General features: G+C 39.7%; 1 protein-coding gene and 1 pseudogene across 4 annotated transcripts; both read left to right on the plus strand.

Moving 5' to 3' along the window:
- The first annotated feature begins 40,056 nt into the window (after positions 1–40,056).
- On the plus strand, positions 40,057–211,781 carry Parp8 (poly(ADP-ribose) polymerase family member 8). Of its 4 annotated transcripts, none has more exons than XM_021234514.2 (27): positions 40,057–40,362; positions 41,975–42,076; positions 42,998–43,052; positions 126,912–126,949; positions 136,379–136,468; positions 136,956–137,026; positions 138,702–138,779; positions 141,503–141,597; positions 157,891–157,951; positions 158,369–158,459; positions 164,582–164,648; positions 171,220–171,345; positions 171,820–172,378; positions 173,819–173,869; positions 173,972–174,067; positions 186,560–186,652; positions 188,133–188,258; positions 189,161–189,226; positions 193,594–193,661; positions 195,920–195,968; positions 196,951–197,063; positions 197,290–197,362; positions 198,485–198,554; positions 201,153–201,226; positions 202,421–202,490; positions 203,270–203,354; positions 211,404–211,781. In XM_021234514.2, the coding sequence occupies exons 1-27, from the start codon at positions 40,269–40,271 to the stop codon at positions 211,504–211,506; spliced, it is 2,664 nt and encodes an 887-aa protein (XP_021090173.1). In that variant the 5' UTR covers positions 40,057–40,268; the 3' UTR covers positions 211,507–211,781. The 4 variants fall into 4 exon arrangements, with proteins under 4 accessions (XP_021090173.1, XP_021090174.1, XP_005082835.1 ...); XM_021234515.2 differs by lacking the exon at positions 40,057–40,362 and adding an exon at positions 40,491–40,608; XM_005082778.4 differs by lacking the exon at positions 40,057–40,362 and adding an exon at positions 41,519–41,887.
- Positions 117,772–119,992, plus strand: LOC121133086 (annotated as a pseudogene).
- Positions 211,782–288,358: the final 76,577 nt, after the last annotated feature.

The following is a 288,358-nucleotide window of genomic DNA, read 5'->3' on the forward strand; positions in this document are numbered from 1 at the left end:
TATACTTAGTGTGCTAACTTCTAGTTTGGAATGCTTGTCATAAGTTCATGACATTGTCTTATGATTCTGTTTTCTTCTGTATGTCTTGTAGTATATATCATTGTTGTCACAACTGCATTTGTCTTGTTAACAAGTATTTCTTCCTTTTCTATCCTGAGATAGGTTTTTTTTAAAGATGGAAATAATTTTCAGTTTTTGAAAACATCAGGTAAAACATTCGGGCAAAGCATTTGACTCTGCCTGTTCTGTTTCTGTTTGTTTTTTCTGAGAAAAACAAACAAGTTTTTATTAAAGCTCTGTGCTTCGGGATGAACTCTGCATGCTCTCTATTCATCTTACACCTTATAGATTTAAGCTATGCTGTTTCCTGTTTTCTTGAGTGTGACTTTTCCCGATTCTGTTTCACTTTTGTAAATCCATTTAGATAGACACTATTATTTCACGTGTCCATCTTCCTTCCTCCAAACTCCTGTGTTCAGAATAACGGGTCAGAGGATGAAGGATCTAGTTGTACAAGCCTAGCAACCTGAGCTGACGTTGGGATTTCTATATTAGTTATTCTTCTGTTGCTGTGAAGGGACATCACAAACAAAGCAACTTATAAAGGAAAGCATTCAAAGGGTGCAGGGCCTTGCTTACAGTTTCAGAGGATTAGTGCATGATCATCACGGCAGGGACTGTTAGGCAGGCAGGCAGGCAGGCAGGCAGGCAGGCAGGCAGGCAGGCAGGCAGGCAGGCAGGCATGAAGCTGGAACAGTAGCTGAGAGCTACATCTTATCCACAGGCAAGATGCAGAGAGATCAAGATTGGGTCTGGTGTGGGCTTTTTCAATCTGAAAACTCACCCCTGGTGGCATACCTCCTCCAGCAGGGACATACCTCCTAGGCCTTCCTAAACACTCCGTCAGCTGAGACCCAGACACTCGGAGATACGAGCTGTGGGGGCCATTCTCATTCAGGCCGTCACACCCAAATACAGGTGGAAGGACAGCTGCACAGAACAGCCCTCTGAGCCTCTCGGGTATGTCATGGTACTCTTGTCCCAGCCCCCACACACACCATTGAAAAGAATGTAAGCTTTTTAACCCTTAGAAAGAGAATTTGCTTATTTTCTCTGTGACCTATCCATTTTTTTACGTCTAGGTATACTAAAACCTATTATGTTTTGGGGGGCCAGGGAGAAGGTTCATTGAGTCAAAGAGTTTGCCTTATAAGTATAATAATGAGTTCAATCCTTGGAACCCACAATAGAAGGAGAGACTTACACACACACACATACACACACAATGCATGCATATATTTGCACACACATTTATAGCACAAATAGTAAAAACCCAGAGACAGATATTGGGGTTCAAGCTGAAGATCAGAAAAGCAAAGCGGCCATCCATCCACTAGAGAGCTTTCCCACTAGAGTCCCTGCCCAACTGGCTATCTCTTTTGTTTTTCCCTAAGCCTCAGAGTGAGTTTAGGATTTTCCTGTTGTAGCCTCTCTAAACAGTCTTCAGCTGACACCCAAATTCCGGAAGCACCTGGGCTCCAAAGCTGCAAATGCCACAGCATTTACCTGTCCTAGACTACCTGGCTATGCCTTAGGCCACCGCCACATTTCTTTTCACCACACAATCCCGTGTGCGGGTCTTAGACAGCTCTCTCCTCTCTCTCTCTCTCTCTCTCTCTCTCTCTCTCTCTCTCTCTCTCTCTCTCTCTCTCCTCTTCAGTCTGAAGATTTCATAGAGGTAATAACTCTCTATGGGTTGGCTCTTTTGCTTTTCTAATATTCAGCTTGAACACCAATATCTGTCCCTGGGTTTCTATTATTCCTGCTACAACCATCAAACATCATATACACATACAATAACAATAATAATTGCAATTTTATGTTAGGAATGTATCTTTTATATTTTCCATATCTACAGGTTTCTTTTCAAATCGTGTGTGTGTATGCGTGTGTGTATGTGTGTGTATATGTGTGTGTATGTGCATGTGTGTGTGTGTGTTTGGGTTCACCTGTGCTATAGTGTACACATGGAGGTCGAAGGACAGCTTTAGCAGTCAGTTCTCAGCATCTACCTTGTTGAGAACAGAGTCTCCCTTGTTATTTCTGCTATTCAGCATACTTCAGGCTAGCTGGCTCATGAGCATCCAGCCAATTATGCTTTATTAACTTTAATATTTCTCATAATGTGCTTTTAAGCAATTGCACAGCATTGTTACCATATATTAACAAACCCACCTGGAGGCTTTTACAAGTATTGCTGTACTTGACTCTTTTTAAAAGTAATGCCACAATATACTCCAATCTGTACTATACATTCATTAAAGATAATTTCCTAGTAAGTAATTATGGAATCATTGACATGATCATTTTGGAGACTGAAAGCACAAATAAACCTATATTGTGTCCCCAAAATAATGATACTAGTCCACTTTGATACAAAGTATCATCTGAACTCCCATTAATGCAAGCTATCCATTTTTATATCTGAATTTTATTTTATGTCTGGCAAAGATTTTAGAACCACTGTGTTTACCAACCACTGAATTACTCAATGTGCTATCATCCTTATCAGACAAAAATCATTTTATTATGGTTTTTATTGAAGCAACTGTCACCGTTTTGTTCGCCTAAATTAGTTTCCAAAGGAGAAATATATATTGTGCAGTTCATATATATTTATATTAGATTTCCTCTTTATTTTTATTTCTTGAAAAATATGTCAGAATCATATGCTAACTGTGAACAGTTAATCTTACACACTGCTCTCATCTGACACTCTCTTTGTAAACGTACATTTGCCCAGCTTGTTAAGTAGCTCTGAGGACTGGCCCTTGGCATCAATCATGGCAGGTGAACTCACAAGTCCCCATTGTTTCTGCTCGGTTGCTTGCTGCTGTTTCTCCTGTGACACAAGACTTCTAGAAACCCTCTGATGCAGTCTTCCTTCCTCTCATTTTCCCATAACCGCTTAAAGATTCAACTTGACCTTTCCTCTTCTTATTTCAAGTTACCAGCATGTCAATACCTGAGAAATCTCATCAAAGGCTTAACTGTCTATACCCCACTGACTCATTCTTTATCACAATTTGATCTAGCTTATTCCTATTCAATGCGTTTTTCAGTAATGTAAGTTTGTCCGGCTTTTCTTTCTCTAATGCATTTCTCCAAATAGCAGCTGTTATCCCTGTTTGCTCTTATTTAGGAAGGAAAAAAAATCAAGTGTGCTAGGCTTCTCAGATGAAAATTGTTACTCTAACTTGAGAACAAGAAATTGATGCTTTGAAGACAAAATGGGGGATCTTGTGGCCATGTCCATGAGCAGAACAGAACCAGGAGTTTCTGGGATCCTCTTGGGTTTTATTTTCAACAAGCTAAACATAATCACCGTATGCAGAATCAAGTTTTCTTCTTTTCTTCGTTGTTACAATTGCCTGTTTTTAAGAATCTGTAAAACAAATACTGTTCAGATACGGATCTTGAAACCCACAGCTTCTGTTTCACACCAGGCCTTGTTATGAAGGCAGGATATTAGGCCCTACACAGACCCGTTGCATCAGGTATCAGGGGATATGATTTACCAGGATTCCCAGGTCATCTGAATACATCATGCACTTCCAAAGTACAGTTAGTGAAACAAAAAGCTCTTGTTTCTAAATGATAAGGAAGAGATCCTGGCTATTATTTTTGGGGGTGGGCAAAACAGGTTATTCTGCCCCAGTTAAGAACAGAGGTGTCACAGATAGATGTCAAGGTTTTGTTTTTGTTTTTGCTTTCTTGAGGCACAGTGACTTTGGCTGAGTGAAGCCATTTGAACAATCGGAGCCCATTCTTTTCTTTGTTCTTTTTGAGGTGAATAGCAAACAGTAGGCTCTCAAAACTGGAGGAAATAGGTGGCAGCTAGCAAAATGTGCAATCTTTCTTCCTTCGTTTCACCATATTGCACTCTTGACATTATTGTGTAAAGCCAGGAGTTAAGAAGAAACAATTCCTACTTTAGAAACTACTGCTACTACAAAAAAGCTAAGGCTAGAGAGATGGCTCAGCAGTTAAGAATGTCTGCTGTTCTTCCGGAAGACCTGGGTTTGATTCCTGGTACCACTTGGCAGCTCACAACCATCTGTGATTCGAATTTTGGGGGTTATGGTGCTTTTTATGACCTCCCCAGGCACTAAACATGCACACAATAGACAGCCCATGCAGATAAAATGCATAAAATAAAATAAATAAATCTTATAAAAAGAAATATGGCCATGACACATAATTATCATCACATAGAAGGCATATGCATATAGTTTGAAAGAAAAGGGGGGGGTGTAGAAATTCAAGTTGCCTGAACCATTAGCTGAATAATATACATGTATTTAGAAAAACAACATATTTATTTTGTCATTTATTTACTGTGTGTGTGTGTGTGTGTGTGTGTGTGTGTGTGAGTATGTGACCTACTTTTGGAAGTCAGAGGACAGTTTTGGAAGCCAGTCTTTTCCTTTCACCATGTGAACCATTTTGATTATTGACCTTTGAACCTTAATTTTCATATTATTGTCATTGTCCTTACTGATATTTTGAGACAAGCTCTTTCTATGTCATCCTGTGTAGCCTAGTCCTTTAGTCACAACTGGCTTCAAACTCACAACAATTCTACGGCCTCTTCCTCCAACATCCTGACCTTCCTACCTGGTGTGTGCCACCATGGTCAGCTTAGTTTTTATTTCATAGAAAACATACATAGAGAACTGGCAAGGAATGGGGTTTAACTTTGTTCTTTTCACAAGACACTGTATAACATAGAATGAAAAAAAAAACTAAAGGAATATGTAAGTGCTTAGCCATCTTCCATGCAGCTACACTGCTTATCCCAAAGTCTTCAAGGAACTGACTTTTTTGTTTTGTTTTGTTTTGTTTTTGGAAGAATAACGTGGTCCCTCACATAATTGTTGAACCTTGCCTAGGAATTAATAATACCAGTGTTATTTTTTTAAAACCACATTCTTTAATGTGCTGTTTCCTCTATGTGGGCCTGGTTTGCATATGTGGTTGCTGTTGGAAGGTCACAAGCAAGTAGAGCTGTTTGTTATGACCTTTGATGTTTTCCCATGATGCTTCATTTCGTCACCAGTTCATGACTGGCCTGTACCTATGTTTGCAAGATTCAGGACACCTGACAGAATAATATATAATGGCTATCTGGAAATACTGATTTATCCTCAACCATCTTAATTTCTAGAAAGGACATTAGTGGAATGATTTCAGATTGCAGGTTAGAGATAGAGGATAGAATCAGCTCTCACCATTTTAGATGTTTGCAAGCAAAAGTTTTACTCACAAAGATAATTACAATCGAGGCAGAATCTTTTTGTCTGTCGAACAGCTATTTCTCATCCATGTTTGAGGATATCTTTGTTGCTATTTAGGAGTTGGTTGCAGTTATGAGTCATGAAAGGATCTGAACCAGCCACTTATCATTTCCCCTTTGCATATGATTGCTCGAGAAGCAGGTCTCTTTCTGACCTTAGAGACAGAAGAGAAAGCAGGCTGAGAACTTCTGGGAAAGGGTCTTGCTCCTTACAGAAATGAAAGAAGCTTTATTGCTCACCTCTCGCACCTCCTTTCAAACTTGCAAATAGACAGGGGTAATCTTAACTGTTGTAGCTACTTGCAGAGGACAAGCTTTGTGATGAAGCAAGCTCATGAGGAAGGCAGAGCAAAGGAAGAAAGACACTAGGTTTTAAAGACAGCGCCAGAAGCAACCCCGGGGCAAAGAACCTTAAGATTTCTTGTCAAACGCCACGACATTAGTAAGGTGGTCTCCTATTTCCTTCTCCCCCCTTTTTTTTTACTCCTCTTTCTCATCTATGGTGCTGTGGGTCAAGCCCACGCTATCACATACGTTCATCAAAGACTCCAGTTTTAGAGAATTTGTTTCTTTGACCCAGTCTTCTCCTTTGTGGTTTGTAATGCTGTCACCCTTTGTTGGTACCAAGATTAAGATAATAATTTGTAAGTGGTCCAGATTATCATGCCCGCTTGGTTATTAGTCTTGGTACATTACAATCACTGACAAACAACTATTGTACTTCTTAGGATTTTGAAAAAAATTGTCTTTTGAGCAAAATAAAATTTTTTAAAGATGTAACTCTTGGTTTGGTCCTAGCCACTGCAGAATCTCAAGTCCTAGCAAAAGAACAAAACAGAGCAGCAGAAGCCACTGATCATGAAGGAGTCCTAGCAAGTCAACTCTCCTACTCCTTCAGTAGGTGAGAACTACACAGTCCAGACCAGTGTCCTCCAGGGACGTTTCCAATGGTCAGGTTTATAGAAGGTAGCTGATAATTTGGTTAGATGATTAAGGAATTGAAGGATTGGAGGTAAGCTTCAGGGAAGAACTTTGTGAATGAATTGCTGAGAATGAAGCAGAGTACATATGCTCTCTCTCTCTCTCTCTATATATATATGTATATATATATATATCTGTCTCTATCTCTATCTCTCTCTAAGGTAGTACCTGATATGTAGCACAAGCTGGCCTCAGACTTATACCCTCCTCCTTAGCCTCCTAACTACTGTGATAATAGTCCTGAGTACCACACCTAGCTAAACATTCATGCCTCAAATGAATGCTCACCACTCACCAACAAAACTATCGATCAGACTTAGAGGTGTGAGTCATCCTCTTCCATCAGGTACAGCGTTGTCTGCTCAGAAGACTGATGTACAAAACTATTAGGTGTTCAACGTGCGAGCACCAGAGACTGAACTCACAGACACACATATCTTGGCTAAATGAGTCACTCCACTTTCATCAGGTTTATTGATAACTCTAGAACTCCTCTGTCTCAGAGGGAATACAGAAACTGTATAATTGTAAGCATTTACTTTTGGCTGTCTGTTTTTTGTGTGGGCAGTGATGAGCAAAAGCCTATGGTGGAGCAAAGCCGCTTGCCTCATGGGACCCAGGGAGTAGAGTGAGGAAGGATCTAGGTTTAACCACCAAAGGCCCACCCACACCCAAGCCCACGCCCACGCCCACGCCCACGCCCACACCCACGCCCACACCCACGCCCACACCCATTGACTAGCTTCCTCCATCCAGACTGCATCCCTGAGATTTCCACCTCTTCCCCACCACATAGGAACCGGAACCAAGACCCTTTTTTTTTTTTTTTTTTTTTTTTTTTTTTAGTTTTAGCCTTTCTTTTTATTTATTTTTTGTGTCTTTCACATCACGCATCTTGATCCCATTCATTTCCTGTCCCTTTGTATCTGCCATCTGTCCTTGCAACCACCCAGAAAATAAAATAAAAATTAAGAGAGAAAAAGAGGGGAAAATCTCATCATGGAAGCTGTAGTGTGACAGTGTGACAGTGAGCCACGCAGCAAACCCTCTTATCCATCTATCTTCCCTTGCAAGTGTTCATTGCAAAGAGTCACTGGTCTGGTGCAAGACCTCTGGTTTCTCCTACACTATGGTGCTGGACCCTCACTGCAATTCCCCGTGGACATTCCATTGCTGCCCTGTGTTGTGGAGATCCTGCAGCCTTGGGTCTGCAGGACTAGCTCCTTCATGTGCTCCAGCAGATCACAGATGGGGTGGATGTTGGGGTGGGACAACACTTAACCCTGGTTCTGGGCCTGGGTAGTTGCAGGGTTGGTCAGCCCACCAGCTCTCCCCTGCCCTCACATCAGGGTGAGCTCTCCTGCATTGCCCTGGCTAGTTCACCCTTGGCAGAGATGAGCAAGGGGGTGTGACCAGTTCTCCTGCTTTTACATCCTCACGGTCGGCTCTCCCACACCTACACCTCCAGGGCCAGCTCTACTGTGTTGCCGGGCAGGTGTAGGGGCCTCTCTCCCATTGCTGCAGCTGATGAGGGGTAGGGACAGCTCCCCTGCTCTTAGGACCTCAGGGTCAGCTCTCTCACAGGTCACAAGTGGTGAGCGGCAGGGGGAGGGGCACTTCTCTTCTGCCTACACCACCATATGGCGGATGTGTGTGTGTGTGGGCAGATCTCCATTGCTCATATTCCCAGGCCAGTTCAGCAGCACCCTATCAGTAAGGTCGGCTCTACTGTGCTGCCTAGGCAAGGTGCAGGGCCCACTTTCCCCAATGCTGCAGCTGGTAAGAGGGAGGGTCAGCTCCCTCACCTACCACAGGTAAGGGGGAAGCATCTTTCCCTTCCCCTCACCACTGCCTGACAGACAAGGGGGTCGTGGCCAGCAACCCCACTCTTACATCAGCAGGGCCAGCTAGCCAGCATGTCTGTTAGCTGCCCAGGTGAGGAGCAGGGCCCGTTCTCCCAAGTGCTTCAGCTGGTGAGGGCTTGGGCCAGGTGCCCCACCTGCTGCAAGTGTTGAGGGGCAAGGGGAGGAGGGAACCAAGACAATTTAAAGACAAAAGAATAAGAATATATTTTATTTGTTTTTTGATAAGGTCATACATGCAACCTTATATTTTGATCATATTCAGCCCCAACACCTTCTCCAATTGCTCCTAGATTCCCATACCTTTTATTCTTTTCCAACTTCAAGTCCTCCTTAATATCATTCAGTTTATAAGCTCTGAGTCCAAAGGAACAAGGTTTTTGAACACATAAACCTGTGGTGTATATTCCCAACACGTGTGTGTGTGTGTGTGTGTGTGTGTGCATGTGCGAATGTGTATGTTTGAGAGAGAGAGACAGAGAGAAAAGGAGTCTACAGCTGGGTGTGGGGTCACAGCCTGTAATTGCAGCACTTGGGAGGTGGAGACAGGAAAATGAGGAATTCAAGGTCATTCTCTCATTTAGACTTCAAGGCCATTTTTATTATATTATGTACTTGTGTATGCATGTGTCTATATGTCTACCTACTGATACGTACCTCCCTTGGTGTGTGCATGTCACAGTGTTGAATGTAGACGTCAGAGGACAACTGGCAGGCCGTAGTTCTCTCATTCTGGAGCTTGAATTCAGGTCATCATACTTGGCATCTGGTATCTTTACCCAGAGTCTTCTCACCGACCCTCTATTTATTTATCTATCTATCTATCTATCTATCTATTTATTTATTTTGATTTGTTTTTTTTTTCGAGACAGGGTTTCTCTGTATTGTTTTGGAGCCTGTCCTGGAACTCGATCGGTAGACCAGGCTTGGTCTCAAACTCACAGAGATCCACCTGCCTCTGCCTCCCGAATGCTGGGATTAAAGGCATGCGCCACCATCACCCGGCTCTATTTATTTTTTAAGGCATAAATTGACAGTGACCACAGTAGGGTCATATCTGTAGGCAATCAAACACACCACTAATAAAAATTTGGTTATCCACCAGTAGTAAGAATTTGGGTGTCTCACCAGAGGCAACTCTGATTAGCAGAGGTGCTAGATGAAGGCAAATGGTCATTCCTGTCAACCACCTGGTAAGTCAGTGAGAAATAAAGATTGACATTTGCATTCTTCTGTTGTCTTAATCATGGCACTTGGAAGGCAGTATCACATGAATCTCTGTGAGTTTGAGGCCAACTTGGTCTACAGAGGAGGTTCCAGGACAGCCAACATTGTTCCACAGAGAAACTTTATCTTAAAGAAGAAAAGAAAAAAGGAGAAAAGAAAACAGTACTTACCCTCTTTTATCCTCTCTGTTTACCCCCCTTTTTATATAGGCTACATTAGGAATGTTCAATTTAACTTTTTAGAACGTATGCTAGAATATTAAGGTAGTATAGCAGTGAACTTAGAGGAGCAGCCATCCTCCAGAAGTTTAGTTTGTTTGGTTTTGGTTTTTTGAGTCAGTTGGCCTCAGATTCCCCACGCAGTTGAGGATGACTTCAGACTTCTCCAGCTCCCACCTCTCAGCTGCCAGGATTCCTCATGTGTGTTGACATACTTTGCTAAGTCACTCAAGAGTTCTTGAATTTGGAGCTGGTGCTCAGTTGCTAGAAAAATGGTTCCATTCCATTAGGAGAAGATCCAGGCCTTTTAGATTTCATTTTAAAAGGAAAACTCTGCATCGATATTGAGCAAGCTAAAGCATGAAGATCTGTTTTCATTTGAGGCTTCTTCCTCTCTGAGGAATTCCCCAGTGCACCAGTTTAGAAAGCACGGCCTGCTTTAGAAGCTCAAATGCCAAATGCTTGCTTCCCCCGGCCTCCTTTGCAGCTAGGGTACAAACATATGATTTCATTTTTGTCAATCTGTTTGCCTGTGCTGAATTTTGACTTGGGAATTAATAAAAATGAAACAGATTCAGTTATGCTTTCTCTGTTTCTCGTGCAGGCAGCAGAGCAGCTGCTGAAGTGTCTGTTGTCTCCAGAACAAGGGGGTGTGGTAAGGGTGGTTTAGCAGTTGGCTTAGGATTGAGCAAGCCTCACAGTTGCTGTTCTGCAGGCTGCTTACTTCTCGCTAGCGGTGGAGTGCTTCCTCACTAGGTTTGGGGTGTGTTTCCTGGCTACTGAGCTTCGAGCCTATTCTTAACCATTTCCATAGGTCTACCAATTACTGAATATTTCTGTGGTAAATGCATTTACTCTCAAAGCCAGACAGGTAGCTTTCTGTGATTTCCACATTTAAAAAGTCAAGATAGGGCCAGCAAAATGGCTCAGTGGGTAAACCACTTGCAGCCAAGCCTGATGATTTGAGTTTGATCTCCAGAACTCACATGATGGAAGGAGAGAAATGAGTCCTACAAGTTGTTGTCTGACTGCCACACATACATGATAGCATGACCCCCCTACAAATAAATGTAACAGACAATCCAAGATAATGCACATATAACAGATACACGACACGTGTGCATGCATGCCAGTGTGCTCGTGTGTGTGCAGTGGGAGACAAGGTTGAGTTTAGGTATGTTCCTCTATTGCTCTCTGCTTTATTGTAGTTTTTGAGACAAGACTCTTCACTGGATATGGAGCCCATCATTTTTGCTAGACTAGCTGGCCAGAAGATCCCAGGTCTATCTGCATCTACAAAGGGTTGTGGGTATATATAGCACCGTGTTTGGCTTTTATGTGGGTATTGGGGACTGAACTCAAGTTCTCATGTTTATGCAGCAAGACTTTCAGCCACTGAGTCACCTCCTTATCTCTTAAGATGTAATGTATGTCGGGCAGGGTAGAATAATTGAGCTAAAGATCTCTCTCCTCTCTCTCTCTCTCTCTCTCTCTCTCTCTCTCTCTCTCTCTCCCCCTTTCTCTTCTTTCTCGTGCGCATACACACACACACACACACACACACACACAGAGAGAGAAAGAGAGAGAGAGAGAGAGAGAGAGAATTAAGTAGGAAATTTTGATTAGTTACAAGCACACACTTGCTCCTACATGGATGGCCAGGACTGAAAGCAGGATGTGAGGATGAATGATTAGGTTTGTTGAGGAATGTGTGAATGGGGAACACTGAGGCTTTAGCGGCCACCATACTTTCAAAACCTCACATGTGCCTATATCAACAAGTCCACGCACATTTTAAGTAAATTTTAGATTCATATGGTTAGGGCATCCTATTTTTTATCTTTACCTTTGTATATTATACATAAGACACAACATGCATAAACATGTAACATATACCCAACATGAATCTATCTGTAGTTGAGAAATCATCACATGATTCAGTTTCCCCCAAGGACAGAAGAGAAAGGAAAATATTTACATTTTAAGTGTTTGCATTATTTTATATTACAGATCTATTAACATTGCTAAAATTTTCAATACAAGGAGGTGGTTTATATTAAGCAAATGTGGGGGCAGGACATGAGAATGTATGTCTATAAGGATGGCAGTTGAGAGGTAAAGGCAGGAGGATTGTTGCAAGTTCAAGGCCAACCTAATCAACATAGCAAGACCATCCCTGGAAAAAGAAAAGAAAGAAGAGATAAAAGAGATAATCCCCAAGAAACAAACAAGTAAACCAGCAACAAATAAAAATTCACTAAAAACTAAATATGGTTCTCATTCAAAAGATATCGTTGTATGATAGTTTGTTTGTGTTCTGACAAAACACGTTTGCCTGGTGATCAGAGGTGGACTAACCGCTAGTTAGCCATAGAAGTTGGAAGGTGATGGCTTATGCCTTTAATCCCAGCACTCGGGAAGTGGAGATAGGAAGTGATAAGGTGAGGTAGAGGCAGGGTCTTTGCCCTTTTGGTCTGAGGATCTGGAGAGGTAAGAGGTAACGGGTGGCTGCTCCCCATTCTTTGATTTCCAGGATTTTACCCTGATATTTGACTCCTGACAATTTTTGTTGATTAAGATTGATTAGATTAATGCCTCAAGGTATCAAATATGTCCTGAACATACGCTGCTCATCAGACTCCTACTTTGACATTCCAAAAGCCCCTACATTTTGTAATTAGCCTAATGTGGGATTGGATTTGTGCACTATGGTTTACAATTGCCAAGTCTGACATGGAGATCAGGACACAAGAAAGAGCTAGCAGTGACTGAGTTTGTGCTAGCTTCTATAGGTTTCTTCCCCTTTTTCTGTCTGACGTGTTTCCTTCTGCCGTCTTTAAGGGTTCCCTTAGCTGCTTAAATAATGTGCTTATGCCTCCAATGGGTCTCATGTGAATCTGTAAATAATTAAAGATGCATTAGCTCCCAGGAGGGTTGCAGAGATTCCCTGAAGAAGCAGTACTGCCTAGGGACCTAGTCACGCAGTTTTCCTAAGCCCTGGCCTAGCTTTGAGAATGAAGTCACATTACTCAGAGTGAACATTGTAATTACTCACAGCAGTTTGCCTGGTGCTATATGACATCCAATTTACAGAATTAAAGGTAATGCGATTCAAAAGCAAAATAGCTGGTGTTAAAGAATGAATGACCATCTCAACTATTGGAAATGTCTGGGTTAAAGTCTCTATGTTGGGATTTTATAAGGTTTTCATTTTTAATTAATATCTTACTTAACTTGCTGTGATGCTATTGAGGTTTTCTTGGATAAAACAGATCAGAATTTGGTCTGATAGATGAGCTACACTTTAATACTGTCTTGAACACACACACACACACACACACACACACACACGTACAGAGTGGGAAATCAGAACATGTTCTTTAATTGTAAATCTAAATCCAATCATTGAAGACTGTTTTGAAGACAAAACTTAGAGGCCTATTGGAACTAACCACCCTGAAAAGATAAAAAATAACCAGGAAACAACAATGTACTGTGAAATATACTAAGAATAAAATTGCTTTAAGAAATGTTTTTGAGGGCCATGAAGTTAGTCAGTCCCACAGAGTAAAGATGCTTGCTGACAAACGTGAGTTTGATATCCAGGATGTATATCGCAGTGGGAAGAGGCAAGCAACTCTATTAAGTAGCTCACTGACATCCGTATGCACGTCAGGGGACACACACATCCCCTCATACCCATACATACACAAAATAAATAAATAAATTTAATTATTTAACAAAACCTGACTTGGACCTGGAAGATGATTCGCTGCGTAAAGTCTTACGTCACCAAGTCTGAAAACTCAAATTTGATCCCTGTGATGAGCCCAGTTCTGCAGGTTGTCCTCTATTCTTCACACATACCATGGCCCTGGAGTGTCCATGCACATGAGTATATCCACACATACATGGACTCATATAACATACACTATATCAAAATTAATTTGTAACTACTTAAATGAAAATTTTCACAGTAGCCTCAGATAATGTGAATATCTTGAGATAACTCTAACCAAACAAGTAAACGATTTATATGATAAAAGCTTAAGACTCTGAAGAAAGAAATTGAAGGAGGTATCAGAAGATGGAAAGATATCCTATGCTCAGGGATCAGGAGAATTTATATAGTAAAAATGACCATCTAACCTCATGTAGGGGCCCAAATGTAATGTCTCAGAAATATGCCTCAGCTCAACCCAAGAATTCTAGGAGCTCAGAACTCCTATTGTCTTTTACAAGTCAACTGGTTACCTCCAGATGGCCTGGTCATGGTGGGGAATGGCTCCTAGTTTGTGTCACAAAAGACCTAGGCCTTGGGTGAACCCACACCCACCCTGAGGGCTAGTGAGATGTGCCTGAGGGCTAGTGGGATGTGCCTGAGTGCTGGTGAGACCTGCTGTTATGGAGTGTCTGAGGGCTTGGGTATGTGCAGCTTAGAAATATCTCTAGGGTTAAAGGAAATGTTTCTTATTCAATCCTTTATACATGGCAATAGATGTCTTCTGCCAGTACCTTTATTTTTGGAAAGTTATTTAAGATGTTGAAATAAAGCATGGTTTCCAGTACTGACTGAGAGCCCTCCTGAGATGACCAGAAGTCTCTGTCTTGTCCTTAACATCATTGGGTCGCTAAGCTTTCCCTCACCCACACTCCCTCACTTAGGCTCCCACCTGGGGCTATTTGGCTGGTTCTGATCACAGTCCCAAAGACATCAGTCCAGAATAGATGGTCCCTGCAGTGTAGGACTGATACAGGCCGGGACACCGGCAAAATGGCACTGAAACATGGGACCTTCGGAAAGGGGACAGACGTGATGGACACTGCAGATGAGTGGAAACTGCAGGTGTATGATGCTGAGAAGAAATGTGTGCAGAAAACAGAAAAAAAGAAGTCAGGTGCGGTGAGTGAACAGCGTTAAGTCAGGAGAAAAACTGTATATAATCGTAGAAATAGGACACAGATAATTGTAGATATGAAACACGAAGATGTTTAATCGTAGAAATAGGACACAGATAATTGTAGATATGAAACACGAAGATATTAGTTGACAAAGAAGCAAAGTGTGACTAGTTAACTGTAAGAGTGAAAATGTGCACAAGTGTAGATATGAGACAGAGAAATGTCAGTCAGAAGATAAAGAAGTGAAATATAGTGACTTAACCTCTGAAATAAAAAAATCGCACGTAATCCTAGATGTGAAACAGAGGAATATTAGCCAGATGATAAAGAGAAGTGAGTTAACCTTAAGAGTAAAAATGTATATAATTAGAGATACGAGACAGAGAATTATTAGTCAGATGATTGTATATTTACTTGGCTGTATATTAATAGCCGGAAGAGCTAAGGTAAAGCAGAAGCAAGTACAGAAAATTTTAGACTTTAAAAGTTTTGAAAGGGTCCTTCCCTCTCACAGAAGCCGCCACTGCAGCTGTGTCAGAGCTGTTCCGGGGCTTGGGGAAGTGAAGGTGCGACCACGCGTATGCGAAGGACAGCAGAAAATGTCTTCCCCTGAACCAGTTAGCAGTGTGATAGAAACCTCCCCACCTACTGAGGAGCTGCTAGATAAGAAAGAACATACAGGGCAGAATCATTGGGATGAGAGAGCCTTCACCTCCCTCATTTTAACAGACATTATGTTTTTAAAGCTCTTCAAATGATAGAGACAGTATCATACATAGGACCTAGTGATGATCAGGTTAAAATATTGCTTAAGTAAACTAAAAATGCAATTCATCTAAGAAAATTGCCATGTTTTGTGGGTCACGTAAGAGCTCATTGAAACCTTCCTGGCCCACTGGCTGAAGGGAATGAGTCAATGGATAGATTAACAAAATTTGTCATGTTATCTCAGGTAGCGAGAGCTCTGCAGTTTCATAACCTTCATCATCAGAATAGCAGAAGCCTAAGAAAGCAATTTGGTTTAACTAGAGAGACTGCTCATCAAAACTGTCAAACAATCAGTGAGATATGCCCACAATATTTATCTGTAACTAATTTAGGAATGAACCCTTCAGGCCTACTTCCTAATCACTTAGGGCAAATGGATGTTACTCGTATTGCAGAATTTGGCAAGTTAAAATATATGCACGTGGCAATTGAGATGTATTCAGTTTTCTTGACGGCCACTGCACAAACTGTAGAAGTCACCAAACATGTGATAAGTCACTGTTTAAAATGTTTTGCTTACATGGGAATTCCAAAAATGATAAAAAACAAACGATGGGTCTAAATATACTAATAAAGCGTTTCAACAATTTTGTGTTCAATGGAAAACTGATCACAAAACAGGTATTCCTTATAATCCTCAAGCATAAGGAATTATGGAGTGTTCTGATAGCTCCTTGAAAACACAAAGAATTAAGAGGGGGAGTAATGTCCCTAGTCTCCACATGATGCATTAAATCATGCACTCTTGATTTTAAATTTTTAAAATGTGGATGCCAATGAGCAATCTGCTGCAGACAGATTCTGGAATGATGGAACTCGAGCAACTTTCGCTCAGGTAAATGGAGATAGCCATGCACTAGACAGTGGAGAAGACCCGATTTGGGATGGAGGGAATATTTGTATCTTCTTGCAGGAAAAGAATAAAGCACAATGACTGCCAGATCGTTTGGTGAGATGTGTGGAGCAGAGAAAAACTGGACCTGAAACCATGGGTACCTGCCTAAGCCAGTTTGAGTGAAACACGTTAAACCAGTATTCCTGACCCTAGATGTCATCGAATCTACAGTCCGTGGATGAAAGGAGGCAGTGGGTTGCAGAGTTCCAGTTTTTCAACAGACCTGCTACGTTGACTTCCCAGACCTGTGAGTTTTCATCCCGGAGCCCACAAAGTAACTGGACGACTAGCAGCTTGCCATTTGACACATCTTGAAACACAGAACTCAGTTTGCCAGTTTTTCCCATTGGGGAAAAAGGACCCATTTAGAACAATTGGACACTAGTATCAGCTGTGATGAGTGGCAAAAGCCCCTTCTCACTATTTGAACAGGACATGAGTTGCAGTTAACACTCAAAGACTGCGATATTTCAAACTTGATTTTGGAATTTTACAACCAGCAGAGCATTGGACTTTTTTTTTCAATGTCCTTCTTTTTTATCATTTTTTTATTTTAATTTTAAATAGCTTGTTTTACATGTCAATCCCAGTTCCCTCTCCCTCCCCTCCTCCCGCACTTCCCTTCCCCCCCACCCTCCCACCCTATTGCCAAATCCTTCCACATAGGGGATATCTAGAGTCTGTCATTTTACTCTGGATAGGGTCCAGGCACTCCCCTAACAGTCCAGGCTGAGAGAGCATCTCTCTTTGTGCTATAGGCACACGAAGACTGTTTGTATATCAGGGATAGACACTGATCCACAGCTCAGGGCCCCATAGGTTGCCCAGGCCTTCTCACTGACACTCACATATGGGGGGTCCAGATCAGTCCCATGCTGTCCTCCCCACTGTCAGTCTAGGGTCCAAGAGCTCTCCCCTGTTCAGATCAGCTGTCTCTGCTGGTTTTGCCAGCCCATTCTTTGCCAATTTGCTCATCACTCCTCTCTCTCTGTCACTGGGTTCCTTGGGTTCAGTTCAGTGATTAATTGTGTGTTTGCCTCTGCTTCCATCAGTCACAAGATGAAGGCTCCTGGATGGTTATAGACATCAAGTTCATTATCAGAAATGGGCATTCGAGGTGGTCCCTCCACTATTGCTTAGCTTGCCAATTGGTGTTATCCCTTTAGATCACTCGAGGTCGCTCTGGTGCCTGATCTGTCTTCGATCCTATGATTCCCTCTTCCCCCTATTCTACCCCCACCCCCTCAACTTCCTGTTCCCCCATGACCAACTCTCTTCCTCTTCACCCCCTCTCTTCTTCCCAGGTCCCACTCCCCCCCACCCCTCGCCGTGTTCCCCATCCATTCAGGGGATCTTGTCTCCATCATCTTCTCTTGGGTACTATGCATATATGCATATCTTTGAGGTTCTTTCCTGTTTCCCAGACTCTCTATCAGTGGAAGTGCAGACTGGCACTATCCTGATCCATGTCTAAAATCCATATATGAGTGAGTACATACCATGTTTGTCTTTTTGCGACTGGGTTACCTCACTCAGGATGGTTTCTTCCAATGCTATCCATTTCCCTGCGAATTTCAAGATTCCATTGTTTTTTTCTGCTGAGTAATATTCCATTGTGTAAATGTACCACATTTTCTCTATCCACTCTTCAGTTGAGGGGCATCTAGGTTGCTTCCAGGTTCTGGCTATTACAAATAATGCTGCTATGAACATAGTGGAGCAGATGCCCTTGTTGTATGAACTTGCCTCATTTGGATATATGCCTAAGAGTGGAATTGCTGGGTCTAGTGGTATATTAATTCCCATTTTCCTGAGGAATCTCCATACTGATTTCCAAAGAGGCTGTATGAGTCGGCACTCCCACCAGCAGTGGAGGAGTGTTCCTCTCTCTCAGAGCATTGGACTTTTTACAAGAAAAAAGAAAAAGCTCACAGAACATTAGACTCTAGATAGGGAGAAGAAAAAAGTTCACAGAGCATTGGACTTTAGACAGGGAAAAAGTTTAAAATGGTGGGAGTTGTTCATACTCCACCTGTCACGAGAACATTCTATTGTCCTTTGATTGAATTGTAATGATGAAAATTGTAACTCACCCAAGTGTATGTTTATGGTTGCTACTCATATGGGAACTGTTAATGTCTGTAACCTTCACCACACTATGCAAATGTTTATGGGTGTAAGAGGTCAGAGCTCATTCTGACAGGAATGTGATGTATAGCTTATAAGTCTTTGGGTACAATGTGATTAGAGAACCAGATTTAGACTTTAAGGTAGCCAGAGGCACTCGAGACATTCCCACACCAGTTTCAAAAAGCCATTTTAACTTGGTTCATCTGCTCCTTTTTGCAGGAGATCGATACAGTTGTGAGAACATAGATGTTGCTTGACGTTGTCAAGCTTGTACCCTTTGAAAAATTTGCTTAGAGGCATTTGGCATTGAGCTATACTCCACCCCTGTAACGTTCTTTGTTATAGAGGCTACTTTTGCCAGAGATGGGTAAAGTCTTCTTGCCTCCAGGTGACATAAGACAGAGCATGCATGATGGAATGCATGATTCGATGATGGGTAAACTCTGGTGGATTGAAGAAGGCCACCTAAGTCACATACAGTCATCTGTCCTGTTGCAGGAGCACAAGCATCACTTTATTAATTTAGGGGGGAATTGTCAGGGCCCATATGTAATGACTCAGAAATATGCCTCAGCTCAACCCAAGAATTCTAGGAGTTCCTATTGTCTTTTACATGTCAACTGGTTACCTCCAGATGGCCTGGCCATGGTGGGGAATGGCTCCTAGTTTGTGTCACAAAAGACCTATGCCCTAGGTGAATCCACACCCATCCTGAGGGCTAGTGAGATGTGCCTGAGGGCTGGTGAGACCTGCTGTTATGGAATGTCTGAGGGCTTGGGTATATGCTGTTGGGGAAGTCTTATGTCAATAAAGTACTGTTGAGCCTATAGGGAACCAAGATGGGAGGGACTAGGAGTCCAGGAGAACTCTGGGTAGGAGAAACACAAGAGAGTCGACATGTGACGCCATGGGGGTAGGAAGCCGGGAACTATTCTCCGGTAAGAAACATACTTAGATTAACAATTATGGGGTAATTACTTAAGGCAGAGCTAGCCAGTAAGGGACAAGCAAGGCCAACAGCTTCATAATTAATATAGCCTCCTGTGTGTTTATTTGGGACTCATGCGGATCTCGAAACAGGCTCGCGCGGCAGAGCCCAGGCGACTGGCGGGGGATAAACCAAAGCGACTAGCAAGGAAAAAGCTTCTCTTAACATAATGGTGTCAGGAGTGGGATCATGAATTTCCACGCAAAATAACAAAAGCTTTAAAGGAATTTTAAAAACATCTCCTCTTTTCTGTTTAAACAAAAAGAAAGGTCTTAACTTTAACATAGTCAAATTGTATATGACAGAACAGTTATCAAGTAAGAACACAGTTACAACATTTTGTCTATTAACATTTAGCAAGATCTAAAGAAAATATCATCCATCCCATCCTTGTGAGTCTAAAGTTCTATATGTAGCTTATCTCTTATCATAACTAAGGAAAACTATAATTATAGCTATCTGTCTTCAACTCTATCAAAGACCACAGAAGGATAATATATAAACACTAGGATTGACAGAGATATCTTGCTACCTGGACAGTCACCCAAAGTTCCTCTGTAACGTTGGGGCATCCATCTTCAGCCCATAGGCCACAATGTGTCTGGAACACTTCTCAGCAAAGCAGGAAATTTCAAACTGTCCATCTGCGTTGGCAGTCTGTCAGTCATTTTTCTTTGTCCTGCAGAAAGTCTCGTAGACTCTTCATCAAGCAGGAACCCTGTAAGACTGAGTTCAGTAGTCACTTTCCTGTGGGTCCTGCATGTCCAGATGACACAACAACAGTCAAACAATCTAGGCAAGAGCAGTTTCTTTCCCAAATGGCTAATCTTGCCATGTTGAAAGCAAACTTTATAACGAGTTTCTTCGATGCCCATCTTCCTCTCAGACGTAATTGGTGCTGTCAGGAGCAGACATTTCTCATTGTCAAGACACACCCTAAACCATTTTAAATGCCATGTTCTGAAGGTCTTTGAGAGGTTTGAAGACTGTCCATCTCAAATATATTTCTGTATATCTAGAAAACCTAACTTACCTAACTATAAGTTCTGACTATTATAAGTAACTATAATCTGCATTCAATTATGCATTACGTTGTAAAAGATCAGTATAAGCACAATACTTCATCAAGAGGAGAAATATAAGCATCACAAAATTGACCTTGAATTTGTATCAATAAATTAAAAACAATACCCATACCATAATTCCCCTTTTTACCCTTAAAAAGAGATTGGCTGTGATCATTAACCAATTATAAACAACCCATTTAAATGAAAACAAAGATTTATAAACAAGATGGGAATTGGGACGTCGCTCATTCCAAACTGCTTCCTGCTGGAAGGGGGCGCTGTTTATACCATGGGGATCATGACAAAACCCAGAAGCCTGTATAAGTCCTTATTTTTATGGTCTGTAGAGCTGTATCATCTTCGCTGTCTCAGTTGTTGAAACACCTGGTCCACTGCTTCCGGGGGTCTTGGTTCGTGAAACCACAGAAGCCTGGAAGGAATTCTCAGCTTTTCATTTTCTGTAGAAACATAAATAAAAACTCCTTTTCCGAGTAACATATCCTTACACTTAAATTTTGAAGTCAAGGCATTTTTAAAAGATAGAAGTTGGATTAATTCAGCAGCATTTATAATCAAGTGTACTTTAGCAGCAGTTCCTTCCTGAGCAAGCAAAAAACTGAAAAACACAATAGCATACAGTATCCAGACTCTCTGTGTATTTTCCATCTTTACGTGGCTTATTTATTTATTTATTATTACTTTATTTCTTTCACTTTTATTTATTTTTCTTTGAGACAGGATTTCTCTTTGGAAATCTGCCTGCCTCTGCCTCTGCCTCTGCCTCTGGAGTAAATCCTACCGGCGTGCGCCACCGCAACGCCGGCTTTTGTATTTATATACCACTTTGCCGTTTCATTTTCTCTCTCAATCTCACATATATTTTTAAACACACTGTAAACCTTTAGAGGTTTTTCTTCGTTTAAGTCTGACTTTACTGTAAATCTTTATGTTTTTCTGGCCACGTGTCTTATCTGTAAAACCGCGACTGTTTTAAACTGCCTCTTTTTTTTTTTTTTTCCAAGATGGCGGGCGTAAGCATGATTCCATCTTACCTCCTCAGTCCATGCTGACCTCCAGCAAAGCTGCCACTTCCAGCTGTACATACACACTTTTCAATCGTTAGCAGAGTCTCTTAAAACAATCTTGCTTTTTTTTTTTTTTTTTTATGCCGAGTCAGGAAGACTCCCGTAAGCGAGCCACGTGAATCTCGGCTTGTCGTTAGCAAAACAGAGCACACCTGAGAAAAATGCTGCTACCAAAATCTGTGCTTCTCTCTGTTCTTCTGTTTTTAAAATTCCTTTAAAGCTTTTGTTATTTTGCGTGGAAATTCATGATCCCACTCCTGATCACCATTATGTTAAGAGAAGCTTTTTCCTTGCTAGTCGCTTTGGTTTATCCCCCGCCAGTCGCCTGGGCTCTGCCGCGCGAGCCTGTTTCGAGATCCGCATGAGTCCCAAATAAACACACAGGAGGCTATATTAATTATGAAGCTGTTGGCCTTGCTTGTCCCTTACTGGCTAGCTCTGCCTTAAGTAATTACCCCATAATTGTTAATCTAAGTATGTTTCTTACCGGAGAATAGTTCTGGGCTCCTACCCCCATGGCGGTTACATGTTGACTCTCTTGTGTTTCTCCTACCCAGAATTCTCCTGGACTCCTAGTCCCTCCCATCTTGGTTCCCTATAGGCTCAACAGTACTTTATTGACATAAGACTTCCCCAACATATGCAAGTATCTATAGGATTAAAGGAAATGTTTCTCACTCAACCCTTTATACATGATGACAAATGTCTTCTGCCAGTACCCCCGTTTTTTTTGGAAAGTTTAAGATGATGTTGAAATAAAGCATGGTTTCCAGTATTGACTGAGAGCCTCACTGAGATGACTGGATGTCTGACCAGATTTCTCTGTCTTGTTCTTAACGTCATTGGGTAGCTAGACTTTCCCTCATCCATACTCCCTCACTCAGGGTCAGACCCAGGGCTGTTCAGCTGGTTCTGAGCACAGCCCCAAGGACATCAGTCCAGAATAGATGGCCCCTGTAGTGTAGGACTGATACAGGCCGGACCACGACATTAACCAAAAGGAATCTGTAGATTCAATACAATTCCCACCAAAATTCTAACATAATTCTTAACAGATCTTGAAAGAACAGCTTTCAGCTTCATATAGAAACACACACACACACACACACACACACACACACACACACACTCAAGAAAAGAAAATGACAACAGAAAAAATATTCCTAAACTAAACAGAATAGCTAAAACAATCCTGAATAATAAAATATCCCTATCCCTGAGTTCAAGTTATACTACAGAGGAATAGCAATAAAAACAGCATGGTATTGGCACAAAAACAGGTACTTTGATCAATGACAATAAGTTGAAGACTCAAATATAAATATAAATATAAATTCACACAACTATGGAGACGTGATTTCCGATAAGTCAGAAATGCACATTGGAAAAAAGACACATCTTCAAGAAACGGTACTGATCAAAATGGATGGCTTCATGTAGAAAAATAAAAATCTATCCATACTTACCCCTCTCCCCATGCACAAAATTCAACTCTAAATGGATCAGATTCTTCAACAAAAAACCAGATACATTGAACATGATAAAGGAGCAACTGGAGAATAGCCTTGAACTCATTGGCACAGGAGAAGGTTTTCTGAACAGAACACTGTTAGCACAGGCACAAGTTCGACAACTAACTGAGACCTCATACAGCTAGAAAGCTTCAGTATGGCAAAGACCTTTTCCCTACAGAATGGGAAAAGAATTTTTTTAAACCAACCATACTGTTGATAAAGTGCTAATATTCAAAATATGTAAAGAACCCAAAGAATAGACAGCAAGAAAACAAATAACCAATTAAAAAATAGAGTACAGATTTAAATAGAGTTATCAAATGAGGGCACTCAAATGGCTGAAAAGCACTTAAAGAAATGTTCAACATCCTTAGCCATTGGGTAAATGCAAATCTAAATTTCTTTGAGATTTCATCTTATACAATTCAGAATTGCTAAGGCCAATAAAACAAATGGCAGCTCATGCGAGCATGATGTAGAGTAAGGAGAACACTCATGCATTGTTGGTGGGAATAATAGCTTGTACGACCACTATGAAAATCAGCGTGGCGACTCTACAAGAAGATGGGAATTGTTTTACTTCAAGATCCAGCTATACCATTCTAGGACATATACCTAAGGGATGCTTTATCCCATTACAGAGACATTTGCTCAGCCATATTCATTAATGCTGTATTCATAATAGTGAGAAATTGGAAACAACCTATGTATCCCTCCACAGACAAATGGATGAGGAAAATGTGGTACATGTATACAATGGAGTATTATTTATCCATTTAAAAAATGAAAGCATGAAACTCACGGAGACTGTGGCCCTATGCACAGGGCCTGCATGGGTTTGCTCCCTAAGGGACAATAGAGCTGAAAGGAGAAGTGGATACAAGCACCCATCCCTAACCCAGCAGCTATCTGCAATTGATAGCCACTTGCAAATGAAAATTTAGTTTCCTCCAAGGGAGTCTCACTGGGGAAACAAACTATTCTTAAGAGTAGGACACATGCCAGGCAGTGGACAGCCAAAAGAAATTGAGTTTAACAGCATCTTTGGAGGTTCCTTGTCTCATAATATCATGTTGGGGTTTTCCCTTTTTAAAAAGATATCTTATTCTCTCTTTACCCTATAGATCCCTTGTGTATATATATTCTAGCCTCCAGTTTAGTGTTTTTTGGAATTCCTGGTGGATATTTGTTTCTTTTGCCTTCTCTTGGGGTTTTCCCTTTTGTTTATTTGCTTTGTCTAATTCTGATATGTTAGTTTTTGTTTTATGTTATTGTATTTTATTCTATTACTATCACGAGAAACTGGGTTGTTTCTATTGAGAGAAAGGGGGTGGATCTGGATGGGAGGTAGGCTGGGGAAGAACTTGGGGGAGTAGAGGAAGGGGAAACTAGGATGTATTATGTGAGGAAAAATATTTTCAATAGAAGGGAATTATGAAAAATAAAAGGATTTTAACCTTATCTCTTTGTTTTCATCCTTTTTAAATTTATTCCCTTATATATTACATCCTGACCACAGTTTCCCCTCTCTCCACCCCTCCTCTTCCCTTACATGCCTCCTCTATTTCCCTCCAGAAAAGAGCAGGCCTCCTAGGGTTAGCACCCGAACTTGGCATAACCAGTGATAATAAGACCAGGTGCAAACACTCATATCAAGGCTGCACTAAGCAATCAAATAGGAGGAAAAGGGGCCCCCAAATAGGCAAAACGCATCAGAGACAGCCCCTGCTTCCACTGTTAAAGAGTCCCTCAGCAACACCAAGTTACACAACCATAACATATGCAGGGGACCTAGCTCAGACCCATACAGGCTCTGTGATTGTAGCCTCTGTGAGCCCCTATGAGACCTGGTTAGTTGATTTTTGGGCTATGTCCTTGTTGTATTCTGGACCCCTCTGGCTCCTACAATCCTCCCTCCCCCTCTACTGTAGAGTTCCTGAGCTCTGTATATTTGGCCGTGTGTCTCTGCATCTGCTCCTATCAGTGACTGGATGAAGCCTCTCTGATGACAGTAATTGGTGAGCCCAGGTCTATGACTATAGCAGAATATCATTAGGAATCATTTCATTGCCTTTTCCTTTTTTTAATGTTTTTATTCTTTATTTTTATTTTTATTTACTCTTTTATTGTTGGTCAGACGTGTTTGGTTCTATCCTAGGTCTCCGGGTTACCCACTTCTGTGCCACCATTACTCTACTACTTTTTGCAGGCAACACAAATTGTAGGTCAAAGTTTTTTTTTTCTGGGTTGGTGTCCCAACCCCACCACTGGAAGTCTGGCCTGGTCTGGTTATAGAAGATGGCTGCTTCTGGTTCTGTATCCCCCATTACTAGGTGTCTTCCCTAGGGTCACTCTCGCAGATTCCTGGGAGTCTCCATTGCACTAGTTTTCCACATCACCCCTGAAATGCTCCATTCCAGTTGTCTCTCCTGGTACTCTCTCCCTCCATCCTCCCACCTAACCCCTCCTGTTCCCATTCTCAACCTCCCCTAGTACCTATGAGAGATCTATTCTCCTCTTCCTAGGGAGATCCACGTATCCCCCCTGAGCTCTCGTTTTTTTACCTAGTCTCTCTAGGTCTGTGGATTGTTGCATGAGTATCCTTTACTTTACAGCTAATATTTGCTTGTGAGTAAGAACACACCATGTTTGTCTTTGTGGGTCTGGGTTATCTCACTCGGAATGATTTTTTTCTTGTTCCATCCATTTGCCTGCAAGTTTCATGCTCTCTCTCTCTCTTTCTTATTTTTTTTAACAGATTAGTAATACACCATTTTGTAAATGTACCACATTTTTGTCATCCATTTGTCTGTGGAGGGATATCTAGGTTGTTTCTAGTTTCTGGATATTGTGAATAAAGCTAGTAGGTGTCCTTGTGGTAGGATGGAGCACCATTTTTAACCTAATTTTCTAGTCTGCTGTGGTAAGTTTAATGATTTTTCTCAGTTTCATTTCTTGATAGTAATGGCGACATCTGATGTTTAGATTTTAAAAATTCTTGTAAGATGCATTTTATTATATTATTTTGTGTGCACTTGTATGAATCTGTGTGTGTGTGTGCAGCATGTTTGTATAAAAGTGTCAGATCCCTGGAACTGAAGTTAGAGGTGGTTCAGAGCTACAATGTGGGTGCCTGAACAAAACTTGGGTCCTCTGCAAGAACAAGTGTTCTTAAGCACTGAACCATCCCTCAAGCTCTGATTTCAGATTTTTAAAAAAATTTCTTTTTTTATTACTTTAATTTTAAATAGCTTATTTCACATGTCAATCCCAGTTCCCTCTCCCTCCCCTCCTCCCGCACCCCCTCACCATCCCCCCCAGCCTCCCACCCTATCGCCACTTCCTTTCACATAGGAGATATCTAGAGTCTGTCATTTCACTCAGGGCAGGGTCCAGGCACTCCCCCAAGAGTCCAGGCTGAGAGAGCATCCCTCTTTGTGTTATGGACACACGAAGTCCAATTGTATGACAGGGATAAACACTGACCTACTGTCCAGGACCCCATAAATTGCCCAGGCCTCCTCACTGACTCTCACACTCAGGGGGTCTGGATCAGTCCCATGCTGGCCTCCCAGCTGTCGGTCTGGGGTCCAAGAACTCCCCCTTGTTCAAGTCAGCTGTCTCTGCTGGCTTTGCCAGCCCATTCTTTGCCAATTTTCTAATCGCTCCTCTCTCTCTGTCACTGGGTTCCTTGGGCTCAGTTCAGTGTTTAACTGTGGGTGTTTGCCTCTGCTTCCATCAGTCACTGGATGCAGGCTCCTGGATGGTTATAGACATCAAGGTCATTATCAGGAATTGGCATTTAAGGTGGTCTCTCCACTATTGCTTAGCTTGCCAGTTGGTGTCATCCCTTTAGATCACTAGAAGTCTCACTGGTGCCAGATCTGTCTTCTAACCTATGACTCCCTCTTTCCCCTATTCTACCCCCCCACTCAACCTTCCTGTTCCCCCATGACCTACTCTGTCTTCCTCTTCTCCCCCTCTCTTCTTCCCAGCTCCCACTCCCCCCCTCACCGTGTTCCCAATCTGTTCAGAAGATCTTGCCTCATTCCTCTTCTCTGAGGGTACCATGCATATCTCTCTTAGGTTCTTTCCTGTTTCCCAGACTCTCTGTCAGTGGAAGTGCAGACTAGCACTATCCTGATCCATGTCTAAAGTCCATATATGAGTGAGTACATACCATGTTTGTCTTTTTGTGACTGGGTTACCTCACTCAGGATGGTTTCTACTAGTGCCATCCATTTACCTGCGAATTTCAAGATTCCATTGTGTTTTTCTGCTGAGTAGTACTCCATTGTACAAATGTACCACATTTTCTCTATCCACTCTTCAGTTGAGGGGCATCTAGGTTGCTTCCAGGTTCTGGCTATACAAATTATGCTGCTATAAACATAGTGGAACAGTCATCCTTGTTGTATAAATTTGCATAAATTTGGATACATGCCTAAGAGTGGAATTGCTAGGTCTTGTGGTAGATTAATTCCCATTTTCCTGAGGAATCTCCATACTGATTTCCAAAGTGGGTGTACAAGTTGGCACTCCCACCAATAGTGGAGGAGTGTTCCCCTCTCTCCACATCCTCTCCAGCATAAATTGTCTTCGGTGTTTTTGATTTTAGCCATTCTGACAGGAGTGAGATGGTATCTCAAAGTTGTTTTGATTTGCATTTCCTGGATGGCTAGGGATGTTGAGCACTTTCTTAAGTGTCTCTTGGCCATTTTAGCCTCCTCTATTGAGAATTCTCTATTTAGTTCTGTACCCCACCTTTTAATTGGATCATTTGGTGTTTTGGAGACTTGCTTCTGGAGTTCTTTGTAAATTTTGGAGATCAGCCCTCTGTAAGATGTGGAGTTAGTGAATATCTTTTCCCATTCTGTGGGCAGCCTTTTTGTCTTGCTGACTGTGTCCTTTGCCTTAACAGAAGCTTCTCAGTTTCAGGAGGTCCCATTTATTAATTGTCGATTTCAGTGTCTGTGCTACTGGTGTTATGTTCAGGAAGCTGTCTCCTGTACCAACTCATTGAAGAGTATATCCCACTTTCTCTTCTAAGAGTTTCAGTGTGGTTGAATTTATGCTGAGGTCTTTGATCCATTTGAACTTAAGTTTTGTGCAAGGCGATAAACATGGATTTATCTGCAGTCTTCTGCATGCCAATACCCAGTTATGTTAGCACCATTTGTTGAAGATGCTTTCTTTCTATTGTATAGTTTTAGCTTCTTTGTCAAAAATCATGTGTTCATAGGTGTGTGGGTTAAAATCAGGGTTTTCAATTTGATTCCATTGGTCTACCTGCCTATTTTTGTGCCAATACCAAGCTGTTTTCAGGACTATAGCTCTATAATAGAGCTTGAAGTCAGGGATGGTGATGCCTCCTGAAGTTCCTTTATCATATAGGGTTTTTTGGCTATCCTGGACCTTTTGTTTTTCCATATAAAGTTGATTATTGTTCTTTCAAGGTCTGTGAAGAATTGTGCTGGAATTTTGATAGGGATTGCATTGAGTCTGTAGACTGCTTTTGGCAAGATTGCCATTTTTATTATGTTGATCCTACCAATCCAAGAGCATGGGAGATCTTTCCATTTTCTGGTATCTTTTTTGATTTCTTTCTTTAAAGACTAAAAGTTCTTGATATACAGGTCTTTCACTTCTTTGGTTAACATTTTCCCCAGATATTTGATGCTGTTTATGGCTATTGTAAAGGGTGACGTTTCTCTGATTTCTTTCTCAGCCACTTTATCATCTGTATATAATAGGGCCACTATGGCCCAGAACTTGGGAGGTGAGTTTGGGAACAGCCTGGATCATACTGTAAGACTCTTTTCCAAAAACAAACAAAACCCAAGTGTCTTATAAACAAATTTATATTCTTTGTCATTAATATATCTAAGTGTGTGAACTTGCAAGTAAAGCTCTTCATAGGCATTTCTCTTTTTAAAACTTGACTATGGAGTAAACACTAATACTGGGCCTGGCAGGCAAATGGCTTCTGTTGTCTTTCCCCAGGTGTATAGTCTCAGGCTCCAGCACCCTCGTTTGCATTTTACCTTAGAGCAGCTGCTCTAGGTTTCCCTTCCCTGGGACTAGTCCCCTGGGTTATGCCACTTGTATTTCCTGCTTAATAAACACCCCTGGAAATAGAATTTCGCAAATTAGTCTGTTTCTGGTTGCCCCTGTACTTGGGAGGCTGAGGCACACACACACACACAGTATAAGACTGTCAAAATTCCTCAGGGATACAGACAACCCTTTCCCTGTTTTCCTGGAGCCTAGCCCCCACATTGTGTCAAACAGAATGAAAACTTAACCTGAACACTGGATAAGGAGTTTTGAAAGAGTTGGTCTCTAGGTTGCCCCCATCCTTACACACATGTCTTTACTCATTTGCAATCAAGAAGTTTGACTAAGGGCTACAGAGACGGCTCAGTAGTGGGCTGCAGTTGCTGCTCTCCCAGAGGACCTGAGCTCTCTTCACACAACCCATGCTGGCAGCTCACAACTACATATACACTACTCAACTTCTAGGGAATTGCAGCCCTCTTGCCTCTTTGGGCACCTGAACTCATATGTACATACCTACATGTAGACCCATGCACCTACAGGTAAAGATAATAAAACTAAATCTAATTAAAGAGAAAGGGAATTTGACTAAATCCTCTACTCAGACAAGCTCCTATGTGGCCATACTGGAGGCTCATAAAGGGCTGTGCCAATCAAACAGGCCTGATTTGCACCCCTTGCAGCATGCTAGGTGTTTAAGTCATGTCTTTTGCAAAAGAGATTATTTAGGAGGTGGTTAAACATGAGGGCAGAGGTTTTTCAAGTTCAACTCCAGCTCCCCAAATATGGAATACAAGGACTAGAGAGGTGGCTCAGTGGCTAAGAGGACTTGCTGCTCTTCCCAAAGAGCTGAGTTCTGTTCTGGACCATGTCAGACAGCTCACAACGACCTTCATCCCAGTTCTCGGGGGAATCTGACACTGTCTTCTGTCCTCTGCAGGCACTCACTCATACATGCACAGCATGTTCAACAGCCTTGTGCACATAAGTAAAATATGTTTTAAAAAGCTCTAAGGTTTGGCGTATTTATGGGATAAAGGAATGGCAAGGGAAGGATGACTGGAAACACGGGAAGGTAGACAAACAGGTCCACCGCGTGGGCATCATCAAACTTCCTGTCCCTCTATGGACCCATGTTCAGATGCTGTCACAGTGAACTGCTGGTAGAGTTTGTAACCCTCTGATACCCAAAAATCACCTGTCTGAGAGCTGTGTAAGTGTTCCTAGTGAGAGGGTTAGTGGCTTCAGCTCTGAAGAAGCAACTTTAAACAGTCATTATCAAGGAGCATGCATTGTTATTCACAGCAACTCTGGCAGGGGTCTGTAACTGTTTTGTTTAGCCACAGGACCTCCAGTAGCAGTCATGAAGAGGATGACCAAAAGCTCTTGAAACTGGTGGAGAAGGCTGTGTATTTTTGGAATCTTTGTTTAAAAACATTTGAACTTAACTTAGGTTAAGTACTCAGTTTTGTTCTAAGGGCTTACGTGTTTATATTTGTGCTGATCCCATGTAGTTTTTATTGCTATGGCTCTATAGCATGATTTAAGATTAGGGTATAGTGTTATCTCCCACACTGTTCTTTTCGTTTATGATTACTTTGGCTATCCTTGGGCTTTTGTGAGACCATATAAATTTTTGAATTGATTTTTCTGTGTCCAAAGAGTGGCATTGGAATTATGATTGGGATTGAATTAAATCTGTATGTTTTCTTTTATGGTAAAACAATAATTTCCACAATAATAATGTTTCCCATTAATGATCATAGGATGTCTTTTCATCTTCTAGCATATGTGTTAATTTGGATGTTTTTCAGTATCTTAAAATTCTTACTGTAGAGATATTTCATTTCCTTGATTAGTTTAACTCTCTAGCTATTTATTTATTTAATTTTTATTTGGGCTACCGTGAATGGGATTGTTCCCTGATTTCTTTTTCAGCCTGCTGTAATTGATAATAGAAAGGCTGGTTGATTTTGTATCCTACTACTTTGCTGAACTGAATGGGTTTATCAGTTCTAAGATTTATTGATGTAGTGTTTAATGTCTCTTACACAAAAAAATTGTTTCACCTGAAGATCGGGTTACATTGAGTACTTCCTTTATATGTATCCCTTTTATTTCTTTATCTTATCTTATTGCTCTAGCTAAGACTTCAACACTATATTGAGTAGTTGCAGAGAGCCCCAAGCCAGTTTTGAGAGTCATCAACCCATGCTATAGTTGGGTTTTGGTGACACAACTGCCTTAGAGGGTGTCTGTGTTTCTGGATGTCCCTCACTATACTCAAAGAATTAACCCAAATGAACTCATTGCTTGATGGCTAGCTTTAACTATCTTGCATACTTTAACTATGATCCAACCTAGAGTCACCTAGAAAGAGAATCTTGAGGAATCATCTAGATTAAGTTGGCCTGTGGGGGATTGTCTTGACTGTTAATTGATGTGGGAATACCCAGCTTATTATTGGTGGCACTGAACTCTATATGGAGCTGAAGAAAGCTTGGCTGAATGATAAGAGCAGCTAGCAAGCAAGGATCCACACATTTATTCTCTTTCTGCTCTTGATTGTGGGATGTGATGAGTTACTGCCTTGGTTTCTCCATAGTAATGGACTACATCCTTGAATTGTAAGCTAAATAAACCTTTTCTTCCCCTGTTGTTTTAAATCAGGATTTTTGTTTTTAATCACAGCAACAGAAATGAAACTAGGACACATTTGCTTACCACGTTGGATTTGGGTGATGTTGTTGATGTTGTCTGTCACTGGCTCTCCAGCTAGGAGGAATAAACATTTGCCCATGTTTCCCCAGGAATAGGGTAGCACAACGCTTTGAATTCCCAAGTTTGAGCAATCCTTCCATCTTGGCTTTCTTAGAACTCAGATTACAAGTGTGGCCACTTGGCCCAGTTTCTTGTTCCTCATTTTAAACATAAGATCACATACAACAAAAACAAATCGAAAACTCTTTAAGTTAGAAAGCAAATGAAGAGTGTGGATGGGTGGGTGCGGGGGGTTAGATTATAAAAACGAGGAGTTAGATCTAGAAAGAGAGAAAACCACTCCTAGAGCCCCAGTTCCTTCACTCAGGAGACACCCAAGAGGCTGGAGACTCTGAGTGCCAGCTGGGCAGTCCCTGTAACTCCCACCCCTGCCATGAAAAAAGAGCAGAAGTTTGTTTAGCACATGGAGCTTCAGCAATAAAATGGGCTGCAGAAAAGGCTCGCATCAGGAAGTAGTACTGAGGGCCCTAGAGGGCTGAGCCTGAGTCAGTGCTCACAGCCTTCCTGTCTATTGCAGAGCATGTTGCCCAACGGCTCCTTAGGGTGAATTTCCTCTCCAGACCTCGCACACATCACGAACAGGAGGTTGAAGTGTGGCTGTGTTTGCTAGTACACAGTGATTTCCCTAAAATGCCACTGGATAAACGTAGCTCATATGGAGGAAGAGCTGCCTGCTGTTGATCCCCACTCCCTATAGAGCTAACTCTGGGGTTTTGCAGAACCTTCTACTGGTACCCACTTAACAGCATCAAGAAATGGATATCAAGAAACAGGAGCTGGCATTTTTTTAAAGATGGAGAAGATAAAAGTATAAAATAAATATTGTAGTTAGTGAAGTGCAACAATGCTAATTTTTCATCTTTTGTTGTGTTATAAAATTCTCATTAGGAGAAAGAAGTAATCATTTAAAAAATCTGTTATTTGGAAACTGTGTGGCTAGTTTCTTTTAAAGTATACTAAAATGTACTAAAATTTTGCCAACTGGTGTTGGGGCTGTAGTTCAGTGATATAGCATTTGCCTAGCATACAAGAGGCTGTATCCTCAAACCTTCTGGAAGAAGAAGAACAGGACTGGTCAGTAAAACTTGATGCATGTATCATCTTAAGAAATATGCCAAAAAATCTATGTCATTCCTGGATAATTACAAATAAAGAAAAAAGAAATACAAACACCCAGGTATAAGCGCTCTCAGTGTTTTGCTAAGATTGCCACACTGTGAAATGCAACTCTTCAGATATGAAGAATCTGACTTTATTAAGATTTGCTTTTATAGTCTCCCATCAGCTTTAAATATGAACTGAGCATGTCAAAATGGGAACCAACATGAAGGCATGGCATCATTGTTACAGGAGCTTCTGGTTTGTACAGTATTGTGGTCTTGTGGTCTTTCTGCAGCATTTGATTGGTTTCCTTTATCTTTACTGTTTGTGTCAGTAAAGTTACTACTACTCTAGTGCTGACTAACAAGGCCCTTCCAAACTCAGTGACTTCACACAGTCTGTCAGCACATAATGTGAGAGGGGCTAAACTGGTCTCAGTGCCAATTATAACTTGGATCCAGTTTGCCCTGCGCATCCCTCTTTCTTTGGGATCCAGTAGATTATTTAAGTCATGTTTTTCTTCTTGTGCTGGCACAAGTACGAGACACCAAGTTAGGCCACAAATGCACACTTCAAACTTGTACTTCTTATATGCCTTCACACAACCTATTGTTTGATGTAAGCCACGAGGCATACCCAAAGGCAGGAGGCAGTAATGCCTACTTTATTGGGTAGGAGACTAAAGGAAATCCCACATGAAGCAAAAAAAAATGAATGGCATATTTCTTTCACACAGACTGATGGCCAGGAAGAATTTTGAAGAATAGTGCAATCTACTCAATTCATTTTTTTTAAGTGAGCATAGTTTGTTTTTATAATTTTTGAAGTAATTACAGTCTATTGATGCAATGTAATTATATTTTATTCACAGACACTTCCCATATGAATTTTTTCATGATTGACTTACTTCTATAAGATAAGCAGAAAAGAATAGGTATGATGTTTCATAACTCTAATCCCAGCCCCGAGGACACTAAGGCTGGTGGATTGCCATGAGTTTTTGTTTTATTCATTTTTATTTTTAATTATGTATATATGTGGAGTCCAGAAAGGGCCATCAGATAGATCCCTTAGAGTTGTGAACCTCTAGTGTTGGTCCTGGGAAACAAACTCTGGTCCTCTGTAAGGACAGTACTTACTCTTAACCACTGAGTCATCTCTCCAGGCCTGATTTCCATGAATTTAAGGCCATTCTATCTAACACAGTGAGTTCTGTGTCATCCTGGGATATGAAGTGAGATCCTGACTCATTTCACTTCCCATGAAAAAAAGAAGGTGGGAAAAGAAAAGCTTTCAATAGCTTTGGACTCCAACAGGTTGTTCTGTCAGCCATGGTGGTAGCAATATTATCTCTAATACCTCATTTCATTAATAACTCCCTTCATAAACCAGAAGGTGTTTCAGCATACCGGGCATGGTAGGGCACTCTTGGGATTCTATGGAATTGAAGATGAGGGCAGGAGGACAAGGAATTCAAGGTCATTTTGGGATAACTATATATAGTGAGTTTAAGGCTAGCCTCAAGAAAACCATATGGAGGGATAGTTTTAAATATGAAGTATTCTCTACATAGGGTGGTGGAAAGGAAAAAGATACCAAGACAGTCAGGTGTAGGGCACTGCGAGGCCAGTAAGCTGCTGTTTAGTATCTGAACCTTGGGAAAGAGGAAGGAAGAACTTGGGCCTCTCTGATGCCAAGCAACTTTGTGGGAGCCTATGCTCCGATGCCCTTATGCTTTCATAAACATGAAACTTTCACAACAAAGTTACTCTGAAAGGAGTTCTCCTGTGTCTTCCTCATCCAAAGAGACCATCTTGTTGCTGTGTTCTATACAGTTTCCACCTGAGCAACCTGGGAAGAACCCTACTTAATTTTCAGAGGGGTTACTTCCTGCTCAAAAGCCTTGTCTTCACACCAGACCTTTTCACATGCCCTCCTTCCCATTGAAACCAAGTGTGTGTGTGTGTGTGTGTGTGTGTGTGTGTGTGTGTCTGTGTGTCTGTGTGTGTCTGTGTGTGATCTCAGGTGTGGGTAACTCAGGAGTTAGGGGTTGATGCAACCAAGGTCACACAGAACTTCAACTTCGGCTCTGGGTCCTTGTCCTGAGAATTAGAAGACTAACTTCAAGGGCAGCGGGAAGGATGAATTTAAATGGGAGTTTTTATTACAGAGAGGAAGCACGAAGGAGAAAGCTTGGGGGTCTATCCGTTAAGAAAGGAGAACTTGGAAAGGTAGCGATGCTCTGGAGGAGTGTCCATGGGGTAACCAAGCTGTTTATCTAAGGGCTTTTTATAGGACATATAGTAGAAACTGGATGAACCTTGGGTAATTTCTGTTGACACTGGTTAGTTCTTTGGGTGTTCAGTAGTTGAGCTAATGGAAGACCCACATGTTGTATGTATGTCCCCCTAGCCCAGCCACATGGAGTATCAGGTGCTCATCATATGTTCCATTAGTGGAGCTGTCATACCTTGAAGACCCTTTCTCTCCATTTCGGACTTGCCCTTACTGGCTGTTGATCCTGACTATCTGGGGACCATAACCTAGGCTGCACAGCTAGCTATGTTAACCTTGCAGATGTCACAGTCCTTACTTAATCCATGTGGGGATCTGCGAATTGTCAATTACCCCGTACTCTATGTTCTTGTCTTTACGTGACCAGCATGGAATTTTACCAGAGCTAACTCCTACCACACATTCCAAGATGTAGCTACTGTTGTTATTGTTTGTTTCCTACTTTACTCCTGGCCTATGGGGTGATCTTTCCTGAAATAGGCGGAGGCTTTTCAGAAGGCACCAACGTTAGTCTGTTGCAGCTGGCTTTATTAGAAGCATGATTACAAGGAAGAGCAATGGTGCCTTGCAGATGTTTTTCAAGGAGGGGAAACCAGACAGCCTGCCAACAATGGGTCAGAGCCTTGCTATTCCTCTTATCTGGACAGCTTGGTTATCTCATAGCCAGCTGCAAGCCCTATAATTTCTCATTGCCAGTGTTCCCAACCTCACCATTTTAACCCTACCATTCTTTATAACCCAAATCTTTGCTTTACTTTTAACATTATCATAACCACGAAGCTGTACACTCAGTCCCTTCCTCCCTCCTTCCCTCCCTTCCTTTTCCCTCCCTCCCTGTCTTTGATGCAGGGTTCCATGTACCTCAGGCTGGTCTCAAACTTGTTTATAGCTGAGGATATCCCTGAAATCCAGAGTCATATGGTTTTTCATCACACACCCTGGGGTTACGGTATAGGTGGGTGTCTACCAACTAATGCACACCCTCATTTTTCCTTCCTTTCTCAATTCCTTCCTTCTTTCTTTTGTACTGTGTGTGTGTGTGTGTGTAGAATGCATGTGAAGGTCTGAGGACAACTTATAGGAGTCAGTTCTCTCCATCAACCATGAGGGTTCTGGGGATCAAATTCAGAGTGTCATGCCTGGTAGCAAGCACCTGTACCTAATGATTCATCTCAGCCTGTCCTCCTGTCCTCTCTCCTTTCTTTCATCAATAAACTTGAGAGAGAGAGAGAGAGAGAGAGAGAGAGAGAGAGAGAGAGAGAGAGAGAGAGATTGCAAGATGAAGACAGGGGAGAGAATGTGTGCATGTGAGAGATTGGGAGACTAAAATCCCATTTAGTTCATTCTTCTCTTAGGCAGGTCCACATTTAAAATAATCCAGACAGTAAAGAAAAATATGCTAGGGTTGGCAACCTTTCTGTTGGAAGTTTGCTAATGTCAACATTTTGAGAGGCTGGTGTGCCAAGTGGCATGAGGAAGTAGACTTGGATATGTGAGCCACTGGCTCAGATTTACGGCAATGCTGCTGCCATGACCACACCCGGTCCTGCTGAAATGCAGCTGCTATTGGGCCTGGCGTGGCTACAGCCTATGATATAGGCTAAGACTGATCTACTTTGACAGACAATAACTTCCTTAAAACTGCAAGCCTCTAATATAGGGCAACTCTTTATGCTCCCATCTACTAATTTTGCCATGCAAAACTCTGTTGAAGAGGGCAACCTGTAGAGACTGAACAAGTTTTTTCATGTGTTTTCTCACAATCTTTCTATGGCAGGGAAATAGATGTATATAGTCTTGCTTTGTACTTTTGGCTGGCCTGAAGCTCTCTATGTAGACTAGGCTGGCCTTGAACTTGTAGCTATCCTCCTGCCTCTGCCTCCTGAGTGCTGAGATTGCAGGCATACTGTGTCATACCCAGCTATGTCTTTGTCTAACACTTTAATCTCTTTATTACTGGTGTTATACCTTCAAGGCTTCATTTATAGCCATATCCCTGTTCTTTCCATATTTCCATGTAGCGGCATGACAAGTGATTAATATTCAACTTTCCGGTGAAAAAGAAAAAGACTAAGTGGTGATTGGATCCTCCATGGTTTAATAGTCTGATCGTAACTAATTTCATGACACTAATGTGAGATCACTGAATGGGACTCACTAAATGTGGAGCTGGGAAAAGAAGTGCACAGGTGGGTTCGAAAGTTTAGGTGTGCCAAATGTAGTAGCATCTTCCCGCTCCCTGGAACACAAATCCCTATTTCCTTTAATCCCAATTTTCTTTTCTGCCCAGCACTCCAGCCTCCATGCCCAGCACTCTGAACTATATGTTCTTCTTTGTTGTTTCCAATTTGCTCCATGGAAGTCTACAATCCCCTGTCTTTTAACAAGTATCTCTTGAGTGTGGTCTGTGTTTCACACATCATCTAAAATAAGGGAGAAAGGCTTATGAACAGAGCAAATTACTCACACTCAGAGCCACTTAAGAAAGGAAGACAAATGGTGAGTGTAATAGGTGCTGCTGCGGGGGCAAGCCCAGAATGCATACACTAGTTAGGAGGACAACCTGTCCCTGTAAGGATCACACTGTGACCAAGCCATGCAGATTGAAGACATTATTTCCTTCATAGGATTCACTTCCCATAGATGATAACTCTTGAGAAATGGAGTAAGCTGGATTACTGAATAATTTTGATTTTTGTAGTTTTGTTGTTGCTATTTGTTTTGAAACAGGTTCTCACATTCTAGCCCAGGCTGGTTTGGAACTCACTGTATAGCCCAGTCTTGCCTCAAACTTTTGTGTCTCTTGCTTCAACCTCCCTTCCATGTGCTAGGAATACAAGCAAGCAATACCACCCTGGCTGGAATAATTTTCTTCTCCAGACTAGCTGTGTTATAATCTCCTTATAAGCATAGGTTCCCTAAACATGTGAGTGAAAACTAGACTCTAGATTTAGCATAAATTAAATTATCATAGTCCTTTATCTGCTAGTCACCACTGGCTGCCAAGGAAATGGGCCCTTGATGAGAAGTGGGCAGACAATCCTTCTCCACTGTATTCAAATGGTATATGTGTATGAGATTACCAAAGGACAATTTCCCCATTATTTAAAAGAATATCAGTGCGGAGCAACAGAGAGAGGAAGAAAGTGAGTTCTCATCAAACTGAGCTTCTAGTTCAGCTCCCGAAGGCCTTGGCTCCTCTTGTTCTTCTTTGATCTGGTAAGCTATCCATGTATGCTTCCCAGGTCCATGAGCTAGCAAATCCCATGTAGTCTTTTCCAGTTTCAGTTAGAGTTCTTCCATGCAACCAAATGGTTGCTGCCAAATATAGTGACTCAGAATGAAACTTTCTAAAGGCAAGGCTAGATTGTGATAGACAGGAGGGAAACAATGCACCTAGAGAGATGTACTTGCTCCACAGTTCCCTCAGTTTACCTTCAGGATTTCCAGGCAGTGCCAGGCACATAGGATATACTGCATGAACTGGAGGATATATCTATTCCTGGGATTATAAGTTACTTGTAACAAACTGATCCAACAATGTGGTAGAAAACTACTAAATGCAGTGGTGGAACAATGCAGAATTAGTTAATTACATATATAGGAGAGAAGAATACATGTTTTACTAAACAATTTTACTTCTGTATGTATGTGTTTAGCTCATAATAGAAGGACCTACTTGTGAGTTTAGGAGTGGGCAAGAATGAGAAGAGGAAAGTGCTTTTGTTGTTTGAGGTGTCTACAGCAAAGCAGCTGGGGGGGGCACTTGAATTTACTAGGTCCTAATCAGGACTCATCCAGGGCAGAGAATTTGCTATTGTGGCTGTAGTTGCAGTGGGTCTAGAGAATGCGGAGAAGTGTTCTTTTTAACTTGAATGGGGATGGCTGAACATGTCATACATGCCATGTTTCTTGTCTGCAAGGTAAAGGAGTCAGAATGAAATCTCTTACTTTTGATGTGGCAGAATCGAATCTGTCAGGAAGGACTACTGGTCTACCTCTTTTACACATCATGTCACCACTGTCAGGATCAGAATCAGAGAGAGGAGAGATCTGAGTCACTTCAATTACTGTTGGGAACTTAGGCTGATAGAGATGCTGACTGAAACTGGTGTACCTTATACAGAAAGGCGTCGAGGAACAACTTTTCATGTATTCAGCCAGGCACTGGGGTCTTGAGAAAGGCTTAAAGTAACCTGCCTCTCTAAAGGCATTGCTACTGCCAAATAAATGTTGGCAATGGGGCGTTGTTAAAAGTATCCTTTTTAATGGTATGTTGAGGACTAGGGTAAGTTGATGCCTTAACTTTTAAGCTTCAATACCCTTCCCTGATGTCCTGGCTGCTTTGTGTCCAGGATTATCAGTTAAGTAACCGGTCCAAATACTCTCACCCTAGTCACTCACCACTATGAACAGTCCACAGAAGCCTTGAGGAAGCTATACTGCAATCACCATGGTTTTTCCCCTCTGAGACAGAAGAAGCAATCCAGCTAGTGGAATATAATGTCAACTCCTAATGTCACTGTCTCAGACATGCATGAATAGCTAGCAATGGGTATCTTCCCTACACATGCCTTGGTAAACCCTAGGTGACCTTGAAGCCTTCTCTACCCATATGAGATAGAAATTTTCCCTAGTAATCCATCAGAAGGTCTGTGATTGGTGCTAACATGGTCCTTGGTCTGTAAGAGGAACTGCCAAGATTGGTTCAAACACTATCACCACACCCCCCTTTCTGGCTATTTAAGCAGGTTGTTTGGCTCACTTTAGCCCAGAAGACACACCCCTCTGCTGCTCCTCCACTTCCCATATTGCAACATTAACCTTTAGAGAAGTCTTCTCAAGCAAGTGAAGGGAAATTGAACGACTTGGTTGATCTCTGAAAGAGTTCCTGAGTGTTGGTCAAGCCTCAAGGGCTACAGATCTGAGCAACCATAGGCCTGGGACTCCTATCATTTGTCAGGACAGGACTAGGGATCCCCCTGTCCAAGGTCGGTGGGAGAACTTTTAACACTGGGAAGCCCCACCTAATTGCTGCAGGATGCTGTCTTCTGCCATCTTCCAAGGCTGTCAGAAACTGAGGAGTACTAAAGAGGACAAGTATGGAACTACAGATGCTAAAAGGCTGGCGATGGGTAAGCCTCCAACCTGAGTGACGAGTGCCTTGAGTGTCTGGGTTCTGAAGGGTTTGAGGCTATAATACTGCTCTGGGTTTGTTCAGCCTCTAGGCCTGAGGCACTCACCCAGGCCTGCCAGCACAGGAAGAACTTCTCGCCTACTCACTAGTCCTATCAGGAAGATTAAAAGGCTTCCGACCAGCTAGCTGATTGGTAACACCTCCTATATTCCAGACACGGCTTGGTTTTGGAATGCAAAACAAAGTAAGTACGGTCTGCCAGGGGAAAGTTCTCAGAAAAGATGCTAAAGAGAAGTGCTTGGTGGAGTGCAGTCCACATATGACAAAAAGGGTGGACCATCTCCCATAAAGGCTGGGCAGAAGCAAGGAGTTCAGCAGTCTAACCTCCCTGTTCAAGATAAGAGGGCTGAAGATGCTTCCCCCTTGATTAGCCAGCAGAAGAGTGGCTTTTGAATAGGACCCACATCAGACCCTCTCTCCCAGGGAGACCCTGGCATATTCGAGCTTCACCTGTCAATTTCTTATTAAGAGAGCTAAGACGCAAAAACTGGTGAGTCTTTGGAGCCTCGTTGAAAAGGTTTCATTTCTAAAGAGCTCCTCAAAGGGGCTGAACTTATACCTGGGAGAGCAAAACAAAACAAAAACAAACAAAAAACCCCACCACTTCCACCACCAAAAATTAAGGCATTAAGGAGAGAGGAGAGGGATGCTGGAGTAATCTTTAGGCGTTCCCCTTCTTGCCTGATGTGGTTACAAGGAAAGATTTGTTCACTTTATTTATTTTTAATTCGTGAAGATTTTTTCTTTTCCTCCTTTCTCCCTCCCAGCCACTCCGGCTTGGGTTTCCATATGACTCATAATTCCTTCTGAAAGTGAAGTCGAATTCATAAAAGTGGTGGAAAGGGGGGGGGTGCGGGAAAGGCTGGGAGCCCCAGGGAGTCTTCACTACCTACACTGTCACTCAGCTCCCGGCGCGAGTGGCGGTCGGGGGGTGGGGAAATACAGATTGCGCGGACGGCGGATACTATTAAAGCCCCAGCGGCGCGCAGCCGGGCCCGGTGATCCGCGGCGGGTGCGGGAGGGTCTGCGGCGGGCGGGCGGCGCTGCAGCAGCTTGAGCACGGCCGCCGCCCGCGGGCGCGAGTGTGCGCGGGTGTGGGAAGGCCGGCGTGCGGGCCGCGAGGGGTGTGCGCGCGTGAGTCCGAGCGGGGCTCGCCCCTCGCCGGCGCCCGCTGCTTCACGGCTGCCGATCGCTCTTCAGCGGTCCCCGGGCCCCCTTCGGGCCCCTCGGCTCCCCATAGTCGTCAGTCCGGGCGGGGGAGGGAGAAAGTGAGACTCGGTGTCATCACCATCCATTGTCAGAAGGGGAGGAAATTGGAATCCAGCAGCGGCGAGCAGCAGCTGGGCGGTCACATCTGGGAATGCAAAGCCGACCTCCCCCTCCTCCTCCTCCACCACCTCCTCCTCTCTCACCCGGGATCACTTCCGAAACCACTTCGCCTTCAGCCCCTGCCTCGGCTAGAGGTTTCATTTTTAACTGAATCTTTACGAAAGCTGGAAGCGTGCGAGGGGGGTGGGGTGGGGTGGAAATAGCGGCTGCTTCTTTTCCAGGGATTTATTTAATGGGGATGTGTTCAAGGCAAGAGAGAATTCAGAAGGATATCGACGTCGTGATCCAGAAGTCCAGAGCCGAGAAAGACTGCCTGTTTGCAGGTGAGTTTGCCTCCCGGATCCTGGGATCCCCGAGCTAGCCAGCGTCCCCTCCTGCCAACCCCCTGCCCAGATTTCTGACCGCGACGCGTGTGGCTGGGGGGTGTGGGGCTGCAAGTCCCCGTTCCCGGTGCATTTGGAAACAGCTGCAGCGGCGGGAGCTGGAGACCCAAGGGGGATGGGGGCACGAGCACCCCCTGCCAAGCTCTGTCAGGCCAGGGTAGCCTCGAGCTCCGGGTGCAGTAGGACCCGCGCCGGTCGGAGCGGAGGGGCCGGGCGCTTCATTCCAGCCACCGTCGGTGCCCCCGAGCATCGTCCCTGCTCCGGCAGCCGCGGCCGAGCTGGGCGGGCTGGAGCCCGCGCCTTTGCGCCATCGGCCGAACGGCGGCGGCCGGGAAGGGACCGGCTGCGCTGCGCTGCTCCGCTCCGCTCCGCTCGGCGCCACCGAGGCCCGGGGAGAAGGCAGCGAGCGCTGGGCCGTGCTCCCGCCCCCTCGGCTGCACCCGCTCCTCGGCGAGCGCACACACACCGCCCCGAGGAAAGGATGCATTCCCGGAGCTCCCGAGCTACGCAGGCCCAGCCCGGGGGTCTCTTTGCGTCCATCTTTGCTCCCCCCGAGGCCGAGAGCAGTTCGGGCTTAGCAGCCCGAAGCCTGGCAGGGACTGCTTCCGGCCGCCTGGCTGGGAAATTCCCGCCGTTGCCATGGCACCCGGCACTTGTTGCGGGGGCAGACTCCCGATGCACCCCGCAGGGTGCTCAGCATCCCCTCCCGCACCGCAGCCGTGTCCACCCCTGGCTCTCTAGCCCTCCATTCCCTCCTGATCGGGCCTCCTTGGCTCCGATGAAATATAGCAGGTTCAGGATAGAATTGGGGTTAAAAACAACCCACCCGGGGTGACTTTTTAACACGACTTTCCGTTTCAGATTTCAGATACTCAGACTCCACCTTTACTTTCACCTACGTTGGCGGCCCCAAAAGGTATTTATGTGTATAGAGTTGCTTCATTTCCTGTTCACACGCTTGTGTTTCCTTTGTTCCTAGCGTGTTCCGTGTTTGGGTATTTTGCTTGTTTGTTTTAATTCTTGGGGCTGCTGTCTAGCTGCATTCCTATCCTGATGTCTCCCGATTTTATACACCAGAAGGAAAATGAATATGTTTAAAGTTTTTTTTTTCTTTTTCTAAAGCTACGCTACAGGCGACGATCAGAACTCTCACGTTAAGAAACTGTTCTGCTCCAATAGTAGATTGCTCTTTAGGCGTTCTAGATTTGACACAGGCAAGCCGTGCAAAATTGGAATATTGAGGTTGGAGTGAAATACGTGATAGACTTAAAATGTCACCCAATAGTTTTATTGCCATTAGTGATTTTTTTCCCCAATGAGTTGGAGCTGTGTGTTTTCATTTTCCTGAAGGCTGACATAAACACCCACTGTCTGCCAGTTGTCCTTGCCCCGCTTCCCTGCCCCAGGAGTGGTTATTTTGATTTTTCACATTAGTTGTAGGACATATTTTGGAGAGTTATATGTAGCTGGAATGGATGACTTTTTCTTCTGGGGAAGAACGAGAAATGCATATTTTAGTAGTAAATTGTCAAGGCTTTGATGCTGCCCAAATTCCAATTTTGTATTGAGGACATAGAATTAGCATCAAAAGTTTCCACAAAAACACACATTTTCTTGGTTAGGGTTTTCTTTCTTTGTCCTTTTAGGGACAGCTGCTTTAAAAGAGCTTTGGCTATTGAAAGAGACTTAGTCTGTGGAGACTCCTTAGCCTAGCCCAGCTGTTAGGAGTCGACATTCAAAACAGCTTGACCACATTCCAAAATATCTCTTAGCTAATGGAAACATTTATGAATATAGAAATTGCAAAGTAGCTTACATCTGTAAATACTTTTAAAAACTCGATACTAATGTGTACCTTTAAAATACTTAGAATTTATGTTACATCCTTCATTTCAAAAAAATAAAATCTTAGTTGGAATGGTTATGCTGTACCAAACACAGCCACACTGAGTCCCAGGATTAGCTTAACATTGGTTGACTAGTCAAGAATGTTATCAGTGAACTATCAAGTTTGATTATCTTTGGGGGAGAGAATAAATTACAATATTTCTTAGTTTCTAAGAGTATGTCGTTTTTTGTAATTATGGATCAAATTAAATTAGAGGATGTTTGATTAAATTAATGCTGCTCTAACACTTAATATCCAAAGGACATTAGTACATGACAAATGTCCTCTTGGATTATTGTAAGGGCTAAACCATGCTATGTAGCCATTGAAAACATTCTCAGGCAGTCAGTTGGTGTCAGTTGTCACCTCCCTTTAGTGGAGAGTGGGAGCAGGTATAGCCTAAGTGGGTCTTTCTTTGAGAGGGGTGTGTGGTGTGTGATGTGTGTGTGTCTTTCCTCTGTAACCCAGACTGGCCTAGAACTCAAGGTAGTCCTCCTGCCTCAGCCTCCCAGGTGCTCTAATTTATGGTAAGACACTTGTGGTCCTTGTGTCTCTGTACCCAGAGGGGCACTCATGACTTTAATCTCTTACATCTTCTAGATATTGCAGTTAAGATTCCTTACTGAGCTAGGGTTCAGTAGCTGGAGGTGGAGAAGTTATGAATGTCTCCAGGAACAAGTCTAAGGTGCTGGGATGAATAATTAACAATTAAGATAACATCAGTTTTCAGTGTAGAAACAAGTACCTTGACTGCTTTTAAAGTAAGAAATATTTCCATTCCTATGTCATTCTGTTAAGAGGTAATGTTTTCCTTTGTGCCTACAAATATCTGGGGCTTGCGTATATAATGTGGAAAGGAAAAAAAAACTAGAGCTGTGTGATTGCTTTGTTTTTTCCAGGCTTGTTCTTACAGTGCAGCAAATGTAAAGTTGTTTAATGCAGGACTGTAGGAAATCCCCTGATGTTTGTATTTGAGGACAGAGGATCTATCTATCTATCTATCTATCTATCTATCTATCTATCTATATTTCGTTCAACCCACATTGCATTCAACCCACAGTTATTATCCACTTCCCAACCAGAAATATCTATCAGGTATTCCAAATTAAAATACTCCTGCTGTATCTTGATTTATTTTTGTGTTCTTAGAATTGCTTTAGAGACAGTCTTACTCAGGCTGGCCTGGGACTCACCATATTGACCACTCTGGCTTTGGGCCTGTGTTTGCTCTGCCTCTGCCTTCTGAGTGCTAGAGTAATAGACATGATCAACTACACCAGCTCTATCTTTTTTTTTAATTTTCCAGTTTAAATTTAGTTAAGAAACAAGGTTGCTTCACAAGTCAGTTCCAGGTCCCTCTCCCTTTCCCTCCCCTCCTCCCGTGCCCCCCCCCCCCGTTATCCCCTCATTCCCCCAGGGAGGGTGAGGCCCTCCATGGGGGTGTCCATAGTCTGTCATTTCATATAGGGCAGGGCCTAGACCCTTCCCCAAGAGTTCATGGTGAGAGTGCACCTCACATTGTTCTATGGGAGTCCAAAGTCCGTGTGTATACTCGGGATGGGTACTGATCTGCTGCCCAAGGCTCAATAGATTCCCTAGGCCTCCTCACTGACACCCAGATTCAGGGGGTCTTGATCAGTCCCATGCTACACCAGCTCTATCTTGATTTAATATGCTTGCTAGCTTATAGTATTGGACTAATGTTGTCATTGCAAATAAATTACACTTCACCATTGAAGGAAATCTCGTACAGAGAACAGTACACTGTTATTTTGAATTGTTTTCAACTGCTATTTCATTTAAACTTTTAGAAATGATTTTCAATTCAAGTTGTAGATAAGATTTAGCATACCATTTAATAATATCTGACACTTCCTAAGAATGAATTACATGTTCCGAACATTATAAAAGCTGCTCATTCATGGTACCTTTAAAAGAAAGAATATTGAGCTTTTGTTTTTGCTGGTCTTTTTTTTTTTTTTTTTTTACTTCAGTGTTTCTGTAGATAAGAGGAAATGGAAAAAGGTGATTTGATTGTTAGGCATGAGTGGCAGCCTTATAGCCTCTGATTAAATGGTCCTATAGGGACAAAGTACTTGTTAATATTTGGTATCCTTTGTGGGCTCAGGTGAGAGTCCCTGACAGTTCAATTCACATGGTCACATTTACTCAGTTAACTGAGGGAGCCAAGGTTTGAATCCCTGTTCTGTCACACTCCTGAGCTGCTTTCTATCCGTGGACCTCTTGACCTAACTGCCAATGCAAGCAAGTTCACATAAACAAACACAACAGAATTTCACCTACACTTGGAATGTTTAAGGTCTGTTGACTGGGGAAAGGTGTTAAATACCGTGAACATCGGTTTTCCTGTCGTTTCCCCCTGTTTAACTTTGGCAATATACAACATTGTTTCACTTGTTCATTCTAGCAATGGTCCTTGTACCACCCGCTATTTCCAACCCCTGGATTCCAGTGCTGCTTGATTTCTGACATTTTGCTGAGAATAGGCCTCAACTCTCTACAATTTAGAGTCCATGAAAAAAAATATTTTCTTTTCCTCTTACACTGTCATGCTTGTGACCTCCTGGCATTTTCCTTTTCCTATATGGATTAGCAGGACATTCCTTAAAATCTCAAAGGATTGGGGCTCTAATTTTGCATCTTGCCTGTGGTCAGATGTGGAATTAGTGCCAGAAGAAACAGAAGGAATAAAATGTGTGGTACCAGATAAAATGGAGACTGGAAGTCTGACTGGGTCCTTGGGGTTGAGGTTATTAAAGTTTACGTCAGAACCAAGAACCCAGTAGTCTTGACTGCAGGTTGCTCTCAGATCCTCTGAGCTTTTAACTATGGAAAGAATATGACATAAAACATGCTTTTAAAACATAGGAATCTGAGTTTTGATTGTCAGAAATTTTGAATGGGCTGGTGAAATGACTCAGTTGGTAAAGACACCTGCCACAAGCCCAATGACCCGAGTTCATACTCTGACCCACACAGCCTAAAGAAAGAACCAGTCCCCCGAAAGTGTTCTCTGATCTAGGCCCGTGTTCCATGACTTGTGTCTGTGCAGGCATGTGTGTGTGTGTGTGTGTGTGTGTGTGCGCGCGCACATGTGCATGTGTGCATGTGTTCACAGGTGCAGACAAAATAAGTTAAAAATATTTAGAAAACTAGAAATGCCAAAAGGATGAAAAATTAAAAACACCACAGACTGGATTATACTCTTTGGAGAGGACACGCTTTTCTGTGTGGTCCAAGGGACTGAACCCAACATCTCCCACGTGCTCCACAAGCATTCTGCCACCAGTCTGCATTCCTTACCTTCTTTTTACAGTGCCTCACGACCCAGGCTAGCCTTGAATTCACTCTATAGCCCCAACTAGCCTTGCCCTTGTGTTGTGATGTTCCTGCCTCAACTTCCAGAGGAACTGACATTACAACCTTAAGTCACCGGTGCTGGCTGAGAAGTCACATTTTGCAACATAACATTAATGGTTTTCCTTTTGAAAGGGCATGAGAATAGTGAAGTGTTCGTTAAATGGAGGGATTCCCTGTCAAAAAGTCTTACTGCATAAGAAGTATAATATTCAAACTGAGTACACTATTTACCTAAAATAACCGCGCCTTGGTATATGAAGTAGGAGAATTAAGAATTCCATACCAGTCTGGCCTATGTATTGAAACCCTGCTTTAAAAAATGCTAGCATTTATGTTAGAAATTATATAATTTGAGGTGTAAAATTCTAGTATTTATATTAGAAATTAGAAATTTGAAGTGTATGGGCATAAATTGTGCTCTTGCCTGCCCATACATAGCATCAGTTTGTGGGTAACCCTCTTTCATGACCTCACGGTGGATTGACATCTTTTGGAGCATACGTCCTTGTCCAGGGAAATGCTGTGGAGCATTGGGGAGTAGTAGTAGCTCTCTTTGGAGCATATGCTACCTCCTGTCTCTCAGAATGTTCCCCCTGGACCTTCATGTCTGTACTCTGCCCTCTATTCCTTTACCATTGAATCCCTTGGCACAAGTCATTGTTGAGATGCTTGCTAAGGCAAAATTCTCATCTCAGAAATCTTTTCCTGGAACCCTTCCCTGTAGGATTCTGAATACATAGATGCTTTCCTGTATATTAAGGGGTTACATCTTCATCCATCCAGAGTAAGATGATATTACAGAAGGTTGATGTGCATTGGTAACGCCTAACCTACCCAACACTCTGTTTTAGCAACAAAGTACACTGCTAAGATTGGGTTTCCCCTAATGATGGAAGGCTGAGCATCACAGGAGTGTATCTGATATCTTAGGGCTAATCTGGGAAAAGATAAAAATTCCAAAGTCAGAGAAAGTTTTCTGCTGAGTACATACTGCTTTTGCATTATTATACACTGGAAAGTTTAGGTTAAAACTTTATACATTAGAGACTGTCTATTTTGTAATTAATTGCTTGTTTGCATCTCTCTGTTAAGCATTTTTAGAGAAGGAACTTTCTTCTATTCACTGTGCTTTCCCTCGTCCCCCAAGCACTGCCTTGCACACTATTTTCTTTCTCTATAAGTAGATGTTTTATGAATTATGGTATGAATGCTAAGAAATCTGGCAGACGAGAATGAATTTTCTAACTTAACTGACCAAATATGGCAATATTTGAACACTTGAGAAAGCCCTCACTCTAGTGATGCCACTTGCTACAGAGTTTCATATGAACCCATATGAACAAAAGTTGCCTGGCCAAGTTCAATTTCTGTTTTCTGTCTCTGTATTCAAGTTGCTTTTAGGGGGCAGACAGACACATAATGTCGTTGTTAAAGATAAAGATAGCACTGCAAGTTGCTTGACAGACCAGGGATTTGAACTCTTTAATATAGAAATAACTTCTTTAATACGTAAAATTAACACATTTCCTTTGGTAGTGGTCTCGCTTACCATAATTCAATGTTAGATTGGTTATTATCCAAAAGACTGAATTGAAAGTGTCTTCCTTAAAGTGGTGAAAGCCCACCTCAGATGCTGGAGTGGCTGGGGATGGGAGTGTGAAGGAAGCTAATAAGTGAATGAGTATCTGGTGATCCCTGCCTCCCCACCCCCAACTGGGAATTGAACCTAGGGCCTTATGCACGCACAAAGCAAATGCCTTACTGCTGAGCTAAAGCTCTTAAATCACAGTTGCTCAACCGGGCATGGTGATGCACATTTGTAATCCTAGCACTTGGGAAGCAGAGGCAGGGACATTTCTGTAAGTTCCAGGTGGGGCAGCCACATAGTGAACTTGGACTGAGAAAAGAGACCAATAGCACTGACTTCCCCTCTCCAGCAGCTGCTTGGCCTTGTGTTTAGAAAAGAGCTCATTATTAAATGAAATTTCAAGCCACTGGCCTAAAGTAACCTGCAGTTTGATATGAATAAGACTTTGTTGAAGCATATATACTTAAGATATTTAACCTTTATTTTTGTGGATTAAGGTAATACTATTCATAATACTTATTTTTTGCTGAACATAGTCTCAGCGGAGCTCCTGCCTCCCTTCTCTCACCCCCGTGTCTACACTAAAGAAAAGTAGGCATTTTGTAGGTTTACATTTTACAGCTAAAGGAATTGAACTTAGGGTAATTTAAAATAAGTTAGCGTTTTGTACAAGACAGTAGAGCTATAGTTGGGTACAAGTCAATGTTTATATAAAGTTTAGGGACATTGGTTCAACTGGCCTGACCAGAGTGGTTGGGAATATTTGGGGACAGGGAGGCATTGCTAACGGGATGTTTTCCAGGGTCAGTGCTGAGAAAAATCTACTGGTTGGCAAGAGATGTGCCAGGGCCTAGTGCAAAGCTTAGTAGTTGGAAAATTATGTACCTTGGCTCTGGAATCCTTAGGCAAATATTTGGCTAATCCATTTAAATTCCCCATCCTACTCTGAAGCATTTAAAAAAATCTAAGTGAAATTTCATCAATTCTGAAAATATTTTGTAAGTCTGTACCCAGATTTGCCCTTCTGTGGCTTGTGTTTTAATAGGTGAATCTTGCTTTAAGATAATGGCCACCGATTTAGTCAGTTTATTTTAGGCAATTATTGACTTGGGATATTTTTAATGCATTTCTGAAATACCATTTTCCTGTAGCTCCGTGAACACTGGTAAGAAATATGATAATAATGATGCCTATTTTAGTATTTGAGAAGAGGTTTCACCCAAAGGCATAGTCCAGGTCCTTAACTAGGAATCTTCCTGGCTTAGTGCCCCCTCCCCCCCAAGTGTCTGGATTAGAGGTGCATGTCACCACAACTGGCAAAAAATATATATTTTTAGAAATGCATGTTTGTATGTGTGCATTCAGTGTGTGTTATGTCTGAGTTCTGTTGTGAAGGTGCTCATTTGCTAGGGCGCATATGTGGATGTCAGAGGACAACCTCAGATCTTGACTCTCAGCTTTTATCTTGCTGCTTTTTCCAGTGTGTATACCAGGATGGCTGCCCGAGAGCTTCCAGGGGATTCTCCTCTCTCTTCCAGTTCCCCAGAGGAGTATTGGGTTTACAGACATGTGAGACCACATTTGGCCTCTACTGGGTTCCAGGGATCTACATTCAGGTCACCAGGCTCTACCCAGAGCCACGTCTCCTGGCCAGGAAATGTATTAATGTCTTTTTGCCAAGATCCCTTATCCCAGCTTTGTTTTTATGTGCACTGTAGTTCAGGTGTCTTCTTAAACTCGCCTCCGTGGATGCTTGGCAGTGCCACCTGAGCGTTTGTCATTGTCATCTTCATCTCAGTTCAGCATGTCAAAACAAACCATTTCCTCTTTAGAACAAGCTTCTTTCTCTGGCCTTTCCCTGAACAAAATCCTTTCCGAGCCAGGGACTGGAGTCACAGTCTCTGACTTCACACAGACATCCTCCAAGCTTCACCCTCCTCTGCTTAGGAGCCGCCTTTGTCACCAGTATTCCCCAGCATTTATTCAATGGCCTCTTGACCTCAATCTAGATCACTAGCGCTTTAGTAGAGTAGCCTTTAAGAGTCCTGGTTATCATATTATAACCCATTCAGTTTCTTTATCAGTTGATTTGAATTAATATTTATCTATTATTATTTCTAAAGATGGAACTTTGCTGTGTAACTCTGGCCTGGAACTTGCCATGTAACATAGGCTGATGTAGAATTTGGGGCTATCCTACTGTTTCTTTTAGAGTGCTGGGATTACAGCCATGCACTAGTAAACCCAGATTTTTAAAGTGTTTCCATAAGCATAAATTTGATCATGCATGTCTGTTCAGCAGCTTTCAAATGTGATCATAGATTTTTTTCCCACATAAACCTTAAATTCCCGGTTTGGCTTTCAAGAACCACTTTCTGTAACATTTCCACCCCTATTTGGAATGTCTTTGGCTTCTAATTACCTACCTTCTTTTGTCTGCTTATTGATCCCCATCTCTCCACACTGAACAGCAGTTTGATTAACTTAGCAGAGAGCTGTTGAAAGCTTATTGATAGCAAAAATTCCCCTCGCATAATGATATAGATATCAAAATTGTGGATTTCAGTGGTGTAAAGATAAGTTCATTTTGTTTCCCTTACTCAGGAGGGGCATGCCCACTCATTCAAATGTATGGCCTGGTCAGAGGTGAGTTGGAGAGGGTAAGCATGAGAAGACAGAATAAAATCTGATAGGATAAGCAGGCCTGTAGATTAGCTATCTCCGTCTGTTGCTGCCTACCTGTAAACCTCAGCAATGAAAGCCTCAACAGTCTTATTATTTGCATATCAGTGAGAGTGAGTTTGGCTGAGATATTGATGGTGGCTCAGTAGTAGAGCACTTTCCTCCCATGCACAAGCCCGTGAGTTCCATACCAGCTCCATCTGACCAAAACTGAAACAACTGAATGGAGGGTGACAAATGGCTCCATACTTGGTGGTTTAACGGGGTAGGTGGGGTGCATCTACTGAAACCTGTGGCAGACAGACAGGTCAGTTCTCTTTGTACGGAATTAGCAGGACTTTACTCAGAGTTTATTTCCCAACCCTCTAAAATGTAGTGTGAAAGACAAATTTTCAACCAGCTCTGAGGTGCTCTGCTTATTTTGACCAGGGTAAAGTGTGTGCTGGCGCCTGGCAGTATACTATAGTCCCAGTGCTCAGAAGACGGAGGCTGAAGCTTGCCAAGTTCTAGCCTAGCCTGACTGGGGTGTGTAGCAAATTGAAGGACGGCCTAGATGGGCTGCATTGGAGATCCTGCCTCAAAGAACCAAAGCAAGCAACTAAACAACAACGAGCACCAACTTTTGTCATTGTTTTATCTTTATCTAGACTGTAGAAGCTTTTTTAAAAATAGGTTATTAAAATAATTGGATTTGACATATGGACCCTGAGGTACAGAAATACTATAACTATATTTGCTGGCCTTGCACATTTATGAAAAGAAATACTGGAGACGCAAAAGAAAAACCAGATCAGATATTATTTTGAGGCACATGGCCCTCAAAATCTTAATTATAAGTCAAAACCAGAATAAGTCAACGTGGTTCCAGAGAAACACATCAATATTTTGTTTTAGACACTATCATTCTAGTTCTAATTGGTGTGTCTAGATTTAGTGAGTATTTTCTAATGTTTCTTTATGCCAGAGTGGTATTATTTCCTATATTATATGAAAGCATTTCCATTTCCTGAACTGTTTTATTAGATGTTAGGGCCATATATGTCAGGGAAATGCTCGGATGGTTGCTATTAAACAGTTTTAATGGTTAGACTCTTAGAGTCTTTTATATAATGGTGCATATTACATATATCCGTGAGGTGAATGAGGTATTCAGAGTTGTTTAAACTTACTTGATTATGAATCTTAGCTGTCTCAGGAGAGTTGTTTTGTGGAAAACGCTCTGGCAACCTCTGAGTCTTATTCATTGAAATTAGTTTTTGGGTAAACAATAGTGTGCTGTGCATGGAAATTACAGATTCTTAGTGAATACTGAAGAAAAAAATTTTTTAGCATCCTTTTAAACAAATTTGCTTTATGACAAGGAAAGTACTGACTAAAAGGCACCTGGCATTTCATGAATTTGTTTCCATGGTCCTCTCTTCTCTCCCCAATTGTGCTGAATCCATTATGATAAGGGCGCTCAACTCTTCTTACTTATCCAAACCATGAGCTTAGCAGAGGTATCTTTCTTGCATGATTAGAAGTCAGGCTTAGAGAAGAGTTAGAGTCAGAAGTGCTCCTTATGTCCTTTAAATTCTGTTGATGTGGCTGCAGTAGGGTGTCTTAGGGAACAGCCTGGTGAAGCACCTTAGAGAAGTTCATGATGAGGGAACTCTGGAATTTGTCCAGATAGTTCATTTCTTTGATGAATTACATTGAGAGAAAACAACAACAAACAAGCCATGAGGGAAAATATCTGTTTGGTTAAAATCATTTCCTTCAAGCCACCAAATGAGAAATTAAGTGAAGAATGGGAAAACCTTTCTTAAGTCCTTTCAAAATTAACGAGGAAGAAAATGACCATGTTTTAGAGTTACAGATTGATTGTGATTTTGTGGCAGGATCTCCTTACATAGCTCAGGTTGACCTGGAATTCCCAATGTGGCTATCTCAGCCTCCCATCTTCTGGGAGTACAAGTGTAAAGTGTTTCAAGTGCCCCTTTGAAAGGTAGTTCCTGTTATTTAACCTTAGGAAGCTCTGTACTGCTTTTGGTAGTACTTGACTGGAGCCCAGAAGCCCTTACTTTCACATGCACTGTGGTAGGCACAGGGATTCACAGTTCTTTTGGATTATGAATGTCATATAAGAATTCCCCATGGCTTTTATGATTCAGGGAAAACACAGGCACATAACAATGAAAAACAGTCCATCCACTCTAGTTTCTTAAGTAAATGTGCAAAATTTGAATGAATTGTTTATGACAACTCATGAGTCAGTACACATGTACACATACACACACATTCTCTCTCTCTCTCTCTCTCTCTCTCTCTCTCTCACACACACACACACACACACACACACACACACAAACTCTTTAGTTTTGTTTCCTATTGCTGTAATCAAATACCCTAACCATAAAACTTAGGGAAGAAAAGAGTTATCTTATCTCACAATTCCAGGGTATAGTTCATTGTTGAGGGGAGGTCAAGACAGTAGGAACATGAAGCAGCTGGTTACGTCACAGTCAAGAGCAGAGCGAATAGATGTGTGCATGATGGTATTCACTTTCTCCACTCTTACAGAGCCCAAACCCAAACCTAGGGGATGATGCTATCCACAATGGTCAGGTCTTTGAACCTTAGTTAAAGTAATCAAGACAACCCCCCACCCTACTCGACATGTCCACTCACTAATCAGATCTAGTCAGTTCCTATCAACACTATTCCAGGATATTCTAGATCAGTGGTTCTTAACCTGTAGGTCATGGCCTCTTGGGGGGGGGTCATGCATCAGATATTCTGCATATCAGATATTTACATTACTATTCATAACAGTAGCAAAATGACAGTTGTGAAGTAGCAGCAAAAATAATTTTATGATTGGGGGTCACTACAACATGCGGAACTGTATTGAAGGGTTGCAGCATTAGGAAGGTTGAGAACCACTGTTCTAGGTCATGTTAACAACTAAAAACTAAGATTAGTCTTCATACCTTATCATTGACCTTAAGAGCAGTCTTAAGGTGTTGACCTTCTACCTAGGTTTAATGCTAAATTCTACCAGGTAGATAAAGCAGATGTAGTAATCATTTCTCAGTAAAATGTATCACAAGTAGACACTAGAGGAGAAAAAAAATCCTCCATGACAAAGCAGCTATTATTTTATTACCATATACAATTTGAAATGATTTCTCTAATGAGTGGTCAGATTTATTTTTAGGTAACTGTGGAAAAAGTTTGACTAATTGTCTGAGCCAAATTCTTGTAGAGAGAAAAGCAGCCTAGCGGAGACGGTGATTTCAGTGTGACTTAATTAGGTGATTTCAGTGAGATTGCTATTCTTGTTGAATTTGGCTCCAGACTGGTAGAACCTGGGCCAAGAAATGCTTTAAACTTAATTTTTTTGAAATTGTACTAGTTTAATTTAAAATGTGCTTCTTGTGTCGACTTCCTGTGCTATTAGTTTAACATTTCCTGGACCCTCAGTTCTTGATGGCTAATGCATGCACCATCGTTTCCAACTGTGGGCAATTGTCAGGGAGGAAAAAAAAATGAGTTGTGGCAGGAGTTTTATAAAAGTTTTGCTTTTTAAAACGAAAAAATGATTTGCGTTTCTGAGTACACTTTGAATAATACCACATTTTAATTGCATCTTTATGATCCAAAGCCAAGATTTCCCCAACCTGTAGATAAAGATTCAAAGCATAGAAAATTTTAAAGAGATTTATTTATGCATATGTGAGTGCCTGTGTGTACGTATGTATACCTTGTGTGTGTGTGTGTCTGGTGCCCAGAGAGTCCAGAAGAGAGTACTAGATCCCTGGGAACTGTAGCCACAGCTGGGTATGATCTGCCATGTGTTTGCTGGGAACCGAACCTGGGTCCTCTACAACAGTTACAAGTGCTCATAAACGCTGAACCACATTTCCAGCACCAATAATTTTTTAATATTACCAAAGCATTGAAGTTTGAATCAGGTAAATATAAAATAAATTATTTTTATGAAGTAAACGTGCCTTGGCATGAAACTAAAATGGACAATCTGTGTACATAAAAATAAATCACAGTTTTATATTAATAGAAATCCACCATTGGTTATATTCATATATGATTATAATCTGAACAATAACTATTATTTAGTATTGTATGAAATATTAACAATCTGTATAAAAAGTCTATACCCTTTTGTGGGGCACTCACCATAACTAGGATTATATATTAATATGTAAGATGGACCATCATTGAGTAATAACACATGATTTCATAAACCTGTGTGTACACAACTTTAAAATATAGCAGCAGTACATTCATTCAATTGCATTTATTCATTTTGGAGGCAGAGTCTCATCAGATAGTCCAGCCTCAGATTGCTTATGCTCCTCCTGTTGAGCAAGTGTTGGGATCCAGTGTCACCCACATGCCTGGTTTATGAATTCATTTTCCTCCTTGAGAGCTTGCTTAGTTACAGTGATTCTATACACTTAATGAGGAAGAATTGTTGAAGCGATGCATGGGCTACAGGTCTGTCATCCCAGGACTTAGGAGGTGGAGGCAGAGTGAGCAGGAGTTCAAAGTCCTCTTCAGCTATATAGCCAGTTCAAGGTCAGTATGAACTACATGAGACCTTGTCTTTCCCTCAAAAAAGAAAAAAAAAAGAAAGAAAAAGAAAAGCATGTGCTTGTTATATATACACTACAATTTCATTAGCTTTCCATAGTGTAGTTACTTAGATAACTCCCCTGCACCCAATGTGTGCGTGTGTGTGTATAAATGCGGGCACATATATTGGGTTCAGGGGACAGTCTTGGGTACTGGTCCTCACCTTCTTTTGCCTCGTTTGAAGCATAGTCTCGTTGTTGCAGTTTTGCCCACTGCTGTTCCCCAGTGCTTGCCTTTTAGGGGTAGTTTCTAAGTGGAGATGGAATCCACATGGTAAGAAATAGATCAGAATTAGTCTGGCTTAGTGGTTTATACCTTGAATGGTGGATGATGATGAGTTTGAGGCCAACCTGGGATACACAGTAAGACTATATCTCAACCAAACAAGATAGAGCCATAGAATTGGATTTGAGTAAAGTAAAATGTGCTGTGGCACACATCCAGTCAGCCCTGAACACTGTTGGCACTGAGCTCTGCCAGGTTTTCGTAAAATCTATGCATTGCTGTGAAAATACAAGCAGGAGTTACTTTTGTAGCCCTCTTAAAGGCATGCAGATATCTCAAGTGTTAGCAATGTCACCAGTGGTTGAAATAAAACCCCCAGAGAATAAGCGGATAGACTACTTATCTTTCAAACTAACTGTATAGGTAATTAATTTCCCACTGTAGAACAATAGTAGGTTCTACTTCCAGTTTAAAAACAACAACAACAACAAGAAAAACAATGACAGCTGTGTATTGTGGCTTTAAAAAGAGGTGAGACATGAGTATCTGATCCCATTAGAAATGATATACCTTTTCATAATATTTTTAGTAATCATAACTTAATGACCCTTAAATTAAAACATAATTGAGCACGTGAGATCTCTCCCTGCCCATGTATTTCTTTCTTTTGGCTTAAAGAAATTGAGTTTTATATTATCTTATCTATTTCTGAATGCTTATTGTCAACTGACCTGTAAGTAAAATACCATTTGATCATGATCCACTGAGAGCTCACACTATGTAGTCTGGCACGAAAGATCCGAAGACAGGGCTGTCTCAGCCTCCCCAGTGCTGAGATTTTGAGCCCAGAGCTCACTTTCCCTTCCTGTATATGCAGCAGCAGCTTTCCCTGTGGTTACTCCTGCAGCCCAGACTCCTCCAGGGTCAGCTTTCCACATGGGTTACTCCTACAGCCCAGAGTAGATTTTTCCTGATGGCTTTCAATAAACAGGATTTGGCTCTGTGAGATTGTTTTAAAAATTACTTATTTAGTCTATCATCAATCTAACAATCTATCTGTCATCTATATGTCCGTCCGTCCATCCATCCATCCATCCATCCATCCATCCATCCATCCATCCATCGTGTGTGTGTGTGTGTGTGTGTGTGTGTGTCTGCCACACAAGTGTATAGAGGTCAGAGGACAACTTATGGGAATCAGTTCTCTCCTCAGGCCATCAGGCTTGCCTTTACTTTTGGCTAAACCATCTTTCTGGTCCTTATCATGAATATACACATATATATTTGGTAGCTTCAAACCTTAAATTTTTTCTCCTATTCCTAATTTACAGTTGTGGCTCTGTCCTGCCCAAGCGTTAAGTGTCATACATAGAGCCATCTGTCATCTTGGCAGATGACTATGCTTAGGTGACTAGAGTTTGCTGTGTGATCAAGGTTATGCCATACTCTGGTCACATTATTCACTTTTATGGCTTTTGGAGAGTGGGTTTTATTTAATAGCCTCAGGCCACCCTGGAACTTACTCAGTGTATAGCCTAGGCTTGTCCTAAATTCATGGCATTCTTCCTGTCTCAGTGTTCATGACTTGACCACCACCCATCATTGACTTTTCTAGAGCGAAGAAACCTGGACCTACTATAGGGCTTCGTGAAGTACACAGGGGACCTGGGATTGTATGTAGCTTGCTGTCACTTCCTTCACTTGTAAATTGTTTATCTCGCTTGAATAAGAATTAAAAGCCTTTCCAACAGAATAGGAAAGTAACATTTTGCCAAGTTAAATTTTAATGAACACATCAGGATATTTTTGTAGTCACTTAACATTTTCAGTACTTTCTGGGTAGAAAGACTTGGCATCTAATATGGTAACGGCTTTATTACTGTAGAAATGAACTTTGCCATTTCACTACTTTTACTTGTATGATTGTGTGTGGGTAGGGCACACAAATGTGGAGGTCAGAGGGTGACTTTTGGGAGCTGTTTCTCTACTTCCACCGTGAACATGGGGATTAAGTTCAGATTGTCAGATTTGCAAGGCTAGCCTTTGGAAGTGCCGAACTATCTCACCAGTTCATCTTTTTAAAAATTTATTCATTTTTATTTTATGTGCATGTATGTCTGTGTAAGTGTGTCAGATCTTGGAGTTATAGACTGTTGTTAGCTGTCATATGGATGCTGGGAACTGAATCTGGGTCCTCTGCAAGAGTAGCCAGTGCTCTTAACCACTGAGCCATCTCTCCAGCTCCAGCCCATTGTTTTAAATAGTATGCATTTTAAGTCTTAAAAAATTCTTTGAGGGGCTGGGAAGATGGCTTAACTAGTAAATTACTGAGGAGATTATGTCAGATCCCAGTGGTCACATAAAAACCCCAGGTACAGGAGCACATACGTATAATCCCAGTGCTGAGAGTGAGGGGAGAGGAGGCAGAGGCAAACTAGTTGCCAGAACTTCTATCAGCGTGGGGAACTCTGCCTTAAAACATAAGGTGGAAAGCCACTGAGATGGCTGGGTACATGCACTGATCTTGAAGACCTAAATTTGGTTCCCAGAACACATGTCTAGTGCTCGCAACTACCTAACTCCAGCTTCAGGGGATCTGACACCCTCCTTTGTCCTCCATGGCCACTGCACTGACACGTCCCGCCTACCCCCTACACACACATACACATAATTAAAAATAAAGACCAGGTGGGAAGCAATTGAGGAAAGACACCCATTGCCAACTTTTGACTTCCATAGACACGTGCAAACTATTGTATCCACATGCCCACACATGCGCACCCCCACACATGTACACAAAAAATGCCTCTCAAAGCATAGAGATATTGTGTGCTTCCTGTTATAAAATTAAGCCTGGAGGCCTTATACTATTTAAAAATTACAAATTAGGTCATGTAAATATTTTGTCAGACTTTCGATTCATAAGAAACTTCCTCAAGAATAGTGAACACTGAGATTTCTATTCCACTAATAGCTTAGGGGACCAGAAGTGAGCATAGAGATGTTAGTAAACGGTTTTTCTGTGATTTCTTACATCTGAATGACAGCCTTGTTTTTCCTCCTTCTTGAGCGAATATTGGAACATATGGTCTAATAAGCCTGTGTACATTGGGGATGGTAGAAGGCTTCAAGTCAGGACTGACCTGAAAAAGCCTTGGTCCCAGTTTTTGTGGATCAGGAGGGGGGAGGGCTGATGGGCATTCTAGAAGCCAGTGGAAGGTACATAGTGTGGATTGGCTGCAAAAGGCAGAATCCCTATGAAGAGGCTGGGAAGGTTCTGTGGTTTAATGTATCAGGGACTTAGACTAAAGCCTTCCATCCACTCAGGCAATGCCTTACACCGGGTGGCACTGGACTGTGAACACTCATTTACTTTGAGGAAGTGTTTAACCCTTCTCAGGCGGTCCATCAATCCCAGGGTACTGTAAATACATTTCCCCTCCGGCTACTTCACAAGGACATTGAGGATTAATTAAATCTAAAAGAAACTAGTGCAGTGAACTCTCGGGAGACAGCAGGGCTGTTTATCATTTTCTTAATCTTTTCTTATCCATCTAGTTTACAAATATTTGTTGAGTTCAAATTATAAGGAAGGAATGGCGCCAGGTGCCCTAGTTGTGGATACAAAGATGAATCTGTAGGGTGACTTCTGCTCTCTTTATGTGTTCTTATTTTATTTAAAATTTTACTTTGCTATTGTTATATGTATGCATGTGTGAGCGGGGGGGGCGCACGCGTGTGGAGGTCAGAGGACAACTTTGTACAGTTACTTCTCTTCTTCCTCGTTTCTGTGTATTCTATCTTAAGTCTTCAGGCTTGGTGGCAAGTACCTTTCCCAAATGAACTATCTTGCTGGCCCATCCTAATTTGGTTTTAGAAACACCTACAACATGAGTACTTATACAAGACTATAGATAGCATTGCTTGTATCAGCAAGAGTTGGTCTTTGATTGACATCATGGTAGCATGTTTATACTTTGTATATTCATGTTTTCTTTTGAAATTTAAAAGTTCTTTCAGTTCTGCCATAAAATATGCATAAAATAAACTCATGCTTTTTCCCCCCTGTATTGTAATCAGTGCTGTGTGAACCTTTCCTTGCCAAAATAATGAAAATACGTCTACTCTCTCTTATTTTACCTGGCACATTTAGGTTTTATTTTTTTGAGGTAGAATCTCATGTTGCCCAGACTAGCTTTCAATTTGCTGTGTATCTGAGGATGCCATGGAACTAATCCTTCCACCTCCATATCCCTAATGCTGGGGTTACAGGTGTGTACTGCCAAGCTTGGCTACTATGGTCGTTCAAATTTTTTAGGAAAGATTTTCTTTGTAATTTTAGTGTGCATGTATGTTTCTGTGTTTGGGCATATGTGCATGTGAGTGCAAGTGACTGGAGGCCGGAAGAAGGTGTTGCATCCTCTGGAGCTGAAGTTCCAGGCGGTGATTAAACGCTGTTATGTGGGTACTGGGAACTAAACTCTGCTCCTCTGCAAAAGCATATGTATTCTTAACTGCCAAGGCCTCTCTCCAGCCCCATATGTTCAGGTTTTTAACATCATAGGGTCTGTGAAAATCACAAGGTCAAATTTGAAAAAAAGGAAGTCTCTTATCCTCCAATTTAACACTAAAGTAGACATATACTAATCTATGAACTGAATTAAAACATGTTAATTGTATAAGGGTTCATTTCAGTAAACATTTATAAACTCTTTTAGAAGAATGTATACTATTTCCCAGGGATTTAGGGGGTGAATTTCTGGTTGGTGCTTAGAAGTTGACTTTTATTAGTTTAATAATTTTCATTTGTTTGTCTAATTATTTATTTAGTATAAGGTGCTGTTGGTATAGTCTAGCCTGATTTGAACTCCTGGGCTGGACATCCTCCTTCAGCCTCCTGAGGAGCTGGGTCTAGAGGTGTGAGTCATTGCACCTGGCTTCGGCTTTATTAAATGAGTATTTGAGTGAGTGACTTGGACTACTGGTTTGAAAATATTATCTTAGGTAAATACATTGCACTGTGTGGTGTGAGAATAGTTCACCATAACAGCATCTTCACTCAGATAAAGCCCTCTCCTTGACTAGAGTGTGCTCTGGGTACTTTTGTAACCAGTAGCAGTGAGTCTACCATAGGCCTCAAAGAAGCCTGTGATGATTAGAGCATTGCATAAAAAGGAGCTTCATAACAAAGTTTCATCATTGAATTTGACTTGTGTTTCATACCCACAAATTTATATGATATAATGGGTGTGCTAATATGATATGAATTAAATCATGAGGTAACTCATCTTTATGTAATGCAAAGTTATGGAAGTTCTCAATTATGGCTTACATAATGCCGTGAGAATAATTATAACTTGACTTGTTTCATTTATTTATTCATTGTTGGTTGGGGGATGGTGGTAGGAGAGATAGTATCATGCTATATAGTTCAAGATGGCCTCAGATTTACTAAGTGGCCCAGGTTGGTCTGGAAATTGTAGCATCAGTTAAGAAAATTAGAGGAGTCAGCATGTATTAATGGTTGAACTGTGGCCAAATGTACTCAGACAAGAGAATGGTGGCTGAAGTGTCTTTGATCTTGGACATACAGCATCATTCCGGTTGATTTCCTTGTGTATGACAAGTAGAAAAGATGTTTTAATACAGTCATATTTTCTTAATGAGTTCTTCAGGGGTGCTATACAGTTCTTGAGGGCAATATAGTCTTCCAGGAACGTGCTCCCTGAAACTGTAGGGTGGCTATTTGTTCATTTTCCTCACCTCATGCAGCTCTCATAACGTTTGATTCCCTTGGCATTTGTTGAACATACCTCTGGTTATGCCGGAACAAGCAATCTACGAGTTTTGTTTTTCTCCTTTTCTGTCCATGTGGGTGTGGTCCTCTACTCCATTTAGCCATTCATGGAGTCACTTGAAGCATCATATGTGTGTTGCCTGGCAACACCATATTAGTTGTTTTCTGATTGATGTGACAAAACAGACAGAAAACCCAACATGGGACACACAGGGAGAGAAGAGTTTATTTTGGATCACAGTTTGAGGGTACAAATATCACGGTGGGATCTCACACCTACTCTTGGCCTCCCTGGGCATCAGGCACATACAAAGTGCACAGATCTACAAGCAGGCCAAACACTTGTGCACATTACATAGAGAAATGAAAACCAAAACCCTATATTTAGTTCACTAAAGCTTTTGATTGAAGACATGGGTGTTCTTGGGGACTTTAGTAGACAAGTCTACCAATGAAATATTCTCTTTGTCCCGATGATTGCTTTTCTTACTTTCATGGATGGTGTGTTGAGTAGTTTTATGTCAACTTGACCCAAGCTGAAGTCATCTGAGAGGAGGGGATCTCAATTAAGAAAATTCTTCTATAAGACTACCCTGGGCTGGTGGTCCTGGGTTCTATAGCGTGTTGGGAATTGAATCCAGTACCTCTGGAAAAGCAGCCAGTGCTCTTAACCACTGAGCAACATTTCCAGCTCTGTTGCTGTGATCTTAATTATTCCTATTAACTGTAGAGCCTTTCATTGAATTTTAAAAGACATGTCAAGCTTTGAATAAATGGAAGGCTAGTTTGGCCTTCTCATCCTTTATTTGTTAACTTAACAGTGCAGTTCTAAGATTCTCTAGGCAGGCTCAGGGTGGATTACACTCAGCCTTTGTTTGGAATCTTAGCCTTGCTCTGAATCCAGTAGAAAATCCAGTCTATCCATATACTGATGACTGTGCTGACTGAGATTATTTTCAGTGTCTAGAGAACTATCACAGAATAATTCTAAGCCTTTCTTGTTTATGATATTCATGTCTATGTTGCCTGTGGTTTTACAGCTATCCGTTCTTGTCCTAAGAAATCTTGGCATTCATAATGAAATGAAGAAAGTGAAATTTATTATAACTTTAGCACCCAAAAGATAATATATGGACTGTTGAATATATATCTCTTCAGTATTTTCTCACAGATCCCTCCCTCACAGATACACTTGCTCGTTCTCATACTTTACTTGTCATGAATAAAATATTATTCTTAACTTAGGTATAACGAGATGACTCTTGCCTCTAATCCCAGCACCTGAGAAGCTGAAGCAGGAGGGTTACTTTGGTTTCAGGGCCAACGATGGCTATTTTGTATGATCCAGTCTCAAAGACACAACAACAATAATGAAGGATTATCACTAATTGAAGTGGCACTTTGCAAGTAGAGCTTTCATTTAATGATGGTAGTAAATAGCTATCCAGAATCTTCTGTGTACCATATTTATGATTAAGACAACTTTTTCGTTAATGTATTTTTGTTGCATGCAGTGCTTCCTAGCAAACGAGGAACCTTGTATTTATTAATCTGCATGTCTGTAGATTACAGTGTAGAACTGGAATGAAAACTCTGAGTCTAGCAGCAGTTCCCTGTCTACAGGTGGCATCAGTGTACCTACCCTCCTGCCAGTGTTCTGACAGCTCATGCCCAGAGCAGAATTCTTTAAAATGCTTGACGCTTCTATGGGAGCAAAGTTGATATCCTAATGACTTTTATCTCTGTTTAATTAATTGAAAGTGGATGTGAATAATTTTCATCTTTGCTTTGTTCCTAAATTTGATCAAAATCTCTTTTTTTTGGTGGTGGTGTTGAACCAGGTGTTTCAAGGCAGAGTTTCTGTTCTGCTCCTGTAAACTCAGTGTCCTTGAGGAGTTTCCTTAAGGTAGCTTCAGGAACCTTGGTTTTAACCATAACTTGAGATATTTTGGAGACAGGAACTGTATTTACCAGGTTATATAGGGTCTATGAAGTAATCAGCTCCCAATTACATAAGTGGAGTTAGAATGTTAAGTGCTCAGGGTGGTCAGAATTAGTGGTGTGAACATGATTTGGGGCAACGTCCCCAATACTTATACTTATCAAAACAACAACAGCAAAATTCCCAAGCTAGTTCAAGTCCTCAGGCTTCCCGACAGAGTGAAGTAGGTTGTAAATGATTATTGGAGTTGGAACAGGTCAGCAAATTGAGTATTCTTTAGATGCACTTCATGAAAGTAAATGGGTAGGTATATAATTAGTACTCTTAATGTGCTCTAATTAACTAATGATTATTTTCTATGAGAGAGCCAAAAATTTGTGTAAGCTAGTCTTTTAATGACTCCTTTAAACAAATAAATATGGTCATAAGTTTCCATTGGTGATTGCCCACTTTTCTTTTTAATGTTGATGTCCATTTCACTGCATTATTTCTAAACTTGACTTTAAAGAAGTTTGTGTGTGTGTGTGCACGCATGCGCGCCCGCACACGTGAGAGTGTGCACATAGTGGTTGTGTGTGAAGTTCACAGGATAGCTTGTGGAGCCCTGTCTCTTTTCCCACCTTTCTGTGGGTTCTAGGGGTTAAAATTTAGATCACCCGGTTTTCTTGTTGAGGGCTTTATCCTCTGAGCCTTCTCACCAGCTCTAAGCCTTTTTTTTCTGAGACAGACGCTCATGAAGCCTGTGCTGGTGGCTTGGAAGCTCTGATCCTCCTTTCACCTCTGAAGTGCTGATATCACAGGTATCTGTCACCACACCCCACTTCTAAACATGTTTTCCTTTTTTTAATTTTAAAAATTTTATTTATTTTATGTATATCAGTATTTGGCCTGAATATGTTCATGTACACCTGGTCCCCAAGGAAGTCAGAAGAGGGCATCAGATCCCTTTGACCTGGAGTTATAGGAAGTTGTGAGCTGCCACGTAGATGCTGGGAATTGAACCCAGGTCTTCTGCAAGAACAAGGGCTCTTTAACTCCTAAGTCATCTCTCCAGTCCTTCCCTGAACATGTTTCCTTTAGTCGTAAATTATTTTGATTTAAGAGTCACTTCACATGCATGCTATTTCCTGCATCACAATTTGATTTACTTTTGATATGAAAAATTCAAGCTTCAGTGTGTGTGAGCAAAGATTTTTGATTTAGAGTTGCCCTGGGACTTACAGATTTCAAAAAAATTTCCCTTGGATGGATTCATAATTATTTTTCAGTATGGCATTATATTGTTATATTTCAGCTAAACTATATTTTAAGCAAATGTATGATTTAGATGAAAAATGTATGCTATTGTTATGAATTATGCAGATCTTATATGTTAAATCAGCAGAACAGCACTTAGAAGACTTAATGCTTATGATGAAGAGTAAATATTTTGTGAAATGAGAAATAGATGCATTTAATGAGCTTAAAATACCCACAGAGCCGAGGAAACTCAGAGACAGACTGTAGGAATCATCTCTCATTTGTTACTAAACGTCTTTTAGATTGTTTTGGGGCTTTATGAAAGTAGAAAAAGAAAATTAAAACAGGAATCATTTAAATTTTGCTTGTGAGATCTAGAAGTTCATCTCAGATTAATTTGAATCTGAGTGACTTCAGAAATTGGCCTAAAATCTAAGTAGAGCGCCCAAGGTATTGTATTTCACTGTGACTTTGTTAAGTAGTAATCCCGTAATCTTCCTTTTGAAAACACGAAAACTCTAAGGTAGCTGTAATTGTATGGTTTTAAAATACAGTAGATCTTGTCACCACTGACAGCCTCTTTGGACTTGGAACTTCTTTGGGAACTAGGCCTGCAGACTGTTGTGAGTCCCATGCCGGAGTCAGGAACCAAACTCAGGTCCTGTGCGAGTGGTCTTGCCTTTAGTCACACTGGACCATCTCTCCAGCCCTCAAGGAATAATTAAGGTAAATGCACAAGTAAATAAATGGATTTATTGATGTTGCACACTTAGAGGCTTACATAAAGAAAACACTGAGTACAGGGTGTGTGAGGTATCTCCAAATTTCTATGTCTACTGTCTAGTCGGCAGGTGAAGTCAACCTGATCTTTGTATTGGAAGTGTTCATGCTATTGTAAATTTCCTTGTACGTTCTTAGGCTTCCTGAGAACCCTAGGGGACCCATGAATGTTAGAATTAAAATACCTGTAAATGAAGAACTTTCACTTTTTCAGAAATCTCAACAGCTAATGGGATAAATGACACTGTTTTATTTGAAGATATTAAAAAATATATTTTTAAAGAAAGTGTGTGTGTGTGTGTGTGTGTATGTGTGTATTTGTGGACACATGCACATGGTTAGAGAAGCCCAAAGAGACCTGAAGAGGGCGTGGGGCCCACTGGAGTTGGAGTTCCAGCAGGTTGTGAGACACCTGATGTGGGTTCTGGGAACTGAACTAGAGTCCTGAAAGAACAGTACAAGTTCTTGACTGTTGAGCCATCTCTCCAGCCCCTGAAGCTAGAATTTCTACTTGGGAGTACCACTTACAGCAAAATTTTGGGGAAAGATAGTGTGTCTGTCCTTTCTAAGCACCAAGGAGAAAAAGAAAAAGGCCTAGGTCACAAGAACAGTAAATCTTCTCTTTTCTTTTTTTCCTCTCTGGTCTTTACTTTGAGACAGGGGCTTGTTATGTGGCTCAGGCTGACTTCCAGCCCATTGTGCAGGCCAAGATTAGCCTCAGACTTTCTGAGCTCCCCTTGCCTCTCACTCTAGTGTTCTTGGATTACAGTGGTGTGACACCATGCCCAGTAAGAATAAAGAGTATTTTATTCTGATGAAAAATTAACTCTCTCTCTCTCTCTCTCTCTCTCTCTCTCTCTCTCTCTCTCTCTCTCTCTCTCTCTCTCTCTCTCTCTCTCTCTCTCCTTCCCTGCCTCCCTGCCCCCTCTCTCTTCCTTTCGTTAGACAAGGGGGCAAAAGGAAACAAAAAAGATCTCAGAAGAAATCTCTAGGGGCAAGGGCTTCCTTGGAAGTTTTGGGAAAGAAAAGGATCAAGAGAGAAGGTTTTGTAAGATGTTGCAGTAAAGATGAGCCTTACCTTCTAACTTTAGAGTTAAAATGGACCAAGTGCATCTCTTCAAGACCTTCTCTCTTGCCTTGGGTAAGAATTATAGCAGCTATTGACTTAGCTTTTCAGGGAAAGAAATTTCTGCCCCCCCCGCATGCTCTTCAAAACATTATCCATATTGCTTTGGTTTGGGAACCAGGGCACAGATGTCCTTAGATTTTGGGTGTCCCGGGGGAAGAGTGTAGCAGCTGACTCCTGTCTGTCTTGCTGTGCATGGATTTTGTCTGTCCCAGGGCCTGGCACAGAGGAGTTGGGTGTGAGTAAAGTAACTGTGTGTGAGTAAAGTTGTGTGTGACTGGCAGACAGTTTCCTCAAAAGTACGGTTCTTGGCACAATTGGAATCTTCAGAAACACCAACATCAATGGTTATTTAAGACTCTACCATTTTCATAGTGTTTCAAGTCATTTCATGTTTCTAGCTGCCTCTGGTACCCAGTTAGCCTGAACAGAGAGAAGTATAGAGGTAGCGAGATGAGAGAAAGCCTGCATCCATTAAGATTCGTCACCACTTAGGACTCTGCTGAGAGTCCTGGAGAACATGTGGGCACACAAATTACCACAGTGTCGTTATCATCACAAGAAACCATGTGCATGCTGTGCACTGGATCTCAGCCTCAAGTGTACTGTGAGTCACTTGATCTGTTATTGGAATTCGGGTGCAGATTCTGGAGAGGGTCTGTGATGGCTGAGGTGGGAGGGGCTTGCTTTTGATAAGCTCCTGGATGGACTGGACTGTGTGTGCAGTGTAGTTTGGTCGATAGTAAACTGTTGGGGTGCAAAGTCTTCAGGGGCAGCTCAAGCCTTTTGCTGAGCTTTCATTGCCTGGGTTTCTTGATAGCATAATGTCACCATTGGCTACACAATGTTTCCACAAAAAGTGGTGGAAGACAGATAGCATACTCATGGAATCTGTCATCTTTGAAAATTAATGAAATAAACCAAACTAAATGCATTTCAATTTCTAAAAGGTCAACTATAGGCACTCATGTGAGAGAAGTTGGACTTTCAGATATGATCAGTGGCTCAAGGTTTAAAAAAAGTTTGATATGAGTCTTACATCATGTACCTCCTGTGCTGAAGGAGAGCACAGATGCACCAGCCAAGGCTTCTGGTAGAGGAAACTGCATATCCAGGGTGACAAAAGCCAACATTAAAATCTGTTGTCTCTAAGTGACAAAAAGAACCAGACTCTTCAAACCTGACTGTCAGAGGCCCTGACAATCCTTGGGTGACTTTCCCAGCTGGGAGACATGATAGGTTTACACATGAAAATCATCTTCCTTGAGTGCTCTATGGTTTCCCAGCCAAGATTTTTGTTTGACTCCCCCCACCTTTTGTATTTCAGTGAGTTTGGAGACTTAATTGGATCCACTATAAGGAAGTAAACAACAGTGTTCTAAATTTACCAAATAAAGCTTTAAGGCAATTATTTAAATGAGTAAGAATTGGAGTACATGCTTATTTTCCTCTTCCTTTAACTGAAATCTTTTGGTTGTTTCTTATATTGAATTAAACGATATTTGTCATCATTGTTAAAATTTTAGGTTTCTTCCCTATGGGAACCATGTTAAATTAACGTGGTAGTGGTAGTGCTTATTTGGCTACTCTCTTGTGCATTTTTAGTTATTCTTATTTTTCCTGCAAAAACCTTTTCTGCGTAATCATTACACTTAATCCCCTCTCTTAGATCAGAAGTAGTGATCCAGATCCATCTTAGCACTCACTGGAACACTTTTTTGATGTTACTGGAGTTTTGAATTTTTCTGTTTCGGAGTTAGTGGAAATCCCCCAGGTGAGGCCAAGGAGAATTTCTTTTTGCATTAGAATTTATATTAAAAAGGAATTGGTATTCAAGTTTTACATGGCCAAATACTAACTTTCAGCAGGGTTTCCATCATTTCTTTTTAATACCTGCTGAATTCACATTATGGATTTTACATTTTAGAGTTTATACTGATTGCAGATCTAACAGCAAGCATATGTCTTTATTGCTCCTCTTCAGAATAAAGGTCAAGTGCAAAGGGACTCCTCTTTAATGGTAGGAGACTGTTGTGGGTATAGGATCAGATGGAGGAGTTGAAGAATGCAGAACCAGCAAGGTTTATGGGGCTATGGGGCTGTTTCCACAGAGGATGTGGAGGGAGGTTCAGTTACTAAAAGCTCAGTAGGTAAGTTGATTGCTACCTAGGATAATACGTTTAATTCTTCTGGAAAATACAATATTCTTCTTATTTATCTTCAGTTAAATCTTAATTTGCTCTTGTTGGCTTAGTTTACATCAGTGTCATGTAGTACGCACGACATCCTAATTGTGTGGCTATATTTAAAGTTAAATTGATGTTATTGAAACATCATTTCCCAAGTGTCTTTGATCAGTATGATTGGTTCTTTTAAATTTAGATAGTTTATGAGATTGCAAAGAGATAAAGTTAGCTTGTAGACCATTAAAGAACAAGATGATTAATGACTCCCAAGTAAGCTGTTCATTCTTCTGACAGATCGCCCTCTGCTCCAGGGCTTAGCCAGCCAGGAGAAGGGTTGCTGTTGCTCAGTGATGTGGCCGGAGACCAACCATTGGAACTTATTTATTCTGTCACGACTTTTCTTAAAAAGTTCAAGAATGAACCTTGTTCTTACAGGATTGACTCATGAAAATAATGGGCTTAATTTTGGAATTGTGATTATTTTATGGGAACATAAGCTACTGCACTTTTCTTGTTTTGACAGTTGACCTTTTTAATTTAAGTAGCATACAGTTTTTGTGCATTTTGTTCCAGTTTGTAGGACAGGTAATTTGGTACATGGTGATAACACATTCATCTTTAGTTGTATAATTCATATATGTTTTTGAATACGAGCTCCTTCTAGGAATAAAGATGTGTCTTCTCTTACCATTCAAAAGGTAACATTTAGCATTAATTGCATCTTTATTATCATTGCAGTGATGGGGATTGAATTTAGGGCATCAGGAGGGCAGGAAGTGTAAGAAAATGCCCATTCAGTTCCCACTCCTCCCATATGAATCTTTACATTTTTCTTTAAAATGACAGTTCTTGGAAGTTTATGTTGACCTGGAACTCATGATCCTTCTGCATCAGCATCCGGATGGTTGCGATTACAGAACTGGGGCCCCATACCTGGCTTCCCAGATTAGATCTTGCTGGTTTTTTTTCCTATAAAAAGAACAATAGTTATGTTTTTTAAAAAAATAAGTGTGATACCATGTATATTTATATAGTTGTAATAATTAGACCTGTTTATTGTACAACAATAAGCAACTTGACTTGCCCTAATAAAGCATCAGCATAGAATGATGGTTTCTGGTTAGACAAAGGTGTTTCTTTTTTAGTGACACTGTCTAGAACATCAGCTTAAACACAGACAAAGTAATCCCAAGTGACAGTTTTCAATATTTTGCTTGTAATAAGTCATTACATGATTTTAAATGAATTTTTTATATTTTAAAAACATTTCAAACAAGGCAACAACAACAAAACCGTGGTTTATTGGAAACTAAATACTTAGAAGGTAAGTCACTGCTTTTGACATCTTACTCTGCAAGAGAATGTTGAGAACCCAAAGCGTCGTTGCTGCAGTTCTGTTCTCCTCTTCTACTGTTTTTTTTTCCTGCTTTCAGGAATATCAGCAGGAATATTTTTAAATTACTACAGTGCCAGAGTCTTTAGCTCAAATAGTGTCTAGTGCAACAACAGGATTAGGCAAGTACAGGAGGAATGTCAAACACAGTGGCTCTCCTTCATGGAATGGTACCCTGAAGGCTTCCCTGTCAGACAGTGGCTGTGGTGGTGATGGGGTGGGCTGACCCTCTCTCCAAAGAGCTCATCACCTGTGTGAGACTGACAGATACAAGTTCATACAAATTGAGGAGGTCGCTGAAGATGGCAGTGAAGGGAAAGCAGATTATCAGGATATGGCTGTCAGTCGGAACCATTGTTTCTGACTTAATTTATTCTGAGTGGAGCAGATTCGTATACTTGAACTGTCTCGCTTAGACTTCCATTCATGGAGCTGACAAGGGGTTTTGACTTGACCTCCTAAGAGTCTGTATTATATATATTGCATAAATATATTACATATATTATTATATATATTTTATAAATCTAAGGATTTATACTTTCAAGGCAACAGCTTCCTCTTCATTCTACAAATACTTACTGAGCACTTGTATGCTCAGCTCTCTTCACCACTGAGAACGTACTTGTTGGATCTTGAGGTTTTAACAGAGTTCACTACCTGGTCTATTCCTTTGGAAAAACCCACTTTGGGGACCAGTGTCTCTCAGTCTTCTGTCTCTGCGGGAAAAAAGCCGCTAGGGGAAGATGCCCTTGGGTGGAATATTTAGATCCACTCTCTGTGGGAACTTAGTTTTATATTTGTACATTTGACTGTGTTTGGGAAAATGGAAATGAGAAGTAGTTGGAGTTTATAATTTTCAGATTTTCTTAGTGCCTTGTGTGTCTTAGGTATTTTGTTGTTATAGCAGATTAGCAATAAGGAATAGAAACTTTTGGCCTCACAATTCTGCAGGTTGGAAAGCTCAGAGCATTGCATCTCCTCTGCTGTGCACTTGGTCAGCTTTGCTGAATCATTTCTTGGTGGAAGGTATAACATGGAGAGCCAGAGTAAATATACTAGCTTGAATTCCTTCTTAGGAAGACTCTTACATTAACATGCTAATGACATCTTGCGATCCTACCCTACCACCTCATCCAGTGCTATTGACCTCAAAAAGCCCAGTGTCTAAATACCATCACCACATGAATTTGATGTTATAAACCTAACATGTGTACTTTATGGAGTGTGTTCAAACCATAGCACTGGGACTAAAAATGTGTTAAAGTCTATCCTGATATTTTTCTTAGCTTTTAGATCTTAACATGTTACTTAATTTTCCCCACAGTAATATCATGTCTAGACTATGAAATGATGCCATAATAACTTCTTGTTAGCTTAGTGGGAGGAATAAATGACTCTCAGTGATGGCAAATAATGAGTGTTTGGTGAATTACTGATAAGATTTTTTTCATTATTATAACTATTAGTATTTTTCTAATTAATTAATTTTACATCCCGACTGCATTCAAGCCCCCTTCTTGTTTCTTTCTATTTCCTTCCCCCTCCCCCGAGCCTACTCCTCCTCTGTATTTGATCAGAAAGGGACAGGCCTCCCATGGACATCAGTAAAACATGCATACCAAGTTGTCCTAAGACCAAGCACATCCCCCTGTATTCAGGCTGTGCAAGGCAATCCAGCATAAAGAATAGGTTCCTAAGAGCCAGCAAAAACTTCCAGGAGTCCCACAAATAGACCAAGTTACTCAACCTTCACATATATGTAGAGCACTTAGGTCAACCTCATGCAGGCTCCCTGGTTGTTGGTTCAGACTCCGTGTTCCCATGAGCCAGACTAGCCATTTCTGTGGGTTTTCCTCTGATGTTCCTGACCCTCCTGGTTCCACCAGTCCCTCCCTGCTCTCCTTAGCAGAACTCACTGACCTCTGTCCAGTGTTTGGGCATGGGTCTCTGAATCTGCCTCCATCAATCACTGGATAAAGGATATCTGATGACAACCTGGATAGTCACCAATCCAATCATAGGGGATGGTCAGTCAGGCTAGGCATCCACTGCTGCCAGGAGTCTTAGCTGGGCCCATCCTTGTAGACTTGTGGAAGTTTCCTTTGCACCGGACTTTGTAAAACCCCCTTTCTAGTTATCTCTGTCAGTATTCTCCCCCCTCCACTGCTCCCAACCCAGTCCATCAAGATCCCATGCCCACCCACCCCTCATGCAACCAGATCTCCTCTATTTCCCCTTCTTAGGGATATCCATGCATTCCCCCCCTCCCCCTTGGATCCCCTTTGTTACCTAGCCTCTCTGGGTCTGTGGATTGTAGTATGGGTATCCTTTACTTTACAGTTAATATTCACTTATGAGTGAGTATACACCATGTTTGTGTTTCTGGTTACCTAACTCAGGGTGATTTTTTTCTAGTTCCATCAATTTGCTTTAAAATTTCCTGCTGTCCTTGTTTTTAATAGCTGGGTAATACTCCATTGTGTAAATGTACCTCATTTTCTTTATCCATTCTTCAGGTGAGGGGCATCTAAGTTGTTTCCAGGTTCTGGCTATTACAAATACAGCTGCTGTGAACTTAGTTGAACAAATGTTCTTATGGTATGATAGAACATCCTCTGGGTATATGTTCAAGAGTGGTATCACTTCATCTTGAGGTAGATTGATAACCAGTTTTCTGAGAAACCTCCATAATGTTTTTCAAAGTGGCTGTACAAGTTTGCAGTCCCACCAACAATGGAGGAGTGTTCCCTTTGATCCACATCCTCCCCAGCATAAGCTGTCATTGTGATTTTGATCTTAGCCATTCTGACAGGTGTAAGATGGAATCTTAGAGTTGTCTTGATTTGCATTTCCCTGATGACTAAGGAAGGATGATGAACATTTCTTTAAGCGTTTCTTGGTCATTTGAGATTATTCTGTTTAGAATTCTCTGTTTAGGTCAATACCCCATTTTAAAAATTGGATTATTTGTTTTTATGATGTCTAGTTTCTTGAGTTCTTTATACATTTTAGAGATGAACTCTCTGTCGGATGTGGGGTTGGTGAAGATATTTTCCCACTCTGTAGACTGCCCTTTTGTCCTATTGACTGTGTCCTTTGCCTTACAGAAGCCTCTCAGTGTCATGAGGTCCGGTTTTTTAACTGTCGATCTTAGTGTCTGTGCTACTGGTATTATGTCTCCTGTGCCAACACATTCAAGGCTATTCCTCACTTTCTTTTCTGTCAGGTTCAGTGTGACAAGCATTGTTGCTAATATGCTGGTCTGAAGAGGACACAGTGGAGGGCTGGAAAAGCCAGTCATCTGGCAGGCATCAGTGACTATTCACTGAGTTTGCTCCTCTTGACAATAGGAGCTGTTGCGATTATGGGTGTGCATTCCCACACCCAACCTGCTCCATTAATTTTTTTTCTTTTAGTAAGACTGGATCACTCTCTTTGTAGCCCTATCTGTTCTGAAACTCACCATGTAGCCCAAAGCTGGCCCTGAACTCACAGAGATCCACTTGCCTCTGCCTTCCAAGTGCTGGGATTAAAGGTGTTCACCATCACCATGCCTGGTCTTTTGCCAATTTTGAGAAACCCTTATCTCAAAGACATAGGTTTTATAATATTCTTATGTTAGGAGTAGTTGTGCCCCCTTATAATCCCAGCACCTGGGAGGTGTGGTGGCTTATCTTGGCAGTCATGTTGAAGGGTTGTCTCCATCAGATTGGCATGTGGACATGCATGTGTGGCAGTTTCTTTATTGATAACTGATAGAGGCATTCTTGACCCATACTGGTGGGATGTATAAGAAAGGTTGACAAATGGGAACCTTGAACAGACCTGGAGTGAGGGAATAATCAGCATTCCTCTGTAACTTTTGTCTTTAATTCCTGCCTTAAGATACCTGCTGTACTTCCTTGGATGATAGACTGTAAAGTATAAAATTAAATCCTTTCCTCCTAAAGTTGCTTTTGGTTATGTTATTTATTAACAGAAACAGAAAAAAATAATTAGAACAGGAGACTAAGTCAGAGGGACCAAGAGCTTAAGAACAGCCTAGGCTGGTCATGAATTCATGGCTAGTGTATACTGTATCTCAAGCTCCAGCTTAAAAAACCAAGGTGGACCTTAGAACTTGGACTGTGGTTTGTTTTTTATTTAAGTTACAATTGAAGGATGGGGGAAAGACATTTGGCAGAGTTTTCTAGAAAAGAATAATGAACTGTGTTTCTGATTTACTGATTCCATAAGATTATAATGCATTTGTTCCATGGCAGGCACTTGGGGTATAGTGATACACATACTAAATGTTATTTGTTTCAGTATGCAGTTTGGAAAAAAGAAAAATAAAAACATTGAAATGTTTACAGCACCGTTGTAGAAAATGTGATATGGTAGCTACAGATGTGAACTCTGTTTCTAAGAAAACGCAACGAGGAACTGCTGATAACACCTAAATTTAGTAGAGGAATTTAACAAACGTGAATTTTATTGACTGCTTGTATTGAAATAGTTCATAGAAGGGAGAGAACACACAACGTTGGCTGCAGTATAAGGATTTTAAGGGTTTTCGCAAATCTGAAAAGCGTCATGGAAGATGTCAGTGACAACATTAAAAGTGATAGCATTCATTGCACAGTTATACCTTCTAGGAGTGTAAACATATACCCCCCCACACACAGAGGGGGCCAGAGAATGTAATAAAACATGAAAAAGTGTTTGTGAAGTCGGTTTAATTACACATGTCCAAACCAGTCAAACAGAGTTCTTGTATGTATTGCCACAATTTTTTTGTGGTATGAAATTTTCATACAAAGTAAACAAATAGAAATGGTCATCACAAACAAGCAGAACCCTTAACTCGCACCGAAATGTTTTTCACTTGAAGCTAGTAGTAGCAGTACATACCTGTAAATCCCAGTGCTCAGGATATTGAAGCAGGATGATGTGAGTTCCAGGCTAGCCTAGGTTGCATATTGAGACTACCCAATGAAGCCTTGACTATCAGCTTGATAGGGTGAGAACCACCTACAAGCCTGGTAAAGCACATCTCTGTGTGTCTTTGAGGGATTTCTAGAGAGGCTTAACTGAGGGGGCAGACCTGTACTCTGTGTGGATGTGGGTAGTACTGTTCAGTAGGCTGTGACTAGGAGGCATTGCAGTACAGGAAGATAAAGAGGAAGCCCCGCCCCCCAAGTTACTGTGATGTCAGATGCCCTGTTCTCTGTGGCCTATCTGCTGTTGCAGACAGCAAATATAACTGTAGAGTGTTTTGTCTTGGAAACACAAAGTCTGACTGATACAATTTCCAAATGTTTTCTCTCTTTTCTAGACTATTGGTCTTTCAATTAACTATTCTATTTGCCTAAGCAATTGTTAGCTGTGCAGCCCTAAATTTTCAGTTAGGGATAATTCTTAGTGTGGACATTTATATCTGAAAGACACAAGAAAGCCCTTTGTAAAGAGCCCATGTTTGGAAGCTTGAACCAAATCTTAGGTCTTAAAAGTCTCCAGAAGCTCTCTCTGTAGACATGATACCTGTTTCTGTTCAGCCGGAATGCACTACATTTGACTTTCATTTGGTCTTGAGGTTTCTCTCTGGAGAGTGCCTAAAATCTGCAGCTGCCCTGACAGGTTTGTCAAGATGGCCATTCTATAGTAGAGCTCTGACCAGTCAGTCCCTAGTGTTCCAGTAAGGTGAGCTGCAGAACCTAGGAGAAAATTCAGAAGCCTGTTCAAAACAGCTTGTTGAATTTCAGAAAAGGTCTAGTTCGGAGATGTTTATTTGGCTAGGTGGCTTTTCTGTTTAAATTTTATTTGAACCAGTTTGAGTTCAGGATGGTTTCCACTGATGTCTAGCGCCAAAAGGTGTTTACAGAGCCCTAAGTCATTCAACTCAACCTACTATTAAGTGTTTTATTGTCTTTGGAACTCTGTGTTTTTTAGTACACTTGTCTGTATAGGGAGTCCAATTTAATCGTCTTGTTTATGCCCCTATTGAGATGTAGTTATTTTATCATAGTGTTTTTGTTTCTCATGTTATTCAAAGCTTTTAAAAATCCCAACATTTGGATTTTAGAGATGGATCAGGATATTGCCAGTTTGCACTTCCACTGACAGAGAGTCTGGGAAAAGGAAAGAACCTAAGAGATATGCATGGTACCCAAGAGAAGAGGAATGAGGCAAGATCTTCTGAACAGATGGGGAACATGGTGAGGTTTGGGGGGGAGTGGGAGCTGGGAAGAAGAGAGGGGGAGAAGAGGAAGAGAGAGTAGGTCATGGGGGAACAGGAAGGCTGAGTGGGGGGTAGAACAGGGGGAAAAGGGAATCATAGGTTAGAAGACAGATCAGGCACCATTGTGACCTCTAGTGATCTAAAGGGATGACATCAATTGGCAAGCTAAGCAATAGTGTAGAGACCACCTCGAATGCCCATTCCTGATAATGAACTTGATGTCTATAGCCATCCTAGAACCTTCATCCAGTGACTGATGGAAGCAGAGGCGAACACCCACAGCTAAACACTGAACTGAACTTATGGAACCCAGTGACACAGAGAAAGGAGTGATGAGCAAATTGGCAAAGAATGGGTTGGCAAAACCAGCAGAGACAGCTGATTTGAACAGGGGAGGGCTCTTGGACCCCAGACCAACAGCTGGGAGGTCAGCATGGGATTGATTCGGACCCCCTGAATGTGAGAGTCAGTGAGGAGGCCTGGGCAACCTATGGGTCCCTGTGCAGTGGATCAGTGTTTATCCCTAGCATACAAACAGACATTGTGTGTCCATAACACAAAGAGGGATGCTTTCTCAGCGTGGACTCCTAGGGGAGTGCCTGGACCCTGCCCTGAGTGAAATGACAGACTCTAGATATCCCCTATGTGGAAGGAAATGGCGATAGGGTGGGAGGCTGGGAGGTATGGTAGGGGGGTGCGGGAGAAGTGGAGGGAGAGGGACCTGGGATTGACATGTAAAACAAGCTATTTAAAATTAAAATAATAAAAATCCCAACATTTGAGAAGAGTATAGTTCAGATCGTTTTAAATTAGTTCAGTTTCTGGGTAAAGTGAGATTCCCGAAAGTGTAGAGGGAAGATTCAATGTCCACTGCTCTTTGGATTTTAAGGACCAAATTTGAAGGCATACTCTCTTGCAGTGGGTGATTTATTGTAATTTCTAGGTCCTCAGCCTTTGGATTGAATGTGTGGTATCAGGTACAGGGTACACTTGCCATGGTAATATATGTCCAAAAGTTCTCATTCCAAATGTAAGCCTTTTCTGTAAAATTGTGGTTCCTTTCCCCAGTACTTGGAACGTAGCTCAGCAAGAAACAAACCACTATTTGGAGTAACCACAGTGAGTTTGTTGATGGCCATGGATGGTTGCCTCTGCATTTTTATCTTCTGTATCTCTTGTTGGCTGAATTGTATACCTGTCACTGATCACTGGGTTTTGCAAAAGGGAGTTTATTGAAAAAGAAGCCAAGTGTGGATACTGGAGTACAGACCTTAAATCTCTTTCTTTAAGGACAGTACTTGAGGACACTTTGGGGGATGAGGGAAGCAGGATGACTTAAAGCAGAGAGAGATAATTGGAGGTGCAATAATAGTTTGTGCCTGCAGAATCAGCCTTTGTTATTTTTTCCATAGGATATATAGTCAGAAATGTGGTCATAAATGATGTAGGCTTTGGTTCTCTGATATCAGACGGTCACCCATGCTTTCCCTGAAAAGTGACTGTCACTGTGACCCACACAACAGGGCTTATCATTGCTTAGCTATCTGACCTCCAGAATAAGTGATTTTAAATTATTGTTGTTGTTATTGTGTATGTATGTGGTGTGTATATGTGAGTATGGGCATGTGTATGCCACAGCACCTGTGAAAGTCAGAAGATAACTTTTGGGATTCACTCTCTCCTTCCACTGTGAGATCTAGGGATCAATATCAGATCATGAGGCTCTTAGCTGCTGAGCCCTCCCTGGCCCCCTAGATTAGTCAATTTTAAAGTCTACTAAAAGTAAGGAACTAAAAGCAAGTGAAGTTAGATGATTTGTTTACATTTCTTTTCAGTTTCCATAAGAAAGTCTAAGTATTTACTCTTTGAACATTTACTTTGAGTTTTTAACCAGAAGCATCGGGGCAAAGTGCCTATCATACAAACCAATATAAGGCAAGCTTTTGTTTTCTTATTTTTTGATTTTATATTTTTGTTTGAGGCAGGGTCTTATTATGTGTTCTAGGCTTCGATCAAACCTGAGATCTTCCGGCCTCAGCCTCTCCAGTGCTGAAGTATCAGGTGTGTACTACCATGCCTAACTATAAAGCAAAATAGGTTTAATTTAATACACATTAAAAGCATAGATTTTGTTGTTCCTTTAAACTGTTTTTAAGCTTTGGCTTAGTTTGTTTTCTTACATCACATTAAATCTTTTCTGTAGTTAGAAGTTGTCAAGCATTGCACAGAGATTGCCAAATCTGTTGGAGGCCTAAGAGGGTGTTATATTTTATTTAGCCTTTGAGACTGGATACACATCAAAGTCTTTATTATTGGATCTGGGATTTGGTCTTCCTTGGCCTCTTATGGCTGACTCCTGGTTACACATATCCCAGTTATTCTTCATGATGAAATGTATATAACTTGAAGACCTGCTTATTTTTCTGCTATTTTTAAAGTGGACTTTGAAGAATTAATTACTTGCTTGAGTCCCTAACCATTTACTTTATTTGAATATTTACTCTCTATGTGGTTACAGCTAAAGACTTTTCAAAATAATTTTTTTTTCAGTTTTGGGGATGGAACCCAGTTCCTTGTACATACCGGCCGAGGCTTTATCACTAAACCCAGGTCTTGGATTTTCAAGACAAGGTTCTTGTTAGGTAATTCAGAGTTGCCAGCATTTTTACTTTGTAAATATTTATTTACTTACTTAGTGTTGTATGAGTGTTTCGTCTATATGTGTGTTGTCTGTAAATCACATGCATACCTGGTACCCTTGATTGTCTTGGAACTGGGGTTACAGATGTTTTTGAGTCACAACGTGGGTGCTTGGAATTGAACCCGGCCCTCGGAAGAGCAGGTAGTGCTTTTAACCACCAAGCCATTTCTCCTCTCCCTTGGCTGACCTTTAACTTGAGACTCTTCTGCCTTAGTCTCCTGGGCGTTGGCATTACAGGTGTGTTCTACCGTACCTAGCTACCATTTAAGACTGCAAGTAGTAATTTCAACATTGCACATTGTGAAGTTAATCCTTTAAATTGCCCCCCTGCACAAGGCAATCACTAAACCATCCAAAGGGATTATTGAGATTTGAAACATTGGATTGGTGCAATGGAGATGTGTTCTAAGTTTAAATGTCCACACTAGATTTCATAGACTTGGTACAAGAAAAATAGTGCAATATCTCATTAGTAATTTCCATATTGATAACATTAAAATGATAAGTTCTGTATATACTGGGCTTAATGCAATTATCATTATTTATCTTTTGATTTTTTTGATGGAGTATCTTGCTATGTTCAGGATGGCCTTGAACTCAACATGTATCCCAGACTGCCATCAAACTCATGATGATAACCCCACCCTTTCCTCCTGAATGCTTGAGTTACAGACATGTGTTCCCATCCCCAAATAATAAAATACATTATTGAAATATATTTGGGTAAGCATGGAGTTTGCTATGTAGCAGGGGGTGACCTTGGATTCTCGAACCTTCTGTCTCTGTCTCTCAAGTGCTAGATTACAGATATGAATCACCATGCCCAATTTCATTTTACCTTTTTAATATGACAGTTTCAAATTATAAATGTGGCTTCCTGCATACTCCTTTTGGACAGCACCACTTTTAAAATAGAAATATGTACCGTATGTTCAGAATGGTTTTAGAAGCCCAGATTCGTTCATCTATTTGAGGAGCTGTGAGATTACTTGAGAGCAATGCAAAGTGTAAATTTGGACCTACTTCATGATCAATAATTTGCTTCCTTGTAGAGTCAATGAAAGTATTAATATTGTATGTGGAAAGGGTTTAGCATTTCCAGATGGGGAAACTTTAAACTAGTCAAGTCCATGTCCTTATTGCCATCCTGATTATCTGTCTTCTCAGTATAGATGAGACTCAAGTAAACAACGAATACATTTTAATGGTAATTTGTCTTACATTAATAAATCATTAACTTAAACTTCAACTGTTGACACAAATGGTCTTGTAGTGAGGTTTGCTTTGTGTGGATGACGAGAGTTTCCATAGACCTATGCAAAGATAATCAAGAGGTTTTTGCCTGGGAATTTTATTTTCCTCACTTGATTAAAGACCAATCACAGTAGCAATTAACTTGTTTCTTCTTGCATCTCCATTTCTTTATATACAAGGGGGAAAGAAAAAAAATACCGATTTGATGAAAATATCTGACAAAGTTTGCAATAAAGGATTTAACAATGTGAAATGTAATTGTATGGAAGAAAACTGCTCAGCGAAACTTTTAAAGTTAGCACTCATGTTATTGCTAAACATACATAACTGATTAAGACAGTTGCCTTATCTCATGCACCATGGGTCAGAAGAGTATGTGATTTTAAGGTCAACAATGAACATGGTGATGTCTCATTAGATTTCTAGGAACTACTTTGAGTAATAGCTGGCTCAGATAAAGGTCAGTCATTAACAAGAGTGGCTGAATAGGACATGTGGTCGAGGTTTATGATTTCAAGATACCAAGGTACAAAACCAGCTAAGAAGTGAATCATGGTCTTATTACCTTATTATTATTTTAGATTTCTTTTATTTTATATGCGTAAGTGTTTTGCCTGCATATATGCATGTATACTACAGAGTACCTGGTGTTTTCAGAGGTCAGAAGAGGACATAGGATTCCCTGGAACTGGAAGTTACAGATGGTTGTGAGCTACCATGTAGGTGCAAGGAATGGACCATGGGTCCTCTGCAAGAGCAACAAGTGTCCTAAGCCACCAAGCCATCTCTACTACATTTTGTGTGTTTACTTGAGAAATATTTTCAGCTTAGTTGAGTCTTGTTTTGTAAGGTGTAGTTCAGGGTTCGGTCTACATTGGAAATATTAAGGTGTATGTAAAATGTGGCTTTCTTATTTTCACCCAAGAACAACTGGATATCATTTTCTGAGTGTGATACTTGGAAATCTGTATTGTCACTTCACTTGTCTTCTTGTGAATATAGATAGGTATGAGAATCTCTTCAATGATTACTTTCTCTTTTCTTTCCTTTCTTTCTTTCACTAATTTTTTTTCTTTTAAAGTTTTGTTTTCTGAGACAAGGTCTCACCATGTAACCCAGGCTGGCCTCCAGTTTATGGTCATCTAGCCTTGGCCCTTTAATAATATCATCACATTGTCTTTTTGTTTCTTTGAGATAGGGCCGTGTTGTGTTGCCTTGGTTGGCCTGGAACTTTACTATGTAGACCAGGCTGGCCATAAACATGCGTTGATTTTCCTGCCTTTGCCTCCTAAGTAGGATCACTCAGGATGTAACTAGGATTACAGGCAAATGCCATCACACCCAGCTTTTAAAAATTCATTCATGCCATCCATCATCCATATATCCATCCATCCATTTATAGGTGTAGGTGGGTATATTTATATCACAGCTCATGTTTGGAGGTCAGAAGACAGCTTGTGGGAGTTGGTTCTCTTCTTCCATCATGTGGTCTCCTGAAGGAATCAAGCTCATATCCTAAGCTGAGCCACATTACTAAGTCTCTTCCTTCCCGAGATGTATGCAATTTAGGCAAAACGTTTCAGTAGTGATGTGAACGGTACTGGTAGGTCTTCAGGATAGGCCTATAGTTCTCCCTTTTCTCAATTTCCAGCTCAATACAGGTTCACAACAATTTTTGGGAGTGCCGACTAGCAACCAACTTTCTGTCAATAAAATTTGATGTGAGCAATCTACTTCCTGGCTTCTGGGTTTTCTTGGGATTTGTCATTTAGGAAAAACATGTGCTAAACAAAAACTTTTTCCCTGGGGTAGTATGTCTCCTATGGACACATCAGACAGACTTGCCTCTGTGAAGTTATGTAAGTTATAAAGAAACACTGTATATACTGCTTGATTGGTGATCTTCTTACAATAAATATCAGATAACCAGGACACAAATCAGCTTAAATATGAAGGTATTTAGTGTCTCAAATGAGAAGATACACAAAGCAACAAGGACAGGACATATATGGGAGGTAAATGTCAACAAGAACCTGGCTATGCAGGATCTGTCTCAAAGCTTTGTCCTGCCTTTTTGCAAGATGATTGTCGTTTGCAGTTAGCATAGTGAGGCTTTCTTGTCCAAATGAGAAATCTTTCTTGATAGTAGGCCACAAATCTGGATCTTTCCACTTATTGTTATTAGGTCAATTTGGATAGAGATAGGTCATCTTACTGTAAGATTTTAAAGAGAGAAGTGGAGGCCTGATGGGGAGGGATTAGGATTTTTTTTTCGGTTTTTTGAGACAGGGTTTCTCTGTATTGTTTTGGAGGCTGTCCTGGAACTCGCTCTGTAGACCAGGCTGGCCTCAAACTCACAGAGGTTCGCCTGCCTCTGCCTCCCGAGTGCTGGGATTAAAGGCGTGCACCACCAATGCCCGGCAGGATTTTGATTTTTAGGAGTATAAAAGAGCACACTGAGGGCAGCCAATGTTGCCCATTCATATAAGGTTCTCTAGAGTAGCAGACCTGGTGGAAGAATAGCAGTATTTTTTGGACTGATTAATGTGACTATGCTAAAAACGGCTATCTTACACCTGAGAGGTCAAGAACCCAGTGGTTGGTGGATCCACAAGACATTGCGCTTTGCAGTCCCATTTTTGGCTCCAGAGTCCTGGAGGATGCCCAGGGAACCACTGGTCCTCAGTCTGTAATGGAAATGGAAAAGCTGGTTCTAATATTAGCATAGGCAGCAGCAGCAGCAGCAGCAGCAGCTGAGTAAGTAACTCAGCAGCAAGAGAGAAAGCCAAGTGAGCAGAGGGGGGAGATAATCTTCTTTTTCCATATTCTTTTTGCTTAGGTCTTCCTGCCTGCTACCAGAGGTGTCACACATTTAAGGTGGGTCCTTCCACATCAGTTAAGGCAACAGAGACAACGTCTCAATGAATGCCCCCTGCTATGTGATTCCAAGTTGTGGCAAGTTGACATTTAAAACCAACTATCATGGGTGCTAGACAGATAGCTCAGTTGTTAAGAGCATGTTCTGAACTCCTCGAGAGGACCTGAATTCAGTTCTCGGAACCCATGTTGGTGCCTCTGGCTACCACAGCACCTGTACACGTGTGTGCACGCACCCCCCCCCCATGTACACATAATTAAAAGTAATAAAAATAGATGTGAGCCGCTGTTGCCCATAGTGGGCTGGGACTCTCCACATCAGTTATCAATACTGACAGTCTCTTAAAAACATATCCACAGGCCAGTTTGATAGTGGCAATTTTTCAGTGAAGTTTATTTCTCTAATATTTCTTTCAGTTGTCTTAAGTTGACAACACAAATTACTGTTTTGAATGTGTTTTTGTTAGTTCAATGACAGTTCTGCAACCGTATGTATTTGCTTCCTAAGTAATTTTGAGATTTGTTTAATGCTTACTCTTCCTCTCTCCCCCCCCCCCCCCTTTTTTGAGGTAAGATCTCACCTTGTAACTTTGATTGGCCTGGAAATTATCTATATAGCCCAGGCTGCCCTATTACAGTAAGTCTCCAAGCCTCAGCCTCCTGAGTGCTAGGATTACAGACATGCATTGACATACTCTGTTTGCCTAGAACTTTCTTGTATATCTAGTCCATTGAGTTTAATTTTCAGAATAAGCCAGAGTTCATCTATCCACCCCACAATTCCTCCTGACCCTTCAGTGAGAATTTTTGCTTGGGTTTTTCATTTGTTTTAGACTCCCTAGATTTTTTTAAATGTGGAATTTATGGGCTATCAAAACCAACAGTTGTTTTCCATCTTGGTTTTCCCAATTCATACTCCAGGCAGAAATATCTTTACCCTTTTAAAATTGATACTACACTCTATGTTCCCTAGTAATTGATTGTACATTTCAAAATTTGTGTCACTGTTGTGACAGTAAATCATATGCTTTAGATATTTTTGCCTCTACTACTTATTTGATTTTGAACATCATTTCTTTGGGATTTTTGAATTCAGGATAATTCTGCCACAGTCCCCTGAGTGCTGGGATTAGCGGTCATGTACTACTATATCCCGCTGGTACTGGGTAGTTATACATCCTCTGAACACTTCTTGAAGTAAATTTTAGGAGTTATATTGTAGATGGTTGGCTTTTGATGCAAAAACCTCTAGTGTCTGGTCTAATTTTTTTTTTGCATAAAAGATTACTCACTTCTCTCCTTGTCCGATTTGGCTGTATCTGTTCCCCTCTCTCCACCCCCCTGATTTTCTCTTTTGAGTCAGGTTCTTATCCTGTGGCCCAGGCAGGCCTCAAATGTGCAGTGTTCTTGAAAGAGGCTCCTCATGGCTGGGATTACAGTCCCAGGCTTCCACAACCTGGCCACCCAGATAGAACCTTTGGATTGTAAACTTTCTGTGGTGGTCAATACCAGAATCAAGCTGCCTTGGTAATTTTAGTGGTTCAGACCAAGGTTTTAAGAGTTTGGACATTTTTGTTTGAATTTAGGCTTGCAGTAGTTATTTGCCGTGGAGGGCTGGGGACAGGTTTGGGGTGGTGATGCTCTCTCATCACCCGCAGCACGTTACACACAGGGAATGACAGGGCTCAGAATGCGTTTGTGATGAGAAGAGACAGTACTGAGACAGCAGTGCCACCAATGTTCATGCTTCTCCTTAAGTGAATTTGGTTAATCTAAACATTACCTAATTCATGCTTTTTTTAAACAGTGCATTATTATAGTTCTTACATACATTGACTGATTTCTGTAATTTTCACATACTGATAGTCATATTTTGCATATGAAATTGCTACTCACGGGCTTTGTAATTTACACAACAATCATTATAGCTACTTTTTTGTTTGGTAGACTTGTCTCTGTGTTAGATTTGCATCTATTTATGTAGTTCACTGAGTCATTTTGCTCTTCATAAACTGATGGAAAATCTTTTCACGTGCATTTGTAAGAACATTTATTGATTTAATAAATCACATACTTGTCAGGCATGCATCAGTGTGAATTGTTGTTTGTGTATAATGCAAGCACAGCTCTTTAGACAGACTACATAAGTCATCATTCAATTACCATAAATATAAAATCAGTCAGGAGTTTATCTTCTGAGGCCCAACTCCCACAGGAAAGGAATTTTTTTTGTTTTTTTTTTTTTAAGACAGGCTTTCTCTGTGTAACTTTGGAGCCTATCCTGGCACTGGCTCCATAGACCAGGCTGACCTCAAACTCACAGAGATCCGCCTGCATCAATCTTAGATAGGTTTTGTTGAGTGCTGGTCTTATAGGTCTCCATCCCTCCCACATCTCCTTCCCATCTTTCATAGGGTTTTTAGTTGCATTAGCAATCAACGTCACAGCCTAACTATGCGTATTTTCTTCTTAGAAGTTTTTATTCCCCCCCAAAATTGGAAATTGTTCTTAATTTCCTATTAGCTTTTAATTTTACTGAATATTTTTTGTTTGTTCTGAATAATTTAAAAGCATTTGCCAGTTTTCCCATATGGCCAGATACACAAGGTAACAACAGAACCACTTTCCTCTCCTTCTCCCACGCTAAAGATGTTTCTAGAACTTCTTCTTCTCCCTAGTCTGAGCCATATCTGTGGAGGTCTGATCCTTGAATGTAGCCTTGAATTGTAGCCTGTTTTCTGGGTACTGTGTTATGCTTGTGTTGTTGATATGATACACTTGTGCTGCCAATAAAAATGCCAAAGATCTTCTTTTCCTCCATAATGTGGTCATGTCTAAACTGTCTATTTTGTTTTCAGTTTAATTTTCATTTGTTTTGAGGATGTGTCTTGCTGTGTAGCTGGTGTTGGCCTGAAACTTGCCAGCATGGTTTTGCCATCCTGCCTCAGCTTTCGAGTTCTGGTATTACAGGCACTTGCCATGTCCAGTGTGATCTTCATTCTAACTGCTGGATTCAGAATGTAGAGAATTCTGGGCTTGAATGTGTTGTTTCTAATTTCGAAGACGCTGATCAAGAGTCTAATGTCCGTTGCTATTCAGTTTCCTTTCTGACTGATTTCTACTTATGGATCTTGTCTGTGTCTTCCAAGTGTTTCAGAGTTTTATCTCTGAAGTGTTGAAATTTCATAATGATTTGACTTGATACATATCCATCAGGTTTGCTTTTAGAATATTTCCTTGAGTATTTGATGTTTCTTTGCCTCCTTTAATCCTTTCTTCTGGACTCTATCACTGTGATTCCTTTTATGTTCCCAAATCATTCTATTTCTTTCAGGATCTCATTAAATATGTATTTTAATGCTCTTGTTGAATTTTTATTTCTTTGGTGTTATTATTTGTCATTATGTTTTAAATTTTGCTCTTGGAAGTAAGTGGATTTGAGATGGCACCTTACTCTGTAGCTCAGACAGGTCTTGAATTTAAGGCAGTCTGGCCTCAGGCTCTGAAGTGCTAGGATTACTGGTTTGAACCACCACACTCAGTTGTGTTTTTAACTCTCAGTAAAGTTAATCCCTCCTTTCCTTTTGCCTTTTTCCTCTCCATTCTATCATCTATTATTTATCAACCAGTCTATCTGTTATCTCCCTCTTTTTTCTGTGGGTATCTCTCTCTATATAAATACACCAATGTGTGCTTGAAGCTTTCTTAGCTTTGGTGTATATGGGGTGTTTAAGTAGCCTCTAGAAAATACTTTTTCCTTTTTTATTGCCCATTTATCAAACTTTTCCTCTGGTAGACAGTGTCTGTATTCCTACGAACCTTTCCACACACTTCTACACCTTTGTAAACTTCTTCACATGGTCAGCTGTACAGTTAATTCTTTTGATTCCTATTTAGAAAAATTGGTAGTCTGGGGCCAGGGAGTTGATTTGGTAGCTAAGAGTATGCGCTGCCCTTCCAGAGGGCTGGAGTTTGCTCCCCAGTACTCATGTCAGATTGTCAATAACTACCTGGAACTCCATCTTCAGGGTTTCTCTGTCCTCTTTTGGCTCCCCAGGGCATACACACACACACACACACACACACACACACACACACACACACACACACACACACACAGAGGCACACATGTACGTACATGTGAGCACACACAATTTTTGGAAATAAAATTTCAAGGATTGTTGGTATGATTCACTTGTTTTACTGTTGTCAAGTTTTTTTCAGCTGAGTCTGAAGACACAAATTCAGTACCTGGAACACACATGTTGGGAGGGTAGAATTGACTCCCAGAAGTTGTCCTCTGTACAGAGTGATATGTTTCTTAATCCTCAGTTTATTAATTATGATTTGACATGAATATGGCAGAAACTAAATTTTGTTATGTTCAAAATAATGATAACATATACTGACCTCTGGCTGTTGACTGTCATCGTGTGGCTTCTTCCAGAGTTATATATTTGGAAAAAGACGTTTGATATCATATTAAAAAAAACAAGCTTGTGAGTGGTCTTCCATTTTTCCATGGCATTGGCAAGTCATTTGAGAAACAGCATACTGGGTCTCTCCTTTTTTTACTTTGGTTACTGTGTTGCTGGCTTCCCAAAATGAGCAAGAGAGGTTTTAGAGTGTTTCCAACCTCAGATGGATTTTTTGTTAATATCAGGCAATATTTTATTTTAAGAAATATACATTTAGTGGTCACATTTCTCAAAATGTCTTGGCAGAACAACCAGTAAGGGCTTTATGTTTTTTATGTTTTTGTGGTTCACTATTTCCTTGGTTACTGAGTAAGCATTGAGGACCAGGCTGTGCCGACCACCCAAGTCTAGGACTACACTCACAGATCAGGCCAGGGATGCCACAGAAAGGCAAACTTTGTGTGTTCTAATATTGTAAGTTTCAGTGTCACAGTAAAGATGGGAGCAGGGAGGTGTTAGAGCATATCGGATGGAAACCAAATTCAGATCTGGTGGGAAGGAAAAGAAAGATATTTTGGTGTAGGGAATATTTAAAATAGCAAAGTGGGAGGAACTTGAGGCCATCTTTTTTTTCCAAGTTCTGTTCCTAATATTAGACTTGACTATCATCATCCTGTTTAGTTTTCCAAACAACTTATGTTGATGTCATGAGATTAGTAAACGTAATCCAGAGATACAACAATGACAGCTAGACCTGGGTTTGTTTTCCCCCTGATTGTCAAGATGGAGGATGAGAGGGAGTTGGACTGCTTGAGGATGGGAGGGAGTTGGAGTGCTTGAGGATGGGAGGGAGTTGGAGTGCTTGAGGATGGGAGGGAGTTGGACTGCTTGGCTTCTCAACCCACTTCCACCAAGTGCTTGTGTGCTTCCATGTAAGCTTAATCATGCCGCATTTGTTCTGTCTATAAAATGGAAGGGATAGTTGCGAATTGTCGGTCTGCAGTGCGGTGTTAGTGAATTCTCTAAAGGATTTAGGTGCTTATACGTGTTGAGCATTCAGTAAACATGCTTGGGTAATCTCATTTAAATTTGTTATTGGATAAGGTTGAGGGGTAGGCCAAAGGATAGCCATACCCAACCCTACAAAAGCTGTTACACAATGAGGCTGAAAGGGGTCTGCCATTGTGCTCGAATGAAGGTTTCTCCACAATAAGAGTATCTTGGAGATTCAAGGAGAGCAGAGGGAAGTTACAGGACCCTCCTAGGTTCATGTGCATCAGAGTGATGTTGATGAAGGACAGATGGAGGTTAGGGATGTTGTCCTGCCATCTATGAAGAAGAAGGAGCTGAGGTGAGGGTTATGGGTGTACTCTAGAAGTGGGAAAAGTAACGATTATCCTGTAGAGCATCTGGGGGTAATGTATTCCTAATGAAGCATTCAGTCCTCATCATATCCATTTGGAATTCTGCCCCTGAATTCATGATGACTTTTCACAGCAGCAGTAGAAAGAAAACACTCAACAGGAGGCATTCCCATTTCACAGAGAAGGAATAAGCTCTGGGCCGCAATCATGGTTGCTGGAAACTGAGAAGTGGGTGGGGGGGAGGCTTGGGGACTCCTTGGCTTTATGACTGAAGAGTCCCATGAGGAGGGAATCCAAGCCTCATGGGACTGTGCTACCTTCTCACCAGCTGCTGGTGTTGGGCTCCCTCCTGTAATTACCCTGGCCACTGAGCTGAGCCTGTCGGGGGACTGAAGTCCACATGTTGACTCTCTCCTCCACTACTGTTCTCCAAGAAGTTAGAAGTCTTTTGTGGTGGTTCCTGTCCTGCATGGCGAGCATTTATGTGTTCTTTCTCTCTCCTTTACTCACATTTCATAGGAGTTCATTAGGAAACACAAGTAGTGCTCTCTCAGCCACTCGCTACCCTGGCAGCATACTAATTTTTGACTTAGGACAGTGCCTGTTCTGATGTCTGTGCAATGAAAAGACTGCAAACATAACAGATTCAGCCAGGATTGCTGGGGAGAGCCCAGCTCCCGAGCTCTTTATGAAAGCCTCTATAGTTCCCTGCTTTTTCCCTTATGACCGTCGTGGTAGAGCAGTAGGCAAGAGGCAAAATGTTCCTATGGGCTTTGCCAAGACAGGCTTAATGAATGCGTTTCATAGTTTAGAGACATTCCTGTGAATTTGTGTGCACATCTCTGAACTTTCCAGGAACTGAATACCCTCACAGGCCCCTTCCCTACATTTGATGAAAGAAAGCTTAGTTTGGAGAGTGGGAATACATGCCCTGGTATCCTGATATGAATCCCAGAACCTTTATAAAAACTTGGTTTTATTACATATAAAGGCGGCATAATAATTGATATGCTTAATATCATCAGAACTTTAAGAGCTGAGTTGGTTTTTCTCCTCTCTAGCAGGAGATTGAGCCAGGTCCCTCTCACATGCTAGGTGAGCCCTCTACTACTGAGCCCAAAGTCGTGGCTTAAAAAAGGTGTTTCTCAGGTCTCCCTGTTACCTGCAGTAATGCCAAGAGAATACACAAAGAGTATAAACACCAGTTTTAAGATTACAATGCACTGTGTTTTTGAATTATGTGAGCAAGTTTCTATTCACCTAGAAATCTCAACTGTTGTGTCTTTATAGACACATATACCTAGAGTTTCCTATTCTCCCTCATTGTACAGGAAGAATTCAGTATGTGTATGGCAGCATGTATTTGCATTCACGACACTCAGGAGACTGAGGGAGTAGTCATATGATTGAGGCTTCTCTGGGGTAGCCTGTTTTGAAAAAGAAAAATGCTTCAACCGAAGAGAATAACTTTCCCTCATCTGGTCTTTCTTATTCATTATGGGTTAAAGATTAAGTACTGTATTGGATCCTTGTTTATATGTTCTATTTTCAGACCTATTCTCCTTCATTTATTTTTGTGTGGATGGGTGCTTTACCTGCATGTGTTTGAACATCCTGTGTGCTTGGCTCCCGAGGAGACCAAGAAGGGGTTTGGATGCCTTGTGACTAGAGTTGGGCAGTTGTGAGCTGCCATGTGAGTGCTGAGAATCTAATCCTGGGATCTCTGGAAGAGCAATCAGTGCTCTTAACCACTGAGTCAGCTCTCTAATCCCTAACACTTTCACCTTTTTACAAAAGGATTTATTTTTGTTTGTTTATTTATTTGCTTACGTGTGTGCGCTTACGTGCGTGCACAAATGTGTACTTGCTTGTTTTCTTTTCTTGTTTGCATGAGAGGTGCCTGACTGGATGTTTGCACATGTGTGTATGCATTTTAGTGCAGTTGCCTGATGAATCCAGAACATGGAATTAGATACCCTGGAGCTGGGGTTGTGAATTACCTGATACAGATGTTGCAAATGTAATTCTGGTCCTATGAATGAATAGGAAGTGTTCTTAACCACGTAACAATTTCTCTAATCAATTTCTACCTTTCTAATTTCAATTTCTCGTACCTTACCCTCTGTCTGCAAAGATTACACAGAAGCCAGTCTTGGTGGTATACACTTTTAGTTCCAGGATCTGTATGAGTTGAAGGCTAGCCTACGCTACATAGTGAGGTTCAGGTAGTTAGGGCTATATACTGAGACCCTGTCTCAGAAACAAACCAGACAACAAAAATATCCCAGATCCTCAGAAGTTCCTCGGAATGAATATAATGCTGCTACAAGAATCCTGAATTTGTTATGACAGATAAATTAAAATAAAATTTTCTGTCTTTCAAAAGTTCATTGATAAACCTTCATGTTTCTATATGGAGACTAAGAATTATTATCTTGGCACCTTCTTCAGAGAAAGCAAGAGGATGGCTGTTCTTTAGATTACAGTACAGAGGAGACAGGCTTGCAGAGGGAAATGGCTTGGTTAGCTGGCACAAGGCTCTTCAGATGAAACAGTAATTATATGACGGAGGATAGTCTTGATTGTGAAAGAACACAATTTGAACAAATTACACTTAATGATGTAATTGGCATTTATTAGCATTCATGAGCTGGGCAGGTTACCATCTATGAAATAGGAAGGCCCTCTGGGAGCTGAGCTGAGAAGTCCTTTAGGTAGAGAAGTCTCTTTCTGGGGGGTTGGTGTTAATTCTCTGCCTTTTGGAAAATTCTTTTAATTTTTTAAAGCTCAGTTTGACTATGTAGCACTTATTGTCAGTGACTCCATTTTGTTTTGGCCTAGTCTTTGGATCTAAATGGGAATTTAGTTCAAAACTGGTCTGTGGCTTTATTTAACGAGTCTAGATACCTGTGTCAGTTTGGGGAACATTTTTGCTTGCTGACCAAATGAGCCAATGCCTGTATAGCAAAATCTCAGATTGTAGGAATATGCATAATTAGTTTTTGCTAATAATGACAGTATCAAACTCTTTTAAGGTTATTTTAGTGTAGTCTACATCCTTTGTGTATGTGTCTAGAGCTGATGTTGATGTTATTCGAAGGCTTGATGCACACGAGATAAACAGCAGGTACTCTCTCTTGTACAGTGTGCATTGTAGCTTTTGGGGGTGGGCAACAGGGATTGAAACTAAGGCCCCGTGTTAAGTAGGTGCTCTTCCAGTGGGCTATGTCCCCCAGACTTCTGTCATATATTGTTCTGTATTTTGAGATTGGTCGTCTAGGCTGGACTTGAACTCATTTTGTGGCCACACTGGCTTTGAATGTGCAATTCTGCTGCTTGAGCTTTTTGAACAATTGGGAGTAAAGGCCTGTGCAACCACACCCAATTGTATTTAGACCTTAATTATATAAAATGATCAATAAAATTATGGACTATTCTTCTTATATATTCATTATTATTTAGAAGAGGGGAAAAAAGAACCACAACTTTACCATTTTTGGGTCAGTCTTATCAATTCAGGTCTGCACTGCATCTGTTTCAACCAAATGCATATTTGTGTGTGTGTGAGGTGTGCTTGTATGTTAAGGAGCCCTCAACCTATGGTCATTAACACTATTACCTAAACTTGTAAAAGTATCTAAAGCTACTTGTTTAGGAGATATTTTTCCTAGTTGATTTCTTCTAAACTGTAATGGTGGCAATTTTCAAGCTTAGATTGTGAGTTCTTAACTGTGTCATCATGCCCCATCTGAGCCTTGTACTCAGAGTAACATTAGTTGCTCTTGTAGTTTGAATGTGAATTGTTCCTCTAGACTCTTGTGTTTGAACATGTGGGTCCTGGCTGGTAGCACTGTTAGAGAACATTGTGTAACTTTCTGTGATGGAACCCTTCTGGAAAAAGTGGGTCACCTAGGGGTGGGCCTTGAGAACATTTTATCAGGGCTCCAGTGCTGGTTCCTGACTATGGATACAATGTGACCAGCTGACTTCCATTCCTGCAGGGAAGGAATGTTTCCTTTTGAACTGTGAGCCAGAATAACTCCCTTCTTCCTTAAATTGCTTCTGGTCAGGTGTTTTGTCATAGCAGTCACTTTAGGAAGTTTATAAGTAAAATAAAAATAGGGACTTCTTTGTGACACTTAATATTTTTGTCCTTGGATACATGTAATCTACTGTTGTTAAATTCAGGTATGCAAATTTAAGAATATTTTAAAGAGACAGGGCAGCCTGTTTGATGTAAGTCTGTGAGATAGACATAATAACCACCACACTATGGAAAAGATTGACTTGAGTAGGTGCCAAAACTTACATGTCATAGTCTTTCTGTTTGACAAAAGTTAATGTTGAAATCTACCACTTCCAATTCAGTTTGGTGAACACCGAGGAGTAGATGTTAAAACTAACAAAGATAACTAGTATTTTGGCCCTTTTCTTCTAAGGTGAGCTGTGAAACAGATGATGAAGGGACAGGACCCCTCTAGAAACAATCCCCTGGAGCGCCTGGAAGTTGCTGTCCTCTGGATTAGAGCATTCGTGAGGATACCAGAGACTGGGCTGTAATCATTTTGCTTTGCAAAGAGGAGCCTAAGCGGAGAAGGCACACTGTTCAGCAAGACCATGGCCTGCCCTGCCAAAAGGTGCAGTTGGTTGGGAGTAATGAGACTACAGGAGCCAAAGTCTCCGAACGCACTGAAAGCAAACCCAGAAGAGACCTGACTGACAGCAGCAGTAGGGAGCAAAGAGCTTAACGTTTGGCCCTGTGCTTGGACATGAACACCTGGGAGTCAAATCCAGCCAAAACGAAGTAGCTCATGCTTTCACAAAGGTCTTAATTCTCTGGCATCAGAGGTGGCCCTCCTCTGTTCTATTGCACTTCTTTTCAGGCGCCCTTCCTCTCTGTAGTCTGAACACTATTCAAGGAGTAGAAAGCTAGTGAGATGACACTGCATCCCTCAGCTACAGAATGGAGGAAAACAAACGGGAAAATGGACCAGAGGTCCATTTGAAACCACTCTGCTACTCCATTTTTTCCCTCAGCCTTTGGCCCCTCCTTGAACCTTTTCCTGAAGTGAAATCTGTACTAGCATTGGAAAGGCAAAGTCCATTGTGAGTTTTTTTTCCTCCAGAGGAACACAATTCTGGCATCTTTCAGATCTGTGAGGACCTGTGTGCATCCTTTTATGTCAGGAACTTTGATTTCAGACGTCACCAGCCTTGCCGCCACTCAGCAGGGTGCAGCCAGAACCAGTCCCTCATCCTCCGTCCATGGGAGTGTAGTGGAGGGCTAGCTGTGGGGATGTAACAGAGCAGGTGGAAGCCATATTGTAGGGAATGTGAAAATTCAGAAAAAATAATCAGAGCAGCAAGCTTCTGAAGCTGGTTATTTTGGTGAAGTGGGAGATGAGGTTGTGTATTAGGAATTTGGTTCTTGTCTCTTCTCCCTGACCTTTCCCCTAATCTGTTAACAATTTGTCCTTTTCTTTTGGTGCTCTCTGTAAGACCTAATTCTAGTGCGTATCCAAGAAGGAAATGCAAGCATTGCCCTAGGAAGTGTGAGATCCACACCAACTTCTAGGGGAGAGAGGGGGTGATCACTGGGGAGGAACCTGTTCAGCACCCCTGAGACTTACCATCTGTGACCCTTTGTGCCCCATAAATGTCCTCCATATGCTCTGGGTACTGAGAGGTCAAGGTTTGAGTTGGCCATGTCCTTCTTCCTTAGGACTGGCCATAAATGCACCTGTTTCCTTCTATCAAACAAAACCCCTGAAGTAAACAACGCCCATGAAGTGCAGGATCCAGTAGTGTCCTCCCCACCTCAAGAGATCGAGTAAGCATTTGTGATGTCGCATCTGATAGATGATTCATTGGAACCTGAGAACTGGCTGGGTGTTTAAGAAGTAGTGAGCTAATTACGATGTTCATTGTAGCCCCGGTGTTTTGTAATTTATCACAGCATATAGAACTGACTTAGTTGAGAGAGGATATTTTAAGTTAATCTTCTCTTTCCACCCTACCCTCCAATCCTGTGGGTCAGGGGAGGGTGATTTCCAGTTGCACTGCTGGAGCCATGTGTGGCCTGTGACTCGGTAGTTCAGCTCAGATGAGTTGTGTGTATGACACTGATGACTGTGTGTGGCTGGGACTGTCTTCATTTCTCAGAACTCTCTAGATAGGCTCCAACACAGGTGCCTTGTTTCAAAAGACAAGGATGATGCACCCGTAGAAAATCAATCATTAGTGAAGAAAAGTTATGATTTGGTAAGATGTCATCATTCACGATGCACAAAATGTAATGACTTAATTTTACCAAAGCTGCATTTAAAATACAAAAACACATTTATTTACTGTGTGTGTGTGCTAGGGTGCAAATTTCAGGAAGCTGGCTGTGCATGTGTCATGACACATGATTGGATGGCAGAGGATAACCTGTAGGATTAAGTTCTTTACCGCCACCTTTGCCTGGTGACCTCCCCCTGCCTGCAGGCCGAGTCTGACCTCTCGTATTCAGTCTCTCCTGGTAGGCTCGGTTACTACTCAGGTCTGCATATGTTTTGTGCTTTGACGTCCTACAGCTCTGTAGCAGTATTGAAGTGTGTGACAGAGCACGAAGCCCACTTTATTTTTCATATCGAAGCTGTTTCCCTTTTCTTTGCAGCCAAGCAAGTCTTGAAGTGTCACTGTGGAATGATGAGGCGTAGCTGGACCGAGCAGTTGTTCTTCAGAACATTTTCCTTTTAATTTCTGAGTCTGCTTTGAAAGGATCTCTATTTGTTTTTCTCTTCTAATTAATGACACTGCCAGAGAAACTGAGTTTCAGGAGTTTAGGGAAGAGTTTCCACAGGAATTAGATTGAACAATAAATCAATTATGATCATTATGGCAGGCTTCTGTGTACTCCCCAAATGCTGTTTTTAGTATAGTTTTACTATCTTTGAGAATTTCATACCTGCATGTGTGTTTTGATCCTGTCCACTCCTTCTCCTCCCCCCAACTCTCCCAGATCCATTCTTCACTCCCCACTCTCCCAGATCCATTCTTCACTCCCCATGTCTCCTCCCAACTTCACCTCATCGCCTTCTTCTTCTCCTCTTCCTTCTTTTCTTCAAAAATAAGCCAGAGTCCACTTTATGCTGCTCATATACTCATGGGTGTGGGGGCCATCTTCTTCATCAAGTTTGTTTGCTTTAAATACACAGCCTGACTGTTTCCCAGCTGCCTTAGTAGGTCTGCTCACGTATCAAGGTTCCAGGCAGTAGAATGAAGATGGAAATGGCCCCCTTCTTTACATTATTCATGTTCAGGTTTTCATGCATCTGATTGCATGCTGAGGAGGACCAAGTATTTGCAGTTGGTTGGTGACAAGTCAGTTAGCCTGGGCTTATTGGTTATGATAGCTCTTTCTCAGCCACTGTGGAACAGCACTTGCCCCAATTCTCTGAATGCTGTGATGGGAGTGTGAGGTCAGCCTTGATCACATGAAACTCCTGAGATTTGGATTGCTACAGTATTTACTTACTTTCATACAGAATTGGTACCACTTAAAGGCTGTTCTTTCCAGGCCCCTTTCCTACGTGCTCTGTAGGAAGTAGCAATGGGACTTGGTTAATGCCGAGTATTGTCTCCAGCAGAGAGATTTTGTCAGTAGTTTGAAGTATAAGGGTTTATGTACAAACCCCATACAATTGATTTTACACCAGCTCTTTCCTAACACTGTAGCAGGATGTGAGCTGTATACTCACTGGAAATGTTTGGGGCAGCCTACCTCAGGAAAGCACTTCAGTTACCTCTAAACCACGACTACTTATGCAGGAGATGATGGGCTCTGGTGATTGTATTGTTTTCCAGCCAGCACGCTAGAATGATCTGTAATGCATCTTGGCAGGAGTGGAAAGTAATCAGACACTATTTAGAATAGTTTACTGATAATAGGCAGTAAGTTATTAATTCTTGCCCAGGTTCTCTGTGTGATGGATGTTCAGATGTTATTCTTTTCTTTTAAATATGGCAAATAGCTTTCCTTTTACATGAAAATACTAATATAGTATGATTGAAATTTCTTTCCTTAGAGAATCAACTTAAAAGTGCCTAATGAATAATTAATTTTTGTTGACTATTTCTTGAAAATAGGATGTTTTATAAACTTTGCAACCTGGTGTAGTTGTGTAGACCTGTAATCCCAGCACCATGGTAGCAGAGGCAATCAGAAGGATCCTAAATTCCAGGCTGGCTTGGGCTATATGGTAGACACTGTGTTAAAAATAAAATGGAAAAACAGAAAAAAGTCTTAGTTTCCTGGGTTCCTGGAATAAACTCTGGAAACAATGGGAAGCTGTTCAGCCTCTCTCAGAAGGCTTTGGTCAAGCATGCACCATGAACCTGTAGCCCCAGAGTTGGGAAGCCTAGGCAAAGGGATCAAAGGTCCTTCTCAGCTACATAGTGAATCCATGGGCAGCCTGGTTGCATGAAACCCTGTCTCAAAACAAACAACAGAGAAATGAATAAATGACAAGCTAAGACTTTGATATAATTATAATACAATATTATTGAATGCTTAGGTATCAGAGACCAGAAGAGGCCTTTCTGTTTGTTTTTCTTTTTCCTTCCCTCACACCCCCTTTCTTTTTAAGTCAAGGTTTTCCTATGTAGCCTAGTCTTGTCTGAAATTTTCTGTGTGATCTGAACTGCCATAGAGCATTTTTTTTCTTTGAGACAGGTTTCTCTGTTTTGTTTTGGAGGCTGTCCTGGAACTTGTGCTGTAGACCACACTGGCCTTGAACTCACAGAGATCTGCCTGCCTCTGCCTCTCAAGTGCTGGGATTAAAGGCATGCGCCACCAACACCTGGCTTGCCATAGAACATTATAGTCCTCCTTCCTTAGCCTTCCGAGTGCTGAGATTACAGGTGGCCCATCTTCAATGTGTATTCTCGAGACACCAAATATTTTCTAAAATTTCCTTTTGAAGAATTTTGTTTCCGTTTTAAGTCTTAAGTCAATGGTATGAAATATCCTGAGGAATTTTTTTTTTAATTTGGGGCCAGCATCCATCTATGTAACATGATATGCCTGTAACTATCAGGATCAACTATGAAAACTCTGGAAATGGTGATTATCTGGTCACACTACATACCTTTCTCTCCTGGCCTTGGAGTGAACAAATACAGCGCAGTGAAATTTTACTGTCTGTGTGATCCCTGATTCTTTCCTCTCACCTCCTTAATTAAGAATGCAAATTGCTAGCTTTTTAGGAGAGGCCTTAAACATAAATTAGAACCAATCAAAGGTATCGCTTTATTTCCTTCCAAAGGACAGTATATATCAGCACAGCAAAAGTGGGAAAACATCAGTGTGTTTATCCTTTATTGAAAACAAAAATTGCTTGGTTCAGAAGAGAATGTGTCACTATTATGACTTGATGTGTAGATGAGTAAGACTCACAATGTGTCAGAAACTCTGATTGTGACACATGGTGACATGCAAAATAATTCTTCCCTCCTCTGCCCATCTGTCTACACTTCATTTCTTTATTAATAGAAAGTTTAATTTCCTTTAAATTTTTTTCAAGAAATATAGTCTAGTTATATCATGATACCTTTAAACAGGCTTCAATGTTTTCATTGATGATATAGTTATACTTTATATAGTAGCTTGTTACTTAAAACATAATGTTTGTGCATATGCTAGCTATAGTTTACTACTTGTTAATGTGTATAAAAATTAGTGATTTTTCACATGTTTATACATTTAACTAGAGATGCCCAAATTGAAATAAAAAATCTTGTATTTGACATCTCACTGTTAATCTGTGAAAGTGTTGGCTAACTATATCTCTTTAGTACACGCTGGGTTGCATTTGAAATCCAAGCATGATTTCAAGTGTTCACTGCTAATGTGGCTATCAATTAAAACAAAATTAGTTGATTAAAAGATACTCTGAAAAATTATTAGTTTACTTAAAAATGAATTCCCCATCCTGCAAAGTAATACTACCTGCCACACTCCCTTGCAGGCATCTTCAAAATAGTTCATTTGCTAACAGTAGGCCTGCCAAATCTCTGCTAGTTTTTCCAAGTTATGAACAGGGAACTTTTGTGCACTGGTTTTCGTGCTTCAAAATGGCACTGTGTTGGTAGCATCAGTTGGTAATTTGTAGTGCTTAAACAGTAGCTACAGTTACTTCCACAATTGTAGTTCATATTTGATTGTTCCTTTAGTCAAGGAGAGGGAAGAGACCCTCACCTGAGCTGTTTGGTTTTGCCTCTTGTTTCTCTGGGATTTTTTATGGCTCAAAAGCCAATAAATGGAATGCTTTCCCTATGGTCAGTCTGGGGTATGCCTGGCTGCTACAAGCTGTGTCCCCAACTTAATGGGAGTTAGCTATGGGCTGGGCCCATTGAGTTTGAAGCATCTCTTTAATTCATTTAGTACATCTCTTTAATTCATTTAGTTTCTCTAAAAAACTGGGAACTTGTGTATCTTTGATTATTCAGTAACAGAGTATGTGTTGTTTTATTGAATGAAATAATTAAATATCATGTAAATAAAAGATGTTAAATAAAAGCCCACTGACTTTTGTGTAATCAGTTCCCCTGACTCCTTTGCAAGTCCCTCCCCACCCCAAGCACATTTCATAAATACAGTTTTACCCATAGAAGTTAAGAGTTAATCCCAGTGAGCAGGGAAGCTGCTTTTTCTTGTTGAGCCACAATGATTAGCACAACTAACCACTATAAAGCATATTGTAGATTGCCAATGATGTCTCAATTAAAAATCCCCTGGAACAAGGATCCATTAACGAAATTGTCTTGGGTGCAGTGGATTGAGGAAGTTCTCTCACCATAGCATAGGAGCATCCAGGAGTAACTGCACACTGCAGTCTCATATAGGCCTGTTGGTTCCTGAAAGTTTATTGAGATGGGCAGAACCATCAAAAATTATGCAGGCTCAATGCATGCTGGTGCCAAAGGCACTGTCATTGATTGTTGAAAGTCACCCCCTGTCTCTGTTGTAGTCTGTTCCCAGCAGGAATCATGACCTCTCTGCTTAGCAGGGAGTCCTTAATTTGGAGGGGAAGTATGGGGGTGGGTAAGAAGTTGAATCTTAGAATAATGCCCCTTTCTAGTTCCTGTAATATTTCTTTCTGTGCAAATAACCAGTGCCCCTAAAAGTCACTTTCTCATTGCTGTATGGTGAACATGACATGTAGTCCCAGCTCAGAACCACTTGATCTTCATGGGACCTTTGGAGCTTGTGAAGAAACAGGTAATTCCTCTGTAGTTACATTCTGTGTGAGCATGCTGCTCTAGTACTTTCCAGAAAATCGCTTTGCTCCTAGCTTCCACGTGTCAGGAGGGTAGTATTTTTATGATCCTCCATTCCTTTTTCTAGATGAGCATTTGAGACCCTCCCTTGTGCAGGGAACTGCTGGCATGTTTAGTATCATGAATCAGACATAGCTCCCATTGCCAGACACTCCTTTCTGTGTCTTGAGTCTGCTCAGTCCCCAAGCCTGGCTCCTGCTTCTCTCTGGCTCATTTTGATGAAGGAGGGGACTTCTGCAATCCAGCTGCTACCCCCTTTCTGTGGTTTTCTTAATTTAGAGCGGGGCAAGTGCTTGGATCTGACCTTTGGCCAGGGAAGATGGAAAGTATATTTTCATGAAATAGTTCAGGTGATGTACCTTCCAGGCTTGTTTTTAGTGCATTTCAACAAAATATGTTAAGGCCATCTGTGGTCCAAGTCCCTCCTGGTACCAGCAGTCCAGTCCACATTCTGTGTTCAAGGAGAAAGGTTCTGCATTGCTTTGGGAAATTAGGCTAAAGAGAGGACATTTGAAGAACAAGAGTGGTTCTGAATTTAGGCCCCACCTCCAGTCCCTTTCTTACGATCACTTATGAAATTTCCTGTTCTCACCGCCTCCAGGGAAATACTTCATCTTTGACAAGTCTCATGTCCTTCTTTTGCAGATTCTTGGTAGTTTTCCTTCAGAGTATTTATTACAATTATACTGTGCATTTATTTGGGTGATACTTTAATTGTATTTTCATACTCGTACTACAAAATTTCCAAGCGTATTGTCCTGTTTATTTTTATCCACCACCTTCTTTGTCAGTCTGGACATGGTCTTCAGTGATTATTTCCTCAGTAATTGGCTGGATGAATTTATGAGTTCCAACCACTAATGGTTGGTGAAAAATCAGTCAGTCAGTTTGCTCTTTCGTTGCTTCTTTTCATTCCACGTCTATCATATTTTCACAGCCTTCCCAGTGTGCATGTGAAGGATTGCTTTTAGTAGTAGTGAGGCGGTTGCTTTGAAGGCTTATGCAGAGCCTTGTTTATTTGCTGATGGGACGTGCTGGGTGGTACATGTTTGAAGAGGAAGGTTTGGGCCTAGAGCCTGGCAGACAGGAGTATGGCCGGCACCTATTAGCTCTGTGCCATTTCTCTAGGTGGAAAAAATTACTAGAGTATTTTCCTTTGAATTCTAATAAATCTTTCTAAACCGTTGTTCTCTGTCCTTTCTTAAATGATGACACTTGTGAAGAAGCTTCAGCTATATTTGCAAGTTTAGGCATTAGAGGAGGATAGGTGGAGGCACATCTATTGGGCTGACGTAAAAAGAATGACTGGAATTTTACTTTCGTGAGTCCATTCATAAAGAGTGATTGCACTGATCTGAATATTGGGGGTTGTTTTGGTAGACTCTTTCCTTTCAGCCTATGCTGGTTTCTGATTCAGGATTCTCTTGCCTCAGCCTCTGTAGTGCTGGGGTCACAGGCTCACTTTGATGTTTCAGTAACTATATCATTCTACTTTGGTATTTTCATGTGAGCTTTGAAAAATGACATCATGAGTTGAATGTGCCGGCACAACCCCATAATCCCAGTACTCACTGAGGTGGAAGGATGTTGTTTTCCTTTTTCTTTGTTTTAAAATTGTTGTGTGTGTGTGTGTGTGTGTGTGTGTGTGTGTGTGTATGTGTGTGTGTGTGAGTGAATGCTTTGTCTGTATGAGTGACTGTGCACCAGGCGTGTGCAGTACCCCCAGAAGCTAAAAGAAGCCATGCGATGCCCTGAGGCTGCAGTTATAGATTGGGAGCTGTTATGTGGGTGCTGGGAATTGAACCCACGTTCTCTGAGCAGCCAGTGCTCTTGACTGCTGAGCATCTTTCCAAGGGTTACACATATTGTTTGACATAGCATGGCATCAGGCTCATATATGTTTTTCATCTTTGATGTTCTGTAACAGTTTCACCTCTGGGGTTTATTAATCTGTTTCTATGTTGTACCCTTGTTTGCCTGGGAATCCCATTTCAAAGTTAAGTTCTGTAATTTTATCACTTCCTGAAGAAAGTATACAAATATTTTTTATTTTTGGCATCCCAGTGAGACCTTCAGTTCTCTTCTGGAAATGGTTGCCTTTCCTTTTCTAAGACCACCCAGAGAAAAAGCAAACCTAAGAGCTATGGTGTGGCCAGCTGTCTCAGAGTCTTGAGAGGTGGAGGGAGGAGCTTCTGGAGTTCAAATCACCATTGTCTAGTATCAAGTACAAGGCCAACCTAGGCTACAGGAGACCCCACCTGATTAGTTACTTGTGTTGTTGTGTTGTTGCTGTGACAAAATATGGTAAAAGCAACTTAAGAAAGGGTTTATTTCAGTTCATGGTTCCAAAACATAGTCCATGGAGGTAGGGAGGCCTTGGCAGGCTCCCAAAGCAGCTGTGTACATCATATCCATAGTAAAGTAGCAGAGAATAGTCTCTGCTGGTTCCCAGTTTGTTTTCGCCTTTTTGTTCAGTTCAGGATCCCAGCACATGGAACCCAGTTAAGCAGGGTTGTCCCATTTCAATCCACCTAATCCCTCACAGGCATGTCCAGAGGTGTCTTCTAGGTCATCCTGTCTCCTCTCAAGGTGACAATATTAAGCATCATGCTTCAAAAGAGAGAGAGAGAAAGAAAATCCAACACAAAAGCAAACTAATGTTTTAATATCATCAGTACATTAATAGCAATACTTTTGGTTTGATAGCTTTTCTGTTAGAATTTGAAAAGATGTATCATTTACAATGGATGATTTTGACATTGTTCTTAAATTTTATGTTAAATGTTTTATTTCTTCCAATTTCACGTTTTTATTACATATATTTGTGCTAACTTTGAAACATACTTACTAACACGATGAGAAGTGTCCATAATGTTCATTGATATGGAACAGGGCAACTCAACTTCGCTGTTTACTTTGAGCTGCCCTAAAACTAAGGAGTTTTCTCATAATTGTAGTTAAATATGAGGGCTGGGGAGACAGGTAAGGTGGTAAATGACGAGAGCTTGAACTGGATCCTGAGAACATACACACTTTTATGTGTATGTTTATATGTATATATGTGCACATATAAATGCTAATATGTATATACATATGTTTCTGTATGTGTGTATGTGTACATACACATATAAAATGTAAGTATACACACATTCATGCATATATGTGTATATGTGCATAGTGACATATTTACAATCCCACTCCGGAGAAGAAGAGACAAGCACATCTCTGGGGCCACCCTGGCCAGTCTGCTTAACCCAGTTGGTGAGTTTCAGGAACACGAGAGACCCTGCCTCAAGGTGATGTCTCATCAAGGATACCTGAAGTTGTCCTGTGGTTTCCACCAGCATGCACACACAACAAGTATATAACCCTGCACACATGCCTGAAAATGAACTCATATATACATATGTGTATACACATACATATACATATACACACATATCTATCATCCATCCATCCATCCATCCGTCTTAGACATCAGCTATTTTAGTATTCAGTCTGTTCCACATTAATGTTCTGTTAATTGCTGATGATTATTCTGAAATGAAATTCCCAGTTCCATTTTATTAACAAAATACTTTTCAGCGTATTTTTGTTGTCCTTCCGTTTTGACAACTGTAAACTCGTGAAATAGTCTCATTCTTGAAGTAGCTCTGCTTTGATGCTAGATGCTTAGAAAAATGAACACCAAATGAAGTCAGATGTCTGCTTTTATGAAAGTTACTCAGGATATAAAACATAGTGGGAGAAGCCTTTTTTCTTCGTGTTTGGTTTACTGTTCATATGCTGCTTGCTGTTCACCCGTGTCATGCAAATGTAAACAGTTATGTAAATGGTCAACTAGTGAAGGGCATCTGGACAAACATCTAAGCTCTGAACCAAGTGCAGTGTGATGTGGGGAAAATTGATGGGCCTCTTTGGGTTCTATTCTTCTTGACTAGATGATGAGATGAAAGACGAATGGTCCCTTTGGCAATATAATTTTATGAGTGGTATAGAAGCACATTTTCCCTGTGCCTTCTGGTAAAGTTACTTTTCTTATATACTTTTCTATAAGATATCATTTTAACGCACGTGCCTCGTTCATCCATCTCTTCCAGGTTAGCTGTCTCAAATGTTTACTTTTTAACAGATAAATTTAGCTTGCCTCTTGACTCAGATGACAATTTTAGTTTTCTTGTCAGCTTGCAAACTTTTAAGCATAAAACGGAGAAGAGTGTATATTACAAGGAAGCCGGGCTTTTCAACATTTCCTGTTTTTCATTGAATGTGTATTTCCTGAACAAAATTTATTTTTGTGTGATTTTTTTTCCTTTCTGATCCAGGATCTCCTTTAGTCCAGGTTAGTCTTGAACTCAATATGTTGCCAAGGGTAGCCGTGAACTCCCACCTCCTTAGTACTGGAATTAAGAATGGCATTGCACTTTAGAATATGAGCAAGGATATTTTTGTTCACTTGTTTATTAATCAAAGGTGAAGTAGAATAGGTAAAGAAGTCATTGTATCTGCTTTAGGTACTTTGTAGGATAGTAATTTTGAGGGAGGCTTGCCCTATGGGCTTTGACTCATCTGGGCCAGTGACTTGTTTTGAGCAAGAAACATTAGATTCCCTCATAGTGGGAAAGAGGTTTCTTGACCACAGTGAGGTCAGTATGAGAAACAAGAAACTATGTGATTTAGGAAGATGCCAGGAGACCTGGCTCCAATTCCTGATGGAATTGGATGTTTCTTTACATGGGCACAGTGGCATGACGGCACACTCCTGAAATACCAGCATTCTTTGGGCATGTCTTAAAAAACAAACAGAATAAAGTCCACATTTATACAGTGAAGGGTGCGTAGCTGGCTTCTGACTTCTCTTGCACTCTAACCCTCTGAAATCAAGGTTGTAATATGGACTTTCTGTATTCCTTCACTAAAACATTTTTGATTGAGCATCAAGAGAGCAAAATTGCAACATGGAGTCACTCCAGTTTGGATTTCTTATTTTACAGTGATTTAGTTTTTACTCTTCTGTCCAAAACAGTATATTGTCAGGTGGGCTGGAGTCTGATGATAGCATAAAGCAGGAGTCTACAACAATGTACAGTGTACAGTATCTGGCTCCTGTGTATATGGGAAAGTCCCGTAGTCTCTTTGTGTGTTCAGGATGATGAGATGCTCTGTTGTAGCCTGAATGGAAGAGCCAGCAGACAGCTCCTGGTGATTTCCACTGTGAAGATGCAGTCATCTAGTAATGAGAAGTGTTGACTTTCCACATATATATTTCTGACTTTCCACATATATATTTCTTGTGTTTGTGGATGTAGGTACTGGAAAGCCTTAGCTGACACACTCAGCACTCGGTCAGGTTTTTATTTATTGATCGTTTTTTCACTATAACTAGTTACACATTTCCCCTTAATTACATTGGTAGGCCTGATCAGCCACAATTTTGAAATACAGATCAGATACATTTTGTCTTCTGGACTATCCCACTAGAAAGTCTTTGAAAATTAAAACAAAGATCATTTGTAAATTTTGCCCCAAGATATTTAATGACAAATATGTGTGAAGAAAACCTGAGGTTATTTCAAGGAAGTGAGGTAATAAGAAATCAGGGCAGACATACAACTCCTTGTGGATATCTTTTTTCTTTAGAGACAGGGGCTGACAGTGTAGCTATGGATGGCCTAGAACTCACTATGTAGAACAGATTGGTGTCAAACTCGTGCTGATTCTTCTATCGGCACCTCTCAGGTGTTGAGATTGCAAGCATGTACAATCACACCTGAGTCATTATGATGTTCATTTTTTTTTGTTTGTTTGTTTGTTTTTTTGTCCTTTGAGACAGAGTAGACCTGTCTCATATAGCCCTGACTGTCTCCAAACTCAGTTTGTACTTTAGGCTGGCATTGAACTCCCGATATTTTTACTATTTTTACCCCTCCAGTGTTATTTCACTTCATATTTGCTTTAGTCACCATGACTCACTGGGACTTTGATGTAACAGATACTCTATTAATTTTCTAAAATACGAAAAATTTGATTTGTGTCCAAGCGCATCTGATGACGGAGATTTCACATCAGAGAGATTCTTGAGACTCGCAAGGCTGATCCTTATCAGTATGGATGCTGCTTACTCATTGCTAGCAATGGAAAGGAAACATTGCACACAATTAAATAAATAACTACTTCGTGATTGCTCCTAAGAAAGGCTGAAATTAGACTGCGGGAAAATAACCATCTCTCCTGTGTGGGTGACCTGATGAACACAAAGCAGTAATTCTTATTTGCAGAAGGCATTGCACATTCCTTGTAATTTTTATGACATGTTTCCATACACATTCAGTGAAAATAGTTTTTAAAAATTCTGAATAGAAATAATAGATTATCAGCCTGCTGCTTGAATGAAAAATTAATTAAAGTATTGTTGGGATCATTAAGCCTATGGCTGGGTTACTTGGCTTTGGAAACCTAGCAGCGAAAGTTGTCATTTTATTGACAAATGCAAGTGATAGACAATAGCACTGACTCAGCAGATTTTCGACACATTTTCTTGCTGTTGTTGAGACTGAACGTGGATAGTGCTTGCAAAACAATGCCTTTTTATTGCTGGTCTCTGGTCATGGCTGACTGATGCCAAATGTGTGAAAAGCTGGTTTCTGACACGTTGTTACTTCAGCTTTCTGATGGGCAAAGGAAAATCCAAGTCATTGATTCCAACGCACTTGTTTCATTTTGTCTAATTTCCTTTTGAGACAATATCTCGATGTGTACTTAAGACTGGCTTCCAGCTTGCCGTGTAGCCCAGGTTGGCCTCCAATTAAATCTTACTGCAAGCCTCCAAGTACTGAGATTATAGGTGTCTCCACCACCCCTGGCTCAGGATGAGCCCCTTGTAAAATTTATTCTTTTTAATTTTTTTTGGCTTAAAACAAAAGAAAACAAGACTCTTTTCACATTGTAAAATCCCAGATAAGATAGTCAAATCCTGGATGAGGTATTCAAATCCTGAATGAGATAGTCCTTTTTGAAGCTCTGAACATATTCTATGATTGGTTGACTTTAACAACATTGTCACATGAAATCAAGTTTTGAAAAATTAGACCCAGATCTAAAAAGCAGCGTTCATCACTGAATGTCTAACACACTAAGGCACAGAAGTTGTGGTTGTTGAATCATTTACAAAATGGCCCATCCGTTATTGACATATGCTCACAATTTGTATAATCTACAAGAGCAATTTGTTAATGTGTGTTACCACATTAACAATGTAATATCTTTATCCTTCTGCTCCATCTCTTATCATATGAGGCTTATTTTAATAGTCAGTATGGTTATTTCTTTTCTCACTGGGTCAGAGACCCCACATTCCGTACAGATGTGGCTCCCACGCTCGTTCACTGTTTCCTTCCGTTTCTTTGCCAATGTCTGGTGAGTTCTCAGACACTGCGTGCCCTTTCCCCTTCTGAAGACTTTGTCCACATAGACATTTCCTTGCTTTCCTGTAGTCTCAATGATCACTACAGCCTTTGCCAAGGAGGAAGGCGAATGTGATTTGCTTTGTTATGGAAACTTTCGCAGGTATTTGGAAGTCTTCATGGAGTTTGTAGTTTAAATAATATTTAACCTAAGTGTGGTGAAAAATGATCAAAAGGTTTTTAAGCTCAATCTTCAGTTTCTGTTTTCATTGAAGGTTTTATTTTTGACCGCATTTGATGTTTATCTTCTTATCTGTTGGTTCATGTGAAATCCAAAATGTTTCCTCATAGATCTTTTTTTGGGATAGGGGTCGAGGCTGGGAACCCTCATGGGGAACATTCATCTTTCCCTTCCACTGTCTTTGAGGCTCAGTAGCCCGGCTGAGAACAGAAGGGAAAGCTTGTGTGGTATAGATATTCAATGGCAGTTCTTCCTTTTGGGCTGTCTCCAACATATTAGGTCATGAGGTCATTTCATGGCCCTTCATGATAACAGGGCATTATTGTTGGTTTGCTGAAAATCCCACAATCATTTCAAACAAATCAATCTTTTTAGTAATGCACTTAATGTTACATAAATTGATTATCCCTTTCTATTCCATGGCATTAGAACAACATGGTTTGTTCTCAAATCCTGTCTCCAGGATGCTAGGGTGTATTTTCTGTCTCAGATTAACTGAAAAAGTAAACATTAGGCATCCTATGGAAAGAGGGGTATTAACATTGCATGGGTTTTGGAATTCCCTGTTTTAGTGAATTTGTGCTGCCAAAGTCAGGACCACCAACGTGCGGGTTCACTCTTTAATCCTGAAGTAGGAAAAGCAGAAACTGAGAAAATGGCGCATTTTTGCTCACCTTAAAATTCAGATCACAACAAAGATAATTAAAGTATGCACAATTAACCACCAGATAAATCTATTCTAGAGTAATGCTATTATTATTCTAGAGTCCCAAGTGTCATGATTATTAATGCTCACTATGGTTGATTGTTATAATGAAAATTCGTCTTGGGCAAACAGATGTCATGATTGAGAGAATCCCTTCCCATCTCTCCCCTCCTCCTCCCCTCTGACAATGTAACCTAGTCACTCATGAACTTGAACTCCTTCTGCTTAGACCCCCAATGCTAGGGTTTAAGGTGAGCACCAGTATGCCCAGCTGTAAGAATGCTTTCACACACTGGATGAGTTGCTTGTGCTGCAATTAGATTCCGGTGTACATCTGGTTGGCTCCTTTTAGAACAAAGTATGTTCTGCAAGTTTTTTTAAATATGTTTGTGTGATCCTCAAATATTGACCATCATGGTCTTCTGTGTGTAAGATTTTATAATGTTGCAAATATTAAGTGTAGTGTTTCCATGATTATGAGCATGTTGAGTTACAGATGGATAGATTTATAAACAGATGACACGACTCCTTTGTCCTCATTTCATACTATAGAGTATAATAAAATTACGTTATCATGGTTTATTTCATGTACACTAGAGGCCAAATTTTTATCCCTTAATCTGTTCCTATGAGTGAATGGCATCTAACATTGTCTAAAATTAGAATACACATACACAGCATAATTGGATTTAGGTTGTTTATCTTCTGAAAGGCATAAAATACTTTTTTTTTTCTACTATGACTTAAGAACCATTTAGTGCCATGGCAAAGGAGCTATATGTTTTCATATTGTGAACACTTTTAAAAGGAAATCTTGAATTGGCTATTTCTGTCTGTCTTTCTGTAGGCAGCACCTCACTTCACAATTTACCCCAGGCTATCCCTGAGTTGGTGGTCTTCCTATCTCAGCCTTCTGAATTCTTTCATGGGCCTTTTTTTTTCATTGTTAAATTTTTATTTTCAATTATTATCATTATTATATTTCTAAACAATTTTTTTAAATTTTAAATAGCTTGTTTTACATGTCAATCCCAGTTCCCTCTCCCTCCACTCCTCCCGCACTCCCCTTCCCCCCCTCCCTCCCACCCTATTGCCAAATCCTTCCACATAGGGGATATCTAGAGTCTGTCATTTTACTCTTGGTAGGGTCCAGGCACTCCCCTAAGGGTCCAGGCTGAGAGAGCATCTCTCTTTGTGCTATAGGCACATGAAGACAGTTTGTATACCAGGGATAGACACTGATCCACAGCTCAGGGCCCCATAGGTTGTCATGGGCCTTTCTTAAGACGCGACTATTCACATTTCACCTTCAGTATCGACATGATTCATCTTTTTGGAGCTCACATGATATTGCAGGGTTCCTGACTTGTCCCCTTCCCTCTCAGCCTGAGAACCTGTAGCTAGTTATGAGACCAGTTTTCTTGTGAGTTTGAAAGCATGCCTTCAAGAGATTCAGTCCTTCTTCCTTAATAATTGTGTGTCATTCCCAATTAGTTGAAAATTGTCTTCAAATCCTATAAGGACAACCATAATTATAAAATCAACTTATCTCATATTCTCATAGAAAAGAAAGGCTCATTCCTACTGAGCCAGTGAAATTGACCGTGCTGCACTAGAGGGAAAGAGCCATCATGAGGAGTTAGTGAATTCTGGTGTGATCAGGGAGAGTGAGTTGTTGTTTTAAAGTGTTTCACAGTAGTGTGCAAAGGCTGTGTCCACAAAACTTAGAAACAGCTTAAAAAGAGAAGCTGTAGGTCCTTCTCAGCTATTCTTTAGAAAACAATTCAAATGGTAGCAGTAATGTCTAAACCGGTAACCACAACAAGATGGCCCTCACCAGTTGGTTCTTCTCTATATCATCCCACTTTCATTGGCTCTGAGATTGACAGTGTATTTTCTGCTGCTGCCATGAGAACTCTACACGGCAGTGTTCCACTGAGATGCATATCCAGATGTTGTCATAGTCAGAGTATTGTCAGAACTTGCCTCTCCCTTTGGGGAACCAAACAGCTGCCTGTCTTAGTTGTTTATGGCTTTGAGGCTTTGCATATTCGCTGGCTTAAGATTAATTGCATTCTCTAATTGAATACTCATCAATTAACTTCATGGCCAAAATCTTTCAGTGTAATTGTACTTATTTTTTGCCTTAATCTTGTGATAATAAAACATTGTTCAAAAGCTTAACGAACAGTAAAAGGATAATTCATTTTAGTAAGGCACTGATCATTGGTCTGGAGTCTGAAAGTTGGGACACTCCCCTGTTGGGTGTATGTCTTCCTCTAAGACTGCAGTCCAAAAAGGGGCAAGAGAGTTGGCAAGGAGGCTGTGGCTTTCTAAAACCAATTCAACACACACAGAAGGTTTGGAAGACTGACATAGTGGAAGGCAGTGACATTTGTGGCCCTGCTTTTTTTTTCTGGTAACCTATATACTTACATTATTTTGCAATCATTTCTAGGTCATAAATTCTATAAAAGTTTAGAATATTACTTGAGACTAAATCCAATAACTACTATACTCTCTATATATCAAATCCATTAAGGAAATATTAAAACTATAGAATAAACAGTATTCAATGTAAATTAGAATGTCTATGTGTAATAAATCTGTAAAGTTTAGAATCTTGCAGGTCCACAAAATGAAAATATCTCATGCTGACTTTAACACTGTAAAAGAAAAGCAATGGTTCATGTATTAAAGGTTGAGAATGAGATTTGATGAGGTTTCTGTGTCTGTCTTTGAGCTTTTCTTCATTTTTTTCATGTAGCCAATTTGTCCTTAGATACACTTGCTTTTGGGTGTCCTAAGGTCATTAGAAGAAACAGGACTTCCTCATTCCCATGCAGGAGGAGCAAGTTATTTTCTTCATAACCATTCTCTAAAAGTCTTAACTGTATTCTGCATGAGCTACCCTGAACCAGCCATTGAGGCTGAAGCATGAAACAAATGCTTTGAAAACTCAGTCATAGGAAAGAGGTCTAATATGCTTTTCCTTCATGCTGTGTGTGTGTGTGTGTGTGTGTGTGTGTGTGTGTGTGTGTTTGAGTGCACAGAGGACAACTTTTTTTGGTCTCTCCTTTTACCTTTACATGGGTTCAAGAGATTAAACTTGAGTTGTCAGGTTTGAAGAGCAAGTAAGTTTATCTGCTGAGCCATCTTACTGTTCTCTTTATTTTTTAACTTAATTTTTTGAGATAGACAATTATATAGCCCAGACTGGATTCAAACCACTATGTAGTAGAGCATGGCCTTGAACCTGTGATCCTTCTGTTCCTACCTCCAGAGTGTGCTGCCACATCCAGATGTATGATGAGTTGGGGATCAAACCTGGGTCTTGGTTCCTGAGCTGCATCATCAGCCCTTGGGGCCCATTATTCTGATTGGCTTGTTCAGTCAGCTTTCCTCTGCTACCTCAGGAGGGGATTTTTTCTCATCCAACATTTAAAGGCATGCAGGGTAGGGAAAACAGGGGAGTGATTTTGAGGAGACCTTATGATGTATGTTGCTGTTGAATTTTGCTTCTACCCAGTCTTTAATTTGAGTGTGGGCAAGAAGTGGAAAAATTTTCGCTGATTATGTCTCATCCTAATGCAGCCTTCTTCAGCACACCATCTTCAGGAAACCCTCTTGATAACACTCAACAGTAGATAGTTTCTCCCTAACTGAATAAGCAGCAGAAAGTCTAGCTGAGAACAGTTCTAGCTCACCCTATGCTAAAGTCCCTTGTTTGTCTGTGTGGATCTTGTGCTCTTCAAGTGTTAAATGATGGTTATTATTTGTAAAATCATTTTTGGCTAGTTTATTTAGCATGGAAAGATCAAAGGATTTATATGTTATAAAAACAAACATGAATGCCACAAATGTAGTTGCTCTCTGTGGTAAGTGTAAAGGCACTCTTTAAATATACTGTTGACTTTTGCAGGGAACTAAGATAGTGTAAAACAAAACAAAAAAATGGCTGTTTAAAAAATAGACATCAGTGTGCATCAGTATTCTTAATCACCTGGAACAAAATGGCCTTTTTCCACTCATAGACTTCTGGGGGAAGCAGGTGGGAGTGAGTCTCGCAATGGGTGTGTAATTTCAAACTGTGACTGCTCTGGCTGAGAGCCATGAGCCTGGGAGGAGATCAGAAAGCCTTCCCTGGAATGGCACATTTTAGCTGACCCGAGGGGTGAAAGGAAGTCCAGGAGACAAAATGCAGTGAGAATTCCAGACACGGACATGGTATGCTGAAGAGCTGGGTCTTGCCTAGGAAACAAACAGGCAAACAAATAAACAAACCAAAAAAAAAAAAACCTCAACACAACACAAGTCGGAGGGATGGTTCAGCAGCTAAACTCTTTCCTGGAAGCCTGACTGATGACCTGGGTTTGATTCCTGGAACTCAAGGTGGGAGGAGAGAATTCACTTCAAAGTTGTCCTTTGGGATGGAATAGGGGGTCGGTGGAGGGCAGGGGAGGAGGGCAGGGAGAGTGAACTGGGATTGACATATAAAACAAGCTTGTTTCTAATTTAAATAAAACAAACAAACAACAACAACAACAAAAAAACCAAAGTTGTCCTTGGCTTTCACTTCATGCCTTTGGATGTGTATAGTTCCCCCCCCCCAATCATATACACCAAGTAATAATACATTAAAAATAGTGAAGTACTTGAAGGGAATGTTTTTTATGTGTATTTACTTTTATGTATATAAGTGTTTTGTCTGCACATGTGTATGCTTATGGCATGTATGTCTGGTGCCTGTAGAGGCCAAAGAGGGTGTTGGATCTTCTGGAATTGGAGTCACAGACGATTATGGCCTGGGATCCAAACCTTGGTCTGTAGTCTACAGTACTTGCTGTTAACTACTAAGGCATCTTCCTAGCCCCCCCCCTTCAGCCTTTGTTTAGTTTGTTTGGCTAGGTCATATAGACATCTTACAGACATACAGAGAACGCAGAGCAGTGGTGTGAGATAAGGGCGACACAAGTAGGCAGGGTTCTATAGGGCCTCTACTTGCTGTTGAGAATTGTTTTTGCTATTCCACAAGAAATGAACTTGGCAAGAACTCATTTTATGTGCCTTAATTCTTTGAGGAATTTGCTCAGATGGTATTCATGGTAGTTTGAAAGAAAATAGCCCCCAAAAGAGCTATTGGGAGGTGTGGCCTTGTTGAAGTAGGTATGGCCTTGTTGGAGAAAGTGTGTCACTGTAGGGTTGGGCTTTGAGGTCTCGTTTGCTCAAGCTATACCCCGTGAGACAGTCTACTTCCTGTTGCTGATGGGATCAAGATGTAGCTCCTCCTCCCCTCTCAGCTTCTTCGCCAGCACCATGCCTGCCTGCAGGCTGTCTTGTCCTGCCATGATGAAAATGGACTAACCCCTGTTACTGTAAGCCCCCAACTAAGTGTTTTCCTTTATAGGAGTTGCAGTGGTAGTCATGGTGTTACTCACAGCAATAGAAACCCCAACTAAGACAGCATACTCCTGCTTCTGGTGTGTATCTCTCTTGAGTGCTGATAGATAATATTTTCCCAATATTTATTCCTGCAACTGAAAATCTTGATTTCAGCTACAAATTTATTCTCTCATATTCAGTCTTTAGTTAAGTTTTGGTATGTTGTGTATGTAGCAGCTTTATGCTGTTATAACCACTGGTAGATACAGGTGTTAAATGGTGAAGGTAAAGACTTGTAAATATGAGTGAATGTTTATTACATGAATCTTAGTTTTGGTTGCAGAGTGTATAGAAGCTCTCTCCCTCTCTCTCCCCCCCCTCTTTGTGTGTGTGTGTATGTGTGTATGTGTGTGTGTGTGTGAGAGAGAGAGAGAGAGAAATAGATAGATAGATAGATAGATAGATAGATAGATAGATAGATAGATAGAGGGGGGATCAGGCTCTGGCTGTCCTGGCTCTCACTATGTAGCTCAAGCCTCTATCCACTGAGTACTGGAGTTAAAGGTGTGAGCTACCACACCTGGTTGGGCTTTATCTTGATGAAATTGTAGTTGTGTCTATTTCTTTTTTTTTTACTTTTAAAAATTAATTAATTAATTATCCCCCAGCCCAATCACATTTCCCCTCCCTCCCTTCTCTCCTCCTAGTCCCTACTCTCAGTCTTCCCTCTTTCCCATCCATCTATTCCTTTTCCTTTCTCTTCAGAAAAGTGCAGGCCTCCCATGGGTATCAGCCATCCATGGCATGTCAAGTGCAATAAGACTAGGTACCTCCTCTCTTATTAAGGCTGGACAAGGTAATCCAGTAGGAGGAAAGGGTTCTGAAAACAGGCAACAGAGTCAGAAACAGCTCCTGTTCCCACTGTCAGGAGTCCCACAAGAAGACCAAGCTTCACCACTGTAATAAATATGCAGAGGGCCTAGGTCAGTCCCATGCAAGCTCTCTTGTTTGTGGTTCTGGGAAAGACAACTGGAATCAGGAGCACCTCTGGAATGAGCTAGAAATCTAGTGCAATGCAAACTCCAGGAATCTATGACAGTGACCTTAGCTGAGACTCCTAGCAATGGGTGATACAGAGCTGGAACTATCTATCTTCTGTAACCAGGCAAGACTTCCAGTGGAGGGAATGGGACCTTAACACAGCCACATAACCTCTGGCCTACTATTTTCTCTGCCTACAAGACATGGTGGGACAGAGGTGGTGTAGAAATTATGGCAGTGGTCAACTAATGACTGGTCCAGAGTGAGACCCATACTATGAGAGGGACCCCACTCTTGACACAGCCTAGGCAATGGCTTTAAATACAAATGGGAAAAGTATTTCTTTACCTTTGGTCATGCTATTTCATCTGCTCAAATAGTTTTAAAAATTGCCAAAATGTTCTGGAAATGGGAACATAAATGATTGACTATCTTAATTTATTGAGTGATATGTCACCCTGTTTTGGTCCTGATGATTTGAGCATAAAAGTAATTGTTCTGCCGGCGGTGGTGGCTCATGCCTTTAATCCAAGCACTCGGGAGGCAGAGGCAGACGGATCTCTGTGAGTTTGAGGCCGGGCTGGACCGACAGCCTCCAGAAACAATACAGAGAAACCCTGTCTTGTAAAAAACCAAAAGAAAAAAAAGTAATTGTTCTTCCCCTGAAGTCTGCAGGAGATGGACAAGTGGTACTTATGGGAAGGAATCTACTCTTCTGTCTTGGTGTTTGGTGAAGATTGAGAGGAACTTGGCCTGGGATTGAGTCTTGAAGGTGGATGAGGTGTGCACTAGGGAAATAATGATTTGTTGGAGTAAAACTGCCGTTAATTAATTTGTGTGTCTGATTTTATTCCTCTTTAGAACTTGTGTTGTCTCATATAATCTTCATAGCAACTCTAAGAGAAGGAAAGAAATAGGAACAGATAAGGAAATTGAAGTAGGAGAGTGCTTAACAGTGATCATACAGTTCACAATGGCAGAGTCTCATTTCAAAGTTCAAGTCCATACAATCTGGTGTGTGTGTGTGTGTGTGTGAGACAGAGAGAGAGAGACAGAGAGAGAGACAGAGACACGCAGAGAGAGACAGAGAGAGACAGAGAGAGACAGAGACACGCAGAGAGAGAAGACAGACAGACAGACAGACATCTCAACAATAATACAAATTGAAAAGTTAGTGTGTGTGGCAGAGTAGAAAGATGGAAAATTATGGGGACATGGGAAGGGAACGGAGCCCTTCATTTAGGAATCTGGATAAAGCTTTTCCCCAGTTGAGGATGGAGAATTCCATCACAATTAATATTTGCTATGAAAAGTGCCTATGTAGAGACACTATTCCTCACATATGAAAATATTTTCTGATAATGTTAAGATGGCAATATGCATCAGGACTGAGCATCTGTAGCTTTGAATGTAGCACTCTTCCTTTCTCCAATAGGTTTTAGAAATTTCATAAGTGAGATTATTACCTTTTGTTTACTGTGAAAATATGTAGGTAGAGTTTTCCTGTCCTGGCAGCTGTCTTCCCAAATAAGTATATAGAGACAAAATTAATTATAAATGCTCTGCTAATAGCTCAGGTTTGTTACTAGCTAACTCCACATTTAAATTAACCCATATTTTTTATCTATGTTTTGCCACGTGACTTGTACCTTCTGTCAGCATGGTATGCCCATCTTGCTTCTCTCCGTCTCTGCTAATGACTCCTCTGACTCCAACCTACTTCCCAGCATCCTTAGTCTGGTTTTTCTGCCTAAACTCTTCCTGCCCTGCTATAGTCTATTCAGCTCTTTATTAGCCAATGAGTGGAATACATATTCATAGTGTACAAAAAGATTGTTCCACAGCAAAATTATCTTTATTTTTATTTAATTTTTTTGTTTTTATAAAATGTAGTTTTATTTTATGTTACTCTGCCGTTACACAGGGCATAACATTTTCACAAAGCTTTTTTGGGACTGTAGTCAATGATTAGCAAACACAATATAGTGGATCCCTCTCTGTAAAGAACAATCACTGGGCAAACTGGACACCATATCACATGTGCCCGAATTTGCATGCAATTGTGTACTTTATTTTCCCTTTCTAGTGTATCAAGAAAGAACATGCATTTCAATTTGCCCAAAGCAATGCTTGTTTTCTGTCAGTAACATGCTACTTCTGTTACAAGGTAAAGTGAATACCAGAGCTACGAAGGCAGGAGGTGTAAGTGAATTTTTATTGGAAACAAAGTTGTCAATTCAAACAGCAGCAAGTGAAGAATGTATAAAAGAAATTCCATGTTGTCACAGACAGACGTAACCTCCAGAATATGTGACGTAGGAGACATTTTGATCTGTGACCCCAAGACCGGATGCATTAAGAGCTTTCCCATTTAATCTAACACTTCTGGATTCCTACTAAAATGGAATATGCAGTACGAGTATGGAAAAGTTGCTTCGGAAAGGAAACCACCAAAGAAGGGTCAGAGAGGGAACGTAGAAATTGGGAAGTTATTATCACAATTACTTTACATTGCAATGTACTACATTTCCATATCTTCTCAGTAATACAAAACACAGCCACTGGCAGAACTGGTTCAGAATACTTAGATACCAAATGTACTGTTAGTCCTCTACACAAGTGTCTGGAAGTTACTTGTGTTTATATGACATGAAGCTATTGATACTTATCTACAGCACACCAGGTGCTGCACACCAGGAAGGCGAAGACAACACAAATCAAGGGATAGAGTTTCCCAAAGCTGCAGTGTGAAAAGACAATAAACAGGTGATCCCATACACATGAATGGGCTTCCTTGCTAGAAGAAATCCAAGTGGAATAAGGAATGGAGATGTAAAAAATTCTCTTGAGGGATGGAGAACAGCATCCTGGATTCCTTTAGTTTTCGGCCCCCTCCACTGCATCACTTTCTTCTGCACTGCTGATGTCCATGATGTTAAGTTGTCTCTAAGGAACTGCATGATGAAGGTGCTGTCTTTGTAGGAATCTTCATTCAGTGTAGCAAGTTCTGCGATGACCTCATCAAACGCTGTTTTGGATAGTGTGCATGCAAGCTCGGGATTATTAAGAATCTCATAGTAAAATACAGAAAAGTTAAGTGGCAGCACCAGGCAGATTGGATGTGTAGGTTGCATCTCCAAGTGGTAGGACTCGCGTTGCGGCTGCGAGACTAGAAGGACTCCGGATCGGCTCGGGTGCTCACGCTTGCTTCCCCCCCATGGAGAAGACCGAGCTGATCCAGAAGGCCAAGTTGTCCGAGCTTGCCAAGTGCTATGATGACAAGGCCACCTGCATGAAAGCCATGACGGAGCAGGGCACCAAGCTGTCAATGAGGAGCACAACCTGCTGTTGGTGGACTACAAGAAAGTGGTTGGTGGCTGCTGGTCTGCCTAGAGGATCATCTCGAGCATTGAGCAGAAGACTGACACTTCTGACTAGAAGTTGCAGCCAATCAAGGACTGTCGGGAGAAAGTGGAGGTGGAGCTGAGATCCCTCTGCACCATAGTCCTGTAATTGTTGGTTAAATATTTAATAGCCAATGCAACTAATCTAAAGAGCAAGGTATTCTATCTGAAGATGAAAGGAGATTATTTCCGGTATCTTGCTGAAATGGCATGTGGCAACAACAGAAAACAAACGACAGATAATTCCCAAGGAATCTACCAAGAGGCATTTGATATAAGCAAGCAAATTATCTTTACTTTGCACAGAACTCTTGTGGTAAGCGTGTTTCTGGCCATCCCACTCTGTGTACCTCGGAAACCACCTGAGATATTTTAATTCCATAACAGCTCTCTAAAGATAACATTAAAGCCCACCTAAACCATATATTTGGACCTTGTAAAGAGAAAAAACACAGTTCTCCTTTGAGAAGCCCACACTTACACTCTGGGTGTCTCATCTGTTCATAAGTGTTTGTCAAGTACTCTTCTGTTCATAACTCCCATGTAAAACTCACGTTAAAATCCCTTCTAATAAACTCTAACCCTGCATTACAAGAACTCATATACTTGTATTCTTCTCCATCAGCTGCCTGGGTCCTGCCGCTGTCTCTGCCCCCAAATAACACATGAGACACTATGTTAATTAGGAAGCTGTGGGCCATTTGCTATGGTTTCTCATTGGCTAGCTCTGACTTAATTGTTAACCCATAACTGCTAGTATATATTTTTATAAAGTCTTATCTTACTGACGATGCAGCCTCATGCATCCTCTCTTCTGGGGATCACATGGCGATTCTCTACTCTTGACTACATTTCCCAGAATCCTCCTCCATTCTTAGTTCCACCTATCTTGCTTCCCTATTGGCCAACAGTGCTTTATGTATCAGCCGATAAGACAACATATACACAGAAGGACTTCCCCCATCACATACTGAATTCCTTTCTGGTGAAGTCAAGGATCCTACTTATTGTGGGGGATAAGAGGCATCAGTGGTGTCCCTGCAGCTTCCCTGACTATGGTGCATAGATAGAGTGTATAGGCACCATGTCTCAGTACATGATATAGTTACTCTGATTGAAATAATTCAGATATACATGAAGACTAATTGCATTCAGAACTCTAGGGAGTGAGGGAGGGAGCTACTATTTTCAAGCAGTATGTCTATAAATACATTTACAGTTGGTATATATTTATTAATATGAATGGAAATATGTCTCATTAGATCAAATGGGTTTCCCTTACTGTATCAGAAATACCTTTTTGCTACTACTTTCTTAAGTTCTTGTTTTGAGACAGGGTCTCATGTAGCGTAGGCTGGCCTTAAATTCCCCCATTTTGCTGAGGGTGATCTGAATCTCAGATCCTCTTGTCTACACCTCCCAGATTACAGACTTAAAAATATTCCTGGGGTGAGGATATAATTCAGTTGGCGGAGTATTTACCTAGCATGTCCCAAGTTCAATACTTAACACTACATAAAATGGAGTGTCAGCATATGGGAGATGGAGGCTGGAAGATCAGAAGTTCAAGGTCATCCTGTGTACATATGGAGTTTAAGGCCTAGGTTACTTGTGACCTCACTTTGAAAAAAAAACTTCTATTCCACTAAGTTTTAAGTTTATAGTATAATAACCATGCATATACAATATAATACTTAGGAGAGTGTGTACTTTACATTTAAAAATTTATCACCCGTGTGCATGTGTGTGTATGTATCACAGCATGGGTGTAGAATTCAGAGAACAGCATTGTGTAATACCTTTTCTCCCTCCTCCTTTGTGTGGGTTCTGGGGATCAAACTCAGCTTTTCAAGCTTGTATGTTTGATGGCATGTGCCCTTACCTGCTTAGCTCTTTCATTAGCCCTCATTTGTTCATTTTAAATAGTGTTCTTCTTATTATCATTGTAGATAAACTTTCCCATTTCCATAGTGGCATAGATATTATAAATGGTTGAATTATGAGACTAATAGAACAAAAGTCACAAATGGAGTGTGGGTTTGTGGGGTCGGTTTAGTAAATTGTCATGTTAGACTTGGTCGAAAGGACAGATGTTTGTCTCCTCTTGTATGGGTACAGGGAAGAAGGTACTCTAAGTCTGGATGTGGGTGGCTGGTGGGAGAAATAGTTCAAGTGCATGAGGGCATAGGAAAACGGCAATCTCTTGTACCTTATTGTGAAGTAAACTGATTTGATGGCCAGAGGACAAGTTGTTATCAGGTTTTGGAGAATTGTCAAGATTTATAAAAGAAAAGAAAAACAAGAGGAATCTGAGATGTAGGTTCTTAGTCTTTAGTAGCTGGTGTCCATGTGGGCCTACATCCCTTAGTGTCACTGGCTTCCCTGCAACTTTTGGAGGTGTAGGGTAGTGTCAAGCATGACTGAATCTACCATTTGGAGCTTTTAGGGTCTCCAGGGGCAAGGTTGGGGCTTCACAGTGAAGGAGGTAAAGGTGGCTGTAGGGGGAGCGTCTATCTAGAGCCAGACAGACTGAAGTCTGGAGGAACCTGTGAAGGCCTAAGGAATGAAAATATTTTTTAAGGATTTGAGAGACAGAGCTCAAGAGTAGAACACAAATGTTGGAAGTTTTACAAGAGATGCAGCTTCTACGCCTAGTTCAAGATGCAGGGTCTAGGGAGGAAGGCGAAGTGAATGAGTCCTTGGAGCTCTACGGAGCTTGACATTGTTGGTATTGATGGGGGTGAGGAAGGATTTTAGTGAAATGGTAAAGTACACTAGGACTCCTAATTCTGAAGCTATTCAGTGATTGCAGCTAATAACTGGTGAAAAATGAAGGAACACTAGCAGGTTGACCCAGATAATTAGAAAGTAGTGTGGGGGAAATGAAACATGATAATAAGCAAAAAGGTGAATGTTGTGGGTCTTGAATGGGATCAAACTAGCAAACTGAGCTCCTAATGGTCCCGAAAGCCTGCGAGTGGGACCCTAGCATCATTTCCTTTTACTCAGCAGCACCAAAGGTGCAGAAGCTCTAGGCTGCTTGGCAGCAATGAGAGTGGTTGTGTGTTGTTGGTTTTCAGCATCTCATTTCAAGGTGAACAAAGAACCTCATTTGTTTCTGTCTTTTGCTTTTCCCTGTGTGAATTCTAAGACTCCTAGTTTAACTAGGAAAGTCCAGAGATCTATAGGTGCTGTTATTAGGAAACGTGTTTTAAAATTTGGGGAGCAAGCAAAAGAGGCATTACACAGTACAATACTGGCCTTTGTTTGTTCTGTCAAAACCTTGGGCATTGTGAAGAAAAAAATCTGCTCAGGACCCAGGAGATTTTGCTTCACAGTTGGCCACGGTGTTTGGGGGTCTATTATTAAATGCAGATATTGAATTCAGCACCCCTGAAATTTCTTCTGCATCTAAAATTCAATTATTTTTAGTCTGAGTTCTGGCTTCTATTTTAAGACACTGTCTTCCATTACCCCATGTGTTAGTTACTTTTCCATTGCTGTGATCGAACACTGTGACTAAGGCATCTTATAAAAGGAGGGGCTTATTTGCCTTATGGTTCCAGTAGGATAAAAGTTCATCATGGCAAGGAGACACAAAAGGAAGTGTCAGTCTGGTGCCTGTAGCAGCTAGCTGGCAGTTCATATCTTGAGTGACAAGCATAAAGGAAAGAGGGAGAGGGAGATAAAGAGAGGAGAGAAGATAGGGGAAAGAAAGAGAGAGAGGGGAAGAAGGGAGGAGAGAGAGAACAGAGAGAGGTGAGGGAAAGAAAGAAGAGAGAATGAGAACTAGAGAACTTGAAGTGAGTTGCGTCTTTAAACACTCAATGTCCACCTCCAGTGATATACGTCCTCCAGCAAGGATACACCTCCTAAACCTTCCCAAAGTGCCACTAAAGGGATACCAAGTATTTAGATTACTGAGACTTTAGGGGGCATTACACATTCAAATCATCACACCTCCCTACTATTCTTTTAATTTTTAAAAAGTTATTATAGATTATCATTTTTATTATTGTTATTTTGAGACAGGGTCTTTCCATGTATTCCTACCTGGCTTTAATTTTGCTCACCACACCTGTGGTTTACTTACTATTCTGGAATAGTTTTCTTAAAGCTAAGAACCACGCTGGGCGGTGGTGGCGCACGCCTTTAATCCCAGCACTCGGGAGGCAGAGGCAGGCAGATCTCTGTGAGTTCGAGGCCGGGCTGGACCGACAGTCTCCAAAACAATACAGAGGAACCCTGTCTCGTAAAACAAACAAACAAACAAACAAAAAAGCTAAGAACCTGGGAATGAGGAGCAATTTTGTGTCTTCTAGCTCCCAATTATATGGTTCAGGAGGAAAAGGGTGTAAGGTACAAATGATGGATTTAAATGCAGGAATAGCCCTGTGAATGATTCTTGTGATAGGAGTAAAGCCCAAATGTAAGACTAGTGCAGACTGAGCACCAGACAGCTCTTTTAGGATGGTTTTCTGGTTCTGCTGAGGAGAGATGTCTTTCCTGGGACTGGATCACAACAGAGGAATCACACAGGGAATGGAAATACTTAATGGACTCCAGTTTACACTTCTGGCCAGAAGCATCTCACCCCATGGTCCTTGTATAGAATATACCAAACTCATATGACTTACTTGACATTCTCCGACAAAGCTCTTTAATATATTCACAGTTCAGCATAGTCCAGGATTATTAGGGCATCCCCCCATGGAGCAGGAGTCTAGAGCTTAAGGCTTTCCTCATGTCCCCTTCTTTCATTTTCCGTTCTCCAATATTTCACTTTCCTGCCTTATAGTTTTTATTATGTACGGCACATTTCAACCCGACTCTGAAAGCTACTTAAGTTTTTCTCTCTGCCCACCCCGCCCCCACCAGCCTTATTGGCCCTACCCATTTAGAGCCGTGAGCTTATTCATCCAAGTCTGCCAGTACTGGATTGCCTTCTTAGAGTTCTGCAAGCTACAGAGTGAAACTGATTATGATTTTACAGGCCTGGTGATTTTCCTTCACCCCCAAACACGCTTTAGGTCAGGGAACTGATGAATCATTTTGCAGGGCTTTTGTTTTCTATTTGATTCTAGAAAAATTCAGTCTTGTCATGGACATGGGTCTGTTATTACTATGAGTACATTAGGATGGTAAAGTAAAATTTTCAGTGTTAGCTTTGGTTTCTGATAAATGTAAAAGGGTTGGTTGTATCATTTTACAAATGCAACTGAGTTCTCTAGAGCATATTCATTCATGGGAAATCCCTGTTAATTGTAGTGCTTGAGGCTCAGTGTGGTGATGCACACTTGTAATCCCAGCATTCTGGACATGGGGGCAAGGATCGGGGTCACTGATGATCTTCAGGCTAGACTGAGTTCCTTCAAATTCTGTCTCAACTAAACAAAATAAACAGAAAAGGCTAGAGTTGGGCTAAGATTACTGGGTTACCACTGCTGTGTGACTGGTAGTATCATAGGAGCCTTCCACCAAACCATCACACAAGACCTGGAGGGCATAGTTGTGTATTCTCCAATTTTTCTGAAAAGAGACTGACCCTGATTATGTATGTGACTTTTTCTCTGTTACCTAGCTAGTAAGTCTCCAAGCTACAGGACTCCTGCTAGTCTGTAGCAGGCCCCCTGACTGGATGAAGACAGAGGAGCAGATTAAGTCTTCATTTGACATTTAGACATTGTTTTGAGTGAAAAAACGAGGCCAAACACTGTTGGTTGAGAACATAGGGTGTTGTAAATCGATTCGACTTGGAATTGTGTAGAATCTTTGGCCAGGTGCCTGGCTTCTGTCATATAGAAATGCCGGATTAGAAAGGGTAGACTGATCAACAAGAATTTTATTGCTATGTAGTATATTTCCACTGTATAAGGAAATGAATCATGAGAGAGTAAACACACATTAGATCGGAGTGTTTATTTCCCCTCCCAAGGTTGAGGCACTGGTGATGTGAATATTTTTACCTCCTTGACATTTGATTCCCTAAGCTAGGGTTTTGCCTGGGCTTCAGCACCTGTCACTTGCTTGGGTCTTGTCAATCCCTCCCCACACATAACATTCCACTAAGACTTGCTCTCAGTTCACTACTGTGAAGAGGTCCTATGTTGCTTTTTCCTTCTTTCCATCCTAAATACTGCCTACTACTAGAGTAATTTTTTGAGATAATAACTTTGCATTACAAAGTCATCATTTTGTTTCTTACTGTACATTTTTGTGCACTTCACACACTCACACACATACACACATTTATATCACACTCTTGAGATGACAGAATCGTAGAACTACTGGAAAACTGATTGGTGGCTTTGTGGAGCTAGGGACACTAACGTGGAGAGGTGGCAGGTGCATCTGCCCAGACATCATGGCTGAATAGTTCTGGGTCTTGATTATGTAGTATGAATGTGTTTCATACATGAGAAAATGGCATAGAATAGCAATACTTTATTTTCTATTTCTTGGTTTTTGTGTTCTGCTGTGTGTACATAAGATTTAAGCAGTAGGGAGAGCTTCATGTAAGATAGATGAATCTTTGTACATTCCTTGCAACCTCAGATGAATCATTATTGTTTACAAGTTTTAAAAGTAACTGATTGGGCTTTCCACTGCCCAAGTTCTTTTCTACCACGCTCATTGCTTGCTATCATACCTCTGTGAAGCAGTCATCCATGTTGCCCTTTATGAACAGTCAGATGTCGTTTCTGTACTACACCTCTCATCCATTCAAATAGCTAATATTGTATGGGTCCTGTGTATCTTGTGCTAAAGCAGTGGATCATGCTATAGCTATGAATGGACAAGGGGCTTGAACCTCAAGAGATGTGCAGTCTGGTTGACAGAGATAGAAAAATGAACAATTGTGTTGTCTAAATTCCTGTCTTCTGAAATAAGTTTGTAGAAGCATCATCATTCCTGAGAAAGGAGTTGGGAAATTGTTGACATAAATTTAAATTTGTTTTCTTCCTGTGGCAATGTAGTCCTCAGAACTAAAACATTTTGTTTGTTAAATATAATGGGTTTAAAGACTGAATTAAGAGGAATAATTTAGTTAAATGCATCCCCCATACCATTCATTTTACATAAATGACACCTTTTTAAAAACGCTTGTGGGGAAGTGATACTGAAAATAGGTGTTGGGCTTGAGAGAACAGCTGAGTGGAAGAGTGTATAATGTGTACAGGGTCCCGAGTCCCGTCCTCAGCCACAGTCACAATTTAAATTCCTGAGTGCTGTCCCGGTACAGACCATCCTCTCTAATATGGAAAGAATGGGGAAATCTGAACAGGATTGTCAAGAGCCTTCATGCACTGCTGAAATGACGAGTGCTGTCGATAAACGGAGGGCAAAGTATCATCTGGGAGAGCGGCTATTTCAGGAAGGGTGGGGAAGGCCTGCTGACGTCCAGATTCACACCTACACATTTCCTGTGTCACTTTAAAGTCAGCGTTTTGGTCTGTGTGGGTTCCGGGCTTATACTTATACAAACAGATGGGCAACATGGGGTTGGATTTTCTTGTGCGAAAGCACGGCTCTCTCCACAGTAACTTAAGCCTTTTCTCCTTTCTGTGTCTTTACAGTGTGTCCTATTCAGTGCACGTCTCAGAAGATTATCCAGGTAATGTGTTTCCTTAGTTTGTATTGTTGCAGATTTGACTACTTTGATCTTCTGGAGATTTGAAATATGTGTAACCTGCGTGGAACCATGGAGCCCCGGTAGAGGAGGTGCAAAGTCAGAGGAAGAATCCTGTGGATTGTGAGATCCTCGAACACCTGGTCCAGAATGAGTTGTAATTTCCTGATGAAGGCATTCATACGGACCCCCTTCGTAGCTTCAATTGGTTAAAAATATTAAGTGCTCACTGTAAATGGACACACAGAAAAATAATTAAGTTATAAAGAAATGTATGCCAATATCTTCCTGCCAAATTAGGAGCTGCTTAATTTAAAAAGTAAACTCACACAGGCTGGTTGTGATGGCATACACCTTTGATTCCAACACTTGGGAGGCAGGGGGCAGATGCATCTCTGTGAGTTTGATGCCAGCCTGGTCAACATAGTGAGTTCCCAAACAGCCAAGGCTATTTCGATAAAGAAACAAAAAACCTCCCATGCACATATGAGAACACCCGTAGATAAATTATATTAGACAAATAGAAATTATTCAAACAAATACCCATTAATGCATATTTTCCATATGAAAGCACAGCTAGACCAGTTCAGAGAATCTTTTATCACTTGTGGTGTAGTGTGGTAAATCAAGCAGCCCCAATGCTTAGCTCCCTCTGGTGGCAAAGAGGTAATACTTCTTTTTCTCTTCATTGGAGTGGTTGAAAATAGAACTTGGTTCTGTCTAAAGATTTAAATATTGTTTCATTTAATTGTTTATTTTTAAAAGATATATTATTTTACTTTATGTGTATGAATGTTTTGCCTGCGTGCACGTGTGTGCACCACGCACATGCTGGTTGGATCCCCTGGAACAATGTTACAGGTGGTTGTGTGCTGAGCATTGAAGGGAAGGTCTCTGGAGGAGCACCCAGGCCTCTTCACCACTGAGCCATCTCTCCAGGCCCCAGATTTACTTTTACACTAGTGTTTTTTGCAGTTTTGTGGGTGGAACGCTGCCTTGCGTATGCTAGGCAAGTTCCCTGCCACTGAGTCACATGCCTAACCTATCAAAATTGAGAGGAATTACATTTGTTTATGTGTATGGGTATCTTGCTGGAATGCTTGTCTTCTGTGCATCATGTGCCTGTAGTTACCGCACATGCCGGAAGAGAGCATCATATTCCCTGGGACTAGAGTGTTACTCGGTTGTGAGTGGCCATATGGGTGGTGGGAACTGAACCCAGGTCCTCTGGAAGAGCAGCCAGTGCTCTTTCATCACCACCAAGCCATCTCTTCAGCCCCTAAAATTTTAAATTTCTTAATAAAACATTGGTTTTTCATTTGTGTTCTTTTTACTGAAGTCTCATCTTGGAGTAAGTTTGTAGTAAATTTCATTTCCCCAAGATAACAGAATTTAAATACAAAATTGATCTACTTGATTAGAGTAGGCATTATTTTGCTGAGGGGGAAGCAGATTTGTGTATTCTTTAAAAACCAAGGCTGAGTTGTCAGTTGGCCGATGCATCTGGTCCATCAAATGCAGTGAGCAGAATACAGGTACCAAGTGCTTCCAGGTGTGCAGTTGAACCTAATTCTGAATGCCGTTATTGGTAATAGGAGGCGCGGGGGAAGGGGGGAGCGGCAATCATGATACTCATCCTTGAAGAATATGTGCTGCAGACATCAAAGAATGCTTTGTAGGGACATGGCACTTGGTGACAACCTCTATCATACCTCGGCAATTGTTGCTTCTGAGGAAGTGATATGGGCCTTCAGAGTGACTGTTAGTGTGATAGTATTTTCCCTTTTATTGCATTTTAATCCAGATTTATTTGAGGTTTGTTAGTGAATATGTTTCAATTTTCCAGACTGACAATATTATATAAAATTATGTGTTTGTTTTTCTTTTTTAATAGCCATTGCATCCCCTTCCCTCCCCTTCCAAGAATTTCTGAAATAATTTTCAATAATAGGAAACTTGGCAGCTTTGTGTCAAAAGTAGCATGTTTTATTTTTTATTTACCATGTTTCAGAACATAGAGGACTGTTGAGTCTACTGAGTTTTTTCTTGGCCTCTGCTGAGGAGCCAACTCTTCCTTCAGGTAATAAGATGCAGCTCTATGACACTGAGCACCTTGATGGTGCCTGCTGGAACTGTGCTCACGTTGGTTTGCACTTGGTATTTTGGACTGCAAGATGCTAATGGAACTGACTGGCTCTTTAGGCATTTATTGAGCTAGCAAGCAAGCCTGCCCGAGCCTGTCCCTTTAGATGTGGTGAGATTTGCTCAGGACATGAAAAAAATATGTTAGACTGTTCAGTCTATTCATGTAACTTTCCCTCCTCCATTCTCATCGAGTTGCTTACATTTGTTCTTTTCTTCCCATGTTTGGTTTTATTTTACAGGACCCTTTGCCTATTTCTAACATTCTTTCAAATAAATAGCTCCTTTTAATGTTTTTTAATTACTATTCTGGTACTGCCTTCTCAGAATTTTTTTTCGAGGCAGGGTTTCTCTGTACTGTTTTGGAGCCTGTCCTGGAACTCGCTCGGTAGACCAGGCTGGTCTCGAACTCACAGGGATTTACCTGCCTCTGCCTCCCTAGTGCTGGGATTAAAGGCGTGCGCCACCAACGCCCGGCTTGGTACTGCCTTCTCTAATTCCTTCTGGTAATGTCTGTGGGCTTATTTAACTATCTTTGGAGGATGGTTTGCTAATCTTGATAGTATGGGGCCTTTCTTTGTCCTCCCAGTGTCTGAATTGACCTCCTCAGTCAGGAGCCGTGTGCCATACCCACTTAGGGATATTTTTCAGTGTATAATTTTGTTTCAATAACTTGTGCCATCGATGAACACTCATTTCATAGTTTATGTCTATGAAATGCAGATTTAAAAGTCTTCCATGGAATCAAGTACATGTAATGACATAGACACAAGGTCACTTTTTAAAATTAAGTGAAAATGTAACGTTACCTTCTGTCTTCTATGAGTCTTGCAGAGCAGATTTCATTTTTGGAAATGGATTTGAAATGGTACATGCACGGCAAGTCACAGGTTGGCTCTGCTAAGACCCAACTGCTCATCTGCACTGCTCACGTTTTCTCACTCAAATTAGGAGGTTTAGTCACTGTGTGACTAAATTCTCTCATCTCCTCTCAATTTTTCTGTTGGGTCTAGATGCTGAGGTGGCAGTTTCTGGGTTATTTGGTTCCTGTGACTCCAGAGCCCTGACTTAAAAATGACATACTTGAACATTGTCTAACTGCAAATTAGCAACTTAAGTGAGAATTGAAATCCTAATGCTCTAAGTAGAGACCTTACATGTAATTGTTTTTACAGTTAACAAACATTTATATCTCATAATATGCTACAGTTTTTTGAGAGTTCGTGATTTCCATATTTAAAACACAATTCAGTGGCAAAGTATTGAGTTTTTGATTCAAGAAAAACTCAAGCTTTACCACTTAATAATTTATCTAATCATTTGCTTAAGTAATTTGAAAGAATTAATTTCCTTTAGCTTTGCTTTCATTGCCATTAAAAGAGGATAATAATTGGTTGGTGTGAAAAATGTATGACAAAAATTACAAAATTTTAGAGACGATTCAGGGAAAATACCCAGATTATAATATAAAATCAGCATAATTAATTTTTATCAGTACGGTTACCCTTTCTCTTAAGTTACCTAGTACTAATGAATGGAATGACTTGATTTAAGTGACCCTGTACTTGAAACTGAGGAAAATCAGTGAGGGTTGCTTTTCTGCAGCTACACTTTCCCACCCCAATGATCCATAGAATCTGTGGTATTGATGGGAAATACTCCTATGGTTAACAGCTTAACAAAGGACTCTACAGCCTCTACAAACATGAACTTAAGAACCTGTCTCCACTGACCTAAGCCCTTTGCATGTATGTTACAGTTGTGCAGCTTACTTCTCTTATGGGAACAGAGACTGTCTCTGACTCTTTTACTGTCTTCTGGGACCCTACTCTTCAACCTGGGTCACCTTTCCCAGACTTAATACACAGGGAGGTGCTTATTCTTACTGCAACTTGATGTGCTATGTCTTATTGATACTCACAGGAGACCTGACCTTTCCTGGATAGAGACAGGAGGGCACTTGGGAGTGGGAAGGGGGAATGGGGAAGAGGAACTGGGAGGGGGAGGGTGAGGTGTGGGTGTGATATAAAATAAATGGCTGAATTGTTTTTTTAAAGAAATACCTGTAAAATAAGGAGGAAAACAAGACAAAGTCTAAACCTTCAAAGAAAACAAAAGCCAAATGCAGTACTCATGGGAAGAGTCCAATGAGGGAATTCAAGATTCAGCACCCTTGCTCTGTCTCAAGGAGTCTGTCATCTTAAATGCACTCCCTAGCTACTTATATCTGACTTTCCCATCTTCAAACCAAGATGATGCTGTCACCCATATGACATAGCTTAGGGAAGAAGGAGTTATTTAAACAAGAGTGAAGATGGATTGACTCATACAAGTAGCACCATGCTTATCAACATACTTCCTAATTCTCTGTCTAAGACCAATGCCATCAGGACAGATGAAGAGGTGGAGAATCAAGAGAGATGAAGCACAGATGTTTCGGATGTGATCTTTTTTGTTCTCTTTTGATTTAATGGGTTTTATCTTTTTGTTGTTGTTGTTGTTCTTGCTTTTGATTGTTTGATTCCTTACTTTGTTGTGGGATGTAACAAGGATGAGGGGAGAAATGGGGGAACTGTGAGAATGGAATTGGGGCACATGGTGTGAAACCCCCAAAGAAACAATAAAGAAGTTAAAAAAGAAATTGATAGTTTCCTGGTCTCAATATCTATATCTATATCTATATCTATATATCTTTTTTTTAGTGATCATACACTTCTCAACAGAGAACATAATTCTTTTGAGGAAGAGTCATTGCTAGTTTTTTTCTTAACTCTCCAAATGGGATATTCTCAACTTGGTGTGCTCTTTACTCTGCCTTTTTTCGATCATAAGTTAGATATGGCTGACCTACTACATTGTAATGAAGAATTAACAGCGGGTGCCCTAAAATCCCAGAACATTCTTGTAGTACACGAGTTAAAGCAGAATTTGAAAGGATGACTAATCCAAACTACAAACATTTTGAAAATTTCCCAGAAAGCCTTTGAAGGCATAATCCTGCCCTCCAGTATCATGCCACACACAGTCAGCAGATGAATTTTTTGAATCAAATCTTACTGTGTTCTGGTACTTGAACTTCTTTACAGATTTTAAGGCATTTTTTCAGTTTTCTTAAAAATGAATGAGAGACTAGTTTTATCTATTATTTTATGGAAAGGTCCACTTCCATAGGAAATCCTTCAAATTGAGTTACACACTGTATCCTTCCTTGTTTTTCTCCTTAATGTCTTATTAGGCCATCTCCTGACACTTTAATGAAACTGTGGGCTGTGGATGCTGTCCAGTTTATGGATTCTTCATATCTCCTTCTAGCTGGTAGCCACCTTTTACTTCTGTTGCTCCTATGTCCCTCCCCTCCTTTCATTTGTCTTGTTCTTTGGTTTTTAAGACTATCTCCTGTTGCTGAGGATGGCTTAGCATTTCTTATCCTCCTGCCTGTCTCTCAAGTACTGGGAGTATAGGCCTATGTCACCACCCTTACTCCTAAATACTATTTTTTTATGACTCCTCTCCCTAAGCTGTGGTGGGATCCAGTGTCCTGATGTTTATCAAGTACTCTACCTCTGACCATTGCCCCAACTCTCTCCTTCTCTGTTTACAGGAAAATAGAGTAAGGTTTATTAGGTAGCAAATAGTTTCGCATCAGTAAGACTAACTAGAGTTAAAAAAAGAAATATCTGGCTCTGAATTTGGCCACTAGCCTTTGCCTGTTTTCCCAGCCCTTGGGGGTAGGGGCTTAGCATGAAGGTCCATTGGCTGTCTTGGACTATGCAGGGAGAGTGTGTCTGGAAACAAAAACAAAAACACCACAACACCAAAAAATTAAAAAGTTAAAAAGTTAAGCTGTAATAGAGTTCACCCCCTACCTCCCATTTATTTTAACCAAGGATGTGAATGCATGAAGTTCCCGACAGAAGAGAATTCAGATAAATGGTCAGTGTCTCCATGTAAAGCTAATTCATTTACATAACATCTGCTTCACAAGATGCATTTACACAAGATCTGCTTCTTGGTCTGTGATGTGTGAATATGTTCCATTGCCCCTAATGGTGTCTGAAAATTAAACACACCCAACCTGTGATTAGTGCTAATCAGGGCGATGAGAGAGACTTGTCTTGTTTCCACTTTAGTCTATGCCTCTCCACCTCCCCTCTGGATAAAGCCTCTTCTTCATGGAGAGTCTGCTGACAATAAGTAGGAAAATATATATAATTTACTTAATTTCAAGTCTAAAAGTAGTGCATTTGAGGTAGAGGGGAACAATAATAACTTATGTCTGTCAATTAAAAGTCAGATTCTCATGGTACTGACACAATATTATTACAACCTGTCTCAATATTTTTTAAAATAGATTCCTTCAGTTATCTGAACAGAAATTGATTTATGCTTCTATTTATTGAGGGTGTTTTATTTTTAGTAAGTTTTATAGGAAATTTGCCTTTATTTTATTTTCCTGTCACTTTATTTTTATTGTTTTGGGTTTGGTTTTTTAAGCAGGGTCTCAACGTGTATTTCTGGCTACCCTGGAACTCACTGTGTAGTCCCAGTGTTTTAGTTAGGGTTTCAATTGCTGTGAAGAGACACCATGACAATGGCAACTCTATAAAGTAAAATATTTAATTGGGGTTGGCTTACAGTTTCAGATATTTAGTCTATTATCATCATGATGAGACATGGCAGCTTGCAGGCAGACATGATGCTGGAGAAGGAGCTAAGAGTCCTACATCTTGACTTTCAGTCAGCAGGAGACTGTCATACTGGTATAGCTTTAGCATATGAGACCTCAAAGCTGCCTTTCTGGGATCTCGTTGTGTGGATGCTGCAGGCAGGTCAACTTGGGACTTGCTTGCACCCACCGGAAGAGAACCTTGGGCCTGCACCCACCAGGAAAGGAAGAGACCCCACCTGTATCCACTGGAAGAAGGGATGGGAAGCCAACAATATAAGAACACATTCAACAACAACATTCAACAAAACCAATATGATGCCCCCAGAGTCTAGGGACTATACACCAGCAACACCTGATCATCCCCACACAGATGAAGCAGAAGAGAACGACCTTAAAAACAACTTCATGAAGATGATAGAGACCCTAAAGGGGTTAATAAGAAAATCCTTTAAAGAAATGGAATTAAAGACAAACCAAAAATTGCAAGAAACAATTCAAGCGGTTCAGGTTTGAAAGCTGAAATAGAGACAATAAAAATACACAGTATGAGGGAATGCTGGAATTAGAAAAGGTAAGTAAACAATCAGGAACTACAGATGCAAGCATAACCAACAGAATACAAGAGTTGGAAGATAGAATCTCAGGCATTGACAATTCACTAGGAGAAATAGATTCATCGACCAAAGAAAATCTTAAGTCCAACAAATCCCTATTCCAAAATATCCAGGAAATATGAAACCTCAAAGCCTGTCCCCCACAGTGACACACTTCCTCCAACAAGGTCACGTCTATTCCAACAAAACCACACCTCTTAATCATGCCACTCCTTATGATCCAAACATTCAAATACATGAGTCTATGGGGGCCATTTCTAATCAAACCATCACACCCAGGCTGGCCTCAGACTCCCAGAGATTGGTCTGCCTCTGCTTCTAAGTGCTGATATTGACTAAACATTCAAATGCATGAGTCTGTGGGGGCCATTCTTATTCAAACCATCACACCCAATCTGGCCGCAGACTCCCAGTGATTGACCTGTCTCTGCTTCTAAGTGCTGATATTTAAGGGTGTGTGCCACCATACTCAGCGTGGCCATGCATGTATGTGGTGGTCAGTTCTGTGCTTCTAACATGTGAGTACTGGAGATTGAACCCAGGTCATCTGGCATGGTGGAAAATTCCATTACCTACTGAGTCATCCAGAATGTGCTATGGGGCATTCTTTAGTGAGCTGGCAGTATTATAGATGCCCTCCAATCATTAATGAGAGAAGTAGATAAACAACTGGGTGTTATATTATTATAATATGATATTATTTGACCATACTTAAAGATCTATATTTATCGAGGAAATAGGTAAAATTATACATTTTTTTCTAGAGACAAAAATAGTGAATATGAAATGTAAGGACTTGAAGTATAATTTAATATTCAGTGTGCAATACATTTAGATAAAATTAATTTGTAGAAGGATGATTCTGAGACTTAATAGCAGCTTACATAACAGCAATATGGAGGGTGCAATTTCAGGAAATGACTGCCCAGAGTTTCTACGCCTCCCTTCTCCTCTGTCTCTTTCCTAACTAATATTTTTGGTTCTGTTTTAATTTAGATGGATTTCTCCCTGTGTGTCCTAGTTTGCTTTCTAGGGCTGTGATAAACAACAGCAACTTAGGGATGAAAAGGTTTATTTGGCTTACATGTCACGGTCAGTCTGTCACTGAAGGGAGTCAAGGCAGAAATTCAAGTAGGAGCAGAGGCAGGGTTTATGGAAGGAAGCTGTTTACTGCATTGCTTTCCATGGCTTGTCCAGGTTGCTTTCTTATATAACACAGGACCACTTGCCTGGAGGTAGCACTGCCCACACCGGGCTGAGGCCCCCCCACATAAATTATTCATCAAGAAAATGTCCACATATGTGTTCACAGATGAATCTAATAGAGGCAATTCTTTAAATGTGGTCCTCCCTTCCCACATAACTCTAATTTGTATACAGTTGACAAATCTAACCAGTAAGCTCAAACTCTGTCATCTACCTATGACAGCCTCCCAAGTATTGGAATTAAAAGGAGTTGCCAGCTTGTTTGGTTTTGAGTTTTTAAAAAAATATCAACTGTCCCTTAGTTATCTCTTTAGCTGACTACCCTACCTTTTGAAATGGGTTGATATGGAGCAGAGTGCTGTCCTGTGACATGAGCCGAAGCATCCAAATGACTGGTTGCCTTAGGCTGTATCAGAAATGTATGAGTTGCCAGGTCTAATGGAGAGGCCTGTAAACTTGACACTTAGAGATAGGGGCAGGGGATGTTGAATTTGAAGGCTACACAGGGAGATCTGCCTTAAGCCCTTCTCCATAACAAAAGGAAAGCATGGTTTAGAATGCTTTCTACACAACATCTGTATTCCTGAGGAAGCAATGGACTACTCTGAAATGCTGTACCTTTATGCTTAAGTGAAGCGTAAGTTTGTTTCCTTTTTCTGAGTTAATGCTAGAAGCAGTATGTGCCGTTTCTGAGAACTGGATTAAAGTGATGGAGATATGTCTATTGCTTTTATAGAGGCTATATAATCCTTATACAGTGTCTTCTTTCATCTTTCTTTACAGACAACACATATGTGTCAAGTTCAGAAAATGATGAGGATGTCCTAGTCACTACAGACCCAATTCCTGTCATTTTCCATAGAATAGCAACAGGTAACAGTAACGCAGTATTTTTCTTACCTTAGATTACGATTTTTAAAAATCATTGTTACTTTGGTACTCTTTGTTTTCAGTATAGCAAATGCAAGTATGTGCCTTCCAGAAATCTCTTCATATAATTTTTATATCCAATGCATGCTAGTTTTTGAATAATGTTTAAATGTATCATGTCAACATTACTTTTGAAAGTGTATTTTCATCCATCATGACAGTGCTAGACAAACTAAATACAGAACCTGGGCATGGAAGCTACCTTGAAGTAAATAATAAGAGTTATGAAATCTGTGTCTTACTCTTTAATTTGTTATCATTTCTATGCACAACAAAAATGAAAAGTGCTTGTATGGTTTATCTTCATAATATATCTTAATTCTTCCACAAAAGGGGAGAAAAGCCTACAATGTTTTTATCTAGGCACTCATGAATGTTTGGGAAACAGCATGCTAAAATCCAAAGTAATTTAAAAAATTCTTTCTTGCAGAATTAAGAAAAACAAATGACATTAATTGCTGTTTATCCATAAGATCAAAATTACAAAAGGAAAATGGGGAGGTATGTAAATTTCATTTTCTTTGACCTTTTATTTTGTCAGTTTTAAATTTACCAGGTATTTGAATTTTGTAACTTATTTGTACTGCAGTTGTGTATGGCAAATGAAAGGAAAACTCACAATTTTTTGCATAGTACTAAGACTGTCTTAAAATAAACCCCAATGAAGAAGTTCCTGCAAAATTAATAGAAAATAATCTAAATAAAATGCACATGCCATTTAATTCATTTTTTATCCTTTATATATAGTAGTGTAGTTGACAGAGAAACACCCATATGCCTTATATCACAAGTATAGATGGCTATACATAATTTTGATGAGATCTTTACAATTCTGTTTGTAGAAGGTATGGTCTCTTAAGCCAAAGTGATATAAACAAGGGAGTAGACATTATATTCCAGAGGTTATATTTATTTATTTATTCATTTTTAAAAAAAACCTTAAACAAGTTTGTCTCATATCCTTGCTGGTAAAAAATTTGCTTTGATCTATGAATAACTATCAGAACATTAAATGGAGAAAGTGCAATGAGACAACAATTACTTGACTGGAAGTTATGCTTACAGTATGACTGATTGTTTCTTGCTATTAGTGTTGCACCACTCTTTGAGTTTTCCCCTCTTTATCCCCTGTGACAATTACTGCTTGAAGAATGCTGTCACTGACTAGAACCTGTTAGAATTTCTTTTCATCCACAGCCCCTCTTCTTGGTTGTTGCGTTTACCTCAAGAACTTGGAAATTTAGGTATTACTAGCAACATGGATGGAATGAGTTCTGAATCCAAAGGAAATGCTGCTTTTATCTCTTCTCCTTTTTTCTTTAAAAGAAAACTTTACTAATCTTGACAGCGATAGAAATACCATCGTGAGTTTTCATTGTACTTCAGATACCTGACAGATATTCAGCTCAGTTAATTAAAATCTCAGACATGAAGTTAAAGCATCTTAAATTAAACACCCTTTTGAAATTTGAATTTCCAATCACATAATCTCAGTATACTGAAAATTCTTTGTGTTATGATTCATATTTTGGTGAATAATTTGATTTTTTACATTATTGCATTTCAACTTTCCTCTTTCCCATTGTGGGTTTGTGTTGGCAATAGAAGTGGAAACCATCTTGGATAAATAATGCAGATAGACTTCTTAATAAGAGTTGGTTTAGGGTGAGCCTATCAAACATCTTATCAGAGGAGAGCTCAAGGCATACCTGATTGTACAGTTTTTAATGTTCATGAAATGTGAAGCTGCAAATATTAAATATTTACCTCACTGAAAGCAAACTCCAATAAAGGTTTATTTTTAGTAAACTTACCTTTTCCTTTTCCTTCCTTCCTTCCTTCCTTCCTTTTTTTGGGGGGGGGATTCAAGACAGTGTTTCTCTGTGTAACTTTAGAGCCTGTCCTGGAACTCACTTGGCAGACTAGGGTGGTCTCCAACTCACAGAGATCTGCTGCCTCTGTCTTCCAAATGGTGGCATTAAAGGTGTGCACCATAAACTTCTCTTTAAGAACTAAGCCCATCTGCTAAGTTACCCTCGTACTCCTTTGGATTTGAAGTTGTACTGTACCAGCAGTGTACTACATATCAAATCCCCTCATTATGCCAGAAGCTGTGTGTTAATGACTGTTTCCTAGTTTGTTTGACCACTGGAATTGTCCTTTTCATCACTTGAAGGAGTCAAGGCAGAACAGTACAGTGGAAGAAGATTCTGAGGGTGACAATGACTCGGAAGAATTTTATTACGGGGGGCAGGTAAGTAACCCTGCCTTCCAAAACCTGCTTTCAAAGTTTTCACAGTTGTGTGGGTCCTAGTGGAAGGGGATAGCCTAGAAGTTGTTCAGGCTTCAGTAAGCAAGCATAAAACATGAATCATTTGTTTTTCACTTTCCACTCATTTTCAGAAATTAAGATTTCCTTTACAGATCTTTCCACTGTGATTATTTGCTGTCCTAATTAATTACAGAGGTTTTGCACTTCGATTTTGATCATCATTTGGACTTTCACATTGGTTTCTTTATTTTTAAGTTTTTCGTTAGCATGCAAGGAAATGGGTTTTGCTGTGACGTTTTCACACATAGATAGCATTCTACTCTGCTCTAATTTGCCCTTTCTCCCCGCCCCCTCTGATCTTCTTCCTCCCTCAGATGGCCCTCCTTTGTTTTCACCATCGTCCTTATATTCTGTTGCCCCTTCTTGTTCTTCCTCCTTCACTCTGGACATCTTCCTGTCCTCTTGTAGTCACTTTCAACACTCCCCCCCACACTCACTCACACACTCACAAACCTAGATTTCACATGAGAGAAAACAAATGCTGTTTTTCTTCCTCATAGACTTAACAAGAAATATTTGTAAATATTGATATTTTTAACAAAAGAAAAGCAGAGATTATTACTTTTAAATTGAAGATAGTTAATTTTTATGAACTTTGGTTGGCTATAATTATTGAGAAATATTTTTTGTTTTCATTTTGTTGAAAATACATGAGGAAAATTTTAAATATGGCTGAATAACCTGGCCACATATATGTAGTTGCATTATTCTTTGGGCTGCCAGTTCACAAATAACAACACGGATACTTACTACTAATTATGAAAGCTTAGGCTTTGTCCCACTAGCTCTTATAACTTAAATCAACCCATTATGTTAATCTACATTCTATCACATGGCATTATTTCTCTTCCATCTTGCACCTCCTGGTTCCTTTCCTTGTCTCCTGGCGTCCACTTCTTCCCAGCATCTTCTCTGCCCCTAGAAGTCCCCTCCCTACCTTCTTTCTAGCTATTGGCTGTTTAGCTTTTATTACAACAATCACAGTAATACATTTTTACACAGTGTACAAATATCCCATAACACATATGTGAAAGATATGCAATGACTCACAAGACTATTCCAGAATAATGTTCAAATTTAAAATCGATCATTTGATTTTAAGACATAATCATATAGTATGTTGTTAGGTTTCTGTAACCTCTTTGGTCAAATGTCTTTGTAATTTGTGTTCTGTGAGGGGAGGATACTATGATAGTAAAGATAAAGTTAGTATTGGAAATAACTCACATGAGATATATTCAGAGTACAAATAAATCAGTACTTGCTAAATCAGACATACACAAGGCAACAGAAATATGGCCATGGTAAATTAGGCTTCCTTCCATGGAGTAACTTTCTAGTTGCTAGGCACTTGTCTATACAGTGGCTCCCTCCCCAGCACAACACTTTACCAGTATGCAAAAGAGGCCTTCCAAGTCTGATTGTTCATTACACTGCTTGTTCTTCCAGAGGGAATTTGCTGCTTTTCTTCAGTCTAGATGTTTTTTTCTAAAAGTTTTCCAGAGTATATAACAGTCATTCATCCCTTTAAACATTTGAAAGTCTTTATAAGATGAATTTAAAAAATGAAAGATGGATCACTAAAAATGTTGGAAATAGAAAGGTTAATCCGGTCCCCTATTCCTTGATATTGGAAGGCATTATGTATTGGCATGCTCCATCATGTCAGTGTATGTTTGAAATACTTCATGTAAATAGTAAAGAATTCATAAGTCATACTGAGTAGAAATGAATGTTATATAAAGGATTAATTCACAGTCCATAAATAGGCCAGAATAGGAGAAATGAAGACAAGAGAACTGGTGGTGTCAGTTGTTGGGTATTCAGGTATGCCATGCCTTTTAAATGCACATTCTGGGCTTTAGATTTCTTTTCAAGTTTGAGCATGGAAGCCAGACAAAAGACTAGATTTAAGAAAGGCATTTGAAGTAACACATTAAGTAGGGCATCACAGATTGACAATAGATTTTTCAATTTGATGAATCACCTCTTAGGGACCATGATGGAATTGGCCTTGTGATTCATCAACTTTAGGACTTTAGATTTATACTGGGGTAAAAGAGGTTTCTGGTAAAGCAAACATACTCTCTGGAGTTCTTATAAAAGATGTGAACATTAATCTACTGTTTACTATTTAACATAACTGAACCGAAGGAAGGACAAACACTGATTTGGCTCTTACCATGTATAGAAGGAACAAGAAAATTGTAAAGAGATGAAAAATAAAATGTTTGAGTTCCTACTGAAAACAGCATGTTAATATTCTGTGTCAACAAATGGATCTATATTTCTAATTCTATGCTACATTTGGATTGCTAAATAAGGGAGAAGGGCATGCTCAGAATACACACACACACACAAGTATATATAAAACACATATATACACATAATACCTATATGTCTATATGTGTGTATATAAAATAAATGAATAAAAAGGAGACTGTAATAACAGAATTTTTTCTTGAAGTGAATTTTAAAAGTCTGATTCTAACTTTAAAACACAATGAATTGTCCTAGTCATGCTTGGATTGAAGAACTTTGCACAGATGCTGTTGGCTTACCTGTAATGCCGAGAGGCTTTGCACATGTTTGGGTTCTGGTTCCCTGGCTCTCTTCACTTAATTGTGAATTATCCTTTTTGGCAGGTGAACTATGATGGGGAACTTCACAAGCACCCTCAGCTGGAAGCTGATTTGTCAGCAGTGAGAGAGATCTATGGACCACATGCAGTATCTCTCAGGTATACAGCTTCTGTATATTACAATATGTCATAAGCCATTGGAATTTTCTATTAGACTAACTTGAAGAAAAATTCTTTTCTGTGATTATGTTTGTGAATGTTTGAGGAATTCTATTATTTCCCTTCTGGTGCAAAATGACAGCTTTATGACTTTCTTGTTACATGTCATTTTAAAGTTAAATTAGTTGCATTAAAGACATAATTCATTTTGAGAGTTAGTTGTAAAAAGTAGCAGTCTTAAAAAGTGTAGCTAGCTAGGTATGGCACTACACACTTGTGATGTCACCACTTTGGAAAGCTGAACCAGGAAGATTGCCAGTGCAAGGTCATTTGGGGCTCTATAGCAAGGTCCTTTATCAAAAATAGAAAAAGTGTCATAATTATTTACTATTATTTCTGTTAAGTCTGGTCACGTCATTGTAAACAACGTACGTAAATAATGTGGAACTGCTGGTACCCAGGTCACATGTCCACTGAAGGCGGGGGTGGGAGACAGAATACATGACAGTTTGAATGACAGTGTGTTTTAGTCTGTAATTAACTAATATCTGGCAATAAAATTTCTAGCTAATTTTTATTAGGTTTAATGCTTTGGGAGACCTCCCATCCCTATTCTCCTTTTCTATTCAGTGTAAGATGTCTGGCTGGTGATTTTAGAGTTTGCTCATTGCATAGAGCGTAGTCTCTATGTCTCCACAGAACTCCAGGCTCCTTTCACAGCCTGACCTCAATTCCAGCTCTAACTACCAAACAACCCAGCTGGACCAGGTTACCCAGCACAAATAGGCCTCTTGTTGAGGGGTACTCCCTGTACACCCCACTGTGAAGGTCAGCTAATAAGCCCCCTGCCCTCAGATCTCAGAATAGACAGTCACAGTCTGTGTTCTGTAAACCAGCATTTGGCGCTTGCCTCTTGATTATAACATTTGTGCTATTACATTAATAATTTACTGACTAGGCTGAGATTTGTGATAGATATAGCACCACATTTTATTTGTCATATTTTGCTGTGGTTTGTTTTTTAAATCATTATTCTGGAGCCTAACATAGTACCGGTAGGTGGCACAAGATGGAGAATTCACGGTAGATTTTTGACTGTTTCTAGTGGCAGTATCTGAAAAAGGACACATTATCTAGTTGTCACTCTTCAGTGACACAGCTCTTAAGTGGGCATACCCATATTTTGAGAAGGTGAACAAATATTTTTACTTGGGAAGTTTATACATCAGTAATTTATAATTGTCAAATATTTTATTTAGATTGTAGGAATAACAACTCAGTGCCACATCTAGTCTCAATAAGTGAGGACTGTGTCTCCAGAGCATCTCTCTTGTTTTTGTTTTTGGAGTCACATCAGGCTGACAATGGCAGGATTATACTTGGAAAACGAAGTTTTTTACAGATTATAAAAATGTAGCCAAGTAGTTATGATCGTTCCACAGTTGGTCTGTTGTGTGGTCTAGATTAAGCACTGTGCACGTTCAGTGTTAGAGTGAATGCATTAGGGTGGTATAGGAGCCACCAGTAAATTGTCCAAAACCATCTTTTTTTCTGTGGTAGTGAAACCTTTCTAGGAGACTTAAAACTTTAATTTTAAATACAATAATTTCCTCACTAAAAGAAGGCTATGAAGTATAAATATGATTCAACCTAAAATTCACCTTCCCACCTTCCCCTCAAAACGCATACTAGTGGATTGCTCTACTAGATGCCTTTTATAGTTAAGATTTTTCTAAAACACATTTCCATATTTTCTGAGCTGTCATCTGACTTCAAAAGTTTTGTTTCCTCACCAAGTATTTATAAGTATTATTTGGCAAGTCTGGTACCCCTATTAGTATTTTGTATTAATAACAATGGTATTAACAGTTATGATGTGTTGGAACTATGTAAGTGCTTGGAGTTCCAACCAAATGAAATACCTGAAAGTCATAAGTGACTTGAAATTTTTCTTCTTGTCTATTTCACTTACAACAGTTTTGATTCCATTTAAATCTCAATACAAGCTGTGTTCTTACCTGGTCTGGATTTTTTTTCTAGGTATAGAAGATGATTACAAAACAGATAATCTCTAGAGGTCTCGTAACATGAGGTGTACTACGGGAAAACTTGTTTGACTTACTTGAAGTAAATAAAAATGAATTTGCAGCCTCCTCTTCTGGCCAAAGATACACTGGGAAATGGGTAGTTAGATAGAAGGCCTTGCCATCTTCCTCACCAAGTTCCAAGTCTATTGAAAGCAGAATGTTCCAATTAGCTGTTCTTTTACTTAATTGAGGCTTATAAGGAACTTAATGGGGTTTGAAGAGCAAAAGTGCCTTAATATGCACAATAGGCTATTTGGTGTCATTTTTTTCTTTTTATGTGCCGTCTAATGAGAAAGGCAGCTAACCACATCTGAGTTCTTTTTAAGAGGTAGAAGTAGCTGATTGCCTAGGTTGAAGCAAATCTCTTTTAAAAGCAGGGTAAATGTAGATACGGAAAAAGTATTTATTACTAAATTGATAATGGAAGCTCAATCTGTCCTTACATCAAAAACAAAATAGTGGCTGCATGCAAATCAGTGTTGAGGATGGTTTTGATGAAGAATCTTGTGAATTGCAGGTGAGTTAGATACTGTGGATAAATATCTGGTGGTTGGACTAAATGCGTTTCATCTCCATGGAGCAGTACGCACTAGTGCTTGTTTCTCTTGTAAATGTAGTTGTCCACAGTCCTCTGTTCATAAAATAATGTAGATAAATGTCACTTGAAAACAATCTGAAATGAGTAATTTTAGAAGTAGAAGGAAATTCTTTCCCTTGGAAAGAGATGGTTTTAGTAGTCACCTTGTGAAATGTCAAGTTTCAATCTCAGATGACTGATCTTTCATTTACAATGATGACATTTTTCATTAAAAAAGCTGGCATTGTCGGAGTGAGTATACAGCCTCTTACTGTAGCTAAGGCCTGATGATGCAGCAGGATGCTCCCAGGTTTGTGGGAGTTGCATGTTTTGATCACCTTTATTGATGGGCTGTTGGGATAAGCCTTTCTTATTTGATGTTTGTGGAACAAGAGCATTTTGAAAATGTGCTGCTTGGAGGAATAAAGGGATGGTGCTAGAATGAAAACCACCAGACCAGTACCTCTTAAGTGAAAATTAAAAAGCAGACATGAAGCAAAGAGGAAAAACACTAGACACAACTCAGGGCACCTACTTCCATTCTTCTGGTCCTCTAACTTTCCATTTACAGCCTTCCTAAGAACTGCTTCCTTTTCTTCGCATCTCCCCTTCCTGTCATGTGATTGAATTGTCTTTGCATGGCTCTTTTGATACTTGGCATAGACACAAAGCAGTCCTGGACAGTGAATTATGTACACACATGCTGGAGAATTAGTCTTGTGTCTTCTGCATTCTGTCCCCATTGGCACCTCAGTTATGACCATGACTAACCCCCATCCCTTAGTGCCATGTGGGTGTAAAGTATAAATCATCATTGTTGAGCCACTGAGATCTACAAAGAAGTCTGTCATTCAGCCAAGGAGGATCTTGAACTGCAGGTTTGTAGCATCCTGTCTGGCATATTGATTTTCCACACTCTTGTGAGTTGAGGGTATTAAAAAAAATTGTAAGTGAAAATCAAGGAAGTGATGAGAGGCCATGCACAGTGCAGAGAAACCAAAGAAGGAAGTGTTTTCCAGACACACAAAATGTAATTGAGATGTAAGCTTCAGTACCTCAAGGCCTGCAGGCTCGCTTGTGCTCCCAAAGCCTGGACTTTCTTCAAGCGAAATTAAGGGTTTTTAAGCTGATCACAAAGTCACAGCGACTTTCTGTTCTGTTCCTCTTATGCACTATTGTTTTGTCTCACAAAAGATCGCATCACTCCCTCATCTGCATCTAAAGTCTTCTCGGCTTGTCTCTTTGAGAAATTTATAGCTGTGTTGGGTAACAGTCTTGGGAAAGCTTTAATCTTGCCAAGATTTCTTCCCCATGGCTGAGTTTGCATATTTCTTGGCCCATTCACAAACATCTCTCCCACACTGGGCAGAAGCACACACTGAGTAGGCATGCAGAGACAGACATGCAAGCTGTGGAGTTTTCAGATGTCACAGGAAGGTGTATGTTTCTTCCTACGTATCTTCTCAAAGTGTCACTGCTAAATAACAGAAAATAGAAATAGCTAAATAACAGTAAATGTTTGTTTCTCAAGAACCTGTGATAGAATTGTGCGTATATATAAATCTATAGTTTTTTAACAGTTAATAAGTAAAAATTAGATATCTAAAATGTTTTTATAATAAGCACATTCACAGAACAAGTTATTATAACTATTGTAACACTACAATTTACAAAATGATTTCCTTTATAGAGAAAGGAAAGCCAGCATGGTCTAATATTCAATACAGTATACATAGTAAACATATTAATACATATTTGAATGTCTCTTGAGCATTTTTTGTGGGGGGGAGCTTATTTCAGCTTACACTTTATTGTCCAACACTGAAGGGTGCCAGAACATGAATGCAAAGCAGGAACCTAGAGGCAAGAACTGATGCTGACACCATGTAGGAAGGCTACTTACTGACCTGCTCTCTGTGGCTTGTCATAAGCCTTTCTTCCTCCCCCCACGTCTGTCCATCTGTCCATCCATCCGTCCGTCCATCCATCCTTCCACCCATCTATCTATCTGATATTTTTTTTGAGACTAGGTCTTTCTCTGTAGCCCTGACTGGCCTCAAACTCATATATATTCTCCTGCCTCTGCCTCTCAAGTACTAGGATTAAAAGCATGTGCCACCCCTGGTCATCTAAGGAGTGTGTCCTGATTGGTGCCATTAAAAACAGGAAGAGGAATCTCACAGTGTATTCACAAACTTATGATTATTGGCAATAAACATGTCATCCTTTATAAAAGTCTAATGATTACATTCAGGGTCTTGGGCATCCTGGGATACATTACATCACTAAGCTACCACGTCTTATACCCACCTTGTCACTGGGAGCTGCAGTTAGTTGTCCTTGAATTTATTACAAGGCCCATGCAGGCCTTGAACTCATTATTCTCCTACATGCATTGATTACACACCATTGTTTCTGGAATGTACAGATCTTCTTTTGAATAACCAGTATCACCTGTAAGTGTCTTAAGAATCATGTGATTTTCAAAATACATTGACTTAAAGGGAAGCTCTTTGAAGAGTCAGGTGTAAGGCTGTGGGTCAGAGAGTGTCATTATGTAGCATATCTTTCCAGCCCTGCCATTCCAGAGCAAACCAACCCCATTAGATCATATCTCTGTAATTTCCCCCATCTCAAAACTCAGGGGGAAAGTATTCAATTTCAATTTGGTGTTGTCTTTTCACAGCAAATAAACCAAGGAGGTACATGAAATTGTTTTGTTATTAACCTAATCTCATATCCAAATCACAGTCACAGTTGGTGTTGCTTTCATACACCTTCATTCAACTTGATACTATGCTTCTGTTGTTGATCTGATCCATGGAAAGTCATTTGGATACAGAAGTGGTCTCGATAACTAGGTCACTCCATCTGGACACACGGTAGTCACGCTTTGTGTCTCTCAGTAGGAAACATGAAATTACTGGCATTATGTTGAACGGGCATTACCACCAAAATGAGTCTGCATATGCGTAGTGCCATTTGTGAACCATTTCCAGATATGTGCCTGGACAGCACTGCTAATTGCCTCTAGAAGGTAGTGTACTAGTGTTCTACTGTGGTGAAGAAGCAGGCCTGTAACCCAGTACCTCACTTCCTTTAGAAAAAAATCACACTAGAAATAGGGAGGAAACTCGGTTTTGACCCCTGAAAAGTCTTTTAAAGGATGCATACATGGAATATTAATATTTTTAATGTTCACAATCAATGGTTTTAAAATGTGGCATGCCAGTGCTGATCATGCATTTCTATTGGGATCTTTAACCTGCTTTTCAGAGAATCCATGGTGGATTAGGAGTTTGTGCATGTCTGAATCATTCCTCTCTGCCTCTTACCCACACTCTTTAAGCTAAGACAAACTCAGACATCCTACTAGTGGAATTGTAAAGAGGAGAGAAAGAGAAGGCATCATGATGAAGAAGTGGGAAGCCGTAACCTTGTTAAATTGACTGTTGTGAATTCTAACCCTTTAAATAACAGCTTAAGTAATACGTTGAGACTCTCAAGTAAGCTATTCCATGCATCTGACTTCATAATTCCAGAAGTGATTGCTATGAGAAGACAGGTGTGTGTAGAGTTCCTTCCGAGGAAGCATTTTGTCGGTATTTATGATGCCAAAGAATCAAATGCATCCAAGTGTTTTATTTATTTCACAGTTGCTTTACTCCAATTACAACCATTTAAATGCATGATTTTGAAGAACAACATAGAAAGCACTAATTATATTGCAGAAGAGAAATAGCGAGAAAAAATCACTTGTATTCTATATATGGAAAAGACTAGAGTGAGACAGAAGCAGAAATAAGATGTCTGGCCAGGTGTGTGGGCTCTCATGCCTGTAAGCTCACACTTGTGAAGCTGAGTCAGAAGAACCATGAGTTCAAAGCCAACCTTGACCACATAGTAAGACTGTTTCCCTCAAGAAAAATGTTCTATGATGATGCTGTTAAGAGTTAGTTTGTACATTTTTCTGTTTCTAGCATGTATAATAGTATCAGTTTTCTAGTCAGTGCTTAAGTGTATGGTTTTAAGAACTTAAAATGGCTACTGTATTTATTATACAAATATTCTTTCAGGCTTGTGAGGGTGAGATAGAGGAGGTCTTCTAGACGTACTATTTACTGAACATCACAAAAAAACCCATAAAAACTAGGGTGATTTAAGAAATATAGAAATGAGGTAGCCAAATAGTAGGAAGAATATTTATTTTTCATTGATTAATACGTGTGTGTCTGCGGACATGAGTGCATAGGGGCATATGCTTGTGAACATTTGTCTGTAGATGTCTAAGGAACAGTTTGAAGGAGTTGATTCTTTTCTTCCCTCACCTGTGTTCTAGGGATCAAACTCAGTTCAGACTTGGTAGTAAGGATCTTTATCCAATGGGCTGTTTTGCTGACCCAAACAAAAGTTTTTAAGATTAACATACTATAGTATAAGTGTTTATTATTCAGTTGAACTATTTCCAATATTCTCTCTTCATGTATTGATTCAGGTAAAGTTTTTGTATCATTGTTTTGTTACTTTCTCAGGATTAACCCTTGTCAATAGAATGGATATTTTCAAGATCACTGCTTCCCTAGAAGCTTCTCTTGAACATACTTGATTATCTTCTGTTAGTCACTTTTCTGTTACTGTGACAGAACCCCATGACCAAGGCAACTTTTAGAAGAACTCATCTGTAATGCTTAGGTGTCCAGAGAGTTAGAGTTCATGAAGTGGAGTGGAGGCAGCATACTGCAGAAGCTGATAGCTCACACCTCAAACCATAAGCAAGAGGCAGAGTGAATTTGGAACCACTTCAAACACTGAATGTTCATTCAAACACATGCTTCTTCCAACAAGACACAGCATCTAGGCTTCTCAAAAAGCATCCCCAACTGGGAACCAAATATTCAAATACCCTAGACTATGGGGGACATCCCCTTCATACCAACACACATCTCCTAACTGCATTGACTGGCTTTTTACATGTATGACTTGTATAATTTATGGTTTTTTTATTCTTTTTTTTTAAATTTAGATAAGAAACAAGGTTGCTTCAAAAGTCAGTTCCAGGTCCCTCTCCCTTTCCCTCCCCTCCTCCCGTGCCCTCCCTCCCTCCCCCCCCCCCCGTTATCCCCTCGTTCCCCCAGGGAGGTTGAGGCCCTCCATGGGGGTGTCCATAGTCTGTCATTTCATATAGGGCAGGGCCCCTAGACCCTTCCCCAAGAGTTCAGGGTGAGAGTGCACCTCACATTGTTCTATGGGAGTCCAAAGTCCGTGTGTATACTTGGGATGGGTACTGATCTGCTGCCCAAGGCTCAATAGATTACCTAGGCCTCCTCACTGACACCCAGATTCAGGGGGTCTTGATCAGTCCCATGCTGGATTCCCAGGCTGATGCCTGGGATTCAAGAGTTAACCTTTGTCTGGTCAGCTGTTTCTGGGGGTTAAACCAGCCCAGTCTTAATTCCTTTGATCATCAGTCCTCCCTCTCTGATACTGGCTTTCTTGAGTTCAGCTCAGTACTTAACCAGCCACTAAATGTAGTTTCTGTTTCCCAGACTGTCTGGCCATAGGATTGTAGGCTGGCACTCCCCAGATCTATGTCTAAAATCCATATATGAGAGAGTACATGCCATGTTTCCCTTTTTGTGACTGGGTTACCTCACTCAGGATGGTTTCTTCTAGTGTCATCCATTTGCCTGCGAATCTCATGATTCCATTATTTTTTTCTGCTGAATAGTACTCCATTGTGTAGATGTACCACATTTTCTCTATCCACTCTTCGGGTGAGGGACATCTAGGTTGCTTCCAAGTTCTGGCTATTACAAATAAAGCTGCTATGAACATAGTGGAACAGACATCTTTGTTGTATGAATGGGCATCTTTTGGGTATATGCCTAAGAGTGGAGTTGCTGGGTCTTGTGGTAGGTTTATTCCCATTTTTCTGAGGAATCTCCATACTGCTTTCCAAAGTGGCTGAACCAGTTGGCACTCCCACCAGCAATGGAGGAGTGTCCCCCTTTCACCACATCCTCTCCAGCATAAATTGTCATTGATGTTTTTGATTTTAGCCATTCTGACAGGAGTGAGATGGTATCTCAGAGTTGTTTTGATTTGCATTTCCCAGATGGCTAAGGATGTTGAGCACTTTCTCAAGTGCCTCTCAGCCATTTTAGACTCCTCTATTGAAAACTCTCTATTTAGTTCTGCAGCCCACTTTTTAATTGGGTCCTTTGGTGTTTTGGAGACTTACTTCTTGAGTTCTTTGTAAATTTTGGAGATCAACCCTCTGTCAGATGTGGGATTAGTGAATATTTTTTTCCCATTCTGTGGGCTGCCTTTTTGTCTTGCTGACTGTGTCCTTTGCCTTACAGAAGCTTCTCAGTTTCAGTAGGTCCCATTTATTAATTGTTGATCTCACTGTCTGTGCTACTGGTGTTATGTTCAGGAAGCTGTCTCCTGTACCAATTCGTTCAAGGGTACCACCCACTTTCTCTTCTATGAGGTTCAGTGTGGCTGGATTTATGTTGAGGTCTTTGATCCATTTGGACTTAAGTTTTGTGCATGGCGATAAACATGGATCGATCCGCATTCTTCTACATGCCAGTCTCCAATTATGCCAGCACCATTTGTTGAAGATGCTTTCTTTATTCCATTGTATATTTTTAGCTTCTTTGTCAAAGATCAGATGTTCGTACGTGTGTGGGTTAATACCCAGATTTTCAATTCGATTCCATTGGTCTACCTGTCTATTTTTGTGCCAATACCAAGCTGTTTTCAGGACTATAGCTCTATAATAGAGCTTGAGGTCAGGGATGGTGATGCCTCCGGACGTTGCCTTGTTGAACAGGGTTGTTTTGGCTATCCTGGGTCTTTTGTTTTTCCATACAAAATTGATTATTGTTCTTTCAAGGTCTGTGAAGAATTGTGCTGGGATTTTAATGGGGATAGCATTGAATCTGTAGATTGCTTTTGGCAGGATTGCCATTTTTACTACATTGATCCTACCTATCCAAGAGCATGGGAGATCTTTCCATTTTCTGAGGGCTTCTTTAATTTCTTTCTTTAGAGATTCAAAGTTCTTCCGATACAGGTCTTTCACTTGTTTGGTTAGCGTTACCCCAAGGTATTTTATGTTGTTTGTGGCAATTGTAAAGGGTGATGTTTCTCTGATTTCTCTTTCAGCCCTTTTATCATCTGTATATAATAGGGCTACTGACTTTCTTGAGTTGATCTGGTAGCCTGCCACTTTGCTGAAGGTGTTAATCAGCTGTAAGAGTTCCCTGGTAGAGTTCTTTGGGTCATTGATGTAAACTATCATATCGTCTACAAACAGTGAAAGTTTGACCTCTTCCTTCCCAATTTGTATCCCCTTGATCCCCCTTTGTTGTCGTATGGCAATAGCTAGAACTTCAAGTACCATGTTGAAAAGGTATGGAGAGAGTGGACAGCCTTGCTTTGTTCCTGATTTTAGAGGAATTGCGTTGCGTTTCTGTCCATTTAGTTTGATGTTGGCTGTTGGTTTACTGTATATGGCTTTTATTATGTTTAAGTATGTCCCTGTTATCCCAGATCTCTCCAAGACCTTTATCATGAAGGGGTGTTGGATTTTGTCAAAGGCTTTTTCAGCATCTAGTGAGATGATCATGTGATTTTTGTTTTTCAGCTTGTTTATATGGTGGATTACGTTGATGGATTTTCGTATGTTGAACCATCCCTGCATCCCTGGGATGAAACCTACTTGATCGTGGTGAATGATTGTTTTGATGTGTTCTTGGATCCGATTTGCCAGTATTTTATTGAGTATTTTTGCATCAATGTTCATGAGGGATATTGGTCTGAAGTTCTCTTTCTTGGTTGTATCTTTGTGTGGCTTGGGGATCAAGGTTATTGAAGCCTCATAGAAAGAGTTTGGCAAAGACCATTCTGCTTCTATTGTGTGGAACACTTTGAGAAGAATTGGTATAAGCTGTTCTTTGAATTTGTGGTAGAATTCTGCACTGAGGCCATCTGGACCTGGACTTTTTTTGGTTGGGAGACTTTTGATGACAGCTTCTATTTCCATAGGGATTATAGGTTTATTTAAATTCTTATCTGTTCTTGATTTAGTTTTGGCAAATGATAGCTGTCCAGGAAGTCATCCATTTCCTTTAAATTTTCGAATTTTGTGGAGTACAGGTTTTCAAAGTATGACCTAATGATTCTCTGGATTTCCTCAGAGTCTGTTGTTATGTCCCCCTTTTCATTTCTGATTTTGTTAATTTGCATGTTCACTCTCTGCTGTTTGGTAAGTTTGGACAAAGGTTTGTCTATCTTGTTGATTTTCTCAAAGAACCAACTCTTCGTTGCATTGATTCTTTGTATTGTTTTCCTGGTTTCTACTTTGTTGATTTCAGCCCTCAATTTGATTATTTCCTGGCGTCTACTCCTCCTGCGGGAGTTTGCTTCTTTGTGTTCTAGAGCTTTTAGCTGTGATGTTAATTCTCTGGTATAACTGTTTTCCTGTTTCTTCATGTGAGCACTTAGTGCTATGAACTTCCCCCGTAGCACTGCTTTCAAAGTGTCCCATAGGTTTGGGTATGTTGTGTCTTCATTCTCATTGAATTCGAGGAAGTCTTTAATTTCTTTTTTTTATTTCCTCTTTGACCCAGGGATGGTGCAGTTGAGCATTATTCAATTTCCATGAGTTTGTAGGTTTTCTGCAGTTTGTGTTGTTGTTGAATTCTAATTTTAAGGCATGGTGGTCTGATAAGATGCATGGAGTTATTCCAATTTTTTTGTAGCTGCTGAGGTTTGATATGTTGCCAAGTATGTGGTCGATTTCTGAGAAGGTTCCATGTGGTGGTGAGAAGAAGGTATATTCTTTTTTATGTGGATGAAATGTTCTATAGATATCTGTTAATCCCAGTTGGGTCATTACTTCTATTAGACCCTTTGCTTCTTTGTTGAGTTTCTGTCTGGTATTCTTGTCTAGTGGTGAGAGTGGTGTGTTGAAATCTCCCACTATAACTGTGTGGGGCTTTAGATGAGATTTAAGTTCTAATAATGTTTCTTTAACGAATGTGGATGCCTTTGTATTGGGGGCATAGATGTTCAGGATAGACACTTCATCTTGGTGGGTTTCACCTGTGATGAGTATGTAATGACCTCCTTTATCTCTTTTGATTGATTTTATTTTAAAGTCTAGTTTGTTAGATATTAGGATTGCTACCCCTGCTTGTTTCTTGGGTCCATTTGATTGAAAAATTTTTCCCAACCTTTAACTCTCAGGTAATGTCTGTCTTTGAGGGTGAGGTGTGTTTCTTGTATGCAGCAGAAGGAAGGGTTCTGTCTTCGAATCCATTCTGCTAGTCTGTGTCTTTTTATGGGTGAGTTAAGGCCGTTAATATTGAGGGATATTAATGACCATTGATTGCTCATCCTTCTTCGATTTGCAATGGTTGTTGTTGGTGGAATTATGTGTGGAATTTCACCCCTTTGTTCTTTTGGCTGTTGGTAGAGAGGGATTCTCTAATGCTTATGTTTTTCTGGTTGTAGTTAGCTTCCTTGGGTTGGAGTTTTCCTTCCAAAATTTTCTGTAGGGCTGGGTTAGTGGACACATATTGCTTGAATCTAGTTTTGTCATGGAATATCTTGTTTTCTCCGTCTATAGTGATTGAGAGCTTTGCCGGGTATAGTAGTCTGGGATGGCACCCATGGTCTCTTAGTGTAGGTAGAATATCTATCCAGGACCTTCTGGCTTTCAGAGTTTCCATGGAGAAATCAGGTGTAATTCTGATAGGTCTGCCTTTATATGTTACTTGACCTTTTTCCTTAGCTGCTCTTAATATTCTTTCTTTATTCTGTATGTTTGGGGTCTTGATTATTATGTGGCGAGGGGATTTTGTTTTGTGGTCCACTCTATTTGGTGTTCTGTAGGCTTCTTGTACCTTCATTGGCATGTCTTTCTTAAGGTTGGGAAAGTTTTCTTCTATGATTTTGTTGAATATGCCTTCTGCCCCTTTGAGGTGGATTTCTTCTCCTTCTTCTATACCTATTATTCTTAGGTTTGGTCTTTTCATGGTGTCCCATAATTCCTGGATGTTTTGTGTTAAGGATTTGTTGGATTTAAGGTTTTCTTTGGTTGATAAATCCATTTCTCCTAGTGTATCTTCAACACTTGAGATTCTCTCTTCCATCTCTTCTATTCTGTTGGTAATGCTTGTATTGGTAGTGCCTGACTGTTTGTCCAGCTTTTCTATTTTCTGCCTTTCTTCAGATTGTGTTTTTTTTAATGTCTCTATTTCAGTTTTCAACCCTTGCAGCGTTTGCATTGCTTCTTGCAATTTTCTGTTTATCTGTTCGTCTGTTTGTTGCCTTTTATGAACTTTTTGGTTTTTTCTTTCTTCCATTTCTTGCATTGTTTGGTTTGCTTTATGTTCCATTTCTTGGATTTTGTGCTTTGTTTCTTCTTCCATTTCCTGCCTTTTTTGGTTTGTTTCTTCTTCCATTTTTTTCATTTTTTGCTTTGTTTCTTCTTCCATTTCCTGCCTTTTTTGGTATGTTTCTTCTTCTAATTCTTGCATTTTTTGCTTTGTTTTTTCTTCCATTTCTTGCATTTTTTGCTTCATTTCTTCTTCCATTTCGTGCCTTTTTTGGTTTGTTTTTTCTTCCAATTCTTGCATTTTTTGTTTTTTTCTTCCATTTCTTGCATTTTTTGGTTTGTTTTTTCTTCCATTTCTTTGAGGGATTTTCCAATATCCTCTTTTAGGGCCTCTATCATTTTCATGAAAGTGCTTTTAAGGTCGTTCTCTTCTGCTTCCTTCCCATTGGAATGTTGGGGTCTTGCTGGTGTGGAGTCTCTAGAATCTGGCGGTGTCATATTTGTTTTTCTGTTGCTGACTGTGTTTTTGTATTGTCTCTTTCCCATCTCTTCTTCTAGTGGGTGCAGAAAGAGCCCCTTACTGGTCTGGGGACCAGAGTTCCCTTTTGGTGGGTGCTAGCAAGTCCAATAATCTGTTGGTTCTTCTATACCTTGTCCAAATGGTGGTCCGTGGGTGGAGAAGAAGAACAGGAATCTGGGGCGCTTAGCCTCCTACCTGGTCCCCTGGACCCTATGCTGGGTCCTGTTGTACCTGATCCGGAACAGCTACTCCCCTGGTCTCCCTGGCTCCTCTAGTTTCCTGGTCTCGTTGGTGGGAGAGAAGATCTGGAGTCTGGGGTGCTTGGCTCCCGCCGGGATTGGGAGTTCTGTGCAGTTCCCAGGCGATCTGCAGGCTCTGGAACACAGGCTGGGATGCCGGCCTGTTTACTATAATTTATGTTTTTAATGAACCATTTGCCTATGCTTAGGCTCATTAAATTATGACCACTGAGCCTGTTTCTGATATTCAATAGAGTACAAATGGATTGGAGTTACAGAAAAGAAGTAGAAGAAAAAAGCAAAATAGGACAGTGTGTAGCAGAGAATGGCCATGCTTGAAAATTCCTAAAATATTTATATTCTTGACCATCATAGAAAAAGTTTTCTGTACCTGTAACTTAGAGGCATAAAGAAAATGTATTTGTTCAGTTCTTATTTTTGTCATATTTGTTATATAATTTCATAAAAATGTGATTTCCTTTTATGAAGAACATAGATGGTGTGATGATGCTGTTGTTTTAAAAAGTCAATTCCTATGTCAATAATTAGTCATTAAAATGTTTGTATGAAAAACTTAAACTGCATTTCCTAAAAAATAAAGATGTGTTCCACGGTTTGATATGTTTGAGGAAAAAATGAGAGGGTTACATTATTATTTATACCTTTATGCCTCTTTGGTCATGGAAACAAAAAATACCAAAGTATCCTGCTAGATTCCTTTATCTATTGAGCTATAATTAAATCATATCCTCATTAAGTTATAACATCTTATACTTAGAACCATGTAAACATGCCACAGTCATGTACTATATTTGCAATATTAGTGTGTACAGTACATAACAATTTTGTTGAGTCTCTTTCTGTGTTCTACGTACTATAAACAGGCTTGGATTTTATATATGGATAAGCTCCCCATTGACTTTTTAAATTGTTTCACCACCTCATATACGCATACAATGAGTCTTAGTTATTTTCACCTTCCTTTATTCTCTCCTTCTATTGAAATCCTTGTCAATAAGTATAGCTCCTGCACTCATGTCTTTTTGCAGGTGTGACCCACTGAGTTCAGTAAGAGTTACCTGCCTAAGTGTAGGTGGGATATTATGTAGTGTAACCCTATTGACTTCTTCATTTTTCATTTGACACCTTTTTTTTTACTTCCCTGCTTGTGAATTCCCTCATTAATATTAATTTTAAATTGTTTAGTTCACAAGGTTATCATGAGGAACTAATGATTGGTATTCATTACAAAGTGGTGGTCGTTGAATATTGGGCAAGTTTAATGCTTGTATCAGTGACTGACAAATAAAAATATTCAAGTATTATTGCCACAGAGTTGTGATGTATAAGTCACTTTATTGCTTTATAAAGCATATGCCGTGAAAACAGTAAGACATCGTATCTGTAATGTTGATGGATCCCCTTTCTATCCCGACCCCGCCTTTCCTTTCCACTCCCTCTTTCCCTCCTTTAATTCTCATAAATTCAGACTGACCTTGCACACACTACGTAACTGAGGCTAACCTCGTACTTACAGTGCTCCTGACTTTACCTCGAGGCATGCAGCACCATTCATGATTTTATGTAGTCCAGTGTTTCATGTATGCTTAGTGAGCACTCTCCCAGTTGACCTATATCTCCAGCCATGTTTTGTGGACATTAAATTATCACATGTACATAAAACCCTGAGGACATTTTCTGTCAGTTATGAGCTTAATTTAACTATTGTCTATTAACTTCTATAATTTTGGTTATTTCTATATTTTATCCCTGACTCTATATACTATTCATAATAATTAATATGAGCATATAGGAATATAGGCACATGTATGAAGAATATTTTTTCTTTTCATTAAATTAAAAACCATGGTGTACAAAAGTTGGTCTTCATAATTCCTTTATATAACCCAGGAATAGAGCTCACAGGCAAAGTGCTGGCTTAACATATGCATAAAAAGAAAGAAAAGCTAGGGAAAAAATGAATCCCAAACTGGGTATTGGCCAGAATGCACTATGTGGATCACACTATCACTATTTAGTTGTGTGTCACTGTATCAGACTTCGGGCTACCTACACAAACAATACAATGCTGTGTAAATAACAGCACCTGGACAGTTTTCCAAACCAGAAGTAGAAGAAGAATCCATTAACATTTTATTGTACCTCTCATATTTTCTCACATCAGAAACTCCTTTCTTGCCTTTAAAATCAGTTCCTTGTCCCCTGAGTCGGTGGTAATACTGGAGCACTCACTAATGTGATTCGGGACTGGGACTGTTTGGTACCATCATGGACCAAGGAACCCTTAAATTTATGTATGCAAAAGCATACATAGTATATACATGCTCTGTAGTACAAATAGCCAAAAGAAAGATGTCAGTCCAAGTAGGCTTTATTCATATCCAAAGTCATTTCTGATCCTAAAAATTAGCAATTAGAATTAGTGACTACAGTTTTATAATAACCAGTCACATACTATTAAGGAAAATGAAAAAACTCATGTTAATCTTTGCTTTCAGGGAATATGGAGCTATTGATGACGTAGATATTGATCTGCACATTGATGTCAGCTTTCTGGATGTAAGTACCAATTTCTATACTATGACCAGCCCGTTTAAAGTACATCTATCTTTATCCTAAGAAACTCAGTTTTGGATTGCTTTATAGCACCATTACATACTGCTTTTGTTAAAGTGATTTATGAAGACTGATCAATGAAGCTGAGAGAATGCATCTTTTTCATTGTTTTTCCATATATCCTGAAACGTCTGTGTTTTAATTATAGTACTTCATTACATAAGTTCTCAGCTTTTTTTTGTCATACATAAAGGCAAAAATGAAAGAGTACTTTGGCCTCTTTTTACACAACATTGTTCTTTGAAATAATTTGTAGGTCTTTACAATTTATGGATTCCATTAGCTTAAGTTTAAAAGTTATGTTTTTTTATTTTAAGGTCTAAAAGATGCCAAACTTACCTATTCGATATATTTGTGCAGGAGGAGATTGCTGTGGCCTGGGAAGTAATTCGAACAGAACCTATTATTGTCCGACTACACTGTTCACTTACACAGTATTTAAATGGCCCAGGTTAGTGTTACTTCTCTGTTGTTTCCAAGATTAACTATGCACTGCCCTTTAAGCAAAATGAGTGTTTATTTGATAATTCTGAACTTAAATGTTAATTACCTCGATAATGGTGTAGGTTCTATGCTAAGAAAGATGATTTATCACTCATATAGTTAAGGAAATAAAATAGATAATGTTAAACTGCATAGGCTTTCATAAAGCAAACAGTTTCTTTGAGGAAAAAATCAAAACTTAAGAAGCTTTGAGTACAATTTTAGCTCAGTATCTATGTGTTGGATTGACCTTAGATTTCTTTTTTATTTTCCTGTTCATCCAACCCATGACTTCCAGAGAATTTAGCTTAGAAGACAGTTACAAGTGGAGATCATGGTAGTATTTTTGCTTTTTGAATTCCTATATGATAGTGCTGCTGTATTCAACTGACTGTTATTAGAAACAAAGGATTCTACCAAAAACAAATTTTGCCCAAACTTATCAGAGGGCTAAAATGAGAGAGAGAGAGAGAGAGAGAGAGAGAGAGAGAGAGAGAGAGAGAGAGAGAGAGAGAGAGAGAGAGAGAGAGAGAGAGAGATGTGTAGAGGTAGAGACACTGTTCTGGAGAGGAGACAACCAACTATTCTAGGACAAATAATTAGGTTTTATCTTATGATTTTGATTATTGCAAACAGATAAAATGGTGAAAAGCTCTTCATATTAAATTTTATTGAGAGGGCATGTTGCGCCAGTTACACTAATTACATTATTTGTTTAGTGTTTTAGAATTTCATACATGCATACAATAACTCCTTCCCTTCCTCCCCTGATGAGTTTTACCTTTTAATCTCACATGCATCCCCGTCCCCCCACTTCCCCTCCCCCTGTCTCTCCCTCTCCTGCTCCCTCTCTGACCCTCTCCTTTAAAACCTGAATTCACTTAGTGCTGTTGCTAATTGCTAGTTGCATGGGACATCTACCAGTGCTTGGATAGTCTCTTAAATCCTTGAAGAAAACACACTCTCTCTCTGACAGTAGCCATCAACTGCCAGGATGCAGTGGGCCTGGGGGTGGCACTCAGAGAGTCATCACATACACTGTGTGACTTTGGTTGGCTTGATCTTGTGCATTTAGTGACAGCTGCTCTGAAGTCATGTGTACAACAGCCCTGCCATGTCCAGAAAACACCATTTTTCAGTATTTATTCTGCTCTTACAATCTTTCTGCCCACTCTTATGAGATGATACCTAATCCTTGGGAGGTGGGAGTGTGATTAAATGAGACAGTATTTCTTTAGGTGTGTTTTGTAGTTTTTCTATGAAGGTATCAATATTTATAGTAAAAGGAACTTGTAAAAATTTGTGACTAATCCAAGATTTAGGCTGACCTACTTCACAGTTCTCTTTGAAAAGCTTTTACTCCTGTGTTCTAGAAATGTATGAACAACACTAATTTGAAGTACATCATTTAGTTGGGGCTAATCTTTCTGTGAATAGAAGAAATGGAAAAAGCATTTTACATTAAAGAGAAGGATAATTTTTATTGTATATGCTTTTAAAACAATTACATTTGTTATAGTAATAAGTGTTAACAGAAAATTGCTGATCTATACAGGTTCAGTTCCTGATTATAGGCACAAACCCTCTTTTGTTGAAAATGTTGGACAGTTGTCATTAATAAGCCCTTTTGTTTAAATCAGCTCATTATTGGTATGTCTACAGCTATGCTTAGGTGATCCGAGTATATATAATGAATTTTCATCATTTTCACCCCCATTATGGGGAAGACCTTCTTCTGACAACAGACTCCTCCTGCTTTAATGTCCTGTGTATGTGTGTGTGCATGTGTGCACACATGTATCTCCCCCTGAGTTTAATTAGGATTCCTTGGATGAGCATGAATATAGTGTTATTTCCTGGAACACGGGCAACTTATCAGGGGCTACACCATTGAAGAAAACATTAGCTTGCCTGTAGACCAGTGATCCTCAGCCTTCCTAATGCTGCAACCCTTTAATGCAGTTCCTCATGTTGCTGCTGTTATGAATCATAATGTAAATATATGACATGCAGATGGTTTTAGGTGACCTTTGTGGAAGGGTTGTTTGGCTCCAAAGGGGTCCAGAGGGATCATGACCCACAAGTTGAAAAGCACTGTTGTAGATCCTCATTGAGTAGTAGGGTCTTCCGAGAAGGTCTCAGTCTTACGCAAATCCTTTGCAGCTAACTACAGCTGTGGTGAGTCCATGAGTTCAGTGGCCATGTCTTGTCCTGGAGACTGTTTCATGGCACTTTTTGCCCACTGCATTCTTTTCATCCCTTTTATGGTCATGTTTCCTGAGCATTTGGTGTACTGCTATAGAAACTCTGTTTAGTCATGGTCACTCCACAGACATCTCTCAAGAAGTGATGTTTATCTTTCTTATAAAAAGATGTTTGTCATAGTTTCTAGCTTTATGTATTAGTACAGCTGTGGTCTCCTTATCCCTTCTCTTTTGATGAAGCTTGACAAGTACTGGCTTGCTGAGTCAGACTTTAGAGTTCACTGTATTTCTGAACTCATATTACTGGTTTTGAGAAAGTTACCAAGTTTTTAAAAACATTGTTACAATGCCTTTATAAAATGCTTTTATAGTTAATGAAAATTACAGATAGAATCAAGGTTCTGTCTACCCTCCATGCTGTTTCCTTGACTGTTGTTTTATATTAATTCATTAAATAGAATTAGTTATAGTTAATTCATTTCAACAGTATTAGTCATATTATCACTTGACCTTTGGAATATTTTTAAAGTAGAATTTTGTGAGCTGTTTTTGTATATTCTAAGCTTTTAGGTTATTTAGATGGTATTGCTAGTGACTGAGTGAGTCAGTATTTGCTATTTATAGTTTCCTTAAAAATTAATCATTTTAATATAGTATTGAACTTGTTATCTAGGTTTTTATGCAATGATTAGGTTTTCTTTTTTCTTTGCTTCTTTTTTATTTAAATTGGAAACAAGCTTGTTTTATATGCCAATCCCAGTTCCCTCTCCCTCCCCTCCTTCCCTGCCCCCCACCAATCCCCTATCCTATCACTTTTCTGTTCCTCAGTGAGGGTGAGACCTTCTGTGGGGGATCATCAAAGTCTGTCACATCATTTGGGACAGGGCCTAGACCCTCCCCAGTGTGTCTAGGCTGAGAGAGTGTCCCTCTATGTGGAATGGGCTCACAAATTCCATTCCTACACAAGGGATAAATACTGATCCACTACCAGAGGTCCTGTAGATTGACCAAGTCTCCTAACTGACACCCACATTAGGGGGTCTGGGCCAGTCCTATGCTGGTTTCCCAGCTCTCAGTCTGGGGTCCATGAGCAACCCCTTGTTCAGGTCAGCTGTTTCTGTGGGTTTCTCCTGCCTGGTCTTGAGCCCTTTGATCATCACTCCTTCCTCTCTGCAACTAGATTCCAGGAGTTTGGTTCAGTGTTTAGCTCTGGATGAAGGCTCTAGGATGGCATATAAGGTAGTTATCAGTCTCATTATAGGGGAAGGGCATTTAAGGTAGCGTCTCCACTATTGCTTAGATTGTTAGTTGGTGTCATCCTTGTAGATCTTTGGACATTTCCCTGGTGCCAGATTTCTCTTTAAACCTATAATGGCTCCCTCTATTATGGTATCTCTTTTCTTGCTCTCCCCTATTCTTTCCCAACTCAATCTTCATGCTCCCCCTTGTCATCATCTCCCCTCCTCTTCTCCCCTTCTCTTTCTCCTAACTCCCTCTCTGCTCCCCACATGATCCCAATTAGCTAGGAAGATCTTGTACCTTTCCCCTTCTCCACGGGACCCTGTATGTCTCTCTTAGGGTCCTCCTTGATTCCTAGCTTTTCTGGTGGTATGGATTATAGGTTGGTAATCCTTTGCTCTATGTCTAATATTCATATATGAGTGCGTACATATCATGTTTGTCTTTTTGTGACTGGGTTACCTCACTCAGGACGGTTTCTTCTATTGCTATTCATTTGCCTGTGAATTTCAAGATTCTGTTGTTTTTTTTCTGCTGAGTCGTACTCCATTGTGTAAATGTACCACATTTTTTTTAAACGTTCTTCAGTTGAGTGGCATCTAGGTTGCTTTCAGGCTCTGGCTATTACAATGATTAGGTTTTAAAATTGTGTTTTTTTACTTTTTAGAATTGTCTGTAATATGCTGGATAAACATCATTTTCAAACATTATAATTTTCTCTTTGTATATCACCCACTTTCTTCACTGAAGACTTTTACTTCTTCTAGCATCTTTGGACCTTGCTATACTTTAAAATTAAGCCAAGGCCTTTTAGGTTTCTTACCCTTCTCTTTTTAGTCGCTTTTTAATCTGTCTGTGAGAAGATGCTACCTTTGAAATCTTAGGGAGAACACAGTCTTTCATTTTTATCTTTTAAAAATTTATTCTTGATTCATGAGTGTTTTTCTGCATATGCGTCTGAGCACCGTGGGCATGCCTGGTGCACTACGGGGCAAGGAGAGAGCATCAGATCTTCTGCAGCTGGAGTTGCAGCCATTTATGAGCCACTGTGTGGGTGCTGGGAACTGAACTGGGGTCCTTTGCTGGAGCAGTAAACACATTTAACCGTTGAGACATCTCTCTAGCTACTCATTTCTTATACTTTCCTTTGAAAAAATACTGAAAAAAAACAGTAATTTTCTTTTAATGCAGTGATTTCTTGGTTGGACACATGAGACTGGACTCATGTCCACAGTCTCCTTCACTTTTACGTTAAGAGGTAGACCATTTTCAGTATGGAACTTATGGGTGTCTGGAGAATGGAGTCTTCCATCCCCGAGTAGGACAGCATGGGCTAAGTGCCATGGAACACATGTGATCTGAGTGTGGCCTTCAAAAGGACGCACTTTCTACAGTCATCCCAACCCTTACTTTTGCTGATACATTTGGTGCCCATTTGGTGTCACACTATGTTTTGTGATTTGTGCAAGAATTTTTCTCCCCTTTCATGTAATTACACCACTCCAGCGACTGTCCCCCCCTCCCCCCGCCTCCCAGAAGATACTCACCAAGAAACATTTTTTTCTTCAAAATCTGGAAATTAAATAAAACACTTGATCTCAAATTCCCTTTCAGTTGGTAGTGAAGTACAGTGTTTTCTTTACTGTAAGATTTTATTACTAGTTTTTTTCTGCTCCCTTTGTTCCTTTTCTTTTCTCTCTTAAAATCCGCTCAAACCAGATTTCACAAATCAGTGTTCACCATCACTTCACAAACAAATCCGTGTTCACCATGACTTTAATATTGCTAATAATTCTGTGATGAGTTTTGAGGATTCATTTTCGCACGCCATCTTAATTGGTTAATCCTGTTGTTTCCCTTTCTTGAAAGCATTTTGTGAATGTGGGTTCAACAAGTGTTCTAGAGTCTCCACTCTCTTGGCTGTCCCTTACCAGGCTTCTGTGATGGATGCCTGAATACCCAGGCATGCACAGTCTCTTTCCCAGCATTCTCTTCATCCTGACTAGCTTTGACATTACCATTTTCCATATGTGTGTATGATGGCTGTTTCTGATTCACAGCTTTGACACATACCTCTGCTTGAATGCCTTTTATTTTTTATTGACATTTTCACTCTTCTACTTGAATGTTAAATGAACATTTCCAATTTAAAACCCTTACAATTAAATAATTTCACTTCTCCAAATAATTATTTATTGTGAGTCACCAATTTTAAAACTTATTTTTTAAGTGTACACACACAAGTATGCATGTATATAAACATGCATATAGTGAAATATGCACCACATCAAGAGGCTGTACAGTGAAAATTAAGTATATACTTTAACCTCATCTAAACAACTGTTTAGAAAGTTGTGATATATCACTGGAAATTTTAAAATGTTACCTGCTGAAACTACTGCTTATTTGGGGATTTCTCTTCATATTTGTATATACTATACATTAATATATGCAGATATTTACATTAATACACAACCTGTGATGACCTTATCTTTAACACTTGATATAATTTAAATAATGCTGCCCAGAACAGTGTGTGTACTTTGTGTGTGGGGGTATCTGTAAATGTAAACTAATAATAATTTAGTAATTGCTTGTGGCTGAGTTTCAAGTCAATATTTAACTGTGTTCCCCCCCCCTTTTCCAGTGCCCACGGTTGATGTCTTTCAGATCTCTACAAAAGAACGATTCGGATTGGGGCATCAGCTGAAAAAGTAAGTTTGCTGAAGAGTAAAAACCAAATTGCTTTTCAAAAGAATGGAATTTTCATTTTACTCAGTTTTTATTCGCCCACCTCTCTTTCAAGCGAGTCCATGGGGATAGGACATCATCTTGGTGCAAAGTGCTGTATCCATGATTCAGTTCTCAGAACTCCCTTTCCAGCTTCCTGGGCCGCTGTATCTTCTCGTCCACATCCACTCACCCTTCCACACCCCACACTCCACTTTCTTGCTCATGTAGACATGGGGCCTCTCTCTCTAATGCACCCAGCAGAAAAGCAAAGGCAGGGAGATAGATCAGTACTTGGGAGTGCTTTCTCCTTTGGAACTCATTGTGAACTGGCTTGTTTAAGTTCATCTTTCTGGCCGGGTGGTGGTGGCACACGCCTTTAATCCCAGCACTCGGGAGGCAGAGGCAGGCGGATCTCTGTGATTTCGAGGCCAGGCTGGACCGACAGTCTCCAAAACAATACAGAGAAACCCTGTCTCGTAAAAACAAAAAGAAAAAGTTCATCTTTCTGTCCTGCTGAGCAACAGTCTTTTATAGCTGCCCTTTCCCAATATTCAGTTGGTGGCTTTTGCTGCTTCTTCATGTGGCCCGGAGAAGGTAGCTGGTTATCTCCCAATGTCTCTGAGCCATTCCTCCTTCCCATGTCTATGCCTTTGAAGCACTCCTTTGTGAGTTTTAGTTCTCTCTCTTTATTTCTTGGTCCTTTATTAATAATATCTTAGTTTATCTCTTTATAAATGGGCATCGTCCTCCCCAGACATAGTATGCTCAGAATTTATTTGAATAGGCAGATACTTTCTTCAATATGTTATCATTAGCGTTTATGACCTATCATTTATATAGTCACTAAGATTCTGGCATACTTTGGTGTTATTAATAGATGTGAAGTAGAAATTAATGATGGTAGGTTGGAAGTGTAGAGAAAAGATGAACTGAGCTTTTGTTTATTGTACTCATAAAATCTCACAGGGGCTTACTAATAGTACTTTTTAAGCTCTAATTCACTTTTGTTTCTGATTTTTAAGTCTGTTTTACCTAAAACCATGGGTTTAAAAAATGGAAAAAGGAAAATTATCTATAATAGAGCCAAATACAAGGGCAGTACACATCATGTCTTTGAGCAGAAAAGAGCAGTTGTGAATTAGAGATACAGGTGTTGACTTCTCAGCTTCTCTGAAGTCAGTTACACATTGTTGTATGTGAGTCTTGTCCATAATATCAGCGCATTTAGTTTGTGCACAGGAGTGAGAGATAACATTTTAAAATCTTGCATAGAATTGAGAGCATGTGGGGCTTTTCTTCCCTGCTTTGTTTTTGTCACTTAATATGACCCTCAGTTCCACCCATGACTTTGTGAGTGGCATGATTCTGATACTTTATGGATTAATCGTATTTCATCTGTCCTTGCCTCTGCTTCATTATTTTGGTTTCTTGCAGATAGAGCCTGGCTATGTAGTTCAGGCTGGCCCCTTCCAGTATCAATCAACCTCCTGAGTGCTGGAATTGCAGGTCTACCCCAACCTCTCCCTTCCAGTATAATCATCTTTGATGGCCCTTAGTTTGTTTCTGTCTCATTACCATTTTGAATAGTGTTGCAGCAGACATGAATGTGCAGAGTCTTTTCTCTACAGATTTCATTTTTTTGGATAAATATTTATAGGTAGGCTTGCTAGACCACCTGCTAGTTATATTTTAATAGTTTGAGGAAGATGTATTCTATTTCTCATAATGGCTGTCCTGTCTGTCTATGTGTCTGTCTGTCTGTCTGTCTGTCTATCTCATTTATTCATTTATCTATCTTCTGTCTATCATATATATATATACCATCTATCTACCTATCATCAATCTATTTTTATTTGTCTATCTACAATTTATCTGTGTATCATCTATCTGTCTGTCATCTATCTATCTATCTATCATCATCATCATCACCATCATCTATCTGTGGTCTTTTTTAAAATTTTGGTACATGTGTCACACAGTTTTGTGGAGTCGGTTTTCTTCTTCCAGTTTTATGTGGGTCACTGGTCCCCGTAATGGCTGTCTTAACCTATCATGGGTTCCCCTTTGTGCACATTCCAATACTTGCTTCTATTTTTAGATAAGGACCAAAAAGCTGACTGAAAATATTGACATATACTCCAGTTAACTATGGTCAGAATATAAATAATAAGTGCTGTACTTGTCAGAATATCAGCTTTTAGAATTTGTAAGAATTCTTGAAGGATTATTTATTCTTCCAAACCCATAAACTTGATTTAGTAAGAGCCCGTCAGATCCTGTGCACTAATGCAGTGGTTTAGTTCCTGGATCAGGATGCAGCTCACGTCTTTCCCTTTCAGTTTAATGAATTTTCATTTTCATCATATGCCAGCCTTTATTGAGTAATGTTCGAAGGGAAAATACTTTACAATTTTCTGTGTCAGCTTCCTTTTCATGGGTGCTGGCAGTCTTATGTGATGTCTGGGCTTGTCCGCATCTTAGACCTCTAGAATTGTCCCACTTTTTATGACACTACACCAAGGTAACTTTGATCAGATATGAATTATGCATGATTGCATTTCAAGTAGGGGGAACGGCTCTTTTAGCTGCTCAGTGTTGAGTCTAGATGTGCACACAAATGCAGCATCAGACAATTAACTTTTAACATTTAGGGTTCTTTGTCTCTAACACTAAATTTAATTTACAGGGTATGTTTAGTACATTATAGTATGCAATGTTCTCTTTCAAAGATTCACAGGGGGCATCTACACATGTCTGTTTAAGGGGGCTTCTCCAGTGCAATTGGTTTTTTTTTCAGTTAGACTCGGTTTCTTACATGAATCCACTACTTACCCATCTTGGAGAGAAAATTGGGGGCACCTCTACATTATGTTACCTTGGCACTGTTTTCTTTTTCTTTTTTACGTTTTTCTTTTCATTTATCCTTTGTATTTTTCACATAATGTATCTCGATCCCTTTCATTTCTTGTTGTTGTTTATCTGCCCTCTGCCCTTGCAGCATGTGCCCCACCCCCCGTAAAATTTAAGAGAAAAAAGAAAGGAAAAATAGGGGAAAGAATCTGTACTGTGACATAGTGAGTCATGTAGTAAATGTATCTTTACTTGCAAGTGTTCAGTGCTAAGTCATTGGTCTGGTTCAAGGCCTCTGGTTTTTGCTATACTATTGATGCTGGGCCCTCACTGGAACTCCTCTTGGTTATCCTGCTGTTGCTTTATGGGACTGCAGGACTAATCCCTTCATGTGCTCCAGAAGATCAGAGATGGGGTGGATACTGAGGTGGGCCAACCTATAACAGTGGTACTAGACTTGGAAATCTGCAGGGTTGGTCAGCCAGCTAGCTGTCTCTTGTCCTCACCATCAGGGTGAGCTTTCCTGTATTGCCTTTTTGAGTCCACCGCTTGCAGAGGTGAGAAATAGGCAGGGGCAGTTCTCCTGCTTTCTTGTCCTCAGGGTCGCTTCTCCCACACCTACACTTCAGGGCCAGCTCTACTGTGTTGCCCAGGCTAGGCATAGGGGCCACTTTCCTGAGTGCTGCAGCTGGTCAGTGGCAGGGGTAGCTCTCTCTCTCTTATGACCTCAGGGCCGGCTCCCTGCCTCAGGGATTGAGGGACTTGGGTGGGGTGGGGGAGGACATCTGTCTTTTACCCATGTCACCACTTGACAGGTGAGTAATGGGGACAGCTCTCCCATGCTCACAATATCTGTGCTGGCTCACCCAAGCTTCTGCCAATGGGGTTGGTTCTGTTGTGCTGCCCGAGCATGGTACAGTGTCTGCTCTCCTGAGTGTTGCAGAGGTGGCAGGCAGTGGTAGCTTCCCGCCCTTCTTACCTCAGGACCAGTTCTCCCACCTGCCTCAGGCATAATGGGCAGGAGCAGGGCAGGGTAGGGAGTGGGGACATCTTTCCTTCACCCATGCTGCCACATGACAGATGAATAAAGGGGTCAGTTCTCCCATGCTCACAAGTTTGGGGATGGCTCACCCACACCTCTCCCATTCATGGCTCATCTGACACAGTGGTGATCCATGTGACAGGGGGCCTGTCATTAAAAGGTTGAATATGTCAGAAATAGTGGCAAGAACCCTGAAGCCGTGTATGACTTCATGCCTACTTTATCAAAGTTAAGTTCTGTTCATGGTGAGAAAATAGTGAGTCTTCTTTGGTTTAAATACAATGTGAAATGCCAATGTATAACTAGATATTCCTAGTTTGTGAAGTTCTGTATTTGTAATGCTAAATTCAACTTACATTTGAACTGTATGACCCAACCTTTAAATCAATACCATTAGAAACGTTTTTAGCGATGACTACAGTTACAGTATAATACTACTCTTGTGTGTTGTTCTTCAGAAATCAAGGGAAGGTGAATCCTGGTGTTGCCTTTGTGCACTCTCTCATCCAGATGTTATGTATTCTCTTGTCCAAATGACTCTGAACCCTTTTCAGAAAGTGGATGAGATATCAATTATCAATTTGTCCTTGACTTAATAAATATTTAAATATTCTAGTGGCTCTGTGTTATGAGAAGGTGGTCTTTATAGCACATGTGATCATAGGACAGTATGATCACATTATATATATACATGCATATATATGATAATTTTATACTTATGAATATATATATATATAAATACATGTATACATACATTTGCATACATTTTGGATCAGCAGTGACATTAACTGTCTTACAAGAGGCAGTTGATTCCTTTTACAACCAGGGACAACTAGGACTCATTATGTTTGAGAGCTACTGGAATTAGGTGGTAAATCCACACTTTAGAATAGCAATATAACTTGAAAGTGAGCGATATTTTGACTATTTAATCTACTAAGTCATTTGGTTCAAATTAGCTTATCCAGCATGTATGTGGTATCCTTCTCATGTGACAGGTCATAGGACTAGGAACTTTCTTGAATGTAGGAGGAAAAGAATCTAAGTCTAATTGTTACTAAAAATTTTTTATTAGCAACAAGGAGAAATAATTACCATGGTGATAGCAATACACTCAAATCTTCCTGAAGTAACAAGTAAATAAAGTCTTCAGACATTAAATAAAAATAGAATAAAGATCTCTTCTGCTCTTAAGATCCAAGGCAAATTTCCCTTGAATTTGGAATTGTAGCATCCATCAATATTGAGTCTATCCTTCTTTTCTTACAACTTCTGCTACCTGGTTGACCCCAAATAATTTGGACATGACTCTTGTGAACACATACATCAAAGAGAGAAGAATGGAGGCCAACAGACAAAGAAGGGATGAGCCGAGTTAGTTGAAACCTGAAGGGTGTTGAAGAATTTGCTCCTCTTTCTAAGAGTTCTGCCTTCTCCCCTTTAAGTATGCCTTATTTAAATGTGTGGAATAATAACTATTTTCTGGAACTAAGGAGAACATTTTTTTATTTACAAAGCTTTCATTTTAGTCCCTGACATAGTCTAGCTGATAAACAAAATATTGGTATCAGTTTTCTGTCCTAGAAGCAGTTTGCAGAAATAGCAAAAGAACAGGACAACCAGGCAAACTTGAAGGGATTTTTCAAAAGAAAATTAAAATGCTCCATGTATTATATGTAATATGTAATTGTAAAATTTCACAACTACTGAGATATCAGCATCAAGGGACCCTCCTGTTCTGTGACTTGGGAGGTCAGGCCCTTTACAGAGAACATGCTATTGTCCATAGTTGGCACTCCAGAATTCTTTTCCATGAAGCACTGAGGAAGCAGATACTGTGGAAAACTGAGACTAGGAATTACTGAATTCCAACCTTATGATAATAACTGAAAAATTCTAGGAATATAGATTTTTTCTGCAAAATAGCATGAATACACATATATAGATAGATGGGGGAAAGATTGGGGTGTGCTTGAAGACCATATGTTCTTACATAATTTATTTCTACATACAGTTTTACAGTTTGGTTTTTTATCTCACGAAGAAAAGCCATAAATGCAACAATCAAGTGAAAAATTGGTTTCACTTAAAATAATTCATATATGAAAATTATTCATCTTGTAGGTCACTCAGAATTTTCTTTAAATCTTTTATTTCTTAAACTCTGTGATAATTTGAGTAATTAAATCATGCTAGTATTTAATTTTAATTTATTAATAAGTAAGTTTCTTAATCACTTGCTATGATGTAACTTGTCATAAAAACATGGCAATTTCTTACATTATGGTTTCCTTAATATGAAAATTCTTGCACAATTCTAACTTAGCATTTTACTCATGGTCGGGTTATTTTCCCTTGATAATGTGTTCTCATTGCAATACATACCTACCTAAGTATTCGTCCACACAGAATTGACTGGTGTGGTGGCACACACCTTTAATACCAGTACTGGGAAGACAGAGGCTTCCGGATCTCTGGAGGTTTGAGGTCAGTTTGGTTTTTGTAGCAAGTTCCAAGCAGAGCTACATAGTGAGACCCCGGTATCAAAGCAAAACAATCACAACAAACCCCCTAGCTCCCCAAGCAAATAAACAAAACCAGGAAGTATTCATGCAGATGGCATCCGGGCTGTGCTGACTGAGCTGCCTTTGGTTTGACAGGATCATGCAGACCTTCGTTACTCAGCAGTGGAAACAGAGCAAAGAGAAGTCCAGTTGCCTGCACGGTAAGAAGCTGTCAGAGAAGAAGGTGAAGTCTCCTCTGCATTTGTTTTCTACCTTACGCAGGTTGGTAACAGGCGTCTTCATCCTTGTCTCAGTGCACAGCCCAGAGTCCCACGATGCCCAGCTCAAAGGAGTCTTTCTTGCCTAGGTGTTTGTTTTCTTTATGACTTCCAAAAAAAAATAAAGACTGAATTACAGGTGTTCCATCAAAAAACATATATGTGCTTACTTATTTATTTTCTCAGTCAATATTGGTAAAGTTTACTAAAGTTAGATTTTGTTTTCGCATGACATAGAGGTTCCTGCAAAAATCAGTTCTTCGTGGGGTTCTGGGATAGGTTGGAGGGAGAGACCATGCTGTAATCTCCTTGTATTTATCAGATGTGGCTTAATTCCCATGACCCATTCTGCACCGGTCTGTGGTTTGGGTTCTAACAGGGAGGTTATTGGTGAGCTGGCAGCATATGTACCGTGGTTAAGTGGGACACTGACTTTAGGTCCAGTTTCTCCCTGTGTTAATTGTTGCTCATCTCCAAGGTCGCCCAGCTATCCTCCCCCTGGTTGTGGCAAAAGCAAATCCAAATTGAAATCGGAACAAGATGGCATCTCCAAAACGCACAAGCTGCTGCGGAGGACTTGTTCCAGCACTGTCAAAGCTGATGACGTGTGCGCCAAGTCGCACAGGACCTTTGGGCGCTCGCTATCCAGCGATCCCAGGGCCGAGCAGGCGATGTCCACCATCAAATCGCACAAACTCTTGGGCCGGCCCTGCCCCGCAGCAGGCAAGCAGGAGGACTGCCTTACACTCAAGTCACATAAGTTATTGACTCGTTCTTGTTCTGGAGACCCGCGATGTGAGCACAACACCAACTTAAAGCCCCACAAACTGCTAAGCAGATCTTACTCCAGTAATCTCAGAGTGGAAGAGTTATATGGGCTGAAAAATCACAAATTGCTCAGCAAGTCTTACTCCGGCGCCCCCAAGTCATCGAAAAACGAGCATTTCAAGGAACCCAACGCAGAGGGCAGGAGGCTCTCGCTTACCTCAGGGCTTATTGGAATTTTAACACCATCATCGTCTTCTTCCCAGCCTCCTGTGCGTAAATTTTAATCTTGCCTTCTTAAATGTAGCTAAGGGCCAGGAAATTTGTATGCATTTTAAAAAATAAGACCAGGGAGAGGAAAGATGTAAGGTAAATTTTATTTGTTTTGTTTTTAAATTCGCAAATTTGCTGTGGTTTTTTGTTTTTGTTTTGTTTTTGCGAGGGAGGGAGGGATTTTTGTGTACTACCCGTTTACAGCTGGTACATAACAGTTAGTATTGGTTCTGGGAAAAAATTAATCACTGATTTGCAGTCCAGTTTGTATTGCTATTGAATTCTACTAAAAATTGGAGGAATTCAGTTATATTTGCAAACTTTTTAATCTTCATTAAGTAGGTTATTTAGTCTTTTCTTTCACCATGTGAGTAGTGGAGGACCACACTTGTCTTATAATTAAGAATAATATTTTAGCTACATATTAGAGAAGTTTGTGTGTGAACATTATGGTTAGTGTCTAAGAGCCTGACTTGAAGATTTTCTTGATGCCCATCTTATGCTGAAGCAGTTTTTGTTTTTTTTTTTTGAGTGGGAGGGTGTGGGTCCAGTTGATGACTGTGTGGTTAGTATTAACTGAATCAAACCTATGAAAAAATTACCTCTCTAGTGACTGGCATTAAAGCCAACTTCAGACAATTAAATTACATGTATAGTTACATATTCAAAGACAGTTGGTAGAAGTTTTTTTTGCTGTTTAGATATATGCATGTTGTCAGTGTCAGTTTAATGATTCATATGGTATACCCAGCCATATGTAAGTTGAGAAAAACAAGAGACTGAATTTAGGAAGTCATCCTTCCATAGATTTACCCCTACAATTAAATTACAAATACTACTACAAAATTATGCTTGTTTGAGGAAAGCTTGACAATCTTTATAATTTTATATAAATATTCCAAAAGTTCATTTAAAGGTATGATTTAATGACATGGAGAAAGTTATGTTAGTCAATTCCATAAAGGAATGTTTCCCATAATAGTTTCACTCCAGAAGGATAATTTCAGATAGTTCGTGAAAGAAAACAGCTTATTTTCCCATGCACATGGCCAGGTAAGATATTTAGTACTGGGCCTTTTGCTAGCCACTTTCAAATTTTCCTTGGAGCTAATCATTGAAGCTGATAAAATGTGAATATTCTAATGATGATGTGGGCATTTTTGATCAGTAATAGAATAAACTAGCTTTCTTTTCATGTAATGATGGCAGGTATTTCTACTAAAAGATGAGAAATTAAGAATATCATTTTGTTTAGGCAAATATTGCAGATTATGCAAGTACAACAAAATTAGTCCCTAATGAAATTAAATATTTTAATATCATAATAGCTGACAATACGCATGTGGTCTTCTGTATTCATTTCTGAAAAGGGGGAAAACTATAATTTCTGTATTCTGCCCAACAAAAAGTTACTTTAAAAAAAACCTTGCTTTTTATAGACAAATGGTGCAAAATGCATTCCAATCCGAGACCGCGGCTTCCTGGTGCAGGTATGAGTTAAGATCACCCACTGTGGGAACACCTAGTCCTTGCTGGGTTTTCACATCATTTGGGAACCTCACTGGTGTATTTCTTTGTATTGTTTTATTCAGACAATTGAGTTTGCCGAACAGCGGATCCCTGTATTGAATGAATACTGTGTGGTTTGTGATGAGCCACACGTGTTTCAAAATGGCCCCATGCTTAGGGTAAGTACCTATTGATTGAATTCCCATGTTAACATGTAATAATATAAGTGAAAGCATTCCAATACAAAAGTAGATAAATAAATTCCATTTAAAGTAAATACTTCTAGGGCAAACTAATATATATGAAGTGGTATCATTTGGATGGAAAGGAGTTAGCATTACTTCTGGAAGCATCTGTATTTCCTACTAAGATTGTGTTCCTTATGTCTGTCATCTTTGTATCTTTTTACATCTATCTCTATATTGGCAGTCAATCTCCTAAACTGTTATTTGTATGTTTATTTAATAACACATAGCTTCTGGAAACAGGGTTTTGTTTGTTTGTTTGTTTGTTTTTCGAGACAGAGTTTCTCTATGTAGCTTTGGAGCCTGTCCTGGAACTAGCTCTTGTAGACCAGGCTGGTGTTGAACTCAGAGAGATCCACCTGCCCCTGCCTCCAGAGTGCTGTGATTAAAGGTGTGTGCCACCACCACCAGGCTTTGGAAACAACTTTTTATAAGGCTACAAAACAAGGATGGTTTAGTGTGTCTTTCAAAGCCCCACAATTTGAGATGTTAGTATAGAGAGAGATTCCATGCAGATTCAAGCAGATACACAGTAGTGTTGGGAAAGTCAGAAGAAAGTCTGGAACTTCCAAGTTAATGACATAGTTGTCACAATACCAAAGAAGTAAGGAAGTGGAAATCAGCAGATATGCATGCTTTGGAGGATGAATTATTTGATTTAACACATGGCTGGTTTTTGTAATAATAACTTTATAAAACTTTAATCAACAAAAGTTGCCCAAAAGTCAGTTTTTAAATTGAAGTTTATATAATATTTGGGGGTGGTTTGCATGAAAACGGTTTCTCATGGGCTCCTGTATTTGAACACTTGGTCCCCAGTTAGTAGTGCTCCAGTTAGTAGTGCTGTTTGGGAGGAGGTTATGAAGTTTAGCAGGTGGGGGGTCTTGCTGGAGGAACTTCACCACTTGGGGAGGACTTTATGAATTTATAACTTTGCCCTACTTGCTGCTTTCCCTCTCTACTTCTTTTGTGGGTTGAGATGTGATCTCTGAGCCTCCTGCTTCTGCCCCTGCTGCCATGCCTTTCCGCCCTTGTAGTTCTCGGAGCCATAAGGCAAAACAAACTCTTCCTTCTATAAGGCGCTTTTGGGCGTGGCACTTCATCACAGCAGCAAGAAAGTAATCAAGACTGTTTAAGTCACTAATCGTGCAGTGATTTTTAATATAATCACGAATGTAAGCATTGTTGCTAATTCCAGAATATTTCCATTACCTAAAGAACAACGCTGAACAGTTTGTATTCTCTCCCTTCCCTGGTGCTGTGGCAACGCTGGTTTATTCTCCTTTTCTATGGGTTCTTATACTCTCAAGCTTCATTTTTGCAGCATGGATCAGTACTCTGTGCCTATTTGTCACCCAATATTCCATTTTATGGATTGACAGACCAAATAGGATTATCCATTCACCAGCTGTTGGACTCCCTAGGACATGCGTTTGCTCTCTTTCTGAGAATTGGTTGAACCATTTGCTTAGTGACTGTACCTTTCTTACTGTCAGTATATGACAGTTTCACTGCGCTCACATCTACATTCCTTCCTCCTTTTTCTTTTGACAAAAGAGTGTGTGAGGATATAGATGTGTATATGTATGTGTGTAGCCTTTGTGAATCTAGCTCTCCGGTTTTGGTAATACTGTCATAATGAATGATAATTTTGAAATGTTTTCCTGCTTCTTGGACATTTATATACCTCTAGAGAAATGTCTGTTCAAAACCTTCCCTTATTTTAAAATTGAGGTATTTTAACTAGTATTACTGAGTGGCAAGTATTCTCTATTCTGGATATTGTATCGGTATTACTAGATCCCTATCATATATAAATGATAAAGACCTTATTTTGTGTGATTTCCCTTTCATTCCTTGGTAATGTCTTTGATCCAGTAAATATTTGTCTTCCCTCCCAAATCAACATACTGAACTCTCAGCATTCATGTGATATCACTATGAGTGGGAGGCAGAGATGTGACTCCATTGTGAGGTGGAATCCACTAGAACAGATAATGGAGAGAGTTCCCTCACTCTTCTGCCAGTGACACAGAGTGGCATCGGTCTCTTATCTTATTGCTGTACTGGTGCATGGCAACAACAGTGATGCCTTCTGAGACACTGACTCTGTGGGCTTTCTTGATTCCAAATTAAGAGAAATAGAAGTTTAATTTATTGACAGTCCTCATGGACTAAGGTGCAGTTTCATGATAATCTTTCAGAAGCATGAACACAGGATATCTTTCACTTACTTAGATATTTTCAATTTTCTTTCAGTGCTTTTTTTAAGCATCTTAATTCTGTATTTCCTTGGATAATTTCTTATGTAAATGAATTGTTTTATTTCATTTGCAGGTGGTTCTTGTTAGAATAAAGTAATACAAATGAGTTTTGTAGATTATGCTTGCATTCTGTAAGTTACTTCTTTGTTAGTTGTATGTAAATGGAGTTCTTAATTGGTCTAGATAATAAAAAGTCGGAGACAGATACAGAGGGAAATGCTGAGAGATCAGAGAGAAAGAGCAAGCCACAGCACACCTTACCTCCTTAGCGTCTCGACAGAAAAGAGAGCAAGTTCCTGTTTCTCTCTGCTTGTATCTTGTTTCTGTCCAGCTACCTCACTTCCTGTCTGTACAGATCTCCAGACCTCTATGGTTAGCTAGTGGCAAGCTCCGTTCTCTGACTCTCAGACAGGCTTTATTTGTATGAGCAAGATATCACCACAGTTCTATTAAGTTAGTTTTGGTTTCTTTTAATGACCCTCTATAGAAGATTTCTTAGTTTCTTTTTCCTGTTGCTCTTATACTTAAGGAATGTTGCAGAGCCAGCTCATTGGTTAAGAGTTATTCAACATAAAAAAAGAAGTGACTCATTTTTGACTCATAGAAAGGAAGTAAAATGAGCTCCTAGAAAATAGCTGTTTAGCACAAAAGAAAGGCTATTATCATAGAAACAAATGAATACGGACAGACATAATGCATACAGAAAATAAATAGGAAGCCAACATTCTTTTATTGTTAGCAGGAATGGAGGAGAAGGGCAGGAGGTGGGAGGGGATTGAAGAACTCGTGGAAATTACAATAACATGAGACAAACCAGAGTTGAAGAAAAAAAACACTACCAATAGAGACAATGGATACAAAACATCATGGGTATGCAATATAATTGTATAAACACATGCTGAACAACACGCATTCCAAAATACATGAGGGAAATAGTGACACGGTTGTAGGTAGAAATGGACAGCTCAGTAGAAGAATACTTCTATTTTTAGTAGTAGTTAGAAAAATAAATGAAGTAAAAAACAGGAATAAACAGGTCAATGAAATGAATTAATGATGGGGGATGACACACATGTCATAGCACATGTGTGGAGATCAGAAGACATCTTTCTGACATCAGTTTTCTTCCTTTCCTCTTCAGTGGGGTGCAGGGTTGAAGGTTATCTGGCTTGAAGGAAGTCCTCCACTGGCCAGCATGTCTCACTCAAGGTGCCCATGTCCGGTCTTCCTCCCTTATGTCACTATGCACAAAGACACACTATTTTCTGTGCTACCAACATAGATTAGAAATTAATGCTTTATGCAGTTTGCTTTTAAACTACATAGAAACTGATCCAAATGTTTAAAATAAAAAATTGCATGTATGTACAGTTTTTAAGATTTGTTTATTTTTTGCCATTTCAGTTTCTTACCCATGCTCATTATGTTTTTGTGTAACCTGTCTAAGGTTCTTGGAGTTTCTGCTTGAACTATTCCTTCATTGTTTCCTGAGGAACAATTGCACTAATAATGATCTCTCAGATTTAGTTTGAGAATGTTTTCATTTCTTTTTCAAGTTTGAAAGGCAGCAATGTTACTAGTAGAATTATTTGTTAACTCTTTTCCTTGTTTTGATTTAAATTTCTCCTCTCCTTGGTACTTTGTGTGATTACATGCTTTTAGTGTTCGTGGCTTCTGAAGAGAAATTAATTGTGTGTGTGTGTGTGTGTGTGTGTGTGTGTGTGTGTGTGTGTGTGTGCATGCTGGAGAGCAAGATTCCTCATATGTATGAGCTTTTCTCGAGTTTCTTCTGTCATTGGTTTTCAGTAAATTTTCTGTAGTTTTGTTTTGATCAATGTGTTTTTTTTTTGAGAAAAGATCTCTCACGGTAGCCCAGATTAGCCTAAATTTACTCTGGAATTTGGCTAGCCTGGATCTTTAGGCATTCATCTTGTGTTAGCCTCTTAAGAGCTGGGACTGTAGTGTGCATCACCAGGATTTTCAGTATTTTGATTAAGATGTGTGTGTATCACTTTATGCTTATCTTATTGGAGTTCACTGGGCTTTCTTGAAGTATAGGCTAATATTTTTTTCACAAATTTGCTGTCTTGGGAGATACTTCAGCAAATATTCTCCCCACATCTTTTTCTTCTCTTTCAGTCCTCCATCATTCTTAATACATTTGTATAAGATGGTGTGGAGTAGACCTGGTGGCCTTTGTTTACTTCCTTAATTATTCTTTCTGTTACTGAAGTTACACATCTCAGTTGGCCTATGTACAAATGTTCATGAACTCCTCAAATGCATTTGTAGTATCCCTCAGTGAGTTTTATTTCAGTTTTTATAGCTGTCTATCCCAGAATTTATTTCCTTCTTATGAATGCTATATATTGATTCTTTTGAAATGCTATCTTTATTTAGAGAGAGTTTGTTTTGGCTCTTTAATCGTTTTATAAGTGCTGTTCAACCTAGTTATCTGTGAATTTTCCTGAACTCTGTAGATCAGTTGCCTTGCTTCCTATACCTGGGCCTTATTTTATTATTTCTTTGCATGTCTTGTTCTTTTTTATTAGAAGCTAGACATCCTGAATATACTAGTGCAGCAGCTTTTTAATCAGATCTCTGTTTTTTCTAGGATTTATTTCTTGACGAAGTATCTTCCTGTTTGTTTGTATGTTTGTTGAGCATTCCTTTAATACTTAGCCTGTCTGTTTACAATTCTACCCTAACCTGAATTTCCTCTTTGTAATAACAAAACCAACTAGAAATGATATTTAATGACATCTTCTGACTTTTTTGCCTCCTTCACTTCCTTCTCCTTGTTCTCCTCTTCATCATCCTCTTCTCCCTCTGAATTAAATATATGGCCAGCCAAAATTTCTGTTAGTTCAAACTGGCCTCAAACTTGTGGCAAACTTCCTTCCCGAGGCTCTAAAATTCTGAGATTTTTGTCACAAGCCACCATGACTGGCTACAAACTTTTCTTGAGCACAGGGAGTCCTGACCAAGTATGTGGTTTTCTGTGTTCCCAGGCATGCACAGAAAGAAGTCTTCCATAGTTTTCATGCTTCTTAGTCTTTCCTTGAAAGCAGTTTTCTTCGTTTGTTGTTTGCCTCGGTTGTTACTTCCTGCCTATTAACCAAAACACTGTCTACTGTTTGGTCCCAATCCTGAGTGTTACATTTAGTACTGGCTGAGTTTCAGGTCAGACAGAAACAGATAATTGTTCTGAGCTCAACTTCAGAGAGCCATCAGATGGGGTCCATAATAGTCCTTTGGGAATGGTTTCCATTCTGCTTCTTCCAGTTTCAGGACATGTGAGCCGTTACAGTTTCATTCTTACCAAGGTGTAACTATTTGTTTGGAATAAGTGCTTCTTGCCTCACTACAGTATTAAATTGAGTTGGTTAAGATCAGTTTTGGTAGTTTTTTAAAGCTGTTAAAGGGAATTGAAAGGTTGGGCTATCACTAAGCCATTTTTGTTAATATCAGCCCTCATTTCAGTGTTTAAAAATTATGCATTCTACTACACCTAGGTAGTAAAGCCCAAGTTTTAGTTTGAGAAACAGGAAAATGTGGGTAAATATGAAGATAATGATTGACCTAAAGTGTGTTCTGATTATTTCTTGAGGAGGGGAGGTCATTTCCCATTATGGACTGGGCACTGTGTGTGGATAGTTTGCTTATTGAGTCCTTATTTGAGGTTTTCAAAATGCTAGTCATTTACTCCTGTGGGTTGAATAAGTTTTTGGGGGGTGGGGAGTTCACAGGGATTAAGCAATTTGTTAAACACCATTTAGATAGCATATTTAGATGCTGAACTTTGAACCTGGTTCTGTCTGACTCCTGTACTCTCCATCTTAAATGGTAATTAAAGGGTTGATATGTTGAAGGTGTGAGGGCAGATTCACTTTTTAAGGGGAACAAAAAAAAAAGACCATCTTGTTCTTCAGAATGATTAAAAAGATAAATCACACAGCCTACAAATAAATGATGTTATCAGAGGTTTTTTAATATCTCAAGATTCACGTGGATAAACAACCATAATATTTGTATAGTTGTCATGTCTTACGATTGATTTATTTCATTTCATTCGAGAGAAATAGATGAAAAGTTATTCTTATGGTCCGTATACTAATTTTTGAAAATCTACCTTTATTTTATTCTCAGAAGAAAATTTATCTAGCTAAGGCAGCATGTATTTGTTAAATTGTTATGTGCTTTAAAAAAAACATCCACTTGATGGAATGTAAAGACTTCTGGTTGTCTCTGCATCCTCCTCTTAGAAGCTGCAGTCCTGTTCTGCCAGCATTCATGCTTTGAACTTGAGTTTATCCACGGCAGTGCTGTCTCCACTGCAGAAAACAACAGGGAATCATCTATAACAGGCACCCTTTAAGTACTTTTTTTACTGATGTGTGCCAAGCACTTTGTATGGACTGTCAACATTTCATCCTCACAGTGACTCTGTGAGTTATTCTTATCCCCAGTTTACAGGTAAGGCCTGAGACATTTTGTTCAGCGTCCCTCTGCTGGTAAGTGATAAAGACAGGGTTCCAGCCAGGCAGGTGGCACCAGGGCAGACTCTCAACTTGCAGACTTAAAGGACCACATTGACATTCTTGAAATTCACAGCACACATGGTTGGCAGTCTACTCTTTGTGGCTTAATTGCTGGCAATTCATTCCCATAATAAGTGGCGAATACACCAGCTACTCTTAGTATTCTTCCTGCCTCGTTCCAAATTTTGTTTGCTTTTGTTTCTGCATCAGTGAAGGTTAGAGAGAAAAAAGTCTTCTAAATAAATACTTTCTATAGCTAACTATTAGAAGGTTTTATATTACTGTGACGTAGCCTAAGGAAGTCATTATTTAGTTTTTTAAATAATGATATAAGTGACCTAAAATTAGATCAAGAAATTAAAATAAAAGAAACTTCTGTTTGAAGGGGGTAAACAGAAAACCATTTTTTAATTCCATTAACAGATGGTTTTCCTAATTTAGACATTCTTCTTATTTTTTTCTGTACCTCTCTTGTATTTACAGTACAGTATGTTTTGCTATAAATTTAATAGTCATATATAATTTCTTATGGAATTTCAAGCAATGATTCACTGACCACTGGATCAGCCCTGTGATGTATTTTCAATTGTGATAAATCCCGAAATAGGTGCATTTTAACACAGATGATGGTTTAAGAGACTAAACATCACTTGTTTTTTGTGAAATCCAGGACCTAAGGTCTCTGTCTTCCCTGCTTAGATTACTTTTCATATTTTCTTTGAAGTCTGACTTTCTGAAGATGCTGTAAATGTCCTTTGCCACTCTGTTCTTGAAGTCCTAAGTAGTCCCTACTTGCACCCTTGTGATTCTTCTCAGAGGACTCAGTGTGTGACATACTTCCTGGAATGCACTGAAAGTGCTATTTACAAGTGTCCCAGTGCTCCAGCTGTCTCTTTATTTGTTTACAACATTTCTAAATGACACTTCCAGGTAAGTCCTGACAGAACACTTGAATCTGTAAAACAGCTCGCATTCACACTGAAGTACAGTTGGGCGTCTTAAGTCGGCAGGCAGTATAGTGGGTTGCTATCAGAAAACCAAACCCAAACCTACGGAATAAACCTGTGCACCTTGAATGCACTAGAGTGTCAGTGTAGCTTGCGTTTTAGAGATGCCTTCAGACATTGTAGAAAACCAGAAAGTGCGGGCTTGGTGCCTGAAAGCCTCTAAATCCCTGGTGCCTTCATCTTTCTTCTCTGCTGTTGTGTCTTTCTTGGGAGCTGTTGACCTCTGCTGCAGAAAAAAAAAGAGCTAGCATTGCATTGCTATACTCACCAATACGGCTGTCATTCTGTGTCCCTGGTTAAGAGACACAGTTCCCATTTTCCACTTCATGTCAGCTGCCTTTACTGCATCAGGCCTGTGATGAGGGCAAACATCATAGGACAGCAGCGGTGTGTGACAGAGGAGGAAGCAAAGAGAGGCTGCAGGAGAGAGATGCGAAGGAGTTTTCAAATGCAAGGCCCCAGAGACCTTCTCCTCCCAGTCGGATAGCACCTCCACTTTTCAGCACTTCTCACCAGCTTGATCAATTATTAACCACTCAGTGAATTAATCCTTTGATTTGGTTGCACTTCCTTCATCCAATCACCTCCTGAAAGCTTTCCAAATCATCCCCCCCCCCCGCGCACTTCTGAACACTGTGCAGGGGACCAAGCATTCATTCAGCAACCACAGCCTGGCCTGCAAGCACACCGCTGCCCTGATGCCTGTGTCATTTCTCTTTCTGTTAATGGAGAGTAAAAATTTCCCCACCCGAACATCTGTCTCAACTACAAATCATTCAAAGCCTTGCCTGTGAACTGTGTTAACACTATTTTTAAGTCAAGAATTTACATTTAGACTGATTTTTTCCTCTTTTTAATTGGAAATACTTCAGCAATAATTTAACATTTTGATAACTAAATATATAAAAAGCTATATGACATACCATAGTTTTTATTAAATACTTTAGTGTTTTTTTATTCAGTACTTTTATGCATTGATATAAAACTATGATGGGATCAGCTGGGGATAATTTAATTTACTTTTTTGGCACTTAAATAACTCTTTATTCCTAAAGGAAATGTTTATAAATCTTGTCTAACTTTTTTATCACCTCATGGAGTTGTGTGTTATTTTTATTTCCATTTTATGGATCTGAAAACAGCTGCATATATGTTCCAGGGTCAACAAGATCCAGTTGTGTGTTTTGTATGTTGAACTTTCATGAAATATTTAGTCTGAACAAAAAGATCATAGCCAAAGTGTTTGAAAACCATTCCCAACACCATGCTTTCCTCTTTACATAAATGCATACCAAAGTCCTCTGGAGTTGTAGCATTTCTGTTCTCAGTAAAGGGTAATTTAAATTCATTGAAAACACAAATTTCTTAAAATACAGTTAGGTTCTAAAATATTCTTTGAGACTTAGAAACAGTGCTTGAAATATGTTTTTATTGCTCAAAGTTAAATTGCTTTGATTCAAAAAATTTAAATTTATTCATCTTAGCTGAAAAGGTCTACAATATATCATATTTTAAGGACACATGGAAAAGGTTTTCATGCCTTTATGTTGGTAAATAATGGACATTATGTAGTAAATTTGTATGTGTTGCCAATAGAGGGCCTTGCTATGGTCTTATAGTCTAAATTGTTGGGACACAATTATTAAATCTTAAGGGCACATATTAAGATAAAAGAAGAAAAGAATTAATAGTGACAGACTATGTTGCATGATTTCAATGAAAGCGAGTGAAGTAAACTCATTATCACAATACATGTTAATAGATGTTAAGTGGCTATGTACAGTTTGGAATTGAAACTGTGTTTTCTGTGTAACTGTCAATCATGGCAGCTTTCATGAAGAGTACACAGGAATAACTTCCGAGTAGGAAAAGGCTAGTCTGCCACGTAACTCCTTTTGTGGTGCCAATGAGGAGTGATTCTGTTTCTCTTCCTTGAGTATGATGCCCTTTCTGTGAACAGAGAAGCCTGATTTCTTCATTCATTCATTTAGAATTTCATGAATGTACATAATGTACTTTGATTATATCAATCCCATACTTCCCATCCAACTGCTCCCAATGATATCCCCACAGCCCTTTCATGTCATCTTTCCATAACCCTACTGGAGGCCACCTCCCTGAAGAATGATGACTCTAACTACCCTGGCTGTCTTCAACTGTCAAAGCCCCTCAGCTAGGATTGGGACTTCATGGCACTATCCTCAGTCTATGCTGGAATTAACTGGTTTTATCTTGTTCAGCAGGTCTTGTATGGGCATCTGCAGTTGCCATTAGTTCATGAGTGTAAAAGCTCTGTCATGTCCAGAAAACACTTTCTTAGCAATTCTCCTCAACCTCTGGCTCTTAAAAACCTCTGTCCTTAGGAGTACAAGAGGCAGAGGGGATGGAGGACACCAAGAAAACTAGGTCCACCAAATAAGCATGAACAAAGCTCCCGTGACCTCAGAGACTGAGGCAGCAGAATGTCCAGGGTCTGCACAAGTCTGCACCAGGTTCCAATTTAGTATTTTTATGGGATTCCTGAATGTGTAAACAAGGAGGTCTCTGATTCTTGTGCCTTCTCTCGGGCTCTTTTTCTTCTGTCCGTTTGTCTTTGTCCGCTCCAATGTATTAGTTTTTGTCTTGTTTCACTTTATTATATTTTAATTATTCCTTAAGTGCCTGCTTGTTTTCTATTCAGAGACAGAAAGGGGTGTATCTTCATGAGAAAGGAAGCAGTGAGAAACTGGGAGGAGTAGAGGGAGGGGAAACTGTAGTTAGGATTCATTATGTGAGAAAAACGTTTATTTTTAATAAAATGAAAAAAAGAAGAAAAATCTTTCTGTCTTCTTCTAGAATCTCTGCTGGGCTATCTGGGAGCGATTGCAACACAGAAGTTCCACTTAGGGACAGACACTCCATACTTCCTTATTCTCTGCTTTCTGACCACTTGTGACAGAGATGCCTAATTTTATTACTTTATGTAATTTGAGAATTTTCTTTTAGTACCATCTTGTATTGACAATTCAAATGTACAAATATAGTATAGGTGAATAAGAGGATATTACTGTACAAAACAGATATGAAAATGTAGAAATATTTACCCAAAAGTTGAATGTTTTTGTATCTTCCATTTTGAAGTGTTTTCACACTTCACTAACACCTACTCAGTGTGGTGTTGTTATGGTAATAGATTAATAACAACACTTCCTGTCTAGTTGCTACATTACAAAATGAGATATATGTTCTTGTAGGAATGTAACTATACTTTCACTTGTAAATTTTCAGAATGATGGAAAGTTGTTTTGGTTTTTGTTTTCAGAAAACACATTTCCTAGCTTGCCTGATTCCCTTCTTCTGGCTGGTGAAGTACTAGGTTTCCAGAAATGAGTTTTACACAGTTGAGTATGGAGAGGGATTACTTTTAGACAAACATTCAAAAAGAAGGGAAACATGTCCATTAATCAGTTGGGTCATAATTTTGTTCATTAGAATGCACATTTATTGTTTGGTGACGACTGGGCAGTTGGCAAATGTATGGGATTCAGACGTTTATAGGTACAGGGTCAGGGGTGTGAATGCGGGAGAAAGCATATGGAAACCATTTCACTGGGTGAAATTACCAAAATTCCTGCTAGACAAAGGCAGAACTGCTCATGAATCCCTAGGATTGTCAGTGATGAGGAGCATATATATATTCTCCATTCCCAAAACAGAATCAGACTTGCATTGTTAGGATCAACAAAAGAAATGCAGCAAATTCTTTTTCTTAGATCATCCCCTTCAGGGATTTTGCCAGAAATTGTGATGCGTCAGGCTTTCTAGCCACAAAACCACACATATGGGCTACTTCTGAACATAAAGGATGTTCAGAATGGAGCCATTCTTTCCCACTAGCTAAGCAACAGACCAAGTCATCCTCTAGAAGCAGATAGCCCAGGAGCAGTGGCACTAACAAATGCCTTATGTCTGGTGTGCAGAGGCACAGTGGATTGTATCGTGTTAGGCTTCATCAGCTACCTAATGCAATGTAACTGGGGAGATAAGATAAATCACGGGGATGACACTATATTAGATTTGAAAGATGAGAGCTCCTCCAACGTAATTGCAGAGTGTATATTTCAGCACTGTTGACCTCAGGAGGTTGTTGAAGACAAAAGTCTGTGCAAAAAACCAATCTTTCAAGAGCTAGGTAGCAAGCAAGTAGAGTCCTGCTTGTTTTTTTGAAATAAATTTCCTAAGAAAAAGTGAGATTCTCCCGTTACATCTTTTTTTTAATGTAGTGTTGTGTATAGATTTATTATCTGCCCAACTAGGCATATACTTCTTAAAATGAATATGTCTAATATGCATTGTATATTGTGTAAAGAGATATATTTTGTTGCTTAATATTCTTTTCATTGATTGCTGAGTTGTCCTGAATGGAAATGTCTACAACTTGCTGAAACAGATCATTTATCATTGTAGTTGGTGAGTCTACAAAGAAGACTGTTGTTACCTCACTGTAAGAATTTGTTTATTATTAAGTAGACATGACATGATTTTCTCTCTTTCCATTGATTATATAGAGTAATGTCCCACATATGAATTGAAAGGTAGTAAGATGTACTGCAATTGACTCCTGTTCTCTTATAGCCCACAGTATGTGAGAGAGAGCTGTGTGTATTTGCTTTTCAAACCCTGGGGGTGATGAATGAAGCTGCAGACGAGATAGCTACTGGAGCTCAGGTATCCATGCTAACTGGGTGTTGTTTTTATTTGAAAACATTGTTCCAGTCTACTGCTGTTGCCACTATGCTGTTCTTCAGGGGAGAATTCTGATAACTTCTTGCTAAAAGAAATCTGGAATTGGATTTTTTTCTTTTAAGTCTGTGCTTTGTCATTTTGCAGTAGTCTAGGGGAGACATTAAACAATTTTCTTTTAAAAATAAGTTTCTTGCATTGTAAATAGTGCAAAAAGCCCTGCCTGTGTTTTTTTGTAGTTTTGTCTATTTTTGCTTTTTTGGTACAGTTATACTTCTACAAAGCAGAGGCCTGTTTATTTTATTTAACTTATTTATCTTTCTGGAGGATTTCACCCTGTAGCCCTGGACGTCCTGGAAGTTGCTATGTAGATCAGGCTAGCCTCCATCTCACAGAGATCCACTTGTCTCTGCTTCCCAAATGTTGGTATTGAGGGTATGCTCCACCAGGCCTGGATTTTTGTTGTTTGTTTGTTGTTGAAAGCAGGGTTACATTGGGTCATCTTTATTGAAACAGGATACTTGTATGTGGCTCAAACTGTCCTTGAGTTGAACTTGTAAACCTACTACTGCGTGGTGTCTCCAGGGCTGAGATTATAATCATGTACCATCGTGTTCCATTTACTGTGCACTCTTAAAATGCTTGTTGAAAATCTCTGTGGATGTAGCTTTCCCTATTCATATCCACACTGAGTCACATCCATTCAGATGAGGTCCTGCCGTCCAGTCAGTAGCATTTTTCTTCATTCCCTTTCCAGAAACAGCAGGTTCTGGGAACTGGGGAAATGAGGCTGCTTAGCATAGACAATACTTAGCATAGACTGTACTAGTCTCCTTGTAAATCAGCAGAGGAATCATTGAATATGTAGCAATAAAGCCTCTGTATTTAACAATGATCATTAATAGCTTTTGACAGAGGAGAGGACCAAGAGGCAAGGTAGCTTCCAGCAATTTGCTTTTCCTAGAATATGGCAAACTCATCATGGCTTTTCTAACCTGGGGAAATGTTCTCCCCTACAGTACCAGATCTCTCCCTCACATCATATTCAGGTCTCTACAATAGCTTCCGTTCCTCCATACACACTATTATCTAACACCTGCCTTGTTATCATTCCATTTAAGAACACCAGAAACTGCAGTGAAAGCATGTATTCCTTTGATTGCTATTTGTATATTTTGTCCTTTAGACTACACACAGCACTCGAGCACAGACATGTCTTGTTCATCACACACTGTGTGCTCATGACAGAGACATACTCATGAGCAATCAGAGGCAACACGTATCTGTTATTTTAAATCAGTGGTCCCTTCTGGCCAAGTTTGGTATAAAGTCATGAACCTCAGATTTGAGAGGAAGGTGAAAGACCTGGGACTTCCTGATTACATTGTGCTGCCATGAGCAGGACCAGACAGTAGCAAAACATCTGCTTGAAACCAGCAGTGACTCATCTTATGTGTTTTCCAAGGTGGTAGATCTACTCGTGTCCATGTGTAGATCTGCATTGGAATCTCCTAGAAAAGTCGTCATTTTCGAGCCATATCCTTCTGTAGTAGATCCCAATGACCCTCAGATGTTGGCCTTCAACCCCAGGGTAAGTGGTCAACCCCAGCCCACCATGCCAAAAAGCTCCTGCGAACCACGATGGAGACTTTAGTATGATGGCTCTCTTCCCTTTGAATGTCTGTCTTGTCAGGTGTACCCATGATAATTTTAAGGTCATAGCCTGTGTTTCAGGATTCTGTAATCTCATTGGAATACAATGAACCATAGTCAAGGTTTTCCCTTTCTTCTTTGTCATGTTGACCTCCTTCCCCTGTTGCTCCCCAACCACCTCTTTAGAAGTTAACAACAGGTAAATCCATATTGTTAAAAGACTCACATTTCCTAAGAAAATCATTCCATGAGCACTTCTGGCAGAATCTTTCTAAAATAACAGAATTTCAAATCAATTGAGAGCCAGAATTGCTTAGTTTATATTATTGTTCATCTCTAAACCATTTTAGAGAAAGGACTCTATAATACACCTCAGAAGAGCTTTCCTTCCTTGTTTACATTCTGCATAGAAATGAATCATTTGAGCATACACTGTCACCTCACTCTTTGGGTAACAGTGTTCCAATCTAAGATTAAAGCACTTGGGAGACATGAAGTATATCTTCTTCCAGAAGGACTCTAAGCTTACTTTATTGCTTTTTGCTCTGGTGTGGTGAAAGTCAGAATCAAGAGCCCAAATCTTTCTGTATTTTGAGATTTTTATCCCAGAGAGGAGAACATGATTTTGTGCCCTTATGTAAGGAATGGTGCTTTAGTTTTTCTCCCCTGTGATTCTAGATATCAATCCTCTGTCCTTGAGCTATCTTATTACAGTCTTTATGTACCATGGTTGCTTCCACACTGCTTTGATGGAAAATGCATGTACAGAAATAATATGCTTCTCTAGTGAAACTTGCAAAGACTTGTAAGTGAATAATGCCGTTTTTCTTTGTCATATAGAAAAAGAACTATGATCGAGTAATGAAAGCTCTCGACAGCATAACTTCCATCAGAGAAATGACACAGGTAAAAATGTGGTCTCTCATACTCTTCTACCATTCAGTCTACGTGAATAAAATCATACTTTAAATGTCTTCAGAATAACACTGTTACAGAATGTACATTTTCTCCTATACAAGACATAATATAAAGGAAAAAATGTGCTAGGATGGATAAATTCAGTTCTGTCAGTGTCTTGGCATGCTAAAACTGAATTTTAAAGAATAAATGCATGATTATAATCTTAATATTTTGTTCTTAAACTTGAGTAAAAGCCCTTAGTATTTGAAGTTACTCAACAGGATCTTTTAAAACAGGATTTAACTCTAATAAGTACCATCTTTGGTATTAGCTGATGCTAATAATTTCAGATATTATTTTGAATGTTAAAGTAGACAGATTTGGAGCAATAGAGACTGGTGCTGAATGTGTACCGCCACATCTGGCTATAGATATTCTTTGTCGTTGTGTGTGTGTGTGTGTGTGTGTGTGTGTGTGTGTGTGTGTGTTGCTTTTGAGATAACATCTCAAGTACTTCAAGCTAACCTTGAACTTGCAGTGTACCTGAGGATACCTGAAATTTCTGATCTTCCTTTGGCTATCTCTTAAGTGATGGGATTACTGACTTTTGCCACCACAGTAGCTCTAGAAATATCCTTCCTCCCTCCCTCCCTCCCTCCCTCCCTCCCTCCCTCCCTCCCTCCCTCCCTCCCTCCCTCCCTCCCTCCCCCTCCCTCCCTCCCTCACTCTCTTCCTCCCTCCCTCCTTTCCTCTCTCCCTTCCTCCCTTCCTCCCTGCCTCCCTTCCTCTCCCTTCTCCCTCCCTCCTTCTCTCCCTCCCTCCTTCCTATATGTGTTCATGTGATTCCTTCAGTCCCTAGAATTATTCTTTAAGATACAAAATTTCAGGACTGTACAGATGGCTCAGTAGTTAAGGGCATTGGCTTCTCTTCCAGAGGACCTGGGTTCAATTCTCAGCACCAACATGGTAACTCATTAGTGTTTGTAACTCAAGCTCCAGTGGGTCTCACTTCCTCATACAAACATATATGCAGATCAAACACTAAGTTACATAAAAATAAAAAATTAAAAATACTGAAAAAATGATAAAATTTTCAGCAAATATTATAGTTAACACAGAACCTATAACCACTTTGGAATGGACAGCCATGCTAGGAGTATGAGCTCTTGCTTCTTGTTCTCAGGGAGGCTCTGATGGAATGGTATGCTAAACGGAGATCTAGGTTTATTATGCAAACTTAACACATCCTTGTGCTGTACTCTAGCACTTGAGAAAACACTGTTGAAGTACTGAAACATTTTGACTATCAAAATATTGGAAAGAGGTTTAAAATCTTCATTATAAATAGGAATTAATAATCCAAAATTAACTGTACATGTTGTGCACAGCTTGTATATGTCCATTTTAGGACTGCCTTGTGCCAGATACCTTTGAGTGTATGATGAGTATAATAACTTGGAGTCATTAATTCTCTCTTTGGAGGGAGGATAAGTCTTCTCCTGGTCAGGTTCACTGAATTTCTGTTCTATCCCTCCTCACCCCACTGTTGTTTCCGGTCCTCTATTGAAGACATTCTCAAACGTACATTTCAAACTTCTAATTTTTGTTATTGATTCCTTTGGTCATTATTTATTCAGGATGACCAGTATTCATTCATTAGTTTGTTCATTTGTCCCTTCCTTTTTCCTGTGTTCCTTCGTTCCTTCCCTCCTTCCTTCCACAGTTTATGTTAGACAGTGACACATATGGGTGTCCATACTTCACAAGTGATACTATTTGCTTTAAGTCTCCCATTTCTTGTAGTTACTGTTCTAGGCTCATAATTTGTAGTATTCTCTGGATTATTTTTCAAACAGCAGTTATTTATATGATGACAGAAAAGAATAAAGTGCATTTTCTAGAGGAATAAGGAAGAAAAAATAATGCCACATCTTATGTGAAGATAAATATTTTTAGTCATGGTATTTGTACTATACTCTAGAGTCTAGAGTCTAGACCCATATATTATTCTTAGATTTAAACATGGCTGCAGACTCTGACTCTAGAATCTGCTCACTGCCAAAACCTGTTTCTTCATTCTGGGTAATGTAAGCTATTTTAACAGAAAGCAATAGAGAAGTTGAATCAGTCTAGGAAGTTAGAGGCCAGAGTTGCATAACTGCCTCATCATGATGTGGCCCATGACCTTGGGCAAGTTGCTTAGTTACTTGGAGCCTCAATGTCTCAGTTTGCAGTTAGGAAAAGTCACTCTGCATTTTCCCCTGCAGAGTGGCTGCATAGGCATGCTGTCAGGTTTTATGAAATTCTTTAAGCTCTTCCACAATATTACATTAGCCCATGTTTTAAAGTCCCAGCTAGCTCTGAACTGTTCTAAAGAAGTTGTTCTTGGTCTGTAATAAAATATTTAATTTGACAGTAAATTCTATTTAATTTCTCTTGGAGAAATTCTACATAAATTGCATTTAGTTTTCATATAGAAATGCATTGTGGCTATAAGTTTTCCTTTAAAATTAAAAGTGTTCAACAACAAAGAGAAACACTGCTGGGGCTTTGTTAAGGGGTGGGACACCTTCTCTTTTGAGCAGCACAGTAGACAAGGGGCTGCAGTGTAAGCTGAGCTTACCTCCCAAGTATTTTCCTTCAACCCTAAGAGGAGTGAGACTTATAAAGGAAGCTGAGGAGTTATGTGGAAGAGACAATGTGTGAACAGAAGGATGAGACAAGGGGAGATGTAAAAATGGAAGATAATAGAAGGAACTAAGTGGAAAGTAACTGAAAGCACTATGGCAAAGTTGGCAAAATTGGTGGTACAATGTATGCTGTGTGGTAGCTTTGTGGCTTCTTAAGACACACACACACACACACACACACACACACACAGTTGGGGGGAGTATGTGTAGGGGGATAGGAAGTCATTGCTAGTAATTAGTGAAGGTGGAATCCAGGCTAAATTTGGCCAAGTCTTTGCTTTTTATCTTCTTTTATTTTTAATTTAAACATATTACATCATGTACCCCCTTCCCTTTTCTTCCGGACTTTCTTCATGTCCCACCCCAATCCTACTCCTTTCAAGTCATAACCTCTTTTTCCTCAATTACTATTGTTTTACACACACATGCGCACGCGCGTGCGCGCCCGCACACACACACACACACACACACACACACACACACACACACGAATAAACATATGAATGCAACCTGCTGAGTCTGCTTAGTGTTGCTTATATGTTTGTAGGATTGACCACTTGGTATTATGTAACCACTTGGGGGATTCATTCCCCAGAAAGGCTAATTCTTCCTCTCAGTAGTTGTTAATTGCCTATAGTTCTTCGTCGAGGGATGAGGTCCCATGAAGTTTCCGACTTCCACATTAGCATGTAAACTGTTATTGCCTTTTTTCAGGTCATATGTTCAGGCAGCCATATTGTAAAGATTTAGTGGAATACAGCTTCCTTGTCATATTTAAAGGCATAATCTCTTAGCAGGCTTCCTGGTTTTCTGTTTCTAACAACCATTCTGAGCCCTTTCCTAGGATGTTCCCTGAACCTCAGATGTAGGGACTGTGTAGTAGATTCATCATCTGGGACTGGGCACCCCATGCAGTTAGTCTCTTGATTTGATTCATTGAGGCTTTCTGTAATGATTTCCATCTGTTGTGAAAGCTGCACTTACATAAAGGTCTAAGTATTCAAGATGCAATTATAAAATATACTGGTTTAGGAATGGCAGTAGTACTTTCTACTCTAAGATCCATGACCTCACCAGGCCATGTGTAGTTGACTTGGTTTGCAATACCAGGCATGAATTCCCTCTTTTTGAGGAGGCCTCAAGTCCAGTTAGATGGCTATTGGTTGTTACTAAGTCATTGCATTGTTAGGGATATGTTATCTTGTTGGTTATTGTCGTGGTTCATAAGCCTCCCAGCTGTGTAGGACTATTCATTGCTCTTCTCCTTTGGCAGTTTAATAGCACCCTATGGCACTATGAAAGCCACTCCTCAGAGAGGAGGCTTTCAGGTCAGGTCCAGCTAAGGTCCTCTGAGTCCTTTGTCCAATGTGCATGTTGTCTTCAGCAATAACCTTCCACTTCTGAGAAGTAACCAAGTACAACAGTAATAGCCTCCTTTGCTTTAGTGGTCTCTTGGGCTTTCCTGTTGGTCATGTCTCTTAAATACAGCAGGCAAGTCCTTTTACATGCTGCCTGAAGGACATTCCCTACCTACCTACCCCTTGTGTGAAGAAGGGAATTTGCTCTCCCCATGCCAAATCTATATGGTTTTTATTTTAGATAGACTAGACATATATGATTTTCTTTTTTTGAGGGAAAAGTGGATTTTAAAGAAAAATGAAGGACTGTAATTTTATCTTGCAGGCACCCTATCTGGAAATCAAGAAGCAGATGGATAAACAGGACCCCCTTGCTCATCCACTTCTGCAATGGTATAGAATTGTAGTTTTCCTCTAGATAAAAAGCAGTAGCCTTTTCTCTGTTTTTAAAGGTGCACGTAGTGGGGGGTAGTTATTTCATAAGCCCTGAAAGGTACAGTTCTACAAGCCTGTGAAACTTGGGGATTTTTTTCCATCCAAGAGTCCTTAATGACTCTTATTTTAATTAAAACTTGTATATCACAAGAGGAGGAAGGTGCTGCCATGTGCACAAGAGGGGTACACAATACACTTGACAGTGGTTAGTCTACAGCCTTAAAGCATATGCTTAATTAGATTATGTGTTGAAAGCATTTTGGCTCATTTAATTTCCAAGTTCATTGAGGACTTGGTGATAAAATGTAAATCTTTTCAGTGAAATCTTGATATATGTTTTGTATAGTTTGCATCCTTAACAAGGCTAGTAAACTTTGGTTGACCCTTTGCTTGACCACTGTGTAAGTATGAGCCTGGTGAGGGACACAGCACTCAGGCCAGCCTGGATTCAAGGAGGACTGTACAACAGAGAGGAAAGGTGACCTGAGAACACACTTTGCTTTGATGCCTGCCTCAAATAATTTGTTCACTTTCATTTGCAAAGTGGAGACAATAAGAATCGATAAGGGTTTTGTGTACATGGCTCTTTGAAATAGCTTAAATAGACTTACCATCGTTATCTTAGAGTAGTACAAATACAGAGATTATGAGAGATTGGTCTAGATAAACATTGGGGGTGACAAGCAGTGGAAGTTTTTATGAATGTCATTACAGGGAAAAGAGTCCAGTTTTCTTGGGTGTCTGATTACCTTTGCTGAGTCAAAATAGCCTAATAAGACAGAGGCAATCTTTAGGAAAATAATTGACCCTGTTTGTATCTGTTAGGATCTGGCATTAAAATCTTGACAACTAAGAAAAATAACATCCTTTCTTAACATCTCACATTTTCTCATCATACTCAAAATTATAATGAAAAAATAACTGGAATTTTGCCAGGTTGGCTAACAGATGATACATGGGAAATCTGGTTCCTATCTAGGGTTCTTAGACTCATTAATAAAACAATTTAAGAAGGGAGTCAAACAAAAACTTCCAACAAACAAACAGCATGGGCAAGCTATAAAACCTAGCAGCTACCTTTGGCGGGGGGTATGGAGGATAAAGAGCAAAAAGGCCATGCCGTATAAGTTGGCATTGATGCCAGATACATGGTCGAAAAGGAGTCATATATGGGGCACGGGCCTTTAGAGAAAGAATGAAGGTGGCTCAGATGTGGAGAAAGCCCAGATGTTAAGGAAATCATGCCTAGAAAAGAGATAAAAGAAGTTACACATTTTTGAATAAGAGAAGTGAAAGAATACAATGATATTATCTTAGCTATGAGACCCAGTAAAGCTACTGCATTGGGGCTGGGGATTCTAGGTAGGAAAAGTACAGTATCTCCTTAAATCACTGCTTATTCCTATTTCTGTGGCATGTCTTCAGCTGACCTTCCTAAGAGTGGTGTCTCAGTCAAGTGAATGACCGTGTCCAGATGGAGTACTAGGTCTCCACCCAGGCTAGGAATTATATTCTTGAGTAGAAGGTTGTTTTTTCCCCCTTAATCTACTAATTTCAGATGTATAATCCTATTCTTTTTCCCCTTGAAGTCAGCCCAATTCCAAATTTTTACTAAATTTTTATCTTTTTCTCCAGTTCAGGGAAAAGAATTTAATCAAACATTTTATAGTCTTCTCTTCTACTTTATACATCATAGAGTATAAAACATTTATTTTTCTAGTATCTGAGTTAAAAATGGTCAACTTCAGTATCTACATATGTTGACTTTTGTGTATAATCCACTGTCAACTCAAAAATCTCACGTATTTCAACAAACAGAATCTTTGTGGAAATACATTTTTTGTTTAGAAAACATAGGAATCAAAACCATCAGGTGCATGGACCCACTTTTTATTTATTAACTGTCATTATTTGAAAGTATTGAGTTTCTAAATACGTTCATTTTGCTAATATTTGTGGTTGTGATTACTAAAATTACATATTCACAAGTTTTATGGAACTACTTCCCAGTGAGTTTCCCAGATGAAAGTATCTTTTTGTTATGTAAGCTCCGTAAATTGCATTAGAAGTAAACCAAACTTATGTAATAGACTGAAAAGCAGAAAGTTTTGTGGCACAGCAGGTAAAGCGACATTTCAATCACTTACCGACTTGCATATTAAACAGTCAATGTATTTGCCACGTAGTTGTGACTGACTGGATCATTTCACTTTCAGGGTCATCTCAAGTAATAGGTCACATATTGTGAAACTGCCAGTTAACAGGGTAAGTTCCATCTTCATATATTCACCCAGAAATGGAAGAACGTGTTAGTTCAGAGAACTGACCACTGTGGCTCTCAGGCAGCCTGTCCCAGATGGATATGACCCAGCTTAATTCTTCAGTTTCAGTTTGTGCACTAACTGCAAACCCTTCCGAGACTCAAACCCATATTCATTCTGCACCTTACCCTTTTAAATAAATAAAAAATTCAACATGAGAGAATGAAGTCTTCCTAGAAGAGTTCCTAAAGTGGTGTCGAGGGAGAGATTGGAGGAATACTTGATGTCACAGTTCTGCCTTCCCATATTTGAAAGGGAGCTTCAGACACTTTGCTTATCAGCCTAAGTAGTGTTTAAACAATGTTTAAAAAAAAGATAATGGGTCCTGATTGCAGTACTCATCACCACCTAAGAGCAGCGTTTAAAACTCTTATTTCCCTGTTTTCAAATCTCCACATGGGAGATTGCTGCATGTTATATTCCTGTGTAAATATCCAAGGTGAAAGGGAAATGATGAGGGAGTCTTGTCTTGCAGTTCCTCTGATCTCTTTCCATTGTTAAAGAGCAAAAGCATACAAATAAAGCAGAAGGATGGTTTTCATTTTAAAATCGTGAATTAAATTTCCTGCTTAGCAAATTCCAGAATATTTTCTCAGTGGAGTGTCTAATATGTACCTATGGAATTCTACAATAGAAGCCTCAAAAAGAAATGTAATCAAGAAAACATGAAGTGTGAGCATGACAGCATAGGGGAATCTGAATATAAATCTCTTTGGTTTCTCTGTTGCCTCTTGCTTTCACATTAGCCTAAAGAGAGTTGTTTCCTATGGGTATAACTTAAGCAGGGTTCCAAAAAACACATAGTTCTTGAACTGGTCTGAAAAGCTTATTAGTGTAAAATTCCTCTGTTTGAAAATTGGATAATTTGGAGAATTCCTAAGCTGTTAAGAACTTGACATGTTATTTGTTATCATTTTGGGTGACAGCAACTGAAGTTCATGCATACGCCACACCAGTTCCTCCTCCTCAGCAGTCCACCAGCCAAAGAGTCCAACTTCAGAGCTGCTAAAAAGCTCTTCGGGAGCACGTTCGCATTTCAGTGAGTGTGGCTGGGAGGGGAAGAGTGGGCTTCTAGTCTCCCAGAGTGTGGGGGAAGAAAACCCTGTCCAAGAAGTCGACATTAAACCCAACCAATCAGCTGTAGGAGTATTTGACTTGGAAACTAAGAACTTTGAAATGTATCATGCCTGCTTAAAGTTGAGACCAAGTATAAAGATCATTGACTTGTTGACCTTGAGATTTCCCTCCCTGCTTCTGTGTTCTAGTGGCTCTCATATTGAAAACTGGCACTCTATTCTGAGGAATGGTCTTGTTGTTGCTTCTAACACACGTCTGCAGGTAACATTTTTGCATGTTTTTAAAAAAAATTTGAGTCCAGTTATTCTTAGAGGGGCGATGTGAACTTTAAAGCATTTATTTAAAATACTATATGGAATATATAAGAAAGATAAGTACATTTGCACAAAATAACTGAAGCAAAATTGCTCTATGCTTAACAATGAAGGGTTCTCTAGGAGAAAAAGTGAAAGAATGAAAGACACTTTGAAAGTCAGAACTAAACTATGGCTGTGCAGAAAGTAAAAACTGTCCAGGCATTCAATCCATTATTCCAAAGTGTATTTCTTCGGTACTGTGTTCAGTGTGAGCCCTTACAGAGAAGAAGGTGTGAGCAAAGGAGATGTGCGTGGTGCCTGCTGTTCAGCCTTGGGCACAGTGCTTGATATTATCAGTGTATTTGTGGTTGGAGTCCTGAACTCTGCTGCACTCTTCATTTTGCTAATTCCTCTTCAAACCCATCCCTCCAAGTTGTTCCTTAGACAGCATAAAAACAGGTGGAAAGAAAGTCAGCCCAGTCTCCTGAGCCAGTTATCACTGTACAGCAACAACAGGGTGACAGAATTAACTATGCATGTCTGAAAGTGTAAACCCAGTGACTTGGTACCAAGTTACTACTGCTAGTGTGTGAGGGCCCTAGAGCATAGAAATGAGAGACAAGAACTAGTTTCTTGGGTCACTGGAAATGTTTCAAATAATGAAGCTCCTTTTAACTTGAAAAATATAGTGGGAGATTAGACTAGTAGATGAAGTACATAAAATTGGAGTGACACTTTATTCATATTGTGGCTTGTGAATGTTCATAAAAGTGCCTTTCCATGCTCTTCAGCTCTTCTTGTTTTTAGATTTTTAGATTCGTTAAAAGGACTGACTGTAGTCCTTTGTAATAAGGGGCTCTATTACTGGCAGAATGGAGAACATTGGTTGACTCTTTTTCCTCTCATTGTTTTCTTTATCAACTTACTGTAAACATGATAGTAGTAATGTTTTCACATTGAACCCAACATAAGTGTACTATCATTCTTATAAGACTTAATGGTCCAACATGAAAACAATTACCCTCTTCTGTATGATATTAATTCAGACCATTGACTGACATCTTTCTCTCTCTTACATCGGAAATAGCTCCATGGTGCGATGTATGGGAGCGGGATCTATCTTAGTCCAATGTCAAGCATATCGTTTGGTTACTCAGGTAATTATGTGTTTCACTTCTCATTTCAACATTACCACTTTCATGACTGGAATAGATTAGATATATTTGCATTAAATTCACTTAACACTAGTCATGTCTAAAGGAAATTGCTTGCTAGTATTTTAATGAGATAGGGGATATTGAAGGCAAACTGCATTCATATGCTGTAGGGAACCTATGAAATATAAAACATGGAAAGAATAATCTCCCCTTATTGGCATTGAACAATTCCTTGGGTAGGAGAATTTATGGTTAGTACTTCTTTGCATTTAAAAAATTTTAATATAGAGTATTAAATGCTTTGTAAACAGATTGAAATTACACAGAATTTTTAGATTTTTAAAAAAGCAAATGACAGTTTCTCTCTTGTCCACTTTTAGCTAGTTCTATGGCAGTTGTGTGTGTGTATGTGCATGTGTGTGTGTGTGTGTGTGTGTGTGTGTGACATGATCACACTGTATAGTTCCAAGGGATGTTGTACACATGGTTTCCAGTTGTCAATCTTAGTAGCTCTACATTGCAAGAAATGATACTTAGGCAAGTCTATTAAGTAGGAGTTCATTAACCTGGCTCATTTATCTATTCATTATTTATTACCAGGATTTGTGCAAATTCAACCACAGAAAGTCACCTTTTAGGGATGAAATAAAATTGGAATACTTAAAAATAGATTTTACATAGAAATTTCAGTAATAAAAAACTAAAAAAATGTTGATGGAAAGAAAATGTACAATTTTAGAGGATTATAAAATAGCAGAAAAGGGAGATAGAAATGTATACTAAAAGATATTAAGTAGGCAAAATAGGTACAGATATTACCACATGACTACTATTGTATCACAAATTGGCTTAAATATAAGGGAAAACAACCCCTTCATTATGTCCATAGAAGCTTTGGGTCAGGAGTCTAATGCATTAGTTTGTCATATGATGTTTTTTGTCTCAAAACATCCACTTTGTAGCACACAGTTGGTGGATGTGTTGTCCGTTGGTCTAGCATAGCTTAATCCCAGGTGAGTATGAGTTGGAACTGATACCTAAGCTCCTAGATGTGACTGATCCAGTTTGGTGGACCCAGGAGCATTGAACCCAAACTGTCCCAGAGTGCTAATAACACCAGGCAGCTCACACATCAATGTTAGCATTTCTGATCTTGTTTCTCAAGTCTCATGTACACATAGTCAGGCAAGGCCTTCCACTATCTCTGTTGGTACTATCTGTTGATGAAGGAATGACAGGCTACATTGTAACAGATCATGTTAAGAAGTACTGTTATAGTAAGATATCCACATAACATTAAGGATAAATGTTAGAGGGAAATATAGCATTGAGATAAATTATGTAAAATTATTAAAATCATACTTAAAATGGTACAGAAAAAAAGCTAAATATTTTTTAGAAAAATAATACATCATCAGCATATATAATGAAATGACAACAAAAATCAAACACCGTGACTTCTACCTCTTATGCTAGTACAGACTCCTTAGATGGGTTTATGAAAAGTTGGGGGAAAGGTTAGGTACAGACCTTTAATGGATGTGAAATTCTGTCTCTCTGTGTGCATTTATTGTGGAGAGTCCATAGCTTTTATAAGATTCTGAAGGACTCTTGATATATTTTTAAAAGTAGGAATCGAGGACTTGGGATGTAGCTTGGTGATAGAGGCCAGGGACTCTGTTCATAGCTTGGATTGATGTAGGGGCCAGGGGTGTAAAAATCTCCAGAGACAGATGAAGTTGTGGGTGGTTTTGAGGTCTGAGAACATAGAGTCCAGACAGGGGGCAGCCCTGTATGCAGTAATCTTCCGTTACCTCTGTGCTCTGCCAGGTCTGCTATCTACTTGTGCAACTTTTGAGGAATGCCTGGCTTGGAAAGGGTTAGACAAATATACTTTGCAAATTGTTGTACATCTTTGCTCCTGCCACCAAGATATTTATTGAAACTGAAGAAGTTTTTAGTTCCTGGTATGATGGTACATTGGACACTCTCATTGATTTAGTTCTGTGTATTCTACAGTGAAATATATATTGGCTCAGTTTTCCTAAAATCTTTTACAAAAGGACATCACATCATGACTTTACTAGAACAAGAGCTAAGATTTATGAGTTAGCATAGATAGAAGAACACAAAGTTCCTTGACTTAGAACCATTGCATTTCTACACAGAAGTGAGTATATATTAGTACTTTCCAACACCGTGGTGAAATATCTCATTGTTGCTGTCTTCATTCCCCCACTTCATCTTGTCCTTGTATTCAGCAGACAATGAGGATGAAAGTTAATTCAAATTAACTAAACATTTTAAATCAACTTTTAAGAATTTTCTAATTATGGTGTATTCCAAAGAAATTTCTATCCCCATTTTCAATGGCAAGAACAAGCAGAGATTCTGACTCCCAACTCTCCTGTGTGTGTCAGACCTGCAGACCATTCACTCCAGGAACTGAGGCACAAGTAGGTGTTCCCCTGTGAGCCTCTTATAATCGTCTCCGGCTTGGTGTGATCAGAAGTACAACTTTTGACATGATGGATTGTACTTTCATTTGCTTCAGTCAACCGTGTCTCTGAGTTTCTGTTGTGCTGATGTTTCTTTCAGGGATGAACAAGAAGCAGAAGGTATCAACCAAGGACGAGCCAGCTTCAAATAGTAAAAGCAGCAATGCATCGCAGGTGCTGTGGCCACTCTCAAGACTGTGTATGATTAGTGAATTGCAGCCTCATTAGACTGCAGGATTTTGATAAATTCTTAGGATTATTAAGCCAAAACATGTTCTTTAAGTGGTTATTTCTCATAAAGAATTAAATACACTCTAAATGCAAAACTACATTGCTTGTAGGTAATAATTAATGTACATTCATGAATATGCACGCACCTGCATACTCGTACATCAGTGTCTTATTCAGTCAGTCATCATCAGATAAGCTTCTTCCTATAGCAGATTGAAACAGATGCAGAGACCCACAATCAGACACTTTACACACACACACACACACACACACACACACACACACGTCTCCCATTGTACTTCCAGAGTCCTAGATTCCAGGGAATAAAAACAGATTACTATTCCTGTCCTTTTAAACACCATAATCTGCTGGGGGGGGTCTACGTAAACAAACTACCGATATGCTTAGGTTAACTGATTACTAAGTGACAAGAAAAATAACTCAGAGAGAGATGTTCAGTATTATAGTGTGAACATTTATATTGGAATAATTGCTAAGTGGTGTGGTCAGGAGAAAATACTCTGAGAAGGTAACCTTTCAGTGTAGTCTTAGAGATGGAGAGGTTATGAGCCATGTGACTCTGACAGAAAGAACATTCTAGATGGAGATGAGTAAAGCTCTTATAGAGAAAATAGTGACACCCTAGGCAAACTGAAACCCATCAGATGAGCAATGAACTTAGCTTATCTAATATCTGAATAGTAAACTGCCTTCTACACGAGGTGCTTTTGAAACCTCTGTGGCTTAGTAAATGCGGCTGTAAATGTGCGTTGATTTTGCTGTTTGCATAAGCTGGAGTGGTTGAAAAGATCCTGCAAATTTCATTCTGTTTGCCTTGATATAAACTTGCCAGCCTCGTTGGTAAGCCTACCTTTGCATGCTAGTTGTATGGTCTGATGACAGTGAGCTCTATTTTAACGTTGCTTCAGTTCATCAGCTTATAAATAATTTGATAATGAATATGTGCATAAACTAAAGGATGCAACAAAAATAGCTGATATTAAAAGAATGCATGGGTATTGGTAGATAGCCCCTGAAGCCATCTTAGTTACTCTTACTTTTTAACAATGAGCACTTGTTGATGCTTACTAGACTATCTCATTTTTACTGTAATTTTTAAATTGTTTTATGATTTAGTCTCAGAAGAAAGGACAGCAATCCCAGTTCCTGCAGAGTCGTAACTTGAAATGCATAGCCTTATGCGAAGGTGAGTGCCTGAGTCTTACCCCCTAGCTTTCATTCCCGAACTTAAGTGTTTTTACAGAGTGCTCATGGTGGAGTAGTGAAGTATTGTTCCTTAAGACTATCTCAAGGGACACTGGAAAATGAACACAACTGAGATTGCAGAGGTTAAAACCAAAGTGCAGAATTGACATGGGTTCAGACGGCGTCATATTATTCCTGGCAGATTTCCTGAGTGCAATTCAACTTTCAGACAGTGCAATTCTTGCTGGTTACTGCACTGCTTCCTCTTAAGTTGGGACTGGGCTACGTGCGATAAGGAAAACTCTGAATAAGCCAAGCTCTGCAGAGATAACACGATAGCCCTTTCCTTTCCTCTGGCAAAGGAGTTTCCTTCTGAGCTCAGTACAGACAGAAGCTGTTTGTGAGATCATATTCTTTTCCTCGTTCCTGCTCCAAAGTGTACAGGTCATCTTTTCTTTGTATCAAGACTGTCAGCAGCCACTAATGTCTGCCTCAAGTTTTCAACACTCGAATTTTACATGTTACAATAAGTTGCTGTCTGTGTGACATCAGGTCCTATGTGTTTCTGATAATAGTCAATTGATTTTAGTTGTGTAGTGACTTTTTCTTGGCTTTGTTTATATTTATTGACAACTGATATGGTTAGGCATTCTTTATATGTTCATATGGACAGCTATTTTGCTTTTAGATTTCAGAGAGAAGGAAGGTAATTGCTTAAAATGGATTTCTATTCTCTTAGAATTAAATAGCTCTTTAATCTTGTCTCCAACTGTCTTACAGTGATCACGTCACCTGACCTGCACAAACATGGAGAAATATGGGTTGTCCCAAACACGGATCATGTCTGTACACGATTCTTTTTTGTGTAAGTCTAAATGATCAAATTTGTGCATTGTTTATTTTTTTATATAAATAAAGCAGTGACTGCAATATTATTTGCTTACTTTAGCTGCCAAATATAACAAACAAGTAATTGAACTTCTCATGAGTCTAATGATTGTTGCATTTCAATAAGCTTATTTAGGAAAGTGATAGTTACATGCTGTTAATTTGGAAGAACGAAAGGAAAATAATATTTGTAGCTGTTTATATACTTTAATGATGAAAGATTTTAGAATGGAGGACAGAGAAGGCAATGATGAAAATATTTTAGAAATATGATTTCATAGAATATGGGCTGGCAAGGTACTGCATGTTGGTCTGTGTGTGTGTGTCGGCACACAAGTAGAAAAGCATCTTTTTCATTCCAAATCAACTCATGCAGTAAGCCAGTCTGGCTTTTCATTCCGTCTTTGCCTCTGCAGCTCCACTTTCCCTGTCTGGCTACACCTCTTCCCTGACTTTGGCACAGAAGGAACTGCGTTATTGGTCTTATAGTTTGTGGAGTTTCTGAATACATAGTGAAAAAGTGATGTGGGTTATTTTCTAAGATGTCAAAGTGATGGCATCAGAACTGCTGCAATCTATTATAGGTACGCAGAACCCTGTATGTTTTGTGTTGGATCCATGAGCATGTTGCAAGGTTGTCCTTTGTGACAGATTCTATGGAAACTGTAATTTTCTTCTGGCATTTACTTACTGGCTTTGGATTTCACAGCCGTGGGGTTGGTAGACAGAACCCGTGTTTTTATCAGGTAGTTTGAATTCCGACTCAACAGAAATCAGGAAGAACAATCACCAAGTTGCATAACCTCTTGATGCTTCATCAGCAAAATGAGAACAATATGCCTACCTGCATGAGATAGAGCCTCAGCAGCAAGCAGATGGCTCAAAAGGAACATGGCGCTTTTATTACCCACAATTAGATGATTTGAGAAGGTGTAGCTGTGGGGCAGCAGGAACTAATAGCAGTAGGATCATTAAATATCCTCAGGTCCAGGTGGCTGACACAGGAAGCAGTCATGTCAAAAATCCACCTGACCGCACCCCACTCAAAGTGGACTCCAGTGGAGCACGAGGCTGAAGTCCACGCAGGTCAACCTCCAAGGGCCAAATGACATCAGAGAAGGGCTCTGAGGACCCGTGGGCTACTAAGAAATCTGTTAGTATACATCACTTTGTACAACTGTTCTGAAGCCCATGTAGGTCTCCACTGCAAAGCTCATAAAAAAAAGCCTCTACCCCTTTTTTTGTCTAGTTGATCATTATCCATTGTTAGAATTTCAGGCCTCTGGAAAGCAGCCTTCAATGATAAAATTACCTCATTGAGCAGGCTTGTGCTGTTCATAAAAAGATGACTGCAGGTCTTTTTGTGTAATCTCTTTGTTTTTTAGCCCCCCAAAATACAGAGTTTTTAAAAATAACAACTTTCTATACCTATGTAGTTCAATTTCCAATATGTCTCTTTTATATTTTCATAAGCAATACATAAAACACATGCAAGGGACTAATTATGGGAGAAGAGAACATGTATTCTCCAAAGAAGTAAATAGAGAGGAGTAAAAGATCTGATGGAAACCAGTGTACCCAGAAGCTTTCAAGATAATAAAAAGGGGGGAGATTTTATTAAGATAATTTGCATTGCTTTGTAAACACAAATGAGATGTCATCCCTTTTCTTTGCGCTGTCAGTAGACGAGACTAATTAGGTAAGACTGATAAATTCAAAACACACCAAAGAGAGAATACATTCAGTCATTATTGTACATTCTAATTACAGCTTTTAGTCTCTTTCTTCATAAAGGACACAGCCACAAGGTCCTTGTGATGTGTCTCCCTTATGAGTGTAGCATCTAGGAAAAAATTTAGTTGATGAGAATGAAAGCAAACGTTAGGTAAAAACTTAGTCTGTTATTTTTACTTTTTAAATTTTTGTTTGTTTGTTTACATTGTATGATTACTGATGTTAGGAGCTTTGTCTGACTATGAGTGTATAAGTTAATATGTGTTTCTTATAAGGAGTAAATGAAAATTCTGAAAAGTAAGACAATTTTCATGCTACTCTGATTTCTCAGAACTATGGTGATCATGATATGGACACTTAGTGTCTTATTAAAAAATTCATCCAGCAACTCATCTCTCCAACATCTCAGCAACATGGAAGAGAAAACTAACGTGACATGGTAGGGAACAGCCTAGTGTGTAACAAAGGGACACTATAGGGAACACACTGGTGTGTAACAGAGCAACACTGTAGGGAATGCACTGGTTTGTAACAAAAGGACACTCTAGGGAACACACGGGCATGTAACATGAGATTAAAATAAAATTGAAAGGACTGAACTGCTTTTGGGAGGAGAGGTAGAAGTTTGAAAACTATTTTTTAGGAAATCCCTGAATGAATCAACTAAGAATAAATCCTTTAGGCAAAATGTCATCATTCAGATGTCATGATGAGATCCCAGCCCATTTCTAGCAGGAAAAGTTGTAAAGCTTGACTTCCCACCAACCTGGGGACCTGTGGCCAAACATACTGAGACCCATTATGTGTAGACGTAAGAGAACTGACTTCAAAGGGGTTATAGGATGAACTGAAGCAGAAGACCAAGCACACAGAAAAATACAGCACACTCAGTGAAGTGTCATCCCTCTTCTCTCCTTTTTATTTTTTCCTTCAGTCTTCAGTTACATTCATTGTGTAGTGCAGACTGGTCCCGAGATCTCAGCCCTCTGTGTGCTGGGATAATAAATCTGTACTGCACTAGAACTAGCAGGTAATTTCACAATGAACAAGAGGGGTTTTGGAAATAGAGATGAAAATTTAATGTAGCAGTTTTTTATAATTAGAATAAAATAATAAAACCAAGGGTGGTTAATTGATCTGACAGGTGGGTGGGTGTGGGCTCCCCCAGGTCCCATCACTGTACAGGAAATAGTCATGAAGAGTGAGAGGATGCCCTGTTCCTAAGCTGTGTGGGGACCAAGGAAAGATTACGAGCAGGATGGCAAATCCTACTGGGTTAGCAGTGACAGCCTGTGTGCTCCATGCTCTAATAGTTTTCTGCATCTCACGGTGGCACTATCTGTGAATGATCCATGTACTTTGATTAGTAAATAAATGTAGAGTGTGTGCCCACCACTATTTCTGAAAACACTTTAGCAAGTTCACAATATAACAGTGAGAAGGATCACATAAAACATTTTTTCTGCAGAGAATGGAGCCAGACATGCCAGGGCCTTAAACCAAGCAGATCTTAGTACTACATAAATTTCAGGGTTTCCTCTTTAGTCCATTTTGCCTTTTAAGGTGTAGTTCAACTATCTCCTCTTCCATAAAATTTCCAGAAAATTAGACTAGATGACCATAGTGTCTTGGTGTTCTTGTGGCTCATGGCAGAACTTGCTCTTAAAATTTAGTTCATTCTTCTTCAGATTGAATAAAAATCCTTGAAGCAAAGTCTCCTTTCCTTGTCTTTCTCTGTCCCACATCCCTGTAGCACTTTGTATCTGATGGACGCCAACTCGTCAGTAACTTTATTTTGGTCTTTAGTGAGACATGGTCTCACTAGGCAATACGTGGTGTTCTTAAACTCAGCCATGATCCTCCTGCCTCAGTTTCCCAAGTGCAGGGACTATATATTGTTTCGATAAAGTCTAAAAAAAGTTTGAAATGTTCTCAGCACATACAAGAATGTATGAAATAAGACATTTGTAATGACTATTAGATAAAATAAACACCATCTTTAATCATGAGTTTGTAAAAGGTAGACACTGCTCAACTGTAGACATCTGCAGGAAGTCATTTACTTACAAAATTAGGAGACAGAACATAGCCTTTGCCAGTGAAGATGTCTCTTTGTGAATCATAAATACAGATAGGGTCAAGGAATACTGCTTGATCTTTAATGCATCATAAATCCAGTCTGTCTCCAACCCAGATTCCTTTCCAGGCTCTAAGCTGCCCCGGTAGTTTCTTACAGTCCACACCTGTTGCTGCTATCCCTGAGAGTCGCAGTGGCTCACACACTGCTCTTCAGCCTCTCGTCTCTGTAGTGCCATATAAGGGTAGAGGAGGCTGGTGGGCAGCTCTGAGCCCCGCCATTGCCGCTGCCTTCATATCTCGGTTTGCCAAGCTTCACACCCCCAACAGTGCACTGTGATTTTCACTATCCAGGTTCTGTTCTTTCTTGGTGAAGCATAGATTCTGTCCTTGCACCTGGGAGTCTCATTTTCAGTCCTAGTCCAAGTCTTCCTTCCTGCTTCTCTCCTTTTGCTCTGTGTGAACTGAGAAACAGGGCATATTTATGTTGTATTAGCTGTTTTTATGCATGGCCTTTTCTCTTGCTCTGCATCTTTGCAGTCCCTGTCTGTGTACTTCCATTTGACTTTGGCACCTGGGGTTTGTCCAGTAGGAGAGAGTGAAGGCCTGGCCTGCATGTTAACTGCTCAGTGACTATTTACCCTTAAACATCCTATCAGTACCTTTAAAAAATCAATATATACTAAGTGGAGCCCAGCCCCTTTGTAACACCTCAATGTCTCTTATCTATGCAGTAATTTCATACATCAAACATTAAAAGCTGAGCTATTGTTTTCTGTATCCTTCCCCTTTTTCATTATATTCCCCTGTTCTTGAGTTTTATCTTTTTGCTATTTCTCCCATCGATACTTTTATTCATATAGATCTATCTCTGTCTCTCATAGAATTCATCAGAAAGTTACTTGTTCCCCTGGCTTCTAATTTCATTACTCTCAAAACCAATTTTGTACAATGACAGATTTATTAACTATTGCAGTTTTAACACTGATGATTCGGGTTTGATATGCAGAATTTTAAGACAAGCAAAAAGGAGAAACATCATTCTGCTTTTGAAGCCCTAAGGTATTTGCATGCGAAGCAAATCTCAAATCCATAGCTGCACTCCCAGCCACCCTGTTCTTCAAAATAAACCTCAGTGTTTTCCACCTTCTCTGGCTTTCTTTCCAGAAGTCACATCTGAATTCACATTTAGAATTGCACACTGTCTCTGTACTCCTAGACTGTCTCACCCTTGCCTGGCACTGTAGTATATCTGATATATATATATATATATATATATATATATATATATATATATATATATGCTTCTGTTTCCTCCCCTGGTGATGGTCTCATCATGCAAGGACACTCCCATCACAGGTGGCTTACACAGAAGCAGTTAGTACACAGTGTTTGAAATAATCTACAAACACCAAGTCATCAACCCTGGTGGTGGTGGAGCACACCTTTGATCACAGCACTCAGGAGGCAGATCTCTGTGAGTTCAAGGCCAGCCTGTTCTACAGAGAGAGATCCAAGAGAGGCTCTAACACTACACAAAGAAGCTTGTCTCAAAAAAACAACAACAGAAAATACTGAATGATGTATTTTAATGAAGAGATTATATATGACAATGCTGTTTTAGTGATGTCTTTGGAAACTGATATCAGAAGAAGCAAGGATTGGGAGTATGGAGATGAAGTCTTAGGAATCATCGTGTGGATGGTAGTTAAAACTGGCGAGAGGCTGAAAGAGTTTGATATATCCAGGAAAAAAGGAATTGGAACTCATTTAGTGCTATAAATCATTGAGCTGGGAGTCTGAGGAAGAAGAGCTAGAGAGATTAAAAATAATAATCAGAAGCTAAGTAGCTAAGGAATGAAACAATGTAGCTCAGAGACAGACAGAGAGGGGGAAGAGAGAAGCAAACTAGCAATAGAGTGATGAGTTACGTGTTTCATAATTTACTCAGAGATGATAACATCCATTGAGTGCATCAACCAGGAGACTTGGGCAGAGTTTTTGTAACTTAAGCAGAACATTAAGGTCAGGAGGGAGAATGTAGGCAGTTGAGCCAAAAAATGGGACATTACAGTGAATTACAGACAAATCCTATTCACGGGTCAATTTCACATTGCACAGAGCAAAAATAATAGTGTGCAAGCTGCGTGTCAATTAGGCTCAGCATATCTTATTTAGTGAAAGTTCAGATTGCATAGGATGCAGTAGGTGTGTGAATGTACCAAAGCTGACAAAGGAGCTCCCAGCCTGAATGGCACAATATAAAGTCACATGGAGGCAGTAATCTGAAGTTGGAAAGTCATAACCATAGGAAAAGTTGAGACCTGTCACACTGCCTTCTCTCCCCTGGAAGTATGGTTTTCTCCATGTAAAATCAACTCTCTTTCTCTCAGCCTCCTACTCTTCAGATGCAAATCCTGAAGAGTTAGTCTGTCTTGGTAAAACACAGTTATCTATCTACATGCCAGGCCACCTGCTTCCTTCTTTTACGAAATAGGGACATATCCATGTTTATACAAAAGCAGGTCAATGTGGTTTTTTTTGGTGTTTCTACTAGCATAACAAATTTCATCATGACATTTCACATGTGTACATAATTCATTTCAGTTGTTTTCCATACCTTGCCCTGTCTTTATCCCCTTGCCTTACTTAATTATAGAAGATGTTTTGCTTAAACTATACCTTTATGAAAACCAGCCCCCAAATATCTGATTTAGTTTGAACAACTACAACATATTTTCTGATTCAAAGAAAGATTATATATATGTGTGTGTGTGTGTGTGTGTGTGTACTACATGCATGCGGATGTCCTCACATGCTAGAGGTCATCAGATTTCCTGGAAGAGAAGTTATATACAGGTGGTTGTGAGCCCCTTGATGTGGACACTGGGAACCAAACCTGAGTCTTCTGCAAGATCAGTGAATACTCTTGCTGTCACACCAGCCAGCATATTTTCTAATTCTTAATGTGTCATTTACTGTTTGATTTCTGGAAAAAATATTAGTGTTTGAACTATATGCCATGCATTTTAATGAGTTCCCATCTTGCAGTAATTTTACTGAGTAGAGGAAACAGGGCAAGTTGTATCTAAGGTAGTAAAATTGTATGGTAAGAATGAACCAATTTTATTAATATCCTAGACCAACTCCAGTCTTGAAACTTGGACTGGATTCAAGTGGAATAATCACTTGGTGTTTAAGCAGTGGATTGTGTAATGAGTTAAGTTCCCATTTCTGTGTGTCAGTGTTTTATTTTTCCATCTCGTGCTGTCTCAGGAGAATGTAAGTGTGGTGAGGAAAAGACAGAGGCACACATTAATCTCTGAGACGCTGTGCTTATGCTCTTGGCTATCTATTTTGAAGTAATTACCAGTTCCCTGCAGCTCCTTTCTTGAAGCCATTTTTATGTCATAAAATTAATTCATCACCTATTTCACTCTGAATATTATCATTTCAAGTTTGAAAATTTGCTCTTTGGAAATTCTTATTGCCCGAGTCAGCTTATTTGAGAAAATGAATTATCTAAGATGCAGTTATTTCTTTCTTAAGCACTTAACAACTTGCTGTCCTTGAGTATCATGTTTACACTTTCAATGCTGGACTGGACTTAGTGGGATTGCAAACTTATGTGAAGTGCCAGCATAGATAAAAATACACTACAGACTAAAGAGAGCAAGCTACTGGTTGAGAAGGAAAACTGGAGCATTGGTTATACTAAGCAGTAGTTAGAAGGTGAGGATAGCAAGAAAGCAGGGGTAGACCATTAAGCCAATGCAACCAGTTGGGACAGGATAGCTGAAACAGCAGTGGAGTAAAGATGTTCAGGGCCCAAGGAATATGAAGGTGAAGGTGGTGAATTGATTTTTTGTTTGTTTGTTTGGTTTTTGTTTTTGGTGGTGGATTGTTTTCAGTTGATGTCACAGCAACTATTGGGAGAGATGCTTGCATTGCAAAACACATGGGGTACTCGTCCTACCAAGTCTGGCAATGTTTTATGTGAGATGTAACACTTAACATGGGAGGAAACGATAAACTAAGGTACAGCAGAAAAGAACCAACTGTGACAAGTTTCATCTTGAACATACATTAGCCACTACTAAAAACTTACCTGTGTTTTTGGTTTCTGTGGGTTACTTTTGGGAATCAAATAGCATTTTGAAGCCATATAAACACTGTGATCTTTGTCCATGTTTCCTGTTTCTGCTTTTTGTTGTAGCTATGAAGATGGTCAGGTGGGAGACGCTAATATCAACACACAAGAAGGAGGCATTCACAAAGAGATACTCCGAGTAATTGGTAATCAGACTGCTACTGGCTAGAGAACCACCACTTACCAGGATTTGAAAGCTTCCTCGGGTTCAAAGCTGGATTTTGAACTGAAGAAGATGATAAAAAATAATTTATTGTTATTATAAACAAAATTAACCCTTTGAATACTGATTTTTCTTTTCTTAGTATTTCTAAATATTTCATTAAATACCTAAAATGGTTTAAGATTTATCAATTGTAGGGTTATGGAACCTAGTAAATAAACATTAAACAGACCTTAAACCTAGGTTTGGGTTGCATACACAATAAACAGATTGAAAAAACAGTTTTGTGCTGATATTTTTATATTAAATTCTTTAATTGGACATTTGGTATATGTACTGCTACTTTAGGGTACTTAAATAGAATTGAGGTTCTGAAGTCATTATAATGACTTCTGAATCTACCAGACAGTTTGCAATAAGTACAATGTCTGCACATCGTGGTATGCTCAGTATGAGTCACAAAAACATTTGAATGCTTTGGGAGGGATATCCCTGTTCTCATGTTTTTCTTTATAAAACAACAGTTAGGTTCAGAGTCAATGTCGTGCCAAAAGGCATGCAGCACACTTGTCTGCAGATTTCATGTGTCAGAATGTGTGATTGTGCACATGTGTGCATGTTCATGCATGCATTTTGACAATGGGTAATTTCATCATGTTGCCATTTAATGAACAAAAATAACAATCAATAAGCAGTAAATTTGGACATAACCCATGATATGAGCCAAATTTACTATAATTCATTCACACACACACACACACACACACACACATACACACAAATATTTACAGACCTATCTTTTCCAGTTAGTTTGAAGAAATTTCCCATTGGTTAATATAACTAATTTAAAATGTTACCTGAAAGTCAACTCAGAAAAAACAATGTCCCTGGTGGCTTAAATCTCTATTTAACTATTCATATGTTTTTTTTTAAAAAGAGTCACACAATTAACAAACAGAAAGTGCACACTTTTTATTTCTTCCAGTGAAGTTTATTTGTACCATATCTGTATTTTTATATTTTCCATCTGCTACCTCTGCTTACTTTTTTTCATATTGAGAAAGAACATAAACTTGGAAGCTTCTTTTACATTAAAAGAACACACGCTTACAGAGAAAACAGACCCCATCTTTCAGCACTTCTTCATCAAGAGTCATTTGCTCAACAAACCCTTTCTGGTTTTTCTTGAGTCTGAGAGTCATAGGCATTTCAAATTTTAACCGACAGTGTTTATTTTGCTACACAATGGATGTCTTTGGAATCAGGCCATTCATGAAAGCCGTTTAGTGATTCTGCCACTCTATTTAAACCCCGAATCAAGGCTCATACCTGATTTTAATTTACATAGACAGAGAAATACAAATGCATCATCATTTGCAAGTATGGTGTGATAACTTGCGAGTTTATTTTCTTTGCCGTAAAAGGTGAGAAACAGGCCATGCAGGACAGGGGTTGCAGTTTAGAAAGTTTTTACTGATCATTCTGATCATTTGTTTTTCTTATATTGTAAATAATTGAAATGCTACTACTTCTACAAAAATACAGAATGGAAGAGGCTATTCTAATCAGTTTAATAGTGTCTGCTTAAATAAGCACCGATCTGTTCTGACATGTGCCTCTGATCTATGGAGTAACATTAGCCTGGTAGAGCCTATTACTGAGTGTTCAGTGACCAGGTATTTGAAGACTTGTGTGGGATGAGAATAACATTGTTTTTTTCTACCAGATCTTCTAAGTAATTGTAACAATATTTTGAGATATTTTCTAGGCAAAAACAAAGAAATAATTTTGTGGGATATTCTACACATGATAAAAATATAAAGATGTAATTCCTGAATTTAAAAGGGAGGGATGGGATGTCTTAGGATCCCCTCCTATTAGGCTATCGGTGTAGTACCTCCATAAAGGCTACACAATGTCTCCTAGCCTAATGGGAAAGGACTGACCTGATCAATTATGGCTTTGCTTAATAGTTGAGTGATCTGTAAGGAATGTAGTACCAGAATCTGAGGGGGAACCTGTGCTTGTACTCAAGGGAGATAATTAGAGAAGGCAAAACTGGCACCAAAAACTTCTACTGCCAATTTAAGTGTACAAAAAATTTGCCTATCCAAGTAGAAAGGTAATTAATTAGTAGTTTAATAGCCACAAAATACAACATAGTGATAGGAATTTTTATGACAATTAAATGTCTTATAATGATCATTAAGTTCTATTATTTTCCCAGAATTAGTTTCCCAAAATTGCACCAGACCTTTTATAAGCACATATTCTAAAAAGAGTAAAACTTTTATCAAACTTTTGAAATTGGGACTGCTATGATACACTAATGAAAATGATTTATTTATAAATGATCTAATTTCTACTAATACCATTAATAAGTAAATATCCTACTTCCAAAACTCAAGCAGGTCTCTTAAGAGATTCAAACACCACTATCACCCTATGACTCAGTTGCTTGTTCTGGTGTTATTATTTGATGATTCTAGACAATTGAGATAGTATTGCATTTTAATAATCATTGGAAATCTATCCATTTCTTTTTATAACAGTAATATTAGTTATTTGGTCATTGTTACTCAATATTTCTTCACTAAGCAAACTTCATTCTTGAAGTAGAGTATGAAGACACTGTTGGGTCTGCTCTTTCCTGCACTACTGATTTTATGAACATTTCATTAGGAAGAACTTTTCCTCTTGCACTACAAAAAGGAGATGAAATAACTGGAAATTTAAGAAGAGAAAAGTATAATAGTGCATGTATAATCCAGTACTGCAGAGTATGCCATGGTTAAGTACTTTGGTATGCCCAGGAGTGAGTTATACTGGTAGTTAATCTCAGTCAGATGTTGGGTATGAAGCTTTTAAAATTTAAACTTGAAGTTTAAGAGTGTCATATCCTTGGAGTTGCTGTGACCTATTGTAGGACATGAATCCAAATTGCTATGAATGTTCCTGCTTGGAAATTTTAAATATTTGCATTAGAAATCCCCCAGTTTTCCTCTACTCTACTGAAAGAAAGCACACATTTAATATCTAAGTATATAATTTTTAAATTAATGTCACTTGAAGAATTTTCACAGTAGTATATATAATAGTGTTTCATTAATCATAACTTGCTTCAGGGCATGCAGTTTCACCAAGCATTCAGGCCAAACTTCTCCACAACTTTCATCACATAGTAATTTAATATCATAAAGGAAGGGTCATTCAACCTTGGATCATCTCTCACCCAAATAAATGAAGATTTCATGGTAACATTTGAAGCACATTAAAGAAACATTAAAGTCCTGCAGAATTCTTCATCCTAACACTACCTCAGCACTGAGGAGAGACTGCTTGTCAAGGCAAATTGGTTTTCAGAATAAGAAGCAAGTACACTTTCACAAACAGAAGTCATCAAATAACTCAACAGTTAAGACCATGGTTGACACAGACATTGCCAACTGCTTCCCAACTCTGTAATGTAGGCAATTTTGTCACAGTGATTAATGACATAGTTAACACTGAAACGACTTCTTTTGTTTGGAGGATTTAAGTAGCATAATGAGAAGTTAATTAGTTCACTGTAAGGTTAGTGTTCTACATGGGCCGGTTTCATGTCTGTTCACTAAAGAGTCACAAGCAGCTGCCCACACTAAAGATTTAAAGAGTTTTAAGAACAAAACAACAACAAAATAAGGCCAGCTGCTGTGCCAGAAAGATGGCATGAATATTCAAATATCTTGGCAATTAATGCCTACTAAATTTTTGTCAGCTCATATATGAATTTGATGTATATTATCCAGTAAATTTTCTTGGGAATTTTGTACACACTATGAATTATAGACTTTAAGTTTTTGTAGGTCAGAAGTATTTCAAGTAGTTTTTAGACAAAACATATCCATGGCAGTGAAAAAGCCGTGTTGAAGAATAGATTACATTACACATTTACCAGCAAGTCAGTAATCGTTAGTGCTTATTTACATAGTCAACATAATTTAATGTTCTAAAAACAATGTCTTCAATCTGCCCAATATTTAATGTATCATTTGAGATTTTAAAAACCTCAACCACTCCTTTATGTAAACATTAAGGTATGCCTATGTTTCTTTGACTAAACTTTACAGTAAATTTCTTGACTTTTGTGCACAGAATAGTATTGCTACCTGCTATTTAGCCTTTGGTGCCTTAGAGTTATTATAACTATATAACAGTATGTACATAATGTAAATACTGCCAAGAGATCACTAAGGCCAAATATTTTCTCTATTCACTTTTTATTGCATTTGCTTTCTATTGCTATTTCAGCCTCTTTTATCCTGCTTTGTAATAGTTCTGACATTGTAGCCAATGTAAATGTTTACTTTCAATAAACCTGAATTTGTTCAACAAGTGTATATGTGGGCACTGTTTTAAAGACTGGGGAGACCCTAATTACTCCTGTTGGTAAATCTTGCTTCTAAGGACTACATATTGGATGATCTTAACAAACTCTAAAAACGATATTGCCTTTTTGGCTTAAAATTTATTTTTTGAAAAGGGGAGAAAAGAAATGGGAAATGTCCTTTCCCTTGTTCCCAGTGTAGCTGCGATAGGTGCAATGGGAAGAGAGAATGCCGTTGAAGCTTCAGTTCCTCCACTGGTTCTGATTCAGAATCTCAGTGTTGAGATGAGGTTTTCAGACACCTTCTGTACTTCTGCTGGTAGTGTCTAGGCTTAACATCATCAGAAGCATTTCAGTTGAATGAATGTTTTATCCTATTAAGCATTGCAGAATTATTTGTGTGACGGTGAGAAGGGAGTGATATTTACTCCTTCACCTAGCTGGCCAAAGACTCAAGTATGTAATCCATGCTGACCCAGAATTTACAACACTCTGTCCCAGCCTCCTAAATGCTGGGATTATGGACTGTGAGATGCCATGTTTAGTTACAAGAAGACTGTTAGCATATGTACTGCAGAAGCAAGCGCACAACGTTTTTCAGAGCATCAGTTTTTATAAACCACCTCATTAACTGAATAAGAGATTAGTCTATAAATAAATATGGCCCTCCAAGTAGTAACAGTGTAATGAGTACCTGTTTATAATTGCCTAATAAAATAGTTTTGTTTTTTTGCTTGTGATACATTTATAATCAAGAAACTTTTTAACAGTAAATGTTTACTGGAGTTGGTTTCACTACTTCTAGAGATAGTTGATAACTTCAGTGTAAGGATGGGAAAGGATTAGATTTTATATGATGCTCAAAGCCTCAATATATTTGTGAAACTATAACAGGTTTGGGAATAACTCAAGAATTTCATAAGCCTAAGGATGCTGAATAGAAAAGTCAAATAATGGTTCTGCTGTTGGGGAAGGGACAGATCATCTACAGCAGAGCAGCAAGGAAAATAGCATAAAAGACCCATGAGGTTCGCTGGATATACAGGCTCCTATCCTGAACTCAAGGAAAAGGAAAATTGTACCTCAGGGAAAATAGGCAGAAATAAAGTTCTTGGTGACCCCACAGAAGTCTTTGAAAAGAGTTTACATTAAATGAACAGAAAACTACACTCCAAGTGGTGATTTGAATTTTTTAATTGGCGCAATGAGTAGAGTATTACCTACTTGCTTGACCAAACACTTTCAGAGTTCTCATCCATAATTTGGCCTGTCCAGGTTCACGGGACTTTTTACAAATTCCTAGGTAATTGAAATCAAGACACCTTCGCCTTTTTGCAGATCACAGACACATATTAGATATGTCTCAATTTTGTTGAGTCTTTAAATTTTTGATGATATGTATTTTATTTGACAACACTGAATAACTTCTGGATCTTTTAGTCCCTCTAACATTTGCTTATTTTTCTCTTTATAGGAGCTATTCCAGAGTGTGGCTTTGGGTTCTAGAATCACTTCATTTACTTTTACTAATTCTTAACTGCCATGCTTTTGTACTAATCACTGCCTAATCTGGTAAAAAGTCTCCTTGTTTTTAAAAACTTACATGGAATGTTTTATTTCAGATTCATTGAAAACAGGCTGAATATTATTTGACTTCTGCTTCCATTCCCAAATGTTAGTCCTTTGATTCAGACATAAATTACTTATAATTTACCTAATAAGACATGGCACTTTTAAAGATATCAAACACATCAAAAGCTTAGAATTTGTATACTTTTGGTGTCATAAATACTTGTTTTTAGGCAGAATTAACTTTATGTGGCAGTTTATAACTTAAACAGTTTCACATTGTTCTGATGGTTTTCTTCAACATAACTATGAAATACATGGATGGGTGTCCTTGTTCTAAGTCTCATGTCCTTTTTCTGAGTCTCCCCACTAAGGTCTTCCCAATAAACCACATTTGCTATTAATGAGATACGTGGTTGACAAAGCAGATGATACCACAGTAAGAATTATAGTAGACTCATGGGAAGTATCAATGAACAGAGTTTTGATTGCTAAAAAAGCACTATTAAGGAAATGTGGAACACCACTGTATAAGCTAGATCAGGTTTTACTCTAGAGAGCTTGAAAGGCGTTATACCTCAGTATAATTGGCAATGTGAAAAGTTGTCAGCCCTCGAATGAGTGGCATCATGACAGCAGAGATTTGAAAACATAATGTTATTCATCAAGGGCTTCTGAGAAAGAAGGGCAAAAGGAAATGTTGGAAATTCTCGCAGTAAATTTGATTGTAATGGAGATCAATAAAAGAGAAAATAGAGTGTTCAGAAAGGTCTGAGAATGTACATGGCCTGGGGATGGTATCTATGGGGTAAAATTCTGTGAATGCATATTCAGTCACGTGAAGAGGAAGAAGGGATATTCTGAACCACACTGGGACATTTGGGAATGAATCTCCCTTTCATCTATAAAGCAGCTTTATACACGGAGATGGGTAAGATAATGCTGATGACAATTTTGCAAGTATTATGATATTCTAATGTGATTTATAATTTCCAAGATTTATCAGATTGTGTGTGGTAAGTGGTGCATAGTGTGTGGTTCATGGTGTGTGTGTGTGTGTGTGTGTGTGTGTGTGTGTGTGTGTGTGTGTGTGTGTATGTGTACTGTAGTCTGAGGAACACTTCAGATTCATCAATCAAGATGGTGGCATCTCTCTCTTTAAACTCCAGTTGAATACACAATCCACCGTGAATAACTCTGACTTCTTCCTGTAGTCTCATAGATAACTCCTAAATGTGTAATTTTTCCCTGTCTCTATTGAGCTTTAAAATCATATGATCAAATACCATCAAGCAAACATCTCTTTTTGACTCTTTAAGGACACTTGAAACTAACCAATGTCCCTGCTCTTCACCATTGTTTTCCTCCCTCAAGAAGTGGTCCTACTAGTCATCTCTTGACTCAAGTCTGAAGACAAACCAACTCCCTATTCAGTTTTATCATCCAATCAGTTCTCATGCCTTGCTAATTTTCTTTCCATGTATTGACTGTGTACTCAATTATCTCCAGTCTTATTTGTAACTTACTTTGTTAAGTTTTATGTGAGTTATTCAGATGCCCTCCAAACAGCTCTGCATGATGGAATCCACTGCTGTCTGCCAGGAATAGACTCAACACATGAGTAATTCTTCAGATGCTCCCTGAAGTCTCATATTACTCAGATGGAACAACTGAACAGTTGACATAGCACCCATTGGACCTTCTAGCTAAGGTACAAATTGCAGCCAAATAGACACATAGAGCTTCCTAATTGTCTGATTTTCCTAACACCTAAGTCAGGGTGATCTTTTAAGATCCAAGGATAATTTTGTGAGTTCTCTGTCCAAAACCTTCAGTCTCTCTCATTCCCTCATTTAAAAACTTCTCACCAACTTCCTTCACACAGTCATTGAAGATCTTACCTCTGCTTCCCTCCAGCCTCATTTGCACTTTTTTGCAATGGGACTACATGGCTCACTTACTTTTTGAAGAGCCTGTTGTTTTCCACACCCTCTCACATGCTCCTCCCTCCAGCCTCAATTCCTCTCTGCAACTTCTGTTTTCATTTCCCCTGAAACCTTCCTTCATATTTATTCTCGACAGATAATCCTTGTAAATCTCCCAGTATCTTCACAGCTCATCCTTCTCAGCACACTTCATTCTTTCCCCATGACTACTAGGTTTAGATTTTCTTTTATTATTTTTCATTAAAATACAAAAATTATTTATATATGAATATATATTATACTTTGTTCATAATCCATCTTTTGTTACATACTTGTGTGTACCCCCCTTCTCATAGTAGTCCCCTTTCTTCCCTTATAGCCTCCCAACAGTTCCCTTCCTCTGTGTGTGTGTGTGTGTGTGTGAGTGTGTATGTGTGTGTAAGTTGAATAGATATAAATACATACCCAGGTGCTGTTTTATGATTTTTAAATTTATGCATGGATGTTTTGCCTGAATGTATGTCTGTGAGCCATTTGTATCCCCGTTGTCCTTGTGAGCCACAAGAAGAGATGAGAGCCTATGAAATTGGAGTTACAGTTGTGTGCTCCCTTGAGGGTACTGGGAGTAAACCTGGGGAACCTCTGGAAGAACATCCCATGCTCTTAGTCAATGAGGCATCTCTCCAGTTCCAGAATCAGATACTTTGCCACTTGGTCAAACATATACTGTACAAAAGTACAAATGTCCATCTGCTAGAGGTAGTTTTCAAACTAAGTGGAAGGATTGAAAGTATTTAGAACAGATATTCTATTTGATATAAATTGTTACATGTATAAATAATTTGCCATTTGGGGAAATACATCCAAGTTATATATAATCATCATCCTTATCATCATTTTTACCCCTCTCTTCAGCTCTGTTACTGCACAAAATTGTGGGAATCTACAGACTGGAAGCATCTATCAACTCTCTGTCATTCTTGAAGAAAACGTTTTCATATTAGCTATATATTAAAGAAACCCAGACTGAAAGGTCATTTTGAGGACCCAGAACAAAACATAAAATCAGATACTTAGCATTTATAATTTAATGACAGTAATTTGAATAATAGAAGGATCATTGATTTGCTAAATAATTGCCTTAAATAATGTACATCCCTGACATATTTAAGAGTGCATTTACAGTTCATTAACTGCTTGACATACAAGAAAGTAAGATACTTTATACTACTAATCTATCAATAAAAATAAATGAGTAATGGAATTAACACATCTGTAATTACAAGTCAGTGGGTAATTTAGGGTGCTTTCAAAGGAATTGCTTTCTTCTGACAAGCTATAAGTTGTAACACATCTCAATTTTATTACACATACTACTCTGACATCCAACTTAATTTTGCAGCTATATAATTGACAACATTTCCATTCTTTATGTGTTTCCTGGTTGACTTCTTGATGTCTATTTAATAGCTGTAAGTTACAGCAAAGCAATTTTCTACTTCAGTTGTACTGCAGCCTTAGAATGATTTCCCTTTTTGTATTGTATTCTTTGAAAAGTTTTCCTTTACGTTGTTGTCTGGTGCAAATATACCCATAGTTCAAGACTGAATTCATGCCGCTTCAAGGACATGCATACTCCTTGGCTCATACAACCATAAAACTCCATACTCCACATCTACAACACTTTGTAATTTTTATTGAGTATCAACTTAGAATTAGCACCATTTCTAGGACTCCTTTGTAAAACAAATAAATATTAAATAGTATTCCTAAATACTATCCTTTATCATTTGCGATAATGTCTCTGTGTTAATATTATGCTTCACCTTGAATGTTTACTGTTAAATGCTGAGTGTTTCAATTTTGGAGATCGTTTATTGGCTTTGTATTTCTGTTAATATTACTGAAGGATGTGACAAGAGAATGAGTCCATTATCACACTCTTTCCTTTTCTCTTCAATAATATTTGCAACCCTTTTACCTACACGAATAACTTTGGGAAGGAGGCCATGGTCCCTGTTGCATATTATACCATTGCGTCTTAATGAATAACAGAAGACACCATTTCCATTTCATGGGAGTTTGCTTAGTTTGTTAGGTGTGGAAGGCACTGTTTATTCATTGGACATGATGTGGAAGCTGTAGGCAAAATGATGATGATGGTAATGATGATGATAATGATGAGATATATGCTTTGGTCACTTTCTTTTGTTGTTTCTTCCTTTGCAATACTAAGAATGAGGCTGGCCTCATCGATAACAGACAAGCATTCTACTTGTCAGCCACATCACAATCATTCCTCTTAGGTGATTTCTTCCCTTCTACTCTAATAATAGTAAATTGTAGAGCCAAAGTAGTATATCTCTTCTCTGTTTTGTGGGTTCAGTAATGCAATCAGCAACAGAAAAAACCCCCCTCTCCCCACTCTGTACTCGCACTTCTAAATTGAACCCTAACTTGATCATTACGGTTCTTTCGTATTTAGCCTAATACATACAGCTGTCTGATTGCCCTTCACATCTTGTGTCCTACATCAAAACCTGGACAGCACTGAGAGGATCAGCATGTTTCTCAGCTACACAATGAAAAGCACCAGGATAGCACTAAATTTGATGACCACCTTACCTTACAGCTGTGCAGCCTTGAATCTGTTCTCATGAGTCTTTCTCATGCTCATGAAGCACAGACTTCCTGCTTCTGTTATGGAATACTCCAGAACTTCATCAAGAAAAATTGATTTTGACATTAGATACAGCTACACCATGCCTGTGTGGATCTTTGCTGTGAATTTGAAACTCAGTAACTTACTTGGTTTTTCTTCATGATTCTGTGTTCCAATCACCTGGCTATTGGTATCGAAATAAGTGCACATTTGGCCTCTGTTTCCCATTTTGTTCATAATGTATATAATGATATTTTACTGAAGCATGATTGTTGGCATACTTTTATCCATAGCCCATTGCCACAATTACATTTCAAGAACATGTATCAAATGATTGTTACAGACATCATTCTGGTAGGTGACAAAGTGAAGGCTTGGTCTGTATTAGAATGTGACATTGCTGACAGGATTCTGTCATTTAAGAGTTGCAGACAATAGGAAAGCAAGGTGAATACAGTTTAGGAATACAGCACCCTGTTCTTCATGACCGCTGGCAGCCCTGACAGCAAACAGAGATCAAAGTGAAATGTTTAAAGGCAGTGACAGCAAATGGTGTCTAAAAATAACTGGCAAAGACTCAATGTTAAATGTTAAGTTCTGACTGCAAGACAGGGACTTTGCTTCACAACTGAACAAATGTCCCATATGTCCAGTTTGTCAAAAAAAACCCTGCATTTTACTTGTGTTTTATTGTTTCACAAAGTTTGGAGAATGTGGTACATACTATGCACTGGATTCTCTCATAATTCTGTGCCTCCTGCTCCCATGCCATCAGTCCAACCTCATAACCTCTTCTCCTCTCCCTGACAGCTTGAGTTCAGTCACGTTTCTTTTTTTGTTTGTTTGTTTGTTTGTTTTTTGCTGCTCATGTACAATTAATGTACCAACAACCCTTTTGTTCTTATGAGTTACTCAAATTTTCATTGCTCAGAAGGTCTTCCCAGCCCTCCATGTTCTGTCTCTTGGGGGTCTATGCTGAGTTCATCCTCCTGGCATTTCTCTCCTGGATTTGCTGACATTGCTAGCAGGTGCTCTGAAAGGTTTTTGTTTTTGTCCCCTCCTTAATACCCTGTTTAAAATGCTAGGGTTTATTCGGTGAGTGTGTCACATGACTCCGGGTTCCAATCAAGATTAGCCATCGTATATGGCATTACATAGGAATTATAAGGTAATATTGATGTAAGGAAAAAGACATGAAATTAAAGGCAAACTATAATAAAAAAATAATAATGTGAGCCAGGCAGTCTCAAGCATGAGTAAACAAATTCAGTTTTAATTCATGGCTTTGTAACAAAGATACAATTGAATGTAACAAAACACCAATTAATATGCACTGTATGATTTATTACTATACAGTTTAATGTAGATGAAACTAACTTATATAGTTCGATTTCAGCATAACAGTTATTATTGAAGAAAGGGCAATTATTAAGAAAAGTCATGGAAGTATCCTAGAATGGAAATTTTTCTTCAATGTATTTTTTATTTTAATGATATTCAATTGTATACTTTACAGAAACTCTTCGAGTTTTAAACCTTCAATTTGTTTACACACACACACACACACACACTTATGTGCTACATATTACAAATTGTGGATCCAAACAATGCTCTTTAAATACGTCTGTATCTTAGCAAATATAAAATGTGTACATTTTATAATCATGTTTTTTGGCACCTTGACAATAAAAGATTAAAAGATGATGAAAAATGCTAGGATAGAAAGAGGTATTTACACTTCCCACCCTTATAAATGTTAGCATTCGGCAAGCACTCCACAGGTATTTACTGTTAGGCAAATTGGATTAATTCTATCATCAGTGCCAAGCACATGAGAAAGTTCAGGTTTAAAGAAGATTAGTGATATAGTCAAAAAATATATTGAAGTCATTTTGCTATTTCTCATTGCCTGTACAGTATCCAAAGTGATGTCTGCTTTAAAAAGTGATCTCACTAATCTACTTACTAATATTGATGCCTCTTTGTGTGTTCGGATGGCAAAACCTCAGAGTTACTTGTAACATGAGGCTTGGGGTCATGCTAGCTACATTTGTTTCCTCCTAAAAGGGCTAGTTCATACACCATGGAAATGAATTAGTGAAAGCAAGATCACAGTTACAGCCTATAAACAACATCTACTGAAGCCTGTTAGGAATTAGTCATATGTTATACTGAAAATTTCCAATGAGCCATCATAGAAACACATCCTTGCTGCAACAAGATGGCTAGAATCTGGGCACATGGAGGAAGGGAAGCCATCTTTTTTTTGAGACAGGGTTTCTCTGTATTCTTTCGGAGGCTCGCTCTTTAGACCAGGCTGGCCTCGAACTCATAGAGATCCTCCTGCCTCTGCCTCTCGAGTGCTGGGATTAAAGGCATACGCCACTAATGCCCAGCTGGGAAGCCATCTTTTAAGCAACAAGAACTTAAGGAGAATCCCTAGAAGACTGGAGATGTTGAGTCATTTTCTGCTACTTCATATTTTTTTCTGGATCCTGGGCTTTTGCCTCAATTTACCCTCTCTCCACTTACTCCTGAATGACCATATTCTTGGTACCTTGATTGAAATTAAGTTTATCATTTTGTAGTCAACTACAGTACACAGCTAAATAAACCATACTACATCTAAATATAGCTCACAAAAGAATCAAGTGACTACAATGGCCAAAGTATTACAGTTGACATCGATTGGATAGAAAGTTGGGGTGTCTCAGTCCTTGAGCATTGGCAGTGTTTTGCCTCGAAGCACTCGAGAGTAAGAATGATGGTGATGGTAACTATAGAATGAATGGGGAGTTCCTCTCACTGTTTCATATATCTTACTCATGTCAAATAACCTTTGTGGTTTATTCCATTATTGCCCATAGTCTCCATGTTAGCCAACCAAGGCTGGGAAGGCACAGAGACCTGCCTAAGATCACATATTCAATGAGTCCTAAGTTTACTGCTGCCCAATTCAAGCTCATACACTTAGGTGATTTCCTCTTCTTCATCTTCAGCTCAGAACAGTCCAAGTGCCCAAGATAAGATAGCTAGCATGTAGCTCTCTGAATGTCCCAGAGAAAAACCTTGTCAGGGGAGACCTCATCAGGAATGAGGGAAACAGTTGGTAATATACATGCTCCTCACACATCTGAGCATTGCCAACAAGTTCAGCAGAATCTTGGAAGTGTCTTTCAAGGAGACCTTCAGATCAGATCTCTGGACACCATCTGCAAGAGGATTTTGAGACCTGTCACCTTTGAAATATAATAGAACAAAACCTGGAAGCTGTCATAGTTCTTGTTCCCTGGGATATGGGAATTCTGATCATTCTGGTGACTATGAAGCCTAGGAAAGATACCAGATTAATACAGTCTAAAGCAAAATGCCACTGAAAATATGGTACATACAGAGAGCTCTGTATCCACGGTGAACAGAAGCTGGGCTCTCTATTTAATATCCTGCTCTAAACCTACCCTCCACAACATTCTTCCAGGAAGCACTATGCACAGTAGAGGGAACCAATAGATGAAAATGAAATGGGCCCATTCCTTGTGTCTAGAATAGAGATTGTCATGTATTTCTTTGAAAGTCTACTAGAGATGTAAAACTGGTAAATGAGAAAATTGTGAAAAAGAATGTGGAGATTGTTGTAACTGATACATTAAAATGAAAAGATGGAAACTAACTACTGAGACATTGAAGGAACGAATTTTGATATGCTTAAAAATTTTAGGGATATTTGAGAATTAAAGGAGAAATAGTAGCTGGTGTGATTTCTAAGTATCAGAAAAAAATGGAAGTAGAGACAAGGAAGAGAAATGTGTAAGAGCTCAGGGACTGCTTAGTGTTCCTTCATGAACATGGTATAAACTTGATGTCTGAGGATTGTGAAGGCTAAACTGAAAGATAGTAAGGTCTGAACTACAAAGCGGCTCCATATCTACACTAAGGAGTTCAGATTTATGCTGCAGAACTATTTAAAAATTGCAAGCAAGGAAATTCAATGTACATAAAAGTTTCTGATAGCCATGACGTGGCATTCTGTAAGAAAAGCAAGCATTTTATGATCATATGGTGTCAACATTTTGTTTACTTTGTTACAAAACCCAACTCACTGTAATACTTCATCTTGTTAAAAATGACTTTCACTGGCAGCTGATGCTTCACTGTGAATGCTTTGAGGATAATGCCCTCCAGTTTTATGCTGCTCCACTACAGTAAACACGAGGCATCTTTTGTTTCCTTTCTAACCCCTGAAGCTTTGTTGGTTACTGTCAGAAGTGTGCTCCCTCCCCGGCTGCCAGATGGCTGCAGTGTGACAGTTGCCTAAGACAGGCAATAATCATATTGAGGGACTACAGTTGTGCCAAGAACAGGAAAGTACAGGGTTGTGGGGCAGATGTGGGCTCTTCTACAGTATCACTCTGGGATCATTGCTAAGCCTGTGTTATATCCCTGACAGGTAGAAGAAAAGCTGAGACTATTGCTGTGCTGAGGGATAAGAACAAATCATGATCATTTGGACCTCAGGAGCCTAGAGAAGATGTTGCAACATGTGCTTGAAAGGCTTTTTTTGAACTATTGCATTGTCTCTTTTTCCCCTTGAGGTTTTATGTGGTTGATTTAAATGCCTTGGTGTGAACCAGCAGAAAATACAGAGGTTTCTGTATATTACTCATATAGAGAGGTCACCCCACTCAGTTTCTAGCATGTTCTGCTTTTGTTCCTACGTGGTTATATGGGAGCACAGAACACAATCATTCTTTATGCACACATTTCAAGCACAGCAGCACAGCACTGTTGCTTTTCTTTGAAGTGCATTTTCTAAGGTCTTTTCAGCCTCCTGTCACTGGAGTCTCCTCCCTGGTTCTTCATAGCTACAAATACTTCTGCCTCCCCAGTGCTGAGATTAAAGTCATCCACCTCCATGTCTTCCCAGGAGGAAGCTCCATTCCCTTCCCTCCCTCTCCTCTTCTCCCCTCCTTTCCTTCTTCCTTTCCTCTCCCCACTCCTCCCTCCCCACCTCTCCTCTATTCTTCCTTCCCCTTCTCCTATCCTTACCTTCCATTTAATTCCTTTTTCTTTCCTTTCCTTTTCAGAACTTGAAGATGTTTGCTCCTTCTGTCTGGATTTTATAATTTCTACTACGCTTTTAATGGTTTTTCCTCTACAGCAAGGGTCTGTTTTGCCTTTTATATTTTAGTCTCTGTGTGTGCCCACGTGAGCATACATGCACATGTCTGTTCTCTCAGTCCATCATGTGGGTCCTTGGAGATCAGGCCCTGTTGCTAAGGCTGTCAGGGTTGGCAGCAACCTCATTTCCCCACTAAGCAAAATCTTGCAGGCCCCTTTTTGTTCCTTTTAAGATACAGATTTTCTTTAAAATTTATTATTTCATAATTTTATTTGTGAATATAATGTGTTTTGAGAAAATCTTCTCCACTCTCTGCCCTCTAATTCCTGCTAAACATTCCTCCCACCTTTCACTTCTAAAGCCATATGCTCTACTAAGTCAGTGTGTGCATGGGCATAGGGCCATTGGCCCTTGGAACATACACCAGCATCCATCCATCCATCCATCCATCCATCCATCCATCCATCCATCCACCCATCACCAATATCTTCTGAACGAAGTGTAGGCTTCCCTTAGCCTAGTCTCTGTCTAAGCTGGCACTTTTGATGGCTTCATCTTGTGGTGTTATATGCATGCAATCATAGCTGTTGTAAGTCCATTGTGCAATGGCCCAGTTAAAACTGGTAAACTATAGCTGGCTCTTATATTCTTCCCACTTCCTCTTCTGATGATCTCTGAGCCTTGTAAGGAAGGCAGCTATAACTAAAGGACTCTATATTCCACTACAGAGATATTTGCTCATCTGTGTCCATTGCTGTTCCATTTACAATAGACAGGAAATGGAAACAGTCTAATTATCCATCGACTAATAAATGAATACTGACAATATATCACATAAGCATAAGTGGATTTTATTCAGCTATAAAGAAAATGAAATTTTCTAGTAAAGAGATAGATCTGGAAATAATCAAACAGAGTGAAGGTAACCTGGAAGCAGAAAGATGAATGCAACATGTTCACTTTCAGATGTGAATACCGGCTTTGAATTTTTATGTATGTGTGCTTAAAGTGGAATATCCATAATGTCAGGAAATTAGAAGGTGGGTACAGAGAAGACTTCGAGGGAGGGAGGATAGTAGAACACAGGTGGTATAAAGGACAAAGGGGAGGAACGGGACAGGAAGGGCAAAGTGAGGTGGGGATATGGGAAGGATTACAGATACAGCTCAATGGGTAGAATGCTTGTCTGACATGCAGGAGGCCCTGGGTTTGATTCCCAGTACCTCATAAAATGGACATTGTGGTGCTTGTCTGTAATCCTAGTACTTAGGGGAAATGACAGGAGAAAAGAAGCCAGGTGTGGCAGCACACAGCACTAATGCCAGCACTGAGGAGGCAGAGGCCAGAGCATCTCTGAATGTTTCAGGATAGCCAGTCAGGACTACTTAGAATGGACAAAAATTCTAGCATCTATGTCATCTAGATGTTGATACCCACTGTCTTTTCATTTTGCTTCAGATCGTTTTGGTTCTTGTATGACAAATGATTTTCATTTGAAACTTGGAAATTTGGGGTGTTAAGTTTTAAATTTCTAGATTTATTTAAAATTTCTTCCCTCCCTCACTCCCTCCCTCCCTCCCTCCCTTCTTCCCTCCCTCCCTTCTTCCCTCCCTCCCTCCTTCTCTTCTTCCCTCCCCCTCCCTCCCTCCCTGCCTACCTTCATGTAGTTCAGACTGGACAGGAACTCACTGTGTAACTATGACCTTGAAACTCCGTATCCACTTGCTTTCACTGTCCAACTGCTATGGTTATAGATATGTGCCACCACATCTATAAGAACTTGTAGCATTTATATACTCAAAATCGTTGTAATTCCTCTTAACACTGAAAGAACGTGTTCTTCCTGTTTATGTAGGAGCCAAATATTTGTCTAGATTGTTTAGATTTTCAATGATACCATTTCATTCACTTTTCACTGCCTCATCCACTAAAAATTGGTTTGTTCTATGATATTAGTGGAGAGGGCTTTTTGTTTGTTTGTTGACCTGTAGTTTTAAGGAAGGAATTCTTGGCCACATTCAAAATCTGAGATGTAGACAAGAATCCTCAGTGAATTTCAGAAGGTTGATGTAGTTACCAGAAGTGCACCTTCCTCCTACCACATGAGTCAGCAGTACCAGTCCTCCCTCTGTGTCTGAATTTTTTCTCAATTCCAGTTGAAGATAATGGGAAGAAAACAAGTATGAGCTGTCAATCATGCTCTTCAACACCTCAAGGGTCAAACTGAACAGCCCATTTTAATGGAGAAGGCTGCCTTCAGTTGACGTGTCAAAGAATATTGTTGAGGCATCAGGCCAAGTCTCCTTTTATTCAACATACTCTCCCAAGATCAGAAATAGAAATCAGCTCTGTTGAAATATTAATGAAGCGATTTGTTTAAGTCATCTTGATTCAGACCTAGGCCAGATTTGAAAGACAAACAAGAGTGTATTGTAGCTCTTTTAATTTATTCCTCTCTGCTCCAGGTTAGTCTTTTCTAGGTATGCTAGTGCTGGGCCAATGTCATTCTTTCTACTTATTTGGACACCAAGGTTTTCTATGACCATCCTCCTGATACAAATGAGGCAGAGTAGTGCTGCCATTTTTGGACACCTGGTAGCAATTCTTGGCAGTTGACATAACACCGAACACAAGTCCTTCTAAAACTCCTACCTCTGCTTTTCCTCTCCTTGATGTTCTAATTCTTTAAAACCATAGACCCAACAAACAATGTGTTCTTTCTCTAATTCTTGGTGAAATGAAGTAAGAACTCTGTAATCACCTGTGTAAGAAATGGAAGCAAATTCAGAAAGGGGAGGCAAGAAGATCATGAGTTTGAGTCCAGCCTGTTCTAACGACTATATCTAAACAAAAGAAAACAAACAATTAAAACAACAAAGAAAGAAAGTCACAGATTAGAATCTCATTGCTTAAGTGAAATAACTATGAATAATTCCATGTAATCAATGTGAAAACCTAATGCTTTAACTGTCAGGAAATAAACAAAAATTACATTAAAAGCATTCACCTAGTTTTTAGCCATCTTTTATTTTTAAACTTTTATAGTGATGCAAATTTAGGAAATACCTGGAAGTCATATTTTACAACATTTATGAGTTATAGAAGAGAACTGCATAGAAGAAGAAGTTCTCTGATACCCTTTGTTGTTAGTTCCCTAGAGTTACAGGCATACTGATTTAGACTAGGGCTCATATTACTTATAAGCAATAAAATACTGTTTATTGAAACTTGCCTTGTCATTGCTTGCATGTTTATTGCTACAAAACCCAAGAGTGGATTAAAAAAATAAGTCAAATATTACAGTGCCTTATAAATATCAGTGCTGGTTTATAAGTAATTCCCAGAGAGAAGGTGGCACAAGATAAAGGTGCTTCCGCAGTCTGCTGCTGCTCTCTGGGCTGGAGAGGGATGTTAAAACCCAATGAAACCAGAAAGTACTGGCAGTTTCCTTGTGGTGTACTTTTCATAGAGGCACTCTGCCAGAAGCCCAGGAGGCAGAGCTTATTTAGTGCCATCTATCACCTTCAGTCATGCCAAGAATTTGTTGAGATGAAAACCCTCAGAAGCATTGCATCCTTCAAAAGATGGATTTTGGTCCAGACAGAGGGCTGCTCTGTGGCCATATATGCATGACTCCAGGGCAAATGAGTTTTTTTCCCCAACAGAAACAGGGGAGATCAGTTACTATTGGTAAGTTGGGAACAGAAGCCTGATAGCTGCAAGACAAAAATGAGAAGCTTCTTAAGTAATACATGCAATTAGGCGAGAACATAGGTGCTACAGCAAACACACCACACACACACACGCACACACTCACACACACACACGCACAAACGCACCCCACACACACAAATATGCACCCCCCCACACACACAGAGGGGTTGTTGAGGTGGTGGCTGAACTGTTGCTGAAACTGAAAAATGTTTGGCAAACAGCAGTTAATAGCGCTCTAGAGACAGAGAAGAGTTAAAGTCTAAAAGAAAGTGTTGTTCTCCAGGCACAGCAGGGCAGTTGTACATATGAACCCATAGCAGCTGTGACGGCATGCACAAGACCTGTATGAACTCCAGTCAGGCAAAATCCCATCAGAGAAGGGGAGGTGGTCCCATCCCCGGATGAGAAGCTACTGGTGACTAACACCTGTGGGGACAGGGGATGTTAATATTCTTTAAGGATATGGTTCCTGGTAAATTGAACATTTTCCTGTGGATGGCCACACACCCAAGTGTGTAGAGACAGAACTAATGGGTGAGTATGGAATGATGGTCAATATGGGAGGAGTTAGAAGGTATAGATATGATAAAAATACAATACATGAAATTCTCAAAAGATTTTATATATATATACGTATACATATATATACACATATATATACATATATATACACACACATACATATATACACAAACATGTTGTGGACTATTACTTTAACTATGTAAAGATGTGTTGTATTTGCTTATGTTGAATATTACTTTAACTATGTAAATATAGTTACATATTGTGTGTGCTGCATTTGTTTAATGATGTAAAGATGTGTTACATTTGTTTAATTATGTAAAGATGTTACTGTTTTACCTTGCTTGTCTAAGGTACCTGGTTGGTCTAACAAAAAGCTAAATGGTCAATAGCTGGCCAGTGGAGGGATAGAAAGGGTTGACAGGCACAGAAAATAAATAGGAGGTAGAATCTAGGAGAGAAAGGGAGACTAGAAAAGTGGAAAGAATGAGAGACCATGGGAGAAAGAAATGGATCTGCATGGGGCTAGCCAGGAAGCTGCCAGGCAGCCATAGAGGGAGTAGGACATATAGAATGAAAGTCAAAAAAGCCCTAAGGGAAAAATGTAGATGAAGAGAAACAGGCTAATTTAAGTTAAAGTTAAAAATAGTGCAGCCAGAAACCATAAGCTAAGGCCAAGCATTTGTAACTAATAAGTCTCTCAGTCATGGTTTGGGAGCTGGCTGGCATGTATGTATACACAGATAACATAAGAGGTTAGAGAGAGTAACAGGCCCCAGTGATATCTGCACATCTCTGGGAAAGAAAACATTTATAATTTCAGGCATTTTTAATAGTTTATTGAAATCTTTGTGTGTGGTGAGGAGAATCTTATACATGAGGGAACATGTGTATCCAATGTTTGTCCAACAAATAGCCTTATTTGTTCAAGCCTTGGCTAAGATTATAGTCAGGAGGTATATTTCTATAAAATCGGCAAACAATTGTGGCATGGAGGACAGTGGATGACCCACCCAGAAGAAAAGAAGAGAATAGAAACTTCACCTTGCCACGTCACATCCTGCCCTGGGGCATATCATTATTGTCATGATAACATATCATGGCATATCACATACGTCACAGGTAAGGAGGCTCCGGGATTTGCCTAGGTCCATATTAGCCAGGTCTTACAGCCCGTGTTCTCCACTTCCCAACAGCAGGCCAGGTTTAATATGTTTATGCTCACATTTATTCCTCAACTGCTTAAATGCCACTTAGAAAGGCCACTCTGGTGTCACTGCTCCAGTCCTTGCTCTAGAGGGGCATAGTCTTCTGGTCCTAATCAATGGGCACCAATGTCAGCACACAGCACATTCTCACCTCTGTGTTGTTTCAGGTATCACTGAGGTCATCAAAGCTCCCTGCTTGTCTTTCCTTCTTAGGTTCCCAAATGGGTACTTGATGTGTCCAAGCTGCTCGCTCCTTCTATTAAAATCGTGCACACCTTTTTTTTTCCTAGTAAAGCTACATTATGTATTTTTAGTTTCAAAAAAATTTAAAAAGGGCAATGTAAATTTTTTAGACATTATTTCTTAAGGAAATATTTACCTACCTACCTCTTATCCCCATGATGGCTTCAAAGTTTTTCCATATTATAGTAATCCCTAAATGCCAGAGGTATTCTGGTCTGTGTCACTACTCACCTGGCACTTCCTTCTTTGGGGACATTCTAAAATATGTGCAATTACTTTACTTCACAGTCGGTGTCTCTGTCATGAAACACTAGTATGTTGCTGCATCTGTCACAGGAAAATTGGAATTCAAGGAATAAATATTGCAGTCTTGAAGCTCCAAATGCAATTAGAGATACCACTTTATTTGAACTCCAAAATAATTTGTACTCTATTCGTTTGTGTATGGTTTTATATAATGTGTTTGATTTCTTTTTCTTACAAAGAATTATAGAAGTTGAATTTCTTATCATTCCCCATTTTCTCATAAAAGGCCATATCGTCAGATTTTAAAATTCACCATTTCAAGTGGGAGCTTGAAACGCTTTCTTTCCATAAAACAACAAACTGAAGCTCTTATGGATGTTCTAACACTCTGAGGCTGTGTCTCAATGCCCTCTGTGGGGATCTCCTTAATGTTCTTATAGACAGAAGGATATGTAAAACATCAGTGACTTGGATATGAGGACCATACAATTATATGTGGAGAGAATGGTGACCAGCGCATGAGTTCAACATACAATCCATTTTGAAAGGAGAAAGAAGAGAGGGAGAAGCTTTATTTTAGTTTAGAGTGGAAGTTGTGTCAGTCATTCTGAAGTGATTCTTGAGTTCTGCCTGTGCTCATGGAGTGAATCATAGCAAACAGTAAATCCTGTAAGACATTTAGCTCGAGAGGTTTCTACAGTGCTGACTTCATGTTGGTCTATCAGCACCCATGCCTATCACCTCCTTGCTTGTGTTTCTACCCTTGAATTTTCCCATAAACTATTATTGGTAAACTAGCTTCTACCTCATGATGCAAATATCACTTAAAATAATACTTGTGTTTACTCATAACTCTGTTTACACAGACTATATGTGTAAAATCTAAATATGTTTTAAGTTCAAATGGGTCAGATATTTCTTTTATTTCCTTTCCAGTATCAGTGAACTGAACAGTGCAGAGTTTTAAACACGATTTTTGCGGTTGTCATCTTTGATTCATACTTCACGTGTGTGTGTGTGTGTGTGTGTGTGTGTGTGTGTGTGTGGTGAGTGGAGGCTGTGTTGGTTGATATATGGGCACGTGTGTGTGAAGGTTAGAGGAAAATCTCAGGTGTAGTATTAAAAGTATGAATCACTACATCTGTCTTGTTTTGTTTTTAATCTGTGTGTGTGTGTGTGTGATCATTTGTATGTGTTTGCTCCTTTGAGTGTGTGTATGTATATGTGCACATGCCAGAGAGTGTGTGTGCATGCCATTCCTTTCCTTGCATGTGGAGGTCATAGGACAACCATACCTTTTACCTTTGAGCTAGTCTATTGTTCACCACTGTATATACCAGGTTAGCTAGCCTTCAGGCTTCTATGGATTCTGCCATCTCTGCCAGATTGCCATGGGAATTCTGAAGTTACAAACATGGAACTTTCTGGGTCCTGGGCACCGTTTCCAGAAATTATTAAAACACTACTACTAGGATGCCATCTGTGTTTTGCTCTTATACTCTTGCAAACCCATGGTGACATTTTTCAGAAGCTACACATGGTGTGATGACACATAGCTTAGATTCAGGAACAGCTGGGAGCCAGATATCTGTTCTTCAGTCAGGCACTATAACAGTTTGTAGGACTGGGGATGTGACTCAGAAACGGACTGCTTAACTACTTTGTGTAAGATCCTAGCATCAAGCCCTACCTTAAGGACAGGTAAAATGATGCCAGCCTTGAAAAATAGTGTAACATTTTCCCAGAAAGGTGTCACTTACTTTAATAAAAATAATAGCATAATGTTTGTTGACATGATTTTAAAATGAATGAATGAACAAATGCTCTTAATTTTCTAACTTTCTCTTTGGTAAATACCACAGATAAAATCTACAGGAGACTAGGTCTTTTCAGCTCCTGAATTTGAGTTTTAGAGTTGCTCATTTACTCATCTCTCTTTAATCTTTTACCTCTGGATGACTGACCCTTAATGACAAGGTATATGTTGACTTGTTCTCTATTTTGTCTAGTCACTCCACATTGCCTGTGCCCCAGTCTCCCTTCTGGAGCCAGTCCATAGAGCTTTCTTTGATTGACTCATTTGTGCTCTGGGAAAAAAGAACCTGGAAGATGACAGACTAGTGTAATAGAATAAGAACCAGGAGTAGTCCCTAGATGGGCACCACAGGAAAATAAATTGTGTCCTGGGTTCATAAAATGAGAGAGGAAATGAGGTATTTCCAGACTGCATTCTCCAGAGCTTTGTGGCTCTGAGGGGCAAATGAAGGGTCTGAGTGGATGGACTTCCTCTGTGCAAACCTGAAAAAGCCCCAGGGTATCTCATAGATCGATGCTTAGGGTGGAAACCCATTTGATAAAAGAGTTTGTACCAAAACAAAGCAAAGAAGCCACTGGATAGATTGATTTCTGAGTCACATCCCGGCTTCAACATGACATTGAAAGCAGGAACTCTCAAGGAAATGTATCTACATTCATTACAATGGGTTAGGCTTGCTCTCTGCTCTGTACTTTGTGAGTTAAGAAGGGAGTTAAATTTGGAATGGAGACAGATTCTAAATTAGGAAGACATGGAGAGAGCCTATGTGTTCCACTTGTCAGGACCCATGAAAAGGTGTCCGTTCCATCTTGCCACATGTTCAGAGAGTTCAGATCTGTCTTAGCTCCATAAGACATTAGCTTAGCAGCTACAGGATGCTTTGGCCTTGATGGTGGATGTCTCTTATCTAATTAACAATAGGTTTGGGCCCAGGCCAGATGGCAGGTGCAGATACCAAATACCTAGAGGATTAAGGGAAGTAAATCTCTTAGCCCTTTATACATGGTAATAGAAGTCTTCTGCCATTTTGTCCTCACTGTTAGCTGAATACATACGATGGTATAAGAATAAGCTGAGTCCATTCAGTATGGACTGATTATGCCCTCCTGATAGCTATCCTGTGCCTCTGGTTTTTACCCCGTTTTAGCTAGCCTTTCCCTCATCCACACTCCCCCACTCAGGCATGAACCAGGGGTTGCTTGGCTGGCTCCCATTGCAGCCCCGCAAACACAGTCTCCCATATCTACTCATGGATCTGGGCCTCCTCAATACTAGTTCAACATTCTGGCTGGATGAACCTCACTCTAACAGTTGGCTGTTCTCTCTTTAATGGGGCCACAAGCTTCTGAGAAACAATTTTACCTTGATCCAATAGAATATGATTGAGTACCAATTTCGAAAACTTGTGAAGAGGTGGCTTCTTTTCTCCATGATCTGGAGTTGATGGAACATTTGTTCTGCTGTTCAGATGGAAAAAGAAAATGAGCTGCAAGATCTACAAAGCTATTGAAATAGACAATGGTTTTTTAGATGAACCAGAGTAATAAAATATTGCAATAAAGTAGCATTTTCCCCCTCAAGGGCGATTTTCTTATATAGCATTTCCATTCTCTTTGCCTTAACTCAATAAACTATTTAGACAAGTCGCTGCTTCTATATGACAACATTGGAAATTGAGGTATTGCGATGTGGACCAAGCTGTATGAACCCACTAGTGACAACAAAGGCAGAGCTAGACTGCACATTTTGACCTTTCATCCGGTTGGTTTTTCCTCAACCAGAAGAGTGGGTCTCTTTCTCATAACAGAAATTGACCTATAAATAATCTTAATAACAAAGAATTTCCTAAGCAAACATCCCTTGTACACCTGTTTTCATCTCTAGCTCACTTTCCATCTTCCACTACACAAATCTTTTGTGCCCCCCTTTCATGTATTTTAGTGGAATAAATTTCAAATAATTTATAATTAACATCTGGATGAGAGGGAGACTGTGCTTGTCCATTCCAAATTTGTAGCTATAGTACATGTTGAGGAACTTTAGTTTTTGCAGATGTTATAAATAAAATATTCACAGAGATATAAACAAAATATTCACAGTCCCCAATGAAGAGGTAAAAGGGGGTCATTGTTTGCTCATTTCAATTCCAGATAAAAGGTGAGTTGGACTTCACTGGAATTTAGATGGCTGCTGTTTAAACTCTTTTCCTCTGAGACCCTTAAAAAAAACATTAGCACTTTTACTTGAAACAAAATCACAACATTGAAAAAGAATGTTTAAATGTGTGAATTTTTGTGCTTTATTCAGTGTTCTAATTCTTTCCTTCCTTCCTTCCTTCATTCCTTCCTTCCTTCCTATCTGGAAATACATTTTTCTTTTTATAACATATCTTTGTATATAACATTTCCTGATTACGGTTTCTCCTTCTTCTCTTTTGCCGGTTCTTCCCCAACTCCCTTCCATTCTGACCCATCCCCTTTCTGTCTCTCATTAGAAAACAAACAGGGGCCTGGCCAATGGTTCCTCACACCTTTAATCCCAGCACTTGGGAAGTAGAGGCAAATGGATCTCTGTGAGTTTGAGACCATCTTGGTCTACATATCAAGTTCCAGAACAGCTGGGGCTACATAGAAAGACTGTGTCTCATAAAACAATCAGCAACAGTAACAGATAACAAACAGGTTATTAAGCAATAATAATACAATATAATAAGTTAAAACAAAAGCAAACACATCAGAATAGGAAAAACAAACAGAATGAAAGGAACTGTGGTGGTTTCAATGAAAATGCCCCCCATAGACTTATAGGGAGTGGCATTATTGGAGGGGTGGCCTTGTTGGAATAGGTGTAACCTTGTTGGAGGAAGTATCTTATGAGATGTGGGCTTTGAGGTTTCAGAAGCTCAAGCCAGGTCCAGTGTTATCCTTTTTTACTGCTGCCTGTCAATTGAGATGTAGAATTACAGGCTTCTTCTCCAGCACCATGTCTGCCTGCATGCTCCCATGCTTCCAACCATGACAATGATAGACTAAACCCCTGAAAATGTAAATTAGCCCCACTTAAATGTTTCCTTATTAAGAGTATCATTACTGTGGTGTCTCTTCACAGCAATAGAAGCCCTAAGAGTCCAGAATTGGCTTCTTGGTCACCCAAGAAATGTCACGTATGGTTTTCATCTTGTGGAGTAGACCTTAAGTCAAATCAGGCATTGGTTGGTTACTCCTACAAGCTTTGTGCCACCATTGCCCTAGCATATTTTATAGGCAAGGATGCCATTATAAACCAAAGGGTTGGAAACTGGCTTAGTGCTTATGTTTCTACTTCAGCAGTATGCAGACTGCTTTTCTATACCAAGAACACTAGCTCATAGAATGAAGGTATGCACCAGCTTGACTTCTTCGTGTTCAGTGAGTTGTGTTAGTGTTGTGGTCAGTAATAGGGCCTTGTTATTTGTAGAGAGAAACCTGTAGGTTTGACAACAGCCTGAGTTGTTTGGCGGATTCTCATGAGACCTCTTTGGCCAACAAAGCAATTAGATATTACCCATTGCTGTTACTGGAAGCTTCATTTGATGACAAGTGATACATATTTGTGGCTCTCCCTCCCCATTATTGGTAATGTCCTTTAGGTCACCTTCATATATTTTAGGAAGCTTATACTGTGTTAAGTATTAAGTTTTCATAGTATACCTTAAATGGTCCTCAATTTTATCTATCCCTTCTCTCAGGCCTTTCTTCTGGTCCTCTCCACAATTGTTCCTCCAGTTCTTGGCCCCTTGGCCACCCCAATACATCCTTAACTATCTATTCTATTTCTCTTTCCTAGGAAAATCTCTGTCCCCACTTAGTCCATTACTCTTTACCTAACCTATGTGGTTCTACCAGTTGTAGCTTGGTTACCATTGACTTAACAGCTAACATACACATGTAAGTGAACACATTTTATATTCATATTCATCTTTCTGGGTTTGGACTACCTTACTCAGGGTAATTTTTTTCTAGTTCCATCCATTTACTTATAAATTCTATGATTTCATTTGCTTATAGCTGGTATTATTCCATTTTGTACCACATTTTCTTTATCTATTCTTCTGGTTGAGAAACATTTGTTTGGTACAATTTATGGCTGTTATGAACTGAGTATCAATAAACATGGTTGAATAATTGTCTCTGTGAGAGGATGAAGCATTTTTGGGGTATATGTCCAAGAGTGGTTTAACTGGATATTGGCGGTAGATTGATTTCCATCTTCCTGAGAAACTGGTAGACTATATTCCATCGTGGCTATGCAAATTTCTACTCCTACTAGTAATGGATGAGTGCTCTCCTTACTCCACATCCTCACCAGCATGAGCTGTAACTTTCTTCATAACTCTTAGCCATTCTGATGGGTGTAAGGTGGTTTGATTTGCATTTCCCTGATGGTTAAAGATGTTGAAAATTCTGTGTTTGTCAGCCATTTGAATTTCTGCTTTTGAGAATTGTCTGTTTAGATCTGTGCCTCATTTTTATATTGGGTTATTTCTTGATAGCCATTTTTTGAGTTCTTTATACATTTTGGATATTAGCCTTGTATCAGACATGCAGCTGATAACATTATTTTCCTATTCTGTAGGTTGCCACTTTGTCCAGATGATGGTGTCCTTTTTTTTTTTTTTGGTTTTACGAGACAGGGTTTCTCTGTATTGTTTTGGAGGCTCTCGGTCCAGCCCAGCCTCGAACTCACAGAGATCTGCCTGCCTCTGCCTCTCGAGTGCTGGGATTAAAGGCATGCACCACCACCGCCCGCCTAGATGGTGTCCTTTTTCATAAGAAGTTTTTCAGTTTTATGAAGTCTCATTTATTAATTGCTTTTGTTTTTTCTTATGAGTTCTAGGACATATACTACTTTCTCTTATATTAGGTTCAGTGTATCCGGTTTTATGTGGAGACCCTTGATCCATTTGGAGTTGAATTCTGTGCAGGGTGATGAGTATGGACCTATTTGGATTCTTCTACGTGCAGCCATTCAGTTTTACCAGCACCATTTTTGAAGATGCTGATTGTTTTCCAATGTTTATTTCTGGCTTCTTTATCAAAAATTCTGTGTCCATAGATGTGTGGATTTATGTCTAGGGCTTCAATTCATTTCCATTGTTCCATGTGTCTGTTTTTTGTGCCAGTTGTGCCCAGTTTCTTTTATTACTGAAGTCAGTGTTGAGGGGATTCACAGAAGGGAGGAAAGCAGGTGGTTTCACCAAGATTTGCTTAGTCCCTTTGTTAGTATTCAGGCATCTGTTCTGGTCTGTCCCTGGGGTTCTGACAAGATATGCCCTCAGCTTTATCCACTAAGGGCACCACCTGTGCATATTCATTAAGTTTCCTTTTAGAGGGCCCGGACCACCTCCAATCTTTCTTTCTATCTCTGCTTCTCTGTCTTTCCTTCTCTCTCTCTGCCTCTGTCTTCTCTTCTGTTGCTGTTGCCCCCAAAGGCAGGTCTTCATTCTCCCCTTCTCCCTTATCTCATTCACTTTCCCCCAGGGAAAAAATAAAACCCCCACCCAAGTTCTGTCCCATGACATCTTTTCTCTCAAGCACAGCTTTTATAAATTACAACACCCTTGGTAGTAGGGTCAGAGAAAAAGAAGCAGCTATAGCCAAATGTCTGGTACAGATAAGAATAGGGGATTGGATTCAGAAGAATGGTAGGAGAGAATCAGCCTACCTGTCTTGCTGTCCAAAGTGGCCTGGGATTTCCCGGGAATATCTGTTGAGGGGGCTAGGACAAAGCAATGAGTGGGGGGGAGTGGATTTTGGAGAGAAAGGTCTGTGTGAAGGAGCCAAGAGGAAGGGGAAGCCACAACAGGTGGTCTGCTACAGACCTGGCCATGAGCCTGGGGGATTAGATTTGGAGGAGAAAAGAGAGAGTGCAGATCTGAAGCTTCACTACATCCTTACCTGGCCTACTTGCTTCTCTGGCAGGCTTGGCTGGTGGGTTCTCAGAAAATGCCTGCTGGAGTTGAGGGCTAGGACAATGGAAGAATTGGTGGAGATCTTTGAGATCAGTGTGAGATAGGGACGCTAGGCTGAGCCAAGTGGTCTTCTGCAGAACTAGGGGTAAGATGGGGTGGGGGTGGGGAACCTGGATTTGCAGGAGAGAAGGGAGATGTGAAGATCTGCAGTTAGGCTACCTGCTTCCCTGGTTGATGTGATGGCTGGAAATGTTTAGTAAAAAATTGTTTATTCTGATGTTAAGATACTTTTTTTCTCATCAATCACAGCTGTGCCACTTGTGAGGCATGCTCTGCAATGAAGCTACCTGAAGATTTATGGCTCTCTCTAGCTTGAATTCTCTTTCGTGTAAAAAGTGCTCAGGTTTTTTTAAAATTTGTATCATGAATTTAAAAAAAAACACTTGAAAGATAAACTGTTTTATGTAATCAGATTCCACATCATTTACTGACCCACAGAAACTGAACGAGTTAGTTATTTCCTATAATTATTAACGGCCTTCATATAAGCTTTTGATGAAAGTTATGCTTTCCAAGTCAATTACATTGCAGGGGTCTTTGGGGAACTTTCCCATTTTGGTTTCTTTGGGCTAGTTCTGTGGTTCACTAAATTAGTTCATTTCAGTCTGCTATTTCAGCAGTAAGTTACATGTAACCCATTTTTGCATGCTTATCTGGGGATAGTCCATTATTGACTTGGTTCAGAGTAGATATAATGCACTAATCTTAGTCATCAGAAATATGCCCTACTTACAGAAAATTTCCATTCAATTTATTTCTCAAATGTAAAATCCACTTTTAAAAGTTCTTATCTACAAACAACAGAGAGCGGCATTACCCTCTAAGAATTCATCATGAGCCACTGGAGAATTTGATATATCCTTAGCATCTAACTTATTTTCTTGAAGTACATTTCAGCATCAATCCCTTAGATGATTAAATGAAATCCATTCAACCATTTACTGGCATCGCTTGAAGATATACGACAGAAATGATGGTTCTATTTTGTGGGAAAAATATGACTTAAATTGCTACCTTGACACAAAACAAAACCTTCCATGTTTTGCAAATGCTTTAGGCATTTAGATTTGGAACAGATATGAGTTATGGTGACCTTGTACAACTTTATCACTTTTCCATTTTCTCTCCTCCCCCTCTACATAGTCTTTATCTGCAGCTCTATGTCACGTTCATTTTGTAAGACAACCATAAAAGTTTCTGGAACAGGGTATCATGCCTGTCGCTTTACATCATTCTTCTTCTGCTTTGTTCTATTCCAATAAAATATAATCCAGAGAATAAAAAGACAAAAGACATCTGACAGTATCTCACTGGCAGAAGAGACTGTGGAAACATCTGGAAAGTCATCTTAACTTTGGGAGGAGGACATAAGTATAAGTATTTTTTGCTCTAGAGAACTAGAATGTTTAGTTGGTTAACAAATAACTTAATAAGCTTAGATTTAAGGACATTGTGCCTTAGCTTATAGGGCCTATCAAGTTCAATTCTATAGGGCAGGCTGGAAGACTGGCGATCCAGAGACTTGTAGATATCCCATCTCAAGTCCAAAGGTGAAAAAAAAACATAACTCTTTCTCATTTCAGGAAGTTCTCAGGAGGATTGCAGCTGCTTCTTTTAAGGCTTTGGCTTGATTAGTGGGCAATGTACTTTTAAAGTTTATAGGTTTTGTTATCAATCACATCTAAAAATATATATTCACAACAATGTGATATATGACCAAATGACTGGATACAATAACCTCCACAAGCTGGCCCATAAAACTGAGCATCAGTTAGAGTGTATAATATGGATGCAGCAAATCATTGTAACTCTATCTGGGCCAGGCTCCCGTACTCATTGTACATTAGTCACTGTTAGGCAACTGGTGATCAGCAAGTATCAGCCACATGTCACATAGTTATGCTGAAGTGAAAATGGACAGTTCCTATCCATCGTTTCCTCGCATACCAGGTCCTTAATCTACACCAGAAAGCCACAAGCGGACCGAATGCACACTGCATTAATGCTTGCCTTCTAGATGCACAGCATGACCTCATATATTTGTCGGGGATTTTGAAGTCACTGTCTGTAACCAAATGCAAGATTTCTGTCCTATAATTTTAATACAGTAGATTCCTACTTTTTTTTAGGTAGAGGTCTTTTTTATATAATAAATTTATATTTAGTTTTGTTAGGTTCACATATTAATTCTAATAAAATATCAGTTCCTTGGGATTTCTTTTTTTATTTTAAAAACTCTCTTGTTTTACATATCAATCCTCCCATTCCCTCATCCTCCCATCCTTCCATGCTTCCACTGACCACCCCAACCCACCTCTCCACTCACTCCCCAAGGATAGTGAGGCCCATCATGGGGATCATTAAAGTCCATCACATAATTTCGGGGAGGACCTAGGCCCTCTTTCGTGTATCTGGGTTGCAATAGTATCCCACCATAGGGAATGGGCTCCCAAAGTCCATTTGTGCACTAAGGATAAACACTGGCTCCACTGTTAGAGGTCCCATAGACTGTCCAGGCCTCCCCACATTCAGAGGGCTTGGTTCCGTCCAATGTTGATTCCCCAGATTTACTACTAGGGTCTCTGTGCTCTCACTAGGTCAGGTCAACTGTTTCTGCAGGTTTCTCCAGCATGGTCTTGGCTCCTTTGCTCATCCCTCCTCCCTCTCTACAACTGAATTCCAGGGGTATGGCTCACTTTTAGCTGTGGGTGCCTGCTTCTGCTTCAATCAGCTACTGGATGAAGGCTCTAGGAATGTCAACCAAGATAGTCATAAATATCATTATAGGGGAAGGGCATCAAAGGCAGCCTCTCCACCACTGACTAAATTCTTAGTTGGGATCATCCCTGTGGATCACCGAACATTTCTCCAGTGCCAGACCTCTCTCCAAACCTATACTGGCTCCCTCTATCAAGGTATCTCCTTTCTTGCCTTCCTCTATTCCTCCCCTGTCTCAGTCCTCCTAATCCCTCCTGTTCTCCAACCCCTCCCCTTCTCCTCCTCTTCCCTTCCTACCTCCCTCCTCTCTCCCCCAGTGCTCCAAATTTGCTCAGCGGTTCCCCTTGTTCTGGGTGACCTTGTGTTCTTCTCTTGGAGTCCTGCTTGTTCCCTAGTTTCTCTGGTGGGTGTGGATTGTAGGCTATTAGTCCTTTCTTTCGACACCTTTCTTCAAATGAAGTAGTTGAAAATTGAGTGGAGTGGGTCCTCTATTCCTGTCTCTCCTCCGTCTTCCACTCCCTCTTACACCAAACTGTAAGCAAAAGGTGAGGTTTTGCCTTTTTATAAGCACACATTGGCAATGTTGTATCATCAAAGCACACACACACACACACACACACACACACACACTAGAAAAGGAATAATGTATCTAGTAGTTTGAAACAGTTCTGCAAAACTTACGTTTTACAAACCTTGTTCCATTGTTTCAGCCTCTGCATGCATCTTTATTTGCCCTAATTTATTATTCCACCCTTCAACAAGCCCAATTATGTGCCTTCTCAAGCCATAACGTATTTCAGTGGTGGGCGAGCCTCTTGTTTGAAAAGTGAGGCTATAAACCTAATAGCCTCTTTGGTCTCCCTCTCATGACTTATGGGAGAGCACGGTTCAGAGGAAGCATGATAAGAAGAGAAATGGAGGGTAGGAGAAGGTGAGGAGGTCACAGGATGAATTTGCAACTTGGTGGTGGATGCTTGTGTTGATGATAATGAGTCAAAATAAATTTAATTTAATCATAGTGGCCTGCCTTAAATGGGCAGAGGAGTATTGAGAAACCTTGCAAATTAAAAACAAACAAGCAGGCAAGCAAAAAAATCACAATAGTTTACAGTTTAAGCAAACCATAGAGGTAAAGGTAAAATCTGAGCAAATTCCATTTACATAAAACTGAGTGTTGATTAATAATGGGTTTATTTACATGATTATTTTTACAATTGACTATGAAAATGCTCTATTTTGCCAATCAAGCTCAATGTCAGGATTTGAAAGACAGGTAGGCTTGCTCTTGGGGAGGGATTTTTACTACAGTGACAGAAACAAGCATAGGAAAGAAGTGGTCTATAAGCAATATAAAGAAGTCAACAATAGCTATAGGTAACTTAATAAGCATTTCCAGTATGCCGGGCCCTGTAATAAATTATTTAATTCTCCCAATATTCCTAATCCTCACCTGTGCAGCTAGGAAACAGAAGCATGGGAAACATGGTAGTTTAAGACAAGGTGAGCAAACACAGGCACTATGGAAAAACACTCAGACTTGGATACTCAGACCAATGGAACAAACCACAGTAGAGTTTACTCAGAACAATAACAAAGAAAAACCTGGAAATTATCCCTGAAGGAGCAAAGCCGTAGAGGTATAATAAGAAGGCAAGAAATACTGCATAGTGAGATGCTGTAGAGTGAGTGGGGAGAGCAAAGGGAGACGGCCTGGGCAAAGACATCCTGAGCTGCAGGTGGTGGTCCAGGGAGACCTGAGGTGAAGAGCTGGAGAAAAATAGAGGAGGAAGTCAGTGGACAGAGGAGTTCAAGCTGAGCTCAGGTGTGGCACTTAAATCCTACAAGACTAATGGAAATCCTGAGTGTGATAAGTCAGTGAAAATGGCTTTGGGGAAATAGTGGTTATTTTATCGTGATGCTATAGAAGAGAAACCCATTAAAAAAAAAGAAATGGACCGTGATAGCACCTACTTTGAACCTTCCTCACTCTGAGGACGTGGACGAGGTTACACGAAATTTCTTTCAGCCCATTATGGCGGCATTGCCCACACTCTGTGCCAGTGGGTCTCAGGGCACTTCAGGAAACTCTCAGGGGCATAACAGGATATTTTGAATTTTGAAGGAAAATAAGGCAGCATTTGATATCTCTTAGAGATGAGCAAATTATTACCTTAAGAATGTTGACATGTTCTACAGAAGTGTACTGTATTTCTCTTTACAACTTTTCATATTGAAGCTCCTGAGTTTTCTAAGTCTGCAATTACAGAAACATGTAGGGGTCAGGAATCCATATGAAAGAAGAAACAAGGTGTCAATGTCTGGTTGTGAGAATGTAAGAAGCTGTGGAGTACCCAAAATGGAGCACCTAGTTGACTCATTAGTAAATATTTGTGCATATTTAATGGCAAACCCAAAGACTGATGTGCACATGAGAACATGTTATATGATCATGTGTGTATATCTACATGGAAGAAATTACTCAGGCATCTAATGTGTTGTTGAAATGCTTTAGCCAAAGTACCCTCAACAGGGTGATTTATAAACAACATCAGTTTTTGTCTGTATGTACTGTTTGGGAAACACCCAATGCTCTGATTTTGCTTTCTGTTTTACAGATGGCACTTTGTGTCATGTTCTCACATGTCACAGCCAGGATCAGGCTCCTTTGAGTTCATTTTGTAAGGATGTTACCATTTCCAACTGCTTCTCCCTCATGATGTAATCTCCTCTTACCTGCCAATACCATCCTTCTAGAAGTTAGGCTGTCTCTTCATTGGAGGCACCCAGCATTCAGAGTAGCAGACTTCATGAACTGGAAAAATCCACAAACTCTCCTAGAGATTATGGCTGCATTTGGTACCTCCTACCACTTGAGGAATGAGTTTCAGTGTTCTGAATCTAAAAACGTTTAAAAGCTGGCGTGAATAAAATTGAAAAAGAGATGACCAAGCGTGGTAGTGGATGCGTACAATCTCAGCAAGCAGAGGGAGGCAGAGGCAGAGGAAGCAGGCAGGCTGGTAATTTAAGTTCAGTCTGGCTGCAGTGGCTTCCAGCCCAGTCTGTGTTACATGATGAGACCTCATCGCAAAGCAAATGAAAGAGATGGGGTGGGGAGCTGCAAGAGCTTTAACTCTATAGTAGCTACTCTAGCACTTAGGAAAGGGACTTTGGGGCTGGGGAGATGGCTCCGCAGACAACAACACTTGCTGCCTTCCAGTGACCCTCATTTGGTTCCCAGCACCCATACTAAGAGTCTCACAATAGCCTGTAATTCCAGCACCCTGGACCTAACATCCTCTTCTGGCCTACACACACACACACACACACACACACACACACACACACACACACACACACACCTTTAACTAATAAAATTGAACTTTTAAGTTTAACAACATCATGCAGATATTTATCCTAACCCCCACATATCCTGTCCATTCCTTACCAAGTTTTACTGTCTGTTACTCTGGTAGAAACTCCTCCTCTACACCTGAAAGCTGTAACCCTTTAGTCTTCCTCTCTGCTCCTCCACAGTGACCCTGTTGTTAGGGCATGTGGTTTCTGCCTTCAGCATTCATCGTAAGCCCAACCATTTCTCCCTGCACAGCTATCCTTGGTGTAAATCTCCCTCCTGCCTGTGTACATAGACTTTGAGAACCATAACCACATCTGATAATGCTTCCTGTGTCCATCCTTCCCCTCTTCCAGGTAGCAGCAAAGCAATCGAGTTCTTTCCCTATTTAAAACGATTGCGAATTTTTGTGTTCATTCTATGTGAAAAGTGCTATCTTAAGCTGCTGTGGGGAGGACCGGAGCCTGCCCTACTTGCCCTTCTTTCTGGGCTCCATCAGGCATCACACCCTCTGACCACAGTGCATGATAGCTTCTTTCATATTCTCACTCCAGCCTTTCACAGCCCAGCCTGAAATGCTCCTCCCAGTCACCCCAGGAGTGTGTGGGGACTCTTTTCATCCTTCAGGCAACAGCTCAACTGTGATTTCAACCAAACTGTTTCAGATCTCACCGCCATGAGTAGAGTCCTTCTGCATAGCCTTAGGTTTGAACCAGTCACAGATAATATTTACAGTGTAAATGATATCTCTTCCCCTCAGGATTTTACAATATAGCTCAGGCAGTTTTTAAACTTGTGATCCTCCCAATTCAGCCTAAGCGCTAGAATTACAGGTTGCCAAGCCAGGTTCTATTTGCATCTTTTGCTCAGCTTGACCCCAGTAAACCGGGAACTCTGCTGTGATTGGAGTGGATCTTGGTATTCACAGGCATCATGCACTGTTTTTGCATTTCCTGGCTTTTCAATAATGGTCACAGAATGAATAAGTGAGTGGATATGCAAATGGGAGGATTTACTCTGTGTCATCCATCCATTAGGCGTGTGGGTTAGAATATGAGATGACCCACTGGAATTGTGCTATGTAGGTATCCAGATAGTCTGGTCTTCTTGTCTTGGGTGCCTAACTTTGAGAGTTCAACTAAAGATTCCAGATCCTTCTCACTGGATAATTCTTCCTGTACAGTCCTACCTACTCGCATCACTATTTTAGTAGTTGACTGATATGACTGCCTGCCATATGTGAGAGATTTCCAGAGTAACCATTACTTTCATGTGAAAAATTCTATACTAGCATACATTTTTTAATTTAAATTAGAAACAAGCTTGTTATACATGTCAAACCCAGTTCCCTCTCCCTCCCCTGTCCCCCACCGACCCCCTCTCCCAACCCCTGTCTGCTCCCCAGGGAGGGTGAGGCCTTCCATTCTATCTATAGATACCACAGCAGTGATGCTCATGTGAGTGACACAGGATCAAGAAGTCTTGAGATATCTGTGACACACAGCAAAGGATGTTGCAAAGCAATATTTCAGGTTCCCGAAAAGAAATCTTATCTCTAGCCTTGTACTATTAAAAATGCCGTTATCCTCCACACTCTTAGGGGAAAATCTTTATCTGGTGGCTGAAAATTCTGAGACATTTTGCTAATCTGGTATATAATTGAAAGGGAGTTTAAGAGGAAATGTATTTGCTTTGCATGTATACAAAGTATTTCAATTTTTTTTAATTGTAGTAAAGTGTGTGTAATATCATTAACTTAGCATGTTAAAAGTATGCAAATATTAATTTCTTAACTACCTGGGGTCAGGTTTTAGAGTAAGCACAAAAGAGAAATTAAACCATGGAAGATCTGGTTTCCTCCTACTGGGAATTTACACTCTAACATGGAAGGTTACACATCTTCATGCAAATACAATGTTGAGAATGGGATGTAATGTCATAGAATCCACAACAAGTACTACAGAATACAGAAGGGCAGCTGAAGGAAAAGAGGACTATTTTTAAACATTCATTTTTGATGTTTTTTTGTATTAAGACAGGATCTTTCAATGTTGCCAATGATGGCCTGGAACTCACTATGTAGCCTAGGATGGCCTTGAACCAGTTAGTGGTTCCTCTTCCTCTGTTTTTGTTTGTTTGTTTTGTTTTTTGAGACAGGGCTTCTCTGTGACTTTGGAGGCTGTCTTGGAACTAGCTCTTGCAAACCAGGCTGGTCTCGAACTCACAGAGATCCTCCTGCCTCTACCTCCCGGGTGCTGGAATTAAAGGCATGAGCCACCACTGCCTGGCTGAATATGGGACTTTTATTGGCCTCTGAAGAACAGATCTCCCTATGGGTATTATCTTTTTAAATAGAGTATAAAATAGGGGTGTATAAGAGGCATAGCTTTCTTGAGCAAGTATTGTCAATGAATGAAAAGAGGTAGGAATTTCCAGAGGTTGATGATTTAAGTTGATAGGTGGCCCTGCAAGTGACATCTACTGTTTCAGTCATTGCTCTATTGCTAGGAAGAGACATCATGGCCAAGGCAATTTGTAAAAGAAAGGATTTAAGTGGGGCTTGCTTACAGTTTTAGAAGATACTCTATGATCATCATGATGGAGAGCATGGCTGCAGACAGGCATGGTTGGTTCTGGAGCAGTTGCTAGCTGAGAGCTTATATCCTGACCCACAGGCAGAGAGAGACTGAGTCTGAGTGGGGTTTTGAAATCTCAAAGCCTACTCCCAGTGACATACCTCCTCCAACAGGATCACACCTCCTAACCCTTCCCAAACCATTCTACTAAGGACTAAACATTCAAACACATGAACTTATGGAGACTATTCTCATTCAAACTACCACATCCACTAAACTTTCTAATGGTGCATCATATAAGTGGAGTCCTGGTAGCCAGAACCTATTTTCTTTCCCACCACAATTTAACAGAAGAACAGGGGGCTTCTTTCTTCCACTCAAGAAAATAAATAAAGATGTGACCAGACAGATACACCATTAAGTTTCAACATAAGGATCATTAGGAAGATGCTTTCTCTTCTCTTGGACCACTGTCCTAGTCCAGGTTTCTCTGTGATAACTAGACTCCAAGAAGAGATTGCTCCTGAGCAGGTAATTGGAGTTTCAATGACATGGCTTCTTCCAAACATTTATTTTGATAGTATTTTCCACAAAGTATCTTGCATCAGTATCTCTCAGTGGGCACGTGCGCTTGTCTCCTTAGGAGATTGTCCTGATTAAGGAAAAATTGTTTTGGGGACGGGATAAGTTCAGGTGAAGCTGGTAGAAGAATCTGATGACTGCAACTTTCACATTAATCTTGACACAGTTTCCCTTTTTATTTTACTCCAAATATTTTTGATTGAATACAAAGCCAGAGGTTTAGTTTTTTATAAAGATCACTCAAAATTCAAAACAGACGCTCACAGAACAAAGGATGGTAAATAGCTTTGTGTTTATGCCTTTCTGTATTCTGTTGGGGGATTCAATTTAATCTTTAAAAAAGTGCAATTAAAATGTAAGTGCTTTGCACTCACTTTAAGTCAATAGGCAGTAGACATTGCAGTGCATAAGGTACCTTAAAAATAGCCATTGGGGATTTGAAAAGTTTAATGTATGGTCTCTGCATCACAGAGAAGAGGAGATATAATCACAGGAAACACAAAATATATAAGGCAATATGTTAAGAGATTCAGCAATTTAAATTTAAAGACCCAAAGCTTCATTTTAATTGCAAATTGCACAATTGCATTTTCATGTTTTCCAATAAATGAGAGAAGTTTCTTTCTAAATCACTGTCTTAGAGAAGCTAGTTGGCCTGAGCAAGTTCATACCCAGCACCTCTGGCAAGAAGCACTGGTTCTGGGTCATCACAGCTCCACATGTACCTTCTGCTTGGGTAGGTTGAAAATGGTGTGTCCTGAATTAAAGAATAGAATAGGTGATTGTTATGAATGACTGCATTTTGATAGAAAAGAAAGGTTTCTTATTTTCCAGCACTATGAAAACAAACCATGTGTTTCTCGAGTAAATAAATGAGAAAATTAATTTTTAAGTAATTATACATGGGTATTTAAAAACAACACTTGGGTATTTTAAGTATTACCAGAAGGGGCTATGGCCTACATGCATAGTTCAAAGGCCAGAATTTTAGAGTAGCTATTATAGAGTGGAGAGAGCCTAGCTCAAGGGTGATCTTTATTTTCTAGTGTGCAATCAGCATAGGTCTTGGTATTTTCTCCCATGATAGAAAGAGCCTAGTCATGTAAGTTATTCCAGTGTCCAAGTTACTTTAACATGAAATTTCAAGGTGAACTTACACCTACTATTTTAATTAAGAGACATAAATTTAAGCCAAAGTTCAGTTACTATTGGGATTGAGAAATGTTCATAAATGTCAGTCAGGTTTGAAAACGAGGTACTATTCATTCAAACACTTTGATTCTTACAGGTGTAAGTATTTGTTTTTAAAAAAATAAAGGGAAGGGAAACACAGGGATGGGCATGTCTTAGGAGTGCAGCTCATTGTGGCCTCCACTTGGATTTCTGCTGGGGAGTCTGACGCCCTGATGGCATCATATACACTCCCTACAGTGCCGAAGTGGACATCTTGCCTGAGGCCAGCCATGATGACTTTCTTGCCTAAGAATCTAGAATACATGGAATATTTAAACAGACAGGAAACTTGTCAATGGGAGGGAATCATGTAAATGGCTGATTTGTATCACAGTAACATAATCTTTGGCATCAAAGGAAACCAGGGAAAGTTGATTAGCAAGTCAAGGTTCTAGTAAACACTTATACATCATTGAAGAGTTAGAGCAGAAGGATTGCAATACTAAGGGTATCTTGGCCAACACAGACAGAAGCTAGAGATCCCATGTGGGACACCTGTCTTAGTTTACTTTCTATTGCTCTGATAAACATCATGACCAACAACCACTTGTGTAGGAAAGGGTTGATTTCATATTATAGTTTACAGTCCAGCATGAAAAGAAGTCAGGACAGAAACCCAAGGTAGGAGCTGAAGCAGAGGCCACAAAGAAGTGCTGGCTACTGGATTGCTCCTCATGGCTTGTTCAGACTGCATTGTTACACAACTCAGGACCACTTGCCCTGGTACACTGCAAAAAAAAAAAAAGTAGACTGCACTCACCCACAAAGATTGCCAATCAAGAAAATGTCTCACAGACTTGCCTTTAGGCCAATGTGAGGGAAGCATTTTTTCAAGTGAGGTTTCCTCTTCTGATGACTCTGACTTGTGTCCAGTTGACAAAAAACCACAAATCAGCATAGTACTCATGGTTTCTAGTGAAAACAGGTTCCTACAGGCCAGAAAGATAGTTTCACATTTCCAGTGGAGCTTCCCTTGGTACAGTCAGCAGTACTTCATAGATGCTACAGCAATTAGTGGCAATAATTACTTAGAAGTGGCTGTAAGACCAGTCCAATAGATGCCAAACAAATAATTGCTGAGATGTTGACATGTATATCATGAGGGTACCTCAAGATATAACTGTATAAGATTTGTATCTGTGAGATGCGGTGAGTGGCAGGCCACTGAACTCTCAGAAATTAGTACTAACTGCACTGAGCTCTTTACAATTGACCATGGGTTAGAATTAAAGAGCCTCCTAACCATGTAACAGCAAGGGGTTGAGTTGGGGTTATAGTTCAGAGATGGGGTGCTTGCCGATACTATAAGGCCCTGGTTCTACTACTCATACTGAGAAACAAGAGAAAGGGACAACATTTCCAAAGGGGTTGCTTTGTCAGTGGTGACACAGTCTTCCATTCAGGTGCACCTTTAACTTGGAACAAAAGGCATTCAGTTGGCTAGTAGTTGTGATAGCTATGGCTAAGCTTTTAGCCTTCTTTTTCTTTGTTTTTTTTTTTGGTTTTACGAGACAGGGTTTCTCTGTATTGTTTTGGAGGCTATTGGTCCAGCACGGCCTCGAACTCACAGAGATCCGCCTGCCTCTGCCTCCCGAGTGCTGGGATTAAAGGCGTGTGCCACCACCGCCCGGCTCGCTTTTAGCCTTCTTCAGTCCCCATTTGTTCATTTGTTATCCTCTGGAAAGGAGGATTCATGTGGTGTTTCTGGGCCAGAAATCTTTATTTATATGAAATTAGGAGCAGCTTACATTTATTCTGGTTCTTCAATAACATTATGAAAGTATTTTGGGGGCAGTGAATTCATTTATTTTCTGTTTCCCCTGTGTGTAGGGTTTACTGCCTATGTATTTTATTACAAATCAGCATTTGTTACAATTTTTCTTACAAGATGAAGTACAAGGGGCCAATTTTCCTAACAGACTTCAAAATAGTATAGTTTTTACTGTAGGTGGGGGGAAAAGCCATGTGCAGAGATGAATCTTTCCTCCATGAAGTACAGGCCCTCAAAGCTATTATAAACATTCCTTTGGTACATGTCAGTGCCTCAGCATTGGGAAGAAGTAATTTAGCTGTTGTTGAAAATCTGATTTGTGTTTGCTGAAGTATTCCAGGATCCCCTTTATGGAAAGCTTCCTCAAAATCCTACCAACAGAGTGCTCCAACAGAGGCCTGAAAAATGAAGGTCTGGGGAGAACAGTGCAAGGGGATAATAAATACACCCGCGTCTTTGAGAGCCTACAGAACATTATGTCCTTCATAAATCCAAGCTTGCCAGAGGAGTCAAAAGAAAGCAAAAGTGGAGACACAAGGGTGCAGGGAAAAAAGGCCTCTACTGAAAAACAAATGAATCAGGAGTGCTGTAAAAGGCTCTTGGTCCTCTTTGGGATCAGTTGGGTGGCTTAGGACCTGCTTTGAAGGAAGCAGAGTGTCTTTGGAACCATCTCTTTTGTTGCTAAAGTATTACAAGACTTCTTCTTTAATGGGATACAATTGTGTGTGTGTGTGTGAGAGAGAGAGAGAGAGAGAGAGAGAGAGAGAGAGAGAGAGAGACTGAGAGAGAGAGAGAGAGAGAGAGGAGCACGGTCCAGGATGCAGGGACAGGCTTGAAAATGAATTGCAGATTCACAGGCCCTATTGCAGGACCAGAGTTTTTCAGTGCTTTTGAGTGACTCTCCTTTTAGAGCCACAATAGTCATACATCCAATTGCAATACAGATAACAGTGTTGGACAGATGTTCTCAACCTGTGGGTCACGACCCCGTTGGGGGTTGAACAGCTCTTTTACAGGGTCCCATATCCGATAGCTTGCATATAAGATATTTACATTATGACCATAACAATAGAAAAATCACAGTTATGAAGTAATAACAAAAATAATTTTATGGCTGGAGTATTACCACAGCATGAAGAATTGTATTAAAAGGTTGCAGTATTAGGAAGGTTGAGAACCACTGCTGTAGAGTGCAAGAGCTGGGTGTATTTTACTGGCTAATGAAGAAAGAAAGTGAGAGCATGAAAGGAGAGAAGAGGAAGGAAGGGAAATTCAGGAATCTGACGACAACATTCATAAAATGACTTCATTACTTAACTTTATAGTCAATACTCAATCTTGGGAATTTTTAAGAATAAATGTAGATTCTTTGAGAACAATGAAGCATTTCCCTGAGTAACAGGGGAGATAACACTGAGTATTGGTTAAGGACATATATGTAAGCGTACATAGGGTGTGGCTTTAAATCAGAGATGCCATATTGGCTGGCTATGCGTGTCAATTTCCCTTTTTCCAAGTTAATGTCCTGTCAAAAGGTTTCAGTGACATGCAGCAATGATAAATTTTCAGATCACCCCATGATATTGGTACTTGTCTCCGGTGACTGGCTTACTTCCCTTGGGATAGTTATGTCCAGTTCAGTCTGTATTGAGATGAATGACAGGACTTTAGTCTTTACTCAGTTAATTAGTATTCCATGGTACACATGTACCCAAATCTCTTTGTCCATCATCAGCTGACAGAGCTTCAGTTGTTCCCACATCTTTCCTGTTGTGACTAATGCTGCAATGAGCAGATATCTCTTGATGCAGTTATTTCATTTCATTTGCATCTATACTCAGTAGAGTGATCTATGAATCACAGATAATTCTGCTTTCCTTTCTTCCTTCCTTCCTTCCTTCCTTCCTTCCTTCCTTCCTTCCTTCCTTTCTCTCTCTCTATCTCCCTCTCTCCTCTCTCTCTCTCTCTCTCTCTCTCTCTCTCTCTCTCTCTCTCTTTCTTTCTTTCTTGAGGAATCTCCATACTGTTTCCCATAATGTCGGTGCTAACACATTCACTTTCAACTGTGTATAAGGGTTCCTTTTCTTCTGCATCCTTATCAGCACTTTTAGTCTTTTTGATAGTAGCCATTTTTTCAAGGGTGATTTGACAGCTTATTGGAGACTTTGATTTGAATTTCCTTGATAATTGGTGATATTGAGATTTTTCGTTTACCTATTGGTTATTTGCATGTATTTCCCCCTAGCAATGCCTATTTAAATCTATTTCCCATTATTAATCAGGTTACTTACTTTTTCCCTATTGGTCATTTGGAGGTCCTTAAAAGATATACAGTATGCAAAAATTTCTCCCATCTTAGGCACTGTCCTTTTACACTGTTGTTTCTTTTGCTGGAGCTATTAAATTTATTCATGCTTTGGTCTTCTGTGTTTTGAGAAGAAACTATTAATCATTTCAATGTCCTGAAGCATTTCTCTTGTTTGCTTCAAGTAATTTGTCTTTAATTCACTTGGAGTTAATCTGCTTAGTAACAGGTAAAAGGGATTTAATTTAATTCACTAAGTGTGGATATCCAATTTTCTCAGCCACCACTGAAAAGATTGTCCTTTGTTCAACACATGTTCTTGGGATGTTTTTCAAGAATCAATTGGCTATACATGCATAAGTTCAAGTCCACACTTTCTATTCTGTTCCTCTGGCCATGTATTGTTTGTTCCAGCATAAGAATTACTTAACCTCAGTCTCAGTTAATCCTCAAAACTGTATCTGAGGTACATTTTATAAATGAGTATGTGAGGGATAGATAAGTGAAATCCTTTAATTAAAAAGTCGCAGTTGGCTAGGGGCAGTAAGCTTTGAGTTTGATGATTGGTATTCTTGAGATTTGGATCCAAGGACTGAGAATAAAGGCAAGAAGACAGAAAAACTCCCTACTCTTTAACATTGTTACCAGAACCAGCCATATAATGTCACCAGAAATGTCTTATCAGTGTTGTCTCTCTTGGTCATGGTGCTTTAGTGAGGCCTCCTCTTCTGTGAAGTCAGACATGTCTGCTTCAGACTTGATATGGGACTTCACATAGGGTAATGTCCTGGGAAGACGGTTAGAGATGCCATTTGATATGCACCCTTTCCTCCATTTAAATGATTCAAAACAAGCATAGAAATGTTTTTAAATGCCCATACTTCATATCCTCATTTTAAACACATAGGGATTATTCACCCAATCCTACAGGGTGATTATCATGAGGGTGATTCGGTGGCATTCATATGATGTGCTGTTGCTATTGCCAGCCTGACGCTCAGAGCCTTGGGAAGCAGACCTTTGGATAAGGAGGAATCTCTTTATCACTGTGTTATCCTTTGCTGAGAGTTTCAGAGTGGTTGTGTCTTTACTGACCAAACCACCATTGGAGACACTAAGCAATTCCTATCAATGTATTACTAGGAAAAGAAGACAACACAGAGAGTAATTATTTTGAATCTAAAGGAGTTCATAATATTCTCATATGAAGATCAGGAAAAGTCCATAGTCAAACCATCTATGACTGGTTGTTCTTGCCTTTAAACTAGTTCTTAATTACAGGAATAGATAAAGCAAGTCACCACTAGGAAATAGAACACATTTTTTTGTTTGTATTGCTATTATAGCAGTGTAGAGTGCTGTCAGAAAGAAGGGAATTTAGGAGTTACTAAAGAATGAGTCTACATTCCTTTTCTGGCCTTCCAAACCTTGACTGAATAAACAAAGCTTTAAAAGGCTTATCATTGAAACCATAACTTAAAGCACAAATACTTGATTTTTAACCTTGAGCCAATCAGTAAGCAGTTAGATCTTCTTCAACAAGTAACTTAACCTCCCTGGAGCTTAGTTTTTTTCTTTAAAAAAATCTTTGCTATTAAATGAAAGGGCTGTACTATGTAAGGAATTGCATGCTTATCATATTTCTTTCATGTATAACAAATGGCTACTGGGGCCATGGTTCTAGAAAGACTCTTAATTTTAATTATCACTGCAGTATACACAAGCTTGGATGCTGTTGCAGTAACTGGTCTTTAAGGAATTTTTTGATATCTGTAAGAACCAGAACCTTTGGGATGCACAACAAGGAAAGACAGGAAATGAGTCATTCGAATCAAGGCATGTCTGATCCCACCAATTGCTCATCAGACACCTCTTTAATGGATGAGCACCAGATTGTACAGAAGTTCAGGGACATCTAACATCAATCTTATTTTAATAAAAGAACTAGTATTTTACTCCCTGCATTAATGCTAATTCGAAGCATGACTTTATACAGACTACTCACTGCTAACATTTCATTTTCATCCTTGGAGAAAACTGGAATAGTCATCGTTTTAGTCATTTCCTCAAATTTCTGTATTGCTCCCATATCCTTTGCATTGTACCTATTCAAAATTATTTTCATCATCCATAGGATTTGGAATGGTGTATCTTTTGTTTTTATGTCATTCTTTGGCTAATGCACTACTAATCAATTTTGTTCTCTAGATTTGAGGATGAAACCTAGGGCTTTGTTCCTAATTGACTCATAATGTAACACTAAACCATGTCTGTAGCTCCTGGCTTTTTGAGAAGATGCCTTATTATGAAGTCTAGATAAGCTTTGAACTTATTACATAGCCAAGGTTGCCCTTAAATTCCTCCTGGTTTGGCTTCCTTGAGGAGATTACAGATGTTTGCCAGTGTGCTTAGCTCTATAGGTGACTAATCTGTCAATAGAGGAGACTCTTAGCTTGCCACTTCCCTATTCACAAATCCTCCATAGCTCTCCTGCTTGGTGGAAGTAATCTGGCAGAATTGAGACCTGTCAAGACAGGTCACAGAGATGATGCAGACTTCAGATCTGAGAGCTCAAAATTCTTCAGCTGTACACACAGAGTCCTTTGTATTCCCAATTATCTGCCCTTGTTTCTTCATGATCTCCACATGAGGCTGCTCAAGGCTCTCCATCAGGGTTTCTGACCCCATTCCCATGCCTTTCTACTTTGATTGTCTCTGTCCTACTGTTCACGGCCAGATATCGCAGTTCCTCTTCTGGTAGAGACTGCAGTTGCAATCATGATACTTATGGCCTGGGCTGCTTGATTTTTAGCCTTGAGACAATCAGTTAAGCTGTTGGATTTTCTTCAACAAACAACTACTGGGCTCTTCTTCAGAGATGTGGCCTACTTTTCCCTGTGAGAACTTTTATCTCAGGCCAATTTTTTTTTCCTTTTCAGGTTTATTTTACTTATCATTATGTGTATGCTTTTGTGTCTATTTGGTGGTGTGTGCATGTGTGAGCACATATCAGAGGCCAAAAGTGACAGATCCCCTGGAGCTGGAGTCATCAGTGGTTGTGAGCCATCCAACACAGGTGCTGGGAATTTAACTTGAGTCCTCTGTAAGTTCTTTTATAGGCTGAGCCATCTCTCCAGGGTTGCTCCCTAACCCTTTTTTCTTTAAGTAAGTTAGTTTCCTTATATCAAATAATCACTGCCCCTTCTCCACACTTGAGTTATGCCTGTAAACTTTCCCTTCACACAGAGTTTGATCATTCTTCACCTGCGATACTCAGAGGCCTGGTATTCTCTCCACAGCTCTAACTACTGTTCTTTGTACTCTCTTTAAACACTGACAAAGCCAACTTTTAAGGGTAGGATTCTGGTCTCACTATCAATTTTATAAACTCCACCATTTACATGATTTTTTAAAACTCATTTTTCTAAAAGTCCAGAATGAATACAAATTACCTGGATAAGATCATGGAAAAGGGAAAAGGGTAGCAGAATTTATTTCAGTTGATATTCTTTATTAGACCTTGAGCTGAAGAAGCAATGGACTCCACAGAGTCATATGTTCATGTCGTTGACTGTATGAGTTTTCCACTTGCTTCAGAAGATTCTTTAAAACCCCAAGAGAATAGTAAATTAAGCAAAAGAAATTGGTTCTGCCTCCTCTGATCTTTAAATGCCCAGGAGATCAACACTAGTGTTGGATTGCTCTTCTGACTACTTCTAATGACAAATATGGGGATGCACGAGATCAACACAGCTCTTCCTTTAAATCCAGCAGAAGTGATGCTGGGTTACCTTGGAAACCAATATTTTTACAGACCAGCACTTTCTTCTTATCATATTTTGTAACCTTCATACTAAGGTGCAGACCATTAAACTGTGAAGTTCAAGCCATCTTCAGGAGACACCCTCCAGGAGCATACCATAGGGCCTCAAAAGACTGCTATGTACAATCTTCCTGCTTTGTGACTGTGCCTTTGGAAGGAGAAACTCCAAAGATGCTAAAGCTGTTTCTGTTGAAGCTTCATGGAACAAGTGTGATATGTCCACATACAATGTTGTCTAGATTAGTCAAAAAAAGAAGAATTGTTGTTCTAAACCACAAATATTGGGTAGCTTTTTAAGTATAGACAATGCAACATACTGGAATTCATTCTTATTCTTGTTAAAATTGGACTTTTTAATATATTTCTCTCTGTCTCTGTCTGTCTGTCTGTCTCTGTCTCTCTCTCTCTGTCTCTCTGTGTTGCTCTGTGTCTCTCTGTCTCTGTCTCTCTTTCTCTCTCTCTCTCTCTCACACACACACACACACACAGTAGGTGTTCTGGGTTTAGTGGAGTCCTGAAATTATCAAATGTCTAAGAGAGTTCTGACTATCTATAAGGTACATTGAGCACTGGGGGAACTGTGGCTCTCATAAAGATCTTGTCTGTGTCTCATGATGCTTACATTTAAGAGCAGGAGAAATAGATAAGAAAAAAATCATTACCATCTAATTAATGGTCTCATAGTAACCCACTAACTTCCATGGAAAAAATAACACCTGAGTATGAGAGGTTTGTTAGCAGAATCCAGTCTGAACTTAAAGAAGAGCCAAGTGGATGAGGGATGCGGCTGCTTTCGAGTGAGAAATCAGCTGCTGTGAGATGCTGCTGTAGGAAGATGCCCTGGTTTGTCAAGAAAAGCTGCTGGTCTAAGAAGAACGACACAGCAGGGAGTAGTAGGGGATGAGGCTGCCCAGGGTATCAGCTGATAGATCACACAGTACTTTGGGCCATGATAACAACTTTCAATTTTAATCCTAAAAATGAGTTGACTTTCAAGCCTCGTTTTGAGAAATGAAATGATCATATTGATGTTCTTGTAAGTCTCAAGGAAAATGGTTTTTGGGGTACTGGCAAAAGTAAGCTCTATATGCTTTTGCTATGCTTTGAACTTCAAGTATTCCTCACAAGGAAGACACATTAGTTGTTGATTATCTTTCATGGAGTGATTGATTAGACCCGAGATAGTCATAGTAGGATGGGATTGATGGGAAATGAATTAAGATGTGGGGCCTGAGTACAGGATGCATATCACTTAGGACATCCCTCTGCAAGGTTATTCCTGGTCCCTGCTCTCTGCTTTCTCCTCTTCCTGTCTGTCTTGGTATGATCAGCCCCTGTTGCCACACATTCTCCCCACTGAGACAGTCTGACATACCTCAGGCCCCAAGCAATATATTCTGCCAACCCTTGGGCTGCGATCTCTGAAACCAAGTGCCAAAATAAGCGATTCTCCCCTGGAAGTTGTTTTCCTCAAGGTTTTTGCCATAATTATGAATGCTGACTAAAGAGACCTTTTAACCAAATAGAAGTTTAACATGGGAGGCAGTTGAGGTACTGCTGTGGCCCGACTTCACTGAGGTTTCTTCCTTGACATTTCTTGGTCCAACTGACACTGTGCTGAAGGTAATGAAGACACCCACTGCCCCCAAAACCTCCACCCCACACCTCACTCCCTCACACCATGCCCCCCACACCGGATATTGGCCTGGCTTTCTTTTTCTTGTGGTGGAAAGAGGCATGTGATGGGGTAGGGACAAAGAACATCTTTCACATGATGCTGGGTAAGTAGCAGGCACCTTCTTCTTGCTCACCAGTGAAGAAACAGAACTGATTATTCCGTAGGTGGCATTTTCTTTTTCAGTATCAAACTAATCAGCATCCTGCTGTGGTGGTGAGGGATGCGAAATTGCTGAACCTGCTGCCCTTCAGATGAGATAAAACAGGGCACCTGCACTCTGGGCCATAAATAACTGATGGCGATTGTCCCTAGGGACCGAGTTGTTGATCCTAATGTTCCCACCAAATGCTAACTTAGTGATTACATGATGTCTGCCAAAATTATCACTGCAGTTTCAGGAGAAAAGCTTCTGTTCGGATATATATATAATGATTTTTGACTGAAACCCCCACCACACACACAATCCACAAAGAAGAAACATATTGTAATTGTTCACTTCTTATACCTGAGTACGTCTAACTGAAAGTCTATTTTAGTGTTCTGGAAAATCACTGTAGGGCCAGGTGTGGTAGCAAATAACTCCAACCCCAGCATGCACTAGGCAGAGGCAGGATAGCCTGGGCTACACAGGGAGATCCTATCTCAAAACAAGCAAACAAAAAATACTGCGCAAAGTGTAGATTATATTTATTATCCATCTGATCTTATTCATAATCAAATAAGATTTACTGAAACATTGCCTACATCGCAAACTAATCTGGCAATTTTATTACTCCTGTTAGGTTTCAAATAATTGGCCTTGCTTGTCCCAAGCTTACTCTTCTAATGAAATTATTTCAGTATTACTTCTGTGCTCAGGAAATGGAACATATCTGCGGAGCCTATGTATATAAAGAAGGTTTTGTCTTCTAAAGGTACAAGACATTCTCTCTTCTGATGATGTTTGACATAATTGTATGTAAACACATGTCTATTTTGATTAACTGGCTTCCCCTGAACTATCTTTCACAGTTCAATTTCTCCCAGTAACTTTTATCTTTTAGTTTGATTTTCCATCACATTCAGTCCCTATGCTCAGAGCATGTATGGATTATCAATATTTTTTCTTTCAGCTGCATGAATTCATTAATGGAACATCCCCCAGTGAAATGTTCTCTTTCTTTTGTTTCATTATTGTTGATCTTGAACTTACAATGACTTGCTAAAGGCCCATATCCTATATGAAAGCTTAGCAGATATGTTAAACATGTATGTTGTTGAAGAAGCTGAAGGATGAGCAGAGAATGAAACCAGCTCTTATCACAGGCCCAGGGAAAGGCTCAGTAATTTAACTAGAGCCAAAGCAGAAGGTAGAACACAGGAACCCTTTGGAAATTTTCTCTGGAGATCGTTCAGAGTCCCTTGCCATGTATGTGACCAGATGACTCTTCCTTCACCACAGAGGATAGTGGGGATTCTGTAGAAAAACTGATCTAGGGCCTCTAGATGAAGGCATCAACTTGCCACTGGGTCACCACTCTGCTGTAAACTAAAGTTTGTAAACTAAAACAAAACTCTCCCACCAATACCCACTTCTCACTTTAAAGAATGCTGTCATCAATCTGTATCTCAGGCAGAGGACTGTGAGACTATGTTCTAGGCAAAGTCATTCCAGAGAGATAAATCTAATTATTATCAATAATTTGAAGCCCTTGATGATGTGTCCATATCTCTACTGAATCAGACTGTGGTGAAATTTACCATTGAAAAGTCCTGCCGGGCACATGGGGCTTCCAGTTAGCATTGTACTAAATTTGGGGAAGCCCCTCTTAAAAGACAGATGAGACCCACTACAAGAAGGATATTAATTTTGAGGACAAAAATAAATCTTGGCGTACAAGGGAACATAAAACAATATTTTTAAGACCCTTAAAGAGCATCTTATGCTGTTCAAATATTCTCCAATGTTTGGTCAGCCACTGGAGTGTGGGCAGCTCATCTATACACACTTCCATAACAGTCACCATTTGGTCCATGACGACCAGTAGGATTGTGTGACCATCTTCCCTCATCATTTCATTTCAGGACTTGTCTGACTTGGGCTCACACAAGTTTTGTGCATGATGTCAGAATGTGTTTTCATATGTGCACGCTACCTTGCTATGTCCATGAGACAATGTTTCTTTGTGGTCACCCACCACTTCTGGCCCTTATACTCTCCCTGCACCCTCTTTTGCAGTGGTCCCTGAAACTTGGAGATGAGTATCGTACATGTGTTCCTGTTAGGCCTGAACATTCTAAGGTCTTGTTCTCTGCACTTTGGCATGTTGTATGTCCCTGGGTAATAACCATCTCTGGAAAATAGAAGCTTCTCAGATTGAGGTTTTGGAGATACATTGATCTATAATGATTAGTCATTAGGAGTTTTTCTTTTTATGTGGTGTGAGGTAAGGGCTTAATTTCATTGTCTTCATTTTTGTCCATGTGTTAAAGAGATCATCATTTTCTCATTGTGCAGTTTTGATAACTTTTCAGGGCTCCATAGACCACATTGACCACATATACATAGTTTTTCTTCTTTCTAGGTCCTCTGTTCTCTTTTTGCTTCTATATCCTTTCTCTACTTAATGCTGTCTTAGCTGCTGTCACTATATATTTTGAAATTTGGTTCTTCTAATGGACCGAGGGCATGATCAGATATTTTATCCACAGCAAATATACAAATGACCAAAAAGCATGTTGAAAAAAATCTTGTGTATAACCAATCAGGGATAGGTAAACTAAAGGTGCAATAAGATGTCATTTGTTATCTGTTAGGCTAATATATATATATATGCATACATATATGTATATATATGTGTGTGTGTGATTGTGAACAGTAACAATAATAACAAATAAATGCTAGTGATATTTGGTGGGATGCTATAAAAATATTGTGGAGGTTCCTAAAAAATTAAAACTAAAACTAAAACTACCATAGAATGCAATAATCCTGAGCAGTTATCCAGAAAAATTGAAATAACTCTTATTTTCATTGTGGAATTATTCACCAGAACTAGGGTGTGATAAGCAACCTAAATGTCTTTCAACAGATGAATGGATGGAGACTATGTGATATAAATATACAATGCAGTGCGGCTCAGCTTTGAAAAATAAGGAAAGAAGTACTCTTATAAACATTAGCTTGGATGAACCTTTAAGAACATTACATTAACTTAAATAAGGCACTCACAGACAAAGTCTACATTATTCTATTTATAAGTGACATTTAAGACCATCTCATTCAGAGAATCAGAGTGGGGTGGTGATTGCTAAGGACTTGGTGCTTAGGGGATTAAAGGGTACCCAAACAACAAGTAAGGCAAGGTGTGCCAATCAAATACAACAGAAGGTGCTGAACTTTGATTTTCTAGCTGAAAAGGTTGTTGGATAAATCTGATGATAAGTGTTCTTACCACAATAATAACAAAGTTAAGGGAAGATTTTCTCTAACAAAATAATGAAATGAGTCAAAATTAGAGAAGAGTAAAGAACATGAAATAGTGTTAGAGAATGATAGCTGTCAAAGGATCGCATACAACCAAGCTTAATTTATAAGGAGGTTTTTGAGGAAAATCACAAACTCAAGCATCAATATGCTTTTCGGAAAGCTAAAAGACTATAGAACTACAATGAGCTATTACTGTTGCTCTGTAACCTGTCTACCTACTTCAAGCATATGAGTAGGGAAAACATGACAGAGAGAAAACCATAAACACCACACCAAACCCCCCAAAATGGTGATATTAGAAGCCAATTCCAAGTCTTGTTTTGCAAACACTACTTGCTTTCAGAGTTCTGTTTGTTTGTGTTCCCTGACAGGTTGACCTATTTCCTAGCTCTAGGTCTATGGTTTAAAAACAGTTAATACTGTAACGTGAGCCCACTGGACCGCTGATACCTTTATATCTGCTGATGACTAAACTTTTGTTTCTGATCTCCTGTGGGAATGTCAACGGACTTCTTGCCCTGTCAATAGCTGCTCTTTGCATTTCTTCTAATACTGTTCGGAATGGTGTCTGGAATGCTAGTGTAACCAGCATGAAGAGCAGAACTTTGACAAGATCCACTCTCTTTCTTCCCATGCCATTCTTCCCAACAAAGAAATCTGCATCTGTACTTGATTTAAACAGCACCATGGTGTTGATTAAAGCTAACCACCATGCCCTCTGTTGTAATTCCTCCCCAACTCTGTCTACCATGATTCCCTCTCAACTTCATGCATTCTTCTCCACCTACCACCACCACTTAATCCACTCGGTGATACCAATATGGGTATTAGTAAAGAACCAATAGTCATCAATTTCTAACAACTCCTCAGCTAGGAGTGGAATGTTTGTGACTGTCTTCTCTTCTCATGATAGGATTTTGTCTGGCTTGATTTTATGCAGGTCTCATGTATATTGCTACAACCACTGTGAGTTCATATGTGCAGCTGTCTTGTTGTGTCCTGGAAATACTATTTCTTTGTAACCATCACCACCTTTGGCTCTTAACAGTCTTTGCACTCTCCTCTACAGTGGTCCCTGAACATTGGCCAGAAGGAACGTGATGAGGATGTTCCCTTTTAGGGCTGAATACCCTACAGTTTCTTGTTCTCTGCACATTTACCAGTTGTTAGTCTCTGTGTTAATCATTATCAACAACTAAAAGAAGCTTCTCTAAAATTTTAAGCAATTTCATGGAACTAAGGAACAAGACGGGAATACCTACTATCCAAACTCCTTTTCAATATTGTTCTAGAATTACTAGATCAAACAATAAGGAAAGAGAAAGAAATTAAAGGTATGCAAATAGGGAAAGAGGAAGCCAAAATACTTCTATTTGCAGATGACATGATACTATGCATTAGAGAGCCCGAAATTCCAGCAGAGAACTTCTAGAAATGATAAGTACAGCAATGTAGCAGGATATAGAATCAAGTTGCATGAATCAATAACTTTCTTATACACCAACAGCAAACATATAGAAAAAGGGATCATGGACACACTCCTATTCACGATAGGCTCAAATAAAATAAATTATCTAAAGATAAACCTAACAAAGGAAATGAGAGATTTCTACAAAGAAAATATAAACCCCCAAATAAAGAGATAGAAAAAACCCTAGAAAATGGAAAGATAACCCATGCTCATGGACTAGTAAATCAATATTGTGGAAATGATCATTTTACCAAAATCTATTCAATGCAAACCCTATGAAAACTCCCATTCTGTTCTCCAAAGATATGTAGAAAACGATCTTAAAATTCACATGAAATCATGAAAGGCCCTGGATAGTGTCTTAGTTAGGATTCTATTGCCACAGGGAAACACCAGGATCCAAAAAACAACTTGGGGAGGAAAGGGTTATCTGGCTTACACTTCACTGTCAGTGTTCATCATCAAAGGAAGTCAGGACAGGAATTCAAGCATGGTAGGAGCCTGGAGGCAGAGCTGATGCAGGTGGAGGCATGGTGCTTACTGGCTTGCTCCTTGTGGCCTGTTCAACCTGCCTTCCCATTTAAAATTCATATTATTTAATTTTAAGTGTTGGTTGAATATCAGCATTTATACCTTTTAATGTGGAAATAAAGAATTTATAAGGTTCTTGCTACAAAAAGAGACTTAAGCTATTAGCTTAATTGGGAATACAAAATTACTCTCAATTGATAATTTCAATGGAATCTTCTTTATAGAATGTTTTTAATTTCAGAGTTTCAGTGCTGTATGGCTTATGTAGTGTGTGTTACCATTGTTTTGAAGTGTTATTACTCTCTGATGATTTCTGAGCTGAGAGAAAACAAAGCATTCATTGATTATAAACTTATAACATTCAGGAAATCACTTAACTTCTCCATGGATATTAATTTTCTTATTAATAAAATGAATCCATTTTCTCTGGGGAAAAGTTCTAAAATATGTATTTTTATTACAATATGCTTATAAGAATTACCAGTCTAAATTAATAAAATAAATAAACAAATAAAAAAGAATTGCCAGTCAAATAAGCAAATTTGAATGAAAGAAGTCTTTCTTTTTTTTAAAAAAAAAAGTAGAACTTTCATTTTTAATCAATGAGGAACCTTAACAGAGATTTAGCTTAGTGATTCAGAAATGGGAAGGACTGGTGAAAATTTATCTACCAAAAATCTGTAGACTTTAGTGGGGTAGCAAAAGAGGTAGAAGAAATATTAGTCTAGCAGCTAGCAGCAGGACTGAAATGAACCCCACAGCAATCTGAAGAAATCCCCAAATTCTGCCAGTCCAAGAAATTGACTCATAAATTGTCCATAAAGAAGCCTTTTTAAAAAAGAGAACACAAACATGACTACCCCACATGTGAGCTGAACAAGACTGAAACCAAAGGACATGTCAAAGTGGACAGGCAAAAGCTCATGCGGCTTCAGTCCTATACAAAGACTACAGCTGGGAGCAGGAGAGGTTGTCCTTCTGGAGAAAAACAAACTTATTGGTGGTTCAGTGCTAAACGGCCCTGAAGACATACATACAAGTAACAGTGCATGGACTCAACAGGTTATATTTACAAATATACTATATACACAAACACAAGTATGCTTTAATAACAACTAATGAAAAAGAGGCTATGAATTTGAAGGAGAGTGGGGAAGGAGAAAAGGGAAGGGAGAAACAGTTACTTCTTTTTTAGGCAAGGTCACTCAACAAAAGTAAATACAGAAAAGGTGGGACTGTGGAAGTTTCTTGCCATGTGTTTTTGAGCAAGACTTGTATCTTCTGATGCTTGTCACCTATCATTTGTGCAAATGCAAAATTGTAAAAAAGCAATTTTGCTAGATTATCTTTAGAGAGGTTTTACTTCTGCAGTTTTTTATAATTCATTTAATTTCATAATTTTTAGATTAACATCAAACTTCACTCATTTTATATTACAATAAATATTTACACTTTCCCCAATTCTCTGTAACATAGAAGCATCATTGTTTGGATACCTTTCTGGCCCACAGGCACAATTCTTAATACTTGAATTTTTAAAATTTAATTTATAAGAAAACCAACAGAATAAAATGAGGTGGGCTTGTAGGAGCTCTCAGAGTCTGAACCAACAACCAGGGAGTCTGTGTGGAACTAATGAAGGCCTGTTACAGATATATGACAGTTGTGTAGATTGGTCTACTTGTGAGACTCCTAACAATGGAGCAGGAACTGTCCCTTCCTAGTGCTTTGGCTGGCTTTTGGAACCCTACTGCTCATACTGGATTGCCTCACTCAGCCTTAATACAAGGGGCAGTGCTTAGTCTTACCGCAACTTGATATACCATGCTTGGTTGATACACACGGGAAGCCTGCCCCTTTCTAAACAGAAATAAAGAAGGAATGGATTGGGACGGGGGTGGGGCGAGCACATAGGGGAGGTGGTGGGGGGAGGGTCTTGAAGAAGAGGAAGGAAGGGAAACTGTGGTCCGGATGTAAAATAAATTAATTTCATAGTTTGAATATCTTTAAGTTGCCAGTGTTTGATATCTTCAAGTTGTAGGAGTCCATTACTCTGATTTAAAAGTCTAACTGTGCAGTTACTTATTTGATAAGTCAGAATGCTGCTCATAGGTGCCCGGCTGTTAACGTTTTCTAGGTCATGGAACTAAATTTGGAAGATGGCAAGATTTTAAGTAGCTGTGACTTTAAGATTTAGTACCACACGTTCTGTTACCCCAAAATAGTTCCTCTTAACATTTCTACTTCTGATGTTGTGAATAGTCCACTTTACCTTTTCAGAATTAACAGCTATCGCCAAGTGCATTTAAAGGGCGCCATTGTGACATTTGTCTTATGTTCCTTTCCATTAAAATGTATTATTTTTCAACACCTTGCTGTTTTACTTCTTTTCCCTGGTGTTGAACATAATTACCACAATATTCTTATGACTCTGCTCTCGAGCTCCCCTCCTATCTGAAAACCACACTCTATTGCTACCTCGGCGAAGTCCAATCACGTTTTCCCAAACATGTTGTGACTGCCACCACCGGGGTGTGATGCTTCTAGGGGGGAGGAGGAGTCGCTTTGCAGCACTCTGCTTTCTCTTTCTTTGCTGCTTCCCTAATTTCCGATAATTATCGAGTTTAAGTTTATTAGCTAATTGTATACATGCTGTGGTATTCAAACACTTTCATTTGTGTGGTTGACAGTAACTAGAGTTTTCTTCAATGCAGGTATTTTTCCTTTGGATTTTGGAATTGAAACCATATTCTAATTGCAGTACTTGGAGTTCAGTGTGGGCATAGCTATGATTTAATCAGTGGTATGTATTTGTAGTTATTCTGTGCACCTTGGAGAATTACATTAAAATTTCTCTACTGAGATACTGCCAACAGAAACTGCACCATGATGTCAGTAAACTATGTCTATACTTTTATCTGCAACATGGAGCAAAGTCTTGGAGAAAAACATGGAACACTTGACCTGAGTAAACTCAGGCTCTCATTTGGTACTATGCTAACATTTGGTCATTTCTAGCTATGGTCTTCATATTTTCAGAAGGAAAAAATCTAACTTAAAATATTAATCTGTTAGTCATATGGTTTGAAACTTTGTTTTTGGTTGGTATTTTTTATTTAGAAACAATCTTATTTTACATATCAGTCCTGGTTGCCTCTCTCTCCCATCCTCTCATGCCCCCCAATAATCCCCTCCAAACCACCCCCATCTACTCCCCAGGGAAGGTGAGGCCTTCCATGAGGGATCATTGAAACTTTGAACATACTTTGAATTCATTTATTGATGACTATTGAATCAATTTTATAATTTGAGTTTGATTCTATAGCTGCCATCAGTAAAACTTTGTAGTATTCTCTATTTTGGACTCAAAGTGGTTAAGATGAAATTTCACCCCATATATTTAAAGTATGCTCACCAGCTCTCCAAATTGTTCTCAGGATCTCCACTTACCAGTGCTCCAGCTGGGGTCATAGGAAAACTGGCTATCTAGTAAAGCCCACGACTATGTACCAGGAGCTGAGGGAACACAAGTTCTAAACAGAAGCATGGGGTGTTGAGCGAGGTAAAGAGAAAGTAGTAGTCAGTGTTTAAAGGACTGAGGAATACTGTGGCTTTTCTACTTGCTCCTCTACAGCTACAGCTCTCTAAGGAAGTGTCGTTGCTATATAATAAACCACTTATATTTAAAGCTCACAGTCTGATCATGAACCTCCCCCATGTTCCTCAAAGATTCCTTAAACATGTCTTTAGTGTCCCTCAAACTTCCTCCCCTGGCCCATTCCCCAGGAACCAGAAAACTGCTTTCCACAGTGATAGAACACATTTTCTACCAGTTTACTCTAGTGGGATTTGGGACATGTGATGCTACAATATGACACTTGGCATTTAAGAAAACAGAAAGTCACTTCCATCTTCCCTTCACCTATAAAATTTAACTTTCCTTGAAAGTGGGTCATCAGATCCTTATTCTGGAGGGACCTTCCCTGTCTCTTTATCTAGAGAAAACAAGCTCCCTCATCCTCAGAGAAGCAGAGATGACAAAAAAAAAATCCCAGTAGGCCTGGAGGCTTCCCTACTTCATCACCACTAGATGACGCCCTCTTTGTCCAGTCACACTTATGCTTGACTGCTTACTCTGTCAAACTTACCATAAAGGACACACCGTTCCTGATTCCTATGGCTGGAGGATCCTAGCCAAAGCTTCCAAGCCCTTTCTCTCCTGCTAATCTATCCTTTCTTTGGGAGTGTTTCAGCCATGAGTTTTGCAGTGAGAAAAAGATATACATTGTCCCTTCCGATATAAATTCAAGGACAGCATTCATATAATTTTATCTATCCTTTGTCATGTAGGGTAATTTGTTTGTTATGTATGTATGTAATAGTTTGGTGTTTTATTACTAATTAGCATTCATTTTTTACCGATACATCACAATATCTGCATTTGTTTAGTCTCATTACATATTAACGAGAGACAGGAAGAAACAAATACCCCATCCCTAGAACTTCAGGAGATTAATTCTTCCAACAGCTCAAAAAAGGCTAGGATAGTGTCTTGAGCCTCAGTTCAGTAAGACTCTGAGAAGCAGACCCAGAGAATCTAGGACCTGTGTGAAGTATAAGTTAATAAAGTTGTCACTTATCAAATCTCAGTTAAGAAGTACACCTACCTGGAAGCAACACATGAGGGAATAGAGTTCTTTAAGCCGATGATGGGCCTTCTCCACACCCTGTTGATACAAGGCAACATGGAATATTCAAAGATTTAAAGCAACATCACTGGCTAGGGTGCAAGGAAGTTAGGTATGGCTGGCTAGATTGTCATACTCATAAATATATGGACATCTTGTAGGAATCATGAAAAGTGCATGAAAGAGTTTTAGTATGTTATAGGGTGGAGGAGAGAATTGGTGATTGACCTGGTTTGTTTGTTTTTAAGACTGTTGTCACAGAGAGGGCAGCAATAAATGTGACTGAAGCTAGAAATGAAAATGTAGTTTTGGGATATTCATTAACCCCATATCTGACAGAGGGCTGATCTCCAAATTTTACAAAGAAGTCAAGAAGTAAGTCTCCAAAACACCAAAGGATCCAATTAAAAAGTGGAATTCGGAACTAAATAAAGAATTCACAATAGAGGTGTCTAAAATGGCTGAGAGACACTTGAGAAAGTGCTAAACATCCTTAGTCATTAAGAAAATGCTAATCAAAACAACTCTGAGATATCATCTCACTCCTGTCAGAATGGCTAAAATCAAAAACACCAATGACAATTTATGCTGGAGAGGATGTGGAGAGAGGGGACCACTCCTCCACTGCTGGTGGGAGCGCCAACTTGTATAGCCACTTTAGACATCAGTATGGAGATTCCTCAGGAAAATGGGAATCAGTTTACCACAAGATCCAGCAATTCCACTCTTAGGCATTTATCCAAAGATGCACATCCATACAACAAGGATATCTGTTCCAGTATGTTCATAGCAGCATTATTTTGTAATAGCCAGAACCTGGAAGCAACCTAGATGTCCCTCAACTGAAGAGTGAATAAAGAAAATGTGGTACACTTACACAATGGAGTACTATTTAGTGGAAAAAAAACAATGGAACCTTGAAATTTGCAAGCAAATGGATGGCACTAGAAGAAACAATCCTGAGAGAGGTAACCCACTCACAAAAAGACAAACATGGTATGTACTCACTCATATATGGATTTTAGACATGGATCAGGGGAGTGCCAGCCTACAATCCCACTGCCAGAGAGTCTGGGAAACAGGAAAGAACCTAAGAAAGATATGCATGGCAACCAAAATAAGGGGAATGAGGCAAGATCTCCTGAGCAGATTGGGAGGGGGAGGGTAGTGGGAGCTGGGAAAAAGAGAGGGGGAGAAGAGAAGCAGAGAGGATGAGGAGAGAGGAGGTCAGGGGGGAGCAAGAAGGTTAAGTTGGGGAAAAATATGGGAGAACAGGATGAGAAATATCATAATAGAGGGAATCACTATAGGTTTGAGGAGGTTTGAGGTACCAGTGAGATCTCTAGTGATCTATAAGGATGATACCAACTGGCAAACTAAGCAATAGTAGAGAGACTACCTTAAATGCCCATCCCTGATAATGAGTTTGATGACTACCTTATATGTTATCCTAAAACCTTCATCCAGTGACTGATGGAAGCAGAGGCAAACACCCACAGCTAAAACTGAACTGAACCCCTGGAAACCAGTGACAGATAGGGAGGAGTGATGAGCAAAGGAGTAAAGAATGGGCTGGTGAAACCAACAAAAACAGCTGATCTGAACAAGAGGGAATCTCTTGGACCCCAGACCGACAACTGGGAGGCCAGCATGGGACTTATCCAGACTCCTTGAATGTAGGTGTCATTGAAGAGATCTGTACAATCTATGGGGCCCTTGGCAGTAGATCAGTATTTATCCCTGGCATATAAATGGACTTTGTGTGCCCATACCACAAAGAAGGATGCTGTCTCAGCCTGGACTCTTGGGGGAGGGCCTAGGCCCTGCCCTGAACAAAATGAGACTGAATATCTCCTATGGGGAAGGGAGTGAGGATAGGGTGTGAGGATGGGGCAGGGTTGGTCGAGGGTGTGGGAGGAGGGAGGAGAGGGAGCTGGGATTGACATGTGAAGCAAGCTTGTTTCTAATTTTAAAAATGTAATAAATAATAAAAAAGAAAAATTCAAAAAAAGAAAATGTAGCTCTGCGACAATAAATGGGAAGTATATGCCTGGGTAGTAGCAGTAGATATTAGAAATGAACACATTTGTAAATCAGGATGAGGCTGAAAGACAATCACCTGTATGGAGATGTGAGTAAAGTTTCTTGTGATGACTCAAAGTGAAAAAGAAAAATCTGTCCTGGAACAAAACTCATTGGCATGTAGTAGGTAATGAAGCTGTGACCCCTATGAAATATCCTAAGATGTTGGTCACCTAGTGTGTGTAAGACAACTTTGTAAAAGAGGTAAGAGATGTGTCAAGGAAGCCAGGAATGCTGGAGAGGACAATTCTGAAAAGGAAGGGACTGTGAATAGTAAAAATAGGTGCTGGGAAGCTGAATAATCCGAGCACTGGAGATGACAGTTGTACCGAGAAGCCCCATGAAAAGAACTGTTTCACGGAGATAATGAAGAGAATGGGGATGGAGATGCTGCAGCATAAATAATGTTTCAGAAAGTTTATAAGAAAGAGCGTGGAGAGCAAAAGGAGGTCAATGAGAGCCTGGATGCCTTTTGCCTGCTTGTTTAAAAATAAAAAGGATTTAAATACCAAAGAGGGAGTGAGTCATTAAGCAATTCGTTTTTGCTGTACATTTATTACTGAGTGTGACTATTTGTCATACTATGGAAAAGAGATGCAAAAAAGGAAACAGCAAGGTCTTCTAAGACATTGGAACCATTTCTCTTTCATTTTACTTTTCACTATCCTGACTTAAATGTGAGTTGCTGATAGCTCCAAAGTTTTCCTTTTTATAACAGAGAGGAAATACAAAGGTCATAAGGCTGTGTTGTTATAGAGATGTTCTTTGGCACAGGTAAAACAATTAAGAAGGCAGTAACCTTTCACAGCAGACCCCTTTCTTCCTAACAAGGTTTAAGAGTTTATGGTAATTATTTCGGCTCTAAAAGGCAGGATTGCTGATCCCCAGGAGCTCGAAGTCTAATGGATGAACACATGAATAAAAGTGGTGGAAGGTTTATTGCATCCTAATGGAAACAGAGGAAACTGGAAGGTTTCCAGGTTCTGTAGCATCGTTACATCTCACTATTACCTCAAACCCTCCTTCCAAGAAGCATGCACGCATATATGTGGAGAAAGTACCGAAAAACTTCATCATAACCACCTTCAAAATTAGACATTATTCATGAATGGAAAAGATGCTCAAGAAGCCACCATATCATGAAAATCCTATGTGGGCGGATGAGTAACCTTGTGTATACAGTCAGGATTAACAGCTGAATATTTTGCTCCTAGATAATACAACCATAGTCCTCTCATGTCTCTGTTTTCCTTTCAACATTCTTATTGCCACTCAGGCAGCAGTCAGGATATCTTCCTTAGCCTCAGTGTTTGGCTGCTATGAAAACAGCTGAGTCATGGCTCACTTAGAGGTTCAAAATAAACTCGTGAAAAGTACAGCAGAACCTATAGTCTGAAATAAATGAAGTTGGACATCTTGAAGATCAAAAGTCCAAAATTTATATCATGAGGAAAAATAGATTAAAAACAATGATCAGCTTGGTGGCTTGGGGCTTTCTAGGCAGCCAAGTGATGGTTAAATTGGTTTCTAGATTATCCAGTGGCTATACAGGAGTGTTTGCTTGGAGCATTTGCCGTATCTGGAAAACTGTGTACCTGTTCGCAAAAGCGGCCTGACTTTCAGCAGCTAGCACACAATCTATCAGCAATAAATCAGTGGTGTCAACAAAGTGTTCAGCTCTGTAATATCTTTACATAGCTCTGCAATCTAATTTGATAGCATGTTACCCCCCCCCAAACAAAAACACCCAAATGTTTGCCCCCATTAACAGTTATATGCTGGTGTTTTAGGCAACTACCATGAGTTTCCTGTTTCTGGACATTCTGGAAATTACGTATAAGCAAATGGTGTCATGACTGGCCTTTTGCCTACATAAGTTTCATCTATGATTCAGCATGCATAAGTCTCTATGTTTCTTTCATGGTTGAATAGTACTTTGTTGTATGGGTAACCACTCCATCAACTGATCAACATCTAGGGTGCTTTTAATTTGAGGCTATTAGTTTCATGAACATTTATATACATGTTTTAGTGTAGAGGTATGTTTTATTTCTTTTGATTCAGTTGAATAACACAATAATTTTAAACATTTATCATTGATGGACATAGAGCTCTCTAGGCCTCATTCCATTTCTTTCCTCTGTATATAATCTGATGGGGCATATAGCCATCGTTCTCTAGAGAAACAACTGAATAGGCTCTTCCTATATGAAGAGCTATGTCATATGGAATTGGCTTGTTTGATTATAGGGGATAAGAGAGACTTTTATCTTCTTACTGCAAGCTGCTAACTTGGGAACCAAGTAAACCAATGGTACAAATTCCTATCTTTGGACAGAGAACGCCAGTATCCCAACTCACGAAGAAAAACGGGAAGTAAAAGAACAACAAAAGTTAAATAACCCCTCTCTTGATCTTTTTATTTTTATTCAGCCCTGAATGGGATGGGTAATAGCCACCACACAGGGGGAGGCCAATCTGCTTCACAGAGCCCCCAGATTCAAATATTAATGTTATCTGTAACCACACTTACAGATGCACCCTGAAATGATGCTTAGTCTGGGCACTCCAAAACAACATAAAACTGACTCATAAAATCCAGCATCACATAAGGCTAGAATGAATCAGAGTTAAAGTGAGGTCTATGCAAATCACATAGGGTCTGAAGTCTTTCTTTTTTAGTATAAATCACTGATACATTCCTCGATCTTTCTTTCTTTCTTTCCTTCCTTCCTTCCTTCCTTCCTTACTTCCTTGATTGACACATATGATAAATATGCAGAAAGCTGTAATAAAGTGGTTAGCATTAAACAAGCCCTATATTAATGAATAGTTTAATTTTAAAAAGATGACTCATTTATATCAATTTTAATGTGTTTTAGAACTTCTTTTTAATTTTAATTTTTAAATGAAATAGATTTATATCACTTTTCCTTTTCCATTTTCTACCTCCAGCCCCTCAAAGTTACTCTCCCTCAAACACCTCCCATGCCCTTCCCCTCAAGTGGATAACCACTTTTTCTTCGGTTATTATTGTTACACACACACACACACACACACACACACACACACACACACGTATGTATGTGTATGCACAAATGTACATATAAATGTAACTTGCTGAGTCTGTTTTTGTTTTTTATTGCATATATGGTTTCAAGGCTGACTACTTTGTTCTTAACTATAACAAAACAATTGACAAATGTTTAGGAAGTAAAGAGAGACTTATTTGGGCTCATGTTTCTAGAGGCTACAAGCAAGGTCTGGAGTCCAATGAACTTAAAGTAATTGGTTAATATGACACATTGCAGCAGGAATGTGTATCAAAGTATATGGTCATACATTAAGATACCAAGGAAGGAAAGAGTAAAAGTGTGTGATAAGGTCTTATCTACTCTCTGCATAAGCCCATCATGAACCAAGTACCTTTTACTAGGTTCCAACTCCCTTAAAGCTCCATCACTCTCAATAGAGGCACCCTGAAAATTGTGTCATTAAAACACAGACCTTTTGGGAACAGTCAAAATCCAAACCATGTGTTATATAAACTAATATTTAGATAAATATTTACAAATGGATAATTGGTAAGTTGTAAAATAGAATATTAAATAGTAGAAAAATATCTTATTAAATTAATTACTAAAACAAACAAACAAACAAAAGAGCATGGGCTCCTGAATAGAGGGATCTGTTATTTTGCTTTGAACAAGTTGTTTGGATTCTGTAAGCTTGATGTTATCCTTTCCAAAGCAAGACAAATAACATTGCTTGTCCTTAAGGACTGTTGTTAACATGAAATGAAGTAATATTTGTGGAGTTTTAAAGCAGAATTTGCTTCTTACTACCAGACAAAGCATGTAGAAGTTGTTTCAGAATGGTGCACTCCAGTCACAGTGATAAAAGGTTTTGTCCAGGGACAGTAGAATTTGGCCACTTACAGTTTCTGATCTTAGCCCAGAATTTTAAAGTAATTATTCCTGTAACCTTGAAATGAGAAACCTCAAAATAGCCTTTTCCCTAATTAAAAGAGAATTCAACATACAAGGCAGATACACACAGGTTAGAAGAGAGAGAGAGGCCTGGGTCTCCCATTGCTGGATGAAATGGTCATTGTTGTCTTTACTAAGGCAAACTATTCATCTTTAAGATAAGTCTGATTCAAAAAACTACACTCAATTATCTCCAAATGTTCTTTTTTGATTCCTCCATCTCTGTGCCTAATAACATCATGTGACTATCTCATTTAACAAGGGACAAAATGAGTTTTTTTTCTTTTCTTTGACACCTGATGTCTACAAACTGTAAGAGCAACAAAAACCCTGATCCATTCTACCAAGCAATGAAGTGTATTTTTGTTGAAGCAATGGGCATTCTGCATGGATGCTGTCAGCTTTCACTGCCTCTGGGCAATTCTTCTCCATACTGTTATTTGAGGGTTGAGGAGGTGGACCACTTGGTTAGGTGCTTCCTTGTGAACATGAAGACCTGAATTCAATCTCCATGTTTTTGTTTTGTTTTTGTAATAAGCTGGCCTTGATAGAAACTTGTAATCCCAGATGTGGGGAGGCAGAGAGAGGAGAACATTTGAATTTTCCTTGCTGCCAGCCTAACTAATTTGATATTTTCAGTATAGTAAGAGAGGCTGCCTCAAAAGCAAGGTGAACTACACCTGAGGAATGACATATAAAGTTGTCCTTTGGCCTCCACTGTACAAGTGTGCATGTACATGTGCACCCCCACACACACACATGTGCACTACAGTTGGATTCTTTCAGGTAAGATTCATGTTTCACTGCTCCCTCCTTTTGGAAAATGATGTATATAAGTTGCCTATTAGGCTGACACAGTTTTTGAGATCTGTCACCTTCTTTTTTGTCTTAAGAATTGACTGGCAATAGCTTTCATGTAAAACCATATCAAATTGCTTATTAAGAAATACACATCTTAAATAAGAAAAGTTTTAGAAGAGCATAGAGTATGCTGTTTATGGTGACTCTGGCAAAGAGAGCTGAGCAGCAGGGTTGGGGACAGCTGCAATGGACTGAATAAATGTTAATGGTTTCTATATATAATCCTATATTGCTTTTTTATTTTTCAAACAATGACCTGACATTAACTTTGTACTTGAAAACCAAAAATGTATGTGGCTTGGGAAACTCATCTGGCTCCTTTCAAGCATTTACTTTGCATTTTAGAATGCATTTCCCCTTTATCTAGGTCATCGAAGTTCTCAGCTTTGCATATAAAACACATTCAAAATAAGATCTCTCTCAGACTAGACTCCAGAATATTTTTTATTTTCCTTCCTTTCCCGTACTTACGATTTGTAAAGTCTAAATCCTAGAATACCAAAGCTAAGTAAAAATCAGTAATAACCCTGAATTCTCAATATTTAGTAGTATTCATTAATCACAAATCATGCACATCTTATCTATATACCATGTCCAAGTAAATGTATTCTGGTAGCATGTGTTCACTTGAGTTAGAAAATGTGCGCAATACTGTTTCCAGAATAGTCATTTGAGCATTCCGTATTTTTTTAGCCCATGCTTTGAATAGGAAATGACTGACACAATCAATGCTTGTTTTATTTTTTTATGATTCCCATAACAATAGATACAGTAAAATAAATGAACCACGAACATCTTGAAGCACTCAGTGTTCTGCATCACTAAGATTTTTAATTACAGGGAAGAAATCCACGTTCATCATTTTATTAATTTAATTCTAGGTTTTGTTGACATGTGCCTTTATATCAGTTATTATCAACCTTTGTCTGAAATACTATGTTCCATATCATAGTCTTAAAATGATGAAGTTAGTGATGCTGAAAACATTGAGAGACCAACTAGATACACATAGATTCTGACATTCTTTATGCTATCGTAATTGCTTGAAGCTGGAGACAAGATAGGCAAGTCAGCCAAATAGAGGGCCGATAATGCTCTGGGGAAACAACAAAGTGATTCTTGGAAGGCTTCCATGAAGCCTTCCTGACAAGAGGACACAGGCATGGCTGCCCTTTCCTTATGGATAGTTCCACCTTTGTACATATTCCTAATCTGATGCGTCTAATTTTAAGACTGGACTGTGGGTAAAGACAGCTTTTCAGAGAGCCTCTGCCTATTCCAAGAAGGAGACTATTCCAGACCTCTGCACAAGCTGGCAAGGGTTATAATAAATGGTTATAAATAGTAGTGAAATTATAGTTTTGAACTTTTTATATTATTTTGAAGATAAAATCTCATACAATAACTAAATACCAATCTTTCAAAGGAACATACATATGGTGATTAATGTCTGTAATTCTAGCATTCAGGAGACTGAAGCAAGAGGAATAAAGTTTGTGGTTAGCCTGAATATTATTTTACAAAAGAAATTAATTATTTCTTAAAGCTCCAGGAGTCACAATCTGATTGAGATGGAGATGGTGGTGGGCAATTACTGAAGGTATTTCATACTTAAGAGGCCCGCTGGCCATTGAGCACAATTTAAAGTTGAGGCATGAACTCGGGACCAGTGCTGATGTGATGACCTGTAAGGGCTCCTACAGGTGGAGTGATTTGTTATATACTTTATAAGAAAGTCAACTAGCGACAGTTCATCATGTTAGAAGAGCCCTTGACCTTGGTGGAATGTAAAAGCTTGTGAAATCCTCATATGGTTTTGAATTAAGTCAGAATTAGGACTTTATGGTGGAATGCCCATCTGTTAAAAAAATAAAGTTTTTCCAGAAAGAATCAGACAAAGTAATCTATAGGCTACAAATTATTCTTTTTGTGAATACATGTTTTCAAAGTAAGATATGGACATTACACAACTAAAATATTCTATAGCTTATGACTCTTTATTATGAGTTGAACTGTACATCCCCAAGTAGCTATAGACAGGGCATGTGTCTTTCTAATACCCACCCCCAAGAAAGACACATGCCCTCTCCATAGCTGCTTGTTAAACTGAAGAAACATTAAAAAGCTGGCAGCTGAAGATAATGATGGTAACAGGGATGTGGTGTTTAGTTTCTCTTAACTCTGCTCCTGTTTTTCTGTAGCCACAGTGCTAACCCTGCCGTCTTACCTTGGAGTAAACAGCTGCACTTGATGAACACATTGACACAGTATCCTCCAAGACTAACTGCATCGGGAAAGTCTTACAACAGTCCTAGAGTATGACCATGGGCCCAGATACCTGCCATTATCAAAAGTTATTTGCAATAATTTCATGCAGTGTTGTGAAACAGAAGTATATAGGAGAATGAACTTAGTCATCACTCTGAACCAGCTTCTGGCTCTTTTTTCCTCTAACATAGTGATGCTAGATAAATGACTCTACTTCTCCAAGCACAGTTTCCTGTGTAGTCTATTGACAGGATCTGTGAAAAGAACAGGATGCAACCTTCATTAAATATTTATTTCAGCACAGTAAATAGACAGTGATGGCAAAGCATTTCTCACAGTATCTGTCTGACTCGACACAAGGTATTTGATGACACTGTGCCTCAGTTTCCTTATTTAAAATGTGAGCAATTTTAGAATGTTTAAATGAAAATAATTTGCATTGATACACAATGAATGATCAATAAATGTCAGCTGCCTTTACTGTTATTAGAAACAGCAACAATGTAAGTGTCATCAGCAGTGTTGTTTATTTGGGAAAAGAAAATCACAACGGGAAGAATTCAATGGTAAGAGTCTTTGCCTAGAATGGCTGAGGCTCTGGGTTCAATGTCCAGCAGCACACAATAATAACCACAGTAGCAATAATAGTAAGTAAATAATAACTAGAATTCATTAAGTATGATTAGCTCTACATATGAGGAGTGTTTTTTGTTTATTTGTTTGGTTTTCCTTTCTGAATTTAAGTTAGAGACAAGCTTGTTTTAAGCATCAATCCCACTTCCCTCTCCCTCCCCTTCCCTCCTCCCCTGCCTCCCTTACCCCTTCTGCTCCCCAGGGAGGGTGAAGCCATTCATGGGGGATCTTCAAAGTCTGTCATATCATTTGGAGCAGGGCCTAGACCCTCTCCTGTGTGTCTAGACTGAGAGAATATCCCTCTATGTTGAGTGGGCTCCCACAGTCTCCATTCTTGTACTATGGATAAATACTGATTCATTACCAGAGGCCCCATAGATTTCCCAGGCCTCCTAACTGACACCCATGTTCAGGGGGTCTGGAACAGTACTGTGCTGGTTTCTCAGCTATCAGTCTGGGGTTCATGAGCTCTCCTTTGTTCAGGCTAACTGTTTCTGTGAGTTTCTCCAGCCTGGTCTTGACCCCTTTGCTTATCACTCCTCCTTCTATGCAGATGAATTTCAGGAGTTCAGTTCAGTGTTTAGATGTGGGTGACTGCTTCTGCTTCCATCAGCTACTGGATGAAGGCTCTAGGATGGTATATAAGGTAGTCATCAATCTCATTATTGGGGAAGGGCATTTAAGGTAGCCTCTCCACTATTGCTTAGATTGTTAGTTGGTGTCATCCTTGTAGATCTCTGGACATTTCCCTAGTGCCAGATTTCTCTTTAAACCTATAATGGCTCCAAAGCAAGTCACCAAAAAACACCAAATAATCCAATTAAAAAGTGGAATATAGAACTAAATAGAGAATTCTCAATAGAGGAATCTAAAAATACCTGAAAGACACTTTAGAAAGTGTTCAACATCCTTAGATATCAGGGAAATGCAAATCAAGACAATTCTGAGATATCATCTTATTCCTGTTAGAATGGCTAAAATAAAAAACACCAATGACAGTTAATGCTGGAGAGAATATGGAGAAAGGGGAACACTCCCTCCTCTGCAGATGTGAGTGCCAACTCATACAGCCACTTTGGAAACCAGTATGGTGAATCCTCAGGAAAATGGGAATCAGTTTATCTCAAGATCCAGTCCAGCAATTCCACTCTGAGGCATATGCCCAAAAGATGCACATTTATACAAGGGTATCTTTTCAACTATGTTCATAGCAGCATTATGTGTAATAGCTAGAACCCGAAAGCAGCCTAGATACCCTTCAACTGAAGAATGGATAAAGAAAATGTAGTACATTTGTACAATGGAGTACTACTCAGTGGGGAAAAAATGGAATCTTGAAATTCAAAGACAAATGGATGGAACTAGAAGAAACAATCCTGAGTAAGGCAACACAGTCACAAAAAGACAAACACGGCATGTACTCACTCATGAATGGGTTTTAGACATAAAGCAAAGGTTTACCAGCCTACAATCCACACTGACAGAGTAGCTAGGATACAAGGAGGACCCTAAGAGAGATATACATGGTCTCCTGGAGAAGGGGAAAAGGATAAGATCTCCTGAACTAATTGGGAGTATGGGGGAGAGGAGAGGGAGTTAGGAGAAAGAGAAGGGGAGAAGAGGAGGGGAGAGGAGGACATGCAAGAGAAGGAATATTGAGTCAGGAAAAGAATAGAGGAGAACAAGAAAAGAGATAGCACATGAGGAGTTTTAAAATATAAGAATTTTTCCAATAGGACTAGTCTTACCCCAAGTCAATTATAATGTGGGTCAATTAATCAGGCATTTTTCCTCTTGGTAACAGGGATGTGGTAAAGCTCAAGAGAGATGAAATTCCAGAGTGTTGGAGTAGGTTCCAAGGTAGAATAAACTCAATGTGGTGTCTCACACTTGTGGTGTCTCTCAAAAGCTTGAGAGATGGAAGCAGTAAGGTTGGCACCTGTTTGAGCCCAACCTGGTTTGTGTAATTATTTCAAGGCCATTTGGGGTTGTAGAGTGAGGTCAACCAAGAAAGAAAGACAAGATAAAAATCATAATAGGAAGTAGCTGCTCAGAAGAAGGCTCGGTAGTTAAGAGTATGTACTGCTCTTGCCAAGGACACATTTTGGTTCCCAGTATCACATCAGGTGGCTCACAAACTACATGTAACTCCAGGTTCATGGAGTCTGATGCCTCTGACCACTGTGGACATCTGCATGTATGTGTATGTGCACATGTGCATATATCTGCAGACTTCTCTCTATGTGTGTCCCTCTCTCTCTCTCTCAAACACACACACACACACACCTACCCACATGCATATGTGGGCACACATATGATTAAAAATGATAAAATTAAAACTTAGAAAACAGAACTGGATGTAAAGAAATTGATAGCTTTAAACACCACTATGTCAAAGTATGACTAAATTTTACGTAAATGGCTGAAAAATTCAAAACATCATTTTTGTTGTTATTCTTCCATTGATACAAACACAGGCTTGAAGAGTAATCAGTGGTGGAAACTGATATATTAAAAGTTTTCCTCAGAATACCATAAATAGCAATCCTGAAGTAGAGCATCTTCCCACAGAACATGATATGATGCAAATAGATATATCCACCTGACTCTCCTAGGATGGGGAAGAAGTGGTCGATAAGAAATGGCTGAGTCTTTTGGGTGCTAGAAATGTGATACAAAGGTATCTGAAAAGAACCTGGAAGGTTGAAGCTTACAAAGAAGAAAATATCCTCAGCAAATAGTCACTAAGTTATAAAAGTAAACTAAAATGTGGAATTGGAAATTTAGTAAGGGATATAGTAAATGTTGACAGATTTTGACCATCACCCATGGAAGGCCTCACCCTTTCTATGGAGTAGAAGAAGGATGGGATGGGGGTCTCTGGGGCATGGGAGGATAAGAGGGAGAGGGAACTGGGATTGATTTATAAAATAAGATTGTTTCTAATTTAAATGAAAAAAATTTAAGAAATGGAACAAATGCAATATGTTTGTAGTAAAATCAGAAGATAAGTATTTTTAAAATATGCTTTAAATTGAATCAGTGAGTTTTAATTGGAACTGAATCTTTTATGGTCATCAGGGATGTGCTCCACCGAGATTATGTAGACAGTTGTGGACATTATTTCCAACACATACACTGTTTTTAATTTGATTAACTGGGAACTTACTTTTTATTATTGACATAAAATTATACAGACTAGTTTTACATATATTTATATTCACCATATAAGAAAGATAATTAACAGTCCTCAAAAATTTTTAAGACCATAGGCTCCCTTGTTTGAGATGATGTTATACCTGAGTATTATCATTTGTTCAACTAGAGATAAGTTAAACAAATGGAGTGATAAATACAAATACATTTGTTTTACTGGTTATTGGATAAGGTTGTTCATACCTACATAGATAAAGTTTTTTTAAGAAAGATGTATATTTTTTGTTTTGTTTTATTTATATTTAGTTTTATTTAAAGTTTAAATTAGAAACAAGCTTGCTAAACATGTCAATCCCAGCTCCCTCTCCCTGCCCTCCTCCCCCCCTTCTACCACCAACCCCCCCAGTCCCCCACCACATCCTCCCTCTGCTCCCCAGGGAGGGTGAGGCCTTCTGTGGGGGAATCTCCAAAGTCTGTCTTATCATCCCCTTTAGGGCCTAGGACCTCCCCCATGTGTTCAGGCTGAAACAGCATCCCTCCATGTGGAATGGGCTCCCAAAGTCCACCCGTACACCATGGATAAATACTGATCCACTATCTGAGTCCCCATAGATTTCCCAAGCCTCTTCACTGACACCCACATTCAGGGAGTCTGGATCGGACCCATGCTGGCCTCTCAACCACCAGTCTGGGGTCCCTGAGCTCCCCCCTTGTTCAGGTCAGCTGCCCCTGTGGGTTTCACCAGCCGGGTCTTGACACCTTTGCTCATCACTCCTCCCTTTCTACAACTGGGTTCCAGAAATTCAGTTCAGTATTTAGCTGTGGGTATCTTCCTCTGCTTCCATCAGTCACTGGATAAAGGCTCTAGGATGGCATATAAGGTAGTCATCAATCTCATTATCAGAGGAGGGCATTTAAGGTAGCCAGTTGGTGTCATGCTTGTAGATCTCTGAAAATCTCACTAGTGCCAGATCTCTCAATACTATAATGGCTCCCTCTATTATGGTATCTCTCATCCTGCTCATCTCTATTCTTCCCCTGACTCAACCTTCCTGCTCCCCCATGTCCTCCTCTTCCCTTCTCCCCCCACCTCTCTTTCTCCCAGTTGTCTCTCCCTCCCCCTTTCTGCCCATGCTGCCATTCCCCTCAGGAGATCCCATCCCATTCCCCTTCTCTGGGTAGCATGCATATTTCTCTTAGGGTCCTCCCTGTTTCCCAGACTCTCTGGCATTGGGATTGTAGGCTGGTACTCCCCTGCTCCATGTCTAAAATCCATGTATGAGTGAGTACATACCATATTTGTCTTTTTGTGACTGGGTTACCTCACTCAGGGTGGTTTCTTCTAGTGCCATCCATTTGCCTTCAAATTTCAAGATTCCATTGGTTTTTTATTTCCACTGAGTAGTACTCCATTGTGTAGCTGTACCACATTTTCTCTATCCACTCTTCAATTGAGGAGCATCTAAGTTGCTTCCATGTTTTGGTTATTACAAATAATGCTGCTATGAACATAGTTGAACAGATGCTCTTACTGTATGAATGTGCATCTTTGAGGTATTTGCCTAAGAGTAGAATTGCTGTCTCTTGTGGTAGACTGATTTCCATTTTCCTGAGAAATCTCCATACTGATCTCCAAAGCGGATGTACAAGCTGGCACTCCCACCAGCAGTGGAGGAGTGTTCCCCTTTCTCCACATCCTCTCTAGCACAAACTGGCATTGGTGTTTTTGATTTTAGCCATTGTGACAGGAGTAAGATGGTATCTCAGAGTTGTTTTGATTTGCATTTACCTAATAGCTAAGGATGTTGAGCACCTTCTTAAGTGTTTCTTTCTCAGCCATTTTAGACTCCTCTACTGAGAATTCTCTATTTAGTTCTTTATCCCACTTTTTGATTGGATCCTTTGGTGTTTTGGAGACCTGCTTCTTGTGTTCTTTGTAAATTTTGGAAATCAGCCCTCTGTCAGATGTGGGGATGGTGAATATCTTTTCCCAATCTGTGGTTTGCCCTTTTGTCTTGCTGACTGTGGCCTTTGCCTTACAGAATCTTCTCAGTTTCAGAAGGTCCCATTCATTAATTGTCAATCTCAGTGTCTGTGCTACTGGTGTTATGTTCAGGAAGCATTCTGCTGTACCAATTCATTCAAGGGTACTTCCCACTTTCTCTTCTAAGAAGTTCCGTGTGGCTGGCTTAATGTTGAGATCGTTGATCCATTTGGACTTAAGTTTTGTGCATGGTGATAGATATGGTTCTATCTGCAGTCTTCTACATGTCAGCATCCAGTTATGCTTGCATCATTTGTATATTGAAGGTTCTGCAGATAGGTTAACTGGCTGGCATTCAAGATTGTTGAGAGAAAGAATTCTGCAGATTGAGAGCCAAGATATCTTGGGCTATCTTTAGTCCCTTTTATGACCATCTATTGGAAGCCTCTGTATGTGACCCAGCATCTTTGTGTCTACCAGGTAGAACTTTTGAATGTACTTCTTAGCATGCCAGCAGTTTTCAGCAACCTTAACGTAAAGAAGGGTAGCTTCTAAACCTAAGTGCAGATTTCCCTGTTCTGCTCTTGCCTATCTAGATGATGTCCCCACCAGCATATTGGTAAGTACATTGACTTTTGCCTGCCTTTGTTCTCTGCCTGTAAAGTTCTTGTAACTTCTCCTACCGTGGAAAAGTCTGTTAGAATCAGGTGAATCTAAGTTCCTAAACCAAAGTCACCTGTATTTGACTCAAGATAAATCATTTCTTAATCCTTCTGCAGCAAGAGCTGTCTTTTGTGCCAACACCTCATACAGAGAAGAGTCAGGAGAGAGGGGAGCACTGTAGGGAATATCTGGAATTAAGGCCTGCCTGTGGAGAACTGACCCAGATGGATCATCGAACAGGACAAGGAATTTATTTATTTTATTTATTTATTTGAGAGGAAATCTCAAATATTCAGGGATTAGAGGGAAAACAAATGAATAAACAAAACAACATAGAAACAAAACCCAGCAGAGTCTGGTCAGGGTTTTATAAATTCCTTATTTGTCACTGACAATAATTTTATATAAACATGGCTTCTTCAGTTTCAAGAGGAGACTTTCCAGATGTTATTAGGTTAGTTTCAAATGTTTTGAAATTGCTTGATAATTCCTTGGGAACTCTGAATACCATGTGATGAACCTTGCTGGTTTTAGTATGAAATACAAATGATATCCGCACATGTGTGTCTAAATCAATATTTGCAAAAGCATCTCAGTCTCTTTTTCACTCTACACACAAAATTAATATGGGACACACTCACGTGTGTAATAAAATAGGAGAATGTAAGTACCTAAAAAGAGTATATAAGCATACCAATAAATGTGGGATAAAACAACTACAGAGCAAAAGGGCACAAAGAACCAGTTTATATACACTAGAATGACTGAATTCAAAACAAACAAATAAGTGTAGCCCTAAAGCTTCATCAAGTCTGTAATGTGAACCAAAAGAATATATTCCTAGTAGAGGTATTAAAAAGCCTTGACATTTTAGAGAGCTTTTGAGTAATTTATAGTGAAGTTAAATATGCATTATTCTTTGACCCAAACACAGGTACTTCTAGTTTTCTGCTAAGCAGAATTGAAAATATATTTTCACACAAAGCCGGGTGGTGGTGGCATGTGCCTTTAATCCCAGCACTCGGGAGGCAGAGGCAGGTGGATCTCTGTGAGTTCAAGACCAGCTTGGTCTATAAGAGCTAGTTCCAGGACAGCCTCAAAAACCACAGAGAAACCCTGTCTCAAACAAACAACAACAAAAAATTGTACACACATGTTCATGACAACCCAAAACTCATCATGACATATCCTCTACAGATTAGAGGATTTAAAAAACTGAGATCTTCATACAGTGGAATGGTACTACATGACAATAAAAAGGCAGTAGTTACTGCAATGTGCACCACACATAAATCTTAGCACAACAACAAAGATTATATTAAGCAAAGGATTGGCAGACATAGAAGTGTATGGTGTCAGAACACAGTCCAAAAATAGAGTCCTAGGAGGAGAATTTTAAGTGCTTGTGAGAAAAAAAGAGTTCTGTGACACTTTCTTTGAAATATAGAATTGTTCTTGGATTATGTTTTCGTGCTCTTCCCAGGTGTAGTAGATAGGAGTGAGTTTGAGTTTACTTCAGATTATTCTTTACAGCTGACTATATGGGCAAAAAACATGTTTTTTCCATATGAAGCTTGTCTGCCTTGTGATTGTTCCTTTTGTTTATGTGACCCCTCAATCCTCAG

This window comes from Mesocricetus auratus, unplaced genomic scaffold (assembly GCF_017639785.1).
Source record: "Mesocricetus auratus isolate SY011 unplaced genomic scaffold, BCM_Maur_2.0 Super-Scaffold_100020, whole genome shotgun sequence".
In the NCBI taxonomy this organism is placed as follows: Eukaryota; Metazoa; Chordata; class Mammalia; order Rodentia; family Cricetidae; genus Mesocricetus; species Mesocricetus auratus.

What these genes read in the sequence shown, in the direction of transcription:
- Parp8 (XM_005082778.4), top strand. Translation starts at nt 41,785, where the DNA reads ATGCAAAGCCGACCTCCCCCTCCTCCTCCTCCACCACCTCCTCCTCTC. An exon ending in GAAAGACTGCCTGTTTGCAG is followed by an intron (nt 42,077 to 42,997) that starts GTGAGTTTGCCT and finishes TTTCCGTTTCAG; the next exon opens with ATTTCAGATACTCAGACTCC. An exon ending in CCATCAGAGAAATGACACAG is followed by an intron (nt 189,227 to 193,593) that starts GTAAAAATGTGG and finishes TTTATCTTGCAG; the next exon opens with GCACCCTATCTGGAAATCAA.